This window comes from Chelonia mydas, chromosome 5 (assembly GCF_015237465.2).
Source record: "Chelonia mydas isolate rCheMyd1 chromosome 5, rCheMyd1.pri.v2, whole genome shotgun sequence".
Taxonomy (NCBI): domain Eukaryota; kingdom Metazoa; phylum Chordata; order Testudines; family Cheloniidae; genus Chelonia; species Chelonia mydas.
In genome coordinates, this window is record NC_051245.2 from 21,358,695 (window position 1) to 21,647,052 (window position 288,358).

A 288,358-nucleotide genomic window follows, 5' to 3' on the forward strand; every position below is an offset into this window, starting at 1 on the left:
GTACCCCTGCCCCGGATTGTCCACCCCACAGCCTGCCCCTCTTGTTGGGTGCTTTCAGAGGAGGGAATTGTTGGTGACACAATGGCGTGGCGCCAGGTAACTCGAAGGGGTGGAAGACCACGAGAGCCAATGAAGCCCCCTCGCTCTGGGCCACCAGATAACTTGGAAGGGTGGAAGACCACAAGAGATGAGGAAGCTCCCCCGCTCTGGGCCCAGGCAAGCTTGAACACTTCCCTCCCCTGAAGCTAATGAGAAAACAATTGTGATTGGTTGCTGTGTTACACATTGCATATGCTGCTGTTTTTACTTTGTAAGTGTGTTATGCAAATAAAAAAAATCTTTTGCTTCAAAAAAAAAAATTCTATAACCATCTGGCCTGACTCTGTCACAGTATATATATATCTTCTTACGATATGTTTCATTCTATGCATCCAATGAAGTGGGCTGTAGCCACCTTCTCTGTATGTATATTTATATCTTCTTACTATATGTTTCATTCTATGCATCCGATCAAGTGGAAAGCTTGTGCTCTAATAAATTTGTTAGTCTCTAAGATGCCACAAGTACTCCTGTTCTTTTTACTATATCAAGGTAACTTGAAGAAGAATCCTCTAAGGGATAGAAAGTATTTCTCAACTATCTATCTAATCTATCTATAGTTTGATCACCATGGTATTTAAGTACCAGACAATAAATTAACGAACCAATGAGTGTGGCCTAATGGCTGTATGCCAGAGTGTGTGTTGTAATTTTTATTTATTTATTTATTTGTTTATTGTGTTTAATTCCTTTCTTCTTGCCTTCTGTGTCTTCCACTCCCATCTGCTACTAGATAGATGGCCTAGGGAAGTGGCTATTACTAGGGAAGGCCTTGTCAAAAGCCAGATCCTCTACTAGCAGAAGTACCTGTTGCTGACAATAGGTTTCAAAAACAGGTTCAGCAATGCGCAGGTTAACTGCAAACCCACTTATCATTTCAGAAAACTGTGGTTCAGATATTCTCGGTGTTGGTTTTAACTGCAGTTTGTCACCATCTACACTTACATTTAAACTGTATGCAGCCCTTAAAAGGTGCTGAGCCTGTTGCTGATACCTTTTGTCAGGAACTGGCCCATCAGAAATGATGGACATGTAAGGCTGGGTGTCATCTGCAAACTGAAGACCCTACAATGAGACCACACTTTCCCACTAAGGTCTTGTTTATATCGCTAAAATGGTGTGTTTTGAACCTCAGGGTAACTCTCACATGTGAGCTATCCCACTTTAAGACTATAGCAAGACAAGGCACTTTAGGTTTACTATGAGGTACACTCACTTAAGTCAGCCCTATACCTCAGGCTGGGGTTTACCTCGCTTCGTTTACTTTGTAGTAAAACTAAAGTGCCTTTTCTTCACTGTGTTTTTACTTTGGGATAGCTCATGAATGTGAGGTAAAAAGCTCACCTTTTTTAGCAGGGAAGCCAAAGCCTATGCCGTCTAATGGCTCAATATACACATGGAAAAGGAGAGGTGACAGAATGGAACCGTGAATGAGGGAAGCATCAGGGCAGACAAGCAACTGCCCAGTACTACTTTCAGAGATCTCTCAGAAAGAAAGGAATAAAGAAACTCAAGCAACTCTACCTACCTTTACTGTCCACAGATGAGTTAATGGTACCTCAACGGTAATGAAGGAAGCTTACAGATAGTTAATTACCAGGAAGTGGTTATGAACCAACACAATCAGGGTAGTTTCCATGCTATGACCAGGCCTAAAACCAAACTCACTGGTTCTGAAGAGACCAACAATGGCTCCAGCAACTCTAACTGCTTGGTGACTTGATGTCACCAACAAAGAGAGACATGGTTCTGACTCAGGCCTGGTTTACATTAAAAGTTAGGTTGACATAACTATGAAGCTCAGGGGTGTGAAAAATACCTAATCCCTGGTGTAAATGCAGGTAGGTCAATGGAAGAATGTTGACCTAGCTGCTGTCGCTCAGGAAGGATGGAGTTCCGCCAGCGACAGAAAAACCCCTTTCATTGCTGTAGGAAACTTCCACACTATGGTGCTACAGTGGCATAACTACAGCACTGTAATATCTGTAATGTAGACATGGTCTCACAGGTAGCCTGCAACTCTCCATGAATTGGGTACATACAAGGCCAATTTACAGGGGAAGAATAATGTTGCTGAAATGAGCTGCTATTTGCACTGTAAAAAAACAAAAGAAATAGTATTTTCAATTCACATAATATAAGTACGGTAATGCAATCTCTTACAAATGTAGAATTATGTACAAAAAAGTAACTGCATTCGAAAATAAAACAATGTAAAACTTTAGAGCCTACAAGTACACTCAGTCCTACTTCATCCAATCACTCAGACAAACAAGTTTGGTTACAATTTGCAGGAGATAATGCTGCCTGTTTCTTGTTTAAAATGTCACCTGAAAGTGAGAACAGGTGTTCGCATGGCACTGTTGTAGCTGGCGTTGCAAAATATTTACGTGCCAGATGCGCTAAAGATTCATATGTCCCTTCATGCTTCAAACACCATTCCAGAGGGCATGCATCCATGCTGATAACGGGTTCTGCTCGATAATTATCCAAAGCAGAGTGGACTGACGCATGTTCATTTTCATTATGTGAGTCAGATGCCACCAGCAGAAGGTTGATTTTCTTTTTTGGTGGTTCGGATTCTGTAATTTTCGGATCTGAATATTGCTTTTTTAAGACTTCTGAGAGCATGCTCCACACCTTGTCTCTCTCAGATTTTGGAAGGCACTTCAGATTCTTAAACCTAGGGTCAAGTGCTATAGCTATGTTTAGAAATCTCACATTGGTACCTTCTTTCCGTTTTGTCAAATCTGCAGTGAAAGTGTTCTTAAAACGAACATGTGCTGGGTCATCATTCGAGACTGCTATATCATGAAATATATGGCGGAATGCAGGTAAAACAGAGCAGGAGACATACAATTCTCTCCCAAGGAGTTCAGTCACAAATTTAATTAACACATTTTTTTTTAACAAGCATCATCAGCATAGAAGCATGTCCTCTGGAATGGTGGCCAAAGCATGAAGGCGCATATGAATCTTTAGCATATCTGGCATGTAAAATGCCTTGCAACGCCGACTACAAAAGTGCAACATGAATGCCTTTTCTCATTTTCAGGTGACTTTGTAAATAAGAAGCAGGCAGCAGTATCTCACGTAAATGTAAACAAACCTGTTTTTCTTAGCAATTGGCTGAACAAGAAGTAGGACTGAGTGGACTTGTAGGCTCTAAAGTTTTGCATTGTTCTGTTTTTGAGTGCAGTTATATAACACAAAAAATCTACATTTGTAAGTTACATTTTCACGATAAAGAGATTGCAGTACAGTACTTGTATGAGGTTAAAGGAAATACTATTTCTTTTATCATTTTTACAGTGCAAATATTTGTAATAAAAAATAATAATATAAAGTGAGCACTGTACACTTTGTATTAGGTGTTGTAATAGAAATCAATATATTTGAAAACGTAGGAAAACATCCAAAAATATTTAATAAATTTCAATTGGTATTCTATTATTTAACAGTGAGATTAATCACAATTAATTTTTTAAAGTTAATTGCATGAGTTAACTGCAATTAATCAACAGCCCTAGTTTATTCTTATTACTGTTTGCCAAATTCATTCAAATACTTGCTCTAAAAAGTGCCAAACTCACTATGGATCAATATTGTGCCTGTAATTAATTTATTGTGCTAATCACTTATTATTTTTATTAAGATTATAAGCAAGTTAAGGTCTTGATCCTGCAAACTCACATATATGGGTGGATAATCTGTCCCAAGTGAATGAATCTGAAGAACTAGGGCCTTTGTAAACAAATCTTCTAATAAGAGCATCCTTCCATAAGATGATACTTTAATGTTAATTTGGTATCGCTTATTGCATCTATGCTGTTTTTGGCAGTCTTACGTGGAATGTTACTGTAGCATTCATGATTATCAAGTGTGTATATGACAAATTTCTATATACTTGCAAAAAATGCAGAAGTTCATGCCGAAGTATATAGAGTAAAATTGTAACACCTATTTCAAATGTAATAATGCTATTATTGTGATGTTATAATTAGTCATTCATATTTAAAGCTTCAAAGACGAATACTGTACACTTGTACAATATGCTGTCCCATTATCAGAGAAAAAGGATCAAACAATGAAATTAATGGCAGGCAGCTTTACAATGAACAAAAAGCTATTTCTACATGCAGCCTGTAGTCAGCTCATAGAACTCATGCCACAAGAGATCAGTCATACTATAGAGTAATTTTTTGAAAGAGGTGGGATAATTTTATGATCAATAAAACATATAATTTTTTTGACTATATGTTTTGTTTAAAAAAAAAGAAGTCAAAAAGCCAAGGGGTTTATAACAGCTAAGATTCAAAACTCTATTGAAAATTGTAAGCACCAGCTTCTATGAGCCAGTCCTTAACGTTGGATTTAAACATTCTCCTATAACGCAGAAAGTGAAACTGCCAAGAAACAAAAGTGAAACTGTTTTCATTGTCCAGTGTACACAGTAAGTGAAATGCAAATGATTTGCAATAATGTTAAAAAGCATGTGCAGATATTTTAAGTTTCCTGCCAGTGTATTAATCTACAATGATACTGATAAAAAAAAAAACATTTTATTTTACAATATGTAATTTCAACCGCCCACGTCCCTTCATGTGTGGCAAAATAAGTCTAATCAAATCTCATGTTTAGGGTGTAAATTAATTACTGCAGGAGTCAGAAAAAAATAACCCCTTTCTCCCACCTTACAGCAAATAATTATAATTCTTTATTCTTCCATAGCATCTTCCGTCCGGGGACGTCAAATAGCTTCACAAAGCTGTACAGTGTTCCTTTGAGGAAAGGAAATATGGTCCCCATTTTACAGGTGGTGATGAAACTGGTACAAACAAGTTTTTGCTTTGTTTGTGGTTATAGCAAGTCAGTGGAAGAGGTGAAAACAAAACCCAGATCTGATTCCTGTCCTGTAACAACTAGAAGACCCCTCTCTGAGAGTAGAGGCTTTTTAACATAGGTAATGATAGAAGAAAATAAAAAAGATTGTAAGAGGAGGAAACATACTCCCCACCCCAATTTCCTAGTGAAGTCAGTGGGATTTTTCTGTTCTGAATGTCAAACGTCGAGTTCTCAGTTTCCAGCTGTAAAAACCTCTGTGAACATTAAGGAAAAAATCAGATCCTGCTTGTCTCACTGCTCATTTATTTTTAAAATGAGTATCTGTGTAATTGACATTTTAGCCAACACCATTTTCAGTCTTCAATTTGGAAAAACCAAAACCCATGAATCGCAGCTGGTAACCTATATATATATAAACTCTTTGTCTGGGCCTGCTCAATCTGGTTCCTAAAGAACAAGTTTTATTTATTTATTTTTTTAAAACCCCGAAACTGCAGATCCCCCGTTAAGCCAGCAGTGCACATGAGCTCCCCTTGTCTGCGATTTAGCCATGTATGGTTGACTTTTAACTCCTTCGCCCTCTCTCTGTCTCTCCTCTGTCCCCCAAGGAGTCCCTGACTGTCAAAGGAAATGCTCCAAACACACCTATAAAAGCCCCTAACCGCCTTCCCAGCAAGGGAGAAGCTTAAAATCGGATCACACGGGAGATCTCTCCCATCTCTCGACAAGCCACAGAGGCACCCCCCCACCCCCACCTTTTCCTCCAGTCCCAGCCAGAGTGTCTCTCTCTCTCTGCCATTATGTTCAACCATCTTTTAACCAGGCCTCTCCGCAGGCTGCAGTGTCCGTGAGAGAGGCCTGAGCCCTGTCTGCCCGAGGCCCCCCGTGCAGGAGCTGCCCCCCACGGGTGCGGGTCGCTGACCCTGCAGGGCAGCAGCAGGTCTGTTTGCATGGGGGTGCGGCATGTGCATGCAGCGGGTTCGCTTTCTCCCCACGGCCTGGCTGCTGCTGCTGCTGCTCCCACGCGCGCTAGGCCCCGCTGGGCTGTGGCAGAGCGGCCTGGAGTGCGGCAGCCGCGGCTCTCTCCCCGGGCCCGGCGCTCGCCGCCGCCGCGGTAGCAGCCGCCGCCGCCGCCGCCCAAGGGGCTCCCAGGCCGCCGGGGCTGGGGGGCGGGAGCGGGGAAGGAGAAAAGGGTGTCCCCTGTCTTCCACCGGCGGGACCCCTCCGTCACGGGGAGGCAGCCGGCGCCAGCGCGCAGGGCCGAGGTCACCCGAGCGCTACAGCTGCCAGGGCTTGAGGGCTGCAAAGTCCAGCACGGCAGGGGGGTGGTTAGCGGCTCCCAGCCGCGGGAGGGGTTAAGGTGAGCGCCCAGGGGAGCGCCCTCTCCTCCAGGCAAGGCCCCTGCGGCCCCCAGCACCCTCTGGGGTGGGGTCCCTGAACTGGCCCAGCCCCCACCCAGGCCTCAGCTACCCTCTGAACAGGAAGGGGCTTTAGCTTGGTGCTGGAGACCATGTAGGGATTCTAGTTTGGGAACGGCCCCCCACCAGTGCGGAGGGGGATGGGGACCAGGAGTGCGGAGGAGACTGTGGTTGGGAGCCCCCCAGTGCAGGGAGAGGAGATGGGGACCAGGAGTGCGCAGGAGATTGTGGTTGGGAGCCCCGCAGTGCAGGGAGAGGAGATGGGGACCAGGAGTGCGCAGGAGACTGGTTGGGAGCCCCCCAGTGCAGGGAGAGGAGATGGGGACCAGGAGTGCGGAGGAGATTGTGGTTGGGAGCCCCCCAGTGCAGGGAGAGGAGATGGGGACCAGGAGTGTGGAGGAGATTGTGGTTGGGAGCCCCCCAGTGCAGGGAGAGGAGATGCGGACCAGGAGTGCGGAGGAGATTGTGGTTGGGAGCCCCCCAGTGCAGGGAGAGGAGATGGGGACCAGGAGTGTGGAGGAGACTGGTTGGGAGCCCCCCAGTGCAGGGAGAGGAGATGGGGACCAGGAGTGCGGAGGAGATTGTGGTTGGGAGCCCCCCAGTGCAGGGAGAGGAGATGGGGACCAGGAGTGCGGAGGAGATTGTGGTTGGGAACCCCCCAGTGCAGGGAGAGCAGATGGGGACCAGGAGTGTGGAGGAGACTGGTTGGGAGCCCCGCAGTGCAGGGAGAGGAGATGGGGACCAGGAGTGCGGAGGAGATTGTGGTTGGGAGCCCCCCAATGCAGGGAGAGGAGATGGGGACCAGGAGTGTGGAGGAGACTGGTTGGGAGCCCCCCAGTGCAGGGAGAAGAGATGGGAAGCAGGAGTGCGGAGGAGATTGTGGTTGAGAGCATCCCAGTGCAGGGAGAGAAGACTGTGGTTGGGAGCCCCCCAATGCAGGGAGAAGAGATGGGGACCAGGAGTGCGGAGGAGATTGTGGTTGGGAACCCCCCAATGCAGGGAGAGGAGATTGTAGTTGGGAGCCCCTCAATGCAGGGAGAGGAGATGGGGACCAGGAGTGCGGAGGAGACTGTGGTTGGGAGTCCCCCAATGCAGAGAGGAGATGGGGACCAGGAGTGCGGAGGAGACTGTGGTTGGGAGTCCCCCAATGCAGGGAGGAGATGGGGACCAGGAGTGCGGAGGAGACTGGTTGGGAGCCCCCCAGTGCAGGGAGAGGAGATGGGGACCAGGAGTGTGGAGGAGACTGGTTGGGAGCCCCCCAATGCAGGGAGAAGCGATGGGGATCAGGAGTGCGGAGGAGATTGTGGTTGGGAGCCCCCCAGTGCAGGGAGAGGAGATGGGGACCAGGAGTGTGGAGGAGACTGTGGTTGGGAGCCCCCAAATGCAGGGAGAGGAGATGGGGACCAGGAGTGTGGAGGAGACTGGCTGGGAGCCCCCCAATGCAGGGGGAGGAGATTGTGGTTGGGAGCCCCCCAGTGCAGGGAGAGGAGATGGGGACCAGGAGTGCGGAGGAGACTGGTTGGGGGCCCCCCAGTGCAGGGAGAGGAGATGGGGACCAGGAGTGCGGAGGAGATTGTGGTTGGGAGCCCCCCAATGCAGGGAGAGGAGATGGGGACCAGGAGTGCGGAGGAGATTGTGGTTGGGAGCCCCCCAATGCAGGGAGAGGAGATTGTAGTTGGGAGCCCCTCAATGCAGGGAGAGGAGATGGGGACCAGGAGTGCGGAGGAGACTGTGGTTGGGAGTCCCCCAATGCAGGCAGGAGATGGGGACCAGGAGTGCGGAGGAGACTGGTTGGGAGCCCCCCAGTGCAGGGAGAAGCGATGGGGATCAGGAGTGCGGAGGAGATTGTGGTTGGGAGCCCCCCAGTGCAGGGAGAGGAGATGGGGACCAGGAGTGCGGAGGAGATTGTGGTTGGGAGCCCCCCAATGCAGGGAGAGGAGATGGGGACCAGGAGTGCGGAGGAGATTGTGGTTGGGAGCCCCCCAATGCAGGGAGAGGAGATTGTAGTTGGGAGCCCCTCAATGCAGGGAGAGGAGATGGGGACCAGGAGTGCGGAGGAGACTGTGGTTGGGAGTCCCCCAATGCAGGCAGGAGATGGGGACCAGGAGTGCGGAGGAGACTGGTTGGGAGCCCCCCAGTGCAGGGAGAAGCGATGGGGATCAGGAGTGCGGAGGAGATTGTGGTTGGGAGCCCCCCAGTGCAGGGAGAGGAGATGGGGACCAGGAGTGTGGAGGAGATTGTGGTTGGGAGCCCCCAAATGCAGGGAGAGGAGATGGGGACCAGGAGTGTGGAGGAGACTGGCTGGGAGCCCCCCAATGCAGGGGGAGGAGATTGTGGTTGGGAGCCCCCCAGTGCAGGGAGAGGAGATGGGGACCAGGAGTGCGGAGGAGACTGGTTGGGAGCCCCCCAGTGCAGGGAGAGGAGATGGGGACCAGGAGTGTGGAGGAGATTGTGGTTGGGAGCACCTCAGTGCAGGGAGAGGAGATGGGGACCAGGAGTGCGGAGGAGATTGTGGTTGGGAGCACCTCAGTGCAGGGAGAGGAGATGGGGACCAGGAGTGCAGAGGAGATTGTGGTTGGGAGCACCTCAGTGCAGGGAGAGAAGACGGTGGTTGGGAGCCCCCCAGTGCAGGGAGAGGAGATGGGGACCAGGAGTGCGGAGGAGACTGTGGTTGGGAGCCCCCCAGTGCAGGGAGAGGAGATGGGGACCAGGAGTGCGGAGGAGACTGGTTGGAAGCCCCCCAATGCAGGGAGAGGAGATGGGGACCAGGAGTGTGGAGGAGACTGGTTGGGAGCCCCCCAATGCAGGGAGGAGATGGGGACCAGGAGTGCGGAGGAGATTGTGGATGGGAGCCCCCCATTGCAGGGAGGAGATGGGGACCAGGAGTGCGGAGGAAACTGGTTGGGAGCCCCCCAGTGCAGGGAGGAGATGGGGACCAGGAGTGCGGAGGAGATTGTGGTTGGGAACCCCCCAATGCAGGGAGAGGAGACTGTGGTTGGGAGCCCCCCAATGCAGGGAGAGGAGATGGGGACCAGGAGTGCGGAGGAGATTGTGGTTGGGAGCAACTCAGTGCAGGGAGAGAAGACGGTGGTTGGGAGCCCCCCAGTGCAGGGAGAGGAGATGGGGACCAGGAGTGCGGAGGAGACTGGTTGGGAGCCCCCCAATGCAGGGAGGAGATGGGGACCAGGAGTGCGGAGGAGATTGTGGATGGGAGCCCCCCAATGCAGGGAGGAGATGGGGACCAGGAGTGCGGAGGAAACTGGTTGGGAGCCCCCCAGTGCAGGGAGGAGATGGGGACCAGGAGTGCGGAGGAGATTGTGGTTGGGAACCCCCCAATGCAGGGAGAGAAGACGGTGGTTGGGAGCCCCCCAGTGCAGGGAGAGGAGATGGGGACCAGGAGTGCGGAGGAGACTGTGGTTGGGAGCCCCCCAGTGCAGGGAGAGGAGATGGGGACCAGGAGTGCGGAGGAGACTGTGGTTGGGAGCCCCCCAGTGCAGGGAGAGGAGATGGGGACCAGGAGTGCGGAGGAGACTGTGGTTGGGAGCCCCCCAGTGCAGGGAGAGGAGATGGGGACCAGGAGTGCGGAGGAGACTGGTTGGGAGCCCCCCAATGCAGGGAGAGGAGATGGGGACCAGGAGTGCGGAGGGGACTGGTTGGGAGCCCCCCAATGCAGGGAGAGGAGATGGGGACCAGGAGTGTGGAGGGGACTGGTTGGGAGCCCCCCAATGCAGGGAGGAGATGGGGACCAGGAGTGCGGAGGAGATTGTGGTTGGGAGCCCCCCAATGCAGGGAGGAGATTAGGACCAGGAGTGCGGAGGAAACTGGTTGGGAGCCCCCCAGTGCAAGGAGGAGATGGGGACCAGGAGTGCAGAGGAGATTGTGGTTGGGAACCTCCCAATGTAGGGAGAGGAGACTGTGGTTGGGAGCCCCCCAGTGCAGGGAGAGGAGATGGGGACCAGGAGTGCAGAGGAGATTGTGGTTGGGAACCTCCCAATGTAGGGAGAGGAGACTGTGGTTGGGAGCCCCCCAGTGCAGGGAGAGGAGATGGGGACCAGGAGTGCGGAGGAGACTGTGGTTGGGAGCCCCCCAATGCAGGGAGGAGATGGGGACCAGGAATGCGGAGGAGACTGGTTGGGAGCCCCCCAATGCAGGGAGAGGAGATGGGGACCAGGAGTGCAGAGGAGACTGGTTGGGAGCCCCCCAATGCAGGGAGAGGAGTTGGGGACCAGGAGTGCAGAGGAGATTGTGGTTGGGAGCCCCCCAATGCAGGGAGGAGATGGGGATCAGGAGTGCGGAGGAGATTGTGGTTGGGAGCCCCCCAATGCAGGGAGGAGATGGGGACCAGGAGTGCGGAGGAAACTGGTTGGGAGCCCCCCAGTGCAAGGAGGAGATTAGGACCAGGAGTGCGGAGGAGACTGGTTGGGAGCCTGCCATTTCAGGAAGAAGATGGGGGTCAGGGACGCAGAAGGAACCATGAGTAGGAGCCCCCCAGTGAAGGGTGGGGATAGGGGTGAAGGGTGTGGAGGAGACCATGATTAGGAGCCCCCCCCCCCCACTGTGGGAAGGGGTGGCTGTGAGGGATGTGGAGGAGACTGTGACCGTGGTTCCGAGCCCTCCAGTGCAGGCAAGGGATGAGGATGACCGGTGTGGAGGAGATTGAGGTTAGGAGCTGCCCCAGTGCATTGAGGGGATGGGGCGAGGGACACAGAGAAGACTGGGATTAGCAGCTGCCCCAGAGTTGGGAGGAGATGAGTGTAAGGCATGTGGAGAAGACTGTGGCTATGAACCACTTCTGTGTGGGGAGAAGGTGGCATGAGGATCAGAGACAAGACTTTTGTCAGGAGCTGCTTCTTTAAGAGGAAGGGTTGGAGGGAAGAAAGCGCCATTAGTTATACCTCTGGGGGGATTGGTTGGGGGTGGTGCAGAGAAAATCATGGTGAGGAGCCACCTCACTGAGGGCATGGGAAAGGGCACAGAAAAGATCAATGGTGGACAGGACAGCAATGGGGGCATAGAAGATCTTGATTTGGAGCCACCCTCAAGTGTGTGTTGAGGAAGCAAGGCCCTGGATTGGAGGATGGTAGAGGAAGCGGGAACTTGGTTAGGAACTATCCCGGTGCTGAGAGGGGTGGGTGCAGAAAAGGCCTTGATGAGGAGCCATTCTAGACCTCTGGAGAGTTGAGTGGGTTGGGAAGACCTTGATCAGGACAGAGTCACATTTGGGGATGGGGGTTGTGGGAGATGAGAAGACTTTGGTTAGCATCACCCGCTCCCTGTGCTTTGTGAAGGTGTGGGGGAAGATCAGACCTTGGTTAACAACTCTTTTCCACCAGAGCCTAAAGAGGATTTAGAGGCAAAAGAAGCCACCACAGTGCTGTTGAGCGTGGGGAGAAGTGATTTCTTGTGGAAGTGGATTGTGGGGTGGGGAGAAAAATCATGTGTGGAGGGGAGAAAACACTTGTTAGCGTTGCCCCAAATACTGTGAAGAGATGGGAGGATGGGAAGGAGAGGACCTTGGTTAGCTGCCACCCCAGAGCTGCCGGCATGAGGGGGCAGGTATGACGTTAATCGGCAGCCACCCTGTACTGTAGGGAGTGGAGGCAGAGAGGACCTTGGTTAGCAGTCACCCCAGTGCTGCGGCCGAGTCTGCCTTGTGCAGCAAGAGAGATCCTATGAGGATTTTTATTGCAGTCTCTTTGTTAGCTACAGACACACACGCTCACAGCTTTCAGCCAGGTTGTGGGAGGTAAGTGGGGGAGGAGAGGAAGGGAACGTTTATGGGGTGGAGTTGGGGTGTAAGGATGTTTGTATGCAGTGGGGATATGATTGAAATAGGGGGACATGATTGAAATCACCCCCATATCCAAAGAAGAAAAGAGCCCCTGCAATTTTCAGGGACTTGTTGGCAACTCAGCGAGGGTTGCCATAGCTTTTTATGTAGGGTGACCAGAACCGGCTGAAACTGGTTTGAGGCAGATCAGCTCCTGAACACAATGCAGTCACTGAGCTACTACAGTGGGATAGCTTCCTCCCTTCATGGCAGCCAAAAGCAGAGGAGCTTGCAGAAAGATACCATCCCAAAACAGTATGTGAATGCACACTTTAGACACACTGCACTGGTATGTGGCTAATGTAGTCATAAAGGATTCTTTATATAAATTTACATATTTGCAGTAACTGAAATTACTTTAGCTTTTCATTCCTTTTTATGTTTAAAGAATGGGCAAGAGCTGAGATTTATGACCCTTATTCAAATATTTTTGCTTTGCAAGGGTGGGACACTGGTTAAACTAAATAAAAATGGATTGAATGATTTGTAATTGTCGTTATGCTTGTGACTGAAGAATGCTGCTTTGCATGCTGTTTTATTTACAGGGTGTTGTCTTACGGTTTTCTTCGTTATAAGATGTGAAGGGGGGTGCTGTGTCTTTCTTAAAGGCCAAAGGAAACAGTATTGTTGTAGGATTGTGCATAAAAGCATTGCAAGGATGCTGTAAGGCATACTCTTTTTTTTTTTTTCTTGTAGGCCTATTGATTGGGGCTGCCTTTAACCCTTTCATATTTGTAGAGGTAATGCATCTCTGACAATAACTGAGCATTGGCTAAAAAATCTTTCAAAGGTCAAGGTTCACAAGGTGAGATATGGTATTTTGAGTATGACTATAACAACAGTATGAAGCTACATGTATACAAAAACTAAATCTGACTTCTGATTGCACACCTGACACGTTAGTGAAGAAACAATGGTTTCAGTGTAGGTGAAGAAATCCCATTAAACTTGGATGAGGTTAATAGTATTAAAGCTATTGTTTGTAAAGACTTACTGATACCCCGGCTAAATACAATATCTTCATTTATATATCTCATAGATGAGGATTTTTTCACTATTCAGTCATACAGAATAGGCCTCTGAGTGACAATCATAAATTGTGGACCACATGGCAGTGAACTATTCTGCATTGCAGTACAGCATTACACATTTTGAATGTTCCATCTAATTATTTATAAATTGATTGCATGGCCAAATCTAGGTAGCCTACTTATTATTTCTGAATTAACAACTTTAATGTAATACTGGTATTTTATATATGTTTTATGTATAGGTATATAATATATATAAAATATACTAAGTTGATTATGTTTCTTAAACTGTATTACACCGAGAGGATTTTGCAGCCAAGTGGAAGGATATATTTTAGAGCTTTGATAGCGTTCCAGTGGATTATTAGTGACATAAATTATAATATTGAGCAGTTATGAAATAAGAATAGGAAACCGAATGGGCAGTGCATCAGCTGCTAAGGGATGACTGCTTTTAACCAAAGCTTCACAGCAATGGATAATGGACAGGATTTTTTTGTCATCTAAAAAATAAATGTGTACTTAGATTTGAGCTGGCATTTGCATCTTATACTGAAAGCTGGAGGCTTCAGAGAGAGGGAGAGGGGGAGAGAGAAGAAAGCAGTAATGATTATAGCAAAGGGAAGAACAAAGGCTGTTAGAGCTTACACACTGGAACACTAAACATTTTGCCTTGGGGATTCTTTTGCTAGAACTGTTACTTCCTAAAACAGGAAATCAGTAACTCTCGAATCTTATCCAGTATGATTTTCACAAAGCTAACCAGTCCTGGCTGTAAGCTGGTTTTATAAATCTACAGTCAAGAAAAATATGGAGGAAAAATATTGAAATATTCTAGTGTGAAATGAGTTTTTTTTCTTTGTGTTCAGCAGAGTAAAGTAGACAGTCTTAAAAGCCTTGAGAATTTTTGGATTGGGTAAGTTGTATGGTGGCTGTTGATAGGCAGGGTGTCTATATCAAAGAGTGACAAATATAAAGGAACCTTTTTATTTCTGACTGCAGTAGATTACATAACGTATTTGGAAATGAATTGTAATACAATGAAAGTGGCATGTTAAATGTTTATCCAGAAAATATTTTATATGTAGGTATAATATATTGTGTTTCTCAAATTTGATAGGCTAATGAATAGCTTGCATGGTGGAGTAAAATGCCTAACAAATCACTGTGCTATGATTTCTTTTAATAGTTTACATAATTTCTGAGTGCAGAGGTTCTATATTTGACTATAGACATCTGTAACAGAATTATGCTTGCAAACACGAATCCATGTTGCATAATAGGAATAGTATTTATTGCTGCTGATGATGCATGCTCTTTTCCAAGTGTCAGCTAAAATTCATATGGTTACATGGGAGCACCTTTCATTTCATATTTTCCCACCAGAATAGTAAACTATTTTAAAACTGTAGGTACTTACACTGAGTTTTGTTCAATGCATCTGTTTTATTTGGTTTTTGGCACTAGTTCTGCATTATCCATTCTTTATTTTTATTTTTTGCAACGGATGTCTTATTTACATTTGTGAGGAAGTTTATACTGTAACATGAGAAACCGGAATAGATGCTGGTTTATATGGTACTTCTGGTGGCTTTGTTTTTTCCACGTAGGCCAGCCTTTTCAGTTGAAAATGCTGCTTAATGTTAGAAGGTTTGATCCTCTGTATCAGTAATCCTGAGCTCATCTTGGATTGAAGATTATCTTGGGTATTTGATCTTGAACAGAGGGATAATGATTTATCAGGTTCCAGGTCTCCTTTGAATGAAACAGCTAGGTTTCTGTTTCTTGGAAGTATGACTGTAAGGTAGAACATACATATGCGTACTGATTCCTGGAACTGAATGTGAAAATATTGACCCTTATGTTTTCAGGGCCTGTTCTCTTTGCTGGTGTTGCGCAGACAGGCCTTGCCTGATTTGGAGTGCTCTCACTGAGATTCCCTGTAGCTGCTTCATGTTGCTTTTGAGCAAGAATTGCCATCCACTTTGCAGAAGAGTGTATTAGTCTGAGTGGAGGAAATAAATGGAAGAAAGAGTAATTAGAATATTGTTCCTTTTTTTTCATTAGATTCAGGATATCCAGAGCTGTTAAGTTACCATTATAAATTCTTATGTTCAGGTGTCTGTAACTTACTGTTCCAGCCTATTTTACATACAAAAGATATCAGAGTAGGAGAGAGCTATTTTTGAAATAATCTTTCAAAACAGCATGCAAAAAAGAGAAGTTTTTGGGATTTAGATGGTTTTGGGGCTTGTCTTCAGTTTAAGGAGAAACTATGGCGGCTGATAGACCCAAAACTTGATGTACCGTATTTAATCAAATTTGTTAGCAAAATGTAGGCAATTTTATGTCTGTCATCTTCCTCCACTGTTTTACTGTGGAGGTGGTCTGCTCAGCTTCAGAGGGTGGACGGGAAAGCAGTGCTTTGTCATGGCTTAAACTAGAGCACCACTCCCCAAACTGTAGGGCAGGGGGTGCAGAGGACCGTTTGTGGGAGGGCATGGCAGGTCAAGGCTAGCCCTCATTGGGGGGCAGGGAGGGAGTGCAACCCAGCCCCGCCCCACCTCTGCTTCCTCTGCTCCCAGCCCTGTGCTGGCCCCCAGCCTCAGCCCCCTGCAGCAGCTCCAGCCCTGTCCCCGTCCCCAGCCTTGGCCACCAGCCAGGGCTCCGTTCCCAGCCTCAGCCCTGCCCCCAGCTGCAGCCCCATTCTCAGCCCCCTTACTCCTGTTCACGTCCCCCCCCCCGCCCCCCCGGAGCCATGGCCCCGCTCCCGGCCCCAGCTCCTGGGGATGGTGGTGCAGACGGGTACCTTCCCCCAAAATTGGGGACCACTGGCCTAGAGAATAGAGCACTGGACCAGGAGTTAGGATGCCTGAGTTCTGTTCCTGGGTTTGCCGCAGACCTGCTGAGTCACTTTGGGCAAGTCACTTCCTGTCTCAGTTCCCCCATCTGTAAAATGGGGATAATGATACTGACTTCCTTTCTAAAATGCTTTGAGATCTACTGGTAAATGCTGTGTATTATTATCATGTTAGTGAAAAATCTGCTCTCTTGCTGCCAACCAAAGATTGGCAATACCAAAGTTTGAAAAACCGCATTTGGTTCTTTTTGACTAGAAGAATGGGACATGGGCACACAAAGCATATACAGAAGAGAAGAACCAAAATGAGGGATAGGTATTTAGAAATGTGGCACCCTTCCTAGTATACTCAGAGGAGGAGGGCTCACCAGCTGGGAAGCCAGTTGGTTAGGTTCTGTGAATATTAACCTGATCCTGAGTAAGTAATGTACAATGTACTATGTTACTGTTCTGTTGTAACTTTGCCTTAATAAACAGTACAAAAGACAGTCCCAACAACAACAAAAACACAACCAAGAAGTAGGCCGTTAGGAGTGAGAAATCCAGATAAAACTCCAGAGAATTCCCCTTCTTCTCCTTTCACTTTCTTCCCCTTCTGTCTCCACCAAGAAGTTAATTCTACATTAACAGCCCACTTTGTAGACAATTGATGATTGGAGGTGGAAGAAGATTTTCAAGCTTCCAAAGAGTCATAAACCACCAGTGAGATTTTTTTAAAGTAGAAAATATCAGTGTGTGATTTGATTTTTTTTAAAAAAAATATGGAGGCTTTGTTAGCGTAATTATAACAATTGTGAAAACAAAAACTAACCTTTCAACAAATCAGACATTAAAAAATTCCAAGATATAGTACCCATCATTTAAAAACAAAACAGCAATTGCCAACAGTTAGCTATTATAAGCACAGGAAATTGTTGGCAAATGGCAAACTACTGAAGTTCTCTTAGAGATCCAAAACAAAACATTGTTTTGTGATAGTGGACCGTTGTTGGCTTGCCAGTGCTTGGTAGTCCATAGCTGTAAAACTCAGCTAAGGTGTATATGCAAATAGTGGTCTTGCCGTACCTTATAGTAAAGATTTCATAGCCGAACTCTGTACAAAACTTTTGTATTTTTAAGGCCCCAAACCTGAACCCATGAGCAAAGACTGATTGAAAGAGCTTTGACTCTAGGAACTACAGAAAGCTAGGGGAACATAATGCTGATTTCCAGCTCTCTGCTCAGCCTGTCTGGAGCTGCTGTTGCACCCTATATGAAGAAATGGATGCAGACCAATGCCTCTTGAGGCACCCAAATTAGTTGTGTGTCCCAGTGGACGCTATTATGCATAGACCTACATCCTTGGCTGTTCTCTCTGTTAAATTATAGAAATACACTATGGATATATTCTGTCTGGCATGGATACCTGTATGTGTGTGGGGTCTCCATAGCTTCACTGTCCCAACTATAGTCTTCCGATGCTTCCATTCCTAAAATGTTTTCTTAAAATGGCACATTACTTGAGCTCAAGTCTTCATTATTTTTACAAAATATATAACAGTACACTATGAAGTATTATAAATAAATAAAACCAAACAACTGTCAAAATCAACAAAGTACATTTTGTGATGCATTGTCTTTGTTAATTGTTGGCTTACAGTACTTGCTAATTCACAAAATGTCAGTAATTGACAGTCAGTCTCCCAGGTATTAGTGTGGATTAGCAAGGTTCTGCTGTACTTCATAGAATCATAGAGAATCATAGAATATCAGGGTTGGAAGGGACCTCAGGAGGTCATCTAGTCCAACCCCCTGCTCAAAGCAGGACCAATCCCCAATCAAATCATCCCAGCCAGGGCTTTGTCAAGACTACATTATACATTATAATTTGACTACATTATACTCCCAGATTATTATTGTGTGGCATTGTAAACTAAAGGCAACACTAAAAGCAAACTATCAAATATATATGATGGGATAAAAATTGCTTTAACAAAAATTTAATATTCTCTCTTTTTAACTCATATCTGTATTATCCTATTTCTGGGGGAGGTTTAGGTTGGATATTAGGAAAAACTTTTTCAATAGGAGGGTGGTGAAACATTGGAATGCGTTACCTAGGGAGGTGGTAGAATCTCCTTCCTTAGAAGTTTTTAAGCCTTGACCTTAAAAACTTCTAAGGAAGGAGATTCTACCACCTCCCTAGGTAACGCATTCCAGTGTTTCACTACCCTCCTATTCAAAAAGTTTTTCCTAATATCCAACCTAAACCTCCCCCAGAAACAGGATAATACAGATATGAGTTAAAAAGAGAGAATATTAAATTTTTGTTAAAGCAATTTTTATCCCATCATATATATTTGATAGTTTGCTTTTAGTGTTGCCTTTAGTTTACAATGCCACACAATAATAATCTGGGAGTATAATGTAGTCAAATCTCATTCCAGGGGAAGGTTAGTGATAGAAAGGTAAGAGAGGTGTCATTTGATTTGTAAACTCTACAGAAGCATAATTTCAGTGGTGTCACCCTCCGCAGCATGGCAGGAGAGATTTGCTGTCTCCCCTGGCTCTCAGCTCCATGTCTCTGGTTGGTGGAAATTTTGGTAATACAATGTCGTGAGAAGTGGGTCGAGTTTGGTATTATTCAAAAGCCATTTCTCCAGTGCAGTGGTTTTCAAGCAGGGGTCCGGGGCTCCCTAGGGGGTCACAAGCAGGTTTCAGGGGCATGGGCAGCATGTGACTCCTCTATTTGGGGAAGCTGTGGCCCCATCCCGAGGCCCACTCCTGCTCAGCCTCTTCCCCTGGAAGCCCTGCCCATGTTCCAACCCCAGCCCCGCTCAGCCCCCTCGCCTGCATCTTGCGCCTGATCGCCCCCTCCCCAAGACCTCCCCCTGCCGCTCGCATCTCTTTGCCCCCTCTCCCAGACCCCCCCCGCCAGTCAGCCAGCTAGCTGAGCCAGTCGGCTGGCCACTCACGCAGGCTCCCCTCTCTCCCCCAGTCCCCCCTGCCCGCCAAAAGAGCCAGCCGGTTGCCTGTTCATTCGCCTCTTTTCCCCCTCCCCTAGGGGCTGCTCGCTGGTCGAGACAGCTGGCCAGCCACTCATGCGCCTCTTTGCCCCCTCACTCAGAGCCCTCCCCCAGCCTGGCCACAAACATGCGCGTGTGTGCCTCTTTGCCCCATATCCCCACCTGCCGGCCAGCCAGCTAGCTGGCCACTCATGTGCGTGCGCCTCTTCTCCCCCAGTGCCCTCCAGCCAGCTCTCCGCTCATGCACTTCTTCGCCCCTGCTGGCCACCTGAGCCAGCCAGCCTCTTCACCCCCCTCCCGCAAGACTCCCATGCAGGTGGAGCTGAGATGGGAAGAGGACAAGTGGGACTGGGGCCTTGGGGGGAAGCCCATGAGGGACTGCAGGCGGGGCGCCCACCCTTTCAGTGGCGGTGTGCTCCAAAGGTGGCGGGCAGGCTGTTTGGGGAGGCTTAGCCTCCCTTGGCCTTTTATATCTGCCGCCTATGTTCAAGGGTCCACCAAGCATGACTAACGTTAGACTTGCTAGGGCCCAGGGCAGACAGCCGAAGCCTTACTGAATGGGACTGCAGCCTGGGGCACCGAGCTCCACCAACAGGGATTGAAGCCAAAGCCTGAGCAATGTAGCATCACAGTGCCCCCTGTGGTGTGGGGCTCTGGGCAGTTCCCCTGCTTGCTACCCTCTAAAGCTGGCCTTGTCTTTTATATGCAGAAAAAAGGTTGATGGAGAGTGGTGAAACACTGGAATGCATTACCTAGGGAGGTGGTGGAATCTCCTTCCTTAGAAGTTTTTAAGGTGAGGCTTGACAAAGCCCTGGCTGGGATGATTTAGTTGGGGATTGGTCCTGCTTTGAGCAGGGGGTTGGACTAGATGACCTCCTGAGGTCCCTTCCAACCCTGATATTCTATGATTCTGTGTGGCACAGGTGGGCTGTGAAGTTTTTATAACATGTTGGGGAGAGTCTCAGAAAGAGGGTGAGAACCCCTGCTCTGGGGAACACAGTGGTACCAAACATGACAAACCAAGAACAATGATGTAGTTATATATTTGAGAAAATGTTATGTTACACTTGAACACAGGGATGCATTGCTTACATAAAAAAGACACTGATCTTTGATGATCCTAGGGAAGTTAGCCTTGACATGTAGGACTGAACACATTTATTCATTAAAGTCAACTTCGGTATTGTCTCCATATAGGGCACCACTGCTAGACATGTTGTCACACTGATACTCGTCCGAGCCCCACTTGTACATCTCTGTACAAGGCAGGCTGCTGACCAAACATTAGCAGGGGTGGTGAGCATCTGGTGTTTGCACACAAACACTTGATTAGCTTAAGGATTGATTCGGAAGCACGTGGTATTTTGCACATAACCGGTGTGATCAGTCCATCCTCCAAGACACATCAATGGCCAATAGGGAAGGGTAGTTTTGGATGCGCTTGATTATCCTGGAGCTATTCCATTACTTGATGATTTGCCTCCCCTTGTTGACGGCAATTTTTCTCTTTTTGTCTGCTTCTTGGAAAACATCCACCAATGTAGCTCCGCAAGTGTCATAATATTGGTCTTCAAATGGTAAACTCAGCAGATGAACATCTCCGTAGCGTTTATGACCTCATCAGTGACTGTCATAGCCATTCCGAGCATGTTCGGAGTGAAGAGAGAATTTCTGGAGGCTGAATCAAATGCTTTCTAGTAAGATAATTCAGTCTTTCCAACAGCACTTGTAGTCGTAGATTACGCACCTATGGCACCCAGTTGTCGTGGAAACCTCTTTTTCACTCAAGCACTGGTACATGAGGTTCTGTGATAAAATGACAGCCTTGGCTCCATTTGCTTGCTGTCATACTTGGTGGTGCTGAAGTCACTGCAGCTACTGGTGTACCACCTAAAGAAGAACTACAAGTCATGCAATATTATTTTTTTGAGGTTTGGCATCAGCTGTGGATCCCTGAAACTCATACGTACCGCAGGACAAAATGCTTTTCCATAAAAATTTAGCAGCTGCAAACAGAGTCTGCATATAACTGTTGACGTCAGCACTTTCTTCCGCTTTTCATAGCACCATGTCTTTTGTGGCTTTTAAGGATAAAGCTGTGATTCATTTCTGTGGATAGGGTTGCTAAAAGCTATATCCATATCCCATAGTTCATCTTCAATAAGTGCTTTAAGAGCCTTTCTGCTAAGCATCTGTTCCTCTTCAATCCAGCTCAAACCACATATTTCTCTGTACTTAGCTTCTGCATCAGCTATTGCCACCACTTTTCCATCCATTAGAGACTCTGTGAGGCAATTTTTGAACTCCAGCTGAGTCGCACAGTTTGCAGTAGTAAAATCAGCAATTGTTTCTGTTGAATTTTGCCTTTTGACACATCACATTACATACGTTCTTGATATCGTACTCAATGTGATACGCACTGTCCTAGGCGTGGACACCTTTTTGGGTCAGTGCACTCACTTTACTTTCCATACAACATTCTCCCTAAGAGTGATTGATTCATTCAGTTTCTCACCAGCGTCACATGTTGAAACCGTGTTTAATGGATGTCTTTGGGCTTTCGGCTTACTGCAAAAGAAACAGGTGTTCTTCTCAAAACACGTGCCCTGGGACGTAGTATAAGATGAGTCTCGCCCACAGCAGGCACTTTCTATGTCATCTTCAGCTTTTTCCTGAAGCTCGATATATTGCCTCTCCAGCCGTACCAAATTCAGTTTGTGTGCGCTGCCTGTAGCATGTAAGGTGCCACCAACCAATGTCTTTAACCTGGTCTGCTGCAGTGGTATTCTCCAAAGATTCAGCTACTAGTCGGTATTCTCCAGCTCCCCATTGACTCCTAAAAATAGTCAAGGCCAAAGTAAAAACAAGAATTTTGTAATCAGTTACTTTGGGATTGTAATTAATTATGTCAGAGATGTTATGTAACTATGTGCATGCTATTTGTGGATGGATTCCCATAATTTATGGCTGGCTGCTGATGTCTTAACCAGTGCCTCATTACAACTCTTTTGGCATAATAAACAAAGCTGATAATCAGTACCACTGAACCATTTCTATTTTGCCCATGATGGCTGTGACCTGGCATGCCTGGGGCTGACCTCACTGAAAATGCCAAGGTCACGGCAGGCTGCAATAAGTAGAGCAGATTCTCCCTAAACTTGTGATTAACATTGCAGTTAAACTCACTAACTAGTCACAAACTGTACTCCTGATCTCCCACACGGGTTATCAAGAAGCTGAAAGAAATCACACAGCCCCCTTTATTGCATTCCAGTTTTCTGACTCCCAATCAGCACAAAGGTCCAGTACATTGAGAAGTTATTTAAAAACTTTGCTCACTATACAAAATGTTCTTCTGACCGCAAAGGGTCAGCTGCGTTACCAGGTCAATATTAGTTCGGATCTTACCCAAAATACTACACTGCCAGCCAATCCTTTAGTGTTTAGAACTAAAGAAGAAAAGAAAGAACAAAAAGAGAGTTGTTAAGCAGTAAAGCAATCAAAATACATACATAAGACTTCAAAGTCCATATATTAGGTTCTTAGCAGCATTGGTGAGTTTGCAGGCTTGAAAGTCCCTCTGGAATACATCCACAGCGTGGATGGGTCATTCAGTCCTCTGTTCAGAGCTTCAGTTTGTAGAAAAGTTACTCCAGAGGTAAGAAGCAGGAATGAAGACAAAATGGAGACGATCCAGCTGCCTTTTATAGTCCTTTGCCATGCGGCTTGTATGTCCTTTGTCCCAAAAACAAGCTGCCCAGCAAATGGCACGGAAAAGCTTTAAACTTCTCTGTCCACAGGCATACCATATGCAGCAGACTGGATGAGATGAACTCTCAAAGTCCCTTCCAGTCCTACAATTCTATGTCTTACAGGACATTTATTCATAAAGAGTAACATATTTGGTATCTACAGACAGCTTGTAACTTGTCAACATTCACAGTCATTGTGAGATGATTGTATGGGTAACATTTAAGGAATAATGTCTTTATACTGAAAGTATGTTTTATGGACTTGGAGTAGAAATTAGTCACAGGGAGATGTGTCTTGGTGGTGGCCCATACTGGCAAGGGAGAGGTGTCACCCCCTTCCATCTGGCCAGTGATCTAGTGCCAGACTCAATTGTTTAGCCTTGCAAAATACTAAGATTTTGAATAGGAAACCATCAGAGGAAATGACAAACAATCAAAATCACTTAAAGGTATAAGAGAAAACTTACAAGAAGACAGAGGTTCGCCCTGTTTGTGAATAGAAACAAAAGGCTGTTTTCAGTATAACAGGAGAAACACATTGTGAAGTGGGGGTTCTTTCATAAACATTTGGATCTTGGTTCTTGAGAAACCAGACAGCTCTGCAACAGATTGAACTTTGAGGGGGGGAAATATTCTTTATCAGATATCAATAGTTACCTTTCCTAAGCTTAGCCCCTAGTTCCCATGTTATGATTTTGTTGTGTATTGTAACAATTTGTTTCCACCACTCTTCTCTTGTTTCTCGTTAAATCTTTATTTTTTCTTAGATAAACCTACTTTTGTTTTATCATAAATGTTCACAAGTGCTGTATAGTTTACAGGAGCAGTGGTTTAAAGTAAACTTGGTAAACACTGCCCCTTTGGGTGCACAGAATCTGGAATGTATATGCATAGCCAGTGTCAAGGGCTGAACATCACAGGGGAATGATTGAAAGGGACTCAGGGATTTGGGTGTACCTATTGTTAATCTGCAAGGCGAAATTAGGGCTGGCATAGCCTAGAGGAGATGGCTTGAGAGGTTGAAAGGCAGATGGTGTCAGGGAGCTGACATCAAACTATTCCAAGAAAGACTCCCTCCAGCTAGAGAAAGGGCATAACAAGGCAATAGGTAACAAAGTGACACACACTCCTGGGTGCCCCAAGAACCACCATACCTCTTTCCCCATGAATCTAACCACGTTACACAGCAGGATGGATAAAAATCAATGATTTTTACTTTTTTTATTGAAACCGGATTTTTTTGATAAAATACTTTTTGAGGAAAAAATACTTATCTAAAGATAGTTTTAATTAAGATACATTATAGCTCAAAGATATCTCATCATGGAATATGGATTATAAATTCTAATTCTGTAGCATGAAACAATATATTAATGTAATGTTTAAGAAAAGTTTTGTAAATGAGTTCTAATAGTTCATGGATTAGCGACCCAATCTTATGGGGTTCCATAGGTTTCTGTGTAGATTATTTAGATTAATCTTTCTATCTACCCAATGGAACTCAGTGCTCAGTCTAGAAGATACCATCAGAGATGCTTAGTTTTGCAGTTCTCAGACTGTGGATTTGTGTCTCCAGAGGTAACATGCTTGTTAACAGCAAAAATGTTTTTAAATAAATAAATAATATATAGAGCTGACAAATAACAGACCTTAACTCTATTGTCCCTCTGCAAATCTGTGTAGATAGAGTCAATCCCTTACCTCTCTCTAAAAGTGCAAAGTTTCAAAAAGTTCAATGAATAGAAGATTGTTGGGGGCGGAATAGATTTGGACAAGGAGAAGAAGTAGAGGTAAATGTGAGAAGCGAGGGACATATGCTTGTTTTGTTAAAATATTATATGTTTACTGTTGAAGAAAAAAATCCAGAATATTTAACGTTGTTGTTTTAGATAAATAAAACAATTTAAATGTCTGTCTAGTGATGTTCTCCTCCTAATACAGCATGGCAAGAAAATCCTCCAAATATTAATGGTTAACCTGTTGAATTGGAGATATTTATGAAGTCAATGGGAGGTGAACTATCTGCTTCAGTTACCTTTGGTAAATGAAATAACCAAACAATCATTCATTTTCTGATATTGCTGTAAAACTAATCTGAAAAGTTTTCAAAATAAATCACTGTTTAAAAATGTATACTGTGTACCTTCTAAAAATTAAACTTATATCTATCTCTGAGTTGTGAAGAATATGTATTAAGGTTATAACAAACAACAAGAATGCACTTTTATATAGAAAACCATGATTAAATCGAGTCTTCCTGACTAGTGATTTAAATCAAATCCTCCCTGTTACACAGTCTCTCAATCCTTCTTCTGGCTCCCTCTTTTCTGCTCCATGAAATATATCTTGTCTTCACCTTCCATGCCCTACATAGCTCTGCCAATACCTATATTGTAACCCCATCTCCCTATTCAAATACCTCTTCAATCTGCATATCTTTTGCAGTTCCCACAAGAAGTGAGTCTACAGTTATTATGGTAGAGAAAACGGCTTGAGACATTCAAAATGTGCATATGCCTACACCAGTTTTTTTTTCAAATTTGTAACTCTTACCTTTATCCCCTTCCTCACCCGTTTCTCTCCTTAACAGTTGTTGTCCAAATTCATATTATGTCTAGAACTAGGCTGCTAATTATTTAGGGCAGAAACCATGTTTTTCTATTTGATCTGTAAAGCAACTCAGCACCAGTTTAAGTATTGTAAAAATAATAAATAGTAGTAGTGTGCAGAGAGCTTACCAGTGGCTAGCTTGAAGTGTTGTCAAATTGGGAAATTTCCCAGCATAGCTATGCCAAATTAGTTATTTCAGTGTAAGTATACAAGTATAAGTACCCATGTGGACATTCTACTCTGGAATAAATTCAGTTTTATCAAATGTCCCCACAAAGAGCTAGAACAATGTACCTTCAACAGAATAACTATTCCCATGTAGCTGTGTCGGGAAATTTCCCCACATAGACGTGCCCTATCTCCCAGTTAGATCATCAATAATGGATATCACTTCTTAACACCAGCCTAAACAAAAGCAAATATGTTACCAGTGACAGCTGATCAATAGTTCTGATGATTTGCTGTGAAAGCCAAGTACATTAAGGCAAACAAAAGCAGTACGCTAGTTTTCATGAGCTATCAGCTAGCATAACTTCTCCAGGAAATAGGAGTAACCACAACTCAAACTGTGATTCAGCGTGGTTTGAAATACTCAGAAGGCAACTAGGATATGGTAAAGGCCACTTTAACCTCAATCAGTAATGCCTCTCATCCCTGCATAACACACAAGCCCCTTCCGGCTTATCAAAAATCCCACAATTTGATACTATGGGACAGCCAGAAGAAACAGGTTTCAGAGTAACAGCCGTGTTAGTCTGTATTCGCAAAAAGAAAAGGAGTACTTGTGGCACCTTAGAGACTAACCAATTTATTTGAGCATAAGCTTTCGTGAGCTACAGCTCACTTCAGAAGAAACACTGCTTCAGAAATGCAGCTATTACAATAAGCAGGATTTTTGCTCTCTCTCCTAATAAAAGTTATTTACCCTACCCATAGTACCAATAAAGTGATGAAGTCAGTTTCCTTAATATCTTTGCTGAAGTGCTAGTGTGTCTCAGCTTCAGATGAATTTGCACCAAGCAACAGAACCTAATATAATTCAACATAATAAACAATTATTAAACTTAAAAAACAAAAAATCAAGTTTGTCTGTATGCATAAATTGCAATGAGTAGAAGAAACTTTAAAATCAGCCTCTCAATTTGCACACCTTTTTCAAAAACTTCTGTTTTTCTTTAGAAAACAGAAATCTCAGCAAGATACTTCTGGCAAAATCTTCCCAATATTAAAACTTTTAAATTAATGCTCACTGCAAAGAAAATCATGAATTACATTTATGAACTATAACTACCTAATAGTTGGTTGTTGCCTAAAACAGTTTAAAAATGTATCATGCCACTCAAAAAAATTTGTTAAGGATATTCAGCTATATTTCCTGAATCACTAAAAATCAAAAACATTACCAGTTGTTTATAAGTGTATTCTCTATGCCCATTATCTAAATCACTGATGAAGATATTGGACAGAACTGGACCCAGAACTGATCCCTGCTGGACTCCACTTGATATGCCCTTCCAGTTTGACTGTGAACCAGTGATAACTACGCTCTGGGAATGGTTTTGTAACCAGTTATGCACCCACCTTATAGTAGCTCCATCTAGGTTGTATTTCCCTAGTTTGTTAATGAGAAGGTCATGTGAGACAGTATCAAAAGCCTTACTGAAGTCAAGATATACCACATCTACTGCTTTTCCCCAGTCATAAGGCTTGTTACCCTGTCAAAGAAAGCTATTAGGTTGGCGTGGCACAATTTGTTCTTGACAAATCCATGCTGTTACTTATCACCTTATTATCTTCTAGATAGTCACAAACTGATTGCTTAATTATTTGTTGCATTATCTTTCCAGGTACTGAAGTTAAAATGACTGGTCTGTAATTCCTGGATTGTTCTTATTCCCCTTTTTATAGATTGGCACTATATTTGCCCTTTCCCAGTCCTCTGGAATCTCTCCCGTCTTCTGTGACTTTTTGAAGATAATCGCTAATGGCTCAGATATTTCCTCAGTCAGCTCCTTGAGTATTCTAGGGTGTATTTAATCAGGCCCTGGTGACTTGAAGACGTCTAAGTAATTTTTAACTTGTTCTTTACATATTTTAGCCTCTGATCCTACCTCATTTTCACTGGCATTCACTATGTTAGACATCCAATCGCTACTAACCTTTTTGGTGAAAACTAAACCAAGAGTCATTTAACGCTTCTGCTGTTTCCACATTTTCTGTTATTGCCCCCCTCCGCCCCCATTGAGTTACAGGGCTATCCTGTCATTTGTCTTCCTCTTGCTTCTAATGTATTTGTAGAATGTTTTCTTGTTCCCCTTTATGTCTTTAGCTAGTTTAATTTCGTTCTGTGCCTTGGCCTTTCTAATTTTGCCCCTACGTCCTTGTGTTACTTGTTTATATACATCCTTTGTAATTTGACCTAGATTCCACTTTCTGAAATGTGTTTGGTCTTGTGGGTTTGTCGTGTCTGAGGTGAGAGACATTTGCAAAGAATAGGGGACCCTTTGCCAATGGTTTTTATGTCACGGGGGCTAGTTTTAGCAACTGTTTTAGATGGACAGGAAAGAAAGAAGATGACGTGGGTATGAAAGAGACTGGAGAGGAGGAAGTTGCAGTAGTTTAGATGGGAGCAGATCAGGGAATAAAGGTAATTTTAGCTGTTGGGATAGAGAGAGAAGTGTTCAAAATGTGGAGGGGGAAATGCAAACTTCATACACAGTTTGGATGAGAGGACAGAATGAAGGGCAGGAGATGAAGATCACACAGAGATTTCAAGTCTAAGTGACAGGGAGGATGGTGGTGATAATAAGGAAGGAAAATGGGGTAAGTGAAGAGGGTTTAGGAGAAAATGAGCTTTATTTTTGACCATGTTACACTTAAGTGGTTAGGAAAATATCTTGAAGGGAGGTTGCTGAGGCAGCCTAAAATTCGAAGTGAAAACACAACACAAGTCAGGAGTGGAAAAGGTAAATTTGCAAGTCATCTTCATAGAATGGTAACTGAAATTGGGTGAGCAAATACTGTTGCTCAACTGTAAGGTTTAGAGGGAGAAGAAGGGGCCCTGAACCCATGTAGGTCCCACAAAGTGGAGAGGGGCGGAGGCACTGAAAAAGCAGTTGGTGGTAAGAAGAAAACTAAAGAAAGGACAGTTTTACAAAGGCTAGATAAAAGGACAGGATATCAAGGAGGGAAGAAGATGATCAGCTGTATCAACAATAGTGGAGGAATGAAGGAGAATAGGGACTGAGCATATAGGGCCCAAGATGTAATCAAGAAGTGATTCTTAGAGACTATTCTTATTGAATGGTAATTTGAGAAACACTGAAAGAAGTGGAAAAGAAAAAAGGTTGTTTAGCATAACCAGGTTCACAGAAGTTGCAATCAGTCATGTCTGCTTGTAAATGAGAGGGCAGAACCAGACCTCTGAGATACAAGTATAGAGCTAAATCCATCCACTGAGGAGGCTGCTAGGTTATTCTGTTTCCATACATTGGGCTGACAGATCTCCTACAAAGCATCAGGCTGTTTTATACCGATTGCTTCAGTTTTCCTCTTTACAGATCAAAACAAAACCAAAAAAACCTTTTCAGTTTCAACGTTAATTTATAGTAGCTTGGCCTCATTCCTGGAAGACTGTTTTCCCCCAATCTCCTGTCTGAGGCACTGCACCAGTACTGTCGCTCCAGCTCTAAGTGAAATCTCAGACAAATAAAAAAGCTAGGACACAACAATGCTTTTCTTGTTCCTTTCCCCTGCTCAAGTGTTTGAAAGGATAGTTTTGTTTGTTTTGCTCTTAGGACTAGAGTCCCTCCAACTCAAACCAGTCCAGCCACAGAGCTTAGGGAGGAGTGACGGAGAATCCCTTTAGTAAATTCAAAGTGCCTTCATTAACCCCTCAGCATGGAACCCCAAACCAGAGAAAGAGCTATTGCTACTAAACCGCCTGAGGGTGTTTCAACATGGAATATGTGAACTTCCTCCACTTCAGATCCACAACAGCTGTGATAAATCAACATTTCAACACAGGTTCTAGGAAACCAGGGCAGTAGTGGTAAGGGCCCCCAGTCATAGATTTCCTGCTGCAGCAACTTTCTTCCCATACCAAGAATCAGCATGGTTTTCTGCCTTTCTATCTTAGCAGCCATGTAGGGGGGGCCCCAGAGGATCCAAAAAAATGGAGTGTTTCCAGTGGCAAACCACTGAATTCCTGCCCAGGTTCCCACTTTCCGTTTCTATAGATAGCTCGCTGGGGCTTGCTATCTTCTTTTGATGCTATACTCATACCAGAGATTTGCTTCAATGGAACTTGTGTGATGAACTGAGTTAAAATGATAAACAGGAAGAAAATAAAGAGGCAGTGAAACAGCAAGGCAGTATTTTCTCTTCAGCTCTGGATGTAATTACTTCAGATCAGGCACTTTCAAAGAAACAATGTGAACAGTCATGAACATTTACTACATACATAGAAGCAAAGGAGATTTCCTTTTTCTCCCAGAACTTGCTGCTGAAGATTAAACATTGGTAAAAGATATGAAGGCCCACAAAAGGGACTTTCTACCAAAGAGGCTATTGATAGGTGAGTGGACTCTTCCCTGAAAATAAAGAAGCAGTGAGAGGCAAAAAGGCATCTGATAAAAAGTGGAAGTTAAATCCTAATGAGGAAAATAGAAAGGAGCATAAACCATGGCAAATGAAGTGTAAAAATATGATTAGGAACGCCAAAAAAAAATTTGAAGAACAGCTAGCCAAAGACTCAAAAAGTAATAGCAAAAAAATGTTTAAGTACATCAGAAGCAGGAAGCCTGCTAAACAACCAGTGGGGCCACTGGACCATCGAGATGATAAAGGAACAATCAAGGTTATAAGGTCATTGCAGAGAAACTAAATGAATTCTTTGCATTGGTCTTCACAGTTGAGGATGTGAGGGAGATTCCCAAAACTGAGCCATTCTTTTTAGGTGACAAATCGGAGGAACTGTCCCAGATTGAGGTGTCATTAGAGGAGGTTTTAGAACAAACTGATAAATTAACAGTAATAAGTCACCAGGACCAGATGGTATTCACCCAAGAGTTCTGAAGAAACTCAAATGTAAAATTGCAGGACTACTAACTGTCATCTGTAACCTATCATTTAAATCAGCTTCTCCCAAATGACTGGAGGATAGCGAATGTGATGCCAATTTTTCAATAGGGCTCCAGAGGTGACCCCAGCAATTCAGGCCGATAAGCCTGACTTCAGTACCAGGCAAACTGGTTGAAACTATAGCAAAGAACAAAATTGTCAGACACATAGATGAACATAATTTGTTGGGAAATAGTCAACATGGTTTTTGTAAAGGGAAATCATGCCTTACCAATCTACTAAAATTCTTTGAGGGGGGTCAACAAGCATGTGGACAAAGGGGATCCACTGGATATAGTGTATTTAGATTTTCAGAAAGCTTTTGACAAGGTCCCTCAGCAAAGACTCTTAAGAAAAGTAAGCAGTCATGGCATAAGAGAAAATTGGTTACGTGGATTGGTAACTGGTTAAAAGATAGGAAACAAAGGTTAGGAATAAATGGTTAGTTTTCAGAATGGAGAGAGTTAAATAGTGGTGTCCCCTGGGGTATGTACTGGGCCCAGTCCTTTTCAACATACTCATAAATGATCTGGAAAAAGGGGTAAATAGTGAGGTGGCAAAATTTGCAGAAGATCCAAAACTACTCAAGATAGTTAAGTCCCGGGCAGACTGCGAAGAGCTACAAAAGGATCTCTCAGAACTGGGTGACTGGGCAACAAAGTGGCAGATGAAATTCAGTGTTGATAAATGCAAAGTAATGCACATTGGAAAACATAATCCCAACTATACATATAAAATTATGGGGTCTAAATTAGCTGTTACCACTCAAGAAAGAGATCTTGGAGTCATTGTGGATAGTTCTCTGAAAACATCCACTTCATGTGCAGTAGCAGTCAACAAAACGAACAGAATGTTGGGCATCATTAAGAAAGGGATAGATAATAAGACAGAAAATATCATATTGCCTCTCTATAAATCCATGGCATGCCCACATCTTGACTACTGTGTGCAGATGTGGTCGCCCCATCTCAAAAAAGATATATTGGACTTGGAAAAGGTTCAGAAAAAGGCAACAAAAATGATTAGGGGTATGGATTGACTGCCATATGTTGAGAGATTAATAAGACTGGGACTTTTCAGCTTGGAAAAGAGACAACTAAGGGGGGATATGTTAGAGGTCTATAAAATTATTACTGGTGTGAAGAAAGTAAATAAGGAAGTGTTATTTACTCCTTCTCGTCACACAAGAACTAGGGGCCACCAAATGAAATTAATAGGCAGCAGGTTTAAAACAAACAAAAGGAAGTATTTTTTCACATAATGCACTTAAACTGTGGAACTCCTTGCCAAAGGTTATTGTGAAGGCATAGACTATATCAGGGTTCAAAAAAGAACTACATAAATTCATTGAGAAATAGGCCCATTAATGGCTAGTTAGCCAGGATGGGCAGGGGTGTTTTCCGTACCCTCTGTTTGCCAGAAGCTGGGAATGGTTGACAGGGGATGGATCACTTGATGATTATCTGTTCTGTTCATTCCCTCTGGCATTGCCCACTGTCGGAAGACAGGATACTGGGCTAGATGGACCTTTGGTCTGACCCAGTATGGCCGTTCTTATGTTCTTATATCCCCGGGGCCTTCAGCGTCTTCTACCTTTTTTTCCCTGAGATCCTAGAATGGGGAGATTCCCTGTGAGAGGTCTCACCACACACTATCAGAAAAGCAAGCTTAATTCATATTATCCACTTCACTGGCGTTACTCTCTGTTATGCAGTGGTCTCTTGAAAGCATGCAGGCACTCTACTAGAAGATCAGTATCCAGGCTTAAAGAACTCCTCCATTCTTTGGAAAACTTCTGAGGGAAAATATTTGAGTGATCACTAGACAAAGTAGTGGCTGAATTTTGAGAAGGTGAGAAAATGCTTCTCATAATTCAGGTAGTATGAAAGGGACTTTAAGTCCTTTTACAAAAGCAGGAAGTCCTTTGCTGGGTAGTCAGAAAAGACAACCAGTACAAAAGAGGGAAATCAAACATGTCTAGAGGAGGTAGGACTAGGAAAGATCTCATTCTGTATCACCCCCTCTGAAGTGAGAGAGTCCCTGATCTGAAAACTAAATGGCCCGTCAGCACTTTGGACAGGTGGGTTCAATAAATAAACAAGAATGGATATGCTATAAAATTAAATCAGTATCTCCAAACACGTGTTGTATTTATATACTGCACCCCAAAATCTGTGGAGAGCAGACATGAAGGAAGTTGCATTTCAGGGGAATAGTCCTCCATTCTAAGACTGGGCAGAAATGCGTGGTCTTGAACTTCAAACTTTTTCTCTTCTGTTAATCTGAGATACATATCAGTGTTTGCACACCACGCAGAATATATTGCAGATTTAAATATTTTTAAATATATTCAAATATTTTACATTCTAGGTGCTTCCACTTGCTCTCTCAGGTGCACTACAAGTCTTTACCAAAGCACTTGTAGCCTTAGTGGCAGCCCTCAGGCAGAAGGGTTTTCACTTTTAGCTGTCTCCTAATTTGGGCTCCATTCATGGATAAAGTGAAGGCAGATATTCTGTGAATAATCCAGTTCTTGGGAGATCATGGTTTCATGACAAATCAGGAAGTCACTTCATCCCTGTTGTAATGAACATTGCAAACTGCATATCAGGCCAGGGCAGAAGTAGAAGTCAGTGGTCTGGCCTGCAGGCAGATTGTTGTTGATTTTATCCTAGAACACCTACCAGAAATCATGCTTGGAGGTAGAGCTCTCCAGGATGACGGAATCAGGAAGGGACCTTGAGATAAAAGGGAGGAATCAGGGTTCAAATGCCTGGCTGCCGTGATAGGGGCAAGATGTAATTTAAGCTGGGAAGGTATTGGTCCCAGATGCCTGAGAACAACAGTCTGCCTCAGAGAGGGAGGAGCAGGAGCAGTGCTTTTTTCCTGAGGTGAAGGGAAGCTACAAATTTTTCATCCACTCAGCAAGTGAGACTACTGGCCACTTGCATGTATGTGGGTTTTTGCCATCTGAGCTGAGTTCACAGATTGTTTGAAAGTCCAGTGAATGGGAAAGACCCATAGTAGGAAAGGGTGAGCCTGGATGTGAGATGCAAAGTAAACTTTGTTTTACCTGATGTTTTTCACTAAGCATTCAGGCTCACCATTCCTTCCCACCTATACTGGGAATTGATCTACCTTCTTTTGATAGACATTTAGAACTATGCATTATGTACTCTTTTGGTGAAGTTTAAACATTTAACCTTAACCATGCCTAATGTTACAGCATGCAAGTTCTTTTGAGCTATTTTTCAGCTTCAGAAGCAAACTTAACTGAGTTCTTAGTGAGGGAAGAACAAAATTCCTGTTTTGATCTGAGTCTTACACAGTATTTTATCTGAGAACTTTTAAACGGCTTTTACTTATTACGCTGCTATTGTCATATGTAAAAAGTTCAAAACGTATAATTAAAAGAAAATCATAAACTAAGCAGATTTTAACTTTGTAGTTTCTTTGACATGCATAAAAATAAAAATCTGACTTGGATACATTTACAAATACGGTGTAATTTACAGTAAATTGAGTTATGGAAAACTCAAAGGTAAGGTTGATTTTTTTCGTGATGCTGTATATGGGTGTTGTTATACACTGATTTCTGCAGCCTTTTATGTTAAATCTTTAAAAACAATGTTCTTAGTAAACTGATATTTTTCTGCTGCACCTTGGATAACTAAATTCCCAAGGATATTAATAAAATGCCTTTACTCCATTGGACAGTATGTCTGCGTGGTATCTCAGAAGTACAGTATTTAGTTTTAATCCAGCTGGGCTGTACTTCTAATACATCATTCATTTTCTTTATCCTAAAGTAAATCACTATATATTGTGACAAAGTTCCTCCTCTACCTTGGTGGGGTCTTATGCTTATTGGCGGATTTGCTCGCGTTGGAGCTTCACGGCAGCCCTCAGTTTGGCTGTTTTTGTGAACCCACAGTCCAGGTCAACTCCTCCTGTGTCTGACCAGGAGTTGGGAGGTTTGGGGGGAACGCGGGCCTGCCCTCTACTCCGGGTTCCAGCCCAGGGCCCTGTGGAATGCAGCTGTCTAGAGTGCCTCCTGGAACAGCTGTGCGACAGCTACAACTCCCTGGGCTACTTCCCCATGGCCTCCTCCCAACACCTTCTTTATCCTCACCATAGGACCTTCCTCCTGATGTCTGATAATGCTTGTACTCCTCAGTCCTCCAACAGTCCGCGTTCTCACTCTCAGCTCCTAGCGCCTCTTGCTCCCAGCTCCTTACACGCGTGCCACAAACTGAAGTGACCTCCTTTTTAAACCCAGGTGCCCTGATTAGCCTGCATTAATTGATTCTAGCAGCTTCTTGATTGGCTGCAGGTGTTCTAATCAGCCTGTCTTAATTGTCTCCAGAAGGTTCCTGATTATTCTGGAACCTTCCCTGTTACCTTACCCAGGGAAAAGGGACCTACTTAACCTGGGGCTAATATATCTGCCTTCTATTACTCTTCTGTAGCCATCCGGCCTGATCCTGTCATAATATTTTAACACTGAATTGTTATCCAAAACATTTTAAATGGTTCTCTTTGTAGAAGCAAAAAGGTCTGTGTTTGTGAAATTGTGCATAAGATATTTTGTGCCTATAGTCTTCTTACCAGTGGTTTTGATAATCTGCATCATAAAATCAAAAACAGGGGAGATGGAAAAAGAACTGCTGGATACTTAGCAGTGAACTTTTGTTGCTTATGATATAGTCAATAGTACTTTCTTCATTTAAACCACATCTTCTGTTCCTAAAGTGGATTCTGTGTCTGGGGGTCAAAATCAGAGCAGTCACTCTTTTTAGTTTGGGGTGAGTATTACATCCTTGATTCCCTTGCCAGATTGTATCTCCAAAGCCAGAATCTTGTTGGTTCCTGACTTTTCATACTGCTTAACATTTTTACCTACTCCCTCCCCCTCCAACGCTCCCCAAATCAGTTAAATGGATATTTTCTTAAATTTCTAAAATTTTTGAGGGGTTAGCTAGTAATTGGTGTCTCTCCTTACGTATTCTCTTTGAGGAACATCAGTTTTGTCCTTCTGGTAAGGCAAGTTTGAATCATGGCTGACAATACATAGCACAAAGTTAAGGGGCCGAAGCAGCATGACAATTTCCTTCTAGTCATGTACTAAAAGTGAGTTCTCCATTAACATGTTGTCCCTCCCTTTGGTGGTGCCAGCCAGGGCAGACTCCATGCTAATTGGCAGTTCAGTAAAGACCTTGCAGATCAGAAATGTAACTGAGTGCCGATCCACGAAGGGAGTTCACGGAGTTGAAGCGCACTAACAGATCCACTATACATAAGCAGAAGTAATAGCTTGCAGATATCTTTAGTTCTCAAAGTCTCAAGGATCTGCTATAGTGGATGTTTTAGTAGCTTTTTTGTCCCCTGCTTCCTTTAAGGATGATGAAGAGAAGGTCTATATTTAGCATTAAGGAAAGGAAGCAGTGTAGCTGTTTGGGGCAGGGACTGTCTTTTTATTCTGTGTGTACAGCACCTTGCACAATGGGATCCTAGTCCTTGACAGGAGTTCCAAGGCACTATGATTATACTATTAATAAGTTACTCAAGGCTTCAGTTATTTTCCTTTTGCTTCCTGCTGATGTATGGTAAATGATGATTCTAATTTATTATTTTCATCCATGGACATTTTACATATGGCTTTGTGTTCCAGAATTGTTAAACTGGCTGTATTTGCCAAGGAAGAAGTAGATTTTTAAGGCCAGATGGGACTGTTTAACTATTCTGTTAATCTAGGCTGAACTCCTGCATGATGCTGGCCAAAGAACCTCACCCAATAATTACTATTTCAATCCAATAACTTCTGTTTGGGCTCTAGCATATCTTTAAAAAAAATCTAGTCTTGATTTAAATAGGTAGGATTTGTGCTAATGAAGATTTCATTCCTCCCCTTCCCCTAATTCCTCCTCTCTAATCTCTGCAGTCCATTCTGCAATAGCTTTCTTGACCAAGCCTATACAGATATCAACTGCTGCCTCAAAGGTAGAATTGCTGCAGATGCAAATCTCCAACTCCCATCTCTGATTCTTAAAGAAACAGTCTAAGGCCAAGAAAACAGAAGACCAGATGAAAAAGAAAAATGTCCTAAGTGATTTGGATGAACTTTTAAAATTGTCTATTTTCATTTATAATTTAAGAGCCTATCCTTGGCTCTAGGCACTTTTAACTTTTAAATAGAACAATATATAAGATTCACATTATCACATTCGACAGTCAGTGCCTATGAACCTGTAATAACTCCCACATACATTGTGACTTCATTCTCTCCCTCAACTAGCTCCCTTCCCAAATGTCTGTGAGCATTTATGGACTTTTCAGCCTGGATAATCAACAATGTTGGGATCTGAGAGACCGAGTGGAGCAAGTTCTTGAGTCTAGGATGCTTCAGGAAAAAAATTACCTGCTAGAAAGCCCCACCAATTTTTTTAAAACAAAGTGGGCTTGAGTATCTCCACTGATCTAAAATGCAGAGGCTTATTCTAGTCAGAGAAATTATCTCAGATAGGAGGTTCCCAAATTCTTTAGGGTTTTAAGTTTTTTAAAAAGTCCTTTAAAGTCCACTCTGAAATCAACAGCCAGCCAGAACACATCTGGGAGCATTGATACTCTGTGCTCTTAGTGAGAAACACAGCCAATAAGTGGGTTGCCACATTCTGCGCTAGCTTCAGTTTCTAGATCAGAGGTAGGTAAACTACAGCCCGTGGGCCACATCCGGCCCGCGGGACCCTCCTGCCCGGCCCCTGAGCTCCTGGCCAGGGAGGCTAGCTCCCGGCCCCTTCCCTGCTGTCCCTGCTCCCCCGCAGCCTCACCTCGCCACCAGCGCAATTCTCTGGGCAGCAGGGCTGTGAGCTCCAGGGGCAGTGCAGCTGCAGAGCTCGGCCTGACCCAGTGCTCTGTGCTGCATGGTGGCGGAGGTGGTGTGGCCGGTGCTCCAGGCAGCGCAGTAAGGGAGCAGGGGGGGTTGGATAGAGGGCAGGGGAAGGTGGGGGTGTGGATAGGGGTCAGGGCGGGAACAGGGGGTTGAATGGGGGCAGTCAGGAAGGAGGGGTGGGTTGGATGGGGTGGTGGGGGGCAGTTAGGTGCACGGGTCCAGGGGTGGTCAGGGGACAGGGAGTGGGGTGTGTGTGGATGGGGCAGGAGTCTCGGGGGGGGGGGGGCCACGACTCCCTCCCCTAACCAGCCCTCCATACAATTTCCGAAACCCGATGTGGCCCTCAGGCCAAAAAGTTTGTTCGCCCCTGTTCTAGATGGTCTCAAAATGTATCTCTGTGTAGAGCACAGCCTGTTAATATAGTCTTGAGGTGGCAAAGGCATGTATTGCGGTAGCAAGGTCCTCAAATGAAAGAAAGTCAGTCATCTTACCGTAACAGATGGAAAATATGGCTACAGCTCCTATCTGAGTAGCCAAGGATCTAGCAAGATCGTTACATTGCAAATGTTCATGTAATCTTCAGGTTTTTATGGCTGTGTCTTGCATCTACCAGCGTTAGGTTTATCTGGATTGAACATCAGTCTGTTAGCTCTCCTCTAAGCCCCAATTTGATGCAAGCAGTAGGAAATGTATACAGAAAATTCTCTCTGGAATATCAATTGCTAGGAGTGAGAGACATGGTTAAGGTAGAGAAAAATTATTTTGGTGTCCATGATTGTTGATCTTGGCCCAACTCTGCATTTCTGTTTGCAGTATTTTCATGGTAGTGTCTAAGTGTTATTCTTTCTGACTGTCATCATTTTTGTTCTGTGAACTTTTTTTTGTATCTTCCTGGTAATGAGGGTCCAGTACTGAATTAATATTCGAGACATTGCTGTATCAAAGCAATATTGAGACTACTAACATTCCTGGTTTTTTACATGAAGCCTTTATGTCTATATCTGCAAGATAAGGGTGTGATTCCGCGGCTCGTGTACACAGACTCACACTAGCTCTTACGAAGCTAGTACAAGTATAAATAGCAGTGTAGCTGCAGTAGGACTGGTAGCAGCAGTGGAGGCATGGTTGAGCCGTGCTGAATACATACCCACCGAGTGGGTATATACTTGGCACCGCTTAGCTGTGCCTTTGCTGTTGCTGCCAGTGCTACTTGGCTACACTGCTATTTGTACTTGTGCTAGCTCAATGAGAGGTAGGGTAAGTATCTGTACACGAGCAGGGAAATTACACTCCTATATTCCAAGGTAGACATAGCCTACAACATAAAGATGCATTGTCCTCTTTTGCTACCAAATCACATTGCAAAACCAGGATTAATTTGCAGTCCAGTGTTGACCCTCAGGGTACGTCTACACTGCAATGTAAGCCCAGGGTTAGTCTATGAACCTTGGGTTTGCAAGCCCAGGCCTTGAGCATCCACACTACATATTGATTCTAGGTTTAGAATTTCTGGAGCTGGGCCTCAAACCTAGGGCTCCAGCTTCCAAAGTGCAGTACTGAATCAGACCTGAGTCAAACCACTCTATCCCAGGCTTCCTAGCACCCTCTCCAGATGTGGCTGCTTTAGGCTTTGGTTTATTGCTCGCATGGGAAAACCTGGCTGTCCACCATGCATGTACAAGAAATTCCCAACAGATCCTGCCAAGTTGTCTTTTGGGTCTGCATTCCCCGGCAACAAGAGCCAGTAACATTGGGAGGAGCCACCATTTGAAGAGCTTCTCTTGCTTACGCTTTCACTCCTGTTTCAGCAAATGGGCAGAGCATCCATTAGATGCCATTGGACGTTCTGGCAGCAGATTATGGTGGAGGAGGAGGATGACAGACATGGAAAAATGGAACTGGCTGATGCTGCTTGTGGCTCTTGGTATAGCTGTTGATGTCTGTGTAGATACGCATTCCTGGAGCCCAGCCACAAGCACAGATTAATGGGATCACATCATCATACAGACCTGGAATGACCAACAATGGGTCCAGAACTTCCTCATGAAGAAAGTTACATTTCTGGAGCTTTGTGAGCAGCTTGCCCTCCAGCATCACAACACATGCATGATGACGGTCATACCAGTCAAGAAGCAGGTTTCTGTAACGGTCTGAAAGCTGGCTTATACCTCAGACTACTACAGGTCCATCACTAACAAGTTTGGCGTTGGAAAGTCATCTATGGGTAAAGTGTTCATGGAGGTTTCAGAGCGAATCAGGTGTGTGATTTATGCAAACAGGCCAAAACAATATTCCTGAACTAACTGGTGGTTTTGAGAGAATGGGGTTTCCAAACTGCACCAGGGCCATTGACTGGACTCGTGTGCTCATTGTTTGCCCTATTCAAGGAACACGTGAGTACATAAACTGCAGAGGGTTCTATGTTATGAACCAGGCCCTTGTGGACCACAGGCCAACTTATGGATGCCAGTGTGGACTGCCCTGGAAAAGTTCATGATGCCAGCGTTTTCCGATGGTCAGGAGTCTACCTTAATGGACAGACTGGGATACTGTTCCCACCAAATGGCATTGTCATAAATGGAGTCACTGTTATCCTGGGGGACCCCACATATCCCCTTTTGCCTTGGCTATGAAACCATATCCTGATCTCAGAGAGACCAGCAAAGGAACAGTCAGTTACATTCTTAGCAGATGCAGAATGGTGGTTAAATGTGCATTTGGAAGACTGAAATCCCACTGGCACTGTTCACAGACACATTTGGAAGCCTGTGTCATGAATGCTGTCCATATTATTGTGACTTGCTGTACTCTTCAGAATACTTGTGAAGCCTTTTGAAGCCAAAGGTGAGCCATGTGCCCGTCAATGGAGCTATTACAGTAATGGATTGCTGAACTGGTACACTCAACCAGAAAGTTCACCTATCACAGCTAGGACAGGATGCATCTAGGCACGCTCATCAGGGATGTTCGGTGCTCCCACATCATGGACTCACGGGCTAATGGAAGAGGGAGTACAGTACGTTTATGAATGTGCTTGTACAGTCTTTACATCTTGCAATGAAATGTATGTGGGAGGTTGATTGCCGTGCATTGTAGTTATGAATATCATGACAGCTTATGAAGTGGCAAGAACTGGATTTTAGATTATGGCTTGATGTAGAGAAATTTATTGAGAAATAATGATTGCATACAACTTCCCAGTTGTGCCTTTTCATGTGATAAGCTTTTATTTGAAGTACACGTTACATGATACAATGCAGTGATGCCAATAACATTTCTTAATAAACTTTTTCTTTTTGAAGATTTATTAGAAACACACAATATTAAACCATTGCCAGACAGACCAGTTGATATTAACACACCAAAACACCAGCAATAAATCAACAGCAAAACCTTAAACGTGAATAGTGCAAATTTTTTGGAACTGGTTCCACTATCAGCTCTTACTGTTGAGTGTCCCTGGCCCCCTGTTCTCCTTTTGCCTTTCTTCCGCGTGTAGTGTGCACTTGGCGCCACAGCAGGTGGGTGGAGCTGTTCACAGGGGCAGAGGTCAGCAAGTGGTTGTATGTATGCAAGGAGGAGGGGGCCAGCATGGGCTGGAGAGCTGCATGGCCCAGCCAACCATAGAAATGTCCAAAGTTCATCACAGAAACACTTCTGCTCGGACCAGTCTGTGACAGTTCTGCATCCCAGGGGCCTGCTAGAGTGGGCCCATGCTGCTGAGATGGCAGGACCATCAGAGATTGAAGGACCATCAGAGCCTAAAGGGTTTAAAAGCAGATATCAGACTGTGCATTATTGTTTGTGCTTCCTAGAGAGGTTCAGTGCCTCGTGAAACACCAAGCTAATACTTTTGTAAACTGAGCTTGTATAGATTCTGAGAGGAATGCCTCAGCTCCCAGAAGCTTCTTAGACAAAGTTCAGTTAATCACAGTGAAAAGACTGCGCAGACAATGGTAAGTTACAATTTACTATAATTTTGTTTTAAAATTACAGACCTGCTTGGCCTTTTGGGGATTGTTGAAGGGCTGGTGTAGCTTTCTACATAAACCTTCTCTATGCTTTCAGGCATTCCACATTCTTGAGGACATCAGCAATCCTAGAGGTCCCAGAATGGCGAAGGGGGATTTTATTCCAAGCTGCTGGTGGCAAGACAGCTGTGTATAAGACAGAGGTGTTCCTTGACAGAGGAGCATATGGATGAGTGGAGTGGGCTGATGACCTACAGAGGAGGGCCTAGGAAATATACCCTTCCCTGAAATTTGTCTGCCTATCTAGAGTCCTTACTACGGGGAAAAAATGCTGCTTCAGTGCCCAGGATTGGATCAGAATTCATGAGGGAATCAGCAGGAAGCTACGCAAGTGTCCACATGGATAATTGTCTCCCTACAGCTCTGTACAGCACTCGTAGGCTACTCTGAATGCATCTACTCAGGAACTACATGCAAACACACCTGATAATATGGATTCTCAGAGAACTACACAGTCATTCCCTCCTCCCCCATCATCTTGGCACATTTCGGGACTACATACAACCTCCTGGTTGTACTCCAGACATTGATTTTGTCACCCATGGACTAAACTTAACCTCCCCCACAGCAGTCAATTTTTGGTTTACAGGCGGCTTGTTATGATGTGGCATGCCTGATTTGCACAGTGTGGTGTATTAAAAGGGAAAGCAATATACAGTTCTTATTTTACACACCACGGCACATCTCTGTAAGCATGTGCGAGTTTCTAGTAAACATTTAGTTTTAAGTGCTTGTTTCACTGTTCTTTGCGCTTCCTTGAATTCCACGTGGTGTGTGTCTAGATGGGCTTATGCTGCTGCCTACGGCTTGCAATACATTTTGTACTGGGTTATAAATAGGAAATTCCTCCCATCCCTATGTTAATAACAACAAACATGGAGCCAGAAACTTAACAGGGTCAGGGGCTATTTCTCCCTTTTGCATTTCTGATGCTGGTTCCATGGCAAGCAGCTCCTCCAGGGGACCATCAAAAAGCTTCTCCACATAGGACCCAGAATGTGCTGCAGCTGCTCCGGCAGCAGAGCCTCCTTGGTGACCATTTTGCGCACAAATCACTTTGGCAGCCTCATCTGGCACTTGCCAGCTCCCCTCTGGTCCAATACTGGAGTTAGGGATTAGAAGGTTGCTGTCCTGGCTGACCAGGCTGTCTGAAGTGTTCATGTCTCAGTGCAATACCCACCACCTGGTGATCTGTGTCAAGCTCTAGTTGAATAGAAATTCAGATCAATTAAAAATGCACAACACCAGTATTTTAAGTATTTTTGTTAAATAAAACTACCTTAAATATGTTGCATACATAACAAAAAAATTATGAAAAATGTCTTTGCATTGTAAGCTAACTGATTTATTAAACAAAGGAGGTATTGTGTATAGTTAATGAATTGAACTGGTTGTTTCTGGTCATCATGTCCTTCAAGATTTTAAAAAGAGTAGATCTCATCCTCGCACCTTTTTTTTTCTTCCATAGATTGGAAGAGGAAAATAAATCCCAATTGGTTTCTTAACTTTGAATGAAATAATCATTGAATTGAACTATTTGAATAAACAAATTATTTTCTGTGCTCCTGCAGAAGAGGCTACTACTGTCAAAAGTTGATTTAGCACTTCAACAATCTGATTCCAGGTGCTTAGCCAGTGACTTCCTCCAGTTCAGTGTTGAATGCTAATTTTTTGTATTTAATTTACACAATTTTAATATAAGAAGCTTAGGCCATAAATAGGTTGTCGGTTGCAAATTAATTTTAAATAAGTTTTTAAATTTAAAAAACATTTATTTTAAATAAAAATCCAGAATTGATTTTTTTTAAAAGCTTGATTTTTATCCACCCTGTTTTCACTCTAATTCCTGCTTTTTATTCATAGTAGGCCTGACAAGCGATTAAAAAAATTAATTGTGATTAATCGTGCGATTAAAAAAATTAATTGTGTGATTAATCGCACTGTTAATAATAGAATACCATTTATTTAAATATTTTTGGATGTTTTGTACATTTTCAAATATAGTAACTTCAATTATAACAGAATACAAAGTGCACAGTGCTCACTTTATATTTATTTAAATATATTTAGTTTTCATTACAAGTATGTTAAGCATATCTGGCATGTAAATACCTTGCAAGGCCGGCTACAAATGTCCCATGAGAATGCCTGTTCTCACTATCTAGTGACATTGTAAATAAGTGGGCAGCATTATCTCCTGTAAATGTAAACAAACTTGTTTGTCTTAGTGAATGGCTGAATGGGAAGTAGGGCCTACAGGTCCACTCAGTCCTAAAGTTTTGCATTGTTTTGTTTCTGAGTGCAGCTATGTAACAAACAAAAAAAAAATACATTTGTAATGTTGTACTCACAATAAAGAGATTGCACTACAGTACTTGTAAGAGATAAATTGAAAAATACTGTTTCTTTTGTTTATCATTTTTACAGTGCAAATATTTGTAATAAAAAGTAATATAAACTGAGCACTGTACACTTTGTATTCTGTGTTGTAACTGAAATCAATATATTTGAAAATGTAGAAAAACATCCAAAAATATTTAATACATTTCAATTGGCATTCTATTGTTTAACAATGCAATTAAAACTGTGATTAATCGCGATTAATTTTTTTTAGTTAATCGTATGAGTTAACTGTGATTAATTGACAGCTCTAATTCATAGGTATTTTTACAACCTTTTTATTATTCCCTAATTGTCCAAACTTTCTTTCTGTTAAAGACAGATGTTAAAACTGATTTCACATGCCTTGCCATTTTTAGTCGTCGTCATTGCATATGGTTGTTTTTTCTCATTAGAAGTATTCTCCCTCCTCTGCTATATTTGTGAAAACCCTTTTAATTCTTATCTCCTGTAGCTATTGGCAACTTGTTCTTCTTTCTCTGGTGCCACTGCCCTCATCACATGACATCTGTCCTACAAAGAGAACCATTTCTTCTCTCTACCCAGTTTTCTCTATTGTCACCTCTGTCATTCCCCATTCCTTTTTTTGAGGACACTGTTAATTCTGAAAATTAGAGCCATCATACCACTCTTGGCCTCCACCCATCCCCAAGTTAACGATGTGTAACTTACTCTTTCTCAATACAGGACAGGAAATAGTGATCTTATCTCTTTAATGATGTCATTTCCTACCACCTCCTCAATCCAATATCTCCTGCCTCTTCCTTAGCACTGAAACTACAATCCTTACTGTGGTCATCCACTCTCCCCCCACTGTTCTGATCTTGGCTCCCTTACACTTCATTATTTTCCTGTTTGACCTCAGTGCAGTGTTTGACATTATTTGTACATCCTCCTATGTTTTAAACATGATGCTGGTATCCGATATTCTTTTGTCTTTCTAATAGCTATTGGAACATGGATTATAGGTCCGCTAAAGGCTGTCCTTGAAAGTTCCAGCTATGTTCACTTCTTTGTGTACTGTTTCCAACATGGATGTCCAGAGTCTCTTCTGTCAAAGCACAAAGGATTTCTGAAATCCTATGCTGCGACTATGAAGAAAAGATTATTTACCTTCACAGTAGCACTTGCAAAGTCCATGGCAACTGAACTGATCTGAGGTGGCAGGCTAGTAAACGTAACGTGGTGATGGCTGAGCTTATTTAGTAGTGAGGAGTTTCACTGTTACTCTTTTTAAAAAGAGTTTTGTCAGGGTTTGTGTACAAAATAAAAAGTATTGCTTAGATTAAATAATTGCAACATTTAACATGAAAATTCTACTTTATATTAAAACTTTCCTTTAAACCCCTTGGAAAGTCTCCAGCCTCTCTCATTTGTTTGTCTGCTGAGCAACCAATTCCACTGTCACAGATATCAGCCATTTCTTGCCATGGAATGGCTACTTGTTGGCTCACCAAGAGTGATGTACAGTGAAAGTGCTGATGCTCCCTGGCTACCCAAACCCTTGCAGAGCCCTATTACAAGTAGACTTGCAGATGTGTTTCTCAGATGACTGCCTGCCACATGAGATCTAAATTCCTGGGCTCTACAAGGTTGTCTCCTGATTTTCATAGCACATAGGGTTTTCCATGTTAGATCAAACCAAAGATACCTCAGACCCAGTAGTATCCTGTCTCCAGAAATGGCCTATGCTTGATGTTTCAGTGGAATGTAAATACCCAAGCATCAGTAAGATATCTGGATATAGGTGCAGTCTTGGATGCAGTGTGGGTGGGCTGGTGGGTAGAAACTTCCTTCCTGATACTTGTAGCTATCAGCTGAATGGTAGAAGTGTGGGTTTCCAAAAGTGGCAGGATTGGACCCTCAAGTCACTGTACAGACAAGATGGCAATTTTCCTGGTCTTTAGACTTTTATATTATCTGCCTGCCTTTTGAAGGTGTCCTTCACTAGTGTATCGGGGCACCAAACCCAGCTATTAGATAGGCACTATTTTGTTCCCAAACACTTGTACTTACTATAACAAGACCGTAGCCCATCTCAGGGTGGATGGTCAGTTCATCTGTAAAAAATCACATCTCAACTCATCTTAAAAACTTTTAAGGGAGCCCAGTCATGTGGTGACATAAAATGAGTTATAGAAACTGAACACACATGTTTAAATGTCACAAGCAAATAATTCTGTTGCAACTCGGCCTTGATTATCTGAAATGTAGTCCTGTCCCACACCCCCATCATCTTTTCTAACTGTGGTCTGGGGAGCCTTCTGTGTGATCCATGGAACATAATCTGTCATATTATTGAAGCCTCTGTCACTCTTCAAAGTAGTGATGATTTCTTCCAGATGTGGCCCAAGACAAGACTTGTAGGGCTGTTCTACATGGGGGACATTTTTCTAATATTCTACTCTCTGTTTCTAAAACTAGTTAAGCCAAACAGATTTTAATGGTGGCTGAAGCCTTAGTATAGATTCATTTTTAGATCCTGAACCATTTTTACTGGTGTCAAAAAGCAGATTTTGAATTAAGTGTCAAATTTAAGGTGAAGAGCAGAATTCTCAGCTTTTGCAGTTAAATAGCTCAAGAGAACTGTATAGCAGTGAGTAGCATCGGTACATCTAAAACAAGTATGGGGGCCTAAGGTCTCTGTTACAAACTTTTAAAAGTCTTGCCCTGTTTTACGTTTTTATTGCTGTACATATACCTAAGCGCTCTCTTGTGGTAAGTTTGAGAAAGATAGTGGAGGGTTGACTTCATTGGAGCTGCACTGATTTACATCACCTAAGGCTCAGACCTTTGAATCTTCCTTGTATACCAGTAATGGAAGGTATAGGCATGGGCTAGCTCAACTGGCTGATTATGTGGAGAATAAAGTACTGAGGATAAAGGCGTGAAACAACATGTTTTGGATATTTCAGTACAGATGGAAGCACCAGAGAGGCAGGAAGGCTACTGAATAGTCGCAGAGCTGCATGCTGTAGTTCCTTTATGCAGAATTATTGTTTTAAAATAAGAAGAAAAATAAACCTATTCAAGCAGTCCTATCCCACTTTTTGCCTTCAAAAACAAACAAACAAAACAGTCCCCCAAACAAAAAGGAAAACCCCACCACCACAATAACCTGGTAAATTTGTTTTTATTTTATTTTTGTTTAATAACTTATTTATTTTACTTGTATCATGTCCTGAGTTGTGCTTTAGTAAACCTAATCTGAGCAGCTGGCTAGTGATATCTCTCCATGAGGGGATTAAGATACTTTAAATTCCACTGGAAACCAAAATCTGTGTATATGGTCTGTAGCAGATCCTGTGAATTTGTGGCCCAGCATCCTGTATTTCTTTGGTTGGGTTGTCAGTGGAATAGTTGAGAACTACTGTGTCCTTCCCACAGAAACATCTTCCAGTTGGATTTTAGCCATCTGTGATGTAGTATTTTGTTCAGGGTTAACACTAACAAAGCTGGAGCCCCTGCAAAGCCATTTTATTGTTTCCCCTTGCATACAAGGCCCAGAATTTAATAAGCAAGCTCTTTCCACCCCATGCTGTGACCATGGCCTGATATAGGGTGGGGGAAGGGAAGTCTAGGTATTATGTTTAGACTAGGTATATGTATTTGTGGGAGGAGTTAAGTGAGTAGTGAGTGAAGATTTCTGGTTCATAGAAATAGAGGAATGTGTGATTTGCCCTAGTGATAAATGGATGATTCTCCCTAATAGTGCCCTCGTTCAATAAGTAGCACCTTGTTCTCCACACCATGTACCCATCAAGGCGCTGACACACAAGCAATAAACATGTCACTAGTACTTCATTCTGTCTCAGGTGGGAACCCATGCCCTGACCCCTCCTGCAGATGTGGCAGCATTGTCTGAACCATCCCTGGTCTTGTTAACTATATGTAACAGGACCGAGTACTCCCTTTTAATTGTATCCTGTCAAACAGCTGGTTTAATGGTAGCAAGCAGAGCCCTCTGCGTAGCTTGCACAGGAAGTAAGAATGCCACTAAATTCAAGCTCCTGACCCTTTCTTATCAGGTTTTCAGAGAGTTAGGACTTGTGTGCATGGGGAAATTGACAGGCAGCTATAATGGAAAATCCTTGCATAGACTCACTGTTCTGAAATAAATATGACTTTATTCTGAAGTAACTACTCTGCTTTGGAAACAGAGTAGTTATTCCAGGCTAAAATCACTTTTATTCTGGAATAGAGTGTCTACATGGGTGAGTTATTCTAGAATAATAGTTAAATTATACTGGACTAGCAGTATCAGAATAACTATTTCAGAATAGCCATGCTGGTAATTTCTCCTGGATAGACAAGGCCTTTGCAAAGATTCTTCCCAGATGCTTATGAATTTGCACAAGGCAGATCTCCTATCTCAAGCACTAGGTACTCTAAAGGCTGTAGTTGAACTTTTGTCCATCTGAAGCTCCTAGGACAAACCCTGAGATTAGTTTTTGCTGCTTTGTTACAATCTGAGGGTCTGCTTCCTTATAGCCAAAAATGTTCCATTTTCATTAAAGAAAACTGGCTTGTCTGCCCAGTGTAGACCAGATATCATTACTTTACAACTGAGGTCAATACGGTATTTTAGTCTAGGGTGTGTTTGTTTAAAGACCATTTGAAAAATGTTTCTGCAGTACATTCACTGGTCAGGCAAATAGTGTTGGTATGCTATGTGTTTAAAAGCAGCTCAATTAACAGGATTTTAACCCTAGAGTAGAGGGGGGCAAAAGGACCTTTACAGGTACTCCTCATACTCTAACCTTGTGAAAATGTTCTGGGGGCAGTTAATTAACAATCCACCCTTTTGTAAACTCAAAGGAATTTCAATCTGCCTAGTTCTTGCAGAGAAAAGGGAAAGATTGCAGGGCAGTGTCACAGTTAACAAAGGGCAACCACCATAACAAAAGTACTTAACAGTCAATGGGACTACTCACAGTACATAAATTTAAGCATGTGTGTAAATCTTTGCAGGATCGGGGCCATAGCGGGTGACTGAAAATAGTCTGGAAAATAGCTTACTGAGGTTAACCGTTTACTGTGAAGACAGTTCAAATGTCCAGTACTGCAAAGACCTCATGACCTTAATTGATTCAGTCACTAGATATGCTCTGTTGCTGTAGCCATGTTGGTCCCAAGGTATTAGAGAAACAAGGTGGGTGAGGTAATATCGTTTATTGGACAAGTTTCTGTTGGTGACAGAGACTAACTTTCGAGCTATACAGAGCTCTTCCTCAGGTCTGGGAAAGATACTCAAGAGGGTCACCGATAGTTTGATCTTGTATTTAGCTGTGACACAGTTGAGTACCATTCCCAGACCTGAAGAAGAGCGCTGTGTAGCTCAAAAGCTTTTTTCTCATTAATAGAAGTTGGTCCAGTAAAAGATACGACATCACCCATCTTGTCTCAGTCAGTAGATGTCAAATAATGGGCAACACTCCTCACTCTCTACTCCTTTGCCTATTTAATTGGAGTTGAATTTATCAACCTAAATACACTAAATTGGAATTAATCCTGATGGAACCTCTTTCATAGCTGTACTGAAAAGTGAGTATTCTGGACATTCATGTCATATAGAGGATAGTGTGATGGAACAATGCCATTTTTTAAGAGTGCATTTGATCTACAGTCTTTGGGTGTGTTCAGTGGTTTGGCTAACAGTGAAAAGTACAAATGTGCAAGAGATCTAGGTTTTTAAGTTCCATAATGTAGAGGTGTCTGGCTTTAAGCACAGGAGTAGGGTGCTTTTGAAAGGAAAGTGTAAATCTAAAATAAAAGGGAAAATTATAATCCCCAAAGGCTTCTTTTGTGCTGGTCTCACAGTGTAATCATTTGGCATGTTCGCTTCGACCTGGACAGCTACTGGATAATTTCTAACCTCTGAAAAGAAATTGTGATTTATAACATTTCTATACATTCATGGGTGAAATAAGTGTGGTAACACTTCGCAAAAACATTTACAAACTACGTATAGGGGCATTATTTTTATTTATATATATATATATATATATATATATAGTATTAAAATATGGTTTTGATGTTTAAGGTACTGATATAAAGATTCTCTGCCCTTTTTACAGATTTGCTTCCAGACAAATACATGACCATGGGGGATATGAAGACCCCCGACTTTGACGACCTTCTTGCAGCCTTTGACATCCCAGACATGGTCGATCCTAAAGCAGCTATTGAGTCTGGACATGATGATCATGAAAACCACATAAAACAGAATGCTCATACAGATGAAGATTCTCATGTGCCATCATCATCAGATGTTGGTGTGAGCGTCATTGTGAAAAATGTACGTAATATTGAGTCTTCTGAAGGAGTGGATAAGGATGGCCACCATTCCACAGGCAATGGCTTACATAATGGTTTTCTAACAGCATCTGCTCTTGAAAGTTATGGTAAAGATGAAGGGAAGTGTCTGAAAGAGGAGGGGTCAGCTTCTGAGGCTACTCTGAAAGAGTCAGCTTTCAGCCAGTTTAGCCCAATCTCAAGTGCTGAAGAATTTGATGATGATGAAAAAATAGAGGTGGATGATCCTCCAGATAAAGAAGAGATGCGTGCAAATTTCAGAGCAAATGTGTTAACAGGATCAGTTTCTCAGCAGGAATATGACAAACTAAAGATGCTTGGAGGGGAAAACTTGATTAAACCTGGAATTCCAGCTTCAAGTAATGTAGATAAAAACAAAGGTGTTAAAAGAGAAACAGAAACAAACTCTGTGAATGTAAGTGTCTATGAACCATTCAAAGCCCGAAAAATAGAGGACAAATTGATGAAAGACAATTCTGAAAAGCTGCTTGAAAACAGGGTACTTGATGGAAAACTAGGTACTGAAAAAGGTGAAACAAATCTTGCCAGCATTTCACAGTCCAAAGCAAAGTCATCAGCAAAGCTTTCTTCATGCATTGCTGCAATTGCAGCACTGAGTGCTAAAAAGGCAGCTACAGATACCAGTAACGAATTACAGTCTACTTCAAGAGAATCTTCTCCATTACCAAAAGACATGAATGAAAGTCCCCGGGCTATTGAGAAATCACCTGAATCTCAGAGTCTTATTGATGGTGCTAAAAAACCATCTATAAAACAACCCGATAGTCCCAGAAGTGTATCAAGTGAAAACAGCAGCAAAGGGTCTCCATCTTCTCCTGCAGGGTCAACGCCAGCCATTCCAAAAGTTCGCATAAAAACCATCAAGACTTCTTCTGGGGAAATCAAGAGAACAGTTACAAGGGTGTTGCCAGAAGTTGATTTGGACTCTGGTAAAAAGCCAGAGCAAACTGCTTCCATGGTAGCTTCCATGACATCTCTCCTATCCTCTCCAACTTCTGCTGCTGTTCTTTCTTCTCCTCCTAGGACACCTCTCCAGTCAGCAGTTGTCACCAATGCTGTTGCATCTGCAGAACTTGCACCAAAACAGGTCACTATTAAACCTGTGGCTACTGCTTTTCTCCCAGTTTCAGCAGTTAAAACAGCAGGATCACAAGTGATTAATCTGAAGCTTGCTAACAATACTACGGTGAAAGCCACTGTAATATCTGCTGCTTCTGTGCAAAGTGCCAGTAGTGCCATTATTAAAGCTGCAAATGCTATACAGCAGCAGACTGTTGTGGTGCCAGCATCAAGCCTTGCCAGCGCTAAACTTGTGCCAAAGACAGTCCATCTTGCCAACCTTAATCTTCTGCCTCAAGGTGCTCAAACCACCTCTGAACTCCGCCAAGTGCTAACAAAACCTCAGCAACAAATAAAGCAGGCAATAATTTCTGCAGCAGCCTCACAGCCTTCTAAAAAAGTGTCACGTGTCCAGGTGGTATCATCTCTGCAGAGTTCTGTAGTGGAAGCATTCAATAAGGTGCTGAGTAGTGTTAATCCTGTCCCAGTTTACGTCCCAAACCTCAGTCCTCCTGCCAATGCAGGTATAACATTACCAACACGTGGTTACAAGTGTTTGGAATGTGGTGATTCGTTTGCTCTCGAAAAGAGTCTGACACAGCATTATGATAGGAGGAGCGTGCGAATTGAAGTGACATGTAACCATTGTACAAAAAATTTAGTTTTCTACAATAAATGCAGTCTTCTTTCTCATGCGCGTGGACATAAGGAAAAAGGAGTTGTAATGCAGTGCTCACATTTGATTTTAAAACCAGTCCCAGCAGATCAAATGATAGCGTCTCCTTCAAGCAATACTGCTGCATCTTCTACTCTTCAAAGCCCAGTGGGAGTTGGCACACATACTGTAACCAAGATACAGTCTGGCATAACTGGAACAGTAATATCAGCCCCAGCAAGTACTCCTATCATTCCAGCTATGCCTCTAGATGAAGACCCATCAAAACTCTGTAGACATAGTCTAAAGTGTTTGGAGTGCAATGAAGTTTTCCAAGATGAGACATCTCTTGCTACACATTTCCAGCAGGCTGCAGACACAAGTGGACAAGTAGAGTATCTTATGTTTAAATTCCAGTGTTTCAGCAATAAGAATAGGAGATTTGAATGTGTTTTTTGCTTTCACTTAAACATTCATACCTCATTTGAGAGAAGTAATAAATGCTTGAAAAAATATTTTAAAAATAGGAAAAAAACTGCAAGCACAAAATAGTGAATGTCATTGTTTTCAGAATTAGAGTGTACTTTGTTGGAAAAATCTGATTTGATCCAGGTCTTAAAGTTTACATCTGTAAGGGTGGTGGAGGTTTTTAAAATTAAGATTTAGCGAAGTTTCCAGGGCTTTGGAGTGGTGCCCGCGAAGCAGCTCCGGAGCAGTGGAGCTGCAGGTTTTTGTCTGGAGCTGGAGTGGAGCCGGAGCACAGCTCCAAAGCCCTGGAAGTTTCTGAGAACTGTGCCCTGAGATACTGAAATTGGTAATGATATTCACTGAGAATTTGTAGTGATCCTTTTTTATGCTTTGGAATTTAAATATACAATGGAATCCACTTAATTGGCACCCTCCTTAACAGTACACGCACTTAATGGGAACGATTGTCTTATGGTTGATTGTGTCTTTGATTTGATTTCAATTTCTATTACTTATAGTGCCGTAAGTGTGCTAGGCGCTTATTTGGGTGCTACAGTGACTCTAGGCAATGAATAAATGGCACACTAACTCTATTTAAATGATGTGCCTGCTGTGCAGGCCTTCTGAAAATAGGAGTGAAAAGTGGTGTTTGCTAGCATATATTTCAAGCTGTGTGCCCATTTGTTTTCTTGTTACTGCTTTCTTTCTCTCTTATGATTGCTAAAATGAGTCAAATTTATCTTAATATAGTATTTTTAAAATGTTGTGTACATTGCATAATTTACATAAACTTATTAAATAAAAGTGAAATAAACCAATGCACAGTGTAGTCTATAAGCCTCTGATAATTGAGACCATTGCTTAATTGGCATATTTGGATTTTCCCTGGGGTGTGCCAATTAAAAAGGATTCTACTGTATTTCAAAGCATGTGGCTGGCTTTTGTGTTGCAACTTCCTGTTATGTGTGAATGGAAAGCCAGTAAATACACTCAGATCGACAGAGACAGGAGTGTGGGTATAACATTCTTCCTCTTATGGGCAATGGCAGGGATAGACTTGCTGAGCTTTTGCACTTAGTAAGAAATCCTCTGATACAGTACAGAGTACAGTACAGTACAGACGCAGGTGGCTTTTACAAGGGCCTCCATATTACTCAAGACACATTGTGGGACTGTGCTGGTAGGATGTCTGTGAAGCAACACTTTGTACACATCAGCTGAAGTAGCCCTGCATATAAAGGTAGATGAGTGTGGAAACACTGAATCCAGGATTGCGTGGATTATATGACACAGTAGCAGATGCTATTCCAGCTATTAGCTGGAATAATAGTTACAAAGGGCCTGCAGTGAAATCTCATGGCTTTACTGTGGCTTGATATGTGTGGATTCCCACCCTTGGAATGCTATAGAGATCCCTGCATAAAGTCTGATTATTTAGGCTTTGGGCGAAGAAGATGGAATTGTGAATTTTCACCCTTTGGTCCCACTATAATTTTGAACCAAGTGTTTAGCCAGTTATTGGCATGGTTGACTCTAAATATATTTTGTGCCCATGCGCAACATAATTAAAACTCCGTAACTGGTCAGCTAACCCTGTCAGAGGCCTAGGCTGGCGTACAGTTGGCTTTTTTGTAACTAATCCATTACTATTATTTATATTATGGTAGTGCCTAGGAACCCCAACCAAGGCCCCATTGGGCTTGGCACTGTAAAAGCAAGTAAGAAAGAAGACATTCCCTGCCCCAGAGAGCTCAGACGCTACATATCAGACAGGACATGTGGAGTGCGGGTGGGCTGGGAGGATGAGGTAAGGATAAAATGAACAGAGTTGAGCAGAAAAGCATGAAAAAAAATGTTGGTCCATCATGCCGGGTTTTTGTTGGTGGTTTTTGCCAGGGTGGGCAAAGCAACCTAATCATGTTTGTATAATCGGCGTGGCTTGTGCTGTTTCCTCCCAGTTGTCCGTAAACTAGGATGTTCTTGCCTAGTGTGCTGCTATTCTGTGCTGTGTGCATGTCTTTTGGACACATTTTCCTCTGCTGAGGCCTATGGGACAGCTGCCCAGATTTCCCCAGAATGTATTAATATAAACATGAGTAGGCAGAATCAGAGATGCGGACATTCAAATACAGTTGTGAAGGCAGAAAAGCTGCTACGGGGACACAAACTAGACTGTATTGCATATAACCTGTGAACAACTTGGCTGTCTCTAACTGGTAACAAAACCTCTAAAAGTTTAAGTGTTGACAAGGCCTTAGTGTCTGGCCATGTGATATTCTGTTTTCAAAGAAAAAAAATCCAAGCATTTTAGCTACATCAGTCTCCATTATTTCAGTAAGCCACTGCAAGGGCAGAAAGTTTTAATTTTAATTCTTTTTTTTTAAAGGACACTGATAATAAATAGGTTTTAAATATTATAAATCTCTGTTGTTTGCAAAATCCTCTTTAAAAAAAAAAAGAATTATTTTTCCTATTTATTGTGGTCTTTTCCCTTTGTCAGACATGGTTTCAGCCTCTCTGACCACTTTTTTATATGTGTGCATTATTACATTCAGTAGAATTACAACTGAGATGGAATGCCCAACATGAAAGCAGCTTAAATGAACACTACCACTTCAGTAACAACAGTATATCACATTTTTCTGACAAGATATGTTTTTGTGCTCTATCATCAATCAGTGTAAGCATTGTTGTGGGAATAGTGTTTGTTTCAGAAGGACATTGTCTAGGTATTTATTAATAATTTTTGAATTTTTCTCTCTGATTATAATATCCCTTTAGAAACTTGAAAGAGAAATATTATTTCTTTATTGACTTTTGATCTTCCTTTTACCTAGCACTGACTTGTTATTGTAAAGTTGCTCAAGAATGTGGGTTGCTAGACTGATTTGTTTCTTGGGGCAGTGGGGGGTGGAGAGGAGGTCAAAAAAGGTGGATTGATTTGGGGGGAGCCGGGAAGAACATGTGGAATTATTTGGATTTTGCAAACAAATAGAAAGCACAGTAACTCCTATTTGGGGGTTACCAATCTTCACAGTGTCCTTTTAACTGTTCTTGCAGTGCAGTTAGCACAAATGTTGTGTTTTGGTTTAGTCTAGATAACAATTTTTTCTTTTTAAAAATATTTCTCGGAAACAGGTTAGAAGGTTTCTTTTAAAAACTATCCAAAAAAATCCACCGGTCTAACGGTTTGAACATGGAGGTCCTTCTCCACATATTATAGGAACTCTTTCTTATTATTTTGTGAAGGATCCACCCAAACCACCACGGAAACGGACTATGTGTCTAATACTGTAGATGAATATATGAATAAGGGCTTATCTACATGGCAGTATAGCACTACGTCAGTTTGAAGTAGGTACCGTTTAGAGCATGCCAGAGGGCCTATGTGGAGCATTTAGAGTGCTTCACAAATTACACCCGCTTAGAGTTATTTGCCACAGTGTGTAGACAAGCCCTAACTTTACTCATGTAAGTAGTCCCATTGAATTCAATGGGCCCACTCATGTGTAAGTGCAGGATTGAGTCAGTGGGCTATATGGAGAAGACAGTGAACCTGAAGTAATAAAATGTTCAGGTAAGATAGGCTTAGAGGTATAACTGCATAGTGCTCATGGAAGCTGTGTAGCCAATACCCCTTAATATGACTTACCTGGTCTTGTGGGTTTTTATTTCTCCTCACCACCATTTTCCCCCAAGCCTCTTCCTCCTTACTCCTAGATCCGAATGCTTGTAATGCTTGTCACACTAAGAAAAACATGATTTGCTCTTATGTGGGTTGGAATGATAGATGTGGAAATTCAGGCTCACCTTAAGCCCAACGTAAAGTGTTAAGCAGAAGTGTTGGCTTGTAGAATTCCCTGGTAGTGTCTTCTTGTAAGCAGCTACAATTACACATATTTTCTACACTTGTTAAAGTAGTAAACTGCCTACTTTGACAACTAGTATTGCTGGAGTTTTGTGACATTCTGGAGTGTTAGTGTTGTAGACTAATTATGCAAACTGCTTGCTGGCACTTCTGAAATTGAGGAATACTTAGTGGGATTGGTAATGGTGTATGGCTTTTCTGTGGCGTAACATCCGGGTTTTCTTTTGTAGTGCTGCAAACAAAGATACTTTGGAAGGAATATGAAAAATCCATATATTTCTATTATTGGAATAAGAAGTTTTGTTTTGCCATTTTCTTATGTAATCAAAGAATACTCCAGATTCTCCACTATTGTATTACTGCTTGTTAATACGTAGATGGCAAAAGATAAATTGTGGCAGTGGTACTGAAGCTCATTAAATGTGGTAAGAACATTTTAAATAGAGTTATGGTTAGTCAGGCTTTTTCCCTTAAGCCTGTGATGAACACAAAATTAAAACCCCACGTTAGTTCTATTAGTAATGGAAGTCATAATTCAGTGTTTCAGGAATTATTTACTGGGACAATTAAGAACAAATATTTGGCTTTTTAAAGTGTGTGTGTGTGTGTGTAAAATGAGGACATTTTGTGGCACATGCTTAGAACAAGGCCATGTTCCAACATATAGGGCCATCAGGATTATAAAGTAAAGTTTAAGAGTGAGCTGCATAAAATTAAACTCCCTAATTCAGTGTAGAGTTCAAGATACTTCATATTAACATTCTTCTTTAAAATAAAACTATATATAATTTTTTTCTGGGTTTGCATAGGTCCTCAAAAGCATTTAGACTGAGATCCTGCATTATGAAAGGAATAAAAATGAACTTTGTCTCTTGTCAGGTTTCTAAAATTAGAGAGTAGTACAAAATAGCATCTTTAAAAAAGAATTCCTTTACAGGTGAAATACTGGCCTCATTGAAGTCAAAGGCAAAATTCCCATTAGCGTCAATGAAACCAGGATTTCATCTTATATATTTAGGGTCTGATCCTGCAATCCTACTCAGATAAGCAATCCTTATTGGAACATGCCTGTGACCCTGGTGGAGAATCACCATAATATTAATAAAAAGTATATTCCATGTTAGAATAAGCATAACATTCTCAAACTGTTAAATTGTTTGAGGGATTACTTTGGTTCATGGTATTTACTAATATTCTTTTAAAAAACAAATAAACCCTTTAATGTTATCTTTCACAGTAACTATTAAGGGCCTGTTCTTGTAGTTAGTATCAAAACTCTGACTTAAGTGGGAGCAGGTTTAGGCCCTAACTTTATATGGGTGCATAGACTCAATTGCCAATAATGATGAGTCAGCACCACATTGAAGCTACTTATAACTAGGGCCCTACCAAATTCAGGGTCCATTTGGGTCAATTTCACGGTCATAGGATTTTAAAAATTGTAAATTTCATGCTTTCACATATTTAAATCTGAAATTTCACAGTGTTTTAATTGTAGGGGTCCTGACCCAAAAAGAAGTTGTTGGAGGGTCGCAAGGTTATTGTAGAGGGGGTTGCGGTACGGCTACCCTTACTTCTGCGCTGCTGCTGGCGGCGGCCCTGTCTCCAGAGCTGGGTGGCCGGAGAGCGGCATCTGCGGCCCAGGAGCCCAGCTCTGAAGGCAGCGCAGAAGTAAGTGTGGCAACACCTCAACCCCCCTAAAATAACCTTGCAACCCCCTACAACCCCCTTTTGGGTCAGGAACCCCAGTTTAGAAACGCTGGTCTTCCCCCATGAAATCTGTACACAAAAGACCCTGATGTGTTTTCATGGCTGTGAATTTGGTAAGGTCCTACTTATAACATTCTACTATTGTGCTTACAATTGCAAGTTTGATTCTGCTGTTATGACTATAATTGCAACATACTGTGAGGGATCAGCTTTGGACTTTACTATGAAACACAAAATTATTCAAAGGAAAATGGTCCAGAATTAGAGGAGATGGTCATTTTCATATTATGCCTACCATTTGCGGGGGACAGACTCTTTTACAGCAAGAATAAACACACTGTGTTGTATTATTTCATAATTACAATTTTGTTTAATCAGTAGTTCAATAAGTCTGTTTGTAATACAAATTGATAGAGGATTTTTTGTTTTGCGTTTTAGTTCATTACTTTAAGGGTAAAGTTTTCAAAAGTCTTATTTTCAAAAGCGCCTACATCACTTAGGAGACTCGATTTTATTTTCAGAAGTGCCTAAGTCCCTCAAGAGTATAAGTCCCACTGAAAGTCAAGGGGCACTTTTGACAATTTGACCCTAAAATCCATTAGAGTAGAAATTGAACATTTTAAAAGTTGTACTTTCTCACGGACGATGACCTCCTTACTCTAATTTTTTTTCGTGAAGAAAAAATAGAAATACCAAAAAGCACCAGAAGCCCTGTACATTAGCTATCCATTATTTATGTATATTATAGCTTGGTTTAAAGTGTAGGACCTAAGAGATTTGCTGGTTTTGGTTTTTAGTTTAATTTCAGGCTTCAGCTTGGGGCTTGTAGCTTTCTGCCTTGGGTCAATCACTTATTATTAATTACTATTTATTATTTTATTATAACCAGCTTGTTATTAAAAAACAAACAAAGTATTAAAAAGAAGAATTAGGGATCCTGTTCTGCAAAGACTTAAAATCCAGACTTAATTTTAAGCATGTGAATAGTTCAGTTGAAGTCATTGGAACTATTCATGTGCTTAAAGTCAAGCACAGAGCATAAATCTGTCCAGGATTGTAGCCTAGCTATTTAGAGATGCTTTTTTGCATTTATGTAACTAAAACCTATATGGGCCAGATTCACAGGTACCCTTCAGCCTCTTTGTGCCTCTTCAGTGATGGAAAGGAGCTGTAAACCCAATTTAAATCTGTGTTTACATCCGATTTACATCATTTGCATTCCATCACTGGAATGGCACAAAGCAGCCAAAAAGTGCTCGTGATTCTGACTTGACAAGTGATCATCATGTACTAAAGGATTTTAGTTAATTAGTTAGTTTGAAAACCAAAAATAATTGCTTGAGATTGGGAAAGTGGCTACTGTACTTACAGAGACTCCTTTTCAAAAAAAAGCTTTAGAAATGTTTTACATAAATTTAATTCTTATTTACATGTGCAATATTTACAATGCATACACAATACTCTGGTCTTGTGAGTAAATATATTTAAAACCACCTTTTTAAAAAAAAATTAACCTCCCCCCCATTAAGTGGTACTCTGAATGTTACAATTAAAAAACAACATAAGCAAGGAGATCTAAAAGTAAAGATAACACACCATATTTAAGTTTATTTTGGTGGCGTAGATTTTTCTGTGGTGCTCTGAATTAAGAGCATAAATATAGTTCACATGGACCTTTAGGCTCCTTCACAGTGCCAGAGTGGTGTGTAAAGGGGACTTTATATCAGGCCCAGAATGTCCAATTTTGAGGCCTCTGTTTTACAAAGGGATCCAGGACTAGGGCCTACATCTGAATTTGCCTGCTCTTGTTGGTTTATATCACAACCATAACACAGGGTTTTTTTTAAATGTGCTGTAATGTTTGACAGAAGAAAGCATATCGTTGAACCAAACCATTTGTTTTATCTATTTTGGTTTATCATTTAGAAGACTTGCAATATCTGCCAGATGCTGCTTCCTAACCAGTGCAGTTTTGCATCACACCAGAGAATTCATCAGCATAAATCTCCATATACGTGTCCTGAATGTGGAGCAATCTGCAGATCGGTCCATTTCCAGACCCACGTCACTAAGAACTGCCTACATTATACACGAAGAGTTGGTTTTCGGTCAGTATGATTACAAACGTGTAACTAAAATATGTTGTCAGTTTATATATATAATATATATATATATATATAATGGGTTTCTTTTATGTTTTTCAAACTTAAACTGAAATAGTTTCTCTTTATTGTGACAGTTGCTTGCAAGATGCTGCTTTATTATTTTAAAGTTGTCATGGCTACAGTACTATTTGTATTACACATTTTGGGATAAAAATTCTTGCTGGGTGTCAGCTATGAATTTGGGCATGTGCTTATGTATGGTACTCAATCAGAATACTACTAATTTCATGCAGACATGAGATGTCATATTAAGGCATACAGTTTCTAAGCTAATGAATTCAGACATTTTACTAATTTAGTTTCTTTAAAAAAAGACGTAAGCTGACTTTTAGGTAGTCTTGGTAAAATAATGATAATCTTTTCTGTATTTACTGCTAGACTGTATCTTTAAAGCACTGATGGGTGTACTCCACCTGTCTATCAGATACAGAAGGCAACTTTATTGAAGTCTTTCTCCCTCTCTTGTTCTCACTCTTTTTCCCCAGTTGGGGAAGTCCAGGTTCCCACTGCTGGATTTACCATTACATTATACTTTAAACCAGTTCACATTGTCCATCAGAGAGTGCAACAGTCTGCTACTTTGGCTCTTTGTTGAGAGTCTTTAATTCCTGTTTCAGAGTGGTAGCCGTGTTAGTCTGTATCAGCAAAAAGAACAAGGAGTACTTGTCTCTAAGGTGCCACAAGTACTCCTCGTTCTTCTTAATTCCTGTGTTTCCCCTACATTTTCTGCTGGGAAGCAACTGTCAGTGGAGTAACAAGAATTGGAGGAGTATCAAGGAAACCTCTAGCCTTGCACTGAGCAGCCTTGAAACTGTCAGTCCCTAGATTTCCACCAACACTCAGAGCAGCACCAAGCCAACAGCTCACAATAGCCTCTCTTTTCCCAGCTCCTACAGCAGGCCTCTGCATAGCACTTCAATATAGTCTTGCAGTCAGTCTTGACTGGCTTCCTAAAGATAGAGTGGTGTGATTTAGAATCCCACCAGCCGATAGTATGTCTTCCCCTCAAGGAAACACAGTTCAGTTATCAGGATGGCTGAAAAGTTTTCTGTTAAGGTTACTCTGAGGGGAGGATGAAGTCCTTTTACTGCATCTAGGCAGATGTTGTGGCAGGATCTTTCTGGTTTTGGGGACCTGGGTAGGTCAGGCCAAAGATTCAACTCTCATCTGCCCCAAAGTCTCTTTGGATTATTCTCTCTCTCCTTCTTCCCCGTCTCCTGAATAATCAGGGGGTGTTCAGAAAAAGGGGAAGGTTTTTGACGTGTCTTCCATCCCCAGCCCATTCCCTTCCTATACCTCAGTCACCTGTGGGACTCAGATGCAACGTCTTCCTCAGAGACACCTGGCCTCTACCCATATGGCCGTTGCAACCAGAAGACCCCCCTCATAGTCAAAATCTACTTTCCACAATGAATCAGGACAATGGTGCTAGATTATCCAGGATTTCTCTTCAAAACCCTATGAGAAACTGTGTGAACCCCTCACCACAATCTGCGTCAAAGTTCCTTTTCTCCTCTCCATCCAATGATCCTAAAACAAAAATATCTAAGACAATCAAGAATCCATCTTCTTCTTCATTAGAACCCTCAGAATCAACACCAAACTTGCTCTTGAGGAAGGATGTATTTCCTCCTGCCTTTCCAAACAGTGTCCAATAATTTAAGGAAGCTGTTTGATGCCAGTGATCTAGACTAGCTGATTGAGCTAATTAAATTGAGGAAATTCAGCTCACTTGTCTCAAGCTGGATTCTCTCAAACTGAGGGGAAAAAAGCTGCTGCAACAGTGAGTCCAGGAGGGGGGACCTGGACTTGAGGGGGACCCAGATCTTCAGCAGAGCTACTTCTGTATTCAGGCAGACATGCAGACTATAGTCAGAGGTGGATGCTTATAGTTGTGGATTATTTTATTTATAAGGAAAAAAACTCATGGAAAGAAAAAAAAACCCTCTTGAATATGATATCACTAGCACATTAGAAGTAGAACTAATATGGAGTTAAATGTAAAAAGATGATGATACTTAAAACTTAGTGTTGTGGAGAGTTGTGTGTCTGTAGTTAAGATGGAAGGTCGTTTTCATTTATAAGTTTCATTTGAGCCCCTCCCATCTTTATCAGATTTAAGCCAAATCACCTGAAATTTCACATATATGCTGTTATGCTGAAGTAGCGTTTTTTTAGAAATTTGGAGGTATCTCAGAGACAATGTGTTTTTGAGATAAGAGGGCTCAAAAATTTTGCTTTCACTTTTCAAAAAGTTTCCTAATTCTTTTGGCTTGCCATATCTGAAAAATGGCATATGTTTCCTATATCATCATGCTATCTCTCTTCCATAAGATCACCGTATCTCTAAAAGGATATAACAGACATAGAAGGAGTTCAGAGATGGGTAACGAAAATAATTAGAGGCATGGAAAATCTTCCATAAGAAGAGAGATTTAAAAGGTAGGAACTGTTTAGTTTAGAGAAGATACGAACAGGTAGATACATGATAGATACAAAATAATAAATGATATAGTGAAGGTAAATTGAGTGAATTTACCCTTTCTCTCTTAATATGAAAAGAAGGGGACAGTTAATGAAATTGGAAGCGAATTTAAAACCAATAAAAGGATTTTTTAAAATGCAATGCATAATTGGCCTGTGGAACTCATTGCCAACAGATTAGTGGGTGTCAAAAGGATTGGACATTTATATGGCTAACGAGAAGTTCGATAATTATATTAGATAGAAATAAAGTTTGGAAGGGATATAAACCTTCATTCTTCAAGTGAACTTCCAAAAGATTGGGGTTAGTAAGAAACTTTCCCTATAAGCAAGTTATTCCATAATTGTCCACTACAGGGTATTTTTGGAACTTCTTGGAAGCAGCTAATACTGGAGAGAGAACACTGGACTAAATGGGCCACTGACTTGATCTAGTATGGAAATTCCAGTGTTCTTATATTAACTCAATTTATGTTACTTGCTTTGCTGTAAATTGAATTGTGGGAAGGTGTCAGAGACACTAAGATTTCAAAGGCATATTTTAGAAAAATATTTTCAGAATTCCAACCTGATGTTTAGAAAAGATTGTAAAGCTCCTGTGTAGTCACCCTGAATTTAAGTTTACTCTTCTCTGTCCAAATATTGATTTGACTATGTACAGAGAAAAATCACTCAGTTAAGAAAACATTTTCATTAAAATTAAACCTGAATAAATATAGTAAAGTTGTTATTCTTGTTGTATTTCATTTTTGGTAGCTTCTAGATTGCAATATGGTTCTTCATACAATCTACTACTCCTGATAAAAATGTGTTTTCTAGGGCCTATAGGGTCTAAAAAGTTCTTATTTATAATCAGCAGATGGAATAGATTCCATTGGCCATTCTGTTTATTGTTGGCATAACGCTATTATCAAATCTTGTCCTCTGGCTTTAGATCTTGCAAATTAATTATTGTTATCTTTTTTTCTTTTTTAGGTCTATAACCACTTTGTTTCTGTTGGATCTTAATGTGTGATTTGTACTTTCCAGTATTACTGTAGCCGTGTCGGTCCCAGGATAGTAGAGAGACAAGGTGGCTGAGGTAATATCTTTTATTGGAACAGTTGTCTCTCTCACCAACAGAAGTTGGTCCAGTAAAAGCTATTACCTCACCCACCTTGTCTCTCTGATTTGTACTTTGTTAACCAATCAAATCATATTATTATATCAGATTGAATACATAATCCTCCCTCCTCCACCTGCCTAAAACCCAGTTTAGATTCCACTTATTTTAGTACACTTTTGTGTTATGTTAGATTGACTCTTTTCCTCTTCTCTTACAGCTGTGTACATTGCAATGTTGTGTACTCTGATGTGGCTGCACTCAAGTCTCACATTCAAGGTTCCCACTGTGAAGTCTTCTACAAGTGTCCTATCTGTCCCATGGCATTTAAATCTGCGCCCAGCACACATTCCCATGCCTATACACAACACCCTGGTATCAAGATAGGAGAACCAAAGTAAGCAATATTAATCTTTTGCTCTTACTCTAATGCTATATTTTAATAACCAGTACAATTACATTCTCTGTTGTATTTATAATGTTAAAAGTCACATACTGCATAACCAGCAATTTATCATACTATTGATAATGTGTGGAGTACGTCACATTTTCTAGTCATTTATTTGGCAAAGATAAGATTTCCATGAACATAACAATAAGATTTTTTTAACCATAGCACAGAAAACTTGATACACTGCAGCCAAAAAACTACCTGTATTCAGTCTTGCTCAGTGTTTTTTTTTCATTGTTAAACTAAATGATTTTAAATCAGCTGCATTTTTTATCATGAACTAGAGTAACAGTAGTGACAGTCGAAAAGATTAACGTATTTGCTGTTTTTGAAGTGTGTTGAGACATTTATAATTCTAACAGAGTACTGTTTCCGTCTAATGTTCTATTTGCAGGGATAAACCTACAATCTGGGGAAAACATGATGGTCACTGACATTTATTTCACAACATAACACAAGAACTAGGGATCACCAAATTAAATTAATAGGCAGCAGGTTTAAAACAAATAAAAGGAAGCATTTCTTCATGCAACGCACAGTCAACCTGTGGAACTCCTTGCCAGAGGATGTTGTGAAGGCCAAAACTATAACAGGGTTCAAAAAAGAACTAGGTAAATTCATGGAGGATAGGTCCATCAATGGCTATTAGCAAGGATGGGCAGGAATGGTGTCCTTAGCCTCTGTTTGCCAGAAGCTGGGAATGAACAACAAGGGATGGATCACTTGATGATTACCTGTTCTGTCCATTTCCTCTGAGGCACCTGGCGCTGGCCACTGTCGGAAGACAGGATACTGGGCTAGATGGACCTTTGGTCTGACCCAGTAGGGCCATTCTTATGTTCTTATACTATTATTCATTAATTAGTAAAATAATTGCAGGTTTATGCTGTGATATAATAAAGGTATTTTCATAACTTTTTACAGTGCAATAATATTATTGATAAATTGACATAACAATCATCAGTGTCTGATTTGATTCTGATGTAAAACTTAGAATACAATGTACAGGTGAATCAGCAAGTATTTTGCTTACAGTGATAAGTCATCCATATTACAATTGCTTTGCAGGACAAAAGTGTAATATTATGGTTTTGTGGAAATGGTCTCTAATTTAGGATGCAAACACCACAAGCCTTAAACAAATTAGAAACTAGTATAATGTCTCTCTGATTATGTTAAATTTGGTCCACACTTTCTCGACTGTCAACCATGTCAACCAGCATTCAGAGGTACTAGAGAAATTGGAGTAATTTTTCACATACATCTAGTCCCTCAGTTCTTCTCTCCCAAGCTCCTCTATATAGCTCTGCCTTTCAAACTGAACAGAAAAAGCCCTTGCTTTCCACACCTTCTAGAATGCACTCTAGTTAATATAGCTTTTCCATTTAGTGTAGCTTAATAATCATTAATATTCCTCAGCACTGTTATTGCACTTTTCTCCTTCATAATGCTTGCCTGACAAACCAGAAAAGATAAGGATAGTGTTTCGTAAATGCTTAACGTATTGCAGAGCAGTTGACTCAAGAGAGCCTGTTTCTTTCAGTCACTTTTGCTCGCAGGGCTGTCAATAGTCACTTTTGGCAGTCTCAGAAATACTAGGTAGTCTCAGTTCATTGGTCTCATGCTGTTCTGTCAGGGAAGAATTGTCTATGGCCTAAAGTTCTCCCAGGTAGGCCATTTCATGACAAGATGTGTTTTTTCTCCAGGAGATGTTGTCCCCCATCAGTCTTTTCTACCTGGCTTGTCTTCACTACTAGCCACAACCTTTGGGAGTGCTGAGCTAGGCTTGCACCTTCACAAGACCCACATGTCATCAAGAAAAAGAGAATTCCAACTGCAGTTAAGTGAGAGAGGCCCACCATTAAACATTCTCCAACCTTGCCTGCCAAGGTCAAGGCAGATGCACCTTGGTCTGTCTCTGCACGTGCCTTTTTTGATGCATATCAACTCCTCTGTTAAATGGGGAAGCATTATTTCCAGTTTACTACAGAGGGGCTTAGAGAGAGATTAAGTGATTTACCCAAGGTCTGTGGGAGAGTTAGGATTTGAGCCTCAGGATCCTGTTTTTAGAAATATGAGAGTAAGCTCCAGCTGAACTCAGTGGAATCTACATACCTCCTAAATCCCAACCCAGTGCCTTTGCCACAAAGCTGTCATTCCTCTCCCTGCTTTCTCCATTGTTAGGTACAGGTAGGGTATTAAAATATTCAAGAATTCTGCTCTATCTTACCGCTCTGAAACGCAGAGAGCATGACTCTATATTTCAATATCTTGCATGCTCAAAAAAACCTCAAGGCAGCAGAGTAAAAGAACAGTGCAGCATCCATCGTTATGTTTAATTTTAAGCCTTTTAAACTTGACACTGTCCTGTTTAATATTCCAAAGTATATTTTTATTCTTCAGATTGTTCAAACCCATATTGAAGCAGAATTTAAACTAATGTATGAGCTCTGACCCTGAATTCCCATGTTTCCGTTGCTGCGAATTATGTTCCTTTTTAGCAAGATGGCATCTCTCACAGTAGGCTCAGAAATGCCAACATTTAATTCAGAAACTTTTAGATTGCTGTGCTGAACAGTAAGGAAACAGTTTTTAGTTATGTGATTGATTTTCTTTTTTTTTTTTTTTTTTAGTAGTAGTAAAAGCCAGTGTGACAGAGTGCTAAGCAAGAACAGCTGATCCAGCACTCTGGTCATAGCAGCTCCAATCAAATAATGCAGAATGGGGCTGGTTAAACAGAGCTGTGCCTAATTTGTGGTGGAGGAAAGCTGGAAGGCTAATTAAGGTATTAGGCACAGGAAGGAAGTAGAGGGGAGAAAGCAGGTAACAGGGAGAAGAGAGAGATTTCCCTTCCCTACTTTGTATAGCAGTTGGGGGCTCCATAGGACTGTTGAAGCAGAGCTGTATATAGTATGAAGGTATTGGGAACCCACATTGTAAATAAACTACACAAGATGTTTGACTAGCACAAGGGTCTCTGAGCAGTTTGTAAGCTGGAGCAGAGGCTGGAGTCAGAGGGCCCTCTCACAGCCAGCAAAAAAACCCTAAGATCAGAAATTACAAATGACTGTTTCACATTGAAAGAGTTCAAAAGTTTTCTTGAATTAATCTTGACCGTATTGAGCTGTATCAGGTCATGTTCACAGGTTAATTCTTTTGAGCTGGCTCCCCTATTTGTGGATATGAAATGACATGCTTCTTCTGAGTATGAACTGGTGTATCATTAGAGCCATATGCAGAAGGAAGAACTGCATTTTTGTGGAATACATTTGTAGAGCCCTGTACAGATACAAAATTTGTATCTGCATTCAATATTCGATCTGCAAACATGGTTCATGGATATAAAGTGGGTCTCCACAGATTTGCAAAGCTCTAGATATAAAATTTGGATCCGTGTCTATCCGTGATCCGTAAACATGGTTTGCGGATATAAAGCAGGTATCCGCGGATTTGCAGGGCTCTATACATTTTTGTATTATAGCAAATTATTTTAAGAATTAACAGTTGGATTTTCTTAAAGTGCTAAGCTTTTTCCCCTCTAAACGGACCCTTCACAAACACCTGCAGATGATATGTTATCACTAAGGCTATGTTTTAATCACGGGTATTTTTAGTAAAAGTCATGGATGGGTCATGGGCAGTAAACAAAAATTCACGGCCTGTGACCTGTCCATGACTTGTACTATACACCCCTGACTAAATCTTGGGGGGAGGGGTCGGCCCAGGCCTGCCGCGGGTGCTGGAGGGGGGCAGCCCGGGGGCGCGCAGCCTGGGAGCCCCGCTGGTGCTGGGGTAGGGGGGGTATTGGCAAGGCTGGCAGGCTCCCTACCTGGCTCCGCACCTCCCCGGTAGTGGCGACATCCCCTTCCCTCAGTTCCTAGGTGGAAGGGCAGCCAACCGGCTCTGCCGCTCCCGTTGGTTGGGAACTGTGGCCTGCAATTCCTCTGGGAGTTGTGTGTGCTCAGCACCGCAGAAAATAAGGTGTGATGGATGGACTGGGTCAGGAAAGATTTATAGATCTGTCCTGAAGACAAGGGCTGGAGCCACCCCTAAAACACCTGTCCAGGAATGAATGAAGGACCCTCCTCTGGCTGAAGGGGAAAACAGGCTTCAGGCCTGGGCTCTCCTGACACAAGGTTTTTGTGTGTCAGAGGGAAAGTCTGATAGGCAAGGGCCTGTCCAAACTGAACTAGGAACACTGGGAGCAGCCCAGCCTGGACAGAAGGCTTGAAGTGGACTTACAGTTAGTTGCCTTATTGTTCCTCCGTTTGTTACAAAAGTGAAACCCTAGGATGGAGGTGAGTTTAGAACCTACGCAGGGATGTGCACCATGTTTGCAGCTGTGGCAGGGATGTGCACTATGTTTGCAGCTGTGGCAGTCACCTGCTCATACAGTCTGTTTTGTTTGCAGGAACTAATGGAGATAGAGCATTAAGTAAGACACTGTATGCCCTTGGCATTTAGTGGAATTGCATGATTTATAATTGTATTACTAATGTCTGTTTATCAGAACAGATGCAGCAAATAAGATATGATTTCACTTCTTAAATTAATTTTAACCTGTTTTATGAAAAACCACATTAGGTAGAATGGCTTTCAATAGGTACAAATGAGATTATTTTAATATGGGGAGAAGGAAGGCTTTTTCAATTTTAATTCTCCACACACACACACCAGTCTCATCAGGGATAGCTTAATTTATTTTATGGGCTAAAGAAGCTCCTCTGTGACTTTTTCTTTGTAGCTAGTATGAGCTCTTAGGAGTAGCAGTAAGATTTTTTTTTATTGGTAATCTCCTTTTAAAGCTTGGAGAAATTAATATGTATGGAACCAATTTATTAAGAACATTAGACTGTTGGTACACAATATAGGACATTATTGCACAATTATCATGTATATAGACATATAAATTATTGGAAGGAGAAATGCCATATCCTAGTAGAGACACCTTTAAAATTACTAATTGTCTTTTAATGTGATGTTCAGGTATCTACCTATAGATTCCATGTTTATGTGTTCTAAGGAAAATTTTAAAATTTCTATTGGCCAGATTTTCACAGATTGAAGTAAGTGCATTTCCCACATACAGTTGTTGGTGCATAATATTTGTGAGGAAATATTTAGCATGTGCATGCATATTCACTGACCTCAACTAGACTACTCATGAGCTTTAACTAAGGCATGTGTTTCAGTATTTTGTTGAATTGGGGCTACAGTAATTTAAGTCATGATCGAGCATAGCCCTTAAACACATGCTTTAGTACTTTGTTTGATCATGGCCTTAGCTAGACACATTTGGTATTGACTACATTATTTGTTTGATTCACAAATGTATGTGCTCAGTTGCATATACCTAACTTTGAAAATGCGGCTGAAAGAAATATTTTGTAATGAATTGGATCCATGTGTCTACCATGATACAGCATACCATACAGAATATCTGTATCAATTTAAATTAGTAGAGTTTATTCTGAAAATAGATGACTTGGGAATTTGGACTCCTATCAAGAAGATTTTGAACTTCTGCGAAAGCGGAGCAACTTTAACTTAACTTAAATGTTTATTTAAAATGTGAATATTAAGAATCTGATATTTTTAAAGAGGTGTAATAGTCTCAGTAGCAGATTTATTTTCTCCTATCAATATTAGCTGGTTTTGCTAATGAGCACTGTGTTGCTCCATTACACATGAAGTGATTACTCAAGGATTAATTTACTTTAAATACAATGAAAAGATCAGAAAGCAAAGCAAATTAAAAAGTACTAACATAATATGCCACCATTTGACAATATATATAATCCTGTAGTCGCAAATGTATAGATTAGGGGCCTGAAACAGACTTCCACTCAAGTCACTGGCTATGGAACTGTACCCTAGATCAGTGGTTCTCAAAGCCGGTCCGCCGCTTGTTCAGGGAAAGCCCCTGGCGGGCCGGACCGGTTTGTTTACCTGCCGCGTCCGCAGGTTCGGCCGATCGCGGCTCCCACTGGCCGCGGTTCGCTGCTCCAGGCCAATGGGGGCTGCGGGAAACGGCGCCGGCCAAGGGAGTTAGTGATGGGTATCAGGAGTCAGGATTCTAATGTTCTGTCTAGTGTGCTGCCATGGGTGACAATCATTTGGAGGGTCAGTGCCGTGGTGTATAACCTTGTTCAAGTCTCTTAACCTTCCTGTGCCTCAGTTTCCAAACCTGGTAATAATTATTAATTAGCTTTGTAAAACCACTTCATCAGAGATGGGTCACATCACAAAATATGGATATCTGATACATGCCATCTATTATTGATGGAAATACACATCTTCTTTACAAAATGTATGAATAAATGAAAATTACAAATACTCTTGCTAGTGAGTTGCTCTTTATATTCTCACATTAAAATGAAGAATGCTGTGAATAAAATATTACCATTTTAAACTGCTTTTCGCTGTTGCATTTCTGCTGAGCGAGGCCATCACCGGGAGTGTGCACCCCCTATAAAGTATAGAGCTACACAGTAGCTCCCGGTGTGCCAAACGGTGGAGGGTGAACACATTGCCATGTGAATCCTTGGGTTCTCCCCATTCTCTATGGATGCATTATGGGCACAGGTGCTACTGCATCCTTAAGACTTAAGTGATGCACATGGAACATGTCCAAAATAGCTCTGTGGCCAGGGAAAGATTCCTTTGCTCTGCATCTCTCCAGCATTCTGCTGAGGTGCTCTGACTGGGCACTGAGTTGAGATTTCACTTGAACAGAGTTAGCTCTTCCAGTAGTTTAGGGACAAAATACAACCAGTACCAGTAAGATTCAACTGAATATTTATTAACATTGGAAAATTATTATTAACATTTTAAAAGTACATTTTAGAAGCGCTGATGATGAAAAAATGTCAGGGGACTCTAAATACTTACGCTTTTCTGTAAAGTGGCTACTACTGCCACTGTCAGTGGATACTAGATTAGTTGGACCACTGGTCTGATTAAATATGGCAATTCCTATGCTTGTTTGTTATTTTTCCCTTTCAAATGCCATTTTCTTTCTATTCTTTTTCTAAAGAAAAATTACAACAGTTCTGAAGAAATAAAGGGTATTACATGGGCTTTATAAACAGATATATGAAAAAGAGGATAAATTTTGGACCTACCAATCTTGACAGCGTTTTTTTATTTAAAAATTAAAATAATTTCTTATAGAGCCAAACATGTAAAACAAACAAACAAAAAATCATGAAAAGAAAGCCAGTGCATAACATTCCATGTTGTTTGAAGAATCATTGGCAAAATGCAACCAGCCTCAAACCATTATTATGTAGTATTAGTTCTTTCACTTAGACCAGAGGGTTACCCTCTCAGTGAACTGACTTGATCTCTCCATTTCATTAGCACATCCTAGTTTCATTCTGGTTTATTAATTATTGGTAGGGAGCTTGACAGAGTCAGAATTCTGCTGAAATGATACCCATTTCAAGATTAATTCATAATTTTTCCTTCATTTTGGGAAGCATTTTTATGCTGTCATTTTAACTCACTTTCAGAGACTGCTGTTACAATGTCCTTTACTAATTCAGCCTGTTTTGGTCCTTATTAATTACTATCTTAGATTCTTCACCATTCTTTTTATAAAGTCTGGATGAATTTATGCATTACTTAATCGTCAGCTGACTCATCATAACGTGCTTTTGTTGCTAGTTAACATCTTTATGAGAATATTGTAATACAGGAAGGAAATTGATTCACTTGCTATTAAAATTACACAATTGGCTTTTCCTGTTTCCAGCAGTCCTGCATCAGCAGTGCTAGAAGCTGTGCTTTGGTCATTTCTGTACAATGCTTTGAAATAGGTAGCCGATGAAAAATTTTAAATTGCCAAATAGAAAGGCTGCCTTCCAGTGAAATATCAGCTTCAGCGAGACACTGGAGGGATTGGACTAATAGTTTAAGAAGTTGAGAAGACTCATCTAAGCCAAAAGTGAACCCTACTTTAAACATGTTAACATTTTTGATCAAATCAGTAACCCCTTCAAATTTGTGCCTTTGAATTCCAAAGTCAGGTAGATCAACAGCCCTTTTGTTTTAAATGTGAATTAGAGATCTAAAGATATATACGTTGGGAAAATCTTGTCAGAAGCATTTACTGGTTTTATATATAACGGTTATAAATAGGTGTAAATGTGCCGTTGGTTTTGGATTTTAATACTGTTTTTCTTGAGTGCTGCTTTACTTTCCATTTTGAGGATTATTCTTGAATTAGTTGTATGATTTTCATTTTTGATTTTCCACAACAGACCAATATGTTCATGTATACATACATTTGGTCTCACCTGTGATGAGAAGAAATTTAACAGTGATTCCTGCTGATAAATGATCAGGATGACTGACTTTTATTTACTGAACTTCTTCTGTTTTTAGAATAATATATAAATGTTCCATGTGTGACACTGTGTTTACCCTGCAACCCTTGCTGTATCGCCACTTTGATCAACACATTGAAAACCAGAAGGTGTCTGTTTTCAAGTGTCCGGACTGTTCTCTTTTATATGCACAGAAGCAACTTATGATGGATCATATCAAGGTGTGTGGGCATCTCCTTTCATTTGAATTCTTGTACAGCATTTGTCACGTTTAAAGCATTACACATAATTTTGTGCTTTTCTGAGATGATTATGAGAAAACTACAGAAAGTAATAGGTGGTAGTTATTCCTAAAGAGTAATTTGCAGTTAATATCTCTATGCAGTTAAAATATAGAGTCTATATGTTCTAGTCACTAACTTGATTTCTCTGTGTGAATGTTAGTATTTTATATATTGCCTGTGAGTGTGTGTACTGCATGCAAGATGATATATTATAAAAATACTGGTTACAGTGAGATTTATGGACCCAATCCTGCTAAGTGTTGGCATCTCCTACAGTGTGAGCTAAGTATCATCAGCTCTTGTTGAAGTCCGTTGGGAGTTGATGGTGCTCAGCTCATTACAGAATCAAGCTTTCTGTACTCAGAACTCACTGATTAGAGAAGCATTGTGCTACTTGTATGGATGCAGAAATATATATACCCTTAGAAGGTAAAATAAAACAGAATATCTCATAACTGTATTTTCATAATAAGATGATTTATTGGAGAACTCTGGCTGTTATCCTTCCAACCTGTGTTATTAAGAGACAATAACTCCCCCACCACCATACATACCCGGCTGCAACTTGTTAGCCATTTATTTTAAATATATTGCTTTACCTTATTTTTAAAGTACTGGAGGCCTTAGCGACTCTTAGATTCCTTAAACCACAAGGGTGTGATTCATCATTGCCCTGTACCTTATGTCATCGTTTATGCCATTGTAAAGTGGTGTGAACCAGAACAGTGGCATTTGACATCCACTTTGCATTTCCTTTACACTAACATAAATGACTTAACAAGGTGCAGGGCAATGGAGAATCAGACTCATAGTCTTTGCTGAAATCAGCACGGTGAATGTCAGCCTGAGCTATGGCACTTACTACCTGGGAAGTGGCTGCGATTTGCGCTGAAGGCGAGAACAGCAATTCTGAGAAACCAACTCTTTTAAAAATACACAATATACCCTGAACTTCTTTCTCGTCTACACCCAAGTAGGGGAGGAGACTAGAAATTATTTTTTCTTTAAATTCCTGTTTTTTTCTGCTGAGAATATGGTGCCATAAGCAACTGGATCCCAGTGTGACAATTGTATTCCAGAAGAACTGTTTTCAAATATTGTACCAGACAGGGCCTTGTGGTGCATGGTTATCTCCTGACCATTGCATGCACTCTCATCATCTGTCTTCGAGTTATGTATCTGCTCTTAGTTCAGGGTGACTTTATCCTATAGTTGAAAATGAGGGAAAATAGCATGTTTGTCAAATGTATGGGATGACAAAAGATGTTCTGAGAAGTGAGTATTTTCAGTGTTCTTAACCTCTGTTAGCTCTCATTGTAAGACCTGTGACACATTTTCTGTGAGAATTTATTTCATAATCTTGTTGCATTTTGCCAGATACTTTAATTATTATTATCCTGCAGTGATGTTTGTTAAGCGAGCCCTTTACTTGCCTTCTTATCTAACTTTTGCATCATTTTTTTGCTCAACCATCAAGCAAGGGGATATACTTCCCGTAGCAACTCACTGAAAGCATCCCCTTTGTGATGTGTACAGCTTCTTCAGTTCTAAACAGGAATAAATAGTGGCATATACACACATATGCATATATAGTTATATATGTATTGTTTGTTTCAGTATTTGAAAACAATTGATTTTAAAGCAAAGGTGGAGTTGACAGCTACCCCTATAGTTAAGATTGCCTAACTCTTTCCATTATAAGGCCCTCTTTTTAGTTGCTTATCACTTTGCTATGTTTTTACTGTTTGGGCTGAAATTTGTATGCCTCCGGCTGATTTTTAATTTAATTGAAAACGATTTAGCCATTCTTGAGAACAAAATTGGGGAATAATATGTTGTTTTGTTCACATAAAAAATTCTTACAGCCATTTCATTGAGGGTGGGGTTCTCTGGAAAAAATAATGTGTGATCATGTAATTAAAGACTATATCATAATGGATACAAACAAGAAGGCTGAATTAAGGTTGCCTGGACAGCCTTTTAAGTGCTTGACTTTGCAATTTTAATGTTCTTTTAATGTAGTTTTTTTTTTTGGTACGTAAAGAATATGGTATGTAAAGAATAAAACGTTTGACTCTGATAGCTAACATTGTCTTAAGTTAAAAATGTGCAGAATACTTCAAAATGAGCAACCATTTTTACACCTTTCCTCCACACCCCAGAAATTCTTTTTTTTCATTACCTTTCATAGAGTTTTTGTCAACTTGTAGTGGGAATAGATTTCATTATATTAGCTAGTACTTTATTTAGACATGCTAAAAAGAGTTAACCTTTCTTCTTTTTGGATGTCAAATGGGTGAAGTGAAAGCACCTTATCTTTTTAGTCACAGTTTTTTAATGAAACGTTTTGGTTTTGAAAGTAAATGGCATTAATTTCTGTAGAGACCACTTAAACAGAAAGACAGTTCTGTTCCACAGCACAGCTGAGTATGACATTTGCGAAGTACCTGGCAAACAGTCCATGGGAATCATCTGATTATCCTACAAAGAAGAGCTGATACTGAGATAGTTTGACTTTGCTAAAGTATCAGATTTATATCCCAGTATCAGTTTCCTCTGGTTCAACAACGTATTGAATGGTTTTGGCTGCTGGGACTACTTGCTCACCCCAGCTATAAGATAGGATGATTATATTTGGAGTGGCTGGACATGCAAACCAGCAAGGCAAAGGTAATGGACAGCGTAAGAGACCATGAGAACACTGGCAATTGGAAGGCAAGGCTTTCATATGTGAAGGTAATCTCCTGATTGGCAAATTCACGGTTCAAAGGGATTATTAACTGGGTTATCTAATCTTTCAGAAGCCGTCTTTACTTATATCTTTTTCCCAATATTGCTGTCCAAACTCTGTCAATGCAAACACGTTTTGAATTGTTTACAGGAAACAATAAGCTAGACTATATATCAGGTGGTCCACATTAGGGAAGACTGACCCACTTTATTGTGCAAGTAAAATGAAAATTAGAGTTAATCAGGATAAAGAAGGCCTTTTTAGAAAGCTCTCCCCCCCCCCCCCAAAAAAGCAAGCTAAACCTCTCACTCACACAGCTTCACTTAATGTAACTGTATGCAGCCATTGAAGATAACTACACTTTGTCTATGGATTTTTATGTTGCTTGTTTGTATTACAACCTTGTTTTTATTTAAACATTGTTTTGAGTGTCCTTATATTACAAGTGATCTAATAAATAGATTTCTATCATGAGGGGTAGAATGAGGTAAAGCCTTTAGTCAGATCATTTTTTACATTTTAGCCACACCAACAGCAAACTTGTGTAACATTTTTATTTTTTATATTTTAGTCTATGCATGGAACATTGAAAAGTGTTGAGGGGCCACCAAACTTGGGTATAAATTTGCTCCTGAGCACTAAACCCACAACTCAAAACTCAGCCAGTCACAACAAAGAGGATTCAAAATCCATCAACGGAACAGAAAAGCTGGAGAAGAAATCTCCCTCTCCTGTAAAGAAAGCAGAGCCCAAAAAAGTAACCAACCCTGGCTGGACGTGCTGGGAATGCGATCGACTCTTCACTCAGAGAGATGTGTACATATCCCACATGAGGAAAGAGCATGGAAAGGTAAATTACTGTAGCTTCCAAATTAAATGAATTAATGCTAAAATAGCAACAGTTACTTTTTTTCAAATTCAATAGACCTTTATAAATAGAGGGATAATGTTTCTGATTATTTCATTTTTGTGCTCTATTTTTTTTCTTCCCTGTTCTCATATCCATTTCCTTTTATGTTGCTTAGCTTTTTAAATTTCTACTGAAAGACTCTTATCGCCCTCAGTTAATTGTAGGGTTATTTAGTCAATACCAAAGGTTGTTCAAGAACAGATGGAATAACTGAAAAAAGTTCCTATGAAATTTTTCTGAGTCAGCTAAACTAATTTCTGATTCTCTTTCCATTCCCCTCACAATTCTTTAACAGTTTGGTTCCAGAGGACATAATTTTTTTTTGTTTTTGTTTGGCCAGATGAGTGTGGTTGTTATAAATTACAGACTTACGTTACATGTTGCATTCCTCATGCATCTTTGACTGCCTCTTCTAGATCTAGTAACCTTTAGAGCTAGTCAAAAGAACAGGAAAAAATCCACCAAAAAACCCCCATTTTTCTTCTTCGAGTAGCGTCCCTATGGGTGCTCCTCTTCAGGTGCCCATGCACCTCTTGAGCCTTTGATCAGAGATTTTCCGTTAGCAGTGTCCATTTGGCCTGAACATTCTCCGAATGCTTCCTCATGCCAGACACCGAGAATATACAGGGATGCATGGTTGAACCCCTGTCAGTTATTTCTCAGCCACCTTGACCTGAGATAGAGCCTCAGAGGGTCCGCCTTGAACACACCTCTGTTATCTTGTATGCAGTTTTTTCCTATCGTTGTTTGTTTAGTTAGTACAGGTTAGTTATTAGTGATAGTTTTAGTTAGAGATATGTAATGGAAGGATTATTTTGTTCCTCTCCTTCCCCTCGGGGAGCCTTATTCTCCAGGCAGGGCATGCCTGGCTCACCAAGTTTTATACTCCGCAGAGAGGCTCTACCTGTTAGCGACAGCCACTCTAAGTGTGTCCATTGCTTGGGTGAGTGCCATATCTCCCAGAAGTGAAGCTTCTGCCTGGCTCTCAAATCCAGGTTAAGGAAGGAAAGGGAGATTAAACTCAGACTGTTGAGGATGGAACGCTCCCTTTGACAGCTTTTGAATCAGGCTAGAAAAACCTCCCGTACATCTGTCTCTGGACAGATCCAGCTCTCCTTCAATCTCCACAAACACTTCCCCTTGGAAAAGGGAAGATTTTGGAGGCTACAGCTAAGGTTTCTAAAAAGAGGAGTGCAGACTCTCATCTTAAAAAGCCAGCTCCAAAAAAGCCCAGGTCTCCTTCGAGATCTACGGTCTCCAAAGCCTCAAGCTCTTGGCTTAGTACTGTTGAGTTGAAGAACTCCTCCTCCAATACTGGTGGAGCTGGAAAGTCCCAGAGCTTGAAGGAGAGACATGGCTCCGACAGGGCCACAGCACAAGGAGAGCATGCATAAGCATTCCAAACTGACACCATTGGGCTCAGCCCTCCATCAGTACCTACCCATTCAGCACCCTCGGAACCAAGCAAGCAATGGCTCCAAACACCATTGATGCCTACGTTGTTAGGGCCCTCCTCCACCATAAGCTTTAGCTACTGCATCCTCAGTACCGTGTCGGTACCATTCCCCTACTTGGTACCACAAGAGTTCAGAGTCCCCGCTTTCTACAACCCTAAATTAATCTCTAAATCTAGTGCTTTATGTAACTAATACTAAGTGTAAACAAAGCAGTTTTTTAAATAGAAAATCTTGCAAAGTGGTACTAACTGTTTTTTCCAGGGGCAGTAAAAAACATGATTTACCTGGTAAAAACTACCTCTGGTAAATACCATGCCATTCCTGCCACTCCAACCTGAGACCTCAACCTGGTACTCAGTTACCTTATGAGACCTCCATTTGAACCAATGGCAACCTGTTCACTGCTCCATTTATCTGTGAAGGAAGACTTTTTAATAGCCATCATGTCAGCCTGTAGGATCAGAGAGATTGGAGCCTGGATGGCAGATCACCCCTTTATGGTGTTCAAGCATAAAGTATATTTGTGTCCACACCCTAAATTTTTACCTAAGGGTACTGTTGGAATTAACTAATCATAGAATATCAGGGTTGGAAGTGACCTCAGGAGATCATCTAGTCCAACCCCCTGCTCAAAGCAGGACCAATCCCCAACTAAATCATCCCAGCCAGGGCTTTGTCAAGCCTGACCTTAAAAATATCTAAGGAAGGAGATTCCACCACCTCCCTAGGTAACGCATGCCAGTGTTTCACCACCCTCCTAGTAAAAAAGTTTTTCCTAATATCCAACCTAAACCTCCCCCACTGCAACTTGAGACGATTACTCCTTGTTCTGTCATCAGCTACCACTGAGAACAGTCTAGATCCATCCTCTTTGGAACCCCCTTTCAGGTAGTTGAAAGCAGCTATCAAATCCCCCCTCATTCTTCTCCTCCACAGACTAAACAATCCCAGTTCCCTCAGCCTCTCCTCATAAGTCATGTGTTCCAGTCCCCTAATCATTTTTGTTCCCCTCCGCTGGACTCTTTCCAGTTTTTCCACATCCTTCTTGTAGTGTGGGGCCCAAAACTGGACACAGTACTCCAGATGAGGCCTCACCAATGTCGAATAGAGGGGAACGATCACATCCCTCGATCTGCTGGCAATGCCCCTACTTATACATCCCAAAATGCCATTGGCCTTCTTGGCAACAAGGGCATACTGTTGACTCATATCCAGCTTCTCGTCCACTGTAACCCCTAGGTCCTTTTCTGCAGAACTGCTGCCGAGCCATTCGGTCCCTAGTCTGTAGCGATGCATGGGATTCTTCCGTCCGAAGTGCAGGACTCTGCACTTGTCCTTGTTGAACCTCATCAGATTTCTTTTGGCCCAATCCTCTAATTTGTCTAGTGCCCTCTGTATCCTATCCCTACCCTCCAGTGTATCTACCTCTCCTCCCAGTTTAGTGTCATCTGCAAACTTGCTGAGGGTGCAATCCACACCATCCTCCAGATCGTTTATGAAGATATTGAACAAAACCGGCCCCAGGACCGACCCTTGGGGCACTCCACTTGATACCGGCTGCCAACTAGACATGGAGCCATTGATCACTACCCTTTGAGCCCGACAGTCTAGCCAACTTTCTATCCACCTTTTAGATCATTCATCCAGCCCATACTTCTTTAACTTGCTGGCAAGAATACTGTGGGAGACCGTGTCAAAAGCTTTGCTAAAGTCAAGGAACAACACGTCCACTGCTTTCCCCTCATCCACCGAGCCAGTTATCTCGTCATAGAAGGCAATTAGATTAGTTAGGCATGACTTGCCCTTGGTGAATCCATGCTGACTGTTCCTGATCACTTTCCTCTCCTCTAAGTGCTTCAGAATTGATTCCTTGAGGACCTGCTCCATAATCCGTTCATCTACCAGTGTTTATTCCAAAACTGCATAGCTCTTTGCAGATGATCTGTTCTCATGTCTTGGATGTTAGGAGGGGGTTGGGTTTGTATTTAGATAGGACCAAACAATTTAGAAATGTCACCTAGATTGTTCATCTCCTTCACAGATAGTCTCTGTGCACAGATCATGGATCTATCAAGATGGATATCTGGGTGTATTATCACTAGTTTTGGTACTGTGGACATTCAACCCCTGCAAAGGGTGATAACGCATTCTACCAGATCACAAGCAACATCCACAACATTACTTAAGAATGTGTCAGTATCTGAGGTATGAGGGCTGCAACATGGGCTTCATTATATACATTTTCTAAACATTACGTTTTGATCCATGCAGCTAGATCCGATGTGGCACTTGGTAATGAAGTACTGTCTTCAGTTCTGGACTCAATTCCAAAACTTCCTCTTCCCTCTGGGAGTACTGCTCGGAAGTCACCTGAAGTGAACACCCATAGGGGCACTACTTAAGGAAAAACAGATTACTCATCTGGTGCGGTAACTACCGTTTTTCAAGATGTTTCCTCCTTGGGTGCTCCACTACCCGCCCTTCTTCCCCTTTGCTTTGGACTGTTCTCTTTGGAACGTGTGGGTGGAGAAGGAACTGGGGGCAGTTTGCCTGCACGTCCCTATATAGCCTCGGTGTCCAACACAATGAAATATAGGGAGCATGCGCGGGCTGAACAGACACAGTTAATGGAAAATCTCTGATCAAGGGCTCGAGAGATGCATACACACATGAAGTGGATCATCCATAAGGACATACTTTTCGAAGATCCACAATTACTGCACAAGTGCACAATCTCTTCTTCTTCTTCAAAGTTACCAACATTTTCTGACTTGTTCTACTGACATTTCAAACACTGGAACAGCTTGTAACAGACATTTACAAAAGAAACAAAATATGCTAGAGAAATGTTTCTTTTTTCCCCAGTTGTGGAAATTCCTGAAAATTATAATGGCCTGCAGTGCAGGTGGACATTACTCTATGTTGCACTAGTCTCAGGTTCATATCTCATGACCAAAGAGGGCTAGATATACGACCTTTTTGTGGAAATATATATATATGGAATTTTCTATCTGTATATTTGGAAAAGGAAAGAATTCTAGCTTCCCAACAAGACATGTCCCTTCCTTCTAAGTCTAGCATTCCTAAGATATAAAATCATGACATTATTATGTATAGAAAACTACTTTAGGTAGTTTTTACAGATTTCTAAAATCTGTAGGACTTGTTGAAAAATTCCAAAATTCAAAATTGTAATGACTTTTTTTTTTCCAAAATGTCAGCACAGAAAAAAGACTAAATTTTTGTGGAACAATGAAAATGAATTTCCCATTTTTCAAAAATGTATTTGTTGTTTTTCTCTCCCAGGGAGGCCTGTATAGTTGGATTCATGGTACTAATGAAGCCTGGCTTTACAGGTGGAGGGTATGAAAAATAGTACCAATAAAAACAATTAAATTCTCCAAAAAAAGCTTTTTTTCCTCTGAAATAGGCTGAGTAAAGAGAATACATGGGGGTGTAATGTGGTATAACGTTTTGGATGGCCTCTATAACACGCTTATGGCTTCATCATGAGAAGCAGTCATCCATAGCTCTTGCCAAACTTTAAAGCATACCACCAGGCATTTATATATTGTAAAAATGTGGTTTCAGACTGTCTTCAGCTCATGTCCCTCCAGATGTCTTTTCTTTTAGAAACATGTACAAGGGATTTATACCTGAAGAAGCATGGTACTTAAGAAACATAAGAACGGCCATACTGGGTCTGACCAATGGTCCATCTAGCCTAGTATCCTGTCTTCCAACAGTGGCCAGTGCCAGCTGCTTCAGGCGGAAAAAACAGAACAGGGCAATTATGGAGTGCTTAACTGTAAGCTTGTGAGTAGTCCCATAAGCTTCAGTGGGGCTCCTTACATGCCTACATGGTTTCATTTTTTTTTCAACTGGCCTAAGGAGTCACTATTTTAACGATTAAATATAAAATGGAGGTTGGGGTCAGAGAGGACTGTGTCTGTAAAAACTTCTAATTTAGGATTAACCCCATTTGATATATTTTCCCCATTATCTGTGAGAGGTCCTGCAGCCATTCCTAAGCAGTGTAACCATTAGGGAGGATGTGCACACCAACTAACAATCTGGCATTCAAAACTATAGAGATGAAATAACTGTCCCTAAAATCGTCTTCAGTTCCTCTTAATTCTGTCAGCACAAACAATCTGGAAACATTCCCTTTTGTCTTCAGCCTGTTGTATGGTTAGGTTGGGCAAATCTGGAGAGGTGCTCTGCATTCAAGACATGTACCTCCTGTGATATTGAAATGCCTGAGATCAACATATGGGCTTAAGAGTTGTTTAAAAATTGGCATTTATGTAGGAGCTATTTGGCTTCAAGGGATAGGAATGAATGGAGCCAGAAATTGAATGTCATCCTCCTGGAAAAGTCCTTGCTGCTCATTCCTTTGAATCTGTTGGCTAGGAATAGATGGATTCACCTCTGGAGTCTCATTCCCAAGCATTGATCCAAGAACTCGGCTCAGAAGTCCCAAATGGAATACTGGGAGACTCTGATTTACCTGGCCAGTGCCCATGAAAAAAAGAGGAAGGAGATGAAGTTTGAGTCACTTTGGAGGAAAGGTGTGTTCTCTATCAGAAAAGGAAGAAATGATCCTAGATATCAGATATTTCTTCTTCTAGGCACCAGGCAGACTCTGGATCAGACTATGTCTCTTTGCCATCCTCTCACTTGAACCTGAATGGCAAGTATAAGCCATCCTCAAATCAAAGCACTTCAGCTCAGTGTCTGAGTGATCTGGATTTCCTTCTATGGGCACAGCGCTCCTAGCTAGGGTCCAACCCAGTTCTTGCAGATCTGTTGCATATTTAGACCCAAAGAGTCCTTGGATCTGACAGTCTCCTAGTTGGGAGGGGATAGTTTGAGTGAACCAGGAGCCTGGTTCTAATTAACTCAGTTGAAGGATCATCTAAGTCAAAGTGATCTACGTTAGATCAGTCAGCTTTCTTTTGTCTTTTTCTTTCAGTCCTCTGTTCCAGGTCTTTATCGAACTGGCCTAAGGAGTCACTGTTTTGAAGCAGAAAGATATAGTTCAGGGTTTAGAAAATCCACTTGCCTGGAAGCAAGAAAGCTTTAACTGGTGACTGTGGGGGACTGACTTATCAATTTCTGAAGTGTTTAAGCTGTCAATACGATTAAATTATGGCTGCGACAATAAACTTCTAATTGTAAACCTTCTAGTCTCCTGAGTGTGCAATGAGTGTGCAGTGTCTTTGCTGCAAGCTCAAGGTGATAGACCTGCTGTTTAAGGGACTGACTTGCTGAGTTCTTGGATTGGTCATATGCTAAATCAGTTATAGGGGACATTAACAATGGCTTGTTCTTTGAGCTTTTGCAGCTGGGAAGAAGTGCTCTTCAGATACTAGAGACCCTCTGGCCATTCTTAGGAGTACCATCACTAGAGATGATTCCATTAATCTTTCTCTTTTAGAGAAACTCAACACAATAGAGGGCTTCTATGCTGGCACCTGCAGCTGCTTCTATTTCAAGCAAGTACCATTTTGAAAAAAATCTCCTGAGAGCTCAGAATGAATGACATAAATTGTTCTGCTTCTTTCCTTCCTTTTTGGGATTGTTTTTCCCACCTCCTTCCACATGGTCATCTATAATATAAAACCATTAGATCCTCGAAATTATGAAGAAGGCTTATGTCCTACAATGGAATGCCATGCTATACCCCATCTTTCTGCATGCCTTTTCAGGGATCTTTCCTATGAGTCGAAGTTGTGAGATGAAATCACCGTCCTTCACATTTGGCAAAGCAGTGCTTCAGTCTATTTTCAATTAGGTATCCCTCGCCCTTCCTCCTGCAGTTGTCTGCTCCTTGCTAATCTACCAGAGTGAAGATGTGAAGAGGCAATTTGGCAATGGAGAAAGGGTTATTTAATAGTAACTGGAGTTATCTGAAAACATTGCCTATGTAAATTCAAACTGATCCTCCCCTTTTCCCCCTCCATCTTTGGTGGCAGAGAAGAACTGAAAAGAGGGCAAGGGCATCTCTTTTTTTCACTACAATTTACAATGCTGGTAGGCGTGTGCATGCCTCTTAATGGTCACACAGTTTAGAAACTGTTCTGGGACCAGTGACTCCTACAATGTTGTCCTAGAGAGGCAGTGTCCTCGAAGAATAAAAGATCTGGGTAAGTAACCTTACTTTGTTATTTTTAAAAGATTGAGAATATATACTGCCTTTGATTACCTTGCTAGTTAATATTTTCTTCTTTTTCCCTTCTTTAAAGCAAATGAAGAAACATCCTTGTCGACAATGTGACAAATCTTTCAGTTCATCCCATAGTCTATGTCGCCACAATCGTATCAAACACAAAGGCATTAGGAAAGTTTATACCTGCTCGTAAGTTCTACTTTTAATGTTCTTTAAGATCAATGGAGACAAAGGTAAAGAGAAAAGTAGAGGCTGTTGTCAGTTTATCTGCACTTCTTGTTTATGCAAAACCAAACATCTAATTAATTCAGTTAGATCAGTTAATTTATTATATGAATGCATGGATCAACTCTGAATTTGAATGACAACCAGAGTATCTGGGCTGTCCCACTTATGTATAATATAGCACAGTGGTTCTCAACCAGAGGTCTTCCAGTGGGTACATCAACGCATCTAGATATTTGCCTAGTTTTACCACAGGCTACATAAAAACCACTAGCGAAGTCAGGTACAAACTAAAATTTCATACAGACAATGACTTGTTTATACTGCTCTATATACTGTACACAGAAATGTAGGTACAATATTTATATTCCAATAATTATATGGTAAAAATTATAATTATAGTTATATGGTAAAAATGAGAAAGTCAGCAATTTTTCAGTAATAGTGTGCTGTGACACTTTTGTATTTTTTATGTCTGATTTTATAAGCAAGTAGTTTTTAAGTGAGGTGAAACTTGGGACATGCAAGACAAATCAGACTTCTGAAAGGGGTACAGTAGTCTGGAAAGGTTGAGAACCACTGATCTAGCATATTGCTTTATGGACTTACAATAATGAGCATAGTAATGGGTATGTCACCTCTTTGGTTACTGGGCAGTATCTGCCATACTCTAAACCCATTTCAGGCTGATTTCAACTGATCTGTTAAGTAGTATCCAGTTGCATTAGTCACTCATTATGTGATCTGGTTGGCCACTGTTCCATTTGTTCCATTCATCATCTGATGAGCATCAAGAGCTCCTATTTTGACTTGCATCGCCTTTACAAGAAAACATACACCTCTGGAGCGATCAATCCAGCGGGAGTCAATTTATCGCATCTAGTGAAGTTGCGATAAATCGACCGCCGAGCGCTCTCCCATCAACTCCAGTACTTCACCAGAGCGAGAAGCGTAGGCGGAGTCGATGGGGGAGCGTCAGCAGTCGACCTATCACAGTGAAGACACTGCGGTAAGTAGCTCTAAGTACGTCGACTTCAGCTATGCTATTTTCGTAGCTGAAGTTCCGTAACTTAGACTGACTTCACTCACTCCCCCTCCCTCCCCAGTGTAGACCAGGCCTAAGCGTGTATGTTCATTTTAATGTCAGAATCATATCTTTGTATCATAAAAATATTGTCCTTTTTGAATTAGCAATGTAATTATCATAAAAAATGTTAGTTCCCAAAAAGCGATATATTTTGAAAGAGAATATTGGCGTATATCTCTTTCTCCTGTTCTCTTCTGGGAACACCCCTTCCAGGAACCATCGAAAACACCCCCATCCCCAAACCAAACATCAGTTGGGGTATGTTATATAATATCCAAGGTCACCTGGGAGGCTTTCAAGCCTCACAACCACCTCCAGCTGAGGGTGCAAGCCAGATGGGGAGATAAGACTGCTCTCTTGACCAACCTCGATGCATGCCAAGTGAAGTGGAACGGGAGCTAAGAAGGGATGCTTGGTTCAAAGTGGGAGGTGAATCAGGCCCAGAAACTTAGAAGAATCCAGGGGTGAGGTCAGACTGAGAAGTTTCTGCAGTGCCTAGCTCAATAGGTCTATAAATAAGACTCCTAGGCACTAGCAAAACAAATAATAATAATAATGATATTTGGAATCCAAATTCAGACTGTAGGGGAGATGTTTGCTGCCCAGGTGAAGCTTGGATTGGGGAGGGGAGATGTAGAATGGGTGTGTCTAATTTTACCCATCGGTGATGTGGACAAAAGAGTAGAGGGGGAAGGAGCTCAGATACTTCAGTTTTCACTTTGTTTCCCAGTATGTCAGCTTCTAGGATGTTACATCCAAGATATCCACAGCAAGAGAGAGAGAGGTTAATTTGCTCAAATATTTTTAACTAATAGTGTATTTGGTAATTTTGTTTACTTTTTAATTCTTTTGTATACAAACTTTGTTAGAAAAATATTGGTGTTTTCTTTAACAAATTGCACTGGTGCCTGGATATAATGCACTAGTGAAGTTGCGACAAGTTAAAGAAGTATGGGCTGGATGAATGGACTATAAGGTGGATAGAAAGCTGGCTAGATTGTCGGGCTCAATGGATAGTGATCAATGGCTCCATGTCTACGTGGCAGCCGGTATCAAGTGGAGTGCCCCAAGGGTCGGTCCTGGGGCCAGTTTTATTCAATATCTTCATAAATGATCTGGAGGATGGTGTGGATTGCACCCTCAGCAAGTTTGCAGATGACACTAAACTGGGAGTAGAGGTAGATACGCTGGAGGGTAGGGATAGGATACAGAGGGCACTAGACAAATTAGAGGATTGGGCCAAAAGAAATCTGATGAGGTTCAACAAGGACAAGTGCAGAGTCCTGCACTTAGGACGGAAGAATCCCATGCATCACTACAGACTAGGGACCGAATGGCTCGGCAGCAGTTCTGCAGAAAAGGACCTAGGGGTTACAGTGGACGAGAAGCTGGATATGAGTCAACAGTGTGCCCTTGTTGCCAAGAAGGCCAATGGCATTTTGGGATGTATAAGTAGGGGCATTGCCAGCAGATCGAGGGACGTGATCGTTCCCCTCTATTCGACACTGGTGAGGCCTCATCTGGAATACTGTGTCCAGTTTTGGGCCCCACACTACAAGAAGGATGTGGAAAAATTGGAAAGAGTCCAGCGGAGGGGAACAAAAATGACTGGGGGACTGGAACACATGAGTTATGAGGAGAGGCTGAGGGAACTGGGGATGTTTAGTCTACGGAAGAGAAGAATGAGGGGGGATTTGATAGCTGCTTTCAACTACCTGAAAGGGGGTTCCAAAGAGATGGCTCTAGACTGTTCTCAGTGGTAGCAGATGACAGAACAAGGAGTAATGGTCTCAGGTTGCAGTGGGGGAGATTTAGGTTGGATATTAGGAAAAAAATTTTCACTAGGAGGGTGGTGAAACACTGGAATGCGTTACCTAGGGAGGTGGTGGAATCTCCTTCCTTAGAAGTTTTTAAGGTCAGGCTTGACAAAGCTGGCTGGGATGATTTAATTGGGGATCGGTCCTGCTTTGAGCAGGGGGTTGGACAAGATGACCTCCTGAGATCCCTTCCAACCCTGATATTCTATGATTCTATGACTACTTCATATCTGTCTTTTTTTTTTTTAAAGATTGTTTATAAAAAAGGTAAACATTTGACCATATGTATGTCTGCTTTGCACTTATACAGGCACTGCCCGGATTCAAGACGCACTTTTACTAAACGGCTGATGTTAGAAAAACATATTCAGTTGATGCATGGCATTAAAGACCCTGATGTGAAAGAAATGACAGAATCAACCAATATCGAAGAAAGTGAAGTAAAAGAAGACACAAAGGTAAACACTTTAGGAGAACCTCTTTCAACAATGAATTTTTTGGTCCCTTCTTGTTTGTGTGAAGTTAGACCTTTTTATAGATGCATAGATTTTAGCGCCAGAAGGGACCATGATGATTGTCTAATCTGATCTCCTGTAAAACATAGGCCTGCATCAGGTCGATAGCTTGTGGTTAAACTAAGACATGTTTATTAGAAAGACATCTAGTCTTGACTTAAAGACTTCAAGTGAGAGAGAATTCAGCCTATGTCTTGATGAGTTGTTTCCATAGCACCTCTTTAAAGGTGCTCTGTTGGAAGCTTTGCAAACCAAAATCCTTTATCAACCAAACAGCTACAGCTTAGATAGAAGCTATGTTTGTTGGCAAACTGGCACCACCAAACTCATTTCACATAGGACGCTGAACAACCATCACATAGTAATAATACCAATTTAGGCTTAGTTTAAAGTTGTAACTTAAAGTAATCCATAGAATAAGGCAGTCCTCCTGCAGTGCCGGATGAGTGAGTGGTGTTGACTAACACTGAACAATCCTCCTTGGCCAGAGGAACACTGATCCAAAAACAGAGCTTGGAATGTTCATGGTATATATTAAGTATCTTGGTTTTATTGAGACAGACCTCGTTTTCCATTCGATGCCTGGGAATTTCTTTCAGGACACCTGGAATATTCCCATTTTTTTTCCCATTACATCAATCAAATATTTGAATTTTTTTATCAAAATTTATTTCCATACTAAGTAAAATGTTGTCTGTGTTTACCAGAAATAAATGGTAGAGTGGAATTAGTGTTCAGTGTGATGAAGAATGGTAGGAGTGAAGAGAAAACTAAAATGGCTATAGGGTGCTATCAGAGTTGTTGAGTTGCCCAGGGTGAATGTTAATGACACTTGTTCAGTGTTTTATGATCAGCTCATTCTGTACACTAAGAAATATACACGTCTTTGAGTCAGAGGCTGATAGTGGTGACACCAGCACACATTTTTTAAAAAGGGAATTTATGTGTGACTGTTTCACTACCCTAAAAAATGTTGCCATGAAATTGTCCCCGCTTTCTAAAAACATTTTTGAAAATAGGGTCATGTTAGGTATATAGTCTAGAAATATAACGTGGATTCTCTGAGTCAAACAGGTAAGTGAAGGATTTTTGAAAAATATGCCTCTTGCTCAATAAAATGAAGAAACAGATTGGTAGAAGATTAGTAATCAAAAATTGTACTCAGTGATTCATCTTTCTCCAGTATCTCCTTTTGGCCACAAACAGTCAGGAGGTGATCTACAGTCATCATCGTCATGCATGGAATAAAATCAAATCCAGTTAAGATTGAGATTTCTGAGTAAGCACTAAAGTGCTCATGGACATATTTAGGATATCTTTCTATCATTACTGTATCATTGAATATTATATTTTAAAACAGTAATACTGGAAAACATTTATTAATGTTTGTACAATGCACCAAATGCTGTTACTTAGCTAGCAAAATCAATCTCTTGTACAATATATTAAGGAACTGATTCTTGTTAACATAGATGGTTGTTTTTACTATTTCAGAGATTGGATTTAGGAGTGGGTTATTGGAACATACCCATGGAAGGTTTTTAAGTCCACAAGTGGTGAATATTCATGAGAACTGTGTATTTATAACTGCATAAATACACTTTTGTTGTTTTTTAGGTTCCCAGTCCAAAGCGTAAGTTGGAAGAACCTGTACTGGAATTCAGGCCTCCGAGAGGAGCAATCACACAGCCATTGAAGAAGTTGAAGATAAATGTTTTTAAAGTCCACAAATGTGCTGTGTGTGGCTTTACAACAGAAAATCTTCTTCAATTTCATGAACATATCCCTCAGCACAAATCTGATGGCTCTTCGTATCAGTGCAGGGAATGTGGCCTCTGCTATACCTCTCATGTATCTCTCTCCAGGCATCTCTTCATTGTACATAAGCTGAAGGAGCCTCAGCCAGTATCGAAACAGAACGGGTCTGGGGAGGATAGTCAACAAGAAAATAAACCCAATCATGAAGATGAATCATCTGACAACATGGTATCAGACCGAAAATGCAAAGTGTGTGCAAAGACATTTGAAACTGAAGCGGCCTTAAATACTCATATGAGAACACATGGCATGGCCTTCATTAAATCTAAAAGATTGAGTTCAGCTGAAAAGTGATCAGATATTTGAGAAGCAAAAATCCACCTCCACATTGGAATATAAATGACATTTTTGTTACAGAAAGTTCTCCGTATAATAGTGTTAACAGTACAGTTCAGGCTGTTGCAATATATTCTACATAAATGTATCCTCTTCACCTCATTGTCTATATGCTCAATAAGCATTAAAACAGTATTTGAGTTGAAAAGAGTTTGTATATATTTAAACTAACAATTTTTATACTCTTTGTTACGTGTTTGTATTGCTATTTAGTGGAAAATCAGGTTTTTGTTTTGTTTGTTTTGTAGTAAGTTTCTTTAAAACAGAGTTCTTAACACAGGGGTAGTTCCTTCAGTTCCGTTAAACTGTTTTATATATGAAATGCTTCTGAAAGAAAGTTTAGTTAATGAAACTGCACCAGAAAGCAGTGCTTTTATGTATAGGGAAGATTTTGAAAATCAATGGGACTCGTGCTTCTAAATCTTTCAGGTGGTTTTGAAAATCTTTCCCTAAGGAATAGTCACTGCATCTATAAAGAATACAGTGTTTAGACAGTAACACCAGAAATACCAGGTGTTTACTATTCAGAGTGCATACTCCTTAGAACGTCATTGCACTTTTGAAAAAATGTTACTGCACAACTGGGCATCACTACATCATTTGTTTAGGCCCTGCAAGGAGGTCTTTAAGGTCACACAAAGTTAAAATTGTTACAGAAAGGCTGGGCTGCTGTGGATTAAACAAATAAAATGTAATTAGATAAATACGTTTTATAATTATGGTGGGGTTTGTCATATAATTTATTTAACATTATATAGAAGTGAGTACACAGCATTGTGTATTTTCCTTTCTTCTGGCTCTTGAAAGAAAATAGTTTAATTCCTTGGCTGTGAGAGTTGGTATTTCCCAGCTCTGTATGCTAATGCCAAGTGTCCTGGTGCTCAGTGTTCTGTCCAACCACAACTGTCAAGAAGGTAATACACCAGCCTATTTCAGTAAAAGTTGGCCTTTCAACATTAGCACAGACCATCTGAAACTAGTTCAGTCATTTCAAAAAGTATACCTAATATTACCGGTTATGCATTCTTGAAGTACAGAAAAGGTACCATACTGTCCCTTTCATATATAGTTCTCTGTGAGAGTTATATTTTTGTTTGTTTGCTTTTGCATTTTATACCTTGTATGGATCCCTAAACAAATTTTGTACCTTTTTTAAAAAAAATTGTGTATATATAGATATCCGCATGATATACTGTAGTAACTGTTCGGTTCTTTAAAAGTCTTGCTGCTCTCAAATGTTACTATACACTATGTCCATTATAACTGTATTAAGTACATTTCATATGTAAATAAATGTGGCGCATTTTGCCCCTAAAGATTTGTGAGATTCTGTTATTTATCATTAAATTCTAACAGCGTTAGAAACCTGAGCTTCTATGTAAAAATCCTTCTTGCCATTCTGTGTTGTATATCAGAAACTTTAGCTCTACCTTTTCTCTCCATCCATGTTCCTAATTTGGTTGATTAGTAGATGCTTGTTATCCCCTTTATACACTACTCAAGTATTAGGTGGTTATGCAGTACTTCTGTATGCTAAAGCTTATAGCTGAAGTTGCAGGTTCCTGGTATGTTTTTGTCAGTTATGTGCACTGGCTATCATTGCCCTTTTGTTAAGTGTATACCTTTTTAACACTTGTTTGTTGATGAGCACTGTCAACTGTACAGCAAATAAGTTATCACTATGCAGCAATGGTGTTTTGTATACAGTGAACAGATAATAAAGGTTAAATTTGCACAGGCATTATTAATACTTTTTGTTGTCTGTTCCCTTTCCATTATTGTACACCTACAAAGGAGAAACCCTGAACTAATGGTTTTATGTCACTACATACAGGGCAAAAAACTGCCAAGTTAGCAGAGACGCCAAGATTTTAGGTAGGCTATGTGAAATGAGTTTGGTGGTCACAGTCCAGTTTCCAAGTGCGCATGTGTCAAAGAATCTGCCACAAATTGTCCCATTAGGGATTTCATTTGCCAATCTATTAAGTGGGTGGAACTCAGATATTTGGTAATGGGCATTAGTCAAAACCCCAGGCTGGCAGAATTGTCATTCCTTGGTAGTAATTTCAGCAGAGGTTTAATGGGAGACAGGGATTGAACAAGCTCCTAATTCCTAGAAGCATTTCTTCTAGATTTGGGTTTATAGACATTGCTAGGACAGCATATGGAAATACAACCTGTCACTGTTGGTAACAGACCTGCTATTTAAATAAATAGGACTTGGATTTTCCATAAGCCCTGAATATACACACATACACCCCTTTTAAGAAGAGAGAGAGAGAATACCATAATAGCTGCCCCACCATCCCATCTCTGTGTGTCATCCTACTCCTCAAAACAGTTCTCCAGCTCTCTCTCTCTTTTTTTTTTCTTTTCCCTTCCATCGCCAAGAAAAAGGCTAGAAAAGTGGCCAGCCTTTTTCAGGTGGAAATATGCTAGACGACATTCTATTAAGAGCATGCTTAGCACAAGCTAAGTATGTGTGGGCGGGGGGGGCTCCTTACTGACAGGAAAATACCTCCATCTCAGGATGGTTACCTACACCAAAGCAGAGAAAGCTTTCATATCTCAGGACATACAGCCCCCATGGGTAGCCCTCCAGGATGTTGTGCTCCTCAAGTGCAGTTTCATGGAGGTGTTTCCTGTGGTGATCATGGCCACCTTCTGCAGTCTTGATCCACCAAGCCAGGCTATTCTTAAGTCTTCTAGTCACTTATCCTGAGAAAATGGCATCAGCTCTCTTCTCTGTCAGATATATTTCCTTCCCCAGTCAAACATGCACTCCTACAATAGGCCTATGATGCAAAAGCACTCCCTGGCACACTGGAAAGTTGGCGCCTGTAGCTCCAGCCCTGGAGTCGGTGCCTATACAAGGAGCCGCAGATTAACTTCTGAAGAGCCACAGGTTGGCCACCCCAGTCTAATGCATAAATGTGCTGGAGAGAAATATCCAGAACGCTTCCATTATTGTTGTTATTACTATTAGCTATACCAGATATAACCATGGTCTGAATGAGCTCTCCCTTGACATCTAGTGATGAGCTAGGGGACAAGACTTCAGGAACCGACCTGGGTGGGGAGGACACCAGGCCAGGGTGGGGGGCTCCAGGGACTACTCAGGGGTGGAGGCATGAGGCCAGGGTTGGGACCACTCGGGTGGGGGGCATGGGGCTGGTGTGTGGTGGTTGGGGGCGGGGAGGGGGAAGGGCTGTGCCACTCTCACTGCCCCAGCACAAGGGGCTGCTGCAGGACTCCATCAGGCACATACCAGTAGGGTTGCCTGGTCAGGCCTGGGGCCCACAAGTCACAACTCCATGGCCCAGCTATCTCCACGGCAAGTAGAAAAGAATTTGAATTAGGGCCCCTACAGCGCTGCCCTCTTATTGGTCTGCAGAGTGAGCACATGACATGTCATCACTCCCTGATTGGAGGGGCAGGTTGTAGTGGAGACACATTAGGCTCCCCGTGGGGTGGAGACGTCCCCCTCAAACATCGCTGCTACCACCCCACGTCCCTGCACTGCTGCCAATGGGGCTGCAGCTGCACAAGCCAGTGCCCGGGGACATGACATGGCGTTGGCAGTGGGGCCAAGAAAGAGATTCTTTAAATAGGCCATATGGATGTTGGGTACAGAAAACTGCCATTCCTGAATAGTGTTTTAGTCTTGTTTGTCACCAGTGTCTGAATGCACTTCTTCAGTGTGATGTCACATCCGTGGTGATTATATGCATATTCATTAAAATATAAGCTGCTAAAAAAATTTGCCTCGCTACACTCCACAACTTACATTTTCAGTCTTGGCTACTTTGCTGTGGTCCCATCCCTGTGAGCCGCTGGATTTGGTTCCCAAAATATGGTCACCTTACTGTAAACATACATTTTAAAAGAGTCCAAAGGCCCTTGAGCTCAGGGCTTTTGTCTCTGTTTACCTTCCTTGTCCCTCCAAGGAGGTTAATAGTCTTTCAGAGGCAGTCTGCTGCTAATTCCGCTGGCTGGGAGAAAATTACTGCTTCTTAGCAGTCCCAAGCTCTTTCCTGTTCCTTCCTCTGCATAGTTAGGCTTTTCCCCATTAATCACGACAGCTGTGAGTGTGGATCCATAATTGGCATTTCTCACAGCTGAGCTGGGGTGTGGCTAGTTTTGGTGTCTGCAGGCAGGTAGGGTTCTTAACTGCCTGTATTTTGTGGGGGGTTTGTAGTCCTCATCACATACACCTACTGGAGCTCAGAGATATTCAACCAGCATTTGCGGGGTTGGAAGCCTCCCTGAGATGCCATCGTGTCCTGGCAGATTCTTAGATTCGAACCAGAAGGGACCATTGTGATCATCCAGGCTAACCTCATGTATAACACAGACCATATAGAATTTCCCCAAAATAATTTCTAGAGCGTAGCTTAAAATAGCCAATCTGGATTTTAAAATTGCCAGTGATGGATAATCCATCCATTCCAATGGTTAATTACCCTCATTGTTAAAAATTTACAGCTTATTTCCAGTCTGAATTTCTCTAATTTCACTTCCAACTATTGGATTGCATTGTATTCTGCTAGATTGAAGAGCCCATTATCAAATAATTGTTCTCCATGTAGGGATGTATAGACTGTAACCAAGTCACCCTTTAACCTTCTTCTTCTTAGGCTAAATAGCTTGAGCTCCGGATTGGGCCACAGCCCCTATTTAACCCAGAGGAGGAAACAAGAAGTTGTCTGTACAACTGAGCTTCACCTTGCCATGAATTGCATTTATCTGTTCCTGTCTTCCGAGCCTGACCTGGTATCCTGACTCTTGGTAACTGCCTCCTGGTTCCTGCCCTCTGGTTCCATCATCTGAACCTGATCTCCTGGTATCCTGACTTGGCCTGACTCTTGGTAACTGACTCCTGATCCCTGCCCTTTGGTTCATTCCATCCCAGCCTGATTCCTGGTAATTGGCTCCTGGACCCTTGGCCTGTGCCTGATACTAACCCCTAGGCCAGACCACACATGCCGCGGCCCTGATACCGCCTGCCCCAACTTACCAACCAGCACTGCTGCACTCTCTCACAAAAACTCAGTCACTGATGCTGACTCGACCACTGGTACCGACTCAACTACCAGTAAGTGATACCCTTAGCCCCTTCATTGAACACAGGATGACACATCCTCGGAATCAGACATCTCTGCCCAAGATTGCACCACCTTCCCATTCCAACCTCCCTCCCCAGTGATGTACCCAGAGGACAAGTTGCCAGGAACTAGTTGATGCCTAACTTGTAAACCATGTCTGGAACACCCTTGGGGTCCTTCTTTTCCCAATGCCTCACCTCACGGGGCTTTCTGGGACCCATGGGTCCCCTACAGTGACCAATTTTATAGCGTGCCCTCAAGTAAGAGGACCAGCCACTGGTTCCATGGAACCTCCTCCCCAGGAAGTCCCTGTTCCTCACAGATATCTTTCAGAGGATCAAGCGCTAAGAGATGAGGAGGAAGCACCTCCTTCCAATAAATCCTCTTTCTCTCCAGACAAGGCAGTTATTCCCCTTTCCCCATTCTATGCAGATGATTTCAAAGTCTTTCAAGAACTGATAAGGAAGGGTGTCTGAGACTTTGCAAATTCCCCTAGAGAAGATATAGGAGCTTCAGCTCTTTCTGGTGGATATCCTGCATAATATGTCTCAAGGAATGATAGCCTGCCTATAAATGATGCCGTCTTGTCATCAGTCCATACTACATGGCAGACATCTGCTACCATCCCCCCAACATACAAGAGGGCTGACAAAAAGTATTATGTGTCAGCCAAAGGCTCAGAATATCTTTTTTCCCACCCCCTAACTCCCTAGTGGTCAACGCAGTTAATGAAAGAAATGGACAACAAAAGTCAATATCTATTCCTCATCATAAAGAGCTCAAGTGCCTGGCCCTTCTGAGCCACAAGAGCTACTCTTTGGCTGAGCTACAAATCAGGGTCACCAACTATCATGCCTTGCTGGTGAAGTATAACTTATGCCAGTAACATCAAGTTCTCCCAATTTATTGACCACCCCCACAGGACCACAAGGACAATGTTTAAGCCCTCATTTTATACATCAGGCGATTGCCAAAGCGTATTTGCAAGCTGTGATGCTTCCCGGGGGTGCCCGGGTTTGTGAGGTGTTAGGATATAGATATTCAGGCCTGTCTGCAAAGGCCTATATTCTAATTTAGGTGTATTCTTATCACTTAGCTAGTTATAGAGGTATAAAAAGAATCAAAATCACTGTCTGCTGGTATAAGGGCCTTCTCTTACTGTGACAGTCTGAGGCCCTGTTCTTAGGCTAAGATCTCTGGCTAAGCAGCAGAGTCAGCCATAAGCTGGGAAGCGACCGGTCACATCCTGACATTCCAAACCAGTCCCATTGAAAGAAGGTACTATTGGGCTGTTAGGAATACAATCCTGTCCTGATAATGCCTGTCACCTCCACAGAAAGGGAAGTGCCTAGAAGATGTAAAAGGAAACTTAGTTTGATAGCATCCTATCTGGCAAGAACTCACTTGTCAACAGCTGGGATGTGAAATCCTCATTTCTTTGTTGTTCTATCACTGTAGTCCCCATTTCCCTATTGTTTGTCTGTATAATCTCTGTCTGGTTGTAGAGTAGCAGCCGTGTTAGTCTGTCTTTGCAAAAAGAAAAGGAGTACTTGTGGCACCTTAGAGACTAACCAATTTATTTGAGCATAAGCTTTCGAGAGCTACAGCTCACTTCATCGGATGCGTTCAGTGGTTCTGTGATTGTTTCTGTCTGCTGTATAATTAATTTTATTCTCAGGTAATAGCTGAGACACAGCTTCAGATTTTAGCACTGTACACACACACACACACACACCTTAGGGTTAACCTGTTCCCCTTATTTTCAAGCTTCCATCCAATGTGACTGCACAGAGTTGCACTTACTGTTACATTTATGTAATTGGGTTTTATCATTAAACAAAAACTTCCTTCTTGTAACACCACAACTGTTACTCTTTTAACATCTTCACAACAGTTACCTTTTACCATTTCCACAACTCCCAAATGTTTACTTTCCTCCAAACCCTGTATTATCAATTTTTGCAAAAGCTATTGGTAACTTTTCACTCACTCCTTTAAATCACTTACTCCTATAGTTAGTTCTTTAAGGTAGTGCAATCTGTCTGTAACAACTTAGCCACCAAGTACAATTATTGCCACACAGCTGCCTTAACCTGTGCTGTCTTTACCTTGAGACTGTTCAAAGAGACAGTAAAACATTTGTCTCCATGGATCTTTTACTCCAAAAAAAATTCCAGTGGAATACAGCAGATCTCCCTCATACTTTGTCCAAAAAAAGCCAAAACATTTCACATAAATATCCAAAATATCCTCCATTAAACTTCAGAAAAACAAAAAAGTGTGGAAAGGCAGGGGGAGGAGGTGGAAAGAAACCCATTAAGTCTGTCAGGTCAGTTTAAAGTATAGGCTACCAGCAGCAAATTAAGTAAACCGAGAAAAAGAAGAAGGAAAAGAAGAAAAGGACATAGCTAGCTCTGAGCCAAGAGCAGGCTCCCTGGGTTGAAACAGTTGGGAACCCTTATCCCCAGGTTCTCATTCTGGCTCTGGGAGAAGAGTGGGGTTGTTACCTGCTCCTGCAAACCCTGCCATTTTGCACTTTGAAACCTTTTTTTTTCCCCTCTCCACTCCCCCAGGACCAAGTCCCAGCTCCAGTCTTTAAAGGTAGTCTGTTAACTCTACTTTTGACTCTAAACCCTGTTGTGCCAAATCATCTTTAACCACCCCTAACTAATTTACAACCCTTCAGCAGCCCTTGCTGAAGCAGCACCAAACTTGAAAGATTACTGGCAGCTTCCCATAATGCTGCCCTTACTTCAAACCTCTCACAAGCGGACTGAAGTGCCTCCTTTCCCTGGAAGGCATTCAGTCCCCATGGGCAGGGACCTTCTTCCACTACCCATATATCAAGGAGGGTGGGCTCCTCAGCCACCCCCCATCCCCCTGGGTCCCCTAACACTTCCTCCATTTCCTTTTTAATCTCATCCCAGGTTGACCCCTGCACCTGGTATGGGCCCTGGTTCTTCCTTATCCATTTATCCAAAAAATCCTTTACCCTGGCTTGCCAGAACCCACAACTACCATCACGAGAGTTTGCGATACCCCCTCCAAGCAGCTGCGCAGACTGTTGGGGAGGGGGATTTACAGGCTGCCACTCACCTATCCAATGCAATGCATCCAAGTCACAGCACCAAGATGTTAGGGGGCTTATTCCTTCACCCACTTACTTCCCTGGTCCTTCTCGCATGAACAGAAGAGCAACAACACCCGAAGTTCAAAGGTGCAAACAATTCAATGTTTATTGGGGTGAACTTCCAGCAAGCATGATTCCAGTTTCCTTCCTTAGTGTCCCCCTTCCCAGTTCTGACACCACAGAGCCTTACACCTGTATCCCTGTTCCCATTCCTGCCCTTAACCAAACATGATTCCAATTTCCCCACCCCCATTCCCTGTTCCCATTCCCCCTTAGCAAAATATGATTCTCATTCCCTGTTCCCATTTCCCCCCTTACTTCCTGATTGACTGCAGACTATACAGTAAAACTTGAGTTCTGCTTAGCTCTACCTTAACCAATCATTTTCCTGAAATTTAACTAGCCAATCCTAACGTATTGTAACGTGATTATTTAACCAATTATATCCCACCACCTTAATTAGTTTACACCCAGCAAAATTAACTATACAGTGGACAGAAACAATCACAGAACCAGACAGAGATTATACAGACAAACAAAAGGGAAATGGGGACTACACTGATAGAAGAACAAAGAAATGAGGATTTCACATCCCAGCTATTGATAAGTGAGTTCTTGCCAGACAGGATGCTATCAAACTAAGTTTCCTTTTACATTTTCTAGGCACTTCCCTTTCTCTGGAGGCGATAGGCACTATCAGGACAGGATTGTATTCCTAACAGCCCAATAGCACCTTCTTTCAATGTGACTGGTTTGGAATGTGAGGAGGTGACCAGTCGCTTCCTAGCTTATGGCTGCCTCTGCTGCTTAGCCAAAGGCCTTAGCCTAAGAACAGGGCCTCAGACTGTCATAGTAAGAGAAGGATCTTACACCGGCAGACAGTGATTTTGATTCTTTTTATACCTCTATAACTAGCTAAGTGATAAGAATACACCTAAATTAGAATATAGGCCTTTACAGACAGGCCTGAATATCTATATCCTAACATGAGGCATCACACAACGACCTGCCCTTAGCATGAGGGTGCCTTGTTTGTCCCATATGCAACTTTTGTTGCTCCATGAGCAAACATCTCAATTCCTCAATGCTTTTCCCTTCAATATCTAATTTCTGAGCTGTGCACGGCTGCTCCAACTGCTGCTTATCTAGTGTGGCGTACGTTTCTTGTTTACGCACTCGTTTTATTTCCTTTACCCGAACTAAACAAGCTGAAAATAACAAACCATAAGCTTTTTCTTTTTCTGTTTCCAACCTCCTCACTTTTGAATCTCTTAGTATCTGGTATATAAGTGCCTGGAGAGAGCCTTTAGTTAACCAGCAGCTGTGACACTTCCTGGTAATACCCAGGGTTGTGAGGCCCCCTCGCCTGAGCGTGCGGGAGCCTTATCTGTGCCTATCGGGGGTCAGTTCCCTGACTCCACTAGTCATGGGCAACACACGCACGCTCCTCAATCAACCCAGGCTCCTCTCTCCTGCAGATTAGCTATAGGAAAGCTCCAACCCCAAGTCCTCTGGGCATCCCCCTGTTGTGCTCAACCCCTGTTCCACTGGAAATTCACCGTATTTACAGATGCTCTGTTCGCAAAGGAACACTACACCCAGCTTACCAGTTTCACCTCAGGATTACCACTCTGCTTAACTTAACAACACTTAGATTTGTTGAAAGTGAAAATAAGTATAGATGTATTTAACAAAGAACACAGCTTCAATAATAGCAAGCAGGTAGAAATATTGGAAACAATTGACTACATCTAAAACAAAGTCATAATACGCCTTCTAGAGTCTAGACATAATGAACAAGACGCTCTCCTGTTCCATAAAGGTTATCTTACCCAACGTGTTTCTCCCAGTGATTAACAACCAGGTCAGCTTGTCCCCTAGCTGAAGCACTGGCAGCTAGTCCCCTAGCTGAAGGATACTGGGTGTCTCTCTGCAGTCTCCTGATATACCAGAGTAATTCTTTGAGCTTAGTCATAATCAGGACGCCCTCCCCACCCTTACTGTGTGCTCCTTCCTTTAGATTTTGTGATCTCTTGTCGACTTCGCAATCTTGATTATCTGGTGGCGCCATATATAAATAGACTTACCTTGTAAGACTCAATGGTCAGCTCGAGAGCAATAAGTGTCTCCAACAGCCTGTCTGAACAGAATATGTTTATCTCCTTCAGGTGACCCGTCTTAACTTAAGACCATAGTTTTCATTATAGAGACATAACTCCTTAAATGTACATACATCTCGCAATGATTAGGACAACCAGTACATTACTGGCTGTTGGTAGTGACCTCACATGCCACCCTTTGGCACACTATTATGTAGGCATAAACTCCTAGGCACTGCACCCTTATGCCCTCTGCCAATTGGCACCAAGGGGTCTCTGGGTCACCCAAGCCTCCCCTGATGCTGCTGACACAGTCTCTTGCTCTATGGCTACAGCCATACTTATATGCTGAGCTTCCTGGCTGCAGTTCTCTGGTCTCCTTAGAGAAGTGCAGAATACGGTGGAAGATCTTCCCTTCAAAGGTCCCAAGCGTTTCAATGATGCAGGGGATAAGTCCCTGCACTGTTTCAAGGACTCCAGGGCAACCCTGAAATCCTTGAATATTTACATCCCTGCAACAAAAAGGAAATTTGGCAAGTCCTAGAAAGCCCATCGTCTTGCCCAGTGCAGTACTTCACCTCCCATAGACCGACCAAATCACCCAAGAGCAGACCTAGATTCCCCAAGAAGGAACCATCTTCTACTGTTACCTCCCAGTCAGCGACCTCTTCCCAATGGCCATTTTGACCTGTTGGTCAAGGGTCACAAATCACCCACCCCACTGTGTGAATCCTATGATGGACCATACTGTCTTCCACCCATCATATGGGGACCATCGCTCCCATTTTCTACCCTCCTCGGAGCTCATTATGTCAGACAGATGGACACCGTAAATAGCTTTATCAGGCTACACCACACCTTTCAACTCCATCCCCCCACTGACCCTCCTCCCCACCTTTCTTCAGGGCCACTTCTCATGAGGGCTGCTTAAGGCAGGAGGTTCAATCTCTCCGGCTAGTGGTGGTGATCAAACGTCCAGCATTCACTACAAGGGGGTTCTACTTCAGGTGTTTCCTGGCTCCCAGGAAGAAAGAGGAATGGAGACCAATCCTGGACCCCAGGGCTCTGAACACTTTCAGAGATTCAGGATGATAACCCTAGCAATGATAGTACCATCATAAGCTCTAGGGGACTGGTGTGTGTCCCTCAACCTCCATGATGCATACTACCATATATTCCATGCACAGATGTTTCCTACAGTTTATTGTTGGTGACAACCACTACCAGTTCCAGGTTCTTCTCTTGCTATTTCAGTTGCCCCGAGAGACTTCACAAAGTTCCTCTCAGTAGTCTCCGTCATCTCTGACAGATGGAAATAGTTGTCTTCCCCTATCTGTATGACTGGCTCCTCAAGGGTTGTTCCATTCTCTGAGGTTTAGTCTGCCACCAACCAGGCCTAGCTCTCTTCCACCCCCTGGGCCTTCAGCTCAGTATAGAGAACTCCACTTTAACATCTGTCCAACACATAGACTTCATTGGAGCCATCCTGGATTCCACAATCAGCAGGGCATACCTACCTACAGCCAGGTTTGTCACAATGTCCAGTCTCATTTCTAATCTGCAGCAGAGAACTCAGACCACACCAAGGTCTTGTCTGCAACTTCTAGGTCATATGGCAGCCCCACACCAGGCTTCACTCTCAATGTCTCCAAGCCTGGTTCTGAATCATCTATATTCCCAGCAAGCACAGACTGTCCAAACATGTGGCTGGTTCCCAGAGTCCTTGACTGCCTTAAGTGATGTAAGGACCCACACAGCTGGAGATAGAGAGAGCGAGAGAGATTTACTCAGTTACCCCATGGTTATGGTACTCACCTGGGATGTGGGACACTTTGGGTCAAGTCCCTACTCTGAATTGGACAAAGCAGGGATTTGAACTTGGGTCTTTGACATACAAGGTGAGTGCCCTGACCACCAAGCTATAAACTATTCTGGGGTGGGTTTTTTGTGAATTTTTTTGAAAGATCTCACTGTCATGCTGTATCAGAACAAAAACAAATGTTGAACCCTTCATATTTTTGCAAAATGGAATTGTTTTCCAACCAGCCCTACTCCTCTCCCTTCCAGAAGCTGTGGGCATGAGGTGGGAGGCTTCAAACATCAGAGGCATCTGCTACCAGAGGCTGGTGTGAAAGATGGAGCACTCCCCCCCAGGGTCTAGAGAAGTCACCCTGATAGGAATCCAACACATGCTAGAACATGTGGGAAATTTTTGGTATATTTTCCCAGTGTACACAAGTCCCAAGGGTCTGTTCCTGTATGCTCACTTACAACTGCATTGTGTTTCATAAGAAACAGAATTGTGAGGGGTGAGGGACTCATTTTGTCCAAATGGAAAATTAAACTGGTAGAAAAGAGCGTATTTTCAAGATCTTAATATGATATTATAAATGGTAGCAATTTTAAACAGGATTTTGACAGTGTCCCTTCACTTTGCTATGCTCTTCTCCACCACTCATGATTGGCATGCAAATTGTATCATTTTACCCTGTTTCTAAAGAAAATCTGCAAGCATCAAAATACTGTGTCATCCCTAATTTTCCTATGACAGCTACAAACAAAAGGGTACAATCCAGCAGACAAGTTTCCCTTCCTGCCTTGGGCAGTTCCCCTTCTATTTTTTCAGTTGCATGTGTGAAGCATGTTCATACTGCTATAAGGAACACAGTGGGATCAGAGTATATTGTACCTTCCCACCACCCTTCTATTTCGTCCTGGAAATTAAAACACAACCACTAAAATCCTTTGGCTTATCCTCATTGTATAGTTTGAGGACATGATGACCAGACAAGCAACTAAGTTCAGATGATCTTAATTTTCTTTTTTAGTCTCCTTAAAGGCCAGTTCCTGCAACCATTGCAATCAATGGCAAAACACTCAGGGACTCCAGGAGGATCAGGATCAAAACTGAAGGGTTTATACTTGGCGCTACTGCTGTGTAGTACATATAGACAGACTCAATAAAATGTGTTATCCACAGAACAAGTACTGTATTTGTGGTGACCGCGTAAGTAATCAAACTGCCTGGACAATGTTCTCTGACCTGCAGGGAGCACCCTTAGGTTTGAAGGAAAATTTCAGTCTTCGTGTTCATTTGGACCCTGGCATCTCTGGGTATGTCTACATTGCATACTAAGGCCAGGTTCTGACTCAGGTTTGAGTCCAACACCCCTTCTGTCCACACACAAATCAGGTCAGCAAGCACTCAGGACCCGGGTCCTAGGACCCTGCAAGGCTGGTGGGTCAGAGTCCCAGTCCTGCTGACTTGGGTCTAATCCTCATCATTCTGCAGTGGGGCTGCAGCTCAAGTGGCAGACCTGAGACAGACGGTCTGAGTAGTGCAGTATGGATGTGTTAGCATGGCTGGGCGATCCAGGCCCAGCAATTGGATGTCCAAAAGCAGGCATGGAAACACCAAGTCAGCAGGCCCACAATGCAGTATAGACATACCCTCTGAAGCTGCGTTAAGGTTGTCAAACAATGTTAGTTTGTTGTGGTGGTTCTGTGATGTAGACACTTGTCCACTAGGAAGTAGGCTGGGATTCCCAAACACATTACCCACATTGTACTCCATCCAGCAACAACTTTAGCTCACTACAGCTTGGGTCCAGTTTAAGCCAGTGAAAAAAGCTCTCTGTGTAAGACCCCCACAGGTCTGGAAACCAGGCCTGCAAAGCCACCAGGCTGCTGACAGCACCATACTGCCACCTAGTGACAGCTATACCTACCTTGTGTTCCATGGCCCGCTCTGGACACAGACCATGGGAAGTCCCATCTCAAGGGGTCTGACTAGGGTTACCATACGTCTGTATTTTCCCAGACACGTCCGGCTTTTGGGTTCTTAAATCGCCGTCAGGGAGGAATTTTTAAATATCTAAAAACGTCCGGGATTTTGCCATTACTATTTTTCCCCAAAGAAGAGTTGATCATTCAAGAAAGAGAGTGAATGTTGATCTCTCAAGAGCGTGCCCGCTTTTTCCCCCTAGCTCCCAGCGCTTGTGCTGTGAAACAGCTGTTTTGCGTGGCTGGGAGGGAGGGGGGAAGAGGGGGAACACAGCGCACTCAGGGGAGGAGGTGAGGTCGGCGCGGGGATTTGGGGAAGGAGTCCAGTGGGGCAGTGAGGGGGTGGGGACTTTGGGGAAGGGGTTGGAATGCGGGTGGGGAAGGGGCAGGGGCCACGAGCAAATCCCACCCCGTGGAGTGTCCTCTTTTTTGAATGTTCACATATGGTAAATCTAGGCCTGACAGGCAGCAGCCTCATGTCTTTTCATTGGCTCCCCACCCTATATAACCCCCTGGGGCATTCTGGGAAGTGTCCAGGCAACAGTGTGGGTCTTCTGTAGCTGCCATGACCATCTCTGTTCCTGAACTCCTGGCTTTGACCTTGGCTTGACTTGGACTTTGCCTCCTGATCGGGATCCTGAATCTGACTCAGACTCTGAACTGTGATATTGACCCTGGCCTGACTATGAACTCCTCCACTACTCCCAGCCTCTGGTTTGCCCCTGCTCTGACTCTTGGTCCTGACTGGCCTGGTTGGGATCTTGATAGTATGTCCAATTATCAAGCTCCTAATCAATCCAATCCCTTACACTTTCCTCACTATAGATTTTATGTACCTAACACAGTTTTACTGGTAATATTTATTCTATGCTTATGTGACAACAATAACTCTAACCATAAAAGGTAAAAAAGAGAATAAAGTGATCCTCAATGAGCAGTTATGGATTTTACATTTCATGAGGAAACACTCTGGAGTTCATCATGCCTGTCACTGTGACTTTTTTTATTATGGCCATGATGCATGGGCTTTATAACCTTTGGGAGCAATATGTTCTGAAATTAAGGCCCCTTTTACTTGTTACGCTTATTTATACACAAAAGATATAGTATGAAAATGCTCTGTAGATATCAGAACATTTTTCAAGCTTTCTACTGCTATACAGGTCCCTGGACCATTGCCCCATGGACTGGGGAAGCGGGAACTGTGGGATTTAATGAAGTCTCAGAGCTGTACTAGCAGTAATGGAGATGCAGTACCATTGCTGCTTTCTGGCCTGGTAGGAGATTTCCCCCACAGAAACCCATAGACCAAGACCACCACATACTGTGGTTAAGAACATAAGAATGGCCATACTGGGTCAGACCAATGGTCCATCAACCCCAGTATCCTGTTTTCTGGCAGTTAGAGTCTTAGGGACACCCAGAGCAATGGGTTGCATCCCTTCACCATCCTGGCTAATAGCCACTGATGGATCTATCCTCCATGAATTTATCTAATTCTATTTTGAACCCAGATATTATTTTGGCCTTCGCAACATCCCCTGGCCATCAGTTCCACAGGTTGACTGTGCTTTGTGTGAAGAAGTACTTTCTTACATTGGTTTTAAACCTTGTGCCTATTAATTTCATTGGGTGTACCATGGTTCTTGTGTTATGTGAAGGGGTAAATAACATTTCCTTATTCACTTTCTCCACATCATTTATGATTTTATACACCTCTGTTATCCCCCTCCTTCGTCATCTCTTTTTCTAAAATGAACAGTCTGTCTTTTTAATTTCTCCCCATATGGAATTTGTTCCATACCACTATTAATTATTTTTTTGCCCTTCTCCGTACTTTTTCCAAGTCTGATGTGTCTTTTTTTTTTTTTTTTTTTAGATAGGATGACCAGAACTGCATGTAGTATCCCAGGAGTGGGTTTACCATGGATTTATATAGAGGCATTATGATATTTACTGTATTATCTATCCCTTTCCTTATGGTTCCTAAAATTCTGTTAACATTGTTGATTGCCACTACACATTGAGTAGACGTTTTCAGAGAACTATCCATCATGACTCCAAGATCTCTTTCTTGCATAGTAACAGCTACTTTAGATCACATCATTTCATGTGCGTGGTTGGCATTATGTTTTCCAATGTGCATTACTTTGCACTTATCAACACTGAATTTCATCTGCCATTTTCTTGCCCAGTCACCCAGCTTTGTGAGATCCCATTGTAACTCTTCACAGTCTGCTTGGGTCTTAACTATCTTGAGTAATTTTGTACCACCTCCAAACTTTGCCACTTAACTGTTTACCCCCTTTTCCAGATTGTGAGAATGAAACTGACTAGTTAATTTACATTGTTCAATAAGTGAAATGCAAAATGAAAGCAAAGAATATAAGCGGTTGAAAGCAAATTCAATTTGAAATATAATTTTTCAGTTTCAGTGAGTTAATCTATGTTGTGAGTAACCAAGGTAAGAACATTTTGTTTGGTTTCTAAATGTGTCTGTTGTCAAAAATGACTAGTGATGATATGTAGCATCTTGAAGGAGCTTGATTTTTCAAAAAGTGCTCACCCACCCTCTGAAAACCAGGTCTTTCTAAGGGGTCAGAAGTGGGGCACCCACAAATTGAAGCACCCAAAAATCACAGAGACCAAGGGACTTTTGAATTCCAGTCCCACCTGACACCAGCTCCCTCTCTAGCTTTACTCAAGTCACTTACCCATCTTATGCTCATTTGGTTCCCACATCTGTAAAATGGGGCTAATATTACTTACCTACCACAACAGAGTTGTTGAAACTATTAAGTAAAGTTTGTAAAGATTTATGTAAGTGCTAATGCACACAACTCTCCAGAAATTGGGGAGAGCCTCAGATGCTCTACCTGATTTGCACAATGGCCTGTTGCAAAATTTTTTTATTTCATGTATTTATTTAGATTTAAACTACCATAAATGCCTGTACATAAAGCTTTAGCTGCTCTAACAATTAAACTTACAGTTGCAGAATGATAACCCCACCTAGTAGGACTAACTAATCACATGAGATAACATGCTAACTCAGCCAGCAACATTAAATCTTCATATGCAAGTAACACAGTTTTGGATGTTTTCATTTATATATTGTCCCCTGTGTATAGATGCAGGTTTCTACTTGTCCTTTAGCAGCAGATTCAGGGTACTGTGTGTCGGTACTTCTACAAACTCACCTGGCCAACACATTTCGCACAAATTGCTGATGTGAAGCCTGACTCCTAAAATGATGTCTAAATGCTAATTTCAGTTAATTAGCCACATCTTTTGGGTTAGGAAATGAGAGCATTGCAATCTGATCATAACTCATGCAAAGCATTAAAAGCAAGCTAAATACAAAGATGAAGGATGGTTTAGTTAGGGCACTAGCCTGAAATTTGGATTCAAGTCCTTGCTCTGTCACAGGTTTCTTGTGTGACTTGGGCAAGTCACTTAGTCTCTCTCTATGCTTTAGTCCTTCATCTGTAAATGTGGGGATATTTCCCTACCTCAAATGGAGATGTTGTGAGACCTGAGTGTCTCTGGATTAAGTTTAGAAGTGTGTGCAACAAGAGTGATGTAGTGGTGGGAGTCTGCTATAGACCACCGGACCAGGGGGATGAGGTAGATGAGGCTTTCTTCCGGCAGCTCACGGAAGCTACTAGATCGCACGCCCTGATTCTCATGGGTGACTTTAATTTTCCTGATATCTGCTGGGAGAGCAATACAGCGGTGCATAGACAATCCAGGAAGTTTTTGGAAAGCGTAGGGGACAATTTCCTGGCGCAAGTGCTAGAGGAGCCAACTAGGGGGGGCGCTTTTCTTGACCTGCTGCTCACAAACCGGGTAGAATTAGTGGGGGAAGCAAAAGTGGATGGGAATCTGGGAGGCAGTGACCATGAGTTGGTTGAGTTCAGGATCCTGACGCAGGGAAGAAAGGTAAGCAGCAGGATACGGACCCTGGACTTCAGGAAAGCAGACTTCGACTCCCTCAGGGAACGGATGGGTAGGATCCCCTGGGGGACTAACATGAAGGGGAAAGGAGTCCAGGAGAGCTGGCTGTATTTCAAGGAATCCCTGTTGAGGTTACAGGGACAAACCATCCCGATGAGTCAAAAGAATAGTAAATATGGCAGGAGACCAGCTTGGCTTAACGATGAAATCCTAGCGAATCTTAAACATAAAAAAGAAGCTTACAAGAAGTGGAAGGTTGGACATATGACCAGGGAAGAGTATAAAAATATTGCTCGGGCATGTAAGGAATGATATCAGGAGGGCCAAATCGCACCTGGAGCTGCAGCTAGCAAGAGATGTCAAGAGTAACAAGAAGGGTTTCTTCAGGTATGTTGGCAACAAGAAGAAAGCCAAGGAAAGTGTGGGCCCCTTACTGAATGAGAGAGGCAACCTAGTGACAGAGGATGTGGAAAAAGCTAGTGTACTCAATGCTTTTTTTGCCTCTGTCTTCACTAACAAGGTCAGCTCCCAGACTGCTGCGCTGGGCATCACAAAATGGGGAAGAGATGGCCAGCCCTCTGTGGAGATAGAGGTGGTGAGGGACTATTTAGAAAAGCTGGACGTGCACAAGTCCATGGGGCGGGATGAGTTGCATCCGAGAGTGCTGAAGGAATTGGCGGCTGTGATTGCAGAGCCATTGGCCATTATCTTTGAAAACTCGTGGCGAACGGGGGAAGTCCCGGATGACTGGAAAAAGGCTAATGTAGTGCCAATCTTTAAAAAAGGGAAGAAGGAGGATCCTGGGAACTACAGGCCAGTCAGCCTCACCTCAGTCCCTGGAAAAATCATGGAGCAGGTCCTCAAGGAATCAATCCTGAAGCACTTGCATGAGAGGAAAGTGATCAGGAACAGCCAGCATGGATTCACCAAGGGAAGGTCATGCCTGACTAATCTAATCGCCTTTTATGATGAGATTACTGGTTCTGTGGATGAAGGGAAAGCAGTGGATGTATTGTTTCTTGACTTTAGCAAAGCTTTTGACACGGTCTCCCACAGTATTCTTGTCAGCAAGTTAAGGAAGTATGGGCTGGATGAATGCACTATAAGGTGGGTAGAAAGTTGGCTAGATTGTCGGGCTCAACGGGTAGTGATCAATGGCTCCATGTCTAGTTGGCAGCCGGTGTCAAGTGGAGTGCCCCAGGGGTCGGTCCTGGGGGCGGTTTTGTTCAATATCTTCATAAATGATCTGGAGGATGGTGTGGATTGCACTCTCAGCAAATTTGCGGATGATACTAAACTGGGAGGAGTGGTAGATACGCTGGAGGGGAGGGATAGGATACAGAAGGACCTAGACAAATTGGAGGATTGGGCCAAAAGAAATCTGATGAGGTTCAATAAGGATAAGTGCATAAGTGACGGAAGAATCCAACGCACTGCTACAGACTAGGGACCGAATGGCTAGGCAGCAGTTCTGCGGAAAAGGACCTAGGGGTGACAGTGGACGACAAGCTGGATATGAGTCAGCAGTGTGCCCTTGTTGCCAAAAAGGCCAATGGCATTTTGGGATCTATAAGTAGGGGCATAGCGAGCAGATTGAGGGACGTGATCGTTCCCCTCTATTCGACATTGGTGAGGCCTCATCTGGAGTACTGTGTCCAGTTTTGGGCCCCACACTACAAGAAGGATGTGGATAAATTGGAGAGAGTCCAGCGAAGGGCAACAAAAATGATTAGGGGTCTAGAACACATGACTTATGAGGAGAGGCTGAGGGAGCTGGGATTGTTTAGTCTACAGAAGAGAAGAATGAGGGGGGATTTGATAGCTGCTTTCAACTACCTGAAAGGGGGTTCCAAAGAGGATGGCTCTAGACTGTTCTCAATGGTAGCAGATGACAGAACGAGGAGTAATGGTCTCAAGTTGCAGTGGGGGAGGTTTAGATTGGATATTAGGAAAAACTTTTTCACTAAGAGGGTTGTGAAACACTGGAATGCGTTACCTAGGGAGGTGGTAGAATCTCCTTCCTTAGAGGTTTTTAAGGTCAGGCTTGACAAAGCCCTGGCTGGGATGATTTAACTGGGACTTGGTCCTGCTTCGAGCAGGGGGTTGGACTAGATGACCTTCTGAGGTCCCTTCCAACCCTGATATTCTATGATCTATGATTCTATGATAAATACATTACAGACTATGAGGAGCTCAGATACTATGGTAATGGGGGACATATAAGTTCCCTAGATAGAGACAGGCCCAGATTCTCACAGGTATGTAGGCATCTAACTCCTATCTTTGAAGATCTGGGCCAAATTCTCGAGCACTGTCCCTTCAGCACAGTGTAAGCACAGTCTGAATGAGCTCTCCCCTGACATCTAGTGGCACACTGGGGAAAAAGACCATGTTTGCATAGACACCGCCTGGGTGTGCAGCATGATGGAGCTGCTTTGCCAAAATGATCAATTCTGGCTGGTTTTGAGTTACAAATCACTCTAGTATTTGAATGCAGGGGTAATGAAATGTTGTTATCCTTATTGTACAAGTAAAGGGTAGCAGAACAGTTCTTAGCATGTCCTGATTGAGGGGGTCACCCTCAGCTGAACCTCTCTTACTAAGCAGACGGTAGAGATGCCAAATATCAGGGAAGAAGAGAGTGGGTGAGAATAGGTGTTTTTACCTGGTGGTGTGGCTGCTGGCTGAAGAGTCACTTTAGATTTTAGTCACTATTTGACCTGTCCCTTTCCAACATTTAATGACAGAGCTGATTAGGCTTGATTAAGAGTTCTTGTTTCCAGTTAGTGGTTGCTAGCACTGTTCTCACTGCTGAACAAGTCTAGGGGCTAAGCCTTTGACCTTGTGTGAGAAGGACAACACGAACTGCACTGGCAGTGGGGTTCCCTGCTATCTGCTGAAATCACCGAGAGCTGGGTTATGTGGTGGAACCTCAGAACGTGATTTCACAGCAGCAGCTAGTGATGGCAGCAGCAGAGAGTGGTGCCAACGAGACAGCAGCAAGCCGTGGCAGAGAGAGGGCGGTGGCAGGGAGACAGTGGCAGCCATGAGCCAGTTGCACAAGCAGCAGCAGCAGCAGAGGCATTGCTCAATGCCGCTTCCTTCTCCCCCCAGGGTGGGAGGTGAACCCTGTGAATGCATCTCTGGTCTCTGGGTCTTCACTAACTAAGGACCACCAGCTGCAAGTGGGGTGCAGCAGAGGGAGAGGGGAGTGATGTGTTAAAGGGACATCGTTCATTGGACTTTCCCACTGCCAAATGGGAAACTGAGGCAAAGGATGCTGATCAATGCACTATGAGGTTGGGTTTGCTTATGGTCACATGCTTTCAAATGGGGTTGTGGTTTTTGCCCAAATTAATGCTGGGTTCCCTTTTAATAAAAGCTCTTTTTTGTTATACACTAGTCTCAGTGAGTGTGAGTGGGGAAGTATGGCCTTTTAGAGGCACCCAAAGGTGGTGATGGTAAATTTTCCCGGATTACCGGATGGGGGCTCGAGCTGCTACTGTTTCTTATTGTTAAGAGGAACCGCTAGATATTGAACCCAGCACTTTCTGCTGCCGACCCTACCTCATAGGAGGGTTACATTAGTGAGCACTAAATTGGCACCATTAAAGTGTGTGTGTGTGCAAAAAAAAGATACACACACACACACACACACATACAAAGAACATGATTAAAAGCAGTATCCAGGCTGAACACCGTTTTGATCCGCATAGCTAATGGATGGCAGGTGGCTGGAAGGTCACAGGAAACTGGAGAGCTGTTTTATTCAACAAAAAGTAGGTGTGTAAATAGTTTTTCACGCTTGTACATTTCTGTCGCTACGCAGCTGTTTTGGAAAGCATGTCGTGTCTATGCATATTAAGAAGAAGGAAGTATCACATTTTCCTCTGACCTATGTGAAGTTACTAGTGTCCCTTACACATACCGTGTGAAATATTTAAGGGACACAAGTGAAGAGCCTAGGGAAAACAGAGGTAGAGAAATGTCGGTCTCCTTGTTAATGCTCCTTCTGATGCCTCTAATACATTATGCTTCTCCTGTAAGAAATGTTTCTCTAAGGTGTTTGGAAGACACAAATCAATTTCTTTCTGATCTGAATGCAGTGGAACCAAAAGCGTATGCAATAATGAGTAAGTACATTTTTCTACCTCTGGTATGTTTACAAGGGTGAAATTGGGCTATGCCACCTAGTGACCACACTACAAAACTTAGGAGCAGAGGTGGAAAGGCTGATCTTTTTCTGTATGTAGAACCCACAGATGCAATTTTGGTCTCAGATATAAATGGTGAGGCATATAGAATCCAAGAGGTAGGAATTTAACTGTGATCTGTCTACCTATGGTAATTATATGGCCCCTATTACCATACTATCTGAGCATCTCACAACCATAAAGGTACCTACCCTCACAACACTTCTGTGAGGTAAAGATGTATCTCCCATTTTCCCAAAGCTATTCCCATTTTACAGACAGGGGCACTGAAGAACAGAGAGACTAAGTCACACAGGAACTCTGTGGTGGAGCAGGGAATTCGGTTCTCCTAAGTCTCAGGCTAGTGCCCCCACGGTTGGACCATCCTTTTCTCAGGGATTAGTAGTACTATAGCAAGGAATGTCTTTAATGGGAAACTCTGCTTTCAGCCTTCCTTTAAACAGTTCAGTTTAGGATCAAATCTTGTTTGCTATCCTCAGATGGGCATCCTAGTGAAGTCACTTGTCTCGCTAAAGCTTTAATCCTGCAGTTCGATGTATTAGCACAGACTCTAACATTCAGTTTCACAGAGCTCCGGGGGCGGAGGAGTCGGGGGGGGGGGAAGTCTGTACTAGCATATTCAATTATAGGAGCGAGCTCTAAGAAGGTAACATGATGGCAGATGAAATACATTATTTTGCAGTTGTCTATGATGTATGTTAGAAGCACCTTGCAAACTTGCAGAGGGCATTTCTCCTCATTTCAATGGATTAATCCTAGCTTCTCAGTGGTGGAGATGCACAGAAATTTCTTTTAGCCCTGAAATGTTCTGTGATATTGGGCTTTAAAGATGTAATTTTATTTTAAGCTATTTTAGGTTGGGCTTCTGCTAACTGACCCCCCCCCCCCCCCCGGCTTTATGGACAGAGAGATACAACAGTTCAGACTGGGGCGTGGACATGATCTTTTCCCCCCCGATAACGCTGTTTGAGAAACGAAATTCTGGTTGCCACAGAGTTTATTTCATAACTTTAATGAAACTGGGTCAAGACTAAATTTTAGTTCAAGTGCAAGACAGTGGTCAGGTTGGTACTATACTTTGTATTATCGAAGAGTTCTCTGATTGGACAGCCTGACTTTTAAAGAAGTGTCAATTTCCTATGGGATGCATGGCAGGCAACATACCTCTTAAACTGGCTTGAGCTTCCAGCTTCGTCTAAGGAACTTTATTTACTCAGTATATTTGTTTTGAAATTTCAGTGTATGATTCTTTGGGAAAACTTGGTAGCAATATCCTTGGTGGAAATACAGACAGACTGGGATCCTACACTGAATGTCTGTCTGCCAAGGTGCCTTCAGGTAAATTCCAAGGACAATACTGCAAATTGCAAGTGCAGCAGGTATACTCTTTTCAAGTACTATATTATTTTGATTGATGTTATACTGGTGTGCTACAGTTGACTAAAACTTGCGTAAATGCTTAGGTGCCGATCCTGCAGTCAGTTATGAAACCAAACCCCTGCTAACATCAACTGAGTATGCAAGGAATATAGAATCAGGCCCTTCAGTATGCAAAAATAATGACTGGAATTGAATTTCAGGAAATTATTATTTATGATTTGAATTGTGGTGGTACCCAGGAGCCCCAGTCATGAATCAGGACCTCATTATGCTAAGCTCTAGACCTACACAGAACAAAAAAGACAGTTCCTGTCTCACAGAGTTTACAATCTGAACTATAAAACCATAAATTCTGCCAAAATAGATTTTGTCTGAGAATTCACGATCACAATAATTTTAAGTCAACTGCCCCCTCAGCCTTCATCTGATAGTTTATTGACATAAAATAATTGACTAAATTTTCATAATAACTCATCTTCATTCCTACGCTTCTTCTGAAAATTGCTACGTTTCTGATTAGGAATCCTGGACTTGCAAAGGATTGATACAGTGAATTCTACATGCAAAAAAAGGCTTCCAAATTTAAGTTCATTTTCAACCAAGCTAAAATGTAAAAGATTATACAATGTGATGCATTATGTGATGTATGATGATGTCTTTGTTTGCCATTATTTACGTGTTACAGTAGTGAGCAGGAATCCCAATGAAGACAGAATGCCTTATTGTGCTAAGCACTGTACAAACAAGTTAGAAAGAGGATAGTCCCTACTCCAGAGAGTCACAGTATAGGTGTTAGACAGGTTGGAGATGGGGTAGCAGACAGGATGAAGTAACAGTAAAATGAACAATGTGGAATTCCTCTTGGCTTCAATGGGAGTTCATGAGCAGTATCGGACCTTACATTTGAAAATATCTCACTTCCAAGAACACTAGAGGCACTGAAATCTCATCCTTAACAGTCACAAATACTTTTAGGGATTGCTATAAGGTAAATCAGCCTCCACTCTGTTACTTGCATGTAGAGATATTCCACCAGCACTGTTTGTCAACATGATAAGTTTCAAATGTGTTACATTAGGTAACTAACTAACTAAAAATACTTTTTCTGATCAACATAAGAAACACAGTAAAGATAAGAAAATTCTATCTCTTTTCAATATTTTGTAAGTTCAAATATGACCCAAAATGAACATAAGAACGGCCATACTGGGTCAGACCAAAGGTCCACCTAGCCCAGTATCCTGTCTTCCGACAGTGGCCAATGCCAGGTGCCCCAGAGGTAATGAATAGAACAGGTAATCATCAAGTGATCCATTTCCTGTAACTCATTCCCAGCTTCTGGCAAACAGAGGCTAGGGACACAATCCTTGCCCCTCCTGGCTAGTAGCCATTGATGGACCTATCCTCCATGAATTTATCTAGTTCTTTTTTTAACCCTGTTATAGTCGGATTCATAAATTTTAAATGCAGGAGAAAGCAAATTTATCATCAAAGCCTCAGCAGTTGATGGAGACCCATTGAATTATTCTTTTTTAATAAGAAACAAATACACTATTAATATCTGATGTCTTCAATCAGATAAGTGGTTTTTGAAGGAAAACAAAATGTCAGGGTTAAATACTAGCCAAACTCCATGTTTAATAGAAATATCCCTCAATTTGCATGGACAAGAGAGTTATTTTATTTATTCTTATATTCATAAATGATTAAGAAAATATTTGAATACAATTGTGCTCTTTGTCTGACATTTGCATGGTTTGTTTTTAATTATTATTGTGAACCTGGTAGTGCATTATAATGATTGTGTTAATACTTTGCTTTTCTACAGCACTTTTCCTCAGAGGAGCTAACATTAGTTAGCTAAGCCTCACAAAAATCCATCTGAGGCAGGCAAGGGATCACTTGACCCATCCCTGAGATGCAGTCACTGCTTTGGTAGCATCCAGCACATCAAGTCTACACAACAGTTTAGAACAGGAAATACTAACTAAACTGGCAGGAAGAATTTAGTTTGGCCAAATGTAGCCACCTACTTTGGAATCTGGCTATCACAGTGGAGTTAACATTAGGCCAGTGAAGAGTGTTTGGCAAGAACATTGAACTCACCCACAACCAACGATGGGATCAGATTTTAGTAAATCTGAACATCAGGCCAGGTCCATAGCAAGAACAGGAGAAAAATCAGCCAGCTTGAGCTGTGGCGGTTCCCTTCCAGGCTGTGGGACAGCCTGCTCCAAAACTTTACTTTTGCTATACTCTGTTCTTGGTGAATGGGCAATTGTCTAGTGAGTCCCCTCCTGCTACCTGCTGAACCCCAGTGCCTCACACCCAGGCCCTTCTGGGGAGGTGAGATGGCTGTAGGGTGACCAGATGTCCAAATTTTATAGGGACCGTCCCAATATTTGGGGCTTTGTCTTGTACAGGGGCTTATTACTCCCCCCTCTTCCCCCCCCCCCCCAGCCCCGACCTGATTTTTCACCCTTGCTATCTGGTCATCCTAGATGGCTGCTGCCTCATTTTGCTTTTTATTCTGGGGAGCGTCACCAGCTACAAAGACTCCCACTCAATCCCTTTGGCTCTTCACAGGGATAGGAAGTCACCTCACCCTTTCCCCTTAGGGGCAGATACACTAACACCTCCTGGAGTGTCACAGTGCTCAGGGAAGCATTACCCCTTCTCCACCTTTTCCTGGGTACCACATGCATTCCCCTCCATTGCTGGCCAGCACCACTAGCCAGTTACAGTGAGGGACAGGGCTATCGTTATGCCTTTTCCTTGGCCCCTTTGGGGTGGCTGGTACTCTGGGTGGTGCTGGCCTGGAATGCATTTGGACCAGGCCCCTGAACAGTGGTGGTGTTTGGAGGCTCCTTGTGCCCTTTTCATGTGCATACCAAAGCAAGGACTAAACACAATCGTATGAGGAACTAACTCTCCACAGACATCTTGTATATATTGACTAGGGCTAGGATTTTCAAAGGAGCACTCAAATTCCATTGAAACTCTATGGGTTTAGAGAATCTAACTCCCTTAGGGTCCATCTTCTGCCTAGGCCTCTACCTCTCAGCCTAGGTTGTTTGTAAACATTTTGGGCAAAGAGTGCTAAGGAGAGTTATGTCTTCCAGGAAGGGTTTGATTACAGTATTGGTATATGTGTTCCTGACTCCTGCCACGAGGAAGACATTACAACGTTCGCAATATTAGGTAAGAAAAGCATGTTTTTATCAACCTTTAAAAAGCAAAAAGTTGAGGTTAAGAGTTTGTTTTGGTGGAGTCCAGCCAGCATGCAGAAACAATATTCTTCTTTCTTTACAAAAAATTACAAAAATCCCAAATGTTAAATTCATTTGGCATTGAGGACTCCCCTTCCACTCTCCTGTCTGGCAGAGTCCTCGTAACCCCAACAAGGCGAGGCCCAGCATTCCTGGGGGGCTTGACCCCCAACCCTGCTGTGGTCACCTAGGACAGGGGCTAGGGTGTCCCCACTCCAGGGTACTCTCTCTGCACTGGGCACTTCTCTGACCCACTGACCATTACAATTTAAAGCAAATGCAAGTTATTTAATCAACAATTAATTTTAAAAAGAATAAGGAAAAATGGGAAAGGTTAAAGGAAACACATCACCCCGCTCTGTGGCAGGGAACATCACAAACAGTGTCTCTGGAATGTCAGGGCAGTTCACAGTCTGTTCCTTGTAAGTCCCAGGCCTCCTGCTCAGGCCCTGGCTGTGCTGTAGGGATGCTGTGGGTTGGACACTTGCTCTGGTGGTGGCCACACGCTCTCAGGCTCTAAGTGGTAGGACCCTTCTTCCCAGTGTCGCCCCCGCCCTGTCGGGGTTACGATCCAAGCCTGGCCTGCAGAACCTCTTTGCTGAGGCGTCTCCCTGTGCTGGGCCCGCTGCCCAGGGTCCCCCTCGCGCTCCCCCTCGCGCTCCCCAGCTGCTCACTGCACCCAGCTCCGGACTGCTCCAGCCCCAGCTCCATCATTCTGTCTCAGCACTGCTGCTGCTGCTCTGCCTCCAGCTCCTTGGGCTGCTTCTCTAGCCCCTCTGGCTCTGGTTGCTACAGCTCTGCTCCCAGGGCAGGTCTGCTCTGCAGGCTGCTTCTGTAACTCTGCTTCCAGCACTGACCTGCTTCCTGGGCTGCTTTTCTGGCCCTTTTGGCTCTGGTTGCTGCAGCTCTGCTCCCAGGGCAAATCTGCTCTCTCTGGGCTGTGCCTCTGGCTTTGGGGCTGCAGCTCTGCTCCCAGGACAGGGTCTGCTCTCTCTGGGCTGCTTCTCTGGCCCCTCTGGCTCTGGGTTGCTACAGCTCTGCTCCCAGGACAGGTCTGCTCTGCAGGCTGCTTCTGTGACTCTGCTCCCAGCACTGACCTGCTTCCTGGGCTGCTTTTCTGGCCCCTCTGGCTCTGGTTGCTGCAGCTCTGCTCCCAGGGCAAGTCTGCTCTCTCTGGGCTGTGCCTCTGGCTTTGGGGCTGCAGCTCTGCTCCCAGGACAGGGTCTGCTCTCTCTGGGCTGCTTTTCTGGTCCCTCTGGATCTGGCCCAGCTCTGCTCCCCAGCTCAGCTTGGGCCCCTGCTTTCTCCTTAACTCGGCCCCACTCTGTCTGACCCAGGCAATTCCAGCTCACAGGGAGGACAGGACCTCCCTGGCCTCCTGACTCCCTGATTAGCCTGCCCGCCCTGTCATTCAGGCTGACCAGGAGCATTGGCCTCTCCCCATTGTTCCTGGGGGCTGTCAGTCTCAGGGTCCTGATTCCCCATCGACCCTTCCCCCTTTTTAGTACTGGGAGCTAGCATCTAAAACACCCCCACTGAATGTTAGTAAGGGGGCAACAGTCCCCTTACATCTAGTTAAAAATACAAACTTTCCGGAGCTAAATACTTACAATACACTGGCTACAGCACCCTATAATCAACACATTTCATGCCAAACAGATTACCTATTCAGCTTCTGCCAGAAGAGGATGGGCTAGATAACCGAATAGGCCTTTCTTGTGGTTAATTGTACTTTTCTACTGATAGTTACTGAATTTCCATATTCATAGAAAATGAACACTTTATACATATCAAGCTGTGCTGCCATTCTGTACACTTGGGCCACTTTTCTATCATTATGGAGAATTATCACTGGAACATGCTATTAAAAGATTTAAAGAGAAACTATACAGAGAAGGTGGGGGAGGTCATATCTTTTATTGTACCAGCTTCTGCTGGTGAGAGAGACAAGCTTTCAAGCTACACAGAGATCTTCTTCTGGGCAGACACGACTACAACAACACTGCATTTAAAGAAGAACCAGACATTTATATTGATAACAAGAATATCCAGGGTTATAACAGTAAAAATTAAACCAAAGCCAACACAAGCATTTTGAAAGGAATGCAAACCCTCCTGACATAATCCACCCTTTAGCTACTAGGGATAGAAGGGAATTTTTCGGGGGCAGTAGGGCAGATTATTTCATTATTGCTTATTGCTCTGAAGCAGCTGATACTGACCTCTGTCAGAGACAGCACTAGATGGGTCCACTGGCCTGATCCAGTCTGACAATTCCTTTCTTCTTAAAAAATTATTAATAATAGTACTTTTTTTGGAGGAAAACAACCTTCTGGAGGTAACCTTCTGCTCTGGCCTCCACCGGGACCACCTGGCAGTACAGCGTGTTGAAAATGTTTTGATTTTCCAAAAATTTCATTGACATTTAAAAAAAACCAACCCAACCTTCTAATAACACTATTGAAAATATTTGCTTTTTTTTTGTTCCTGTTTTTTCTAGCTGTATTTTCACTGGCTTGCCTGCTGTGCTGTGACTGCCACCCCAGCTTAACCAGGCCCAGGAAATACCCTTGCTGGCCGGTGTTCCAGACAGTAATGGAGTAGGCCTCTGCTGTGAGGGACAGAGAGGTTGGGGGCGAATGGAAGGGGTGTGGCTCAGCCACAGAGCATTCAGATTATTTTGAGCCAGCAGACCAGCGATGGGAGGCCACCAGAAATTACCGCAGTCTCCACCAACTCCTTCTGAGCTGTACCTCCTGAATTGGGGCCAATATTGCTAACTCAGAGTTTAAATGTATATTCTTCCCACAGCTAAAATTTCCTGTGTTCCTCCAATGGGGAGGCCATGTCTACGCATGCTGGATGAATGATAATTCCCTAATAAATTTCCTGACCCTCTGTGGTACTCTGGGAGAGTACTATGCAGTAGGATCAAATCACATGGCAGGAAGTGGGAGGGGGGGTCTTACACTTGTTTTATTTTTTTCATAAACATAGTCTCTTATTTACTATGGATCTGATTTTCCTCCCATTGAAGCCAATGGGAATTTTGCCAGTGACTTCAGTGGTAGCAGGGTTGGACCTTTAGAGCATGTCTACACTGCAATAAAATGCTCGCAGCTGGCCTGGGTCAGCTGACTCGGGCTCCTGGGGCTCAGGCTGTGGGGCTATAAAATTGCAGTGTAGACACTGGGGCTTGGGTTGGAGCCTGGGCTCTGGGACCCTTCCCCCTTGTGGGGTCTCAGAGCCCAGGCTCCAGCCATAGTCTGAATATCTACACTGCAATTTTATAGCTCCTTAGCCTGAGCCTCACAAGCCCGAGTTAGCTGACCCAGGCCAGCCGCGAGTGTTTTATTGCAGTGTAGACATACCTTAAGAGTCCAAAACTGAGATTTTCTAAGTAGTTTAAGAGAGTCAGGACCCAGCTCATGCTGAATTTCATTGGGAGTACTCCCTTAGGTGCCTTAAAAAATCTGAGCCAAATGTGTTATATATAGTATCAGAAGTAACATAAATAATAACAATATTAAATAATAAAATCAGATTCAACCCCACACGTTTTGGGGGCAGGGGAAAAAATGACAGTGCTTGGAATGCAGTGAAGGCCTATAAAAATTCAATGCCTAGGATCTTTTCATACTCAAGAATCCAAGCTAAGGGTCCAAACTCTACAAGCCAAAACACAAGTAGGCCAAAAAACGTGACCATGCTCCTCTGAAAGGACAGCTCTATGAGTGGGAACTAATAAGTAAAGATGGAGTATCATTTTCAGCTTTCACTCACCTCCTTCAGAGAACCCCTCAAAAAGGGCCAGACACTCATCTTGAACCCTGCCTGCCTGCCCCAGACCTTTGTCTATGATAAGTATCAGTAAATAATTGCTGAAAGTTTAATATTCTTGGAAGAGAAAATTTGTTTACAGCTTGGACTTACAGATGAACAGTTGTTTAATAAAACTGTACTAAACAGAAATACAGTCTGGGCCTTAAGGAACAAATCTTTCCATTTACTTTCTTGAACAAGCTGCTAAGATTTATAATCAAAAAAGCTGCCTTATCGGGGATTGTAATATTAATTCATTCTTTCTTGACAGATATATTTAAATTCAAGACCATCTCTTTTGTATCACCTTTCCCATCTCTCTTCACTTTGAATTCTACAGTCTCATCTGTGAGTGTAGCCAGATGTGCTAAAGGCCTTTTTTCTATTGATGCGTTTGCTGCTATTTGTCTGTGAGTATGGGAGGGTTTGGGATATCAGTTTTAAAAGCGTGTCCTATAAAAGTGATTGTCACTCTGCAGTAATGAACTTTATTTCCTCCAGGTTTGTTAGCATTTTGTTTATTGTCTTACCAATCACTGGAACTGTTTATGCTGCCGCTGTGAGGTGGGAAGTGAAATTTGATGAATCACCATCAGATAGTTTACCTTCTGCAAATTACGGGAGCACATCTTCAAATGAGAAAGATAAGCGTGAATCAAAGGGAGATATCAGACGGAATCATTATAAAATGAATTCGGTGCTGCCAGTTGTTTCTGATGATGTCTGCTACACAAAGAAAAGTAAGTATTTTCTCTGTGTGAAGACCACAAACATGTCAAGTCATACTTTACATAGTACACATTTGGGAAATAATAGATTCAATGCTCTACTGTAACAAAATACAAGATTGGTTTTAGATATCGCCTGGAGATATCTCTTTTAAAGAGCACATCAAACATGTATCATAAATGTACCAGTGCTTCAATATTGGTTTCCATATTTTATATTTTATATTACAAGAAATGACTGTGGCTTAAAACAATCCTGTGCAAGGTTTGGATACATAGCAAAAAAATCCTGTTGGACCTTAGAATGTGGATCCCTAAACGCTATTATATTTTAACTATTAGTCATTTTATTGCCATAGTCGAATCAAATGTTTTGGTGATGTCAAAGGCAAAGGTACGTACATAAATCTGAGCCAAATGTGTTATATATAGTATCAGGAGTAACACAAATAATAATAATATTAAATAATAAAATCAGATTCAACCCCACACGTTTTGGGGGCAGGGGAAAAAAATGACAGTTCTTGGAATGCAGTGAAGGCCTATAAAAATTCAACGCCTAGGATCTTGTCATACTCAAGAATCCAAGCTAAGGGTCCATACTGGCTCTACAAGCCAAAACACAGGTAGGCCAAAAAATGTGACCGTGCTCCTCTGAAAGGACAGCTCTATGAGTGGGAACTAATAAGTAAAGATGGAGTATCATTTTCAGGTTTCACTCACCTCCTTCAGAGAACCCCTGATATAATAGATATTAGTTTGAAAAGAAGTTCAATGTCCAAATATTGAAAAGAAATGAAAAGCAGAAGAGGCCTGATCCAAAGTCCATTAAAGTCAATAGAAAAACTCCCAGTCTTTTCAATGGGCTTTGGATTGGGCCCACGTTATAAAAATCAAGGAAAATAAATGAGGACCCAATCCTCCAAACTTTGCTCAAATGATGAATCCTTATTCACATGAGTTGTCCCAATGGAATAAATGGAACTGCTTAGGTGACTAAAGTGATTAATTCTGGTGAATAGTGGCTGCAGAATCAGGCTCCGAGTTAGGTGGTCCAGGTGTGGTTCTAGTGGACATGTGATTACATCTCAAAAACCATACTAGACACAGGAATATATAACTTGAAAGCCATGTGCTGTGTGTATCAGAGTTAAAACCGTTCGTGAAATATGTAGGGGTTTTTCCCCCCTGGGAATATTATTGTTCACTGAATGTACATAGTATATGGCTAGTGGAATATTTGTATAAATCAACTGGTCACTTGCATAATTTTTAATACTTAACAGTTTTTTGTTTAATTGTTATATAATTTGTATAAGGGCATGTTAATCCCTGGATTAGTCTTGACTATAAATTATCTACGTTGGAATACCACATATAAAGGGTGTATGGGGAAAAATACTGATTATGATCTATATAAATTGAGAGTGAAACAAGATCTCACTGAAACTGCTCATTGACAATATTGAAACTGTTCAATTATTATTATAATTTGCAATATTTGGGGCTAAATCTATCTTTAAGGAAAAGTGTATCCAATTTTCTTTGATAATTTGAAAAATAGATTCCGTATTTGAAAGGTTTTCTATAAATTCTTTCTTTGTTGTTTTTGATTATTCCTATGTTGGATTTTACAATCCCAAATTAAATTATTTACATGATTTATGTGTTACCAAACTATTACAACTTGAATTGTCACTAAATATCACCTCCCTGATGTTGTGGGGCCCAATCCACCACTCGCTAAGGAGTGTGATCCAAATCCCTTCTGAGTCTTTCTATTGATTTTAATGGTTTTGGGATCAGGATCAAAGACAATGGCAAAACACTCATTAATTCTATGGAAATAAGATGGAGCCCTTGGGAAAAAAAGAAAAGCCATTTTTACGTTAATGATACGAAATTCATTGGTTAAAAATTCCAGGGTGAATTCATCTTTGTTGTTGTAGCTTTTTTAGGTGCCTTGGACAGCACTCTAAAATGCTTTTCCCTGCAAAAGAATCTTCCAACTGTATGGACAATGAAATCCTCTAAAGTTGTCTGCTCTGCACTAAATGGTATCCGAGTTTTGAGTCTTGTATGGATAATTTCTGGACACACCAGTCAGATGGCAGCCTGGCAGAATTTAGGTATGGGGGATGTGACAAATTAGCATACATTATTGGGTTTAAAGAAAGACCAGTGTTTATTTTTTGTGTTCACAATCAAACTGCAGTTTTGTAACATACTTGGAAGTCAGGTACATACTCCATAGACCAGAGGTGGGCAAAGTACAGCCCACGGGCCACATCCAGTCTGCAGGACCGTCCAGCACTCTGGGCAGTGGGGTTGCGCGCTCATGCAGGGCAGCGTGTCTGGCTCCAGCCGGGCAGTGCGGCTGCCAGACATGCTGCTCTGAGCGGCATGGTAAGGGGGCTGGGGGTGGAGGCCGGGGGGTTGGATAAGGGGCAGGGAGTCCCGGGGAGCAGTCGGGGGACAGGGAGCAGGGGGCAGTTGGATGGGGCAGGCGGAGGTTCTGGGTGGTCAGGGGACGGGGAACAAGGGGTGGTTGGATAGGGCAGAGGTTCTGGGGGGGGCAAGGGATGGGGAACAGGAGTGGAGGGCTTAGATAGGGGATGGGGTCCTGGGACGGGGTGGTCAGGGGACAAGGAGCGGGGTGGGGCGGTTGGATGGGTGGGAGTCCTGAGGGGGACAGGCAAGGGGCAGGAAGTGGGAGGGGTCGGATGGGGGCAGGGGCCAGGATGTTTGAGGAGGCACAGCCTTCCCTACTGGCCCTCCATACAGTTTCACACCCTGATGTAGCCCTTGGGCCAAAAAATTTGCCCACCCCTGCCAAAGACTGTAAACATCCCCAAGTGGAAGAAGCAGGGTAACTTGTTGCCAGCAGATTATGTTTGTTTTTAGGGGTCCTAAATAATTATGAGGAAGTAGTATGGGCAAGAGGGATCACTATGAGGCTATACACTCTGCAGTAAAAAAGTAAAGAGTTTGTTTAAAGGAAGTAATAAGGATGATGCCCAACAGAAAATCTACAGATCTTCTAGACTAGCGGGGTGCAAAGAGGTCCATCAAAGAGATCATAGAGAAACTGAAGTTTCTTTTCCACATTTGTCTCCATGACAGAGGATTATGGAGAAAGCCTTATATTCTTGTTAGGTGTAATTCAGGTAGAAAACTGTCACGGATAAACTTATCCAAAAGGGAAAAAGAAAAAAAAAGAGAGAGAGAGAGAAAAGAGATGGAGAAACTTGAGAAATGTAATTGAAATTGGTTATGTAGGACTGGATGGTATTAAACCAAGAATTCCTAGGGAAATAAATAGTAATTTGTTAGAAGTAATTTGGTATTTAGACACTATGGTGATGGAGGCATAGACAAACCTAAGAGGAGGATGATAATAAGGCTTAGCACTTACAGAGTGCTTTTTGTCCTTGGCTTTCAAAGTTTTTTACAGAAGACGATAAGCATTATTGTCCCCATTTCATCTATGGGAAAACGGAGGCCCAGGGTGGTTACTTGTCCAACATCACACAGCATGTCAATAACAGAGCAGGGGATAAGACCCCGGAATCCTAACTCCCACCCTCGTGCTTTCTCTATCTACTAGACGACATTGCCTTCCCTGTGTGACGTTATATGTTATCAAAACAAATCATTTTATGTTTCTTTCTTTTTTATTATATATTTTATATTTCACTACAGATAATGTATTGGAATGGAAAGCACGAGTGCTAAAAAATCCCATATATGTTTATTCTCGGAGTGGACCTTTTTATTTAGGTGTTGATACATTTTTTCTGATCAGGTAATGAGATTAAATTATCTGGGTTTATTTAAACTCTGACTGTTTGCATTATATTGGGTTGATAAAGGTTGCTTTGACATTTAAACTACTAGCAACTATGGTTTATTGCTCTGTAAACATTGTGGGCCCAATTCTTCACTGCCTTGCACCCTCAGTAGTCAGTTACTTCTGTGCAAAGTGAATGCAGATGGCACCACTGGTGTAAGTGAGTGACAAAGTCTGATTTGGTAGAAATTCAGATCCACTCTGCACAATGGAAATAACTACACAAGGCAATGGTGAATCAGGCCCTGTGTTTCCATATCCCTTGCTTTTGTATTAGTGAACGGTCTCGTCTATTTACACCGCTTTCTTTAACTGGATGGTCTCAGAATTGCTCAACTGTATGGCAGAGGCCTATGCTGCTAAAAGCTGAGAGAGAGTCTGGTTTCATTCAGGTGCTAGGGCCATGTGGTTTGGAGCTAACAGATCTGAGTTCTATCATTTTCACCATAAAGCTCTGAGTCACCAACATAACTTAGTCAAATATAGCCCAGGCATAAGATTTTAATTAATTTTAACTGCATGAAAAATTTGAAGTGCCTGTGTTATTCCATTGTTAAGATCATTTGGGACAAAAAAGAAAGACTGACACACATGCAAAATTTCTGAAAGGATCCAGGCCCAGATTCTCAAAGGTGTTTAGGCTCTTAACTTTCATTAAAATCAATGGAAGCTGGGGGGAGACAAATTGCCTTGAGGATCTGGGTCCAAGTTTTTAATTAATTGCAAGTCATAAACTAATAAACAGATTTACTTGTAAATTCTCAGCAAATTCATTCTGTACTCTCAGAATAAGTGCTGTAATTTTGGGGAGGATATTCTGTTTTTCACACAAAAGAGGTTGATTCCCTGGTCTAAGTGCCAAACAGAACTCAGCCTTAAGTACGGAGTTGTATCCAATGCCTCCATAATAATCTCTATCTGAAAGAAAACATATTTGAATTTCATTTTTTAAAAACACGTACTGGCTGTTTGGTGGCCTATATACAATGGATTGGTGTTCTCGGTCTAATTCCTGGTGGGCAGGTGTCCAAATCTGACACACACAAAGACACTTCTTTAATTGACAGAAGCCTAGGATCGGGTGGGCATGGAGAATCTGGTCATGACTGTACCACACTGGTGGGGCAAACTTGTACCTACTTGTACCTATGGACACAGGACGTCCTATTCTGGTGCTATCAACCTAACACTTTCACAAGAAACCTATTAATAGGGACAGTCTCCAAAGTTGGGGAAATATTAAACATAATATTAATTTGTTTCCAGTGGCTGGTTGAGTTCCAGGTCACTTCTAAACATGGTTCATCACTCAGAAAAAGGAATCACCCTGAAAGTCACACTGAAATATCTTTGTAATCGACTAGCCAGGTATGTTTAACAATATTTTCTCTTACAATTGTTGGTAGAAAGGTTCACAGTTTAGAAATTAAAAGCAAGAAAAGACATGTAAAACCAAAACGAAAAAAAAAGTGATGTTAGAGTCTTATAGAGAGAATGTTTTGCTTCCTTTCTTAAAAATTATTTAAGGGCTTATCTGCAGCATGAGATATTAATGGTAACAACAGAAATAAGTGTTAACAGCTGGATTTTGCAAGGTACTGTGTCCCTTTAAGTCAGCTGGTCTGACTCTTATTTACACTGAGGCCTCTTTGCCCTGAAAGTGGGTGTAAATGCCTGAAATGCCTGAGTAGTGTAAATGGGCCTGAATGTGAATGTACATCAGGCTCAATGAGTATTGAGGGTGTTGAGCACCTCACAGGATCAAGCCCCACTCCGCACCCCCACCCCCCATGGTTGTGTAGCCTGAACATTCTGCTATGGCCGTTTTGTTCAACATGGCCTTAACCCAGCCAGAGATTCCCAGGTGTGGATCCTTCTGTGCTGGTGTAGAGATGGTGCAGACAGCATGGCCACCTTGTACATCAGTCACCAGTCCCCCTAACATAAGACAAAGGAAGCGGGCATGTGGGACTGGGGCAAGAGGCTATGCCCAGATCTCCAATGGTGTAAGGGATTTTATACAATCAGCATCAGACGTGTAAATCAGAACGGGTCCCCACAGCTCTGAATCGGAGAGCCACATCTGGCTCCATGAGGCCCTCCTTCTCCCCTATGTCCAAGCACAGCTTGGATGTAGTAGAGACTTAGGGTCTCTAAGTCTTTTGAAGATGCTATCTAGATTCAACTGTAATTTTCCTTGTGGGTCTGTACAATGTTGGTGGAGCTGGGGAAGTGCCCCTCTTGCTTCCTTGCCCCATATCACCGGAGAGACTTATTGCAGTATGTTGGTCTCTGCACACTTTTTTAACTTTCTTGCATATCTAGTAAAACCGCATTTTAGGGATTCATCATTGGAGCTGGGTGGGTTGTGTTCCCAGTCAACTCATGATTAAAGTTGGGACTAAACATCTGTAGATCACGCTCCCCACCAATAACTGCTCCTTAGTGCCTAGGCCAAGGCCTAAACACAGCTGAGGACCCAATTCCATACTCCTTGTGAAAGAAAATCTCCCACTGAAGTCTGTGGCAAGTCTGTTACACCCTCACCCCCCATGTTCATTTATACATAAAGTTAACAGCACCCATGGTAATAAGATAGAGACCTGGAAAGTTCTTGGAGTCACCGTATAAATGCAAAAAACCCTGGGGATTACAGAGTTATTCCAAGCAAGTTCATCCACCATGTATACATTTTAATTAATCTCTTTTGATTGTATTATATTTACAAACATACAATAATATAATTATATAGCAGAGTCTGCCTTGAAAATGAAAGCACTTTAAAACTGTGGAAACTCCTACCTAAATCATGGATACAGAACCTTTATAAAACCTAATCAACTCTCTTCTTGCTGTGTTTTCAGACTTCAGCCACTCCATATGTATTCCATATGTCTTTTAGTTGGGCTTTACTCTGTTATTCCCTGGGGATCGGTATGGGAGATCTCCAAATTTCATCTAGATAACTGCAGAAGGGTTTGGTGGTCCAATCTTTTTCTCCTAAACAACTTCATTTCTGTAACAGAATCAGTAAGTCACGCATCATTTATTTAACCAAATTAATTCACTAGCACAAGAAGTCGAATGCTGTAGCTGGATAATTTTATGATGAATAACTGCAATTGTAGTCATATATGCTAAGATAGTGGTAACCAAATCTCCTCTTTTGGTCTAATGGATGATATCTACACAGTAAAGAAGAAATAAACCCATTTTACTACTGGCTAGGAGAATTATGGAATTGTTGTTAGTTACCTCTGATGCATCGAGTATTCATAATTGTTAAAGGATATCAAACTTGATGGTATGATTTACTATAACAAATCATACATGGTCAAATCTGATGTCCTTTCTTAGGCAAAACTCCCATTGATGTCTTTGGGTGGTGTCACGCTGTCTGGAGTGGCTCACGAATGTGAGTGTCTACCTTTTCCTTCCCCAGTCGGGGCATTATTCTGAGCTGCAACCCTCTCTTGGTTCAGAGATGGGTCAGCTTGCTGAGCCTTCACAAACTCCTTTGAGTTTCACTTAAATTCAGAGCAGACTCTGAAGGATTTTCAAATTCCCCCTCAGAAGCTAAATTGCAACTGTCAACAGACTGAGGGCACTTCCCTCCCCTTTGCCACCTTCCCTGCTGTCCATGGACAAAACAGGTAGATCAGATCCACGCTCCCTTCGGGACAGTGTTATAACACTAGCCTGCTTAGATATGGCTAAAATGTTATTTCCTATTAATAGCAAATTTCTGATGCCTACGATAACATCACCCTTAAATCTTCCTCCTCAAGGTGGACTTTAGCCAGGGCACAGTCACAGAAATTTCAGCCAAAGCTAAAATATTTAGACTTTTTTGCCAGGAAGTCTGTCCCCTTACCAAACTTTCCTTAAGCAAAATGATTTGTGATGCCTCATCTCTCCACTCAGCACATTCAATGCCATTCATTCTAGCACTCTTAACAAATTCTTCACTACCTTCCCAAGACTCAGTCCTAATATACTTAATGAGGTCATTGTCTTCCCCTACAATTTCCTCTGAGATCAAGGTGGTAGCATTGGCACGCCCAGTAGGGGAAGTGGGTGCAGATTGGGGGTGACCTTAAGTTTTAGGCAATTTAGTTTTATGTGGCCAGGCGCCCCACAGTGATGGCAGACTACCTGCCTTCCCTTAGGATAAGAGGTTTCAAAATCTGGGCTCCCTTGAGGTTTTTTTAACGAAGTTGGTCTTAGGTTTATTCCTAGACCCCCTCATCCCTCTTAACCTGGGGAACAGGAGGATTTCCCTTCCCCTGGAGTTTGAACCCCTCATGAGCCCTTCACTCAGTGTATTCATCAGCAATTTCTGCTGTCTCCAAAAATGTGGAAGGCTTTTTGTCACAGATGGCCACTTTTACCTCATCAGCGACTGTCCCCAGTAATTGCTCTTTTGCCACCAGATCAAACAGTTCTTCATAGCTACCTTCAGCCCCTGCTCCTACCACCCATTTTTCATATAGTTAAATATCTCCTGCATATATTCCACATGAGTGACATTGTCAGACATTTTAAGATTTCTATACTTCGATCAATAGGGGTAATCTTAAACCTTTTCAATACATATTCATTAAATTTCTTATACACCTTAGTATCACCCTCCTCCGTATCATTAAAAACTTGTCGGGGGGGGGGGGGGGGGCAAAGGGAAGAGGGGGAGGATGGTTCCCATGCCTGGATTCACAAGTTCAGAGCAAACATTTTCAAAATTATGAAGCAAATCTTACATATTTTCTTATAGCATGGAATACAGACTTAACAAGTGAGATTAATGCAGGCAGCAATTTAAATAACATTTCACAGAGTCTAAACACTAATTACATTCTTATAAGAGTAATGCCTACTTTGAGAAAATTAACATACAGGTAAACTGGTCTGGTTTGTTAGTTCTGAGTTTGTTAGTTCTTAGCTAATGCCTGCAGCCTGGGCAAGAGTGGGCACTTGGCCTGCCAGCGTCACAGAAGAATTATAGATTAAGACATCAAAGGGAATTTTACTTAAGTAAAGAGTAAAAATTCAGTAAGGACTTCAAGCTTTGACTCTATATTTGCAGTTAGTGAACATAACTTTGCACTATAAGAGCACTGTCAGCTACCAAGGCGTGAACAGGAGATTGGCGTTTGTGTGTAATTCAGACAGGCAACCAAAACTTTGGATGCCTCTCCAAAGTTTATCCAAACCTCTTGAATCAGCAAACCTAGCCTGGAAATGTCTTAAGAACAGTCAGTCGCTTGCGCTCGATTTCTGACATTGCCTCTTTTCATGTACCAAAGGGCCTTCCTTGCCTCAAAAGCTCTCCTCCAAATTCTTTTTTTCCTGGCTTTTTACCCCAATCGCACGCCCATGTTATCTACTCCCACTCTCCATATTACACCCCTCCATATTAGAACTAATGGAAAAAACTGTACCTTGAAATGTATTATTATTATTATTATTATTAATTACAGTAGCCCTTAGGCGCCTCAGTTATGGATCAGGACCGTATTGTGCTAGGCACTGTACAAACACAGGTCCCTGCCCCCAAAGAAATATATATGAGCTACTTTCCTTGGAAAACAATCGCCTAACAATTGAATTTTCTTCCCATTATTTACTATTCTCTCGCCACTGCGTCCTTCTCTTCATGGTTTCTTGTCATTTTGTTATCTGCCCATCATAGATGGTAAATTTAAGACCTCATGTTCTTATTTGTCTGTCATGGGTCATGTTCACATATGATACTATTGCATCAAAAAAAACCCAACCCCTCAGTTAAAAGAATGTTACGATTTGCAAATCAAGCCCCCACAAGTTAGGAAATGCCAGATTTAAGGTTATGATAAAGTCCTCAATTACATGATCATATGCCATGTTTTCCTTTCTCTTCCTCCTTTCCTTTCAACCTCATTCTTCAATGTCTTTTACTGTTTCACATCTGTAAAAAGGGGGTTTTGCACTCGGTTCTGAAAACAGGCTGAGCATGTAGGGTGACCAGATGTCCCCATTTTATAGGGACAGTCCTGATATTCGGGACTTTTTCTTATTTAAGCACCTATTATCCCCCACCCCGTCCCAATTTTTCATACTTGCTATCTGATCACCCTACGAGCATGTGTCATTTTGATCTCTTCCAACAGGGAGTTTCAGTACCCAGAACCCTTCAAGCTTGACTTGCATCCAGACTGCAAAATTACAAGGCTTGGGCCTGGACCACAGCTACAGCAAGACTCCGGCTCTGACTCACTCCCCTACCAGGGTTCTAGGACCCAAGTCCCAAGCTTGCTGACCTGAGCCAGACTGATTTGTGTGTGGACTGAAGGGGGTGTTGGTTGCAAATCTGAGTCAGAGCCCAGGCTGAGTGTGTAGTATAGACATACCCTGAGTGTTTTCATGTACTCAAGGAATGCAAAGGTTTTGATGGATTGTAGATGGAAAGGTGATCTTCAAGGTATCCTGGTCAGAGGACAGTGAGAAGGCCTTGCATATCAGTATTGAAACCTTGCAGGACTTGAACTCCCTATTGGCCTGGAGCAGGGTGCAAGACACCAGCTTTAGATGCTTTGGGGGTCTAGCCTCTTGCCAAAGGAGAGACTATAAACTCATTGTAATCCCACTCTGCATGCATGCACAGAGTTACTCCCTTTAAAAGTTATATTCTTTGTAGGCCTAAACAAAGCTGTACATGTGATCTCTCTGGAATGACCAATCTCATCCCTTTATTAGGGAGTCTAAAAGAGGAGGCTGAACCTCTTGAAGAGCTAAGCAAACCCAAGAATCATGCCCTGCATGAAACATGGCTTCATGTCTAAGTCAGTGGAAACTAATGACAAAACTAAGTCAGAAAGCTGTTTGGTGGGAAATCATTTTTGTAAAAACCCAGAGTGTGATAAAAGCTTGAACATTTTTATTTTCAGTGCAATGGATGGACGTGGTATCTTGCTAATGATTTCCAGTTCTATCTCACAACACCTTTGGTGATCTTTTTATACACTAAGTGAGTATTCTTTGAAAGGGAGATTGTTTACCGTAAAAATGGCACATTAGACTTGGCATATTTTTCCAGTAGAGAGCCTCAGTTCATTAAAAGGCACTTCACAAGTACTGTGTACAGGGGAAAGTTATATGCCTTTCTTTTCTTTTAACACACTGGATATAGTTTAGGCTTTGAATATTTTTCAAGGGTATTTTTTTCAGTCAGCTGGTTGCATGAGGTATGCAAGTTGTATGTACAGAGAATTGATACTGAAAAAATATAGAAAGGGGTTTTATACAGACAGACATAGTCTGTGAACATTTTTATTAATAGCAAAAATAATAGTATTTTGCACTTACATAACATATAGATAGGTTCTGAAGTCAAATGGGCTTCATATGGCACAGCAGTCTGCTCAAGTGCTGTCTTTGCAGGAGAGGCCCATACATTACTCTTGCTGCCAGATAATCTGTTATTCCAGGATATGCCACTACAACTGCTAGGAACTGAAGGTTTGACTGTTACTGACCAAGTATTTTCTGCAGATGTTCTGTGTCAACGGCTGTCATGTGTAGTTGTAGCCATGTTGGTCCCAGGATATTAGAGAGACAAGATGGGTGAAGTAATATCTTTTATTCATCAGGTCAAGAAGAAGAGCTCTGTGTGGCTCAAAAGCTTGTTTCTCTCACCAACAGAAGTTGGTCCAGTAAAAGATATTACCTCACCCACCACGTCTCTCTAATGGCTATGTCACACAGTCCAGGTCCTTAAAGATGATTTCTAATGGAATTTTTAAAAAATTGGACTGATGCCCTTTTTTGATTCATGATGATGCATAAAAAGTCCAGAAAGGTATTGTAAACATTTTGTCTGCTTTTGCTTTTTTAATCTTAACATCAGGAATACCCAAGAGATAGCCTCCCCAAGCTCTGTCTAGGCTGCATTCAGACAAATCTGGCCTGTTGTCTGCAGATCAGGAGTGGCTAGAATAAATATCACCCAATTCCCCCTAAGTATATATACTGCTCTAGAAATTTAGGATAAAATCCTGGACCCACTGAAGGGAAAGCCACTGAGTTTAATGGGGCCAGTATTTCAGCCTGACTTTGTATTTTTGTGTGTGTTCAAAAACACCTCCTGTTGTTTGTTGAGAAATCAATACCTTGAGATCAAATATGCTAATTCTAAAATACCAGTGGCCTTGTGTCTCCTGTAAAATTTCAAATTCTGTATGCTTTGAACAATGCTTCAGATACTACACATTTCTCTTCCTCTTAATTTTTTGGCCTCTGTATTTCCCCCAAAGAACACAGTATAATAAGCTTCAGTCGTATATGGTTTCTGAAAAGTCTTAAGGAATATGATGAAAGACCTGATTTAAGATTGCTGTGAACATCTCACAGAAGGGTCCATCTCAAGAGAACTGAGTAAAAGGTAGATGCTTTCCATTATCACTTTGCTGAAGTGCAAGCAATGATCATATCCCCCAGGTGAGACTCACACCTTGCCATTATCTATTCTACTAGGCCTTGTAGCATGTGATAGGCCTGCAGAAAAATTTTCATAAGTGGTTTTGGGTACACATCTTGAAAAACTTTTCGCCTGATCTGCAGACTCTCTGGAGCTGTTTCAGTCTCACTAGCCTCTTAGTTCAGCTTTGGATTTACATGCTATCAATAAATATTAAGTATCTGTCTGTTTAAGCATCATATAGCTATAACCCCCCAATTTTTTATCATTGGTACCATGTTCTGAAGATGTTTTAAATCAAGTAAATAAATTGAACAGCGACAAAATATATGACCCTAAATCATATATTAAATCATGTCCCTTTAAAGCACATGGTTAAGTATTGTAATGCATCAGGGTCTTATAACTGCACATTTGCGGTATTAATAATCAGATCTCATGACATTTACAATGAGATATCCCAAGATTTTACAATGGATCTCTGAAACGATTGTGTGACACAATTAGAGGAAATGATTTTGATACTTCAGAAAAGGAATAAATGGGATTAAATTACAGGATGAAAGAAATGTTTGCAATGAGATCAGAAAATTGGATGTTAAAAATGTTTTTCTTTACATTTTACTTGTAGAAGCAAATGTGGGTTGATTATCTTAGGAACCACTCTGTTCCTGGCATCTTTCACTGTTACAGCCTTGCTGTCATCATTTTTCAGACTTCCTGTTGCATCTCCTTCAGATACAAGGTAAGATTCCACAAATACTCTTCATCTCTTACTACTAGGTTTATATGGAAATTAGTTTTTGAATAGCTATTCAGCCAAAATGTTGATACTCAGGATGAATAGCTATTCAAAGGATGACTTCTGCAAAGTCATAACAATAAGAGAGAAATTTTCAGTATATACAAGTCTTCAGTTTTGTCTTAATACATTTTTTCAAATACCTGGTTAAAGCCTGGCATGGCCAACTCAACAGCAGCTTCTCCCCTCTTCTTCCTAACACAGAAGTTCAATCACCATCAAGTCAGTGTAGTCATTCCTATTATCTTAACTTTCTAGGCCAGTATTATAGCACAACATAATTTATTAACTACATTGTTAATGGGGTGTCAGAGCATTTAAAGCTTGGATAGGCATCTTTTTAGTTAGTATTTAAATCTGAATAAACAAAATATATTATTTTAATAAAAAAGGAATATTCACCCAAAGCAGTCTGAGCCAAAGAGCATTCAGACTAAGGTATTTAACCTCTCTAGACTCTATTTGTCCTCTTTAAGTTTTAGAAACAAAACTTATTGACATTTTGTAGGAAAAATCATTCTTTTCAGGTATCCATTAATTCTGAAAGTCTTGATAATATATCAAATTATAAGAAAGACAAGTGCAAAGTACTGGACTTTGGAAGGAAAAATCAAATGTACAAATACAAAATGGGAAATAATCAGCTAGGCAGCAGTACGGCAGAAAAGAAGTTAGGGCAGTGGTCCCCAACCTTTCTGTGGGAATAGCATATTTCCATTCCCAGAAGACTGTGGCGGGCGCCAGACACCCCGCCGCTGAAATGCCACTGAGAAACGACAACACTTCTCTGCGGTATTTCGGCGGGCGGTTCTCCGGTGGCCGTGCTCGGCAGTGGCATTTTGGCGGCGCGGTGTCCTGTGGGCGCACACAACTGCCCCGGCGGGCGCCACTGCGCCCGCGGGCAGCACGTTGGGGACCCCTGAGTTAGGGGTCATAGCAATCACGGATTGAATGAGTCGACACTGGGATGCAATTGTGAAAAAAGTAAATGTCATTCTGGATTGTTGTCATGGGATCAGGAAGGATTAGGGCCTAACTGGCCAACGAGGCCCCTTTGGGGAAGACCTGGGAGTAATCAGGTGCTCCAGGTGCTTACCATTTAGCTAATTAGAAATGGAGCAGCTGAGTTGGAAGGGTAGAACCATACAAAGAGGACGAGATAGAGATGCCCTGTGGCTCTTGCAGGCTGGAGGAACTCACAAGAGGTGGACTAGGCCTCTGTGAGGACCAGCCATTAATGAGGGCTTAGAGTTTACAGTAAAAGCTCCAAGAAAACTGTCAGAGTCCCTGGGGAAGTGAGACAGTGGGGAGCTTCTGTCAGTAAGCTTCAGGAGGATAGCTGGTGTCTGCCTCTCAATCAGAGAGGCCTAGTGTGAGCCTGACTCCTGGGAAGGAAATAGGAAGATCAAGAGTGCTGTCAAAGAGACAGGCTCCATGAACAAGGGGCTATTGTAGAGTAAGTCTGACTCGGGACTGATTTATATAGCCAAAAGGGGAAACTGAGGCACAGCCTCAGCTTGGGACAGTTATATTAACAGAGTGTTGTATGTAAGACACAGTAGTTGTTCTGCTCTGCTCAGAACTGGTGAGGCCTCAGCTGAAGTACTGTGGCTTAGTTTGCAAAAAGGGAGGTTTGGTTAGATATTAGGAAAATCTTTCTAACTGTAAGGAAGGTTAAGCACTGGAACCGATCTCCTAGGGAGGTTGTGGAATGCCGGTCATTGGAGGCTTTGAAGAATAGCATGGACAAACACCTGTCAGGGATGATCTAGGTATACTTAATTCTGACTCAGCATGGGTGAAGGACTAGATAACATCTTGAGGTACCTTCTAGCCCTACATTTCTATGATTCTTTAACTTGAAGAAGAAACAGTATTGCCAACCATAAGCATTCAAAAATCATGACTCAGCCTCTCCTTCCCCACCTCCAAAAAAAAAAAAAGATCAGATTTCCTTAAAAACCATAAGGTGTGGTGGGGTTTTTGTAAACAAATTTGGGATTCTTTTCTTTTGCCTTCTGGTTGTTGAGGGTTTTTTTAGGGTTCACTTGGGTCACATGTTCAAGCTCTACTCTGCAACCATGAGGGCAAGAAACTTACTTTTTTGTTAATGAAAGCTGAGAAGGGGCGGGGCCTCGGGCAGAAGGGGTGGGGCTGGGGTCAACGTCCCCCAGCCAGCCCATCTGCGCTGCCTGGCCCGCACCACCCGGGGCTCCAGTGGCAATTTAAAGGAGATTTAAATCACGGCCCCGGGGCAGCTACTTCTTTTGCCCTCGCCCGCTGTTGGCGGCCAGGGGAAGGGGCAAAAGGGGCCGTGGCAGCGCTTTACGCAGGGCTGGCTCTCGGCACCAGCAAACCAAGCACATGGTTGGAGCGGCACTTTTCAAGGGGCGGCATTCCGCGCCCTCCCCCCCTTTTTTTCTTCGGCGGCATTCCGCTTTTGGGGCCTTTTTGGGGGCAGCAAAAAACCTAGAGCGGGCCCTGGCTTTAAGCAGGGTCCTTTGCCGTGGCAATGCTTTAACATCGCTGCCCCTTTTGCGCCCGCCCCCCCCCATCGGCGGTCCAGCTGGTACGGACCCGGTAGGGCTGCTGATAGGGGGCGCAAAAAGGGCAGTAAAGCATGGCAGTGCTTTAAACACAAGTAGTTGTACGGGCCGGTACTGGTGGCTACTTTTTACCGGTACGTCGTACCGGCCCGTACCGCCTTACTTTCACCCCTGGATGGTGCCGTTGTTGCAGCATTTATGGTTGGAGAACTACAGTTTAAGAATAGATGCACTAAGGTTGGCCTCTTTATGAACAATAGTTAACTATCTTACCATTCACTCAGCACTTCAGCATAATCCTTTCCTATTTACTTTTAGGGAAATGTCCACAGTGATGTATTTCACAGAATATTATACAAAACCTTACTGTCGATATGGTCCATTTCTAGTTGGTGTCCTTCTGGAGCTTTTCATGTATCACCAACAAGCACAAATCCTCACAAACAAGGTACATGGATGCGGTTTCTACATAGGTGCTGACTCGTGCTTTTGCTAGGGGGTGCTTTCGGAGAGGTGTGTGTGTTGGGGGGGGACACTCTGCCAGTTTTGGGCGGAGGCTGTTTTCAGCATATTTATACACTTCTTTCATATTCTAGTTACTGAAGGTGTCTGTCATTCGTATCTTTAATATTTTAATAATCATTCAATTGTTATGAGCTACATAATTATATTGTCATGAATTACGGTATATTAAAATCATTGCAATCACCTACAAGCTGTCTTCACTAACATCCCAGTTTAAAGACATTATGCCTCACTGTAGCTTTCTGAACGAAACTATTAGCAATCATATTTACATCTAGTTCCATGGTATGGTCTTGATGCACAGTAAGGACAGCTACATTATTCAGTTGCGTCTGTCCCATTGATGACTGGAGATAATTTTTAAGTCTTCTGAAGCTGGAGAATGAGTTCAGGATGATACAAGCACAGTGAGAAGGAGTTCTGCAAATGACTCCAAGATCTCTTTCTTGATGGGTTTCAGAGTAACAGCTGTGTTAGTCTGTATTCGCAAAAAGAAAAGGAGTACTTGTGGCACCTTAGAGACTAACCAATTTATTTGAGCATAAGCTTTCGTGAGCTACAGCATGAAGTGAGCTGTAGCTCACAAAAGCTTATGCTCAAATAAATTGGTTAGTCTCTAAGGTGCCACAAGTACTTCTTTTCTTTTTTCTTGATGGGTAACAGCTAATTTAGGCACCATCATTCTATATTTTCCCATGTGCATTACTTTGCATTTAACGTTGAATTTCATCTGCCATTTTGTGGCACACTAACCCAGTTTTGTGAGATTCCTTTGTGTAATTCTTTGCAGTTTGTTTTGGACTTAACTATCTTCAGTAATTTTGTATCATCTGCAAACTTCGCCACCTCACTGTTTACCCCTTTTTGCAGATCATTTATGAATATGTTCAACAGTACAAGCCACTCGGGGACACCACTATTTACTTCTCTCCATTCTGAAAATGGACCATTTATTCCTACCCTTTGTTTCCTATCTTTTCACGGGAGTGCCTGAGAATGCTTTCAGGATCATCTAACTTGACCCTGATCCTTAATTTAATATAATGACAAGCCTTTTGATATCTTAATAACCCTGCCTCTGTTTATAAATAAACTCCCTGCCCCAAGGGCAGAACTTGCTAGCTGCACAGAACTCATCACATTCCACATTCAATCTCTGGCTTCCTGGGTGCTAATCACCCACTATTTCCTCCCCGCCACCCGCACCCCGTGGCTGAGCACCCACGGAGTTGACGCCTTTGGGTATCTAAAAAGAATGTAAAGCCTGATGTTGATACGAGTTTTCTTCTGGTTTAATCATCAACTCCCTCTGGGACACAGGTATAATGAGCTGCATGCAAAGTGCACTGCTAGACAAGTCCCCAATTCAGCAAGGTACTTAAACGTGTTCCTAATGTTTTACTTCAGTGACACTACTCGTGAACTAATGTTAGGTGAGTGCTTAAGTACCTTGCTGAGTTGAGGCTAAAATAAGTGGCTGCATTCTCCATAATTGTCTGGATCCCTCCCCACCAGAAAATGCTAGGCTTTCTGAATCTAACCATGTACCAGTAACAGCTAACACAAAGTTACTTTCTGAATCATCATCATCTATCATCCTTCCCACACAATGAGGCAGAAGTCAAACAGGGCCAATCATCCCTATCCTGGGCTCATTTGCACAGATCTTTTATATTCAGATGTAATAATGCCACTTCAGCCATTATTGTACTATGGTTGTCCTCTCTGTCTTTTGCCCAGGGAAGAAATGGTTGTTTAGACCAGTGGTTCTCAACCAGGGATGTGCAGAGATCTTCCAAGGGGTACCTGGAACTAATCTAGATATTTGCCTAGTTTTACAACAGGCTACATAAAAATCACATAGCAAACTAAAAATTTCAGGCTACATAGCAAAATCAATACAAACTAAAAATTTCATATTGACAATGACTTATTTATACTGCTCTATATATTATACACTGAAATGTAAGTACAATATTTATATTCCAATTGATTTATTTTATAATTATATGGTAAAAATGAAAAAGTAAGCAATTTTTCAGTAACAGCGTGCTGTGACACTTTTGTATTTTTATGTCTGGTTTTGTACGCCAGTAGTTTTTAAGTGAGGTTAAACTTGGAGGTACGCAAGACAAATCAGACTCCTGAAAGAGGTACAGTAGTCTGGAAAGGTTGGGAGCCACTGGTTTAGACATCCTATTATCGGGCATTCTTAAGATCTGGTGAAGAACTTTGTGAATACTGGTTTTATTTACTTACTGCCATTTTGCTCAAGAGGAATAGCCTCATGAGATGCACATCTTGATTGTGTGGAGGACCCCAGTTAGAATAAGACTGTGTCATGCTGCAGCGCAATACAAATGACCCAGTGCAGGAAAGACATTTAAAATAGCAGGCACCACTGAGCAGCCACCATTTCCGTCCTTTTTGCACTGGCAAGGCATCTTGAGATGATTCATCAAAAGTGCCTTCAAATCAAACCCAGGCCACACTGTGTCTATTTCAAAGAAGCCAGGTACAGTTGCTTATTCCGGCTGCTTGGAACTACGGTAAATTCCCCAAATTGACCTCCAGTATGTTTGTATGTTTTGGCTCCAGGTGTTTTTTTAAAACAATAGACGAGACTGTGCAATGGAAGGGATTTACTATTTCTCTTGGAGAAAAGTGATTATAAATATACTGGTGCCATGTGATGAACAAATTAGCTCAGTGAGGTAAACTAGCATCATTGTTGTAAAAGGACTGAACTTACCAACTCACTTTATTTGACTGAGCTGCCAAATCCTGGAGTCCTCACTCAAGACCCACTCTGGCAGAAAGTCCTAGTGAAGAATGAAGGTTTTGCTCTGACATTGTAAGGAAACAATGAACCAGCAGTGAATTGCATTTCCATCAAATGGAAAAGGATTAGATGTTCCAGGGTGAGGACAAAGGATAATGAAACAAGCAGGGAATGAGTCAGACAACACTCCGTAAAGAGGAGGAGGAAGACAAAGTAATAAGCAAGGCTGATCAGGAAATTGCAATAATAAACAAGTCTTTTGGGCTGAACCAATGACTACGTGTCTCTTGCTGAGGCAGTTTTTTGGTGCCAGGGAGTGCTTGGCACACATGGGACTTGAGACAATCTCCTTGATTGTCAATATTCTGTGGTTGTTGGGGTTTCTTTTAGAACAATGTGAAAATGTCATTGTTTGTGCTTGGGTGAAGCTCCCACTTCGACACCAAGAAGAGCCATGGCCGTGATCTGACAAGAGAGGCTGATGCACTCTAATGCATGTGAAGAGGAAGCTTATGACCGAGAATGAAGGAGCCAGGCCACTAAATGGGAAGGCAGCCGGGAAGAGGTAGAAAGAGAGAGCAGGGTCCCAAGAGGCACACCAGTCACATCAGACATCAAGACAAGGTTGAAACTTGTCGGCTGGGAAGTAAAGGGTAGAAGGGTAACACAGTGCATCAGGATAAAGCACTGAACTGCAGCTGGGGTGAGGCAGTTAGATGGAAAGGAAGAGCGCATTCAGAGCTACTGAAAGAGTTCACTAAGAATATTTGTTTTAAAGTATGTTGTTCTTCATCTCTACAGGTGCAGGCTTCTCTGGGGTGGCTTTGTGCCATGCTTGCCATGCTAGCAGTAGTCTCTCTGGCATATACCATAGAAGACTCTGTGAACTCCTATTCCCCTGCCGCTGTAATTTATCAAGCACTTCACCGGACTCTGTGGGCTGCAGCAATTGGTTGGATCATTTTTGCATGTCAAGAAGGCTATGGAGGTACCTCACAGTTAGTGAACAGATTTGGCTGTAAATCCATTCTTTAAAACTGACTGGCTTAAACAATGGTCCAGCTCACATGCATGTGCTCTTACTGCTGATGTGTTTTGTCAGTGTATTACACAGCCCAGATCCTCTGCTATGGAGGAGGAGGAGTACATAGCAAAACTCAGGAAGAGGAATTAGTGCAGGGGAGAATATGGGCAAAGCTCACGCTGGTACAGCTGAAGGGGAAGGGGGAAAGTTGGCTTTCTACCATGTATCCATTTCCCTGATCCTGGGGCTACCAGGTGTCATTTTGTCTTGAGGTATAACTTAGGGCAGCCTAAGATTTGCTACATTACTCTGACTGGAGAAGTCCACAGCAATCAATCTGCTGGTCAAGGATTGGGTGGAGCAGCGTGTATACCAGCCCTGCCCACAAACCCTCTTCTGCCTCCTGTGCTGAGAGAGGAAAAGTGGGAGGCATAACCCAGCTTGATCACATTTATGTCATCCAAGGGTTCCCCTCCACTGAAAGAATCCTGAGCTGCCTGTTTGAGTCAACTCTGCATAGCCTTTGTGCTTCTGAAGTGGCACAAAGGGCCCTTAACCTGGGTCCAGATTTGGTCCTATGCCCCTAGTCATAAAATTGCATGTACTCTTACACCATTTCTACCATCCCAATACTACAGTGGTATCAGATGGGATCAGCTCTGGACATTCCCAAGTGTTGAACTTAGTTCAAAGGGTGGCACTATTTCTTCATGCATCATGCTTATCTCTTCGCTTCGCTGATGTGGGCCCTGGAGATGTGGGGGCTGTGGTGGGGCTCCCACTCTTCAGATTTCACTGTCCTTTCTTCCGGCACACTGTCCCACTAAGCAGAGGCAGCTCACCTGGATTCAGCAAGGAGCAGAAGCACATCCATGCAGAACAGGTGGTAAGGCATCTAGTTCGGCTGCTCTGGTGGCACTAGCAGTCAGAGAGAGGTGAGAGGAAAGATGGGGGCCAGAGGATGCACAAAGAGAGAGACAAGGTAAGGGAGAGAGAGAAGTGGAAGAAGAGTGGACACGGGGATGGCATGATGGAGAGTAAAGAGAGAAACAATGGGAATGATGTAGGTAGAAGAAACAATAGACGACTACACACTGTATTTGCTTGATCCTCTGCTAATATAAATCAGCGCGGGTCCACTGGGCTCAATAGAGATCTACTGATTTACACCAGCTGAGGCTCTGCCCCCATGTGTTATGGGATTTGTCTTCCAGCCTCAGTGGAACACTTTTTAGTTGTATAACCAAAGTGCAGGAATTGTCAGTCTCTGAGTAAACAGGGTTCGAAATGTTGACGTAGCAGTGGAGCTAGAGGAAAAACAGTCCCAAACTATGGTTTGCTGTAGTGCAGAGAAACTGCACTGAAACAAATTCATTTATCCAAGAGCTTACTGTTCACAGCAATGGGGAAAGTGAAATTCCTATAGTTTTTTAAATGAACAGGTAGAATCTGCAGAAGGTTGCAGAATGTAGGAAAACTGAGACACGGTAAAATTATGAGTGCCACACGATTTTTTTCACACCTATGATTTCTCCTTTCACTGATAAATATACCTGGAGGATTTTCCTGTGTGTGTTTCATCCCTCTCATGCAAACTGTCCCACCAACAGGCTCTGTTCCTGCCGAGCACCCTGCTCAGGCCAGATATGGAGAAAGTGATGTCACAAACAGCAGAGAGCTTTATAAAGCTCTGGTAAATATTGTAGCACATGCCCACTGCATACAAGTTCAGTTTTTAAACTCCCACCCTCAAACAGCAGCCCTTGAGAGGAACCAGTCCTCAGTGGGAAGCCAGAGTTCAAGTTTTAACTGCTTCGGCTATGTCTGTGTCTAAAAAAGTGTAGCTAGAATTTTTAAATGGTGCTAAGGTGGTGCATTGGTCTTGTGCCATGGCGTGAATGCCATTCATAGGCTCCAATTCAGCGAAGTACTTCAGCCCTTGCTAAAGTACATCCCTATTCTGCAAAGCACATGAGCATATGCTCCAACCCCATTCAAGTCCGTTGGTCTTAAGAACATGCATAAGTGTGTGTTTAAATGCTTTGCTGAATCAGGGAATGATTGGATATGTCCTTTCATGGAAGTATGGACAAACACCCAACATACAAAAGAGGGCTGTGATGCATTTAAATAAAAGCCTGAATTTGCTGCTGAAGTATATCTGGGAAATCCAGTGAAGCTATCTGGCTGTAAATCTGTAGAATATGGCCCCCCAAAAGTCTAAGAAGACCTTCAAAAATATATGCATTCAAATAAATAGAAAATGAGGTTAAACATTTCTTATTTTCCGATGAAACAATCCAGGAAATAGCATAAAATTTAAATCCAACTATGTGTAAGCGGGGGAATAGTCCCGCTATTGTGGGGAACTTCCCTGGCTTCTGTACTACCCCGGTGAAGTGGGCTAGCGAAAGGATCAGAGTCCTCGCTCTCACTTCCTTTACCCAGTGGCCTCCCTGCCCTGGAGGACTCCCCTTCCACTCTCCTGTCTGGCAGAGTCCTTGTAACCCAACAAGGCGAGGCCCTGCATTCCTGGGGGGCTCGACCCCCAACCCTGCTGTGGTCACCTAGGACAGGGGCTAGGGTGTCCCCACTCCGGGGTACTCTCTCTGCACTGGGCACTTCTCTGACCCACTGACCATTACAATTTAAAGCAAATGCAAGTTATTTAATCAACAATTAATTTTAAAAAGAATAAGGAAAAATGGGAAAGGTTAAAGGAAACACATCACCCCGCTCTGTGGCAGGGAACATCACAAACTGTGTCTCTGGAATGTCAGGGCAGTTCACAGTCTGTTCCTTGTAAGTCCCAGGCCTCCTTCTCAGGCCCTGGCTGTGCTGTAGGGATGCTGTGGGTTGGACACTTGCTCTGGTGGTGGCCACATGCTCTCAGGCTCTAAGTGGTAGGACCCTTCTTCTCAGTGTCGCCCCTGCCCTGTCGGGGTTACGATCCAAGCCTGGCCTGCAGAGCCTCTTTGCTGAGGCGTCTCCCTGTGCTGGGCCCGCTGCCCAGGGTCCCCCTCGCGCTCCCCAGCTGCTCACTGCACCCAGCTCCGGACTGCTCCAGCCCCAGCTCCATCATTCTGTCTCAGCACTGCTGCTGCTGCTCTGCCTCCAGCTCCTTGGCAGCTTCTCTGGCCCCTCTGGCTCTGGTTGCTACAGCTCTGCTCCCAGGGCAGGTCTGCTCTGCAGGCTGCTTCTGTGACTCTGCTCCCAGCACTGACCTGCTCCCTGGGCTGTTTTTCTGGCCCCTCTGGCTCTGGTTGCTGCAGCTCTGCTCCCAGGGCAAATCTGCTCTCTCTGGGCTGTGCCTCTGGCTTTGGGGCTGCAGCTCTGCTCCCAGGACAGGGTCTGCTCTCTCTGGGCTGCTTTTCTGGTCCCTCTGGATCTGGCCCAGCTCTGCTTCCCAGCTCAGCTTGCGCCCCTGCTTTCTCCTTAGCTCGGCCCCACTCTGTCTGACCCAGGCAATTCCAGCTCACAGGGAGGACAGGACCTTCCTGGCCTCCTGACTCCCTGATTAGCCTGCCCGCCCTGTCATTCAGGCTGACCAGGAGCATTGGCCTCTCCCCATTGTTTCTGGGGGCTGTCAGTCTCAGGGTCCTGATTCCCCATCGACCCTTCCCCCTTTTTAGTACTGGGAGCTAGCAACTAAAACACCCCCACTGAGTGTTTGCCCCCTTATATATGCATAAACTTCACATTGTTCTGGAAGCTTGTTTCATTCACTCCATCACATTGGTATGTTGAGAATTAGTCTGCTTTGTGCTTGTTATAAAGTGTACAGTTTTGCTCTAGCTCTTACAGATTTCTTTTTTTATTTTAAGGATAAGAAAACTAGTAAAAATTGTTGCAGGCTTTAAAGAGGGGCCAGTATGGTGCTGAGTGAAACAGATATTCTGCTTTATTCCCAACAGGTTTAGCTAACTGGGTGCTTTCATGGGACATTTGGACTCTGCTAGCTAAAATTAGTTATGCCTGCTATTTGGTGCATCCTATGTTAATCATACTTTATAATGGACTTCAGGAAACTCTTATGCACTACTCAGACATAAACATGGTGAGTGGGATTATCTGATCTTTTGGAGATATTATAATCATTGTTAAATGAAACACGATTGATTAACGTTTATTATGATTATCATTTGTGTTTTTATTAAATCTTTGTGCTGCTGCTGAAAATTACATTATTTATTTTGCAAAAAGAAAAGGAGGACTTGTGGCACCTTTGAGACTAACAAATTTATTTGAGCATAAGCTTTCGTGAGCTACAGCTCACTTCGTCGATGAATCTGATACATACGATGAAGTGAGCTGTTGCTCACGAAAGCTTATGCTCAAATAAATTTAGTTGTCTCTAAGGTGCCACAAGTACGCCTTTTCTTTTTGCGAATACAGACTAACACGGCTGCTACTCTGAAACCTGTCATTATTTATTTTGTTTCTAAGAAAGGTTACAAATATATTTGTGCTCATCCTGACATCACATTCTGCAGGCTAAGAGCTATTATCATTTCGTTCCTAGATAACGCTTATTTTCTTCTTATGCCAGTATGAACCTGGTGAAATAGCATTCACTTCAAAGGTGTTACCTGTGAATTACGAAGGTGTGAGAGAACAATCAGGCCCCATGTGTTTTCCTGCATGGCTGTAACCTAAGGGTGGCCAAATCGCGGCGCTTTTACAGTTAAAATGTGGCTCATGGAGCCCCTCCCCCATTCTCCACCTACCAGACTGGAGCGGGGGAGAGCTCACGGTTTCTGCCCTGCAGCGGGGTGGTGGGCCCTCAGGGCTTTGATACCCCTCTCCCCATGGGGCTGAAGCCCCGAGCCCTGGAAGGCACACCCCAGTACTTAAACTTCTGAAGATTGTTGTATGTGGTTCAGAGGGTAAGTATGTTTGGCCACCCCTGCTCTAGATATTTTGTTCTTCAGTTTTATAGTGACTAAGGTACATGCTGAACACAGTTGATATTTTATTACTGACTTAATGAATCCCCTGGCTACAATGAACTGATAATCTGCATAAAAAACAAAGGAAAAAATCACAGTTTTGAACCCACATACGAAACCCTTCTAACCAATCCTGTGCTTTTACCCGTAGCTCTACCTGTTTTTCGGACACTGTCTGATGACGTTCATCACCGGGTTGGCATTGACCGTGCTGGTTGAGAAGCCATTTGAAGGATTAAAGCAGTCTCTTTCATGTCAATTTCACAGGAAGGCCTGGTTGTAAAGGGGAAAACAAAGGCAGAATGGTGCTCTGAAAATATGTGTCAGGCCATTGCCCTAACCTATCAGATCAGATCCCGTGTTAAGACTGACCTTTACCAGGATGCTGTGAAACATTATTAGGTGATCGTGGCTAGGCAAGTAGCAAGCTGAAACTACTGATGTTTATCTACCTCCACCAACAAACCAACCAACCTCTGTTCCTACAGTTTGTTTGCACAGACACTCTAGGCAAACACATTTAAATTATTGTTACCTCAAGCTGTTTGTCTGCATCTTGCCTTAAACTAAAGACGGTGAGCTCTTTGGGGCAGGGCCTGTTTTGTGTGTCAGTACAGTGCCTAGCACCATGGGCTCCGGCTTGGCTGAGTATTCTAAGCGCTCCTATAATACTGGACAAATACTGTAATATTAGCCAAACTGGACAGTCTCTACGCAAAAGAATAAATGGACACAAATCTGACATCAGGAATTATAACATTCAAAAACCAGTAGGAGAACACTTCAGTCTCCCTGGTCACTCAGTAACAGACCTAAAAGTGGCAATTCTTAAACAAAAAAACTTCAAAAACAGACTCCAATGTGAAACTGCAGAACTGGAATTAATTTGCAAACTGGACACCATCAAATTAGTCCTGAATAATGACTGGGAGTGGTTTGGTCATTACAAAACCTAAACCTAATTTCCCCCTACTGTTACTCACACCTTCTTGTCAACTGTTTGAAATGGGCCACTCTCATTACCACTACAAAAGTTATTTTTCCTCCCTTGGTATCCTGCTGTTAATTGAATTGTCTTGTTAGACTGACCTCACATTAGGTAAGGCAAGTCCCATCTTTTCATGTATTTATACCTGCTCCTGTATTTTGCACTCCATTCATCTGATGAAGTGGGTTCTAGCCTACAAAAGCTCATGCCCAAATAAATTTTTTAGTCTCTAAGGTGCCACAAGGACTCCTCGTTGTTTTTGCTGATACAGACTAACATGGCTACCACTCTGAAACCTGTAATACATGTAATAAAGAGGGCCCTACCAAATTCGTGGTCCATTTTCATAAATTTCAGTCATAGCATTTTTAAAATCTTTAATTTCACGGCTTCAGTTATTTAAATCTTATATTTAATAGTGTTGTAACAAAGCATGAATATGTATTTAAAACCGGCAAAATATAAACATATAAAGCCCTTAAGACTCGGTGTTTCTCAAACTGGGGGTCTCCACCCAAAAGGGGGTCTCAAGGCTGTGAAAAAACGCATCACGGACTGTGAAATCTGGTCTTTTGTGTACTTTTATCCTATACTATAAAAGTACCCTATACTATAGGGTAACAGTATACAAAAGTACAGAGCGTTTCTCAAACTGGGGGTCCTGACCCAAAAAGGGGTTGCAAGGCTATTGCAGAGGTCTGGGATGATTTAGTTGGGGATTGGTCCTGCTTTGAGCAGGAGGTTGGACTAGATGACCTCCTGAGGTCCCTTCCAACCCTGATATTCTATGATTCTATGAAAGCTGCTGGTGTCTTTGGGGTGATGGGCCTGGATTATTTCCTTGACTCAAAGGAAGTGTCTTCATAATGATATTGTATGTGAAAATCTCCGTTCTAACATTAGCTGTATGGAAACCTGGAAGCATGGAAATACATCTTAAATGTAAATAGTCCAGCATGCATTTGGTGTTTGCAAATGTCTGATGAAATAATTCAGCTTAACTTCCGCAGGTACAAGCACGTGCTTATTGTGAATGTCTCCCACCCTTTCTGTGTATGTTGTATCGAGTTGTAGACTATGTAGTGGAGGGATTACAGCAAGTTTATTAAAATACCTTTGTGTGTGGAATGTTGACATGTTTGATTTATACAGCTGCTGCATTATTTTCCCTGTGATAGTAACAGTAGCAGCATGCTAAAACACGCAACATGAGGATTAAATAGTGATTTCTTCTAGCCGTGTTTAGAAAAAGAGAGCCCTGCACATATGCACAATTTATATTCTCATCTGATCTGCGATCCACAAACATGGTCCACAGATTTGCAGGGCTCTATAGATACATGCAAAGGGACTCATTCATCACCCTCCAACATTTTTACTTTTTTAAGCGTCCGTCTTGTGTCCATATTTTTTAAAGCACCACTGTTTGTTTATGTTTGTGACTTGTTTACAAGTCAGGAATCTTCCAGTTTTGCCATCCAAACTATCTAGCTAGTATCTTGAAAGACATTGCTCTGGGGGAGTGATTTAATCTCCATGACTTCTGTAAAACCAGATAGTTTCTCTTTTAACATATTGATTAAAGTCTCATGATTCAGGCAGGCCACATTTTATGCCCACATGGGGGAGATTGTTGTGCAGCAGTGACCATAGTCTGTAACGTCATGCACCTCAGCCATCTCACAGTGTGCCAGGAAATGTATCTTCTGCTGAAAAATCCATTCTTCATAGTCTATATTTTTAACCTTTTCATAAGCTTTTGCTCAGTGAGGAAGAGTCTAAATATTATGGGCTACATACTCCAGTCTGTCTGAGCAGTGCTCAGTGCAGGACCTAGGAGGAACGAGGGGACCAAGGTTGCTTCAAGCCTATCATGTTCCCTCAATCCTGGGGCCAGCTGGCTGGTCCACACTCCTGCATAAATTACACTGGCATTTCTCTTGCAAGCTCTTTGGGGGCAGGAACTGTGTTTGTACAGCGCCTTTCACAGAGGGGTCTTGCTCCTTAACTGGGACTCCTAGGCTCTCTGATGATGATAATAATATAACTAATATGCCTTTCAAATAGGGGACCCGAGGACCCATTCCAGCAGCTAAGAATTGCCAGGTGTGATGGGGTGGATAAGCCCTGCTCTGTCACAGTCATTAAGGGGTTAAAGGACAGAGTACATACCTTCCCAACTGCAGCTAATTGTTGACCAGCAAACAGTTGGGAGAAGAGGCGGGGTGTGGAGGACTGCACACTGGGTGGGAAGCAGCTCAAGAAGCTGGAACCTCCAAGGACAAAGCCCTGGGATGACCTGCTCTGTGAAAGGCAGTTGCCAACTCTGGAGATTTTTGCCCAGCTGGCTTGGTATTGGCTGGCCGGAGCCAGTCTCCTGAGTGATGTGAGAAACCTCGGCCCATTAGCAAATTTGAACCCTCTGATTGGCTGCCTGCCCCACTTGCCCACTTCCTGGAGTAGAACAACCAATCAGAGCTGCTGCTCCCCCTCCCCTTGGCAATCCAGAACCATTCACAAAAAACCTAGCATCTCCTTCTTCCCACCTATGAGCAAAGGGAATGGGAAGCACCTCTCTTCAGTCCCACACCTTCTTGCAGCACCCAGCCTGGGAGAAGGGAGTGGGGATGAAGAGCCCCTGGAGCCCTCAGCCTGGAAAGGGGGCTGCAGTCCCCCCAGACCTGGCAAAGGGTGATGAAGGACCCCAAGAGGAGCAGAGGTGAGACTTGGGGGAGCGGTGGATGAACTGATGAGGGTGGAGGGCAGAATGAATTGCTGGGGCAGATGTGGGGGTGAGAGCTCCTGCAGCGGCAACCAAAATCACCTTACCCAATAAATGTGGGTGCATGGGCAACACTGCTTGTCTCACACACACACACACACACGCACGCACACGCACTAGAGATGGCGGGAGTGGGGGTCCAAAAAGCCAAAGACCAACCAAAATCACAATTCCCCTACCTGCCACCAGGGAAAGCGGGCGTAAATGCCCTCCTGACACAAGAGGGCAAGGATTGTTGAGCTCAGGCTGGGGATGAAGAACTTGCATAATTGCATTAGAGTTTTTATTGGTCGGACTCTTACCTACCCTGCAAGACTACCCTGGCTGGAGGCTGAGTTATGAGATGGGGCAAACTACCACAGGCCTAGAGGGAGTGCCAGAGTTGAAGATTTCAGAGTAACAGCCGTGTTAGTCTGTATTCGTAAAAAGAAAAGGAGTACTTGTGGCACCTTAGAGACTAACCAGTTTATTTGAGCATGAGCTTTCGTGAGCTACAGCTCACTTCATCGGATGCATAGGCATCCGATGAAGTGAGCTGTAGCTCACGAAAGCTCATGCTCAAATAAACTGGTTAGTCTCTAAGGTGCCACAAGTACTCCTTTTCTTTTTAGAGTTGAAGATGTTACTGCACCATACTTGGCTATGAGGGGGGCATCACTGAGTGACCCCCTCCACACCAAGGCTCTGCTCTCTTCCCTTTGAATATGCCTCCTGCACTGGGGACAGTGGGGAAAGCAATGTAGGGCGCATCAACACCGCACACTCCTGATTTTGGCATGTAAAGTACATAGACTGCATGGCCCCTAGAATGGGTATAAACAGCAGTGTAGATGGCAAGGCCCTGGTTAGGTGTGTGTGGGGGGCGGGGGTGTAAAGACTCTCCTGACCCCAGTGGGAATCTACCCTACACTGCTTCCTACTCACCTGTGCACTCCCCAGCCTGCGCTACTGTTTTTAGCAATGCACTGTCCTGCTGCCTCCCCACTGCCTCTGCCCTGCCAGAGCCTTTCATTGACGTGCGTTGCTATACGCTGCACCGTGGACGCACCTGCTTTTCACTGTGGTGTGTAGGTGTACGTGCATCCTATGCACTGGTGCCAGTGGTGTGCAGTGTAGATAGAGCCATAGTATTGCTACGGCTGAGCCAAATCAGCTTTAGCCCAGGTTTGTGTCCACTGCATCTCTAGCTGACTTGCAGTACAAGCAGCCATAGCAGAGCCAAGAATTGGTCTTATCTTTCACCTGGCTTTGCTCTGCCCTAAATCCTAGGAGAAAAAGAATCTGTTTGAGTCAGTTCAATTATAAACTAGTGGCCTGATTCTGTGCTCCCCAAAATCGGTGTAAATCACAAGTAATTTCACTGAAGCCAAAGGAGTTGTGCTGGTGTATGTGAGGGAAGAATGCAGATCATAGTGTTTGGATAGCCTGGTTACATTAAACTTATGTCTATGTAGCCACGATACACACACCTGGAATGGTTTGGAGACTGGAGTTATTTCACTTACTGTAGCTTTGGGAATCTTTGCCCATTGACCTGAGTCACTTGAGTCTGCAAAACTGGACATGGATTTACATACATAAAACCCTTCTTGTGAGATTTCCAGAACTCCTAGCTTCAGTCACAGCCAGAAGTGACTGGTGAAATATGTGTATATATATAGAGAGAGAGAGAGCGAGCGAGTGGGACAGAAATATTTAGAACTGAATAAAAGGTTTAGTTCACTTCTAAATGTGGACAAAGGATTAAGGGACTGGAGTTCTGGTTGTTTTCTGAACTGGTTTGCCCATCTCTAATTAATAATAGGCAGGGTAACTTGCTTCGCCAATGCAACACTGAACGCCTTTCCAAATTTCAGCCTGGCTAAAATATGGTTATGTGTCTCCATACCTCTATGTGAGAGTGGAACACAAACTGACTGCGCCTTCAGAATCCAGTTTCCACTTGGAACCCTAGCATAACATTTTCCTCCTAGGATCCTTGCGGGCCTCCATAACATACAACTTTATTTTGATGAATGCACATTCTGGGGCTCTTGTAACTGGGCCTTGCCAAACTCCATGTGCCACTTAATTGGCCTATCTGGTGCTGTATAATTTTGTCTTTACATGACCCAGAATTCCAGAAGCCCTAACGAAATCAAATGCACTCTTTTCACTGAAGCCTTCTGGGAAACTGCAGTGTTGTCCTACATGTTTATAAGATTAGTACCAAGTGTGTTATGACACCAAATCTCCCCTGAGACGCTAGTAAATAAAATGCCATACATTTAAATTGATCATTTCTGACATTTGTAATACAATATTCACTCATTTGAAATGTCACACCTGGGGGAAGCTAAGGAACACACTAATAACAGGAGCTCCTGCTACAACAGTTGATCAAATTCTTACCTCCACCCCAAAATATGCCATTTAAACTCGTGTCAGCATAGAGAGCCAGCACTATAGTTGATTTGGTTCGTTCTGCTTCATGTTGTACTTTATTGATCTCTGCAGACTTTCAAAAGCTCTGTGCCTGCAGCGAATGATGCCTCTGAAAACCATGCTCAGTGGGTGCAATGCAATACGGGCAGGAGCTGTGTATCCACATTCCCAGGCCTTACCTGGCATTTACAAATGGGCTATTTGTTAATGAGATGTATTTCTTCTACTCTGTTCTGTTATGTCTGTGTTGGAAGACACTGGTATCTGTGGTCTGTGTATGGCATACATGTAGACACACTTACATCTATGTGTGACTAAAATACAAACATGTAATGTACTTAGATGGATAGCAGATGTGTCCGAGTTTGAGAGTAGGCTCCTTGGGGTCGGGGCTCTGCCTGATATTTATTTATCATGTGCACTTGTGGAGTCCTACAGATAAAATACCTTCCAATCAAACTCAGACAGATCTGCTTCAGTGGATACCGGAGTGTGATGGGGTGCCCACCTCACACAAGGCCTGAAGCGGTTAAGGTGGCCAGGTAGGCCAATTAACTGACTAGGTTGCACCTGGAGGAGGAGCCAGGGAGCAAAGCCTCATGAGAGGAGGCTCAGCTGGACAGGAACAGGAGGGGCCCCCTATACAGCCCAGGAGCTGAGCACAGAAGAGGGCTGTGAGGAAGTAGTTTGCAGCCTTCTTCTTTTCTTTGGCTGGTGTAATACAGCAACTACAATGTCACCTGAGATTGATTGAGCCAAATGGCTACACCAGGAGTAGCAGAATTTATTGCAGTAATGCGTGCTTCCGATATACAAATTGGACAGTAGGTGGTGATATGTTTGATGGTCTGTTGTCGGGAGTCACACTTGCATGCTGGGGAGTCTTTGATGTTTCATTTGTGTGTTAGATGTCCACATCTACCATGGTTGGTTTAGATTTGGTTCATAGTTGACCTAGATGACTGTGGAAGGTTGAACCCAGGAACCTTCTGCATGGGATACAGCACAAGGTACTTAACTTTTTTTAAAGCTTCGTTTAGCCTAATCTACTTTCCAGGCCTCCTTCTGATTGCATGTGGCTAAGCAAATGTTCCCAGAAAGATGTGTGGGACTTAAGATGTTGCGGGGGGTGGGGGAGGAGAAATTGGCAAGAGTCTTCAGTCACTCTCTTTGAGAAGGGAGGTGTTTTGGGGGCTACAGAGGCAAGTTGCTCCTTGGGCGTCTGGCAAACCCAGAGAAGAGGGAGAGCTGGAAAGGCTTAGGGGAAAAGCAGCAAAGCATAAAATAGGGTTGTCAACTTTCTAGTTGCACAAAACTGAACTCCCTGGGGCCCTGCTCACTACATTCCCTCTTCATCGGTGGCTTGCTCTCCCTCACCCTCACTCATTTTCACTGGGCTGGGGCAGGGGGTTGGGATGTGGGCTCTGGGGATGAGGGGTTTGGGTGCAGGAGGGGGGCTCCAGGCTGGGGGGTGAGGCCAAGGGATTCGGAGTGTGGGAGGAGACTGCGGGTTGAGGCAGGGGTGTGGGAAGGGGTGAGGGCTCTGGGCTGGGGGTGCTGGCTGTGGAGTGGGGCTGTGGATGAGGGATTTGGGGTGCAGGGGGGGCCTCTGTGTTTAGGGGGGGCTGAGGCAGGTGGTTGGGGCATGGGCTTACCTCGGGCAGCTCCCACTCAGCAGGGCTAAGGCAGGCTGCCTGCCTGTCCTGGCAGCTGGCACCTTGCTGTGCATGCCCTGGAAGCAGCTAGCAGGTCTGGGGCCTAGGTGGGGGGGCCAGGAGGCTCCCTGCACCGCTCTTGCCTGCGGGCACCACCCCCAGCTCCCATTGGCCGTGGTTCCCAGCCAATGGGACTGCGGAGCTGGTGCTTGGGGAGGGGGCAGCACGCGGAGCCCTGTGGGCCCCCACCCACCTAGGACCTGAACCTGCTGGCTGCTTCTGGGGCGCAGTGCGGTGCCAGGACAGGTGGGACTAGCCTGCCTTAGACCTGCAGCACCATCAACTGGACTTTTAATGGCCTGGTTGGTGGTGCTGACTGAAGCTGCCAGGGTCCCCTTTCGACTGGGTGTGCCAGTTGAAAACCAGACACCTGGTCACCCAAGCGTAGGCTAGTGCAGACTTTGGCTTCTGAAGAAACGGCCCCAAAGTGGAACCTGGAGAAGAGGGTGGGCCTGGGTTTTCCTCATAGCCACTGGAAAAGTGGCACAGACCCGGCAGCAGAGAGCTGGCTGCCCAGGACAGTTTGCTCCGAAAGGGGAAACTGTGTAGTTGGCCAGAGGGCCGAGTCATGAAGAGGAGGCAGCAGCTCGTGGACCAAGAGAATGGCCGCAGAGAGTGAAAGAGACAGTGCTGTGAAGTGCAACTGCTGGCAGGGGCATTGGCCTGGTAGAGCTAATCTCCAGAACCACCAGGAGGCAGCGCCATCCAGCAGAGAGCTGCTGCCGTGCCTGCCCCCACCCAGCCCCCAGTCACACACAGCATTTATTTAAATTACTGCTACTTAATCCCCTAACCTTAAAATTAATTTGACAGTCACATGAGTGACACACCCAGGATAGACCAAACCGCATCACTTTGTTGTCTTAACAAAACCAAAATGTGTGGAAAACCTAGGCTATTGCTATAACAGGCTCTCACTTCATTCATCGTAGCCCAAGTCCCACCCCTGCCCACTAAGCAGCAGAGACAAAGTAGTTATGCAAAAGTGGGGACAAACTGGGAGAAACTTTGTTTAGGAGCACCCCATGTGTATGTGTGTGCTGAGGGGGGTGGGGGTGTCATCAGAGATACAGACAGTAAATCCCCAGTCCCCTAGACCACCACCTTATCTACTCTTGTATCCTCTGAGGAATATATTTCAGCTTGGAGGCTGCAGTAGAATTGTGGGGGAGCCGCCCTAGCCTTCCATGACCTGGGCAGGGGAGGATTAAATCCCCCTGATTCAAGAGGAGCACCCATGCTGTGAGCAGAATCCAAGACCTGGGCCTCTTTTCTACAGACCCAGCACAATCTAGAAGTAATACTTCTAATTAGAGCAGGGCAATCTTTTTCCAGCTTAGTAAATTTGCTGGAAAACAAATTTTTTCAGGGTATGGAAACTTGACAAATTTGGTCTAAATTCAGCTTGGTTTCAGATTTTTAAAAAACCCTGGGGAAATCAGTGTTTCATTCTAAAAAATTCAGTTTTAGTCCACACCTGTTTTGGAGGGAAGGGGAGTTGTTTGTTTTGGTTTACCTCCCCCCCGAAAAACCTGTTGTTGTCTCACCTCTACTGGTGGGATACAGCATTGGGATATGGAACTGTGTAAAGTGGGGGACTGATTTTTGCATCTCATGTTCTTTCTTTCTAAAACATCAAAAACAATGGTGAAGTCTGGTGTTGTGGTGCTGTTGCCCGTTTGTAGGTGCAGAGATCGGAATAAGCTGGGATCGCAGTTCGAAATGAGCACTTAAAATATTTACTGTTTTCCTTTGCTTTTGTTGCTAGAAAATCCCTGGAATTCTCTGGGTGCCCTCTGGTGGCTGGCTTAACACCCTGAGTCTTAATTAAAAGTTATTTTATTCAGGTATGTCTACACTACGAAATTAGGTCGAATTTATAGAAGTCGGTTTTGTAGAAAGCGGTTTTATACAGTTGATTGTGTGTGTCCCCACACAAGTGCTCTAAGTGCATGTAGTCGGCGGAGTGTGTCCACAGTACCGAGGCAACCGGAGCGTTGCACTGTGGGTGGCTATCCCGCAGTCTCCGCCGCCCGTCTGAATTCTGGGTAGAAATCCCAGTGCCTGATGGGGCTAAAACATTGTCGCAGTGGTTCTGGGTACATATCGTCAGGCCCCCGTTCCTTCCCTCCCTCCGTGAAAGCAAGGGCAGACAATCGTTTTGCGCCTTTTTTCTTGAGTTACCTGTGCAGACGCCATACCACGGCAAGCATGGAGCCCGCTCAGCAAACCGTCACCGTATGTCTCCTGGGTGCTGGCAGACGTGGTACTGCATTGCTACATAGCAGCGGTTAATTGCCTTTTGGCAGCAGACAGTGCAGTATGACTGGTAATCGTCATCGATGTAGTCCTGGGTGCTCTTTTAATCGGGTGCCTGGGCAAACATGGGAGTTACTCAGCCAGGTCATTTCCCTTTTAAGTTTTGTCTCGTGGTGATTCAGTCCTACCAGCAGTGCACTGTCTTTTAACCTCCAGCCAGCAGAAGATGATGGCTAGTAGTCATACTGCACCATCTTCTGCCGAGCACCCAGGAGATGACGATGGCTAGCAGTCGTACTGCACAGTCTGCTGCCAGCAAGATGTATAAAGATGGATGAAGTGGCTCAAAACAAGAAATAGACCAGATTTGTTTTGTATTCATTTTCTCCTCCCTCCCTCCTTCCCTCTTTGAAATCAACGGCCTGCCAAACCCAGTTTTGAGTTCTATCCTTGAGATTTTGAGTTCTATCCTTGAGGGGGCCATTCGGTTTCTCGCAAAGCCACCCCCTTTGTTGATTTTAATTCCCTGTAAGCCAATCCTGTAAGCCATGTCGTCAGTCGCACCTCCCTCCGTCAGGGCAACAGCAGACAACCGTTCCGCGCCTTTTTTCTGTGCAGACGCCATACCACGGCAAGTATGGAGCCCGCTCAGATCACTTTGGCAATTAGGAGCACATTAAACACCACGTGCATTATCCAGCAGTATATGCAGCACCGGAACCTGGCAAAGCGATACCGGGCGAGTAGGCGACGTCAGCGCGCTAATGTGAGTGATGAGGACATGGACACAGACTTCTCTCAAAGCAGGGGCCCTGGCAATGTGGGCATCATGGTGCTACTGGGCCAGGTTCATGCAGTGGAATGCCAATTCTGGGCTCGGGAAACAAGCACAGACTGGTGGGACCGCATAGTGTTGCAGGTCTGGGACGATTCCCAGTGGTTGCGAAACTTTCGCATGCATAAGGGCACTTTCATGGAACTTTGTGACTTGCTTTCCCCTGCCCTGAAGCACAAGAATACCAAGATGAGAACAGCCCTCACGGTTCACAAGCAAGTGGCAATAGCCCTGTGGAAGCTTGCAACGCCAGACAGCTACCGGTCAGTCGGGAATCAATTTGGAGTGGGCAAATCTATTGTGGGGGCTGCTGTGATGCAAGTAGCCAACGCAGTCAAAGATCTGCTGATATCAAGGGCAGTGACCCTGGGAAATGTGCAGGTCATAGTGGATGGCTTTGCTGCAATGGGATTCCCTAACTGTGGTGGGGCCATAGACGGAACCCGTATCCCTGTCTTGGAACCGGAGCACCAAGCTGGCGAGTACATAAACCACAAGGGGTACTTTTCAATAGTGCTGCAAGCATGGTGGATCACAAGGGACGTTTCACCAACATCAACGTGGGATGGCCGGGAAAGGTACATGACGCTAGCATCTTCAGGAACTCTGGTCTGTTTCAAAAGCTGCAAGAAGGGACTTTATTCCCAGACCAGAAAATAACTGTTGGGGACGTTGAAATGCCTATATGTATCCTTGGGGACCCAGCCTACCCCTTAATGCCATGGCTCATGAAGCCGTACACAGGCAGCCTGGACAGTAGTCAGGAGCTGTTCAACTACAGGCTGAGCAAGTGCAGAATGGTGGTAGAATGTGCATTTGGATGTTTAAAAGCGCGCTGGCGCAGTTTACTGACTAGGTTAGACCTCAGCGAAACCAATATTCCCACTGTTATTATTGCTTGCTGTGCGCTCCATAATATCTATGAGAGTAAGGGGGAGATGTTTATGGCGGGGTGGGAGGTTGAGGCAAATTGCCTGGCTGCTGGTTTCGCACAGCCAGACACCAGGGCAGTTAGAAGAGCACAGGAGGGCACGGTGCGCATCAGAGAAGCTTTGAAAACCAGTTTCATGACTGGACAGGCTACGGTGTGAAAGTTCTGTTTGTTTCTCCATGATGAAACCCACCGCCCCTTGGTTCACTCTACTTCCCTGTAAGCTAATCACCCTCCCCCCCTCCCTTCGATCACCGCTGTCAGAGGCAATAAAGTCATTGTCGCTTCACATTCATGCATTCTTTATTCATTCATCACACAAATAGGGGGATAACTATCAAGGTAGCCCAGGATGGGTGGTGGAGGAGAGAAGCACCAGGAGGGGTGGTGGAGGAGGGAAGGACAAGGCCACACAGCACTTTAAAACTTATTGAATGCCAGCCTTCTGTTGCTTGTGCAGTCCTCTGGGGTGGAGTGGCCAGGTGGCCAGAGGCCCCCCCCACCGCATTCTTGGGCGTCTGGGTGAGGAGGCTATGGAACTTGGGGAGGAGGGCGGTTGGTTACACAGGGGCTGTAGCGGCGGTCTGTGCTCCTGCTGCCTTTCCTGCAGCTCAACCATACGCTGGAGCATATTGGTTTGATCCTCCAGCAGCCTCAGCATTGAATCCTGCCTCCTCTCATCACGCTGCCGCCACATTTGAGCTTCAGCCCTCTCTTCAGCCCACCACCTCTCCTCCCGGTCATATTGTGCTTTCCTGCACTCTGACATTGTCTGCCTCCACGCAGTCATCTGTGCTATGTCAGTGTGGGAGGACAGCATGAGCTCAGAGAACATTTCATCACGAGTGCGGTTTTTTTTCGCCTTCTAATCTTCACTAGCCTCTGGGAAGGAGAAGATCCTGTGATCATTGAAACACATGCAGATGGTGGAGGAAAATAAAAGAGGCAGTGGTATTTAAAAAGACACATTTTCTAGAACAATGGCTACACTCTTTCATGGTAAACCTTGCTGTTAACATTACATACACAGCACATGTGCTTTCGTTCCAAGGTCACATTTTGCCTCCCCCCACCACGTGGCTAGCCCCCATCTCCCCCCGCCCCCCCCGCTGGCTAACAGCAGGGAACATTTCTGTTCAGCCACAGGCAAACAGCCCAGCAGGAACGGGCACCTCTGCATGTCCCCTTAAGAAAAGCACCCTATTTCAACCAGGTGACCATGAATGATATCACTCTCCTGAGGATAACACAGAGAGATAAAGAACGGATGTTGTTTGAATGCCAGCAAACGTACACTGCAATGCTTTGTTCTACAATGATTCCCGAGTACGTGCTACTGGCCTGGTGTGGTAAAGTGTCCTACCATGGTGGGTGAAATAAGGCTGCCCTCCCCAGAAACCTTTTGCAAAGGCTTTGGGCGTACATCCAGGAGAGCTGCAAATGCCAGGGAAAATCATTCATTAAACATGCTTGCTTTTAAACCATGTATAGTATTTTAACAGGTACACTCACCAGAGGTCCCTTCTCCGCCTGGCGGGTCCGGGAGGCAGCCTTGGGTGGGTCTGGGGGGGACTGCCTCCAGGTCCAGGGTGAGAAACAGTTCCTGGCTGTCGTGAAAACTGGTTTCTCCGCTTGCTTGCTGTGAGCTATCTACAACTTCATCATCATCATCTTCCTCGTCCCCAAAACCTGCTTCTGTGTTGACTCCATCAACACGGTTAGGGTAGTGGTGGCTGAACCCCCTAAAATGGCATGCAGCTCATCATAGAAGCGGCATGTTTGGGGTTCTGACCCAGAGCGGCTGTTTGCTTCTCTGGTTTTCTGGTAGGCTTGCCTCAGCTCCTTAAGTTTCACGCGGCATTGCTTCAGGTCCCTGTTATGGCCTCTGTCCTTCATGCCCTGGGAGATTTTGACAAATGTTTTGGCATTTTGAAAACTGGAACGGAGTTCTGATAGCACGGATTCCTCTCCCCATACAGCGATCAGATCCCGTACCTCCCGTTCGGTCCATGCTGGAGCTCTTTTGTGATTCTGGGACTCCATCATGGTCACCTCTGCTGATGAGCTCTGGCCAGTGTGGCAAGCTGCAGGTGACCATGCAAACAGGAAATTGAAAATCAAAAGTTCGCGGGCCTTTTCCTGTCTACCTGGCCAGTGCATCTGAGTTGAGAGCGCTGTCCAGAGCGGCCACAATAGAGGACTCTTGGATAGCTCCCGGAGGCCAATACCGTCTAATTGCCCCCACAGTACTCCAAATTCGACCCGGCAAGGCCGATTTAAGCGCTTATCCACTTGTCAGAGGTGGATTAAGGAAATCGATTTTAAGAGCCCTTTAAGTTGAAAAAAAGGGCTTCATCGTGTGGACGGGTGCAGGTTTACATCGATTTAACACTGCTAAATTCGACCTAAACTCCTAGTGTAGACCAGGGCTCAGGGTTGGGAGGGTACATTCAACATGTGCTGTGCTTAGAAGGCATCTCCTATTAGTATTAATGGGAGCTATCTCTGTAACTTCCCTGAGGGATGTGAGAATAGATGACTTTAGTTAAGTGGACCCAGTTTTAAGCAATGAAGGCAGGGGGCTGGAATTCTTGTAGGGATTGTTTCCATTTACAATGCAATATAATTATCTGAAGCATCTTATGAGGGGGTAGATACTGTCTTTCCACCTAATTATTTTTCTTTAACGGGGGGGGAGGGTGAAAAAAGTTGATGCAATACACAATATTCAACAGTCTGTCTCAGTGTCAAAGTACTAGTGCTTCCTGCTAGCATATAAAACTAGAACTTAATTCCTAGCCATGGTGTAACTACTCTGGACTGTAGACAACAGTCACACAGCCGAGAGAAATGTCTTTCACCTACACACGGAGCTGGGACATGAACCCTGGTTCTTCACCTCCAAAAACACAAGCCTCTCCCCTTTGAGGTGAAGGCTGTTAGTAACAGGCCTCTTGTCTTTTCAAGATCAGCCATGGGCAGCTGATCACACTCTCACACAGCACCTGTATATATCACTCCTGGAGCTAGTAGGTGCCTTGTAAGTGTGAAGAGAGCAAGGAAGCCCTAAAAACTAATGTGATCAGAAGAGTTGACCGGAACAAACAGCTGGGTTCTACTCCTGCAGCAGGAGAAGACAGTGGAACCTGAAATTGCCTTCCCCACAGCTCCTCTTCCCCCACACTTTCTATGTAAATTAAGTCCATTACATTTGGATTTAATCAGGTGTATCCCACAATCATATGAGGGACAGGGAGAGTGAAATTGTTTCACAGGCCTGCATGCAAATCCAAAGGCAAACTCTGCTTGATAACATAATGAGTCTGTTCTGATGCTGGGCCGCATATGGGGGCTGCTAAGCTTCTAATATATCCACGATTGCCAATGGTGGCTGCTGCAAAGAGAACTCCCCTCCTACAGCCCCCATTTTAGTGCTAGTAGTGCATCATCCTGCCTTGGGGAGGCCGCCCCCCCCAACCTAATCATACCCCAGGGCATTCTTGCTGCCCCAATCCCTGTTCTCATCTAGAGCACTCTGCTGGCTCCAGTCCCAACCTTTCCCTAGCCTGGGGCCCTCTGCTGGCCCCTGAGCCTAACTCTAGCCTGGCTGCCCCCTGATAGCCCCCAAGCCTAACCCCAGCCAGGGGCCCTCTGCCAGCCCATCCCCTAACTACAGTCAAGGGTTCTCTGCCAGCCCATCCCCTAATCTAGCCTGCGGCCCTCTGCTGGCTCCCGCCCTAGTCCTGGATCCTTGCAGGCTCCAACCCCAACCCTAGCCAGAAGTCCTCTGCTGGCCTCAACCGGTGCATGAGTCGTGTTTTGTTTTGTTTTTGTTTTGGTTGTTGGTTTGTTTTGTTTTTTTAAGTAAAAGTGCTGAACTCAGGATTTCAACAAGAATACCGGTGGTAAATTTCATTTTATTGCACACCTGAAATTCCAGCATTTTCTAATTTTTGATTAGATTCACAACCTAATTCACAACCTTAGTGCAGTGTTTCTGCTGTTTTTGTGTGGGGTAGAGCTATATAGGGCCAAATGCTTGGTGGCACTGCACTGTGGGCCACATCCTGGGTCTTTGTATGGAAATAGTCATGTAGTGAGCAGGACATTCTGCGAGGTATCTTGAGGCATTTCTTCATTTTTCTTCAGGGGTGCAGGTTTCCTCATGCCCCCTTGAAAGAAAGTGAAAGTCTGGCTCATAAACAGCATGAATTGCTAGGGTTGCCAACCCTCCTGGTTGTGCCATGAGTGTCCCAGAATCAGGCTCTATCTCCTGGAGGCTGCTGAAGCCAAACTGGGAGACTTTAGACTACTAAAAGTCCAGCGGTGCAGCAGGGCTAAGGCAGGCTCCCTGGGGTGCTGACTCTGCAGCTCCCATTGGAAGGGAACTGTGGCCAATGGAAGCTGTGAGGGTGGTGCCAGCAGGCGTGGGCAGCATGTGGCACCCCCTGTCCCCCAAGGATATGCTGGCCGCAGGGATATGCTGACCGCTTCTGGGAGCAGCGCACAGAGGGGGTAGCGCATGAAGCCCCCTGGCCCTGCTTACCTCGGGCGGCTCCCAGTTGCCGGTGCAGTGGGGCTATGGCAGGCTCTGCCCCGCAGCTCCCATTGGCCTCAGTTCCTGGCCAATGGGAGCTGCTGAGGAGATGCGCGAGCAGTGCATGGAGACCCCTGGCCCGCTCCAAGGGGCTGCAGGGATGTGCCTGCTGCTTCTAGGAACGGTGTGGGCACAGGACATGCAGGGAGCCTGCCTTAGCCCGCTGCGCCACTGACTGGGAGCTGCCTGAGGTAAGCGCTGCCTGGCTGGAGCCCTCACCCCCTCCCCCAGCCCGGAGCTCCCTCCCACAGTTCGAATCTCTTGGCCCCAGCCCAGAGCCCGCACCCTCTCTCTCACCTCTGCCCCTGCCCCAGCCTGGTGAAAGTGAGTGAGGGTGGGGGAGAGCGAGCAACCGAGGGAGGAGGGATGGCATGAGTGGGGTGGGGCTGCAGAGAAGCGGTGGGGCAAGGGTGGGGCCTCGGGGCAGGGCAAGGGTGGTGGGGGTTTGTGTGATTTGACAGTTGGCAACCCTATGAATCGTCCAAGATCCATGGAGACCCTATGGTTCTGCAGCAGCTCAGGCTCTGCCCCTGCCCCCTAGCAGTGCCATGCTTGGCTGCAGGCTTCCCAGGAAGGAGGATGCGGAAATGTTATTTAGCATCTGGCTGTATCACTTTGGGCGGGGGGGGGGGAGAAATCGTCACTGGGTGCAGGGAGTGGGTTTATACCCATCACCCTTGCTTCTTCTCACCCAACTTTTCTCCTGGCCCCTGCACTGATTCTCACACACACAGAGAGCCCTCCATAGTGTCCAGGGGTTGATGTTGCTGCAGAGATGGCTAGCCTACCCTTCATCACACTGATCAGAAAGGCATGGGCTGGCTCACTGAAGTTAATGGGAGTTTGGCCTGAGTAAGGACTGAATTAGGTGTGAGAAGGAAGATGAAGGAAAGTGTAAGCCCACTACTTGGTGAGGAAGGAGAGCTAATAAAGGATGACGTCAAGAAGGCTGAGGGGTTTAATGCCTATATTGTGTCAGTCTTCAGTAAAAAGGTTAAATGTGGCCAGCTGCTTAACATAATTAATATTAACAAGGGGGAAGGAACACAAGCCAGAATAGGGAAAGAACAGGTTAAAGAATATTTAAATAAGTTAGTTGTCTTCAAGTCAGTAGGGCCTGAGGAAATTATCCTAGGATACTTAAGGAACTAGCTGAAGCAATTATGGAACTGTTAGCAATTATCTTTGAGAACTCATGGAAGCATGAAGTCCCAGAGGAGTGGAGAAGGACAAACCTGTTTTCAAAATGGGGAATAAAGAGGACATCAGGAATTATAAACCAGTCTGCCTGGAAAGATACTGGAAAAATTATTAAATAATAAATCTGTACACACCTAGAGGATCATAGGAAAATAAAGAACAGCCAACAGGGATTTAAGAACAAATCATGTCAAACCAACATAATTTCCTTCTTTGACAGGGTTACTAGTCTAGCGTATGAGTAGAAGCTGTAGACATGACATATCTTGATTTTTAGTGAGGCTGCTGACACAGTTCCCCATGACATTCTCAAAAGCAAACTAGGGAAATGTGATTTAGATGAAATGACTAAAGGTGGATGCACAACTAGTTGAAAGACAATACTCAAAAAGTAGTTATCAATGGTTTGCTGTCAGACTGGGAGGGTGTATCTAAAGGGGTCCCATGGGGGTTGTTCTGGGCCTCGTACCTAACTTCCCTTGAAGCAGCCTATTAAGCCCTGCGCAGGTGCTCAGGGCTGCATCAGGGAGAGATTTCTTTCCCCGCCCCTGGACCCAGACCCAACCCAACCCAACCTGGCCCAGATCTTCTGTGGCCAGGGGAGCAGCATCTCTCCCGCAGCCCCAACCCAGCCTGGCCTGGAGCTGCTGTGGAGCTCCTCCTTCAGCTGGAACATGTGTTTCCAAGCCCCGCTCACACCAAGGCTCTGGCACAGCGGCAGACTCAAACGCACTGTGCATGAAACAGGAGGAGCGGCTCTTTGCCATTATGCCCTACACAGCGGCTCAGCATGCTCCCCCAGGCAATAGCCAGAGGGTCACCTAATGCGGAGCGAGCGCTGGGTACACTCCGGGCCGCAGCGGTATTGGGGTCGGGGGAAGAGCGCTTCTCCCACAGTTGCAGCAGGTCTGTGCTGGGGCTGGGTTGGGGCTGAGGGAGGGGAGCCTCTCCCACAGCCCCAACCCAGCCCCAATACCTCCCCTCCATTGGTGCACATAACAAAATTTGTTCCGCACATGGGTGGGGAAAAATTAGAGGGAACACTGCCTGGTAGTAGTCAATATGTTCATTTTTTTACTTGGATAATGGAATAGAGAGTGTGTTTATAAAATTTGCAGATGACATTAAACTGGAAGAGATCACAAGGACTTTGGAGGACAGGATTAGAATTCCAAACAATCTTGATAAATTGGAGAGTTGGTCTGAAATTAACAAGATGAAGTTCAATAAAGACAAGTGCAAAGAATTGCATTTAGGGAGCAAAAATCAAACGTGCAACTACAAAATGGGGAATAACTGGCTCCGTGGTAGTACTGCTGAAAAGGATTTTGGGATGATAGTGGATCACAAATTGAATATGATCCAACAACATGGTGCAATTGTGAAAGGCGAGTATTATTCTGAGGTGTTTTAACAGGAGTATGTAAGACATGGGAGTTAATTTTTTCCTGTTTTTCTCAGTATTAGTGAGGCTTCTGCTGGAGTACTATGTCCATTTCTGGGCACCACACATTAGGAAAGTGAGTGGAGAAATTGGAGTCCAAAGGAGAGCAAAAAAAATGATAAAAGCTTTAGAAAAATCTGACCTATGAGAAAAGGTTAAAAAACTAGGCATAGTTAGTCTTAAAAAAGAACACTGGGGGGGACCTCATAATAGTCTTCAAATATGTTAAGGGCTTTTATAAAGAGGATGTTGATCAATTATTCTCAATGTCCACTGCTTAATCTGCAGCAAGGGAGATTATGGTTAGACATTAGGAAAAACTGTCGAACTATAAGGATATTTAAGCACTGGAATAAGCTTCCCAGGGAGGTTGTGGAATGCCTGTGATTGGAGGTTTAAGAACAGATTAGATAAACGACTGGCAGGGATGGTCTAGTATACTTTGTTTTGCCTCTGCATAGGGGACTAGACTAGATGACCTCTTGAGATCCCTTCCAATCCTAGATTTCTACTATTCTATTAATAAAAATTGAGTGAATATCTCACGATTCACCCATTTTCATTGGTTAAAATAGTTTTCTGCTAAAAGAAAGGGACAAAGAACATGTTATCATTTGTCACCTAACTTAGAGTCTCACATAATGTGCATGAGGTCTTTGTGTTCTAGTCTTTAAAATATCGTCTCCAGAGAGTATGTGAACTTTCCTTACCTCTTGTGTTTCTAGCATGTCCTTTTGTTTGGGATGTGTCATATATTGGCTGGACCACTTTCAACAAAGAAAGTATCCACCTGACTCCAGGCTGTTATGTGGCATAGTTTGTTACCATAAATATTGTATTAGCCAGACTGCTACATGCAAGCACATTGATTGATTTTTAGAGGCTATCCTGAAAGCATTGTATAAATACAGATGGCTCACCATATGACACAGAAGTAGAGGGATAATGGAGAACACTGTCCATGTAAAACAAGCCTAGTGTGGGCAGGAAGACTATAACGGAGACTTTCATAACACACTGAATACAAACTTTTTTGGGAGGCACTCTTATTGGTGAGAGAACACACATGCAGGATCATGTGAAATGACAGTGTGTAGAATTAGAATAGCACAGCAAGAAAACAATACAAAATCCCATTTCCATTGCACAGATGGATTTATTAATGTACTTTCCAAAACATTCAATTTGCAGGTAATGAAAGTACCCATGGAAAAGGAAGGCTTCATGAACTGCAGGAAGGAACAATGAAAGAATAGAAGTGGGACACTAGAGAATCCAAAGTTGCCTTGTTTAATGAAATCCGCCATTTAGCTCTATAGGAAGCAAAACTCTTAGCAAAAAGAACTACAATACAATAACAGGTGTTCTGACTTGGAGAGGCATTTAGTTCTCAATCTGCTCCTCCTACTGAGCTGACAGATTGCATGATTTAGACATTAATATAGGACAAAGCACAAGGGAGCCAGGGACTAGTTTGAAGAAGGTTGCTACAGTCATCCTCACTAATGTCATGCCATGCCATGCAGACAAAGTCAAACCATGCTTACCCCAGAGATTACTCCTCCTTTGCTGGTAGCTGTTGGCCTGTAGTGATTGGCTCTATGGTTATCGATACAGCTGACAGGTTCTGTTTCCATTTTGGTGTCACATATTGTTGTGTGTGTCAGGAATAGGAATGGGTTGAATCAACTGGGAAAAATAAGAACCAGCTCAAACTGAACTGGTAATTGAGGGTGGTGAATTATATAAAGGCATTATGATAATGGGGTGGCCTCAGCTGGAATTTTTTGTTTTGTTCCTTATGCATCCTAATATCATGTTAGCTCTTTTGGCTGCAGTTCTACATCAAGCAGAGGTCTTAACTGAGCTGTCTATAACAAAAAAAAAATGGGGGTAAACCATACACCGCATTGATCAAGACCAAAGTGTACAGTAACTCCTCACTTAATGTTGTAGTTATGTTCCTGAAAAATGCGACTTTAAGCGAAACGATGTTAAGCGAATCCAATTTCTCCATAAGAATTAATGTAAATGGCGGGGGGATTAGGTTCCAGGGAAATTTTTTTTTCCACCAGACAAAAAAACTATATTACTCTGTGTGTGTGTGTGTACACGTACACACACACACACACACAGAGTATATAATTTTAAACAAACAATTGAATACTGTACACAGCAATGATGATTGTGAAGCTTGGTTGATGTGGTGGAGTCAGAGGGTGGGATATTTCCCAGGGAATGCCTTTACTGCTAAATGATGATCTAGCACTCAATTGAGCCCTCAAGAGTTAACATGTTGTTAATGTAGCCTCACACTCTACAAGACCGCATGAATGGAGGGAGGGGAGACAGCATGGCAGACAGAGAGACACACCCTGTGTGTGTGTGTGTGTGTGTGAGAGAGAGAGAGAGAGAGAGAGATGTGCATTTCCCCTTTAAGTAGGCTGACACCACACTCCAAGTGCATTGCCTTTAAAAAGATCAGGAAGTTGAGACAGCAGCTGTGGCCAGCTCTCTCCGTCCTGAGCCCTGTCGTCTCTTCCCCCTCTCCTATATGGAGAAGGGGTAAGCGGGGGGCAGGAGTAGGGGGGAGGGGATACCCTGACATTAGTCCCCCACTCCCCCCCCCCACCCCGCACAGCAAGCAGGAGGCTCCCGGGAGCAGCTCCAAGGCAGAGGGCAGGAGCAGCACACGGCAGTGGGGGGAGGGACAGCTGAACTGCCGGGCAATTGATATCCTGCTGGGAAGCTGCTGCACGGGGAACTTAGGGGAGCTGATAGTGGGGCTGCTGGTCCACCCTGGTTCCAAGCCCCCACCAACTAGCTCCAATGGGCTGCTCTTCCTGCAAGCAGTGGACAAAGCAGGCAGCTGCCAAACTACGTTATAAGGGAGCACTGCACAACTTTAAACAAGTATGTTCTCTAATTGATCAGCAACATAACAATGTTAACCGGGCTGACTTTAAGTGAGGAGTTACTGTATTACAGAGTCGCACTGGCAGTGTTCTCATTATGGTTGAGAAGGCGCTTCTCATTGTAAGATCCTCTTTGCAGTTCTCTCTAGTCAACAAAATCCTTCTCCCTATTGTCCTCCTCCTGCAGTTCCCCTGATCTTGCTGTTTTCCACCCTGCCCCTTTGAGTGCAAACAGCTCCTGGTTCACCAAGTGTCTTATGTTTTGAATTCCCAGAGCCCCAATGCATCCTTCTCCTTCATCTCAAAGTTCCTTCCTTCTCTGACATTCCAGCTCTGAGCTGTCTGAGACAGCCTTATCTTTGCACTTACTAATTCAGTCTCCTATAAATTGGTGTAAATAAGAACTAACCACACGGAAATCAGTGGTTACCTGGGTGTGAACCCGTGTGAATGAGAGCCCTATATATCTGTTACTAGCTGGATCTGTGTGTTGTACTGGTTTGAGGAGATCCAGGGAAACTCTATTTTTTGTTGTTTCTTACTTTTGAATAAGGATCATAGAATCATAGAATATCAGGGTTGGAAGGGACCTCAGGAGGTCATCTAGTCCAACCCCCTGCTCAAAGCAGGACCAATCCCCAATTAAATCATCCCAGCCAGGGCTTTGTCAAGCCTGACCTTAAAAACTTCTAAGGAAGGAGATTCCACCACCTCCCTAGGTAACGCATTCCAGTGTTTCACCACCCTCCTAGTGAAAAATTTTTTCCTAATATCCAACCTAAATCTCCCCCACTGCAGCTTGAGACCATTACTCCTTGTTCTGTCATCTGCTACCACTGAGAACAGTCTAGAGCCATCCTCTTTGGAACCCCCTTTCAGGTAGTTGAAAGCAACTATCAAATCCCCCCTCATTCTTCTCTTCCATAGACTAAACATCCCCAGTTCCCTCAGCCTCTCCTCATAACTCATGTGTTCCAGTCCCCTAATCATTTTTGTTCCCCTCCGCTGTACTCTTTCCAATTTTTCCACATCCTTCTTGTAGTGTGGGGCCCAAAACTGGACACAGTACTCCAGATGAGGCCTCACCAGTGTCGAATAGAGGGGAGCGATCACGTCCCTCGATCTGCTGGCAGTGCCCATACTTATACATCCCAAAATGCCATTGACCTTCTTGGCAACAAGGGCACACTGCTGACTCATATCCAGCTGCTCGTCCACTGTATCCCCTAGGTCCTTTTCTGCAGAACTGCTGCTGAGCCATTCGGTCCCTAGTCTGTAGCGGTGCATTGGATTCTTCCGTCCTAAGTGCGGGACCCTGCACTTATCCTTGTTGAACCTCATCAGATTTCTTTTGGCCCAATCCTCCAATTTGTCTAGGTCCCTCTCTATCCTATCCCTACCCTCCAGCGTATCTACCTCTCCTCCCAGTTTAGTGTCATCTGCAAACTTGCTGAGGGTGCAATCCACACCATCCTTCAGATCATTTATGAAGATATTGAACAAAACTGGCCCCAGGACCAACCCTTGGGGCACTCCACTTGATACCGCCTGCCAACTAGACATGGAGCCATTGATCACTACCTGTTGAGCCCGACAATCTAGCCAACTTTCTATCCACCTTATAGTCCATTCATCCAGCCCATACTTCTTTAACTTGCTGGCAAGAATACTGTGGGAGACAGTGTCAAAAGCTTTGCTAAAGTCAAGGAACAACACGTCCACTGCTTTCCCTTCATCCACAGAGCCAGTTCTCTTGTCATAGAAGGCAATTAAATTAGTCAGGCATGACTTGCCCTTGGTGAATCCATACTGACTGTTCCTGATCACTTTCCTCTCCTCTAAGTGCTTCAGAATTGATTCCTTGAGGACCTGCTCCATGATTTTTCCAGGGACTGAGGTGAGGCTGACTGGCCTGTAGTTCCCAGGATCCTCCTTCTTCCCTTTTTTAAAGATGGGCACTACATTAGCCTTTTTCCAGTCGTCCAGGACTTCCCCTGATTGCCAGGATGACAGCAATAATTGGCTTATTTTCCCATGATGAGCTCTGAAAGCTTATAATCACTGTGCAATATGTGCCCAATGATTTTTATGGCTCATCTTGCGCTTTTGCTCTAGCAACATCTTGAGGCCTCTAATAACCATGATTACATCTTGGTTTGGGATTAAACTTAACCACATACTGCAGTTGGTAATAAAAGACATCTGTTCAGCACCTGGTGGTTGAAGTAAACAGATGGATTTCAATCCGATTATAATCTGATTTGATTTTAAAACATCCAGTTCCAAATATGGCTGCACCACTATGCTTTTCTGGTTTCAAACCCAACCCACCAGGATAAATGACACATCAGGTTTCTATGTTCACCTTACGATACCCTTTATATAAGTGGAGCGAGGTACGTTCTTAGACTTAAGCATGTATTTCATTCTCTGCTGGGGCCTTTAAAATCACCTGTAGGGTAACAAAGGACTTCAGAGTAGTGGAAGCCCAGGGGAAGAGTTGGCCTTGAGATCCACCCCTGAGGAGAGAACTCTGGCAAGAGGACAGAAAGAAGCCACTGGGGTGCAGAAAGCTCTTGTGGGTGAATCCTGATAAAAGGGCAGGGTTGGCACTTCCAGGGAGAAAGGCCTGAGAGGTGTTCAGCTGAGAAACTGAGCAGGGGAAACTTAAGAGGGATGAAAGCTCAAGGCAAAAGAGGACCAAAGTGGTTTAAGTTTATATTTTCATTTGGGATTTTTGGGGGGAGTCCCTGGGAGCCCCTGCTCTGAATGACAGGTGGAGCCCCATGGAGGTGTGGAGCCTGAGAAGAATGCAGGTACACAGTGGGCCCAGGAAGGGGCTGAGGAAGAGGCTTGCAGATAGGCTGAGGTAGGAAGAAGTGTAGTGAGGAAGTGGGGGTTGGAGTCTGAATAGACAGATTTTGCCTGCTTACTGCAGGGTCCCTGGGCTGAAACCCAGAGGAGAGGGAAGGCCTGGGTTTCCTTACAGGCCCACTAAAACAGTTGTTGCAAAGACCCCTGGAGACCAGGGATGGAAAGGCTACTGATTCTGGACTCAAATCCCAGAGTCGGTGTGAGGTTGTTAAACTCTCCACCTGGAAGGAGTGGGACTAAATGTGAAATGGCTGGTTGGCCGAGTCATGAGAAGAGGCAGGGCCAAAGCAGCTGTTGGGAGGGGATGCTGGATTAGGGGAGCCTGCCACAAGGGGGCGTGCCAGTCGTGAGTCCACTCTTCTACACGGAATTATTTACATGTCTAGTATCTCTTCCATTCTAGTGCCAATACGAAGTTGCAGGTGCTTAGCACCTCTGAGGTTCTGGCCCAAAACAGCAGATAGTGGAAGCTGTGGTGATGTGATATATGCAGAGATACTTTTTACAGTTACTTGTATTTTTAACTAAAAAGCAAAGTCGTGTCCCAGACACTCATTGCGGAGGTACCTTGTTTTGTTAAATATGTGTGTGATATCTTTTTTTGTTAATTTCTCAGCTTTTATAATGTTGCAAATATTAATTAATTTTAAAGCAGGTTATTCATTTGAGAACCCCTTACACAATGTACTGATACCGATTCACCTATTTATGATGATGATAGGTAGCATTTTAAAAAGGGAGAAAAATGCTTTAAAAACCTTGCACCCTATTGCGATACTAGTGACTAACTGGGGCTGGGAGCTTCAAAGGAGCTGAAGGAAGTTATGCATCCAAATCCCATTGAAAGTCCATAAGATTTAGGCTCATTTGAACATCCCCAGCCTGGAAGACTATCACAAGCCCAGCTGGGGAACCCAGGACCCCAGCCTCTGAGCGTATTTAGAAGTTGCTGAGCTGTCGTTCAACCGATAGAGACAGAAGCCTGAGCATTGCTGTTATCCCCCTCACTGGGGCTGTCGTGTGAACAGGCATTGGTAGTTGACCTTCCAGCTTCAGGTGAGGAAGTGTGGTGGTGGCCAGTTGTCTGAGAGGAGACAGAAGAACATAATGGGATAAATGTAAGAACAAAAATGAAAGAGAAAATAGAAACACCAAGAAAGACAGCATAAAAGTCACTCTTTGCCGACTTGCCTCATGATGTGGCTAAAGAGCCAGATTCTGCCACCCTTACTTGTGTGGAGTGGCACCTTGACCAGTGAGTAGCCTCATCCAAGTCCTTTTGTGGAGTAAGGTTCTATTCAGCAAGAGTCTGACTCAGAGCTATTTACTTCTAGACTTTTATTTTTGAGGGCATTTCGCATGCACAACTTGATCCCCCCCCAAAAGGTCCAAATGTTATCCGCTCTTAAACGCTTCCAGGAGTGTCTGTTGGGAATTCAGTGTGTCAGGCCTGCTTAGTTTAAAAAGGATTTTTATATAACAGTGACCTTTTCATTCTGTTAATATTACTTTCCTCGGTACATCTAGCGCACACACGCAGATGCCAGGGCAATAATGGGACGCTTAAACACCTACTTTATTCTAAAACCTTTCTCAAACATGAGGGCATGTTAGGAGTGAATTTCTCTCTATTTGAATTTCAGATGATTATTAAAAGGTTATCTGTCTGAGCTCCCACAAGGAACAAGAAGGGATAATGGAGTGGAAAGAGAAATAAGAATATAGTGTAGCAAACACACTGTGCACCTACACCCCTGGGGTGTCTGCTGCAAGCTCTGGCTACCAGTTGGGAAGAGGGGGAAGGAACGTGAAAGGCTTAATTCCCCACCTCCCCTCTCTAAAATATTGCTAGAACTGACCTTGCTGAACCCCCTTTTGCTTCCATATCGGAACTGGTCATTTATTACCGTTTCTCTTACAATAACAAAGATCAGGTTTGTGACTTCAGGGTACGTCTACACTGCAATTAGACCCCCTGGCTGGCCCATGCTAGTTGACTTGGGCTTGGGCTAAGGGGCTGTTTAACTGTGGTGTAGACATTCTGGCTCAGGCTGGAGCCTGGGCTCTAGGACCCTGGGTGGTGGGAAGGTCCCAGAGCTTGGTCTGCAGCCCAGCACAAACATCTAAACTGCAGTTAAACAGTCCGTTAGTCTGAGCCCTGGGAGCCTGAATCAGTTGGCATGGGCCAGCTGCGGGTTTTTAATTGCAGTGTCCACATACCCTCTTCATCGTGCATCCGATGAAGTGAGCTGTAGCTCATGAAAGCTTATGCTCAAATAAATTGGTTAGTCTCTAAGGTGCCACAAGTACTCCTTTTCTTTTTAGCAATACAGACTAACACGGCTGCTACTCTGAAACCTGTCACATACTCTCTGTCTCTCCTAAAGCAGGAATTGGGGTTAAGAAACAGGAATGTAGGCGCAGCATATGCTACAAGGATGAAATTCATCCCTTTGGAGAGGGTCTGTGCAAGGGCTATGTATCGTTCTTGTCCCATCCAAACTGTATTTTGAGGATGTAGCTTGGAATGTAAGGTGGTGCATGCACTTTGTGCAGGTCCTCTACACAAAGGTGAATTTCAGCACAAGTGAATGAGAATTGATGCACACAAATATACTAAGAAGGAGGCAGAGGGTTGGGAGAAGGAGGAAATATGCACATTATATGCTAAAACCTTTCCCAAAGTGAAAATACCAGGTGCTCCATTCTGACATCAGCATTGTCCCTCTGACAAAAGGTAGCAGATGTCCTGGGCCTTTCAGGTCAGCTTCCCACTAGAGGAGAAATCAGTGACACACAAAGTCTGGGTATACTTGCATAACTTACTTTATTTACACATAGACATCAGTCCTAGAACAGAGGTGATCATGCAGCATGGGTGGTGAGTGGAGACCCCCTTTGCGGAGGCTCCCCCCACAAGAAGCCCCAAGCCTCCCTCCCCCCCCCCCTCCACAGCTAGAGGACCCCTGGACCAGCTGGTGGCCCGAGCCCTCTCCTGGCAGCCACAGCCAGTCCCCCAGCCATGCTGCACCTCCCCTCCTGAGACCCCAAGCCACCCTGTGGGAAAAGCTCGTATCTTCTCGAAGAACCTGAGCTTTTGATATGCACCATCCAGGTTCTGGGGCATCTGAGGAGGTGGTATGAGTTACTCAGCTTCCTGAATGCACTGAATGCATCCGATGAAGTGAGCTGTAGCTCACGAAAGCTTATGCTCAAATAAATTTGTTAGTCTCTAAGGTGCCACTAGTATTCCTTTTTCTTTTTGCGAATACAGACTAACACGGCTGCTACTCTAAAACCTGTCAGCTTCCTGGGTTCATCCGAAATTTCCCTGGAGTCTAGGAGTATAATAATAAGCAAAAACTTCCCCTGCAACCAGCGGGCACAGCTCTGCCCGAGGAGGCTTAGCCTGCCCTGGCCAATTATAGCTGTTGTCTATGGCATGCAGGCATTTGCTATTTCACTGGATTCCTGGATCAGGATCCCATTTTCATAGCCAATTGTGTATTGCTTTTTACACCGCATATATATAGTATGAAGGAATGACACAGACACCGTGAGGAACAAATAACTGTAATTACTAAACATATAACATGCAAGGCCTAGCTATATATTTACACTGCTACTCCGGCACAATTCTGGTAGTTTCTGAAACAGAAAACAGCGAGGGTCTATAGAGTACTCACAAACTATTTAAAAGGATACTACTCAGTTATTATGCACTACAGGAACTTCTCCCTGGAAATGCTTGGGTATAAAGGAGGTTGATGGAGGTGGGAGCCTGCTCCCCCTTTTGGAATGAACAATTGGAATACTTTACAGTGAAGAGCCAGAGGGAGAAACTGTGACCCCTTTCCTATTCTCTTCAGATCCCAACTTCTGAAGTGTCAAACATTTATTTCTCTTACTAAATATCTCCCCTTCAAGGATACTGTACCTCTCCTGTAGGGATGTTTCTGTAGTGTGGGAAAGTACTTAGAAAATATTGGCAACTGACTAGAAAACTTAACCCAGCATCTCCAAAATAGCTTCATGGGTCCAAACCTAAAGTATTTACTTAGGGCTAGATTATCCCAGACACTCATGTGGGCCTGCAGAGGAAGATGGTGCAAATAGACTCCTGCCAAAAAAAGAGCAGGTGTAACAGCAGTACCTATGTTCAGGGCAGCACAGGGACTGTTCCCTCTTTGCATTCCCAGGGATGCAGTCATCCCAAAAGAGGTCATGTCTCTACCCTTCTGCTGACACTTATCCTCCCACTTCACTCTAGGGAGCTCAGCAGGATTGTATCCGCAGCAGGAAGCAACAAGGTGTCTCTTCCCCTATTCTCTGAAATCTTTCCGATTGTGATTCAGATCTCTTTGATTGTGATCTCAGTCTCTTTGCTCAGGCAGTGCACACTGGCAGAGAGAGAAAAGCTCATGACTCTAGTCCAGTGTCTCTCAAACTTTTTTACTGGTGTCCAGTGTCTCTCAAACTTTCACATGGCAAACCTCTGAGTGCGACCCCCCCCCTTTATAAATTAGGAACTTTTAAAAAATATATTTAACACCATTATAAATGCCGGAGGCAAAGCGGGGCTTGGGGTGGAGGTTGACAGCTCACGACCCCCCCTGTAATAACCTCGTGACCCCCTGAGGGGTCCCGACTCCCAGTTTGAGAGCCCCTGCTCTAGTCCCTTATGAGACTGAGGCCTAGTGGAAGCTCTCTTGTGTGATGGAGTAAGAGCAGATGGGCTAACTGTGCCCGAGCACTCTTGATTTTAGCGGCACAATTTTAAGAACTAGAAAGCCCAGGCATGGAGAATAGTCTTAATTCCCTTCTTTTCATCTTTCTTACCCAACCTCCAGTTTGTACTTAGAAAGAAAAAAGTAGGTAAATTTTGAGTAATAATGTGTCTATTAGAAAAAATAAATTGAGCTTTGTATCCTCAAATGTATCCTTTAATGTGATTTTTTTTTCTTCAGTAGCCTTATCCAGTGTGCTTATTTTATAGTCTCCAGTCCAAATATTTTATATTCACTGATTCAAATATTATTCTACTTATATAGATGCACTACATTATAAGCAGAGCTCTGCTTGGAACTCTGCTTAATGACTGGCTAACCGCACCGTGGTACATGACAGATTAGTATTCAAGGTCAAGCCCAACAAGACTTTCCATTTTGTGTGACTGTCACTTTCTCCACATTTAAAATGCAGAGGAGCTTCAGATGAATGCAATTCACCCATAATTGGAGCTGCTTTCTCAAAATATCACTCGTTTGCTACTTTTCCCTCCCATTGCTGTTAGGGAATAAACGATGCCTTTGTTTCTATGCAAAGAAACATCTTCATCAAGTGAATCCAGAAGCATTTTGCATCAATGTGATCTTTTTCCCTACATGATGCAGAGGTATAGCTTTCTACCGTTTTAAAATTTTAGATTTATCTGCATATCCTCATAAAATTTGGGGAGTAAGCAGCATCAAACTGGAAAACCTAAGACCAGACGCCAAGTACATCTCTGTTGTGACGTGGTCCCTCCCATTAAGGTCAACAGAGTTATCTTCTGTGTTTGTACACCACCTACTGTAATGGGGCTCCAATTCTGATTGAGATCTTAGAGGACTACTGTAATACATTGGTTTTTATTGTCTTGTTTTAATAACTGATTTAACCCAAGATCTTCAAAGTGAGTTGAGCAAAGAGCAAAATAAAAGTGCAAATCTGCATGCCTATGGGCCAAGTTCTCTGCTGGTGTAATACCATTGAAATTCCCAGAGAAAATACTCCCTGGAGAAAGTTAAAGTTGTAATTATTGCAAAAACAAAGTTTACAAACTCAGGAAACCCGGAGTTAACCTTAAGTTAAAGAAAGCCAAACATGCAACAATTAAGGTATGGAAATGCACTGTTAAAGCACCCAAATAATGTTAATTCTGCCCTGTAGCATAATTATAGTCAAGGCAGAAGGATTAGGCTTGAGGATTTTATAGAACCTTGCATCTAAGAATCCGAAAGCTCTGTACAAATCTTTCTGAATTTACGCCTTCTCAAATCCCCGGTGGGGTAAGTGGTGTTTTTACAGATAAGTAAACTGGACAATGCAAAAGGTAAGTAAGAATATATGAATGACCACACTGGGTCAGACCATTGATCCAGCTAGCTCAGGATCCTGTCTTCTGACAGTGGCTGATGTCAGATGCCTCAGAGGGAATAAGCAGAAGAGGGCAATTATCAAGTGATCCATCCCGTCATCAAGTCCCAGCTTCTGGCAGTCGGAGGTTTAGGGACAGCTAGAGCATGGGGTTGCATCCCTGACCATCATGGCGAATAGCCATTGATAGACCTATTCTCCACGAAGTTATCTAATTCTTTTTTGAACCCAGTTATACTTTTGGCCTTCACAACATTTCCTAGCAATGAGTTCCACAGGTTGACTGTGCATTGTGTGAAGACATACTTCCTTTTGTTGGTTTTAAACCTGCTGCCTATTAATTTCGTCGGCTGATCCCTGGACCTTCTGTTCTGTGACAGGGTAAATAACACATCCCTATTCACTTTCTCCATACCATTCATGATTTTATAGACTTCTATCACATCCACCCATTAGTTGTGTCTCTTCTAAACTGAATACTCCCAATGTTTTTAATCTGTCCTCCTACAGAACCTGTTCCATACACCTAATAATTTTTCTTGCCTCTCTCTCTACCTTTTCCAATACTAGTATATTTCTTTTTAGATGGGTGGCTGGGTTTGACCAGTACCGTACAGTTTTCAAGGTCTGGCCATACCATGGATTTATATAGTGGCATTATGTTTTCTGTATTATTATCTATCCCTTTCCTAATGGCTTCTATCATTCTGTCAGCTTTTTTTGACTGCACACTGAGCAGATGTTTTCAGAGAACAATCCACAATGACTCAGATCTTTCTTGCATGCTGACAGCTAATTTAGACCCCATCATTTTGTATGAATTGTTGGGATAGTTTTCCAATATGCATTACTCTGCATTTATCAATGTTGAAGAGTTACAAAGGAATCTCAGAAAACTGAATGACTGGGCATCAAAATGATAGATGAAATTCATAGTCGGCTCTAGACTTAAGAATCTTGAGTAATTTTGTATTATCTGCAAACTTAGCCACCTCGTGTTTACCCGTTTTTCCAGATAATTGATGAATGCTGAACAGCACTGGTCTTAGTACAGATACCTGGGAGATCTTGCTATTTACCTCTATCACTGTGAAAACTGACGGTTTATTCCTACCCTTTTTTCCTATCTTTTAACCAATTACTGATCCATAAAAGGACATTCCCTCTTATCCAATGACTGCCTACTTTCCTTAAGAGCCTTTGGTGTCAGACCTTGTTCAGGGATACTATATCCACTGTATCACCCTTGTCCACATGTTTGTTGACCCTCTCGAAGAATTCTAGTAGAGTGGTGAGGCATGATTTCCTTTACAAAAACCATATTGACGCTTCCCCAATATATCATGTTTATCTGTGTGTCAGGTAATTCTGTTTTTTACTGCCGTTCCCACAAGTTTGCCTGTGACTTCACACAGGAAGCCATTAGCTGAGGTAGTGCTTCAAACACCAATCGTGACAACGTATTTGCATTCACCTTTAATTATTCCCAGATTTTCTTGGAAAATGGCATTTGAACAGGTAGGAGGGACTTTGCATTGCACGTAAGCTGCACCGCACATTAAAGTAATAATAGACTTCCAAGTTACAAAGAACATATTCAGCACTGTTCACATGTAGTTATTTGGGCATCAATCAATAGCTGCCCAAGACTTACCAATATGAGAAATTAGCCTATTCAGAGATTCCTGTTGTTACTATGTAAACTACTATGGCAATCTGTTTGACTCTCTATGACCTTCTAATAACGTGCTTAATAATAACACGGTAACATTCTCATGCTAACTGTTTCACTTCTAAACACTCTGGCAGAGCAATGGCAGATGCTGGGACAGAAAGCATTTGGGCAATTGCTATGGTTGCTGGGATGCAGAGCACTGAATACACCTCCATCCTCCAAATTTCAGTCACTTCTGGCTCTTAACAAATTTCAAAATCCTCAGCTGCCTCCTTGATACCAAACTCCCAAACTATCCCGCACGCCTTCCTGGGTGCAAAATGGTCCAACTGACCCATACATGCACACCAGTTGTCAACCTTCCCAGCTTTTCCCTGACTGCTTCCCCCATGCAGTTACTCCTTCTGAATACAACAATCTACAACACAGTGAAAATTTAAAATGTGGGGACCATTTAAAATAAATGAATAAGACAAGGGATAGCTCACTGGTGAGAATGGGAGGTGGGTTGGGGGCAGTGTGCGGGAAGAGGAAAGTTTTTTGCATAATTCCAGGATCATGCATGCACAATTTAGGTCTAATATACTGCATAGCGTGCAGGGCCCTGCCCATACTACAGACGAGCTTCAGGATTAATGGACTAGGTCTAATTAAACATTAGCCTCATGTTGTAGGTGTATTTGGGTCTCATCCAGCATTCACTGAAGTCAGTGCAGCATTTCCATTGACTTCACTAGGGTATTGGGCTGAGTCCTTAATCCCTTAGCCTGTATCTGTAAATTGTGCTTTGCTTCTACCCCCGTTAAAGGAAGAGCTAGGCTGTGTCCACACTTGATGTTTCTCCCCTAAAACTTCCTTCCAGTCATGGCAACATTGGGAGAAGTGGAGTAGATTAGCCACCTGCAGAGCAGGTCAAGATGACAAAGGTGTTAAACCCCAAAGGGTTGCTACTGCCTTGCTTACGCCCACTCTTCCATGAGTGGAGCTGAACTAGTGCTAGCATTGGTGGAAAAATTTTAAGGAGCGGTGGGGAGGGCTAGTGTAGAGAAGGTGATAGTGCAGCAGTGTGCTCTATGCCCTCAGATCAGCTGTGGAACAAATTTTTGGCATCCTCAAAGGTGTTTGGATGCCTTGACAAAGCTAAAGTAGCTCACAGTGAGGTAAATTCTGATGAGTTGCTCCATGTTCCATATGCAACTTATAAAGGCAAGTGGTCCATTGGAAGGATTTTATACAGGTGATAAACTATTAACTTGAAAGATCCACGGCAGTGGAATAAGTAGTATAAGGGGATTAAGGAGGAGAGATGGGCTATGTGATTTTGCAAGAAACCCATACAGTCCATCTGTCACTACATCACAATTTGAATAGTGCACAAATTTACTTATGTCCCTCTGCTACACAGACCTCGAAGGGCCCAGTCCAGAGCCCATTTTGTTCAGGGAGTCTTTCCACTGATTTCTGGCCCCAAAGGAAGGAAACTGTCAAAAAAAATGTGGTGAACAAGAAAAAGTTTACTACCCCACAGAAAGCCACATTATTTTGGTGACTGTTGAACACAGTAAACACACAAGCCTTTCTTGTACAAACTCAGGTGGAGTCTTTATTCACAACAAGAAATCCAGGCAATTTCCCCAATTAGCAGCTCCCTAGCTGCACAGGCTGCTAGCTTAAACTCCCATCTCTCAAAACAGTCAGAACCCTCTTAGCCTCTTATAGGGAACAATGCTTCATTAATTTCTCACGTTAACAGTCTAGAACGTAAACACAACACTGACTATGCACTGAACTGAATTACAGGCTTCAGTAAGATACCAAATTCCGATCAACCCTCTGTGCATTTGACTTTGCAGGGAACTTAGATTTTTAAATATGGTAAGTGCACGCCAGAATTCATGGGTTGTATTTTCACTGTTTTGGAAATGCATATGCATGCCTGGATTTGCCTGTCCAAATGGAGCATGTGCTCATAAATAGGGTACGCAACCACATGCAGCAAGGACCATTTACAGGTGCAAAACCCCAGGGGCAAATTTGGAGGCTGAATTTGAAAACATGGTCCAAAAATAACACTCTTGTTCTGATAGGACAACTCCATCGTGTCAGGCTTTATCCAGATCTTGCATTATGTGTGTGTTTGTTAATGGAAAGATAGGGGAAGCTGCTTGACAGACATAAGGGACCCATAAAACTCTTTTCCAGAGCGTCAATAAACCAATGCAGGTGAGGCTTTTGTAAGTTCCAAGGCTGCTGAGCAAAAGTCACATCCAAGTGTAGATGTAAGTAGGAGCATTATTACTGGTACAAATACCTGAACTTAAGTGGTGTTATTGAGAAGCAAGGATTAAGGCAGCAGAATGAGAGAACCAGACTATCTAGCTTCTGTTTCTCAGTTCAGCTGCAGACTTCCTCTGTGATCTACTGTCTGTTTCTTCATCAGTTAAAGAAATATCAGTCTCATGGGGTGTTGTGAGGTCTGGTTCATTACTGTCTGAAGCATGTTGATCCTCAGGTGCTATCAAAGTGTGAAGCATTATTATTCAATGCACCTTTTCTAGGTACAACTTTAACCTATAAATATTAAAAATTCAGCATCTTGACTGCTCCTCTACCCTTTTCAAGATGTACTAACCTTAGTCTGCGACTCCTGCTTTTCATACTACCACTGTGGTGTAACCAGGAATCTTAGCATGACATAAAAGGCCCTTGAAACTAATGTGTGGTTTTTGTTGACTTAAGAAAGATGGTGAGGGAGCTTAGCCAGGACAGTCTGGGCCTGAAAGTTCAGATCACTAGTGGAGATAGTAAAAGTTTCTGTGCAACAGCAGAGGGAATCCAATCTTGCAGGTGTTGCGTGCTCTCATATCCCACTGAAGATAATGGGCACACTCAACCTCTTAGGAGGCACTCAGCACCTTGCAGGACTGGGCTCAGGCTGGAGTGAAAGAAAAAGATGTCTGCCTTCAGAGATAAATTATTTCTAAATGGTCAGACTCTTGTGGCTTTACAGTGGGTTGAATGCCACTAGAAACTGCTGGTACAATTTATGTAAATTTCTCCCAGTTATTGCCTGGATGCTATCTGAGATAAAAGGATGACATTTCTACTGAAGCTTTATTGTCAGCAGGATGGACATTTCTCCCAGATCTTAAGGCTTTAGAACCATTCATTTGTCATCATAGCAAAACACTGTCAAAGCAACAATGCCCTCCTAAAAGAAGGCTTCACTTCTGCATCAGTAGTGACTCTTTGCTCATTTTCAGATATCAATCCCACCACCTAGACTCCAGGATGAACTTGCTGTGACTTGAAACCTTTCCCAATACACTGAGGTGTGCTCAGAGTGCTTTGACACTAGCTGTAGGGCACATTAAGTGAGAAGGCAGAATAACAGATGAGAGTGTAAGAGATTTATTGGGCTTTATTTGCTAGGAACCGAAAGGAAAACAATTAGACTGTGCAAATATTTTGGATGGATTTGCAAGTGGTGCAGTTAATGGACTAACTTGAGTGATGAATTTTTGGTTTGACCAGAAAGACTTTAATCTTTTGTGTCTTCTGATCAAGATCATACAAGTGAACTTGCCCTAGCACATTAGCTCTCTCTTCTCCAGGCTCATAGCACAGAGCTGCTCAGTAAAGTTTACTCATGTACTTTGAATACAAATGTCTATAAATAAAGGCTATTAAGTGAGAGAGGAGATCCAGTAACTGAGGATTTAGAAAGGGATGAGATCCGTAATAGCTACTTCCAGCTTTTAACGAAAAGGACATGATAAAGGAAGATCTGACATAAACACGTGCAAAGGACAATTAGTAGAGACTGAGCAATTGGTTAAGAGCTGATTTTATTTAATGTATTTTTTGAGGAAATGTTCTGAACGAAGTGTGCAGTTGGAGTAGATAATCCAAGAGGCCCTTCTCGTCTCTCTCTCATTCTAGCGAGATTATCTGCTTTGTCAAAGAAGCAGCAATATCTTCTGATTTAACTCAATCGTCCTTCAAAAGTCAAAAGCCACCCTGGTGATGCACTGACCTGGAAATGAAGGGACAATACAGACCTATGTAAATAAAGGACTTTAATTAAACTTTAGATCTTTTAATTATTACCCAGTTTTAATTAGGTAAAGTGCCTTTTTTCCCTCCTAAAAAGAAGAAAATATTACAACAGAACCAAACAGCTTATCAATGAAATAAAAACATTTGTTGTGCGTAGGTTTTGAGTGAAACCTTCTTGATGTTGGTGAGCATGATAGCGGCCCTTTGTCTGGGATAAATGGAAGAAGCAGTTAGGCATCGCTTTGGGGTAAGATAGCTAAAACAATGAGAGCCATTGCCCAAAATACAGGGCACATAGCACATCTCCTGACCAGACTTGCTATGTGGGTGGATGGGTTTTGTTGGGTGGAGCTGTGTATGTGAACAGAAAGAGCAAAAATCCAAGGAGACAGAAAAGTACTGGGAGTGTGGCCCTGAGAGAGCGTGCTTTTTGGGCAGAGTGCTGGCTGGAAAGAGGATTCAAACTGTGGGAAAAGCAACTCCTTCCTGTTTGTTTCCTACAACGTTCAGGGAAACATGACTTTGGGTACATTCGTGCAATCCTGTTTATTAATAAAGAAATATCTGACTGCATCAATTCTCCTAATGGAAACAAACTGCAAGACCTTGAATATTGGCTAACCACTTAGGTAATAATTTATAGGACCAGATTCCCTGACCTGCTCTATCCTGTTTGGTCTGCCACTCACTCTATGCCTACTGCCAGCTAGTGGGCATAGAGATGTCAAAGCTGTCTCCTACTATACCCTTGCAGCACATTGCATGGGCACATGCCAGGTGTATGGAGGTAGTGTAGCTGGAGTGCATCGCCCTCCACCCATCCCTGGCTGGCAGATGGCCCCAGTCAATGGGCATAAGGCAGAGCAACCTCTACACAAAGGAGTTGGTGTTCAGCCTGTCTGAAAATCAGGCCACATAGGTAGGTGCTTCACTAAGGATCTAGAAGCCTAATTCAGGCATCGTTTTTTGAAAATAGTGGCCTCTTCTTTTTTTTTAATCTTTTTTTCTTTTTTCCTTACTGTTTGTGGTTACAGATTTTACTAAATACTGATTCACTCAAATCATTGCTTGACAAGCAGGGCATATCTGGGGAACTGAATTTCAGTTTTATGCATTTGAACTCTGCTAGGTCATATAATGAAGTACGATTAGCCAAGACTTCAGATTGATTTACAGAGGGAGAATTTAGTGGGAGAACAGACACTGGTGGGCATGTGAAGGTTTCCAAGGCTATATGCCTGGGCAAAGGAATGATCAGAACAGTCTTTCCAAGCCCAAGGCAATAACGATACCATGGATTTTAAATAGTGTGTGGGTTGCAACATAGGGTGTAGAGCATTATTTTTTAATCCATTTCACCCAAGCTGTAAGTTACTTCCTCAACTAGCAAAACATTTGAGGACCATTCCAAGGTGTTTTACTAGCACCCTGAATCCTTAGAATTCAGACGTACTCAGAGAATCACTGACTGACTGCTTTTAGAGTAGCAGCCGTGTTAGTCTGTATTCACAGAAAGAAAAGGAGTACTTGTGGCACCTTAGAGACTAACAAATTTATTTGAGCATAAGCTTTCGTGAGCTACAGCTCACTTTAACAAGAGTGATCACTTAAGGTGAGCTATTACCAGCAGGAGAGCCCGGGGGGCAGAGGGGGAAACCTTTTGTAGTGATAATCAAGGTGGGCCATTTATAGCAGTTGACAAGAACATCTGAAGAACAGTGGGGGGGGGGGGGCGGAATAAACAAGGGGAAATAGTTTTACTATGTGTAATGACCCATCCACTCCCAGTTTCTATTCAAGCCTAAGTTAAACGTATCCAGTTTGCAAATTAATTCCAATTCAGCAGTCTCTCGCTGGAGTCTGGTTTTGAAGTTTTTTTTGTTGAAGAATTGCAGCTTTTAGGTCTGTAATCGAGTGACCAAAGAGATTGAAGTGTTCTCCAACTGGTTTTTGAATGTTATAATTCTTGACGTCTGATTTGTGTCCATTTATTCTTTTACGTAGAGACTGTCCAGTTTGACCAATGTACATGGCTGAGGGGCATTGCTGGCACATGATGGCATATACCACATTGGTAGATGTGCAGGTGAACGAGCCTCTGATAGTGTGGCTGATGTGATTAGGCCCCTGAATAGATATGTGGACACAGTTGGCAACGGGCTTTGTTGCAAGGATAGGTTCCTGGGTTAGTGGTTCTGTTGTGTGGTGTGTGGTTGCTGGTGAATATTTCCTTCAGGTTGGGGGGCTGTCTGTAAGCAAGGACTGGCCAGTCTCCAAAGATCTGTGAGAGTGATGGGTCATCCTTCAGGATAGGTTGTAGATCCTTGATGATGCACTGGAGAGGTTTTAGTTGGGGGCTGAAGGTGATGGGTAGTGGCATTCTGTTATTTTCTTTGTTGGGCCTGTCCTGTAGTAGGTGACTTCTGGGTACTCTTCTGGCTCTGTCAATCTGTTTCTTCACTTCAGCAGGTGGGTATTGTAGTTGTAAGAATGCTTGATAGAGATCTTGTAGGTATTTGTCTCTGTCTGAGGGGTTGGAGCAAATGCGGTTGTATTGTAGAGCTTGGCTGTAGACAATGGATCGTGTGGTGTGGTCTGGATGAAAGCTGGAGGCATGTAGGTAGGAATAGCAGTCAGTAGGTTTCCGGTATAGGGTGGTGTTTATGTAACCATCGCTTATTAGCACCATAGTGTCCAGGAAGTGAATCTCTTGTGTGGACTGGTCCAGGCTGAGGTTGATGGTGGGATGGAAATTGTTGAAATCATGGTGGAATTCCTCAAGGGCTGTTATGGCAGCTATCCCATTACTTGGGCTGCAGAGAACACTAAAAATATTCAATCATACATTTAGAATTACAACAATGCAAAGCAATTTTCTGCACAATCTTGGTTCATTGCATCAAAACTGTGTTCATAAACAAAGCCTTTATAGCCAGTATTTACACGATTTATACAATTCTAGGGAGAAGATCTGTAAGACAAATGGAATTTATGCTGGACAGATTCTCCGGCTATAGAAACTGGCCCTGGAGAAATATCTCTTTTGTGTTAGTGCAGCTAGAAATACAATCTTTTTGTTCTGAACAGCTTTGACCCTAATTTAGTAGGGCTCCATGCTACAGCACTGGGGAAATGAAAGTGTTTAGCTGGGAACGCTTCCTATTTTAAACTCTGCTCCTATATGCTGATACTCACTGCTGTCTAAAGACTCCCCTCCAGCAGAGCCAGAAGCCAAGGCAGCAGCAGGGGTGAAGGTGAAGCCCAACCAGGACACCCCACAGACATGGACAGGCAGAGAATCTCCTTTCAAACGGCTCCCACTTAATGCATCTGGTCTCTGCCGCGTCCCCCAACTTCTCCTGCTGTGTGAGCTTGGGTAGGAGGAAGCTCCTGCTTCTGAGCCTGTCTTGAGAGCACCAAGATCCCTGTCTCTTGGCAGGAGTCAGGATTAAAAGGGGGATCCTCTGGAGTACGCTGTCCCTTGTAGCCCTCCCAACCATGCGACCTTGGAGAGGAAGAAGTTCCTGCAATGGAGCCTGCCCTTCTGAGCCCTGAGAGCACAAAGGATCCCGTCTCCTTGGACAGCCAGGAGCAGCAGGGATGCGTAGGTATTTCAGTACTGAAGCCTTATTAAGTCCTCTTTGAGACTGTCAACCAGGGTGTGAATTAGCAAAAATTCAGAAGGTAAATTCTGTGATGTGAACACTTATCCACTAGAATTTGGACTGAGACCCCAAACTATAATCATCTATATGCTGCTGAAGAATTGTCAGCAATTTTGTATCACTGCTGACCTCTGTCATATCTGAACAGGTGGTAAATGAGTAAATGAGTAAAACCTCTAACAGCAGTAGTCAGAACATGCTGCAATCTCAAAACTAGAATTAGAGCAGGTTTGTGCTAAGGGAATTGCAAAATTTAACTAGCTGTACACAAAAAAGCAGAGCCTCTGACACAGAAGCTCAAACAATTCAGGGAGTGAGGACTGCTCTCTAAATGATAACATGTTGGCTTTTCGAGCCCTCTATCAGATTAATGCAAGTTTTGAAAGATACATGAGACTCAAAGAGAGCACTTAAATTGTGAAGGAATGGTGACCCCATCAAAATTAAGGGGTGAAAACAAGTACCTGATTCAAGGCAGTAGTGAGTCCTCATATACTACTTACAAAGGAATTTTCAATTAGATGCTTTAAATTGCAAAAATGTTGCTGTCCACCTAGTGTTTAACATCCTGAAGGCAAAGAAAGGAAGTTTATTCAGATGGAAGGTAGGTAAATCTGAATGCAGCATAAAACTGAAATGACGCACCATGGCAATAAAGTATGCCCAATGGCAACATATACTGTAAGTACTAAATAAATCGTGGCCTATGGGGGAATGTCAGTATTTCAGTTTTCAGTGATTGAAGGACAAGCCTCTGAAAGAGACAGCGATATCTGGGGGAGGGATAGCTCAGTGGTTTGAGCATTGGCCTACTAAACCCAGGGTTGAGAGTTCAATCCTTGAGGGGGCCATTTAGGGATCTGGGGCAAAAATTGGGGTTTGGTCCTGCCTTGAGCAGGGGGTAGGACTAGATGACCTCCTGAGGTCCCTTCCAACCCTATGATTCTATGATCTCTTGGAAGACTTAAACCAGACAGTGCTGTCCCACAAAGGCCAATTAAAAATCCCAACCACTATGGCCTACATTTTCAAAAGTGACTAGTCATTTTCAATAGCTCAATTTTTGGGTGCCCAGCTGGAGACCTTAAAAGGGCCTGATTTTTCAGAGGGCAGGTGCTCAGCACTTCCTGAGGCTTGGGCCCCTTTAAGATGTCTCCTGTTGGGCATCAAAAAATTGAGGCCTCCAAAATAACTAGTCACTTTTTTGAACATGTAGGTCTACAGCTAGAGGCAAATTCTAGCCTATGTTTTTGCACAAAACTACCCTTGACACATCAATGGACGTTCCACATTGGACATCAGTGGATATGGCTAAGATACAGCTGTTAAAAGTTAATGAATGTAAAACAATACTACTCAGTCACTAGACCTCAAAGGAACAGACTAGGCTTCACGTCTGCAAAATGAGGCTGAAGTGGGGAGCCCTTAATATCTTCCCCACCCAACATACCATTTCATGTAGAATGAATAAGTTGAGTCTGGGATGTTTCCCAAAGAATCATCGGGCTAACCCATCCCCAAATCCTTAGGTCAGCTCTGTGCACCATGGCATGCTAATGGTGTACAGAAGTCTGGTGTCTTTTGGAGTAGGAGGTTGTGGGCCTGTAAACGTAAATGCTAAAGCTGACTCTGCTTTTGGGGTCATGAGGGACTTGTTCCTGCATGACTCAGGGGTGCAGTGTTGCATGAACCTGCATAAGGTTCCTGTTAGGTGCCCCAGAGGGAGTGAACCTGGCATTGGCCACTAGCAGTAGACAGGATACTGGGCTGGATGGACCTTTGGTCTGACCCAGTATGGCCATTCTTATATTTTTATGTTATTAAGGTAAAAGTGATGGACTAGAAGACAGGGAGACCTGATCCTGTGTTAATGAGTGCTGCTGTGTAGCCACCTAGTTCCTTCTTTCTACTAGACAAAGCAAGGGCTAGGCGGGAAGATCATAAAAATTTTCCTCTGTTTGTATTCTAAGGATCACACTTAAGTTCCTCTCTCCTAAAATATATCTATTCTCTGACACATTTTCACTCCTCACCCCTTTTAACTCTGCTCCTCTGAGAGTATAGGTGCAACTTCTATTCAGGGTGGAGGACTATACCTACTATTTAACCTTATTTGCACCCAGGTGTAATGTCTGCTTACATCTGAAACCTGGCTCTCCAAGGACTTGTGAGACCAAGAACATAGTGTATTGTTAGTAAAAGCTGTATCCTGTGGACTGTGCTATGTACATTACTGGCTGGTATGAAGGGCTGTAGAGTGACTTTAAAGCAGGATTGTTCACAATGCATTTGAAGGATGCTTGGTGGAGAACTCAGTGATTTTGAATGTTGTTTTTCTTTGCTTTGCTGCCAAAAGGCTGTAAATGGCATTTGTATCTCTCTCTCTACTAACCTACACTTTTTATCTTACAGGCAAGCTGGTAGCTAATAGAACTTGAACAGCTTTCTTGAAAGCAAATAGCCCTACTACAAATATTGCTTTATTTGATTTATAGAAAGCAATAATGCCTGGATGTGTACAAAGACCACTACATGCCAAGACGGACCGAATAGCAGAAGCTATAATTTAGTGTATTAAAAAAAAAAACACAGCATAATTTGTTAGCTGTGGTGCTGAGAAAGATCTACTGTACAAATATTGAAGTCTAATAGCTAGCGAATGTGTCCCTGCTTAAAATACATGTAACCTTTAACAATCCAAAAACATGAGCCCCTAGACAGTAAATAATAAACCCACAGACAGAAACCTGAGAGCTTCGTCGTACCTTTTGTGACAGGTAGAAAAAACTTTCATAACATGGTCATTTTGATTTGCTGAAAATAACATAATGTCACAGTTCAGGGCATCTAAACCTGTATATCCCCTCATTGGGCCAGCAAGGGCACCCACCCTCAGGCTTCCAGCTCCCCAGCTGTTGCCTCTCCATCCCTCTCCCTTCTTCCAGCCTGCACAGTTCCTTGTCTTCACTACATATTTCCCGGCACAGACCGGTTGCCCTAGGACATCTGATTGCTTTCTCTGCAGAGATGGTTAACAGGTGTAAGTGCTACAGTTATACGGTACCACACAGCACTTCCTCTGCACTTTATTCTTAAGATGAACAGTGTTACAGAGAAAACACATTAAAAACAATTAAAGGACCTATATGCATGCTAATCTTCTTAGCATATGTGCAATGTTCCTCAAGTTGCACGTGACCAGGATTCATCACTGGATTTGGTCCACTGGTTGGATCATTCGCTTTCCCGGCCTGGGCTGGGTACTGACAGGGAGCATGACGTGAATACTGATCCATGCCCCCCAGAATGCTAATAAGTTTACCAGAATTAACCTGAATCCTAACATGGATTCTGGCAGGAGAAGTCCTTCAAATCCCTCCTCCCCCCCCCCCGCCCCTCACGAAAGGTGAGTCCTTTTGGTTATCAGTTTACAGCTGCAGCTTAGAACAAGCACATTCATAACTCTTTATATATTTCAGGAGTCTTTGATCTGGAGTTTCCAGAAGCAGGTAATTAGTACATACCTGGTCTCTCTCTCCTCCCCTCGCCTCCCCGGGGCATATCTTCAAAAGGTTGCCTTCAAAGGGTAAAATTTGCATTCTCCTAACCCCAAGGTACTTCCTAGGAAATCCACTTTGCACACATTGTTCCAAAAAGATCTTTAAAGTTCCTAATACCTTCCAGGGATTGCATTAATCTTGTCTTCCTGCTAAAGAAGTTTCATATAATCTCAGCATAGTACATAATCATTTGCATTGTTAATACAATGCCACCCCAAAGATATTAACGCTAATTCAACAAGGTTTAATTTAATTCAGTAAACTTTACCTTAATCCCATAAGGTTTTTCAGGATATTCTCAGTCTGTCACACGTAAGCAAATGTACTTTTGGAAAAGGACTCTAGCACTCTAACTTGCAGCTGGTGATCTGGCAATACACTACTCAAAACCTGGTCTCAGAGTTAAGTGTGTGTTTTGCATCCCAAAAGAGAACACACACTGCACCTTTGTGAGGCTAAACTAAGCAGCTGACTCAATCCTTCTCTGTCTCCAGTTCAAAGTTACCCTCCAATTTCTCAAAATTCTGCACAGACTTTCTTTGCGTCATCTCTCTGACCTGCCAGCTCAGTAGCTCACCCTGTCTGAGCCTTTTCTTTATTTTCCTCCCTTGAACCCCTGAAGGGAGTTGCCCTTTAGTTATGCTTCTCACACTGTCATTTACTTCCTCCAAGCCACTATCACTTCCTCTTCAAAATTCTTTTCTTAAAACAAGGCTGTGTATTCCTGACCAACATGTAAGGGGAAGTGGCCTATTGTGTCTCACATAAGGAACATTTTCATGTTTTCTGACTTTGTAAATTAAAAAATTTCATATGAATAATAATAGCCAGTGATAGCAATCTAAATGATCTATTCAGGTACTGCATTCAACGTCATACAGTACATTGCAACACTCTATCCATGGTCGCCTTTTTTTCAGATAAATATTATGAGCTAAGTGGAACCTTGTTAAGAACATAAGAATGGCCATAGTGGGTCAGAACAATGGTCCACCTAGCCCAGCATTCTGTCTGTGACAATGGCCAGTGCCAGATGCTTCAGACGGAATGAACAGAACAGGGCAATTATTGAGTGATCCATCCTGTTGTCCACTCCCAGCCTCTGGAAGTGAGAGGCTTAGGGACACCCGGAGCATGGGGTTGTATCCCTAAATGTCTTGGGTATTAGCCATTGATGGACCTATAGAATTTATATAGGTTTAAGTTACCTAATTCTTTTTTGAGCCCAGTTATACTTTTGGCCTTTACAATGTCCCCTGGCAATGAGTTTCACATGTTGACTATGCGTTGTGTGACAAAGTACTTCCTTATGTTGGTTTTAAACCTGCTGAATTTCATCGGGTGACCCATTGTTCTCATGTTATGAGAAGGCATAAATAATACTTTCTTTTTCACTTTCTCCACACCATTCATGATTACATAGACCTCTATCAGATTCCCACTTAGTTTTCTCTTTTTCCAAGATAAAAACTAAGAGTCTTTTTAATCTCTCCTAATATGGAAGCTGTTCCATACCCATAATCATGTTTGATGCCCTTCTCTGTACCTTTTCCAATTCATATATATCTTTTTTGAGATGGGGCAACCAGAATGGCACACAGTATTCAAGGTGTGGGTGTACCAGGGGTTTATATAGTGGCATTATGATTTTTATTATTATTATCTATCCCCTTTCTAATGGTTCCTAACATTGTTAGCTTTTTTGAGTGCTGCTGCACATTGAGCAGATGTTTTCAGAAAACTATCCACGATTCTAAATTAGCTGTTACCACTCTTTTTTGAGTGGTAACAGCTAATTTAGAATCCAATATTTTGTATGTATAGTTGGCATTATTTTTTCCAATGTGCATTCCTTTGCGCTTACGGATACTGCATTTCATTTGCCATTTTGTTGCCCAGTCACCCAGTTCTCAAGATTACTTTGTAGCTCTTTGCAGTGAGCTTTGGACTTAACTATCCCGAGCAATTTTTTTTATCATCTGCAGATTTTGCCACCTTGCAGTTTACCCCTTTTTCCAAAACCTGTATGAATATGTTGAACAGCACGGGTCCCAGTGCAGATCCTTGTGGGACCCCGGTCTTTACCACTTTCCATTGTGAAAACTGACCACTTATTCCTACCCTTTGTTTCCTATCTTTTAACCAGTTACTGATCCATGAGAGGACCTTCCCTCTTATCCCATGGCTGCTTAGTTTGCTTAAGGGCTTTTAGTCAGGGACCTTGTCAAAAGCTTTCTGAAAGTCTAAGTACACAGTATGCACTGGATCATCCTTGTCCACATGCTCGTTGACCCCCCGCAAAGAATTCTAATAGGCATGATTTCCCTTTACAAAAGCTGTGTTGACTCTTCCCCAACGTATTGCGTTCATCTATGTATCTGATCATTTTGTTCTTTAGTATAGTTTCAACCAGTTTGCCTGCTACTGAAGTTTGGTTTACAGTCCTGTAATTGCCAGGATTGCCTCTGGAGTCTTTTTAAAAATAGGTGTTATATTAGTGATCTGAAACACAGGCTGATTTAAGCGATAGATTACATACCACAGTTAGTAGTTCTGCAATTTCACATCTGAGTTCCTTCAGAACTCTTGGGTGAAAACTATCTGGTCCTAGTGATTTATTAGTGTTTAATTTATCAATTTGTTCCAAAACCTCCTTTATTGATATCTCAATCTGGAACAATTCCTCAAATTTGTCCCCTAAAAAGAATGACTCATGTATGGGGATTTCCCCATATGCTCTGTAGTGATGACCAAAGCAAAAAAATTAATTTAGCTTCTCTGAAATGGCCTTGTCTTTTTTTTTGGCCGGTGGCCTCACTGATGGTTTGGTAGGCTTCCTACTTCTGATGTACTTAACAATTTATTTGGTTAGTTTTTGTGTCTTTAGCTTGTTGCTCTTCAAATTCTTTCTTAGCCTGCCTTATTATGTTCTTACACTTGACTTGCCAGAGTTTATGCTCCTCTCTTTTCCTCACTTGGATTTGACTTCCAATTTTTAAAAGAGGCCTTTTTGCCTTTAACCACCTCTTTTACTTTGCTGTTTAGCCAGGGTGGCATTTTTTAGTCCTCTTACTATTGGGTGGGTAGGTGGATTTTTTTAAAATTTGGGGGGTACATTTAGTTTGAGCCTCTATTATGGTTTTTAAATAGTTTCCATGATGTTTGCAGGTATTTCACCTCTATGACTGCTCCTTTTAACTTCCATTTTACTAGCTTCTTCATTTTTGTGATGTTCCCTTTTTTTAAGTTAAATGCTACTGTGGTGGGTTTCTTTGGCATTTCCCCCCTACAGGGATGTTAAATTTAATTACATTTATGGTTGTTCTCACCAAGCGGTTAAGTTATATTCATGTTTTTGACCACATCCTGTGTTTCATTTAGGATTAAATCAAGAATTGCCTCTTCTCCTGTGGATTCCAGGATGTGCTGATCCAAGAAGCTGTCATTTAATGTATATAGAAATGTTATCTCTTCATCCCATCCTGAGATGACATGTCAATATGAGGATAGTTGAAATCCCCCATTATTATTGTGTTTCCTGTGTTTGTAGCCTCTCTAATCTCCCTGAGCATTTCACAATCAATCACTGTCATCATCTTGGTTCGGTCATCGGTACTATGCTCCTACTGCTCTACTCTAATGGTTCAAGCATGGAATTTCTACCCATAGAGATTCTGTGGGACAGTTTGATTCATTTAAGATTTTTACTGTGTTTGACTCTATGCTTTCTTTGATCCATAGGTCACTCCCCCGACCAGCACAACGTACTCTGTCATTTCTATATATTTTGTACCCTGGTACTACCACCTCCCATTGATTATCCTCATTCCACCAAGTTTCCATGATGCCTATTACATCAACAGCCTCATTTTAATGGCACTCTAGTTCACCCATCTTAGTACTTAGACTTCTAGCATTTCTATATAAACACTTGTACATTTTGTCAATATTCAGTTGCTTGCTTCGATGTATTATATTTTGGGGGGGGGGGGGTCTCTTTTACGTTTGACTATTACTATGGGTTAACATCTCTTTCAAACTGAGGTGTGAACACACCCTTCATTTCAAATTGTTATAAGAGATGAGTAAGGTGCCACATCTAAAACAAGGCCTACTAGAATCTGCCTAGATATTAGCACTATTTTGGCAGAGGTTCCACTGGGTATTGTGACCACGGGGAGTGTGAGCGAATACACAGAAACTGAGAACAGACAAGAACTGAGAGAAAAGAGAGAGACAGAGGCAAACAGCAAGAAAGCCAAGCAAAGTCTGTCAGCACAATGTGGCTTAGGAAAAAGCTAGTAAGAGAGCTTTTGGTTCTGTTGGCTAAAGAGGCTTTGGGCTATAAGCTAAGAAACTGCTACTTCTGCTGCTGAGTCCCCTTGTTTTCAGAGAAGTAGAACATTGTATATTCCTTGTGCATAAGATTGCATCCAGGGCTGGATTAACCTTTTGTGGGCCTGGTGTCAAACATATTTGTGGACCCCTATGGGGGCAACGGGGCATGGCGTAGGGGAATGGAGGGGGTCAGTCCCTAGAGCAATGGGCCGGCCGGAAGCAATGGGGAATGGAGGGGGTCAGTCCCTGGAGCAATGGGCTGGCCGGGAGCAATGGGGCATGGCGTGGTGGAGATGGCCCCACTCTGCCCAACCCAGCCGGCCCTGTACTACAAGCATGCCCCTTCCCCTCAGAGGCAGGCCTACCCCTATGTCTAGCACCTCCCACCCAAAGACCCCTCCACAGAATGGGGCCAGGAGCAGAGCTCTGGGCATGGGGCCGGGTGGTATGGATCCCAGACCTCAGTGTATGAGGCCTTGCAGCAGCCCCAAACCTGAACCCAGTCATGGGGTCGGGTGATAGGGCAGCCGGGCAGCAGCCCCAATGCCGATCCCTGCCGATCCCTGCCCTGCCGATCCCTGGTGGACAGCCCCGGACCCCTACTGCGTGGGGCTGGACCCCCGCTGCACAGGGCCGGCTGGCACCCCTGGACTCTCGCAGAGCCGGGAATTTGGCAGCCTGACCCCACGGGGCTGGCGAGCAGCCCCAACCCTGACCCAGCCCTGCTGGATGGTGGGGTCCCCGGACCCCTGGTGGTCTTTAGCACACAGCTGGGCTGTAGCTGTGTGCTAATTGAGGTACATGCACCCGCGGGGTGAGAACTGCTGTATCAGGGGCGGGGAGAAACTTTGTAGGGAACTCTGGTATAGTGATCAATACACATTCAAAGCCTGAACTATGTATTTCTGACTCTTCCACTGTATCCCAGTGTGAGAGCATGAACTTCCCCGTGCCTCAGTTTACCCCTGAGGCACATATACATAAAATATGTAATACCACCTCTGTCCCAATTAAGTAGTGTAGGTTGAGGCTTAATTAACCTTGCCCTAAAGCTGCAACTATGCTGAAAGTTTTGAAAGGATAACTCTTTCCTTTCATTAATAAACAACACCTTTTCTAAAGCGATATTTAAAGGGACACCATTAACTTGTATTCTAGTCAACATTTTTTGATGTTAATCCTCTGTGCAGTACATTTTGTGACTATACAGGGGAAGCCATAAAAAGCAGCTTTATCCATGCACAATGTACTGTCAAATATACAGAGTAAACCAAACAATTGAAACAAATATTTTTCTCACTGCTAATTTTGTAAGCGCTGTAATCCTAAATCTTGCTTGTAATTATAGTAGTCGAAAACTTCATCCATTTTAAATTGATGTTCTTTTAATCTTCCTGCCTGCAACCTACACTCTTTCATGCAACTTTGGATTCTGCCACTGACATCAATAGCAGTATGAGAGAGCCTTTAAAAAAGGAACTAATTATCTTAACTGGGGGATGGGGGGAGAAACGTCACAAGATGTTGATTTTCATCTAAACATACAAGATTCATGAATACATTTCCGGAGCTGCCTCTTCTTGTTTTTCAGAGGGAGGTTCCCTCATTTTGATACATTTAATGGATTTTTTTAAAAAAAACCAAAAACTGTAAAATGGTTTCATTTTGTTATAAAAATTGAGCTATAATCAGATTGCCTAGTCAGCACAAATCTATTTCTAAGTGCAATTCATCACACTTCCTGCAGCCTAATGGAGCTCTCGTTAACGTTAAATTTAATCGGTACTAATCCACCTAAGTTGAGGGAAATCACATGATATACTGTACAAATGATTAACCCATTTTACAGTTTCCCCTTCTTAAATGACACATTTTGCTTGGGTATTTCAGTGAGACATTTAATATCTAATTAACTTTAATTCTCTCTTTTTCCAACTTGAGACTTTGCCGCTGTATTTCATCTGATAAAAATGATTCTTGGCATAACTGTGATGGGCCCTACAGAAATAGTTAAAACTAACTGTTATCAAGGCAGGCATGTTGAAAATGTACTTAATATCCATCTTGCATAGACTTCTTCTGTGAATAAGTAATATTTAGAGAGACCCTTTGAGCCTTCAGGATTTCAAATGTACACACATTTATTATGCCAGAGCCAAAGCTCCGGTACAGTTAAGGTTACGTATAACTATATACACACAAATCTGGGGGCCACTTAGAAAATTCAAGGCTATTACTATGCCACATACCAGGGCAAACCAGAATTTCATGGTGATGGCCAGGGTAGAACTCAGACCCGCCCTGCTCCAAAACATAAGACTTTAACAATTGAGTTACAGAAGAAACTCATTTATCTGACAGCAGTATAGGACCTATGACACACAGTCGAATGGCTATCAGTCTCTCAGGGAAAGTGCTGCTACATACACACTCTAGCTGCCCAAAGCACCACTGGAGTGAAGCCGCCAGGGCAGAAGGCCACCCCCAGTACAACAGGGGAGAGGGCAATTTTGACCACGGACACAGGAACCACCCCCAGCTCTTACAAGATACACCACAGGGACTTTTCATGTCTGTGCATGGCCAATATCATAGGCACTCTCCTGAAACACCTGGCTCAGACTTGCAGGAGGCTATAACTCAGCTGGTCAGTCTGAAAAGGGGCTAGGAGCGACCTCACCTTCCCTTCCCAGGAGGGGCAGATCTGAATCCCCACAGAGGGATCCTCCCCTCCCCTTCAAAGCCAGAGCTAACTCATGGAGTCCTACCTAGGCAGTGGCCAGGGGCTGTCCACCGACTACCAGAGGGCTGCCGTTTACCCCTCAGCCATAACCATGTTGCCTTGTTGGATTTCGCCTGTCATGTGATCCACTGCCTCATCAGCTGAGGGGGCAGTGAGCAGGTGTCTGCCTGCTCCCGGGCTGCAGAGGGGCCAGGCTCGTGTGGATGGGGTGCCCCCTGGCTGGCAGGGCTATATGTGGAGAGCCCAGTCGTGCCTGCTGCAGGGATTCCTCACACCACACCCATGCTGTGTGCCATGGAAAGAAACAATTCAGGATTGCTATTGGCATTCATGGAGCAGCTGCACATGGTGGACCATTGGTATGGAGCTTGGGAAACTAGCAGTGAGTAATAGGATCACATCATGATGCAGGTTTGGGATGACGAGAAATGGCTGTAGAACTTTTGGATGCGCAAATTCACCTCTGGGAACTGTGTGTGGAGATTGCCACTGCCCTCCAGCACAAGGACACTGAAATAAAACCTGCCCTCATGGTGGAGAAGGGAGTGGTGATTGCTTTGTGAAAGCTGGCAACTCCAGACTGCTACCGATCAGTCAAGAATCAGTTTGGAGTTGGGAAGTCTACTGTGTCAGCTGCAGTGATGCAAGTGTGCAGAGCCATTAATCACCTCCTGCTACAAAGGACTGTGACTCTGGGCAATGTGCAGGAACTAGCGGATGGCTTCGTGGCAATGGGATTCCCTAACTGCAGCAGGATGATTGACGGCATGCATATCCCCCCATTTTGGCCCCAGACCACCCTGCAGTTGAGTACATGAACAGAAAGGACTTCTTTTCTATGCCAATTGTGATCCTGGGAGACCCAGCCTACCCCTTGCTCCCATTGCTTATGAAGCCTTACACCAGAAAGCTTAACTGCAGCAAGGAGCGCTTCAACAACAGGTTCGCCAGGTGCGGAATGACTGTTGAATGTGCCTTTGGCAGATTAAAGGGTTGCAGGTGCTGCCTTTTTGCCACGTTAGACCTCAATGAGGAAAATATTCCCATGGTCATAGCAGCCTTCTGTGCTCTGCATAACATTTGTGAAACTAAGGGAGAGACATTTCTGCAAGGGTGGAGCATTACACTGGATCCGCTGGCAGCTGCTTTTGAGCAGCCAGATAGCAGGGCTGTTAGGGAGCTTCAACAGGGAACTATTCATATCAGGGAGGTTTTGAAGGAACATTTTGACAAAGAGCCCCAGTAATATGCCTTTCTGTAATACACTGAGCAGGCACTTCTGTCTAGCATTGTAGCATGACCCCTGTAATGATTGCTGTGTTTGTGTTAATTGTACTCTGCAAATGCACAGATTGCCACTGTATATGAATTTCAGCAGCAACCATTGTATGTAGGAGACAAATAAAAATTCATTTTCTTTCTATACATACATTTTTATGTATACAGCTATACAAACATTTCTATTTCCTACCAGGGACATGACAATGAAGAGCACTCTTTGAAATGAGGTCTTCCAACAGGATGTATGTTCAGGTGTCATCGTGAAACATGTCCCTAGGGTTGGAGTGCATGGGGTAATGTGACAGCCTGGGAACACATGAGGAATGTGTGTGGGGAGTTTGGGGAAGGCATGGAAGGCAGTTCTGTATGGGCTGCAGGGGAGGCGAACATGGATCTGCAGCACAATCAGGGACCTCAGTATGTCTGTTTGGTCCTCAAGCAGCTGTGTCTTCCGCTCCTGCCTGTTTCTTCTCCTGGCTATCCATTCTCAGTTTTTCACTGACAACCTCTCTCCATGCTCTCTGCTCGCTATCAGCAGCATCAGATGATTGCAGCACCTCCCTGAACATGTCTTCCTTACTCCTCCTGGTTCATCTCCTTATCAGACAGAGCTGTTCAGCCAGTGTGCAGGATGAGACCCTTAAGGGCACATCTACAGACGCTAAAGAAAGAGAAACTATTGTGACTGCACTCATAGCTTTGATTCATACAAGTTACACACGCCACTTTCTCACTTTCCCTTGGCAGGCACACAGCTCAGCGAGAGTCCTAACCATTGTGAGTTTGGCCCGGGGGGAAGGGGCAAGATGGGACAAAAGGTTGAGGCTGTTCAGAGGGGGATCACTACAAATGCCTAGAGACCTGTGACGGAGCATGCATGCCCTGCACTGGGACTGCGGGGGTTAACCCCTCACTGTGGGATGAGGAAGGAACGGTCCTACTGGGTATGGTCAAAGTGCAACACCAGTATAAGAGGGAGCACCCGGCTCAGTCTGGGTGGACTGCTGTAGGGGAAGAAGGTGTGCTGCTGGCCCCTGCTGAAGGGCTGCGGGCACTCCTGACGCGGAGGCCAGCCAGCTGACAGCAACCCTAAACCCCTAGGTGCTGGACACAACTGAGGGAGAAGGAACCAAGGGAACTAGGAAGCCATGAGATGCAGAGAAGCGGGAAGGAAGTAACCCAGGGAGACTTTACGGGGAGTTGGTTGGACAACCAGAGGCTAGCGCTGCATGTTTCAGCCAGATCCCTGCCGAGCTGGTGGCAGGCAACCCACCACCAACAGAGCCCTGGCTTTGGACCTGGTGGAGAAGGAGGGCCCTGGTCCCCCTGTCCTGGCCCCCGCCTCCCGTGAGGTGGCAGCCCCTTCTGACAGTGACTGACTCCAGCCGCTAGGCCACACAGCCCCGAGCCTGGGGGAAGCCATGGACTCCAGCCGCTAGGCCACACAGCCCCGAGCCCGGGGGCAGCCATGGACTCCAGCCGCTAGGCCGCACAGCCCCAAGCCTGGGGGTGCGTAGGCGTGACTGTGGGCCTGACCTGCAACAGGACCCTATTCTGAATACTGGCCCCATTTTCAACAGGCAGGGATGAGAAAAGCTGATATCTCACTCCTGAGGATAACCCTGCATGCATGTGGCTGCAGACTGTGTGCTGCTAACCTGTGTGCTGCTTTGGTGCCTGCAGAAGTAACTGCCAATTGGCGGGGCAAAGTTTCCTACCACAGGGGAAGAAACAAGGCAGCCCTCCCAACGAACCTTCAGCAGAGGATTGTGAAGTATTTCCAGGACTGTTTCCTAGAGATCTCTATGGATGATTCCCAAGACATCCCTGTATGCATCAACAAACTTTTCCACCGGGCCCCCTCTGCCTAGCTGCACAGGGGAATGAGAAGCAGATGCAAACAGTGCTAATGTTGGTTATTTCTATCCCTCTTCTACCCTGAGGGAGAAAAAAGACCTCTATCTCATGTCTCCCTGCAGTATCAAAGCACAATGAGTAGTTACAGGAGCTCCCCTCTCCTGCATCAGGAGCACCAGAGTTGGACTGCTGGGACTGGCTAGACCCCTCCAGAGTTGAAAAGAGGTCCTGGCTTGCCATGCCAATGGATGACCCTGTTGCTTGTCCTCCATCCTCCTCCAGCGCCTCTTCCTCATCCACCACTTCGTCCTTGAGGTTCACTCCATTGGATGCTACCTCCTTCCCCTCAAAAGTATCTCTGGTGCTCTTGGCAGTGGAGGTGTGCTTGCCACCAAGGGTGGTGTGCAGCTGCATGTAGAAATGGCATGAAAGGCATGATAGGTAAGAAAGTTCCACAGACCCAGCAGATCCAACAACTCCGGTGTACTCCAGGCAGGAACATGTTTGCTGCGGGGGAGCTGGCATGGACAACTGGACATAGGATGTGAGCTCTGGAGGCTCAGCAAACAGAAAGAGGAATTCCAAAAATTCCTGGGGCTTTAAAGGGGGAGGGGCACATGCATGTGTACCTGGCTGTAGGGCAGCAGAGTTTAAATTGGTGACCCGAGTGGTCATGATGGACATTGTGGGACACCTCCTGGAGGCCACTTAGGGTGACATAAGCAACGCAGTGTCTACACGGACACTGTGTCACTCTAACTTTGTCACAAAAAGCTCTATGACTCTTATCCAGGTAGTTTTATTACAATGGCGTAGCAGAAGAGTTAAATCAGTGGGATTAGCATTGCACTGTGTACACCTCCACTATTTTGTTGATGAAAGCTGACTTTTGTCAACAAAACTGTGTAGTGTAGACATGACCTTAGCTATTATCAGTTTGCTAGCACCGAAAACAACTGTAAAAGGCTTACAGCTTATAAACCAATAGGCTCTAAATAATCATTGTTGTGGAAGTCTAACAGCCATTCAGTTAGGCAATAGTTGAGAACTGATTCAATATAAGGAGACTAATTGGAAACAGAATAATTTCTCATATATTCCTCTTTCTTTTACAAGAAATTCTGCAGAATTAAAATCAAAAGCAGCTACTCATACAGTAATGGATGAAATTCAGAAACTTGAATCACTCATGAACCTCTCATTAACAATTCATCACAATATTGTGAACAGAATATGCCAGTGGAGTGTCTGGACACTGGACTTATCCCACATCTTTGCCTAACTTTCCCTTTTACTCTTCTCTTTTTTTCTATCTGTTTTGCTTGGTGCCCTCTCTAAACTCTGTAAAAAGACTCCATATATCTTGGAAGATGTATGAAAAACAAGCTGAGGCTACAAACTATTTTGATAACACATTCAACACAGACACTATGATATGTCAGCTTCTCTTCTATTGATTGTTTTCCCTGATCAAGTTGCCACAAACACTATTTTTAATCTTTATTTTGTCACTTCTTCAAGTAGATGAATAACAGATTTCCTCCCAATGAAGGGAGGAAAAACCCTTTTGAAGCCTAAACAGTACAGTAAGAAAACCTGTTTCACAACAATTGGAGACAGCCTTCACAAAGGAAGTGACAGATTTGGATTCTTTATTCCTTTACTGCTTCAAATGGTAAAGCCCTCATTAAGAGTAACATTTCCATGGTTGTATATCCCTCTCCTTAACTCAGATCTTAAGTATGCTTCCTAAATCTGGTAATCTTGGAGTCTTGACTTTGTCCTCCCACATCTCCTTGTTTACTCCTATGTCTCCTTTGCTTATTAACACTTGTAAAATATTGAGTGACTACTACATCTGTTTATCAGTGCAGCCTGCTCCAACCCTGTCCTCCCAACATACACCGGTCCTCCTGTGTGCTCCTGGAAGATTAGGGAAGGAGCAGTCTTTGTGATCCTGTACAAATCTGTTTTACATCTAGCAGATACAGTAAATACCAGTGTGAAGTCTCTGGGTTTTGGTTAATACACTAATGGTATGTCTACACTAGCAATTGTAAATTATGACCATGTGCGAACTTGTGCCATTATCCATATGTAAACCCCTGAAGCATGTCTCAAGATGAGTAAAGGGCAAGTCCTGTACCAGTCAGTTTGCAGTTTAGATGGTGGGTAAGAGGCAGGTCTCAAGTATTAATAGTCCTCCACCCCCATAACCACAATTTACTGAATCCTTTTCTCTTTGACCCTTACCCAATCTATAAAGGTCTCTGTCCCCTTGTTTTCACCAGTGGAAGCATGCTGCATTGTCCACATCTATACAGATCAATACAGGTGACAATGGTCACAGCTCTGACAGCAGCCACTTGGCCTGCTGAGCATATCTTGGTAACTATCAATGTCTGAGAGGAATACTCTATCCTCCTTGATTTTTTGGTCAGAGCAGCAGAAACATTCACCCATACTGGGACATTTCATAGAGGCTGCAGGAGGCAGGTGTTCTGGCCCAGGACCGGGAACAGATTAAGCACTTGAAGAAGGCCATTCAAGATGTTACCTCTATTAACACATGTGTAGTTATAGAACAAGAAGGGGTGGAGGGTTAGTGGGTTACAGATTGTTATAATAAGCTATAAATTCAGTGTCTTTATTAAGACCACGATTTTTAGTGTCTAGCAAAGTTATAAATTTAAGCTCCCAGGCTTATCTTTTGAAAATGTTATGCAGGTTTCCTGTGAGGGTGAGGACTGATAAGTCAGATATAGAGTGATTTCTCTGTGAAAAGTGCTCACCCCCCCAGGCGATAGGGTGTTTTTGTCTTTTATCATTTCCTGTATGAATTCATTTGAGAGTGTAGCGATTGTCAGATTTCACCCACATAGTTATTATTGGGGTATGTACTGCAGTGGATATTACACCACATGTTGTGACAGATATGTGTATGACCCAGGGTCTTGAAAGGTGTCTTGTAGGGGTAGTTATCATTGTAGCAATGGAGATATGTCTGCAGATTTTGCATCTGTTGTTCTAGGAGGGTCTGGTGCTGCTTTGAATTGGTGTCTCCTGATCTGTGGGGAGCTAGCTCCTGATGATGAGCTTGGAGAGGTTGAGGGTTGTTTGAGGCCAGAAGAAGGGGTTTAGGAAAAATTTATTTCAGGATGGGGTCCCCCTGGAATATGGGTTGTAGTTGTTTGATGATACCCAATGTGGGTTCCAGTGTGCTGTGGTAGCTGACAACTAGAGGTGTGCAGTCAGAGGGGGTTTTATTTCTGTATTGAAGCAGGTTCTCTTCAGGTATTTGGATGTTCCATTTCATGGTGCAATCTTCTTCTCTGGTGGCATGTCCTTGTTTGGTGAAGGTGGCTTTAACTGTGTTAAGGTAAATATCGCAGACTATTTCCTTGGAGCATATTCTGAGGTATCTTGTGGCATGTTTGATGTGGTAACTGGATCTACAAAAGTAGAGGTGATGATCTGTGGGTTTCTTGTACGTAGTTGTTTATAGGATTCCATTGTTGAAGTTAATCATGGTGTTCAGGAAGTTGATACTAGTGTGAGAGTTCCAGAGAGAGTTTAATGGACAGGTGGTGGCTGTTGAAGTTGTGGTGAAAATCTGAGGGACTTTAAATCATCTGTCCAGAGGATGAAAATATCAATCAATATATCTCAGGTATATCATTGGTTTAGTGGTGCATTTGTCCAGAAATTGTTCTTTAAGGTGGCCCATGAAGAGGCTGGCATATTGGGGAGCCATCCTAGTATCCCTGGCTGTTCCCATGAGTTGGACAAAGTGTGTGTTATTGAATATAAAATTGCTATGACTGAGGATGAAATGGATGAGTTTGGTGATGTGGTTAGGGTCAATATCTGAGGGTTGTCCATGATCCTGTAAATATTTGAGGCAGACAGCTATGCCATCATTATGAAGGATGTTGGTGTACAGGGAAGTGACATCCACAGTGGCAGGGATGGTGTTTTGAAGGAGGTTGTTAATGTTGTGGAGTAAGTTCATTGTGTCCTGAAGGAAACTGGCCCTTTGTGTGGTGAGTGGTTTGAGGATGGTTTCTATGAGTCCCAATATTCCTTCACTAAGAGTGCCATGGGCAGACAAGACGGGTATGCCTGGGCTCTTTTGTTTATCTTGGGAAGCATGTAGAAGGTCCCTGTGGTGGGTTCGTGGATGAATGAGTTTATAGAGTTTCTCTTGGAGTTCTTTGGGGAAGGATTTGATAATATCCTTAAATTCCTGGGTAAATTGTAGTGTGGAGTCTTGAGTTCTTTATAGACTCAGAGTTGTCAGTTGGCCTTAATGTACTCATCATGGTTGAGACTATAGTGGAGCCCCCTTTGTCTGCTGATTTGACGCTATATGGTGATTTCAGGAACTGTATAGCTGTCCTCTTTGCAGTGGAAAGAGAAATCATGGTGGATGTGATGTTTGTTAAGGATTTCACTATCAATTCTTTTTCCAAAGCAATCAATGTAATGATCAAGAGTGTGGTTTCATTCACTCTGTGGAGTCAGATGATTCTTTTTTCTTGTGATTGTTGGTGGGGACATAGTAACTGTGTGTGGTATCATCATTGCTGTTAAAGAGAATTATTTCACAACAATGACGATACCACTCACATGGAAGCTGGACAATAAAAATCATGGTCTTAATAAAGACATGGGATTTATGGCTTATTGCAAGTATCTCTAACCCACTTTCTTGTCCAATACTACGTGGGGGACGGGAGCGGAGGAAAGAGATGTGCAAGGACTGCATGGTGCAAGTGCAGCCCAGTGGACACTGCTATTTAAAAGATTTCAATCTCATACATATGAGCACCTGAAGTGGGATCCATATGGACAAAAGCTCTACATTTTGGGTGGGATTGTTTGTTCTATTGACCTAGAAATTTGTGGCTGAGTCCGGCAAGTGATATCACATAGAAATGGCGTACGTTTTCATTGGGATCCACTTTTTAGTTTCAGTATGGAGAAAGGAGCGCTTACAGCTTTGGCTGAGAGGGTAGCAGGAGATGCAGCATTCTGTCCCCAGGGTAAGAGGGCCCTGTATGTGCAGTGCTTGCACAAACGGCAGCAGAGTTTCTATTGCGGGTTTGCCCTGATCAGTACAAACAGCCACCAAGTTCCCCTAAAAGAAAAGGAGTACTTGTGGCACCTTAGAGACTAACCAATTTATTTGAGCATAAGCTTTCGTGAGCTACAGCTCACTTCATCGGATGCATGAAGTTCCCCTAGACCCTAATAGTCCCACCCGTCCCTTCCCCACAGGACTCCAGTCCCGCACTCCTCCAGCCCCCATTCCCAACCATGGTTGCCAATTCTGAGGTACAAAAAGGCCGGACCTCCGCCTTTTGAAGTCCAGAAACCTGGTCCTCCACCCCCGACCCCATCCGCTACCCCTTGGGTAGCGCCTCCCCACCGCGCCCCCGGGAGCGGGTTACCAAGCCCTACGTCGTCCTGCTCCGGGCACTGGCCTGGCCAAGCAGGATACCGTGCCTGGCGGCTCCACCGCATTCCCGCTGGCGGGGACCCCCACAGGCAGCACCTGGGCGGCGCTGACTGGGCCACGCCCCACCCGGTGGCGGCTCCGAAGCCGCCTCGTCCCCCTGCCACTCCCAGTTACCCCAGAGCTCCCCTGCCACTAAGGGGGGGGGGAGCCAGCGGGGCCTCCCCACCACCAGCCCCGCTTCGCCCCACGCCCCTCAGCGCCGCCTCCAGCCTCCCCCGCCACATCCGCGAGCCCCGCCAATGAGCTGTGTCCACGGGGCAGCCGCTCAGACACGTAGCTGCCCAACACGCTGCCTGATCCAAGAGGCAGGGTTGGACGCCCTGAGCTGTCACGCTGTTGCTCGCCGGGTCGCAGCGAGGTTCCCCGAGATGTCGATTCCCGCTTTGCGCGCGTCTGACAACAAACGGCTAGGCAGCTTTACGCACCCTTCCCAGAGGGCCTCACTCCGCGGGCCGCTTGCGACGGTGGCATTCTGGGAGTTGTAGTCCCGCCACTCCGCTGTTCCTTGCGCGGTACTGGAGGAGGGGAACGAGCTGGACTACAATTCCCAGGGGTCGAAGCGAGTCACAGAAGACTGTCCCACCTGGAAAGCCTGCTCTAGCGGCGGGAGAGCTCTGCGGCCGGAGGGATGGGGGCGGGGGCTGCCCTATAGTCGTCACGGCCCACGGCGTTTTGCCGCTTTGGGTCACTTTTTTTGTACGGCCCGCAGGCTTCCTCACACTACAAACCCCGCCCAGCGTCATGACGCTTGTCGCAAACCCCGCCCAGCGTCGTGACGACAGGACCCCCAAATTCCGTCCCTCGCTTTTTTTTGGGCGGTGTTGGCGGTTTTTTAAGCCAATCAGGCTTTTTTGAGGGGGGGCGGGAGCGGGTCTCTTGGCAACCCTCGGCTGGGCCTGGGGGCTTAGGTGCTACTGCAGCCGTCCTGCCTCTGCCTCTAGGGGGGACGTGGGGGACTTAACCCTGCCCCACGCACTGTAGCCTGGGGGCTGAGCCCTGCCTGCCTCGCCCACTCTGCTCCTGCGGGGCTGGGGGGGACGTGAGCGGCTTAGCCCTGCTCCCCTGTTTCTTGGGGTGCGACCCGACGGGCTTAGTCCTGGCCCAGCCCCGCAGCTGCTAGGCAGGAACGACTGGTGGGGTCCCCCCTCGCTCTGGTTTGCTGCAGCCTCCCCCATCCCGTCTCTCTTCCTTTCCCTTGGGACTGACGCCGCACAAGCAGCTGGCGATGGACGTCTTCGAGGACTTGCGGCGAATGAACAAGCGCCAGGTAGAGCGGGTGGGGTGCTCCCTGTGTCTGCAGATGTGGTGGTTTCTGGTGTGCTTGGGCCGTGTTGCATGCGCCTGGTTTCGTGGCACGCTGAGGCTGCGGGTTGCATGCAAGTGTATGTGTGGTGCCACCCGCGTTACTGGCGATGCCAGGCCCCCACCTACCCTGCTGTGTATGGACCAGCTGGCTGCATGTTGGGCCGCTCAGTCTTTTGTGCTGTGCTGCATTCAGTCTACAGGTCTAGCGTTGTGAGTGTGCAGTTCATGCCTGTGGTTTGTAGCTAGCGTACCACGGAGTGTCAGACCGAGTTGTTTTGTGGGTATCTCAGGCATGGTTATTACAGGTATAGGATTCTCAGAGTTTCACCCTAAAAATAGAAACCCTAAGAAGTACCCTTGTTTGAGGACTGGGAGGGTTGCACCACAAGTTTTTTTTGGCCACTGGTGGAAGAAGAGTGCCTACGCCTCCTTTTTTACAGAGTTACTCACCTCTTATCTTCTTCCCCTGCCACTCAGGAGTGAACAAGTTTGAGACAAAGTTGATGGGCTTATCAGGGCCTTTGTGGATGGGGAGGGTAAAGGGGCAAATGTGGCAGTCTGGTTATTAATATGGGGTAGTCCTCATGTCACATGGGCCCATGGCCAACTTGCTGTCAATATTACCGGTTCAATTATTTAGGTATTGAGGAGGGTTCCAAAATCAGGCCAAAGCCCTGTTTTCTTTTAAAACTGCCTAAGGCATTGGAACAGGCCCCCAGAACTAGGACATCCTTGGCTTTCAGATATACAGTCAACATATATAGCATAACTAGATGCCAAGTTCTCAACCAGCCAATCTACTTTGTGCTTGTTATGTGGTAGATTGGCAATGTGCCCTATCTTTTGATGTTTCCTTCCTGCTTGCTCTACTTTGTGAGAGTCCATCATGTTGCTATTCTTGCTACTAATACAGGATCCCTGCACATATTTACTGTGGTGAAACAGCTAATACACATGAACATCAATGCTTTTTCTAGTATATACCTCAAAGTTCAAGCTTTGTTTTTGTAGCTTCCTGTCAGAAATTTCGGGCTTCTTGACTCTGAGTCCTGTGCCTAGTCTTAGACCACTCTGTCTCTTGTAGTAAGCCAATAGATATAGAGAGTTGCTTCTGGTCACTGCTGATTTCTAATTAGAGTATCCCTAAGTAAAAATTGCCTGGTGAGGTATTCCCCTTCCAATCCCCACCCTCTCAAAAAATAAAGTATCCTACCAAGACTACCAAATCAGGCTTGCTTTTTGTTTTCCACCAAGATTAAACCTAAATGTCTGCAATATTTTGCAACTGTGAGTTTCACACATGAGGTTAACAGAGAATGATATACACAACTCGCAAATATTCTTGCTGAACAAAAGTACCACTTGCTTACAGTACAGTGGCTCTGAATGCTGATAGATTCACAATAAAGGGCCTAATTTCTTGTGTATGTGTGCAAGGAGCTCTCATGAACAGTAACAGGAGTGATATAAGTGCAGTCAAGGAGAGAATTAGCACTTTCCTAAAGAGCATATCTTTCTCTTTTCTGTTTCTCCTCATTACAAAACCACCTCATGGTTTGTCAGTGGAAGTGTTGACAAAAGAGAGGTCCAGGAGAGGTGTTGTAAGCCACAACTGAAGTGCACTGGCACAGATATGGGGAAACTTAAGCCTGATCTCGCATTATGATCTCCATAGGTGGGCAGCTGTACTTTACTCCTGGGAGAATTCTGCACCTCTGCGCACTAGCAGGATTCATGTCCCCCTGCAGAAATTTTTTTTTCCTGCAGAAAATACATTGTGCCTGAGATGCGCTGCAGTTACACCTTTTGCCCACCAGGGCCTGCTGTGGTACCAGAACAGAGGGCAGCTGCTGCCAAGCAGGAGCAGCCAGCTGCAGAGTGGGGTTAGAGAGAAGAGGCTACGTTTCTCACAGTGCCCTGCCCCTGGGGCCTGGTGAGGAGGCACAGGATGGGGGGGGGGGGGGGGGGTTGGGAGATGGACAGCGTGGAGAACATGGGACTGCTGAGAGGTCACACAGACCGAGTTCAGAACGGCTAATGGGGGTGGGGGACAAACAGGGGGTGGAATGGGAGTGGGGGTGCAGGGCTATACGGGGCTAGGGGGTGGCTGAGTGAGGGCACAGGGACACATAGGCATGGGAGGGGTGCAGGGATACATGGGGACAGTGGCAGATGTGCCTGACTGAATGAGAGAGGCTAGGGGTCAGCCAGGGTCTGGAAGGGGGAGGCTTCCTAATAATTCCCCCCCCCACCCCCGGGGGAAAAAACCCAACCTGTTCCATACTTTTCCCACCCATACCCAGCAACCCACTTACTCAAAATTCTGTATTAATATGCCTAGTAAGGAATCTATTGTCAAAAAACATTTCTTGAATCTTTTATGTTGTCTGTATTGTTACAGCCGTATTTGTTGGCAGGTATTTTGAAATAAATTACCAAAATAATTGAAACTGGCCTGATTTATATTGTGTTATTTTTGACAAAATATGCAGAATTTTAAAATATTGTGTGCAGAATTTCTAATTTTTTGGTGCAGATTTCCCCCAGGAGTAGTACTTGAGTGGAGCCTCACTGATCTCACTGGGGCTCTGTGTGGCTTCAGAAGTCCACCCGTGCAGGTCACAGTGCAGAACTGAGGCTTTAATCACAAGGTCTGAGAACTTGTTGCTTCTCTACAGTGCAGCACAAAATTTGCAGCCGCAGGCAAGGTAGGGGTTAAGATGGTTTTAAGCCATCATCTTGCCTTTCTGATCCTTTATTATCCCTGGGGCTTGTCTGAGTTACAGGAGCCTCCCCAGGCTGCTCTAAGGACCACTTTGCTGTTCGAATTTTCACTGTGCTGCAGGCCCTTCCCTGACATACCCTCATCTCTGCCCACCATATGCTCCCCTACTCCACGGCTTGCAAGGGGTCCTCAGGAGGCTACATTGCTGCTGTCTTCCACCTTGTCTGTGCCCGGAGAATCCTCCCCCAGTTGGTTATGGGGGGTTTTAGGGCCCCTTTATGCTGCTCTGGCCTTTTCCAGTGGTATAAAGAGACCAGAGTAGGGGTGAGGATGTCATCCCAGGGTGCAATCCTGGCTCCATGGAAGTCAGTGGTAAAATTCCCATTGACTTCAATGGGGCCAAGATTTCACCGTAGTCTACTTTAGCATGCGAGCATCAAGACCATTGTACCACTATCATGACTGTTAATGCACAACATTTTTTTTAAAAAGAAAAGCCAGTTCTGGTTTCAGAGGTGTTCCAAATACCGGAAATTACCATATGCATTTACGTTGTATCCCCTAAAACATCCATGTTTCATACATCACATAGCTTTGTTTTGCAAAATAAAATAGGTTTAAGAGTTGGTTAAACTTTCATAGTGTCCAGCTGTGACTTTGGTGAAGGAAATCCACATTAAAACAGTGAAGTTAATGAAAACCTGTTTGTAGCAGGCAGTTCTGCTTTTGTACCTCTAGTCTGTACTTGTTAACTAGACACTTTTATTTTATGGGGGGGTCTTGGTTTGTTTGTGTCTTTGCAGCTATATTACCAAGTATTAAATTTTGCCATGATTGTGTCTTCTGCACTTATGATATGGAAAGGTCTGATTGTCATCACGGGAAGTGAAAGCCCTATTGTTGTGGTACTCAGGTATGTCTGTTTAAATCACTACTTGTTTTGTTATAACAGTAGAACATAACTTTTTCTGGTGCAAATATACCTCAAATTATTTCTTATCCAATAGTAAAATATTATCACAAGGGGTAAATAAGCACCCAGACCAACATTTTCAAACTGGGGTGCCTAAAGTTAGGCTTCTCAATCCATATTTGGGTATCTAAATAAAACATGGTCTGGGTTTTAGGGCTGCCAGGTTCTTGCAGTCAGTGACTGCTCTGGATGCTTAGCACCTTCGAAAGTCCAGATGTTTTTGTTATATGCCTGAATGTGGAAAAGGTGCCTAACTTTATTATTATTTTCCCAGAATGCCTAGGAAGCCTAGTCATGGAGCAGAAGCCCAATGTAGGGACCAGGTGTGAAAATGTTAGTTCCAGTGGAGAATTATGAAGCTAATTAAATTATGGCATATTTTGCCTGCTGAAAAGATATTTAAAGATTATATGTATTAGCTATAAATATTCAGAGTCGTCAACTGCCTCGCTACATTTTTCACCATCAAAATGTTTTGCATCTTTCTCACTCAGATTTTTTATGATCACGTTATATTGATATAAGAGTGGGCAGTAATTGTGGCAAAACTCCTTTTCTGGACAACTATTTATAAATGTCTGCGCAGACCCTCAGTAATGACTACATTGAATGTAATATTTTATTGTATAAGGGCCCCTTTCTGCAAACCTATTAGGTTTGGTCAAATGTGTAAAGTTAAGCACACAAGGATTGGGCCCTACGAAATTGCATCAATAAGGATACTATGTAATAGCAGAACTTTTATTAGGGAATATTTGAGGCTCTAGGGTACAGCCAAAGTTCTGTGTTAGCTTTTAGCAAATCCTTAAATAACACTTTTTGTATATCTGTTTTAAGATCCAATTTAGATTAAGCTATTTTGCAAAGGATGCTATGTTTACGGGAGAAATCTGTTTTCTCCATGATCAGCTCCTGGACTACTTTATTGTACATATATATCTTCTTAGCTTTTGACCAACCAACATGGTAATCTTGTTTCCATGAGCAGTGGAGCAATACAGCTGTAAAGCAGCATATTAATTTACGAACCATGTAAATATATGTTGGAATCCTTCATTGCTTCTGGGGTGCCCACCCAAAACATTTGAGAGATGACCCTGCTTTTGTAGCACTTCAGTCAAAACAAACTGATTCCAAATTTTAAAACAAAATGTTTTCATATCAAGCCAGTGAGCTTCATGTTTTTGTAGTAAATGTTAGAGTGACACTGGCAAATGTGTGTTTCTACATTGTTCAAGTGATTGGTAATGGGATTCGGAGTCTTTATCTCCTATAGGTTGCTGCCATTGAGTCAAAAACTGTGTCTGCAGCCATTTTTCAAAGCCAAACTTTTCTGATGTGTAATTATGCAATTGAAGATTAATAATCAGATATCCTGCTTCCATAAGCATGAGACTTACCTGCAGGAATTATCCCTTTCTATGTACAGCTTTGTTTCATAATATATTATGATATTTTTTGGCCTGTCATTGAAACATAAGGTATTGAAATATAAGGCTGGTGGCACATTAACTAGATTTGATGGACCAAAAGTCTGATCCACTATGGTAAAACCTTTGTTCTTCATCATAGCAGGCAGTACTATAGAACCTATTTAATGAAATCAATCTGTTAGCTTGTTCTTTGAGACTGGGGTTTCATTTCTCACAGGATCAGTCACTTGGATCTTTCAGAGGCAGCTCACGTTTAAATAGCTTTTTATAGTTTTAAATGTAGTGTTGTTAATGAAAGTGCAAAACTCGGGCAACAATTAAAATCACAGATTTGTGTATAGGTATTAAATACTGTTTTTACTTTTCTTTTTAGTTCATCTTGCATACATCATTTTACCTCCAGTATAATCTTTCTCTGTTTGTTTGTAGTGGCAGTATGGAACCAGCATTTCATAGAGGAGACCTGTTGTTTTTAACAAATTTCCAAGAAGACCCTATTAGAGCTGGTGAAATAGTTGTTTTTAAAGTTGAAGGAAGAGATATCCCAATAGTTCACAGAGTAATCAAAATCCATGAAAAGTAATTAAACTTTTTTTTTTATTTTTAAGTATGCTTTTGCTTTTCTGTATTTTCAGATATGTTCTAATTTAATACTGTCTCCTGAAAATGGCAAATATGGTACGCTGGAAGAGAAACCTTATTTCCAGTATTTAAAGAAACATTTTTCGGCTCTAATCCTGCAGTAGGCTCCTTGCAGGCAGACCCCTGTACCTGAGGGAAGCTCCACTGACTTCAGTGTAGGTACATGTACACACCCAAAGACTATTCTGATAACAAAGGCCCTGATCCTTGAAGTCCTGGGTCTCTCTGTGGGGCTAGGAGCCCACCCGCATAGTGTTTGTTGCAAAATTGGGGCTTTTGTTACTAGGAGAGTGACTCTTACCGCATGAGCCTTCAGAAGTCTTAATCTTTAAAAATGGTAGAGTGAAGGCAGCAGTATAAAGAATTCATTTACAATTCTGTCAAATCCATCCCAAACGATAAATGGAGTTTGTCAGAATACAGATTAGACAATCCCAAAGATGATTCGTTATTAAAAACAATAATAGAGCTACTGACAGGTGGATGTGTTTTACCTTTGAATGTTATCTGACACATTTAAAGGGAATAACTGAAGAGTGATGTGTAAAAAAGCAGACACCATATCCTTGTATATGATGGACAACTTCTTCCAAAAAGAATGTAAGTGGTTTATATCCTCACTCCATAACAGCAGAAATCTTCCACTGATGCTGCAGGTGTTGATCCAGTTGTCCGTCTGTGAGTTGATACGTGGTGAACTAAAGATGTTGGTGGTTCTTCCCCCACATCATATCTATTTAACTTATGATTCCAGATGAAAGGTCCATTCTTTAGTCTTTTTTAATGCATATTCATATATCCAAGTACCTTCTTTAATTTGAATAACTGCTTAAAATTCAGCATGGCCTTCTGGAGGGCACCCTGGTAGTGGGAAGAATAAGAGAAAGTTTTCTGTAAGGCAAAACAAGCCACAGCACCATCACCTCTATCCTGACCCCTTTCTAGGTGTGGGTGATGCTAGCTGGAAAGGGGATGGGGCAATGGAGGCACTGATTCCACACATCTCTAAGCACAATTAGGCTATGTCTACACTACGGACCAACTGTGCTGCTCTAAGGTCTCCTGTGTAGCCACTCTATACTGGCAGGAGAGAGCTCTCCTGTTGGCATAATTAAACCACCCCTAATGAGCGGTGTTAGCTATGTCAGCAGGAGAGTGCCTCCCGCCGACATAGCGTTTTTCACACTAGTGCTTTTGTCAGTGAAACTTTTGTCTGTCGAGGGTGTGGGTTTTCTTTTCATACTTCTGACCAACAAAAGTGTCAGTGTAGACACAGAAGCCTTTTGCTGTCTTAGGCTGTGGAAGTATGAAAGCTGTGCTGCGTGCCTGGCTGCTGCAGGGCAGCTGATGTGCATGCCCCTGTACCTGTGAGGGTAACTTTCCCTAGGTCTGAGGAGCTGCAAACAGACCACTTAATCCACTGCCTCAAAGTAGAGCAGGTCTTTAATACACAACAGGGCTCAAGTGCCAACATGCCTTGTGCTTCTGACAAAAATCGAAAGGCTTTCTCCTTGTCTCAGATGTGGGAGGATTTGTGCCTGTTATGATGGAGGTGAAAGTCAGTTTGGTAGGATTGTGCTGTGGGGTTGGAAGAGGTTTTAATGACTGGGAGGAAGCAATGCACAGGCAGAGATTGAGGTTTACCCCCTTTACGCTAAGGTATGATCTGTTTTCCAGTGCAGCCGGATGGTTTTCAGCTCGTAGTTTGGTGCTGGGGCAGGTCAGATTTCAATTCTCCAGAGAAGAGGTTGAAAGAATTGGGCTTCTTAGTCTAGAAAAGAGAGAGCTGAAGGGGGCGTGATAAGTCTTCAAATATGTAAAAGGTTGTTATAAAGAGGATGATAAATTGTTCTCCATGTCCACTGAAGATGGGACAAGAAGGAATCGGCTTAGTTTGCAGCAAGGGTAATGTAGGTTAGATATTAGGAAAAGCTTTTTATAAGCTCTTGTATAGGTTAAGCTCTGGCATAGGTTACCTGCAGAGGTTCTGAAATCCCCATCACTGGAAATTTTAAGAATAGGTTGGACAAACACCTGTCAGGGATGTTCTAGGTTTAATTGGTCCTCCCTTATTGCGGGGGGCTTGACTAGATGACCTCTTACGATCTCTTCCAGTCCTACATTTCTACGATTCTGTGATTAGACAGTTTTCTGGAAGACCACAGAGTTCACCAGATAAAGCAGTATATTTTCTTTTATTTTCAGTCTTAATATCTCTATAAATCCATGTAGAAGCAGGTTGAGCAATTCCATGCCATTGTGAATGTTGTAAAGTTAATCATTTTACATTTGTTTTAATCCTGATCCAAAGTGCTTTATTTACACTTCTACTATACATGATATCACTTCACCCACTGCTGAAATGAAGCATCTCTAGGGTGAAACATGGCAACTGTTTAACAGCAGACAGCAAATATGCAACATTCAGGACAAAGCGAAAAATATCTTTTCCCTTTGAAACTACAGGTAACATTTAGATAGGCAGAATGTAATGATCCACAATAGAATTTGGCCAAGTCACTGGGCTTAAGACTCCTGCTCTTACGAAAAGAATCAAGGGCTTTTTGATGCTCAGAAGTGGTCAGGACTTCAGTTTTGTGTCTTGTCTGAAAGTTGGCATCTGTAGCACTATGGTCCTCTGTAATATTATGCTTGGCATTGATTCAGTTCTATCTGGGAGGGAAGAGTGCCACCTACTGAATCACCAATATAACTTCTGTAGCTCCTGGATGTTCCTTAAAGGTCTTGCATCTGAGCAGTATCTCCATGAAACCCAGTAAAAGCCCCTTTAGGCTCGATAGTGCTTCAGATGCTTTTTTTAAACAAAACATAATTGTAATATACCACTCTTTTATCATTTGCAAAATGATACAGATCTAACATAACTGATTCAGCCTGGATGGAAAGAGTTGTAGCACTTACAAAGCCATGTAAAAGTTAACTGCTGTTTCCAGTGCAGTCTTGCTATTTTATTAACAGTGTTTTTGATTTTTATGTAGCTGTATCTTTTCTCCAGATTTAAAAGCACATCAATATTTCTTTTAATCAAAAAGAGCCATTTTATCATATTTTTATCTTTGAAATAGCATATAATATCTGTGTTAATCATGGTTGTGAGTTGAACAAGAGCATGGAAGCTAAAGATGGAAATTACCTAGTGCATTAGTCTATCAAGCCCATTCTGCTACCAAGAGGCAGGATACAAGGTCTGACCCTCCCTTCAATGGAACACATGATTAAACTTCTGTTAACTTCATTGGGAGTAAGATTAATCCTCTAATCCCCTGACAGACAATATATCTGATACTTCACTAGATGTTGTTGCATTCTTTATCCTTCTCACATATACACACCCTAGACCTTTTCAAAATCAGTAGTGCATTTTTCTTGGTAGGGCCACTTTTGGTATTTTAGAACTGTATACCTTACTGTAAATATGTAGGGCTTTACATGCATATAAGTGCTGTTGATGCTAATAAAAGTTTAGGGTTGGAAGAGACCTCAGGACGTCATCTAGTCCAATCCCCTGCTCAAAGCAGGACCAACCCCAACTAAATCATCCCAGCTAGGGCTTTGTCAATTCAGGCCTTAAAAATCTCTAAGGATGGAGATTCCACCACCTCCCTAGGTAACCTATTCCAGTACTTCACCACTCTCCTAGTGAAATAGTTTTTCCTAATATCCAACCTAGACCTCCACCCACTGCAACTTGAGACTGTTGCTCCTTGTTTTGTCATCTGCCACCAGTGAGAACAGCCTAGCTCCATCCTCTTTGGAACACCCCTTCAGGTAGTTGAAGGCTGCTGTCAAATACATACTTGTACCTGGTGGAAAACATCTCTCTAATGTTGAATGGTTGATGTAAAAACTTCGTTATATCTACTAAATGTGTCAGTGAAAACCATAAATGCCTTGATGATATTTATTAAACAAGTAGGACTGCGTGTACAGATTGGTATCTAATCTTACAGTATTTTACTTTTCATCTTCAATATGCTTTGCAAATATTAATTAGTGAGGTTCTAAATGAAATGGAAATTAATTTGTCACCCTGTTGCCTTCCAGAGAAAATGGAAACATCAAATTTCTGACTAAGGGTGATAATAATGAAGTTGATGATAGAGGCTTGTACAAAGAAGGTCAGAACTGGCTAGAAAAGAAGGATGTTGTTGGAAGAGCGAGAGGGTAAGCAGTACTTTTCTATGTTTTTCCTGCCTCAGTAATACAGAAAGTACATGCTAGAAAGTATTTTGAGTTCTAGGTGGGGATCAGTGTTGGTAGAAGCGCAGGGATTAATACTATATCAAATCCTCTGATCATAAAGAGACAAACCCACCTCGAGAATTAGTTATCTTTCAGGTGAATCACATTAGCTCTTTGTCAGAATACTAACTGCCTGAGAACTTCTCTAAAAGACCCCCAACGTATTCAGTCAAAAATATGCAGTGGTGGATTGTGTTAAGGTCTATGGTTATTTCACTATTCTTATTTGGAACCTTGCTTAAAGCTACATAAGGACCTGACTTAAAGTCCACTGAAGTCAACGGGAGATCTTCCATTGACTTCAGTGGACTTTGGATCTGTCACCTAAGTGTCTGCCAGCTCAAGAGTCTTGGCTGTGTTTTGGGCCATCAAGAAAACTCTTGGTGGAAGTAGAGTTCTCATGTCAAGTGTCACCCACTGTCCTGAATTGATTTGCCTTATTCAGAGTGGCCAGAAACTGGCTTGCCATTGCCATAGAGGTTTTTTTTCCTGACTTTATAGATAATGCCTCTCTTTTGAGAAAAATCTTTGGTATTGCTGGAGGTTTTCAGTCATTATCTCAGCATTCAAAGTCAACTGTTTTTAAGCCCTAATATGAAAAGTGAACTACTAGAACTTAAAAAGAAAAGGAGTACTTGTGGCACCTTAGAGACTAACCAATTTATTTGAGCATGAGCTTTCCTGAGCTACAGCATCCGATGAAGTGAGCTGTAGCTCACAAAAGCTTATGCTCAAATAAATTGGTTAGTCTCTAAGGTGCCACAAGTACTCCTTTTCTTTTTGCGAATACAGACTAACATGGCCGTTACTCTGAAACCTACTAGAACTTAGTCTACCATTAGTGAGTCATATAACTTATGTTGCTTATGCAGCTGTATAAGAAGGTGGACGTGTAAACCTTGTCAATCTTACTTTCTTTTTTGACTACCTTACCAAGTCTTAAGTAACATGCAGAAGGATGAAGCCTTTATTTGATTAAGAGAGAGGGAGGTCCACGTTTCCTAGGTTGTATTTCAAATACATGCTCTTTGGAGCTATCCTAATTTAAAGCTCTTGCTGTATGGAACATACATTTTCAATTAAATGTCTAGCTGTAACATGTATATTTTGGAAAATATTTAGGTATCTCTAACTCTGAAATTATTTCACATTTGTCTGCTTTAACTTTTGTCAATTAGCTTTTTGCCTTATGTTGGGATGGTTACCATAATAATGAATGACTACCCAAAATTTAAGGTAAGTCAACATTATTTTGAACATTAACTTGTTAGGGCTTGTAATTTGGTATTTACATGATAAAGGAGCAATTTCTACACCTATGTAAAATACCTAATTAACTGATAATAGATTTGTATATATGGATTTGGTTACCACAGGGAAAATTAGCCATATGGCATATTTTCATGTAGACTTTTTGTTTTCAGTCAATTAAGTAACATTTAATCAATTAGCCCGTCGCCTCACATTTATGTGTAATTAAGCGTGCGATTACAATGCATATTTAGTGTTATGATCTAAGATTTGAATTTATAATTTAAATAATTATAGAAATAAAATTAAGAATAAACTATTCATCAGCTGAAGCTCTCTTTCATGTGCCAATAGCATCTCAAATATGTCTAATTCTTACAGTTGTAAGCCAATCCAAGAGTTGTTAACACTGAACAGAGACTTACTCTGAAATAACATCTAACTGTTTCAAATCTTTTAGAAGGCAGACTGTAATAATTCTTTGTGTGTTTTCTTCACAGTATGCTCTTTTGGCAGTAATGGGAGCATATGTATTACTGAAACGTGAATCCTAAAACAAGAAGAAAAAGGCCTTGCCCAAGATTGAAGTTAAAACTATTGGAAAAACTAATATATTTCAAATGTTCCAAAATCTTTATCAGGTTACGCAAAGATGTGCAAACTTATTTTTGTTTCATCCAAATAAATTGAGTAATGAGTAAACTTGTTGGCTGTTTTAATTATATAATTTCAATTTACTTATTTTATATGCTCTTAGGCAGTTATTTATAAACTGAGGAGACTGGCTAACTTAACTGTAAAACTGGCCAATTAAGGAACTCAGTGGTGGTAAAAATTCTTTGGTCCGAACTTATCCAAATTATAGGCTTTATTTACAGAACTTGACTTAAAAACAATGGTTAAATGTCTAATCTAGCAACTTAATACAGTTGTGCCCTGAGCAGTATTGAAGAGGGAAAAGATTTTACTTTGTGACCTCTCTGCTAGCAATTCTTCCCATTCCTGGTTTATGGGAGGAAAAGCCTAGTTGTCTAAGTAAAGGACTGAAAGCCAGGAGCTTATGAGTCTATTCCTGGCTCTAAAATGGACTCTCATTGTGGCCTTGAACAAGACACTTATGGTCTGATTTTTCAGAGATACTGAGCATCCCCTATCTGAAAATCAGGCCATTAACTCTCTGCTTCAGTGTTCCTATTTGTAAAATGGAGCTAACACTTTCAAGCCTCACAAGGGCCTTTTGAGGATTTATTAATGTTTGTAAATTGCTAAATGAAAAGCATTGTAGGTACTTGGGTGATACTACTAATAAATACAGTACAAAGAGAGCGATTACATATTCCTGTTCTAGTGTATTGTTCTCTTCCTATCATGTTATATCATAAGAATATTACAAAAAGACCAATGTGCCACTCTGACATTTCCTCTAATACCTGTCTTGTACTGTGAGACTTCTGGGTTTTTCTTTCCTTGCTTGATAATGTTAATGTTGTATCTTCAATAAACCAGCAATTATTAAACTGCAGAAAGAATGCCAGGGAAATTAAAAAACAGCATGAGGTTGTCGCCCCGCCCCGACCAGGAGTTTTTTACTTCTGCTTCAGTCCCTTGCCTCTACAAAAGTACGCTATTACAACAATAATGGCCCTCCTTCTGTTAAAATCAGCAGTGCTAAAAAGCAGGCTACGACTGAATACTTCTAAGTAGCATTATTTCTTTTGTGTCCCTTAAACCACTGAGCTGTTTTCTCAACAATTAGAATGATTAAAATATAGCTTTCTTATTGTGACCATGGTGTAGAAATAAAATTGCATATAATAAATGGCACATCAGAATAATTTAGATATTTTTAATGCAGTTTTCCTGAAGGGGTGTCTTCGAAGTTAGGAGAACTCGGTGTTTGAGGGCGGCAAGTAGTGTAGTTATTGAGGAGTTTCATTTTTCAGTTTATTGCTGACACTTGGGATTTATTTGCCCCTCCATAAACTTTATGTAATTGTCTTCAGTGCTAACTTCTGGTTTTCTGAGTTGTTTTGGATATAGGGGAGTTTTGTCGTCCTGGTTTTTTTGTTTGTGTTAACGGGGAATGGCAAGTGAGTCCATGTACGGACATTACAAGATGGATGAACTAGATTGGAAAGGGAGCTGTGATATAATGGATTTGAAGATTATTCATTAGCTGACACTCCATAAGGGAATTTGTAATTCTTGGGTTTGGTAGCAGGTGCCTCATTTTGAGCTTTTTAAACAAATCCTTCACTGAGAAGTATTGAAATGGCTTAGATGGAATGGGAGAGTCAAGGTGGGTAAGGCAATTTTTTTTTTTTTTATTGGACCAACTGAAGCTGGTGAAAGAGACAAGCTTTGAGCTACACAGAGCTCTTCAAATCATCTTCCGCTGGAATGGAACATTCTGTGATATTTCAGGGAGTGTCACCATCTAATATGTGCATATTAGTGATATTTTTCTGGGTGATGCTGCATGTCCAATTTTCCACAATGCTTTCATTTGGGTACTTGGTGATCCATTAGCTGCACCCAGTTTCCAGTGCAACAGTTGGTCTACCATATATGTTAACCCAAGCATATGGCTGTTAACTGTACTGCTATGGCAGGGGTAAAATTTATTATTCTGCTTGTATATAGACCACCAAGTTTTAGGGATGATTTAACAGGTAAGTTATCTGAACTGCTTGAGCACTTCTGTTGGAATCCACACAAATTGTTGAAAAATCCCCCAGGGCTATATGCATGTGGATGTGAGCTTGAATGAGCCTGCGTGTGTCTCACTGGAAGTGATGGACTCTGAACTGTATTCTGAAGGTCAAGGAGGATCCCCCATAAAACTGGCCATTTGCTTGACCTTGTCTTTGTATCTGGTTTGGATATTTTGCATTCTTGGGTCACCCTTTTGGATAGGCCTATCATCCCCTCACTGTGTTTCAATGCAGGGAATATCCCACTGCTATATCAGCACCAGAGTTAATCTGTTTCAGTATAGACTCCAACATTAATAAATCCTATTGCACCTTGTGTTTCTTTTACTATGCTGAGGTTAACATTGTACCTGGAGAAATATTGAAAAATAATATTTTTCTTGGATATCTATACTCGTAATTTTTAAACAGGAGGAAAAAAGATGCAATCTAGTTGTCTGACTGCCTCTCCTGTTGGGAGCTATTAGAAGGGGCTCTTGACATACTGACCACTCATCGAACCCCATTGTTTCTTTGGTCTGGAGGGCACTGTAATACTGAACAGTGATTTCTAGTAGATGGAGTGCAGACGGGAGAGATGGCAGCTGGGGAGCAGCATGAAGTCTGATCTTCTGTACAATACACCTATTTAGACTTACAAAGAATTATGACTAAGAGCCAATCTACAGTACCTCAGTAAGTTGACCTAAGTTACTCCACTTCAGTTACTTAAATAACATAACTGAAGTTGATATAGCTTCGGTCAACTTACCGCAGTGTCTACATCGTACTGTGTCGACAGGAGACGCTCTCCTGCCAACTTACCTTACCCTTCTTGGGGTGGGGGGGGCTGGAGTGCTAGACTCTGACATCAACTTAGTGGGTCTTCACTACACCCACTAAATTGACATTGCTGCGTTGATCGCAGCAGCACCGATCTACCAGTAAGTGTAGACATGGCCTTAGGCCTGGTTGGCCCCTTTAGGTGGTGTACAGTTCTGTTTAATCCAGACTGCCTCATGCTGTTAGGTTGGTTTATAATTTTGTTGGTTAACCACACTGGCAAATCTATGTTCTCTATGGGTGATCTACACTGGCATGTGACTGGTGTGCTCAGACCTATTGTATAGATTATTAATGAGCTGTCTGCCCTGGTTGCTTTAGACTGTTTCTAATGTGGATGCCCGTAGTCATCTGAGTTACTTCAGGCCAGCCACCTGCATTTCTGATCCTTACACACCTTGGCTGCTTAAAGCAAGTGGTTTTGCATAAGTGCCACTATTGATAGGCCTTATAAATGCCTCACTTAGTGAGGAGAGGATGCTTCCTATCCTTAATCATAGAGAAGTGCCTTCCTCTATGCCTCTTGGCAACTACTGTCCACTTGATTGAGAAAGCTGCAGCTATTCCATTGTTACCTTGCACTGCCATTTGTTTTTATCCACTATTGTTTCTTGTTGAGGCAGGGGCCATCTTTCCATTATGCCTATACAGCACATGAAACAACGGGACTGGGACCTGTAAGTCCTACCCCAATACAAATAATTGATCTTCAGTTCCAGATCCGTTTGGACACTGACACCTTGGGTAGATTTTAGTTTGGGTTCCAGGTTGTAAGTTGGAGCAAACTTTGACACAGTAATGTATGAATGTTATGAAGCTACTGGATTTCTGTATTAAGGAGGGAGGCAGAACTAAGGTGGGTTAATAATAGAGCTGATTAGAATTTTTTAATGAAAAATGGCTTTTTAAAGGAAACAAAATGAATATTTTTTGTATCTTTTGAAAAGCCATTTTTCATTAATCTATCCAATTCTAATAAAAATAATTTCAGTTTGAATAAAAATCCTTTTTTTATTTCCCCCCTTCCCCCACTGAAAAACTTGGTAGGGGTAACCCAAAAAATCAAATCAAAACAATTTAAGTTTGATTTGTTTCCTCAAAAATAACAGTGAAACCATTTTATTCAGTTTTTCACAGGAAATACAGTACCGTCTTTTTTTTATATATTAGTCCTAAAACTGGTAACTGATGGCCTTCTGTGGAGAAAAAAAGGCAAGGAAAATATTTGCACACAAACTGCAACCATATCTATCAGTTATAATTTTGTCACAATCAGTATAATGTTTATCTTAAAGACTCTATGCTCCACCTTCATCAAGATCAATTTAGTACTGTGTGTTTACGTGTTATATTATCTCTGGATATGTGCTCCAGTTGTATTCACAAAATCACACTTGTTAATACTGAGTGACTTATCAGGGCAAGTAAAATAGGTCAAAATCTCATAAATGGGAAAATGAGGCATTACCAGATTTGATCACATTTATAGACAGACCTGAAAATGTGACATTTTGAAAGATTTAGGCCTGATGATGCAACCCTTACATAAATTTTCTATAGAAGTCTGTCTTGTTTGAATAAGGACTGCACCTTAATGTCCTACATTTTTAGTCATCCCTTAAAAGTGAAGTGCAAGAGTAACAATGAGCTTGTGCCCTTTTGATTGTTGTTGCTGTTTCATTCTGCTGTATAAAGAAGTTTGAAAGGGTTTTTTTGGTTTGTTTGTTTTTTTTCTCCATCCATTAGAAATTCAGGTCTTGTGTGCACTTGTTTTTCTCCCAGGGCACGGCATAGATTTAAATTCTTTCTTAGATTTTCTGCATCCCCCGAATGTTGACTTGGTAACAGAGGTAAATTAAATATATGTTAGCTGGTTTTCATGCCAAAATAATCTTGAAACTCACATTAGGAGAATGTTTTCTTGCTGCTGTGACTAAATCACTTTATATTTAATGTCTGTTTAATATCATTTAATACTTGCAGTAGAGAGGGTACTCTTTGCTATTGAGAATACTTGGTGGCTGAACGTTAGAGGTCTTTCCCTGCTAGCAATAAGTCCCATTTATCACATTTACTTTGAAAATATTAAATTTTATGTTTTGTTAGTAATTAGTAGATGTTATAGCAATTACTTATGAGCCATAGTCTGAAAATTGTTGCTTTTGGGAAGATTTTGTCCCTTGTACTACAGACTTAAAAAGAGGGGGAAATATAGCCACAAAGTCAAGTAGCAGGATGGAAAATCCTTTCCTGGACTGAGAGCTGTCAGAGCAGGGTTCTAGTACTGCCTGATAGTGCCATAAACTGTATTTCGACACTGAGGCCAGGTCTACACTACACTCTTACTTCAGTATAACAGCATCACCCATGGGTGTGAAAAATCAACACCCCTGAGCAACGTTGTTAGCTGTATGATAGTGACAGATCTCAAATTGCAGTAAGTGAAGTGTCTCCCTGATCCTTCTGTGTAGATCCAATTGTATGGAGTCTCAAGTTCATCTCAACTACAGTCACCAGTCACAAAGTGAGGGGGACGGGAAGTAAGGCTAGTTTATAATGTGATGCTCATGATGGCTGAGTATGAATGGTGGGATAATACAGTGGATTTGTACACCTGTTTTGCAGGAACAGTATAGCACGTATAGTACAGGTCATTCAAAATAATATGCCTATCTCAAACACTGTCTACAATGTTACACTGATCCTTCAGAGGGGAAGATGCACAGACTGTTTCTGGGTAGACTGGAGAAGCCCTAAATGGTCACTTCTCTCAGGTAATATCAGGGAACCGATGTCTTCAGTCCATCTCATCTTTTTCCAAACCCATGTTCCACCACCCAGTGATTCCAAGCCCATGTTGACCCTTGCTTATTGTAGTGACCAACTGATAAGGGAGCTAGAAGACACTTTTGCCCAAGCATCTGTGCTCAGCTTTGGGTCTAGCCCTCAAATGATTTCCAGTGCTTGTCTATGTGCAGAGTTGCATCAGTTTCTAAACTGATTTTAGTTAAACTGGTGCAAAAGGCCGAGGAGACTCTCTTACTTGGTTTAAACCGGGTTTATTTGGGTTTAGGTTTAGAGTGTCACTTTGGAACATGTCTAAACCAAACTGAAAGAAGCTGCTCTTTAACTGGAATAGTGTCCACACAGGGTTTGCATTGTTTTAATTAAACCTGTGCAAATTTGTGCATAAACAACCCCCTAGACTCATAATATGCATAGAATGTGCTGTGTTTCATGGGTGCTGTAAGCACTTGCATAGAGGTTCAGCAGTACCAGTCCTCCACTACTCTCTGACCCTCCTTCATCCCAGTCTGTGTCAGTGTTAAAATACCAAGATTCTCTAGAACGAAAGGTTCCAGTTCTAGCAGAGATGATTAGACCTCTGTAGATTTTCTCTGTAGTTTACGATAGGCAGGGTCTCTTGTATGAGACGTTAACAATGAATGTCCTCTCTTCTCAGGATATTAAAGATCTCAGGGTAGTTTTCTGAGAGCTTTGGCCTGGTCAGCTACAAGCTGTTTGAGATCAACAGCTTGTAACAGATGTGAAATCAGACAGGGAGCTACTAGAGAGTGAAGATCATCAAAGAGATGCACTTGTACAATTCACTATGCCATGACTAGGGAGTAGGCCAACCAAAATTGAAAATATTGTTTGTTACAGTAGCAGCTAGAGATCCAAACGGAGATGAGAGCCCTATTGTGCATACACATAGTAAGGGACATGTCCTGGCTGCGTGGGAGTAGCAATAATCTCTTGGGATTCTAAGACTGTGCATGCCTGTGTATCAGAGGACAAATGACTGCACTGAAGGGTGAGGTCATAGCTCCTCTTGGTTCCTCTAAATGCTTTCTCCTTCCTCCTCTCATAACCGCTCTCTTGAACAGGCTGCTTTTCATCTAGCTTGCAATTTCCCTTATGTTGGGACAGATCAGAGACAAAATTGTCTGTACTTGATATGAGAGATTGGAGGGTGGGGGAGCTGCGTGCCATTAGCATTCTACTAGCTTTGAAGTTAATGGTGTCTCATCCCAACCAGTGGTCTGACATAAATGTTGAATAAGGATGGTAGGGTGGGCAGCTTCAGTACTTTGAGTAGCTGTCCATCATGATCATTAAGGATCTATGAGAGAAATGAGTGAAACCATTTTAATGCAACTCCCTCCATTCCAGCAAGGCCTCCAGGTGGACTGTGGGGCAGGGCGGGGAGAGTTGAGAGCGATCAAGATCCTACAGGCATCAGAAGGAACTTTGTAATTGGATAAATGAAAAACCCTAATGCTTTAATTGAAGCTGTTTTCCATCTAGCTATACTTCTACAGAATGGTGAGAAAAGAAACCCTATGGGCATTGCAGCCTTGAGTACCCCGGCAGACGTGGGGGAGGGAGGCAAAATGCTGAATCTGACAATGATCTCCAGGGGAGACTCTCTTATTGTTTTCCAGTGGAAGCCGACACTGCAATGAAAAAGAACCTTGAGACAAGAAAAGAATTCAGGCAGCACTTGCTGCTGTGTGTGTGTATTGTCCTTTGGCTAAGTTGGCTGGAGGGGCTGTTTTTTAAAAAAGGTGACTTTGACAAGAGATTTGTTTTCCCACATTTGCTGGTTTTAATTTAGTAAGAGACAAAAGGAATAATATTAAGACATATTTTGCATATTTCACATAGTTCACAACATGGGGCAGAGGAACAAGTCCGTCCCATTTTATGTTGTGATCATTCCAACACAGAAGTCTGATCACAGCTAGATTATATTGCAGGGGTATGTTGGGTTACTCAGTTTGTTGCATGATATTTTTGTTAGTGATGTTTGGCTTCTGACATTTCACTTTCAGCAGCATGCACTGTAGACTGCCACTAGCCATTCATGCCTAGAGTTATGCCAGTCATATAGCAAAGAACAATTAATCATCCCAGTTGTCTTTAAAATGGCTAGGTACAATAAATTCACAGCATGTGCTGGTTTTCTTCTGTTTTTATGCTGCTGCTGTTGCCGGTGCTGCTACAAAAATTTAAAAAATCAAGCTTGAAACAAAGGGGAAAGATGGCTTTTCAAAACACCCCATCACCTTAAATTAAATTTGGTAATGCATCCCCCATCCGGGGGACTGTGAACCAGAAAAATGCTAGGGTTTAGTAAAATAGTGTCAGCCTCACTTGCAGGTGGACTGGAGATATTTATTTGAAGGGAAATGGAGTGTCTAGCATAATTTCTTCCTACATACGCTTCTGAGGAAACAAATCAAATGTTCTCTGACCTACATCTACCACTGTTCCCTATACAATCTTCATGATGATATGACTGGCTTTATTTGCAGATAGCAATTTTCTGATTCTAATTGGGTCTTGATAACTGTTCAGTACAGGACACAATAGTTTGTTCTGTGTTTGTACATCATCTAGCACAGTGGCATACTGGCCTGTGATTGAGGCTCCTAGGCACTATGATAATACAAATAAACAACAATAATCATAAAGAAGAAGGTGCCTATTTAACCAACAAGGATATATTTCTAGTTTGAGATTTTTAAGTGACCATTATATTCATCTAGGGCAGGAGTTCTCAAACTGGGGGTTGGGACCCCTCGAGGGGTTACGAGGGGGGGGGCAGGTCGCAAGCTGTCAGCCTACACCCTGAACCACGCTTCACCTTCAGCATTTATAATGGTGTTAAATATATAAAGAGTGTTTTTAATTTATAAGGGGGAGGGCGCACTCAGAGGCTTTCTATGTGAAAGGGGTCACCAATACAAAAGTTTGAGAACCACTGATCTAGGGTAACACTTTCGAACGTGTCTAAAGGTACATCTACATTTACAGCGGTGTGTAGAATATAGACGCTGCACACCCAGCTAGCACAGGTATAAATAGCAGTAGAGATGGTGAGGCCTGGCTTAGATGGGTCAAGTAGAATAGAGTGCCCTACATACCTCAGCCCACAGGCTATATACCCTACCCAGCTCTCTACGTGCCCAAGCAGTGCCTTCCATGTATACATGGCTGTTTTTAGCAGTGTAGTGTCCTGCTGCAGCGAAAGGCTCTGGGAGCGGGGAAAGGCTCCGGCAGTGGGGAGGGGAGACAGCTGAAGCCTTTTACTGTGGTGTGTATCTAACACAGCACAGTTACGAGTATGGATGCAGCTCCCCTTTCATTGCACTGCATAGCTACCTGGGTAGTGCCTGTACTCTACACGCCACCATAAGTGTAGCTATAGCTTAAGTGACTTAGGAGCCCAACTCATAGTTTCAAGAGCAGGTTAGACACTTGTGGCTAGATATTTATGGGATATAGGCACTGATATCCACCAGGTGGATGCCACTGACCTTTTCAAAACCCTACCTCCAGTCTTGCCTAACCTCCTCTTGAAGCCTAAGTTTCCACCAGTTAGCATTTTCAAAGCAGCCTAAGCACTGCTGCTACTCCGTGGCTAAGGAGCTGCTTGAAGCCCAAGTTCATGCCAAAGCCCCAAGGTGGAATCTTTTAAAGTAGGCAAGGGAACACTTACCTTGCCAGCAGAGCCTGACTCCCGGCTGTGCCTTGAGCATGTCTAAGGTCTGAAACCTGTCATAGCCCACAGCAGGAGGCCACTGCTTGGTCAAGGAGCAGTACGTCATCTGCAAAAAGACAGCCAGGAGAACAGGGAAACGTAGGGTGAGCATGAGAAAGGTATTGAGTGTGAGCAGGGGAGAGAGAGGGAGAAAGTTTCAGCTGCTAGGGCATGGGTTATCTAAGTGGCTGATCTGGCTTAGGTGCCTAATTCCAGGAGAGGGTTCACAATTGACGATCCCAAGAAGAAGGAAGTGTCTATCTCTGCCCCATCAGCCAGGCTTAGCAGGTCAGCCACTTGGGTGCCTAAACTCCTCTCCTCTCCCCATCCCTTTTCTTAGCCTTTCACTCCTGGCCAGGATAAGCAGCTCTCTGTTCAGCTGGCCAGCTTCTGAAAATCCCATTCTTAAGCACTTAACTATCCCACCTAACTCAGGGATGAAAATTCCAAAGGTAGCAGGCCCACTAGGGGTTAAACCTAAATCAGTGAGATTTAGGGTCCCAAGGGAAAAATTTTCAAAGATATTTAGGTGCCCAGTGGGATTTTCAAAAGTGCCTAAATGGGTTAGGTGCCTAAATCCCATTGACAATCCCATTAGGCACCTATCTGCATCTTTGGGTGCTTAAATACCTTTGAAAATCTGACCTCGAAATGTCTGAGAGAGTTTTGAAAATGGACTTGGGCTCTTAAGTCACTTAGATGCTTTCAAAAATTTTACCCTTAGTCTAACTTCCAGCATAACACAGGCCAAAGGACTTCACTCAGTAACTCCTGCATCAAGCCCATAACATCGGGTTGAGATACAGCATAATTTTAATAAGAGGTAATACAAATATGGAACAGATAAGTCTTATTTCTACCTTGTTTGTGCACTATTTGTCTTTATTGTCTCTTATCTTTATTAAACTTAGTGTTGAAAAAGACTATCATCACTATGCCCACAGACTCTCCCAATGTTTCTTTGTGTCTTGTGTACTTTGTCCAAAAAAAAAAAAAAAGAGAGAAAAGAAAAGAAAATTCAAGTAATGCCCATGATAAATTTCATATATTTCTCTGATAAATTCAGGGTTTTTTACATTTTTTAATATGTTTATTAGGGGGCTTATTCCTTCACCCACTTACTTCCCTGGTCCTTCTCGCATGAACAGAGAGCAACAATACCTGAAGTCCAAAGGTGCAAACAATTCGATGTTTATTGGGGTGAACTTCCAGCAAGCATGATTCTAGTTTCCTTCCTTAGTGTCCCCCTTCCCAGCTCTGACACCACAGAGCCTTACCTGTGTCCCTGTTCCCATTCCCCCCTTAGCAAAACATGATTCCAATTTCCCTACCCCCATTCCCTGTTCCCATTTCCCCCCACCCTTACTTCCTGATTGACTGCAGACTATATAGTAAAACTTGAGTTCTGTTTAGCTATACTTTAACCTCTCATTTTACTAAAATGTAACTAGCCAATCCTAACATATTGTAACATGATTATTTAACCAATTCTATCCCACCACCTTAATTAGTTTACACCCAGCAAAATTAATTATACAGCAGACAGAAACAATCATAGAACCAGACAGAGACCATGCAAATAAACAATAGCAAAGTGGGAACTATAATGACAAAACAATACAGAAGTGAGGATTTCACAGCTACATCTATAAAGACATAAGGGTTTCCCAGCTGTGTCTATTGATAAGTGAGTTCTTACTGAACAGAAAACTATCAAACTAAACTTCCTTTTACATCCTCTAGGCTCTTCCCTTTCTCTGGAGATCAGATCACCTTTCTAACAGCTCCAGATTGCTTTATTTCAATGTGACTAGTTTGGAATGTGAGGATGTGACCGTTCCCTTCCCAGCTTATGGCTGCCTCTGCTGCTTAGCCAGAGATCTTAGCCTAAGAACAGGGCCTCAGACTGTCTCAGTAAGAGAAGGCCCTTACACTGGCAGACAGTGATTTTGATTCTTTCTTTTAAACCTCTATAACTAGCTAAGTGATAAGAATACACCTAAATTCTTAGAGTCTAGGCCTTTACAGACAGGCCTGAATATCTATATCCTAACAATGTTCAATTATATTTATTATATAAAATTATATAATTTTTCTCTGCTGCTATCGTTTTATATTTAATACAGTTCCAACCACTATCTATCCATATAAAAATACAGAGATGGGTCTGAAGCCAAAACTTCAGATTTAACTACACCTGAATGTTGGAAGTGTTTGAAATATGAATCTAGATCTGAATTTTGCACATGGCAGACTTGCTGACCAAGCTGTGCCTACTTCATGGATAAATTAGGACTTCAGTTTCTAGGTCTGTGACTAAATGCCATTCAACCACCCTAAATTTGTATATGTAATCTCATAATGGGATATCCTCAGTATCCAACATCTCTGAGAATGCATCATTTGTATACACGCTACATTTTAATGAAAGAAAATATTTTTAAAATAATGAATGCGGTCATAGAGCCGCCGGCTGTATTTTTGCATGGAGTGATGAATTCTATCAAATACTTTGTGGGATGGGGAATAAGAGGGCCCCTTCTGTACAACCCAGTGTGTTGTACTCATTACTGGTGCAATTCTGATCTTGCCATTGTTTTTACACCACTCAACTCTAGTGACTTCAGCGGAGTTATTCCTGTTGTATGCAGGTGTAAGTGAGATCAGATCCAGAACCTACATGTTTTAGTTGTGAGCTGATGATAATCAAAGGGATTTTGTGGGGGGAGGGGGTTGGTTGGTTGTTTTTCTCCCCCAAGGTTTCAGGGAACAGCTTTGCAGGTGGAAACAATGAAACTTCCAGGAAGTCACACATTCCTTTGATAGAAAACTACTCTTCTCAAGGAACACAGATTACTCTACTGATTGTTACCTAAAGGAGCAATCATCCTGAATGCGTTCGTGAACTCTGCTTTTTACTCTTTTGTTTCTCCTAGTTACTTGAGTTTGGGCCAGCAGATAATTCTCCAGTTTTCTAACTCTGTCCTTGCTATATCACCTGTCTCTCTCCTACTCTTTGCCCAATAGCTATCAAAACTAACCAAACATTCTACCCATCTATTTTCTCTAACACATTTGGTGTTTCTGTGTTTCCGTGGCTGGGACGATTTAGTTGGGGATTGGTCCTGCTTTGAGCAGGGGGGTGGACTAGATGACCTCCTGAGGTCCCTTCCAACCCTGATATTCTATGATTCTATGAACTCAGCACAGGGATCTGCTCAGGAATTTACATTTGACTGACTTTGGAGAGGCATGTTAGAGCAGCCACCAGCGGTCAGCAGCTGGTGCTGGAGCAGCGGCCGGGGCTAGGGCTGGGGTTGGAGCAGAAATACGTATTTTGTTAGATTAATATTGGGGGGAGGGGCTATGCCCCTGCTTGCCCTCCCACTCTCACCCTTGTGCATGCCCTTGACTCAGCAGCAGCTTGTTGTGGAAGAAACCTGAGATTTGGAAAATTCCAACACACATAAATGTGTTTTATCTAGACACCCATTACCATAGTTTTAAATGAAAACTAGCAGATGCCAAATGAGTCACCTACCTTGAAGACTCATTAAAATCATTGACTGTTATTTGCTACACCAGGGTCCATAGCTGTTGTGTGGAAAGCCTTCAATGGCAAAGTCTTACACCGTGTCTTGATTTTGCCAAACTCAAGTTCTGAGAGAGCAAATCTGTCTATTTAAGCAGTTACAATGTGCTCATTGCCATATCTTCTGAGCATCTTCTACAGGAGAGGTCCCTCAGCTGAGAACACGATGTTGCCAAACAGATCTGGACTGTCATAATGAGAAATGGGGGGGAAAATGATATTTTTTATAACTAGCTCCTAGCCCATGCTTCAAAGATAGTTCAATTGAAGAGACTAGGTACTTGAAGGTGAAAGAGTAACCATTTCAGAGCCCAAAGCATTGGTCTTATCTGCTCAAAGCAATCTGTGCCGGTGAAAATGAATATTTTGACATAGCATGCACGCATGCCATGAATATTCTAGCTCTGAGCTTGAGCTAAAATTTCCTATATTTTTCAAGGTAGGCATTTGAATATGATAAACAATCATCAAACATAGAGTAACTGCTTCTGAGCTGACCTTTCAAGATGTGGATATTATACCCTATTCCTGCAAACTATGAAATGTAAGAGACACGGGAGAGTCTGCCAAATCAATACCCTGCATAATTGCTTTTTGAAATAGAATACCCAGGGATGTATGCAGGCACAGGGATGCATTTTATGCTTGTCACATGTTATCTAAATCACCAGAAGATAAACTACTCAGGTGAACAATGGAAAACTTTGGGCATCCTCTAAGGTGAGTGTGGTCTACTGTATAGATGTTGCTTAGCTTTTGGCAGAGTGGGGAACTAACTCCAGCTGTCTGTTGCAGAGGGTGCCAAATCTTCTGGAGCTCTTGGCAATTCTGCACCACTCTGAATGTGGGACAGTACCTAACAGACACAATCTGGCCTTTTATTTTCCACACAGCTGGGTTTTGAGCGGTAAAGTTCAGATCCATTGTTATAACTATTACAGCAGTGCACAGAAATCCCAGTCAGGATCAGAGCCCCATACTGTTGCAAACACACAAGGAGAGACATTATCCTAGCCCATAAGTGTTTACGACTTTAGATCCAAACTTTAGCCAAGGGTTGCCGTGTTTGGATCTGTGAAGTTGATTTAGCCCATTGTGAAACTTGGATCCAGATGGGAACTTTCTCCAAGTTTCAGGATGTCTGTATCCCGGAGTACAGTTTGGTCCAGCATTTAGCCCTGCAGTAAGTACATAAAGTAGCTTTTCAAAACCCACCTGCCTGTATTCTCAAAATTTTCCCAAACAACTTTGCCTGATCCCTAACAAGATCTAATCCAGTTCCCGCTGACTTTTATGGTAGATGCATCAGACCAGTAACAGCTCTTGAGAACTTCAGAAAGTAAACCCTACCCACTTGGAATCAGCAAATAACACTTCACTTCCACAGTTTTATCAAAATTGAAGAAATAAATATGGCACATTAATTAAACAAAGGCATATACACAAATATCATAAGAAACCCCTTTAGCAGGACTTGACTTGGATAGATTTAGTACTTTATAAAATACAGCACCAATCCAAAATTTAAAAAACGTTAACCCATCTATTGTTAAATAAATGCTTTATTACAGCATATTGTTCAGTGACTGCTGATTTATCTTGTGGTTCTTTTCTCACCACTTCGTAGAAGAATAGTGATTCTTTAGGAAGCCATTATTGCAGAAGGTCATTGTGCAGGTTATTTGAAAAACACCTAGCATGTTTTCAGATTCTGAAAACTGCACATCAATCAATTCGGCATGTTAGACATTTACAAAGTATTCCTTAGGGATAATGCACTATTATTCTGTTGCTGATCGGTTCAAACCATTATCAGCTCTGTACATACATTATAGGTGCCTCTAACATTTTAGGATCTGACTACAAACGGGATGGTGAAAGATATACAGCATTTTTAATCTTTCGTGCCTGTTAGTTCCATAAAATCTGCTTTAATGGAAGAACAATCATATTTGCCTGAAATGCAAAGGAAGCAAATGAAATAATAGTACAGTAATAATGTTACTGAAATTAAAAGCCATTAATGTCTTCCTGCCATAAAGCTTAATTGTGACTTATTTTGCCAGTGTGTAGACATAAGAGAAGTATGAACGCTGTTTTAAAATTAGGGGGATTATCTCTTGAAGTTCATATGCAAATGTTATTGGATTTCTGCTTTAGCAAAGAAAGGCTGTCTCAAACGAATATGAGTGAGTCACTTAAAAATAGATTAGCTGTACTTCTTGTACCAGGAATCTTTCCTGAGTTTGAGGGGTTCCTGTGTATTATCTAATTATTTTGTTCTGAAAAGGTTAACAGGAAAATACAAAATGTGATCAGGAACTATGTTAACATTCTTATCCTCAAAGGCATGTATAAAAGAAACACTAGCAATGTGCAAAATAGCACAGATATGTAGGGTTGAATCCTTAGCTGTGTCTGAGATATGCTCAGTGAGGCTGAGGGACGAGGGGACAAAAGTGGATCTAAAGTCACCTTTTTGTGTTTCTCCAGTCATAAGGTCTGTTTGGTCCCAGGCATAACTCTTGGAACATCCTGAAGGGGTCAGGCTTTTGAATACCTCAAAGTTTTGGGATATTTATGTGGAGAAAGTGAGAAATTTCTGTATTGTTTTTATGAAAAGGATGTGGGACTCAGTTTCCCCACTCATTTTTATTTGGTATAAAGGAGTTTATTTCTTTCCAGAGACTGGAGAATGAACAATGAATTGACTGGGTGTGGGCCATGTACATGTGTCTGGGTTGGTTTGAATGGACTATCAAGAACTGTCCACATGTGAAAGGAGCTCTCTGATGCAGACCAACCACCGGACCATTAATTTTTAATAACTGTGGGCCAAGAGGATCTGTTGGATGTGGATGGGTAATTACCTGTCTAACCACAACTCATCCCTTACCTCAATCTGGAGGGACAGTGCCTGTGAAAACAGCGTGACTGGAACTTGAGACAAAGGACTTGAGTGTTAGAAGACGGATAAGAATCCTGTTCTCCCAGCCAAGGAGGTAATTCGCTCTTGGATAGTTGGACAAAGTCAGGAAAGTTTGCTGCAGGTGTGCAGTCTGCCTACCAGGCCCACCTAACTAAGCAAGGAAAAGCTGGCAAGCTAGTTGAGAGACATGTGCAATGTCCCTAAATACTGTATTCTGGTTGTCACATTATGTCTTGTTTTGTCACTGCAAATGTCTGCTGATTGCACCACTCCCAACAGGGTAGATCTCCAACAGGGATCCTACTCATTTGGAAATGCTGAAGGAACCGCGGCAAGAAAGAGAGGTGCTGAAGCCAGAGATCCAGGCTCAGAGCAGCAGTGTCATGGGGCTTGACCTGGATAAAAGCAGAGGCCTCGGTCTATCACTAAAGAAAGGTATACTCCTAGAAAGAATGTATAAAGGTTGGAAGCACAGTGTGCCCTGTGGATTCATCACAGTTTGTAACTGAAGTGTTGGTGCAGTATATGCAAAATTTGAATCTGGTTCCATGTTCAGATTTCAGACATTCCCTAAATGTTGGGATTATTAACATCCAAATTTCTGATCTCTGTTTAGAAAGGCGGGCGGGTGAGGGAAGGGGGAAGTATCTAGTGAAGTCCCACAGCTTTCAATCTGAAATAGAACTAGGTGTTCAGATAAGACTTTAATGGTGGGTGCTAACAGAAGTTAGGTAGTGAGAGAGAGAAACCAGGACAGCTGTTTGGGAATTTATTTTATTTCCTGTGAAAATTAAATGGGAAAATATTATCAAAAACTGAAATGCCCTAAATTGTTTTTGGCAACCCCAAACTGAATATTTTGTGGGGGGAAGTAGGGGGTAGGTTTATACTGAAAAAGTGAGATTTCAACAAAAAAAAAAGTGGGGGAAAAAATTAAAAATAAATTAACCAAAAAAAGTCAATGAAACATTTTTAACCAGCTCTATATACCAGTATTGTTCACGATAGTAATGTATGACCTAAAGGATGAAGTAAATTAAACTTTCATTAAATGTATGAATGACACAACAATAATATAAAAAGCAAATGAAGAAGGAATAAAATGAACATATCTTGAGGCAGAGTGAGATGAGATTTAGTGTAAGGAAGTACAATTTAATACTTTAAAGGACTGTTAATATATATTCTCATAGCTTCTGTGGAAAAAAAAGACTTGGGGCTAATTGTGCATAATAAACTGAATATGAACTCAGTGTGTGATCCTGCTGCCAAAAGATTAACAGAGTTCTGGGAGTTATATACAGAGCTATGGGCAGGAGGTTATAACATCACTTTGTACTGTAAATACAGCAATAGCCCCGCACATTACAAGGAAAAACATCAAAAAGCTGGAAAGAGCTAAAAGATCAGCTAAAATACTAATGATAAAATGATAACGAGACTGGAAAATGGGCATTATCTTCCTAACTTAGTTTGTACAGCTTAGAATACTGAAGTTTTAGGGAGAACTTGGCTACTTCCTTTGCCTGCCAATGTTCCCAGCCTTCACCTTAGTTCATTTCTCCTACAAGCATCTCTCTGCTTTCTCTCATGTCACAACTTATGTAGGGAAGAAATGTTTGTATAGATTCTGAAACAAAGAGATATGAGACAAGAAACTACAACTTCCAGAAAGGATCACTGCAGCTCAGCCAAAGAAGACCATAGTGCATCATGGAATATGGAGACTGAACAGGGAAAAGAGCCCCAAGGGGATAATGTGGGCTGGAGGGATAAAGAACTACAACTCCCATGAGGCAGTATGGTGGATCAAGTAAAAACAGAGATTCTGAAATGACTCCCATGGCACTGAAGTAGTAAAGGCAAAAGGAGAGATTCTGTAACAAAATGGGGAATGTCAAAACATTTCATTCTGATTGTTTCAACATTCTTGAATTGAAATTTTTCTGAACTTTCATCTTTTCATCTTGAATTAGGATGAAAACAAATGTCAAAATATTAAATTTCCCATGGAACAGAAATCCTGTTTTATGATCAACTCTAATTGTAAGTGTCTTAGGACAGGGGATGCCTCTTTCCTATATATTTGTACCACACTCGGCACAACGGGGCCCTGATCCCTAACTAGGCCTCTAAGCTGATTATAATTTAAATAATAAATAATAAATATAATTAATAAACAAAATAAAAGAATGATTCACATTCAAAAGTAAAGGAAGATGTGATGGACTTAAGTTAATCAAGGATATGAGTTAGCCCAGACAACAGAAAACACATTTGTCTCCAAAGATGATTACACAGTGAAACACTTTGTGTAGCAATATAATTGTAGCACATTCATCAGGAGTGTTCATCAAGGCAAATTTAGGTCAATTTTGGTCAAAGTGATGTAGGATTCTTCAGTTGGATGGTTTGGCAGGACCCTTCCAGTCAACCCTATCAGCTGTGCATCCTAGGGCTAAGTTTTTAAAAGTACCTAACAGATATTTGTCAAGGTAGCATAATCACCACACAAGCCACAACAATTACACATGACTGTGTCATTGTGTTTGTTGGTTCCTGAGTCCAGGATAAATAGCACATCAAGTTTCCATACCCATGTACCTATACTATCTTTGACTTCAATGGGACTACTAATGTGCTTAAAGTTAAGCCTGGGTTTAAGTGTTTTTCTGGATCATGGCCTTTAAGGACATCTGCTAGACTCCTTAACTCTCTCCTTCACTGCATCTTTTTTCTTGCAATGTGGTTGAAATTGTTTCATCTATTAGAATATTGGCCAGTCCCAGAGGACCTTCAAGCTCTGGAGAGCTTCCAGGACCTCTGTGCAAGGTAGGAAGGAGGTTCCTTTAGCTCTCTCATAATCCCTGTAGTGAAGACATGGATATAGATATGGCACCATAGTATAGATGCAGCCTACAGCCATGGAAGGGTTTTTTCCATTGCTGTAGGAACACCATCTCTCTGAGTAATGGTAGCTAGGTTGATAGAAGCATTCTTCCATTGACCTAGCTGCCTCAACACCGGGGGTTAGATTGACGTAGTTACAGTGCTTGGTGGTATACATTTTTCACACCCCTGAGTGCTGTAGCTATGACAACCTAAATTTTAAATGTGGACCAGGCCATAGACTTGTGAGCCATACTATTAAATCCCAGATACGGAAAATACATAAGATACTAAGAAATTTGAAAAAAAAAACAAAAACAAAAAAAACCCTTTGTCCCAGGCCATCTCCCTGAGTGATATGTGGACTTTTTGAGTTTTTCTGTTTTACAGTGAGCAGGTCAGTCAAAACTGATTTTCAGGAAACTATTCATGCCTGTTTTCATTGTCTCTTATTTGCATGAATGTTTGTGTAATTCTGTCAAGTTGTTTTGTATTTTTAGGCATTATTTATTTTTTGTTATTATTATTTATTTTAGACATTATTATGTATTTTTATTATGCATTATTATTTATTTTTAGGCAGTATTATGTATTTTATTGCTCCTGCAACAATTTCTGGAGCCATTTTCATTTTCAAATTTCCTGTACAGTTGTGAGATTCCTTTTAACTGCAAATGTCCTTTGATTAATCTCACACAAAAACATAAATCATAAATACATGTTGTGCACAAGCTTATCTCTGTAATCACACAATCTTCTAAGTTTCCTAACCCTCCTCCTTTTTCCTATTATTTGTAAACTCCACTCGTGTCTTGTCTGATATTTGAACTGGAAACTCTTCAGGGCATAGGGTGTCTTTTATTCTATGTCTGTGCAAAGCCTAGCATGTTGGGGCCCCAATCCTTATTGGGTCTCTAGGAAGTATTGTAATAATAATCAGTAATTAATAAATTCAGATTCAACTTAGAAATTCACACAGGCACCCCAATTGTAAAGGTGTGCAGAAAAACACAGTGCACTCAGACATTCACATCACTTGCACGGAGGGATACAAAACACAGAGCTGTGTAGAAAGAAGTAACAAACAGTAGAGTTAAACTGAATTTTGGATTCAAATGAAGTTTCAAAAGAAATGTGGATTCAAATGAAGTTTGCCAGTTTGGGATTTAAATAAGCACTTGTGAATGTTTTTTAAAAATTATTTATCTAGCTGTGCAATTTGTATTAGTTTGTCCATTAAGGGCATACAGTTCAGTCATAACCAAAATTCAGAAAGGTGAAATTCAGTCGAGAGAAAAACAGAACAAGAGCTCTTACAAGCCCTGTTCCCTCTAAGCTGTGCACGTCTGCGCGTGCACACAGATCCTGAACCCCGCACACACGGCGAAACACCACGCACACAAAAAATGAAATCGGAACCAGGCCGAAATATCATTTACGGGTAAATTTTGACATTGTTTGCCCGCCATCTATCAACACAGCCAGATTCTACTCGTTGGCAAGTGAGGGAAAGGCAAAGGAGGACAATGAATTGTACCCATCCCCGCCAGCATTTTGAACGTGGAACGTTGATCACGTCGGGATGGTCGGGACCCACACATCTCCTTGTAGTCTGTTCATTTGGCTGTGTACAAACTCAAATATGTGCGAATAAGTCAAAATGTCTGGCCGTAGCTGCTAAGGAACTGCAAAGATTTCCCAGAAATGAACAAAGGTAAGTGTTGTTTTCGTGATTGAAATCTTTCAAAGGCATTGGACCTCATACATTTACTCATGATGTTTAACCATTTTCCCCTTGTTTTTTTGCCGCAGATGCATGGACGTGATCGGAGCTATGCACAAACTTCCGGTATCCTGATCTGAATGATTTCCTGTTTGCCCTTTTGTCGAGTCACGCTGTTAAGCACATTGAAATAGTAGCCATATAATAAAAGTATTAAGTTTAAATAAACCAATCTGGTAAAAAATCAATCCCAAAATGTCACTGTCTAGAGTCTAAAGCGTAAAAGAACACCGAATCACTTAAATCTGGATGGCTGGATGATACTATAGGGACGGTTACACCAAAGTCACATAGTGTAATGCTTGTTAAACTTCGTGAAATATTCACATATGATGAAGACAACAGAGTGGTTTTGTATATTCTCGAGATACCAGAGCTTCGGGAGAATTTTCAACGGAAAGAATGTGGAACGATGTATGGAAGTTGGATTTCTTAAAGCGTCATCTGTCAAGGAAGTCTCATATAGACGATGTAACAAAACTTAGAAACAAAAACTCTTCCTTACGGAGCAGATTGCTTAGCATGATTCTTGAAAGTCCAGCTGAAAAGCAGAGGAGGCAAATTAATCTTGAACGCAAGAGCTCAAACCCAGAAGTAATCAAGGTACTTATTGACAGTGTGTTGTTGGCTATTAAAATGAACAGCTCAGTGCTTTCTGTTCAGGATATTAATGATCATATGGAAAGTATGCACGCATACCAGCGAGCTGGAGAAGTAAAAATTATGCTTTTGAATTTCTTGAAATTATCAACTGCATTGTCCAAAATGACCTCATGCATGAAATAGCATCAGCAATGTTTCATACTCTAGCTGTTGATGAAAGCACTGATATATCCATTAACAGGTACTGGATACTCTACTTTCAATATAGATCCATAAATTCTGCAGACTATAAAACTTTGTTTGGTGGACTATTACGATTGCAAGAATGTGATGCTGTTTCAATAGTGTCTGCAATCAAAGAGTTTTATAAAAAACACCAACTTGATCTAACGAAAATGGTGATGTTCACATCTGATGGTGCCTCCGTGATGTTGGGCAAACTCAATGGTGTGGCAGCTCAGCTGAAACATGATATTCCACACTTAGTCCAGCACCATTGCATTGCACACCGGGAAGACTTGGGGATTTCTGATGCATGGAAAGAGGTCAAGCTGATAAGAGACATCGAAACCTTAATGAGAACTGTCTACACAGTGTTCTGCCAGTCATACAGGAGAAAATGCAAATTTCAGGAAATAGTGGATGCTTCTGAATGCGAGTCAGTGGCTTTCAGGCCACTCAGTGAAGTGTGCTGGTTATCTAGGCACTTTGCACTTCGAGCAATTATTCGCAACTATCATCCTCTTCTGGAATATTTTGAGCAAGACAAAGATAAAGACAGTTTCTAAATACTGCCACAAAAAGCTGAATACCATGAAATAGTGAATAACATTAGAAGTTTTGAATAATGTTTTGTCAGAGCTGGCTTCACTATCCACGCTGCTCCAGAAACAGGGCCTTACACCTCTTGAAGCATTTCACCTTGCCCAAGGTAAACTGAACAAGATCAGAAGACAGTACCTTGGAGATTCAGTCTTATGGAGTGACAAAGTTAAGGCTCTCTTAGATATGATCTCTCAAGAAAATAATGAAATTGATACCAGTTCCATAATAACTTTCATAAACATCTTGTGTGCACATTTGGCAGACAGGTTTCCAGAGGATGAAGTCCAGGAGTGGTCCGCTTTTGATTGGGCAGCAATAGTTAAGTGTGACTTCAATTCTGGAATTCATCAGGTCGAATTCCTATGTTCAAAATACAAAGACTTTCTTGCTGAAGAGATTGTTAGAGTCAGTCAGTACAATGACTTCAAGTTTGCAGTAGCCGAAAGAATCAAAAGCCAATTGGTTTTGAGTTTCCTGGATATGGTGACATTTGCTCACCAGAACGAACAGTTTCAGGATCTTGCAAAGTTGATGGATATTGGAGGAACATTCCTAGCATCACGTGCAGACTGACAGCGTGGCTTTAGCTTAATGAACACTCTAAAAAACAAACTACGCAATCATTTACAAGTAGATCATTTGGACATGCTGATGTGTATTAAGAGTTACCAGCTGGATGGAGGACTGACAGATCTGGGCAGAGTTTATATTGCATAGGCAAATGAAAAAGATCACAGGGAAAAACAGTAAGGTTAGTTTAGCGCTCTTTGACATTTCGACCAATAAGGAAATTAAAATGCATTTGTAATTACATATATTATTCTTGGCTGATAATCATTTATTGATATTTTTTAGGAAAATTTTAAATTTAAAAAACAAACTCTTGTTTTTCTTTTTTTACTTATGATGCGTCTATCTGAAACCCCATATAAATTGACATAATGGTATACTTATTGAATTGTCTTTATTATATGTTTATCAAAATATTTTCAGACATGTATAGAATGAAAGGTGAAAGTGGACACCAACAGGCAGAAGCCTATAGACTGATAATGATCATGATTAATATGTGCTTGATATATGCTCATGATTGTCTATAAAAAAGATCATAAAGCGTAATGCTTAAAACTAACTTCTGCTTCATGAAGAATGGTTACATTTCCTTTTTCTAAGTATTTAAAAATGACATTAATAAAATAACATGGTGTAAAACTATTATCACAAATTGCAAATTAAAACTTTTTAAATGTATACACATTTTACTCGCTTGGGCGCATTTGCCTCATGGCACACAAATTTGAACTCTGCTTTAAAAATTTGCACAAAAGAATTTTTTTGCGCACACAGCCTGTCAAAAATTAGAGGGAACATTGCTTACAAGATTCATAATTTTTTATCCAAAATGAAATTCTGCCTCCCTTGTTCACCACTCCTTCACAGATATAAAACCACACCAGACATTATATGCCTGGCTAGGTACACAACACAGCACACACACAAAGCCACTATAGGTGAATGGCACAGAAACACAAGAGCCACATGTAGGCACATAGATACACAGCCCATACACTAAGTAACGCACCCAGCAAAATGAACACAACACAAATGGGAATGAAAAGAGAGTGAAACAGGAGAGCCAAAAACAAACACAAAGAGAGAGCAGACTGAACGCAGCAAACATCTGGTCAGCCCATGGTATGGAACCTTGATACCTGTGAAAGGGAGCAGATAAGTGTAAAGTCACTCTAATTAACAATAGAGACCCCCAGACACAATATAGCCAGGCACGTGCAGCCACAGAGATACTGTCAGACTCCGCTGCAGCAGTGCAAGTGCGTGGGGCGAGGGAGGGGAAGCCTCAACATGAAGGATGCACTAAAAGTGTACAGCATAGAACCGGATAATGCGAGCCCGTGACAAATCGGGCCAGGTGGTGGGTGGGAGCATGGGTGTGCCTAAATGAGCCTGGAGTAAGGACGCGTGCACGATACAATGACAGGGGGCCATCAATTAGAGGGCGCCTGTCCCGGTGTGAACAGCCCTGTGGTTATCAGCGACAGTAACTGGGTAAATAAAAATCACCCCCCCTCCTCCTCGCCCCCTGCCTTGATAAGAACGTGCTGGCGGGGGCGCATCCAAGGGCTTATCAAGTCTCACAACCCACAGAGGAAACAAAGCGCCCCCGTTCAGTGAGTGTGCGGGGAAGGGGCCGAGGGGCTAGTGGTGGCTTTGTACGACCTGGGAATTGTAGGGAAGGGCTTGTCGATCAAGGGAACGGGGAAACCTCAGGGGGGAGGGAGGGGGTGCTCAGGACAGATCAGTAACTAGCAACTTGTTACCGAGCCCTGGAGTTACTTTGGGAGCGGGGCTGGAAAGGAAACCACAATGCCAGGGCCCCTGCTACCCAAAAGTAGGAGTAGTGGGTGAACGGGTCAATACGCTCCAGAGGCGGGGCTGTTGGGGGGCTGAGGTGTTTGACGCAGGGGAACCTAGTAACACCCAGATATTCCCCAGAACCAGCGATATCGCACTGGGGGTGGGGGGCGGGGTGTTGATGCAGGGGGACCACACTAACACCCCCTGCTTCGCAGAGGCGGGGATATTGGGGGACTGGGGTGTTTGATGCAGGGGAACTCCAATAACACCCCCCTGTTCCCCAGAGGCGGTGATATTGGGGGGCTTTGGTGTTTGATACAGGAGAACCCAGGTAACACCCCCTGCTCCCCAGAGGTGGGGATATTGGGGTGGGGGGCTGAGGTGGTTGATACAGATGAGGCCAAGTAATACCCCCTGCTCCCCAGAGGCGAGGATACTGGGGGGCTGGGGTGTTTGATACCGGTGAACCCCAGTAGCAGCCCCTGTTCCCCAGAGGCAGGGATATTTGGAGGGTCGGGTGTTTGATACAGGGGCACCCCAGTAACCCCGCTCCCTAGAAGCGAGGATATCGGTGTGGCTGGGGTGTTTGATACAGGGGAACCCCAGTAACACCCGCTGCTCCCAGGAGGCAGAGATACTGGGGGCTTTGGTGTTTGATACAGGGGAACCCCAGTAACCCCCCTGCTCCCCCGAGGCTGGGATATTGAGGGTGTGGGGTGTTTGATACAGGGGAACCCCAGTAACACCCCCTGCTCCCCAGAGGCTGGGATATTGGGGTGTGGGGTGTTTGATACAGAGGCACCCCAGTTGCGCTCCATGCTTCCCAGAGGCGGCGATATTGGGGTGTGGGTGTCTGATACAGGGGAACCCCAGTAACACCTCTGCTCCCCAGAGGCGGGTATACTGGGGCGTGGGGTGTCTGACACAGTTGCGCGCCATGTTCCCCAGAGGCGGGGATATTGGGGTGGGAGCTGGGGGTCGGATAACTGGGGGACCCAAGCGCGCAGTAACTCGCTCCCCAGAGACGGTCACGCCGAGGCTGCGGGTTGGGGGTGGTTGAATGGTCCATTTGGAAGGCGAATCCCGAGTCCTGCCCCCGCCAGCAGGGAGGGGGGCGGCGAGGGCTCGCAAAGGATGCGCCGCCCATCCCCAGCCGCAGGGAGCCGGCCGGTGCGGTGTGGCTCTGGCTGGCTGAGCGCTCCGCAGCCCCCGCGCTCCCAGAGCCACCTTTGGGGGAGGCGCCAGGTGCCTGAACTTCGCTGTCACCTCGTCCCGCTTCCTTATAAATTCGGGTCCGCGCTGGCGGAGGCAGCAGAGGCGGCAGCAGCACCTGGCCCCGCAGATCCAGAGCAGCGGATTCCCTCCCTCCAGCCAGGAGCCGGACTCGCCCGTGCAGCGCCGCGCACCATGGGGGGCTGCGAATTCCTCCTCCTCGGGAAGCCCCGCTCCCTCCTCTCGCTGGGCCTCTTCGCCCTGGTCCTGCTCGAGGTGCACGGGGGCGCCGCGGCTCCCTTGCCGTCCAACGGCGGAGCCTCCCCTCTGGCCAAGATCTACCCCAGGGGCAGCCACTGGGCGGTGGGTAAGTGTCCGCGCCGCGCAGGGAGACCGGGGCAGCCCCGGACCCCGCTGTAGCATTTATTGGGGGTAAGGGGGGGGGCTTTTCTCCAGGCGCTGCAGCGCTTCATGGTCCTGCTAGAAACTTCGGACTAGCTCGATCCTCCTCCCAGTAACATCCGTCCACCTGCCCGCCCTACCATGTGTCTGCCTAGGGAGCGATTGACGGCTTGAGTTCCAAGCCTCTAGTTAATTCGCACCGCAGCCCAGACTTGACTAGCCCGTGGGCTTGTTTTTTGCGTGACACAGGCTGTCTCACTGAGGGGAAGATTTGCTTTGTGTTCAGAGAGCCGTTTGGCTTAGGGCGCTGATTCTCCTCCGGCTCACGAAAGCAGGAGATCTGGCGAGACAGATGCACTTTTACATTGGGGGGGGGGGGGGGGGCGTGAATTATAATAACGAATACATGCAAAGATAGGCGCCGTCGGATGCTGGGAATCCCTGTTGGAAAAGCGGCCCCCCCGCCCAGAATTCGGGAAGAAAAGGAGCCCGCGTGCAATTGGCCCATGCAATGGCTGAGCTGGAGAGCAAACCCGCGACAGCCACTGGAAGCTAAGAGAAGAGCGATGCTACCTTTAAACCCGTGTGATTCAATACCTGCAGTCCGTGGCAGGGCTCCCCGTGGCTTCAAGGGGCGCTGAGCAGCACTGATCTGAAGCCGCTTTGTTCCTGGATTGCCCTGCACGCTGCAGAGCGGTAAAACGAGCCCGTCCAAGGACAGGGAGGGTGGGGCTCAGCGGCTGCTTCTCGAGGCCAGACCTCGGCCGTTCTCTCCTGGAGCCAGGTGCGGGACACGGGCCATCTTTGTAGTCTGTGTTTGTACAGCTCCTAGGGCAAAGGGGTCCCTGGGTCCATGCCTGGGGCACTAGGAAAATAATAATAATAATACATCTAAACTTCACTTTACTCAGGTTTCAGAGTAGCAGCCGTGTTAGTCTGTACTGGCAAAAAGAAAAGGAGTACTTGTGGCACCTTAGAGACTAACCAATTTATTTGAGCATAAGCTTTGGTGAGCTACAGCTCACTTCATCGGATGCATAATGTGGAAAGTGTAGAAGATCTTTTTATACACACAAAGCATGAAAAAATACCTCCCCCCACCCCACTTTCCTGCTGGTAATAGCTTATGTAAAGTGGTCACTCTCCTTACAATGTGCATGATAATCAAATTGGGCCATTTCCAGCACAAATCCAGGTTTTCTCCCTGTGTATGTGGGGGGGGGGGGGGGCGGGGGGAGAGAAAACCTGGACTTGTGCTGGAAATGGCCCAATTTGATTATCATGCACATTGTAAGGAGAGTGATCACTTTACATAAGCTATTACCAGCAGGAGAGTGGGGTGGGGGGAGGTATTTTTTCATGCTTTGTGTGTATAAAAAGATCTTCTACACTTTCCACAGTATGCATCGGATGAAGTGAGCTGTAGCTCACCAAAGCTTATGCTCAAATAAATTGGTTAGTCTCTAAGGTGCCACAAGTACTCCTTTTCTTTTCACTTTACTCAGAGCAGTGAGGTGGGCTGGAGGTGGCAAGAGAGGAGCTTTCTTCCATCAGAATAGTTGGCAGGAGGCATTAGTGAAATCCATCAGAACCGCCCTGTGGGACAGGGAACCAGCGGGAGGTGTAATGAAAAAGGAGTCAAATACATTCTTGGGCTCATGGATCATTCCTTCTCCCTAGAAAGACCAGGTGGGTGAGGTGATATATTTCATCGGACCAGCTCCTCTGGTGAGAGAGAAAAGCTTTGGGGCTACACAGAGCTCTTCTTCAAGGCGGATGAGCTGGCTCCAGCCCCTGATTTCCATGGCCAGCAAGGCCCTTTTGTGTTACTGACCCTGGAGGAGAATGCGGATTCATTTGGAAGCTGATAGTGTCTGTCTAGCTAGTCACTAGACTCCCAGAGTGGCCTCGTTTCTCTTCACTCCTCTAGCGCGTGTGTTGTTTCCATTTTGTAGTATTGGTTTGTAGGCTTATCTCTGTGTCTAAATTGCCGCTCCCCGGAGGCAGGGAGGTTGCGGGCTGGGGTGTTTGACACAGGGGCAGAATTGTTTCCTTTGGTCTGCTTCCCCCATCGAAAGCCGCAGAGCGCTGTCTCGTTCCTATCAGCCATGGCAAGAGGTGGAAACGGAATTAAATACAGCTCCGGTGACCACAGACTAGTAACACGTCTTTGCAAAAGTCAAAGGGAATCGAAAGCTTGCAATGCGCGCTGATAGCGACCGGGGGAAGAAAGGCGCTACTGTGGGGAATAACAAACGAGAGCTTGACCCTTGGGAAGAGTTAATCATGGTAACATATCGCGCTATTTCTGAGTTCAAAATGTATATTGGAGAGTGAGATCCAAGGGGCAATGAGCCCCAATTGATACTTATTATTATTATTATTTCCTAAAAGCCGTACCCTGACTTTCGCTCCACTTATCACAACGATCATTTGCAGGTTGTTGTCCCCAGCAGCGTTTCTCTTTTGCAGTGTAGACAGTGCCCTCAGTTCGTGGACCACGGCCAATTTCAATGTCACTTTCATAAAAACAACACCTGGAATACTGAAGCCTATCCAATGTAGCTTTTTGCCATAAAAATTACATTTAAAAGTGGTAGGAAAAGCCACACTCTGCCGCTGAACTGGAAGCTTGGGTGGGAAGAAAATAAAACTTTCAACCTCTCCTTCACCTGCTCACACTCACTCCTGCTCTCAGTTGCCTCTGTTGGTGGCTTATTATATCTATCCTCTTCTCATCAAAATATCCCCCCGGCCCATTTAATATAATGGGCCTAGGGACTGTTGTGTGTGTGACTCTGAGTTGGTGTGACATCATCCAAAAGGCTCCACTGGCCAATCAGAATGTGGCTTTGGACATCCACACTCACACGCTAATTATTTTTTGGTTAATGTCATGATATTCTGATTATTTTTATAGGACATTTAATGGGGAAAAAGAGCACTGGAGATTTTCCCTATGTTTATGAAGAAGAAAACAAGATCCCATTTTCAGCATTACCTGAAAATGTCAAGCAGCTGGGAGATTACCTGCAATGGGAAGAAACATTGAAGAATTTGCTAAGGCTGTTAGAAGAAAATGAAAACAGAAGCGCTCAGACCCTAAGGGAAGAGCTTCCATGGTATACCAAGAACACTTGGGAGACAGATGATGACAGCAGCTTTAAAGATGTAAGTTTAAAACAAGAAGGTACTGTAAATCTGATTTTTTAAAAAACAAATTAGCTCCTCACTCTGGGATTGTTGGTAGAGCTGGTCAAACATTTTGTAAAGAACAACTAATTCAGTGAATTTATCCCTTACTCCTGATCACAAATTGTCACTGAATAGAGCATACCTTTTATGGGTGTATTTATTTAGAACAGCTCAGCATATATTTTGTAAATTTCAGCCTATGGCTTGAGTGAAAACTATTTGATGTGTATATTTTTTTCAAGTATTGTGATTTATTTGTATTATAAAAAGTGCCCCAATCGTTGCCAAACAAACACACAGCCAGATGTAGTCCCTGCACTGGAGAGTTCACAATGTAATCTGAAAACTCCTGCAAACAATAGGAGGGAACTATCCGGGAGGAAGATTAAGGGTGATGATAAAAAGATTACATGATGGTTATGTAGGTGAGCTATGTTCAGACTCAGTGGTTTTGTATTTTTAAAAACACAAACAAACAAGATATCCCCAACTACTGCCCAATCTGCTTCTCATTAGCTAGCTGATTTATTTGAATTGTCAGTATTCCCCTTTCAATATTTGAGCTACATGAATGGCCATCTGTATCACTTGATATTATTTCTGTCCTTTGATGTTATGACCTAACCTTGATAAACTTCTGCCACTCAAAACAAATTTCACTTTATCACAAAATGGGAATTTGGGGCTAGATTCAGAAAGGGACTTAGGAACCTAACTGCCATTTTAGGCTCCTAAATCCCGGGATCAGGCCCCATTGAGAACCACAAAAACCCCATTCAGCAGCTGCCAAATATGCCTAAACTCACTGGGTAAAAGTTCCCTGGGTGCCTATGTTTCTGCCTCTGCGCAGGTACAGGGCTGCCTCACTCTAGGTATCTGGCATCCTGAGCCCCAGCGAGATGCACCTGGCTGCCTAACTCGCCTGCCAGGCCCAAGCCTGTAGGCATGTTCTGAGGCAGATTGGGTCCTGCATGTGAGTTCACCCAGAACAGCTGCAGGGAGGGAGGGAGGAGGACCTCCTTTGTAACTTTTAGCCAGGTGGTTAGGGTACTCACCTGGGATGTGGGAGAAGCCCAGTTCAAGTCCCCCCTCCACCTGAGTGAGACAAGCGATTTGAACAGGAATCTACCACCTCTTTGGTGATGCTCTAACCTTTGGGAATAGTCTGATATGGGGAACTCCCTGTGTCTCTCCTGTTGAAGCTGTTCCAATGTGTATAAATAATGAAAGAACTATTGGAGTGGGGGGACTGGGTCTCCCACATGCTGGGTGAGTGCTGTAACCACCAAGGTAGGGAATCATTCTCATGCTTGTGCTCTCTTTCCACCCCACAACCTGGCCCCCACAAATGACTCTATTTAATCCAAATGGAACAGCTTCAGCAGGAGAGACTGAGCCCCCCTACCCCCCTCAGAATATTCAATAGCCCAGTGGTTAGGGCACACATGAAAGGAGATTTTGCTTTGCATTTTTCAACGGTAGTGTTACAAAGAGCTTCTGTTTTTGTCATAAGCAATCTGTTTAGGCTCTGAGCCAATGCTTCCTGGAGTCAGTGGAAGTTTTCCCATCTTCTGAGATTTGCTCTTACAGACATGGAGACCCCAGGGATCTTATGTGCTTCAAATTCCCTGAGCATTTATGATACTATTTAAATAATAACAATAATTAGCCAGCTTAATAATAAACTGAGGCTAATATAATAAACTGGCACACTGGTCTGATAGCCAATGAGACTTGGAGCATAAAAGCTGTAATTATCCGAGATCTGCAGGATCCTTCCGAGTGCAGATTTTATCTCTGCAGAATCTTTGGTGCATGATACAGTCTTAGTTACTCAGACTTTGTCTAGTCAAACCTTTCATTTTAAAGTGGTGCTGTAGAACACCTCTATGAAGGTGCATAGATACCCCATTGATGAATGTATTGTGCATGGCTAGATGGGAGATGGTCAGATAGGGTTTATTTATTATTATAATAATGCTGTTGCCACTGATTCCAATGGATGCAGGATGGGGCCTGTAAGTCGCATGAAATAAGTCCCAACTTTTGCTATATTTGAATCTTCAGTGGAAGCCAGCTGTCTAGAAAGATCAAGAGATGTTTAATCAGTCATGGTAGATTGTATCTGCTGCTGAGTTCAGATACTGGGGTCAAGCAATTAAATGTAAATGTTCCAAAGAAAATTTCAGACTGTATATGCAGGCTGAGAGAACATATATAAATTATTCTGGGACCGTTGCATGGTCAATCTATTACAAGGCTGTAAATAATGGTAGATTGCATATGTGCTTGTGGAGATGTTAGCATCGCAAGGGTCCATCCAAGTATGCATCACCATAGACTGCCATCTACTGAATGTACATATAAGCATGTTTTAGTGGGGGCAAGAATCTTACTAGTAACTCTTCATACTAATGTATGAACATAAAATGTAACAAGCAACACACTTTGTATGTTTTGTGCTAGGAATAGAAAACTACAGAATATAAGACTGTATTGCTACATGTCCTTTTGTCAGGGTTGTTTCCAAGTGGAATTTACTTAGGCTTCCTTTTTTTTAAGTGGCATTATTATTATTTTATTTATTTCCCCTAGTGCCCACAATGTGCAAGGCATTTTCCAAACATAAAAGCTACAATCTCCTCCCTGAAAAACTCACCATCCAAAAGACAGACACAGGGTGGGAGAAGGGGTACGACATACAAATAAGTGATGAAGTCAAATGAAGATAGGCCCCCTCCTGAGTGGGTACCAAGTATTTGTCACTCAGTAATGTTTTCTATATGTCATACAGTAATTTCTACAGAAATTTATTGGTTTCATCCCATTAAATTCTATAGGTTTATTCCATAAGGAAAGTGCAGGAGGAGATCCTGTTGAGATTATACTTTAGGTTAACGTGTGTGGCATGGGTATAGGTTTACAGGATTGTTAAAGGCATGTTGCCATAATGTACACATAGTCACTGTGCTGTAATTTCATTGTTCCATGTATATATTCAAATGTTACATTCTAAAAATTCAAATTAAAAGTATCTAGTTTAAAAACAAGAAGCAGAAGGTCCCTCTGGTTTCATGTCTGGCTCATATATAAGAATCAGGCTTATTTAGTCCCTTTTTCTATCTGTGTAGCTGAAATCTCCCACTGCTACTATTGTGTTCTAGGCACAATTCTTCTCTCTTCTGATTGTTGCATCCTCCTCCCCAGATTTTGCCTGTCTGTTCAGGGAGATTACAATGCTTCTTCATTTTTATTTTCTTGCATGTCATGTCCTAACAATTCAGCCTTGCTCATCATTCCCCCAAGGTTTTGATTTTTGTTTTACTGTCAAATTCTTCTGTCTCAGTTAATTTAACAACCGCAAATCAACACCAACCCTCTCACCCCTCAGACATAGAGTAAATTAAAACTAAAACTAATCTGGAACAGCTGTAGAAAACTGAAGCCGCTGCTTTTCTTGTTGTTCTAAGGTTTTGCTCTTTCAAGCTGTCGCAAGTGCAATCCAAAGTAAATTATAAAATGTTTCTACGAACTCACTTTCCAACATTCATTTGATGTTCTGTAAATGGGACTATGAAGAAAATAATTTTGAATAACACTTTTTCTTGGACCTTGGTTGCCTTTTAGCAAGCTAACATTGGGAGCAAGTATTAGGAACGTATTTGTTGTATGGAATAGATGCAGACAACAGTTATACATTAGGTTTATTGAATCAGCATGTGACTTTTGACAAGTCTGTTCTGTAAATATTATTTACTTCTCTTTATTAGATGATGGATTATCTGCTTCAAGTTATGAATAGGAAAGAAAGCACTCCAAGCTGAAGTGAAGATCTTCCAACCTTGAAGGAATAAAATAGTATCCTTAAGAGACTATGTTTCACAAGCACTCAATTGTAACAGCTAACCAACAAGGTTTCTTTTGTGTAAACAAGATTACTTTTGTGTAAAATACCTAAACACTTGTATTCTTGTATGTTCCAACATTGACTAAACTCTTCTTTTTTTTTTTTTCTTCAAGCTGCATTTTCTTATTTGAACTGCTTTGCTGTAAACAAATGTCCAGGAAGGGTCTTCCAGTTATCTGACTTCTCTGTCTAATCAGTTCACCTTTAGGTTAAAACTACATGACATTTCAACATTCACAATAAAGAAGAAGAAGAAAGGCCAAGTTTCTGTTTTTATCTGAGTTACAAAATGTTGACTGACTGTGTCACAAACAAACAAACAACTGGGAGATTCATTACATGTTGGGCAAGATCCTCAGCTGTATAAATTGATGTGGCTTCACTGAATCTCATAGAGCTACACTGATTTACACCAGTCAGGACCTGTCCATCTGTTCCATTGACCCTAAGGGGTGTATTTTCAGTGAGCCAAGATCCAAACTACCTTACATATGTAAATGGGGGTCCCGCTATTGTGGGGAACTTTCCTGGCTTATACACTACCCCGGTGAAATGGGGCAGTGAAAGGATCTGAGTCCTCACTCCCACTCCCTTTACCCAGAGGCCTGCCTGACCTTGAAGGCTCCCCTTCCACTCTCCTGTGTGGCAGAGTCCTCGTAACCCCAACAAGGCTGGGCCCAGGACTCCTGGGGAGCTCGACCCCCAACCTTGTCGTGCTCACTTCAGGCAGGGGCTAGGGTGTCCCAACTGTGGGGTGCTCTCTCTGCACTGGATACTTCCGTGACCCACTGATCATTACATACCATTCAAAGCAAATAAAATGTATTAAACAGAAATCAATTTTAAAAAATAAGGAAAAAATGGGAAAGGTGAAAGGAAAATGCATCATCCTGCTCTGTGGCATGGGGACATCACAACCACCGTCTCTGAAGTGTAAGGGAAGTTCAGTCTGTTCCCCCCAAGTCCCAGGCCTCGTGCCCAGGCCCTGGCTGTGCTGCGCTGCAGGGATGCTGCAGGTCGGACACTTGCTCTGGTGGTGGCCACACGCCTTCAGGCTCTAGGTGCCAGGACCCTCCTTCCCAGCATCAGCCTCCCTCCCACATCAAGGTTATGCTCCTCCTCCAAGTCTGGCCTGCAAGGCCTCTTGGCTGGGGGCGTCTTCCTGTGCTGGTCCCGCTGCCCAGGGTCCCCCCTTCGCTCTGCCCAGCTGCTCACCGTACCCAGCTCCGGACTGCTCCAGCCCCAGCTCTACTCTGCCTCAGCTCCAGCTCCACCCTGTGTCAGCAGTGCTGCTGCTCTGCCTCCAGCTTCCTGGGCTGCTTCTCTGGCTTTTGCTGCTGTGACTCTGCTCCCAGCACTGACCTGCTCCCTGGGCTGACCCAGGTCCTAGGCAATTCCCGCTCACACAGAGGATGGAACCACCCTGGCCTCTTGACTCCCTTATTAACTTGCCCACCCTGTCAATCAGGCTGACCTCGAGCATTGACCTCTCCCCAATGTTCCTGGGGACTGTCAGTCTCAGGGTCCTGATTTCCCTTCCACCCGTCCCCAACTTTTTGGTACTGGGCGGTAGCCAACAAGAACAAACCCCACTGAGTTTCAGTAAGGGCCAGCAGTCCCCTTACACCTAGATGTGTAAGGCCCAAATGTAGTGAGGTATTTCTGCCACCCAGGTGGCCCGGGCAGTGGGATAAGCTCGTCCAGATGGACCCTGTATTCCTCTGCATGATACATAAATGACATCTCCAGTGGGTCTTCAGAGTGGAAGGTGGAGTGGATGTGGGATGTCACACACAAATAAGGGTGGGGTCAGGCGGTCCACACAGAGTGCAGTTCCATATGGCCCTAATTCAGCATGAAGGACGAGCATGCCTACCAGATACACACACACGCACAGCTGCGTAAGACAGCGACAGGCTCCTAAAACACTTGCTGGGCCTGAACAGTCCTTCCCTCAGCTGCATTGTGCTTCAGTGTGTACATTGGCCAAGCAAAGTAATCTGCTCCATAGAAGGAGGCCTTTGCACTCAATTGGGCAGTTTCCTACTGGGAGTCCCACACAGCAAAGGGAAACTGCTACTACAAGTTCCCACAGTAGAACAGCCTAAAACCAGACCACAAAGACTAAAAATAATTTCTCTATGCAAATCACTAAAGAATGGGTGGTGACATATGAAAATACATAATCAGGCTAGACAGTGCGACATCTGGCATCTCATAATTATACACTATAATAACTTTAGATGACAAAAATAATTCCCAGCTGAACGTTTGTTTCAAAGCAAAGCAAACCCTTCCTTGAGCGCACAGCTGCGGCCATCCATCACTACCTTTCACTTTGAACAATCCCCCAAGGCTGGGGAATAATTTTTATAACTAATTAAGGTTGTGTTAAATGATGAACAAAATGATGTGCCTTAACAGCCTAATCCTGCAAGGTGCCCAGCACCGTTAACCAACACTCAGGGGCTTCAAAAGCTTCAAGCTTCAAGGCCAAGCTCTACTCCGAACAGCAGCTTCAAAGTGCTGTCTACACACGGTGGTTTTTTTTAGAGTGCTAGGGCGAGCCTTGCTAACCCACACCTGTCAACCTGGGTTGGGAGGCTCACTGCCGGGGGCTCCGAAATGCTATGGAGACATCCCCTCTGAGCTGGAAACAGATGGCCTCAGAAAGGCTAGCCAGGGCCCACCCAAGTGAAAGGAGAATGTGGGGGGGACAATGGAAATCCCAATGGCTAGGACGTTAACACCTAGCCAAGAGGAGGAGACTCCTTCCAACACTGCACGGCAACAGAGAAGAAAAGACAAGAAACAAAGCTGGGGGAAGTGTCCAGTGTGGACAGACAGCTCTTAAGAGGGTCTTTTGAGACTGAGAAACAAAAGCAGACAAAGAGAGTGAGGGATTGGTTGGTGAGGGTGGGGTTGGTCCTGCTTTGAGCAGGGGGTTGGACTAGATGACCTCCTGAGGTCTCTTCCAAACCTAATCTTCTTTGACTCTAGGATGAACTAGAGGAAGCAGGGCATGAGAAGCCCTGGCTTCTATCAACAGGACCCATATCCTCTCACGATAACGCAAAGACTTTCAGATGCCATATGCCAGGTAACTAACAAATTGCTACAAATTGTCTTGAAAAGGCTGCCTGGTGTTTTTGTGACACTGAGAGCATTGCACTCTGAAGGGTTAGAAAGTCTCCCACAGGAGCTTGGCTCAGCTGGACTCACTGCAGGGAGCCAGGGATTGCTGGAGCCCGAAGGCCCTGTTCCAAAGTTGTGTCAGCCCTGGGCCTGCCCCTGCAGGACAGCGTGGATTCTGGGGGCACAGGAAAGGGGGACTCAAAGGATACTGGTTAAAGGCTGGGGCCAGACCCTGTCAATCTGGCTGGGTGCCCAACCTGTTTCTGTTGAACCAATGGACATTTTGCCATTGATGGTAATGTGAGCTGGCTTGGTCCTTTACATGCCACATTCTCTAGGCACTGTATGTCAGCCTTCATAATAACAATATTAATCAATTAATAATATCTTATGTGGCTGTCGTTTCTCTTGTTCAAAAGCATCCCACCTCACAAAGACGGACGGGGGAGTGAGCTTGAAGCAGGAGCTTCAGTATTAAAAGAATATATTCAACTGCTTGAGCTAAAGGACTAAATCCATTAACTAAAGGTAGCATGAGACTCAAAGCTCTTATGTGAACAGGTTTAAATCTGCATGGGAAATGTATGAATTTAAGTAGGGAGGATTCACTGCTTGCTTGCTTGCTTTACTGTCACTCGTTTGTTGATCTAAGGGCTTGGCAACGCTACTGCTTAGGTTGATGTAACTTACATCGCTCAGGGGTGTGAAAACCCATCCCCCCCAAGCTACGCAAGTTACACTGATCTAAGCGCTGTCCACACCAGTACTAAGTCAGTGGGAGATGCTCTCCTGCTGACTTAGCACGTCTTCACCAGAGGCACGACAGCGGTGCAGCTGCGCCGATGTAGCGCGGTAGTGTCTAGACTAGTCCTAAGTCTCATTAGTGTCAGCCAACCGCTTCTGAAATCTTCATTTTTTAAAGAAGCCTTCTGTGAAATTCCCATATGCGGCATCTCACAGCAAGATGCCAGCTGCCAGTTTGGAAGTTAAACGCAGCAATTCAAATTAGAAATAAGGAATTTTTTTTTTAACGGTCAGAGTGAATAATCATTGGAATAAACTACCAAGGGAAGTGGTGGATTCTCCATCTCTCGATGTCTGCAAACACATCAGACCTGTCCTCCTCCCCCTCCACTGGCTTTCCGTAGAATACTGAAGCAAGTTCAAGTTCAAGGTGCTCCACAGGCCAGGTTGAGGGTACCAAAAAGTTCACCTAAAGCTACAGGATGAAGCTAGGGGTAGACAGCTATGCTCTGCTGGCGTAATGGAACTCGCTACAATAAGGGCTACTCTGAAACTGTCAATGAACTCTTCTGGGAACTAAGGACCATCACAAACCTCACCACCTTCTGCTCCAAGTGCAAGGGGCATGTCTTCGACCTTGCCTTTACTAACATAAACATGTGTATATCTGCACTTCTCCTCTTCAGGGAAGGATTAGAGACTGAACACGTGACAGACGTTAATGTTACTTAAGGCGCTACTGGAACACAGGAGCAGACTTTTCAAACTGCTGGGGAGTGCTCGACCCCCTGGCACTGCCCCAGGCCCCAGTCCACTCCCCCCCTCCACCTCTTTCCCCAAGGTCCCATCCATTCCCCTCCTCTTCCTGCCCCCACCCTGCCTCTTCCTACCCAGTTCCACCCCCTCCCCCGAGCACGCCATGTCCCTGTTCCTCCCCACTCCCTCCCAGTCTCCCTGAACGCTGTGAAACAGCTGTTCATGGCAGCTGGGAGGGTTAGGGTTGGGAAGGGGGAGGCACTGATCAATGGGGCCACCAGTGGGCAGGAGGAGCCAGAGGGGTGGTTGGGAGCTGATGGGGGGGCTGCCGGTGGGTGCACCACACCCACCATTTTTTTCCCTGTGGGTGCTCCAGCCCCAGAGCACCCACTAAGTCGGCACCTATGTACGGGAAGACACTCAGAGTACATCTACACTGCAATAAAAGACCCACAGCATGTCCATGGCTGGCCTGGGTCAGCTAACCTGGGCTTGCGGGGCTAAAAATTGTAGTGTAGACATTTGGGCCTGAGACTCCACGATGGGGAAGGGTCTAGAGCCTGGGCTCCAGTCTGTGCCTGAACATCGACAATGCAATGTTTAGCCTGAGCCCTGTGAGCCTGAGTCAATTGACCTGGGCTCAGAGACTCACTGCTGTGGGTTTTTTATTGAAGTGTAAGTACTACAGTGATGAGCATGGTGTAAAAACCAGAGTACAGTAGAACAGCATAGAAAACTGGATGCCTTTCTGTAAGATAGGCTTTAGTCAAACACAGGTGATTGGGCTCAGTACAGGAGTAACCAGATTAAATTCTATTATCTGTGGACCATATAGGAGGTCAGACTAGATAACCAAAGGGTCCTGTCTGTTCTTTAAAAAAAAAAAAATCTATAAATTTAGGGCGTGAGCCTCTGTTACAAACTGGAGAATGACTGTATCACAGACATTAATTAATAACTAACACAGAGATTTATTTAATAGATTGTAAACTCTTCGGGGGCAGGGATTACCTTGTACTGTGTACAGTGAGGGCCTCTAAGTACAGCCATAATATAAAGGTTGGGGGGAGGGGAAATTGTTGGATGTCTGAACAGGGAATAGTGTGTAGGAGTAGGATGTTATTATTATGTCTGTGTACAACATTATTGAGACTGATACAAGAATACTACATTCAATTTTGGTGTCTGCATTTTAAAAAGAATGTTGAAAAATTGGAGAGGGTGAAGAAAACAGCCATAAAACTCCAAGAGTTGGAGAAAATGTCTTACAGTGAAAGACGTAAAGAGCGCTCTCTGTTTAGTTTATCAAAATGAAGATTAAGAAGTGAATATTTTAACAATTAGCACTAGCACTTTAACAATGAGGGTGATTAACCATTGGAACAAACTTCCAAGGGAATGGGTGGATTCTCCATCTCTTGGTATCGTCAGAACAAGTCTGGATGGCTTTCTGGAAGATGTGCTTTAGCCAAACGCAAAGCTATGTTTTGGTCAAGCACAAGGCTCAATATTGGGATACCTGGGTAGAATTTAATGGCCTGTGATATTTAGAATGCCAGACTCGATTAGCTAATGGCCTTAAACTCTATAAAACTATACATTTTCTTCGGCCATAACCTGCAAAATAGTTCTGATGAAAGTCTCCTGGATTCCAGCAGGTGGCAGACTCCGCCAAAATATGGATCCTTGCCACAGGGCTTCAAGCTGTTGTGTAGATTTAATTTTTCTCTGTCTCACTTTTAAAAGAAAAAGTTTATATTAGTGAATATGAACAGAAGCCGCTGGACAAAATGAAGAGCACTGAGCAGTTCAATCTCATGCAATTACCATACCCTTGACTGCAACCTAATTTATAGGATTATAGGAGACAGGCTATATTCTTGGGAGAGTGAAGGTCTGCATAAGGCAGGGGTTCTCTTTCCGAGCCCCCCCCCATGCTATAAAAACACCACGGCCCACCGGTGGCCCAACAACTGTTTTTTCTGCATATAAAAGGCAGGGGCAGCATTAGAAGGCAGCAAGCAGGGCAATTGCCCAGGGCCCCATGCCACAGGGGGCCCAGCAAAGCTAAGTTGCTCAGGCTTTGGCTTCAGCCCCAGGTGGCGGGGCTCAGGGTCCCGGGCTTCAGTCCTGCACAGTGGAGCTTCAGCTTTCTGCCCTTGACCCCAGTGAGTCTAACATTGGCCCTGCTTAGTGGACTGCCTGAAACCTTCTTACAGCCTTTCTAGAAGCCCCCGGGCCCATGGTTGAGAACCACTGGCATAAGGTAACTGTCAGAGACATGTCAAATTGTCCTCTTCTTCTTCATTTGTATTGAAATCTGAATGATTTTCATCGGCAATGAATATATTCTGTTATTTTCATACATGGGTGTTCTGGTTAAAAATCCAGTGACTCCCCTATCCTTTGACTGCTTCCTGTGGGAGTTTTACTCAGTTCTCACCCCCTAACCTAGCACTCCTCACTAGCAGAGAGCGGGTGTAAGGTCTGGTAGGGAACTACAAGTCTCTTTTACGAATTTGCAATATACCTATCACTGCAGTATCTGTCTGAGAGGTTCTGATTGCAAACAAGTCCCTAGAGAACAAATATGATTTTAACATTTTATTATAACTTCTACTGATCCTTTATTATCAGTCTATTTTATTGCAATATTGTGCTGCACATCACGTCACAAACAAAGATCAGATGTGTTAACTGCTCTGATCAATTTAGAATTTATTGGCCAAATCCTGCTCTTTCTACTCATACCAGCGCTCTGTTTACCTCAACAGGACAACTCAAATAAGATCAACAAGGTTTTGTCCCTAAACTCGATATTTTTCAAACATGACTGATAGCTTTTTATCTTGCGTATCCTTTATTCCCAGGATCTGAAATAAAGAAAAACTTTACTGCTAGAACTGTCACCACTGAGATTTTATGGCATGATAAAAGTTTTGGAGACTTGTACGATATTCATGTTTTTTGTCACATAAATAGTGTATCATATGCATTAGATGACAAGCTACTATCCGAGTTCAAATATGTCTTTGATATGCAATACACAAACTTTTTATCCTTTAGCTGTGTCAAGTTATACAATTCTAACACCATTTTTTATTTCGTTTGTATCAATACAATGCTGATCTAGTCACAGAGTAGTCTAATTACTGTCCTAATATAAAAAGAAAAGGAGTACTGGTGGCACCTTAGAGACTAACCAATTTATTTGAGCATGAGCTTTCGTGAGCTACAGCTCACTTCATCGAAAGCTCATGCTCAAATAAATTGGTTAGTCTCTAAGGTGCCACCAGTACTCCTTTTCTTTTTGCGAATACAGACTAACACAGCTATTACTCTGAAACCTGTCCTAATATATACACAGGACTCCCATGGCTCACTCCTGCAGGTCTTGCTCCTATTGCTGTGAATGGGAACTGTAGAATCTGGCTACATATGGTGAATATGTTTAATAAAATAATTATTGGTTTTACAAGCTTCATCTTCCTAAATATTCTGGCACTTCTTCCTTAGAGTATGTAAACCAGTGTCAATCTATTGACCTCCTTGGAGCTATTCCAGTTTATGCCAGCTGAGGATCTATATATTTAAACACTGTCTTTTCACACAAATCCTGTAGATCTGTTGGCTTGTCTCATTTCTCTTTCTGTGTCTGGAAATTTCCTAACAGTCATAGCACCCTTCATCCTGCTCAACTGACAGCAAGAGGCCTTGCTGTGGGTTAGGGGATTTTTCTGATGAGCTAATCCTTTCTCGTTTGGTGCCAATGCTCTCCAGCATTGCTATGGGCCCATTGAAAGTGTCAGTGAGGCAGGGCTGGTCCAGACAAATCTGGGCTCCTCCCATCAAGCTATATAATTTGTCTCTAGCTGCAGTGTTTGACCTCCTCCTTGCTATTCACCCTAGAAATGTTCTGCTACAACAGCTAGAGGGAAAGGAAGGGAAATATGTGGAGTGAGTTTGACCAGTGAATGAAGGTTTTTCAGTTAAGCAAAAGGGCAGGGTGAAGTTCCCCCAGCCAGCGCCACAATGGTTCACCAATGTGGCTCAAATTATTTCCAGCCTGGAGCTCTCATGCATGAAGAAGCTGGTGCACTGCAGTACACAGCCACGGCACTGGGCCATGCCCAGTAATCGTCCCTCTAGCATTTGAGTCAGTCTTCTAGGGTGAGACCCACATGAGCCAGCAAAGGGGGGAAATCCTCTTCAGCTGCAGGAATGGCAACACTGAGTGAGCAGGAACTGAAAAACGTCGATAAGGATTTCAGAGGGGTTTGAGCAAAATTATAGATAAAAGGTGCTCCGTGGGGAGCTGTCTGGGAACTTTGCTTTGTCCTTCGTGTTCAGCTCTGTCCGTGCGTATTTAATCAGATCTCTTACAAAAACATTCAGAATAAATGAAGAAGGTGGATGGGCCGGTGGTTGTGGTGCTAACCTCAGACTTAGGAGATGTATGTTCATTACCCAGTTCTGCCACAGACCTCCTGCATGACCCCGGCCAAGTCACTTCTGTCTGTGCCTTGGTTCCTCATCTGTACAATACAGGTATGGCGCTGCCTTACTTCACAGGAATGTTGTAAGACTAAATACATTAACGACTGGGAAGAGTTCAGATATTATGGTAAGGAGGGGCACACAAGTACTTAAGATAGATTTGGGTCCTTAAATGACTTGTGTTTTCTTACTTGACAGACCACCTCACTCCACTAAGGGGCCCTCCATTCTGGAACCCTTGGTCCAAAATACTATTTATTTCTTGACCTTCTGGTCATGCACAGAGACCCATCTTCTTACCATCTTCAGAAGGTAGGATCAGCTGAAGAAGCAGCCAAAGGGTGGATTGGTGCAGCGGACAGGGGGTAAAATGGGGCCCAGCTGGGGCCACCTTTATTTCCAGGACCTCCCAGACCCAGAACTGTACATTTAACTCCCCACACGCACACACATACCATGGGGCACAAGGACCCAGGTGGTGCCTCCCCACGTGGCCTTGGGAAAACCTGCAGGGAGGAACTACCAGAGACTCCAGCCTCTAGGAGTAGGAGCAGAAGTAGCCAAAGCAGGGACCTTGGGACATTCAGGCATGGTCTACACTAGAAAAGTGAGTTGGCTTATTTACATCACTCAGGGGTGTGAAAAATCCACACCCCTGAGCAGTGTAGTTAAGTTGACCTAACCTCCAGTGCAGACAGTACTAAGTTGACAGAAGAATTATTCCACCACCCTACCTCCATAGGGAAGGTGGATTACTTATGCCAGTGGGAGAACTCCTCCCATGAGCGTAGGTAGTGTTTACACTGAAGGCTGTGCTAGAGTGATGTGGCTGCAGCATTTCAAGTGTAGACAAGCCCTCAGATAACTTGGTACAGTTTTGACTGGACTTTCTCTGTCCTGTGTTGACGGGCTATTTGTTTCAACCCTCTCCCTCCCACTCTCAACCTCCTCACCTCAGCTTCACTCTGCACCTGCCCCTTACCCACTTTTCCCTTGCCGTGTCCCCTTTCCTTCAGTGTCCCTTCTCCTTTCCCTTTTCTTTACATTTAGTTGATCCTCTCCTAACTACACTCCCCTCCCCACCACCACCAAAACAACCTGTGGAATTGATATGTCATTTGCTGCTATCATGTTGTTCACTCCGTCAGTGTGTTCTGCCCTGTCCCCCGGTCCTGTGCTGGGCTTGTCAGTTTAGATAGTAAGCTCTTTGTTTATGACTGTTTATTACTCTGTGTTTGTTTAGCGCTAAGCACAAGGGGATCCCATTTTTGGTTAATCCTTAGGCACTACTTTAATAAACATGATTCATAATATCTCTAACAGGGGAAGGTGGGGCACAACATGGGATGATCTCTATAGGGAAAGAGGGGGTTGCTGGGGTTTCATTTTCTGGTGGTTGGTCATTTTCCTTTGGCTTGAGGGTGAGTAGCAGCTGCTGGCTTTAATTTTGAACTGATTGTATTTTAATTTGTTTTAATTGCTCCATAGTCAAACTATGTACACATTAAGTATTACTGATTAATTAATTATATTATATCCACAAGGTCATACATAATAGTCAAATCCTTCAGTTCTCAGCTCAGCCTTACTCAGTCAAAAATCCCATTGACGCCTATTAAACTTTTATCCGAGTAAGGACTCCAATTTTGGTTCTTGGTTACCTAACTGATCTTTTCCATCTTTAACCTCTAATTCTCTGTCAAGGACTCAATCACTTTGAGCCGACTTCCAGAGTCTTTAATGTAGTTAAACCCCTTTTGACATCAGTGGAAGACCATAAAATGTGTTGCTTTAGCAGGAGAAAAAAACGCCAGTACAATAAAACTAATTGCCTTAGCATCTTAATTAACAGAGCAGTTTCATTACTTCACACGTGAATAGCATACAGTGCACTGGACTAGATTTACTCACGGAAGGTCCTATCTAGCACTCTTTTCTCAGTCAAGAGCCCTCTTGCTATTCATGGGAGTTTCAACTGCATAAGACCTACAAGGTCTAGTTTTAAATAGTCTCTTTTCTATATTTATGTATAAAGAGAAATGAGAGTTTTCTTTCTTTCTTTTGCCTCTTGTTCTTTAAAATTTTTACATTATTTTTCTTGTATGGTAAAAATATTTGAAAATCTGCATCCATCACCTCAAATAGTTCAATCTATTCAATGAAATAGAAGAAGCTCTAAAGTATTACATCTCATAGCACAGAAAAACATAGGAACAAAGGGAAGATGTGTGTGGCAGGTAGGAAAGAATCCTAGGACCTGATCCAACGCCCATCAAAATCAACGGAAAGTCTTTCAGGCCCAGAGCCAAACATTTATTAGGCTTCCAACTTGCATGGATTTCAGTGGAAATTAGGAGCCTAAATACATTTGTGGATCTGGGTTTCAGTGAGCACAGGGTGCATACTGAACTTTGGTTTTATACTATACCCCAGGATACTGTACTAAAGAGAGACTTGGCCAGGAGCTTTATTTTATAGGTTGAATAAACAGTTGTTTAGATTTGTGATAGAAAGTGCCTGAAGGCTCAATCCTTCTCTACTTAAAATTAATAGGATTGAAATCCTGGACCCATGACTGAAGTCCAAAGCTATAAATTTACTTCAGTGGGAGCAGATCTTTGACGTGTGTACTTAAGCATAGGTGTGGGGAAGAAAGAGATTAGACTATGCCTTCCATAGACTTTTTGCCTGCATAATAACTGCAGGATCTGGCCCAGGGAGTGAGCTTCTTCAGGATATTTTCCTCAGAATTATTAATTCATAGATTGATAGATTATGGACCAGAATGGACCACAGTGATCATCTAATCTGACTTCCTGTATAACAGTCCCTAGAATTTTACAATGTGATTTCTGCATCAAACCCATAACTTCTGGATGTTAGGGCATACCCTTTAGAAAGACATCCAGCCTTGATTTAAAGACTTCAGGTAATAGAGACTACCAATTATGAACTGTGTACATCCAATATGTTGATGGCAAGTCATCTGACATTAACAGTATCTGTCAATCAGTCGATTAATATAGATGGTGGAGGTAGAGATTTTTTCCAACACAATGTAAAGCCAAGAGCAAACTGGACAACTAAATATTGTGACAAAGCTCTGTCCTTGTCTCTGTGGGTCCCGCATTTCCTGGTACATTTCGCTAGCCTCAGAGGCTCACTGTGACACTCCACATAACCCTTCTCTCTCTCTAGAGGCAAGGGGCACAGCCTACTGAGCCATTTTCATCATAAACCAGCAAGGGAGGTGAGGAGAAGCTACCCACCATTGCACAGTCTCTGTTGTCTCCTGGTGTGAAGGTTCCTTCCGCACTCTGAACTCTAGGGTACAGATGTGGGGACCTGCATGAAAGACCCCCTAGGCTTATTCTTACCAGCTTAGGTTAAAAATTTCACCAAGGTACAAACTTTGCCTTGTCCTTGAACAGTGTGCTGCCACCACCAAGCGTTTTAAACAAAGAACAGGGAAAGAGACCACTTCGAGACATCTTCCCCCAAAATATCCCCCCAAGCCCTACACACCCCCTTTCCTGGGGAGGCTTGAGAATAATATCCTAACCAATTTGTTACAAAATCATCAAAGACCCAAACCCCTGGATCTTGGAAAAATGAAAAAAACAGTCAGGTTCTTAAGAGAAGGATTTTATTAAAAAAAAAAAAAAAAAAAAAAAGGTAAAAATCATCTCCTTAAAATCAGGATGGAAAATACTTTACAGGGTATTCAGATTCAAAACACAGAGGATTCCCCTCTGGGCAAAACCTTAAAGTTACAGAAAACAGGAATCAACCTCCCTCTTAACACAGGTAAAATTCACATAAAACAAAAGATAACAAAAGCCTGGCTTACCTATACTGGTTGCAATATTGGAGACTTGGATTAGGATGGGTTGGAGAAGATGGATTTCTGTCTGACCTCTCTCAGTCCCAAGAAAGAACAACCATATAAACAAAGAGCACAAACAAAAGCCTTCCCCCCCACCCCGCAAGATTTGAAAGTATCTTGTCCCTTTATTGGTCCTTTGGGTCAGGTGCCAGCCAGGTTAGCTGAGCTTCTTAACCCTTTACAGGTAATAGGATGTTGCCTCTGTCCAGGAGGGATTTTATAGCACTGTATACAGAAAGGTGGTTACCCTTCCCTTTATGTTTATGACACCCAGTCTCAGTGATTAATCAGGGGGCAAAGAGGGGACCCCGGGCCCACCCTCTACTCCAGGCTCCAGCCCAGGGACCCTAATAGTATCAGCTATGGTAGCTGACTCTTTAGAAACCTTTTAAAAACATACAATTCCCTGGGCCACTTCCCCACAGCAGCCCCCCACTTTCTCAAGATCTACTTCACCCTTACCTCAGGGCCTCCTTTCTTTTGCCTGATATGGTTTGTACTGCTCAGTCTCTCCAACAGCGCAGCTTCCTCCTATAGCTCCTGACACGCACACCCACCTGACTAACTGGGAGGCTTTTAACTAGTTTCAGCCAGCCCCTGATTAGCTTCACGTGTCCCAATCAACCTAGCTGTCCTCCCTGCCTTCTGGAAAGATCTTCATTGGCCACAGGTGTCTTAATTGACCTGGAGCAGCTGCCATTTGCCATTTGGTAACAGGGATTTGTTTAGCCTGTGGCTAATATATCTGTCTCGCATTACTTTACTATAGCCATCTGGCCTTGCCCTGTCACAATATATTTCCATACATCATTTTCCTGATTTTAAAATGTAAACAATTGACTAGTCATTTTAGAAATGGGACCTTTGCTGTCAGGTTTTAAATGGAAATTATTCAGAAATGTTAACTGGCAGTATTAGCAAAATTATAAAGTATTTTATCTTGTACAGTCAACAAAATATGAGATAAATAAAAGATTCTATTTAGATTCTTACCTAGCATTATTCTAGTGTTATACCCTAGTGTTAGGTATAGGGCATACCATATTAATATTGTATTAAACCCAACATGTGGACAATTAGGTTAACCAAATGATATTGCCTTTCCAACAATTCTGTCCATTTTGCTTGCTTATGTCAAGAGATATATATCCCACCACTCTTTGAAAAACTTAACATAGATTTTGGCATTATTGAAAATAGGAACATAAGAATGGCCTTACTGGGTCAGACCAATGGGCCATCTAGCCCAGTATCCTGTCTTCTGACAGTGGCTGGTGCCAGAAACTTCAGAGGAAATGAACAGAACAGGGAAGTTATTGAGTGATCCATCCCCTGTCCTCCAGTCCCAGCTTTTGGCAGCCAGAAGTTTAGGGACAACCAGAGCATTGGGTTGTGTCACTGACCATCTTGGCTAATAACTATTAATGGACCTAGCCTCCATCAAGTTATCTAAATCTTTTTTGAACCCTGTTATACTTTTGGCCTTCACAACATCCCCTGGAAACCGTTCCATAGGATGACTGTGCATTGTGTGACAAAGTACTTCCTTATGTTGGTTTTAAACCTGCTGCCTATTAATTTCGTTGGGTTATCCCTGGCTCTTGTGGTACATGAAGGGGTAAATAAAACATCCTTATTCTCTTTCTCCACATCACTGATGATTTTATAAACCTCTATCATATCGCCCTTTAGCTCTCTCTTTTCTAAAATGAACAGTCCCAATATATCTAATCTCTCCTCTTATGAACGTTGTTTCATATCCCTGATCATTTTTGTTGCTGTACCTCTGTACCTTTTCCAGTTCTAACATATCTTTTTTTAATATAGGGCAATCAAAACTGCACACAGTATTCAGGGTTTGAGCATAGCATGGATTTATACAATGGCATTATGATATTTTCTGTATTATTGTCTATGTCTTTCATAATGTTTCCTATCATTCTGTTTGCTTTTTTGACTGTCACTGCACATTGAGTGGATGTTTTCAGAGAACTAGCCACAATGATGCCAAGATCTCTTCCTTGAGTAGTAACAGCTAATTTAGACTCCATCATTTTGTATGTATAGCTGGGATTATGTTTTCCAATGTGAATTACTTTGCACTTAGCAACATTGATACTTCACCTGCCATTTTGTTGCCCAGTCACCAAGTTTTGTGAGATCCATTTGTAATTCTCCACAATCGGCTTTGGACTTAACTATCTTGAGTGATTTTGTATCATCTGCAAATTGTGCCACCTCAGTGTTTATATATCCCCTTTTCCAGATCATTTATGAATATGTTGAACAGTATAGGTCCCAGTACAGATCCTTGGGAGACCTTACTATTTACCTCTCTCCAGTGTGAAAACTGACCATTTATTCCTACCCTTTGTTTCCTGTCTTTAAATCAGTTACTGATCCATGAGAGGACCTTCACTCTTATCCCATGACTGGTTAGTTTGCTTAAGAGCTTTAGGTCAGGGCCCTCATCAAAGGGATTCTGAAAGTCCAAGCACACTATATCCACTGGATCACCCTTGCCCACATGCTTGTTGAGTCCCTCAAAGAATTCTAATTGGTGAAGCATGATTTTCCTTTACGAAAGCCATTGGACTTTCCCCCAACATCTCGTATCTCTGTGTCTATTGACACCTTAATCTGGAACAGTTCCTAAAATCTGTCTCCTAAAAAGAAAGGCTTAGGCATGGGCGGCAATTATAATAGGCCAGGGGAGGCTCTGCTGTGACCACAGCCGCCGGATCCCAGGCTGTAGGGTTTGGCAGCAAAGTTTTTGCTTTATTATGCCCCATGCAGGTTCCGGGGCGGCTGAGAGGCACATACTGCTGCTTCACCTGCCCCAGAACCTGCAGTGGGCATATCAAAAGCGTCTTCTGCAGACACTTTTCCGGTGGGCGGGTTGGGTGAGGGGAGGCACAGGGCTGGGCTCCTCTGGGCAGAGGATGCTTGGCTCAGGGCTTTGGCCAGCTCAGCTGGGGCTCCTCCTGGCGTGGAGGGGGGCTCAGGACTTTGGCCAGCCTAGCCAGGGCTCCTCCAGCTCTTCTGGGCAGGAGTTGGTGGCGGGGCTCGGGGCTTCGGCCAGCCCAGCCAGGGCTTCTCTGGGTGCGTTGGGGGAGGAAGCTTGAGGCTTTTGCCAGCCTAGACAGACCTCCTCTGGGCGGGGTGAGGGGGAGTTGCTCAGGGCTTTAGCCAGACCGGGGCTCCACTGGGCGGGGGGGGGGGGGCTTGTGGCTCTAGCTGTGGGGCGGGTGTGTGCACAGAAGGTCTCAGGGCTCCAGCCATGGGGAGGGCATGGGAAGAAGGGGTGGAGCTGCGGGCTAGCCTCCCCAGAGGTGGGCTCCACCCACCACCCATGGGCTTAGATGTGGAAATCTTCTTCACATCCTCTGCAGTGTAAACCAATACAAATAATTCATTTAGCTTCTCCGCAACAGACTTATGTTCCTTGAGTGGCTCCTGCAGCTTCCTGCAGCCGATGTACTTTAAAAAAAATTGCTTTTAGTTTTTGTGTCTTTCACTAGTTGCTCTTCAAATTCTTTTTTGGCCTGTTCAATTATACTTTTACACTTGACTTGCCAGAGTTTATACTCCTTTCTATTTTCTCCAGGATTTGACTTCCAACTTTTAAAGGATGTCGTTTTGCCTCTAGCTTCTTCTTTTACTCTGGGGATATACATTTAGCCATTGTTACTTTTTTTTTGTCCTCTTACTGGTTTTTTGTTTTTGTTTTTGTTTTTTGTTTGTTTGTTTTTAACTTTGGGATATACATTTAGTTTGAACCTCTGTTATGGTATTTTTAAATAGTTTTCATGCAGCTTGCAGTCATTTCACTTGTTTGATTGTTCCTTTGAATTTCCATTTAACTAATGTCCTCATTTTTGTGTAGTTCCCCTTTTTGAAGTTAAAGGCTACAGTCGTGGGGGCTTTGATATGTTCCCCCCTACAAGTATGATTGCTATTATTGAATGGTTCAGCTATATTCTCTTCTTGGACTGGATCCTGTGGTCCACTTAGGACTAAATCAAGAATTGCGTTTCCCCTTGTGAGTTCCAGGATTAGCTGCTTCAAGAAGCAGTCATTAATGGTGTCCAGAAATTTTATCTCTGTAACCCATCCTGCGATGGCACATACCCAGTCAATATGGAGATAGTTGAAATCCCCCATTATTATTGTGTTTTCCGTTTTGGGGACCTCTCTTATCTCCTTGAGCATTTCGCAGTCACCATCACCATCCTAGTCAGGTGGTCAATATCATATTCCTAATGCTATCCTCTTGTTATTCAAGGAGGGAATTTCTATCTGTGACAGGTTGGATCACAGAAACCCCTTGTGACTGCCAGCTGCTGTGCCAAGACTACTTCTGCTCCTGCTTTCCTGCCCTGTCAGCTAAGGACTTCAGTGCCCTGCATGGTTTGAGCCAGACCCACTAGCCTGCTGCAAACCCAGACCTAAGGTCTGAACCATGTCCCCTAACAACTGTAGGCTTAACTGAAAGCAACTTAGGAAGTGTTCCTGCCTTTAACACCCAACTCCCAATGGGGTCCAAACCCTAAATAAATCCATTTTACCCTGTATAAAGCTTATACAGGGTAAACTCATAAATTCTTTGCCCTCTATAACACTGATAGAGAGATATGCACAGTTGTTTGCCACCACTCCCCCAAGTATTAATACATACTCTGGGTTAATTAATAAGTAAAAAGTGATTTTATTAAATACAAAAAGTAGGATTTAAGTGGTTCCACATAGTAACAGACAGAACAAAGTGAATTACCAAGCAAAATAAAATGAAACATGCAAGTCTACGTCTAGTACAGTAATAAAACTGAATACAGTTAAAAACCTCACCAGTTCAGGTAAGCTTTCTTTTACAGACTAGTCTCCTTCTAGTCTGGGTCCAGCAATCACTCACACCCCCTGTAGTTACTGTCCTTTGTTCCAGTTTATTTCAGGTGTCTTTGTGGGTGGAGAGGCTCTCTCCTTAGTCAGCTGAAGACCAAAATGGAGGGGTCTCCCAGGGGTTTAAATAGACTTTCTCTTGTGGGTGCAGACGCCCTCCTCTCTCCTATGCAAAGTCCAGCTACAAAATGGAGTTTTGGAGTCACCTGGGCAAGTCACATGTCCATGCATGACTGAGTTCCTTACCAGCTAAGCCACATTCCTGGGAAAGCCCAGATGTGGATTGGCATCTCCAAGTTCATTGTTGGCTTAAGGGCTTCTTTATTGGGCACTTACTGAGAATAATCTTTTCTCAGGAAGCTGACCAACTGCTTCACTACAACCTACTCAGAATCAAACAAGTATGCAGCCAATATTCATAACTTCGAGTACAAAAATGATACATGCATACAAATAGGATTAATAGATTCAGTAGATCATAATCTTTACAGAGATATGTTATATGGCACATGTAGCATAAAACATATTCCAGTTATGTCATATTCCCATAAAACATTATGGGGTACAACATCACACTATCCATAGAGATTCTCTGGTACTGTTTGATTCAGTCATTTACTATATTTGACTCTATGCTTTCTTTCACATACAGTGCCACTCCCCCACCAGCAAGACCCACCCTGTCATTCCTACATATTTTGTACCCTGGTACTACTGTGTCCCACTGATTGTCATAGTTTCACCAAATTTCTGTGATGCCTATTATATCAATATCCTCATGTAACAGTAGGCATCCAAGTTCACCCATCTTTTTATTTAGACTTCTAGCATTTGTATGCAAACATTTATCAATGTTTAGTTGTCTGCCCTCATGTGATGTAACTGAATAGGACTCTTTTTCGTCTGATTGTTCTCTTCAGTTCCGACCAGTACTTTATCAACTTCTGTCATTGCCTCTGTACTGCTATATAGAGTATACCCTTTAATAAAGCCCATCAAAAGCAAGATACATTCATTCTATGTCCTAGTACAGGAACCTTCACAGGCAACTGGTTTAAATGTAGTATCCAAAACAGAGCTAAGGAAAGGTACAGAACAACAAGTTAAGGAACTGGTACAAACTGGTGGGTTGGATGTTTAGATGGTGTAGAAAGTGCTTTCTAACTTGTAAACAACCATGTTATAAATATAAATGGTTTGGGGGGGCATATTTCAAAGCAAACCTATGAGAACAAGCTTCCCAAAAGGATTGGTTACTTTCTGTGTTTTTCTGCTTTGTCTTAGGCAATAAACTTGGCTAAGCTTGGCTATTTGGTCTCTAGGACATTTTTAATACCAAACCACAACTGTAGTTGAACAGCTGGCTATACAGTTGAGCAATGCTAGGCTCCTATGCTGGCTTTCATCACTCCAGTAGCTGTGTGCAACATGGAAAGCCAGATGTGGCCCAGTCCAATGTGGCTGTGCCAGGGAGCAAAGGGCTGTATCCTCCACAACTCTCCACACATGCACACTCCTCCATGGTCTGCTTGGCTTGGTGCTCCTAATGTCGGCAGGCTTGGCAGGACTCTTACTCCTCACCTACCCATGAGCAGTTGGGCAGAGTGGAGCAGGAGGGGGGGCAGAACCTTGGCATGGAATGGCAGAGTTCAGCTGGCAGGATCAGGAGGGAGTTGAAATAATCTGTGCCTAAAGGTGTGGCACATTACTTTGCCCCATGACCAAGGAAAGAGTAGGATCACGGTTCCTCACAGGTTCTCCCTGGGGAAGGGCAGCTATTAACTGACCTATGCTCAGGGCATCGAGCAAAGGCTGAATCTATTCCATAGAACTGTGGCTCTCAACCTTTCAAGACTACTGTACCCCTTTCAGGAGTCTGATTTCTCTTGTGTCCCCCCAGATTTCACCTCACTTGAAAACTACTTGCTTACAAAATCAGACATAAAAATATAAAAGTGTCACAGCACACTATTACTGAAAAAGTGCTGACTTTCTCATTTTTACCATGTCATTATAAAATAAATCAATTGGAATGTAAATATTGTACTTACATTTCAGTGTATAGAGCAGTATAAACAAGTCATTGTCTGTATGAATTTTTAGTTTGTACTGACTTCACTAGTGCTTTTTCTGTAGCCTGTTGTAAAACAAGGCAAGTATCTAGATGAGTTCCAGGAACCCCCTGGAAGACCTCTGCATATTCCCAGGGGTACGTGTACCCCTGGTTGAGAGCCACTGCCATAGAAAACCTCACTAATTATTTACAACTTCAATGGCCAGAGCCTCCAGACCTTTGTGAGTAACCCTGACTCACCCAAGTAGTTCCATCACTGTCACAGAGCTCTGTATGCAGAATGGGGCCCACTGAGTGCAATTGTGCTATTCACTTGACTAAGGGCTTTGCAAGATGTGGCCCTAACTCACGGCTTTGCAAGATGCGGCTCCAAAATTCTGAAGGGAAAGAAGGGGAGCAACATGATCAACTTAAAGGAGATTTATATCTTTTCATTTTCCCACCTTCCACAGCCTTTTTAGTCCTTTAGAACTTGAGGGCTCGCAAGGAAGTTAGAAACAAACATTCAAATTACTATCCTTCTAAAACAGTTTAAGTAAAACAGGAAATCGGTAGTTCAGGAAGGGCCAGGCTAAGAGCCTTAGCAATGTTATAGGAAAGAAGTGGTTAAGGATCTAGATGATTTAATCCAGTTTTAAGAAAAGGTTTTACAGTGAGCAATTAGATGCTGGTTAAGGAATTAATCACTAATGGGTCATTAACTCTGACTGCTATTGTACAGATAACAAGCTGAGGCAGGATTATTAGACTCAGTACCCAATTAAGGAGGAGAAGATATTTACAACAAACTGAACAAGTGGGCTCTTACAATGGAACAGAACAATTTGAGAGAAACATTATGGACACAAAAAAACTACCCATGGTACAAAAATGTATGGATGTGTACATCTGCAATGTGCCTAGAGCTGTCACTTCACTTTCACTAAGTCTTTTTTCCTAAATGAGGTTGTTTGCCTGCTTAGCTTCATTATTTTCAGCAATAGAGGAACATATTGTTTTCTTATAAGGACATGATTGCCCACTATCTACACACACACACACACTCATATATAAAACATTTTACAAATATTTGTAAAGTTGTGCGTGAGAGAGAGAGCGCGAGATGGAGAGAGAGAACGTGTGTGTAGATAGACGGTGTGCAGTTATGGACTATTTAAGGTCATGATTGCATACAATCAAGCTGTCCAGCTGTGGCTCAAGAGCATGAGTACCAACCTCAGGGCAGCTGGTTAAGAACCAGTACACAAAGCCCAAACTGGCTGCGAGATCTATACTGAGCTTTCACCAACCAATGATCAAGTGTAAACGTCTCAGGCACTCTAACAGCTTGAGCATGGAGTCACAGACAGTCCCCTTGGGTACTCCAATCTGTCTTGTCATCCAGGTAACCTACTTTTGTGATAGATGGTTCCTTACACCAAGGATCACAGCAATATTCAGATTACTCCCAGTCCCAAAGGACAAGTCACTTACCTCAGGTCAATTGCACTTTAGATCTCACACAAAAGACTTGTATTGGCTTGCAGCCAATCCTATAATAAACTATATGCAGATTTATTATATACGAAAAGGAAGCAAGAGAGTTATTTACAAGGTTAACAAACAAATGAGTTACCATCTTAAGTTTCAAAAAGTAATAGAACCTTCTATAATAAGCAAGTTCTATATGAGCCTTTAGGGCTAACTCAGGCCAAGCACTGATGATCTTTTGCTTATACAGTAGAACCTTAGAGTAACAAACCCCAGAGCTACGAACTGACTGGTCAACCACACACCTCATTTGGAACCACAAGTATGCAGTCAGGCAGCAGCAGCAGGCACACACACACACACAAACGCAAATATAGTACAGTACTGTGTTAAACATAAACTACTAGAAATAAAGGGAATGTTTAAAAAAAAAGATTTGACAAGGTAAGGAAACTGTTTCTGAGCTTGTTTCATTTAAATTAAGATCGTTAAAATCAGCATTTTCAAAGCTGTATTAAGTCAACGTTCAGTTGTAAACTTTTGAAAGAACAACCATAACATTTTGTTCAGCGTTACGAACATTTCAGAGTTACGAATATTTCAGAGTTACGAACAACCTCCATTCCTGAGGTGTTTGTAACTCTGAGGTTCTACTGTACCTAATAATCCTTCCCCCACCCACAACTCCAAAATCCAAGCAACATAAAGATATTATTCCTTCTTGCTAGGGGTTTTTATTCCCTTCTCCACCCTTCTGCTTTGAACTGCAAACTGAGCTGATGGGAGGAATTTATTTGCAAGACTCATCTTCATGGGGGACAGGGAGAGTAAACAGCAAAGTCTTTTGTCCTCTTTAAAGTTTCACTCTAGTCCGTCTGGTGCCTATGGGCCTTCCTTGTAAGGAAGGAAATAACACCTTGTGTTGGAGACCAGTATGTCACACTATTTAATGTCTCTCACCTGTCTGATGATTTATACAGACTTCATCTACACTAGCACTTTTGTTGGCAAAATTTTTGTCTGTCAGGGGTGTGGTGGGAAAAAAAACGTGACCGACATACGTTTCACTGACAAAAGCGCCAGTGTGGACAGCGCTATGTCGGTGGGAGACGCTCTCTTGCCAGCATAGCTACTGCCGCTCATTGTGGGTGGTTTAATTATGCCGGCAGGAGCGTTCTCTCCCACCAGCATAGAGCGGTTACACAGGAGACCTTACAGTGGCGCAGCTGCCGTGGTACGGCTGTGCCACACTAAGGTCTGTAGTGTAGACATTGCCACAATTACAGAGGCTTATAATGCAAACACTTCAATATTATCTTATAATACGGGATACAGATTCTATAAGTGAGATTAATGCAGGCAGCAATTGGTAAGCATTCCATCAAATCTAAACATTAAACAGAGTCTTAGAATTCTACCTATTTTAACAATACTAACCCACAGGTGAGCCAGAGTGGTTCCAGCTCTGTATTCATCAGTGGAGACAGGGGGACTGTAGCATGAGCTGGGGCCTGGTCTGCTAGAGTCACATACACTATCTGTCTACACAAATGTATGCTCTCTCTCCCTCTCACACACATAAATGTGTAATTTTACAACTATTTGTTACATTATATGTATATATTATATGTTAGGGGGGTGTGTGTGTGTGTACACTTATTAAGGTCCTGATCCAAAGCCCATTAAAGTCCTTAGCAGTCTTTCCATTGACTTCAATACATGAAGCCTTTGGAGCAGGACTTCATAGAGCTAGATTTTAAAAAAATGGTATGTATGTATACATTTATCTATCTATAGATTGATGTTCGTCATTATCATTGAAATTTCAGCAAGTTACTTATTAATCATTAGAAAGAACAGACGTAGCAGTAATCAGGCAACAATGAAATTAGGGCCTAATGCAAACAGTTACTCAGGTGTCTAAGTGTTTTCAAGATCAGACCCTTTGTTGCATTGTTGCCAGATGATGATGATTACCACTGAGGCAGTAGCTATTCATTAGTATTGTTGTCATTGTTTTGTCCTTTATTGTTAGAGCCTAAATAATGCTGGGCACTTTGCAAACTGATGAAAAGGTCTCAGAGCATGGCTAATGAACAGGATATTACATATATACTAATATGGGTATTCATGCCAGCCAAAGGGAAAAATAGATGTTCCCCTACCGCGGAGGGGAAAAAAAATCTCTGCTTGTGTAAAAGTAACTATGAATTTGTAGCATCAGGCCTTAAACATGCACAACTGAAGCTATAAACAGCTTTCCTTGGCAATCTATAGCCAGTGTTTTATTCACCTGGGTTTATGAGAAACTTACAAACTACTTTGCTTGGTCATGAAAGATAATGAAGTGCTATTGTTACTCAAGGCCAAGGGGCAAACCGCCCTCAGTTACACCTCTGTGAAGATGGTGTCATGCTATTGACATTAATGGAGTTACTCCAGCTTTACACCAGTGCGACTGAGAGTGGAATTAGTACGTAATGGGTCTGATCCATAGCTTCTTGAAGTCAGTGCTAAGATTAGGCCCAATATTTAATAATGTGTTGAATCCAGAGTAGGTGGGGAGGGGCAGGGGAAATGGATATATGTTTTGCTGGAAGGTGAAGTCCTCAAAGTGATCAGAGATGATTTGGGGGAGTGCCCCTACGATCTGCCTGTTGGTTTTCAAGTCCCCAGAGCAGTTTATGTCCTTCTACTCTGGAGAAGGAAAAGGGAGGGGGGTGGAAGGAGAGGAGGCTGTTTTCAAAATACAGCGATTTCCATTATGATTTTCCAAAAGCAGCTCTCAAGTCTGCAAATGGGCCACGTTGCTGGGAAGGGCTGTTTAGAAACTGCTGTCTAAGGTTAAAAAGCTCCCTGAAGTGAAGCTGAACAAAGCTGACGTGCTTGTTTCTGACAGGACCCTTAAAGATACGCACAGATTGTGAAAATATAATTAGGAGCCAGCCTTTGTCTGGCCACAATGAGTGGGAAATGTTGAAAGAGGAGGGCTCCCCGTCTTTATTGACCCGTCCCCAGGATACAATGAGCGGGCTTGTGAGTCCTTCTCCTTCCCCTAATGAGAAACGTTAATTGCCACAATTTCCAGAGTGTGTAAAGCACCCTGTGCCCAGCCAAAAGAAGGGGTGTTTTCTTTAAAAGGTTCTCAGCCCCAGGAAATGTGGTAACAGAGATAATGGGAAATAAAAACGCTGTGGTTTTAATTCCTGCAGCTCGGACAATGGCGAGGGGCTCGGTGCAGATGTGTAATTTTAATTGCCGCTGATTCCCTCACGTGGAGCCTGCAGCTTCCCCCGGGCAGCAGCCTTGGGACCGGACACGTCCGGGGGGCTGCTCCCTGCAATCTGCCGGCTCGCCCCGGGCTGCCTGCGGCGGGGGGGGGGGGCTTTAGGAAAGTGCGCGTGCGCGAGAGAGAGATTGGGGACTTTATTTCCGAAGAGCCCCAGCTTAACATTACCCGGCACGGAGCTTTTGCTCGAAGGAGCAATCTTAGCCCCGTGGATGAGAACAGCATCTCCTGGGAACTCCGGTTGCTGTCCGGGGAACTCACTTCTTGGCTTGCACCGGAACAAACTGGGTTCATCCCCTGGCCTGACAGTTTAGTTAGCGATCTCCTGCCATATGCGGGGGGAGAGGGGGGGGGTAATGATTATCCCGCAGTTCCCACACGCTAGTGGGGGCTTTGCGGATTGGTGCCTGATGATGTTAAACAAACCCAACGGACAAGTAATAAAGAAGCGAGAGGAAAGTCACTTCCTCGCAGAAATTTCAGGCGAGTAAGCTCTGTGCAAGACAGGGGCACTGACCCTAAATCCCCTATGAAGGTAATGGGGGGGGAGGGGTTACCTGTGTAAAGACTGCAGGGTGGGAGCCGGTGTGAAGCTGATTTCCAATAGTCACATTTGCACCTCTGCCCCTGCCCCTCCAGAGAGCTGTGCGCGTCACCAGCCCTTCCCACCTGTTGCAATGGCAGGGGCTATGGCTTGTCCCGGTACCTTGCCCGCGCCCAGCCGGCCAGCTCCCTGTGTCAGCCACAAGCTCCCGGAGCTCACGGGCAAGCGGCAACTCTCCCAGCGCCTAACGGACTTGCTAGCCAAATACGGTCAGCCTTCAGTTCCCTTTGTCTGTTTTCCGGGGCATTTTGGAAGGTTGTCCCGGGGAAAGGCGGAGCGGTTCCCGGAGGAGAAGCTGACATCAGTTATTCACCCCATGGGTGCATCACAGTATCATAATATTTACAGACTAATTAGTTACTCATTAAGCCTCAACCCATCTCTGTGAGGTGGGTGAACAAGTGTTAGCCCCATTTAATGATGGGGCGCCTGAGTCGCCGAGAAGTTAGTCGAGTTGCCCAAAGTCACAGAGAGTGTATGAGACAGCTGGGGCCGGCACGTGGGGATTCCTGGCTCCCGGTCCCCTGCTCCGACGGCGGGACCAGGCCGCCCGATCAGGGTGTGAGAGACCCTGGGGGGAGTTCTGGCCCCTCGTACAGAAGAGACAGCGCTGAGGACACTTCCACCCCCGCACTGCAATAGAGCTGGTTTTCCGAGAGTGAATCACATGGACAGGGCCTGATCCAAAACTCTTTGAAGCCAACGAGAAGCTTTCCATTGATTTCAAGGGCTTTGGATCAGGCCCCAAGGAAGGAATTCTAAAAGGGGGGGTGGGGTGCGGTGAGGAAGGGTGTGGGTGACAGTATACCAATATTTGTCGTGCCTTTTCAAAATGGCAACAATACGACACTTTTAACTTCAAGAAATAACTTCATTCCGTCACCTTGAGTGCAAACTACACCGGAGAAGTTAAAAGAGGGAGGTGCTTTAACATCTAAACCAGCCAAGTAAAACTGGAAGAATTTTAGCAAAAATAGATAGATGGGCAGCAGAGGGGGGTTGAATTTATTTCCATGCTTTTGTTTGGTTTTTGTTTTAATGTGAGGTTCCAGTGACCCAGCTGTGCAGACACCTGCCATGCTCCGGATTTAAGAAAAAGGGTTTAATGCAGAATTCATTGCTCAGCTTAGACTTCCTTATTTCACTACGATATTGTGCAGGACAACTGGGTCCTTCTCGACCGGAAAGTTCAGAGCTAACCTTTGTTTTAGGCGTGCCAACCTAGCTAAAGGAGTTACACTGGCCGCGTGAATCGCCCTCTGCATTCTTGTCTCAAAGTTTTATACCCCTGTCGCGAGATATCTCTGTTCAAGGGAGAGCTCTCCTTTCGTACTGGATCCTGCTATTGAGTCGGTAGGCAGCGGGCTCCCGAGGGCGTGGGTGGGATTTTTCTGATTGCACCAGGAAGGAAAGGAAGCGTGTGATATTTCTTCACTCAATAGTCACCAGAATGCCCCCCTTTGAACCCCAAATTCCCTTCCCCTGTTATAGGAAAACGAAGCACCCGCTTCACAGCGCGATAGCTCTTCTGAATGTCCTAAGGACTCGTACTTGTGGGGTAGACTAGGAAAGGATCCTTCCTGCTTGAGGTCCCTGGACCTCGCTGAGCCTGAGTGAGTGCCGTCTCAGGCTCTCCGGGCGCTGGGTTTTTTGCATCTGTGTAGCTCCACGGCTGGCACAAGTCACGTTTTACACCAGCGCAGGATCTTTGCACCGGCAGTTGATTTTGATACAGCAACATGGAAGCAGGTACACTGGTGTCAAAAGCAAACAAGCCCTCAGTTAGGGCCGGGGGCAGATGGGTGCTGAGCACTCTGCCCCTCAGCCAGCAAAACGCTTACTCCCCTGTCTAACTTTAAGCATCTGAGTAGTAGTTACTGGGGCTACTCCTACACTTAACATGAAGCAGGTATTTACATACTGGGCTTTGCTGGGCTGTGACCAGTATGCTCAGCCACTTGCAGGAGGGAGCCCTTACAAGGGTGGGTTTTTTCTTTTAATTACTTCTGATTTGCACCGCCTAGGTGGCCGCAGAGTCAGACTCGGGCCAGGCAGGACGAGTTCAGCTGGGGAAAGGTGGCCAGCCTCGGGAAAAGTGACAACTGGATAGGAACAATTTACTCTTTATCCCTTCCTCTGCAACACCAATGGAATCCAGCCCGCTCTGAAAAGCTCCGGTTGCTCTTTTGATCTTTGCAGTCCCGGCTCCACACCGCAGTGACTTTTTAGTCACAGGGAACAGCGGGAGAGAGCTGCAGGTGAATGGCAGGAACATGCGGCTACAGCAGAGTTGAGGGGGTGAAAAGATTATATTCACAGCCCTCCAAACGTGTGCGGTACAACCTGCAGGCCTCCCATACACCCCCCCCCCCCGCCCCAAGCTCGTGTCATTTCATTAAATACAAGGCCAAAACATTTGCAAAATGACATTTTGACTGAAACAGAGAAATGGGGGTGGGAGGGGGAAGGTAATGAGAATTTAAAGAGAGGCGCCTTGTCTATTACTTACAGCTGTTTTAACCTGGGTGGTTGTCACACAAATACCTGATTATTGACTTTGTCTGGGTGGCAGCGAGGCACGGATCACTCTGCACTGGAAATGGATCGGGAACACACCTCGTTGTGTGCTACTCCTTAACACTACTCTGTATTTTGCTCTCTAACTGTGGAGAACAATAATAGTCTAACACAGTGGTTCTCCACGCCGGGACCTGGAGATTGCCCCCTTCCCGACCCGTGGTTTAATGAGACTATGCATTTAGACTGTGTACTAAAACATGAAAAAGAAACAGAAGATACACCAGCTACTGATCATATTTAGTCGAGATCCATTCGGAATCAACAAGTACAATGCATGGTCTTAAAATCGTCCTTCTTTAATGTTACAAAACCCCCTAAGACTACACATTTCTCCGCCTCTACTGTAGTTTTTAATATAACCAAATGTCCAGTCAACAAGTAATATCAAATTATTAGCTCTTGAAACTAGAATCAAACCCTAATCTGCACAGGGTTACAGAAGGGACACAAAAAAATACAAACAAAGCAACTTCAGGGGCGGGAGGCTACTGGGATCTAGGAAACGCATTTCTTTAGTGCTTAGCTCCATCTGGGATGTGAGCAGCTTGTGCCAGGAGACTGTTCCTTCCTCTCAATTACATGCCTACTGCAGAGGAAAGATCTATGACCGGTGACTTATTTTCCTGGGGGGATCTTTGTCGAAAGCTACCAGCCATGCTGGTAGGGTCCTCTGTTGTTCTGGGGAGGTGGATGTCTGTGTGTCCCTTCAGATTGTCTGCCACGGTTTCCCCATGGACTGAATATGCTCCTTTGCTTTGAGCCGTAACGCAGCTATGCTGGTGTTCCTAGGATCCGTCTCTTCCAAAGTGAATTTGTCCACAAAATTGGTCCCGCACTGGTAGGGCGGAGGAGGCCCCATTGTCCCCAGGGGTTGCAAGGTGTGGCTGATGGGTGGCGGCGAATTCAGGAAAGGTGGAGGGGTGTAGCTGCTGGGGAGGCTTTGGGGGGAAGCCACGAAGCCGGGCAGAGTCTGCAGGGGAGTGCTGTTAGCCATCGGTGGGGTGAGCCAAGACTCCAGCGGTAAATTGCTGCTGATTGTGCCCATGGCGGAGGGCTGGGGGGATCGGCTGAAGGAGAGTATAGGGGAGTCCTGCAACTTCATTGAAGTGACTTCCAGTTTCTCTTGCCTTCTCCATTTGGCTCTCCGGTTCTGGAACCACACCTAAAAACACAGTTTGGGGATTAGCACCGAAAAGGAGATTCTAATTTTCCTCCTGTAACTCCAATGCAAAGAGCAAATCATAAAATCATGGGGTAACAACAATCCGTCTACCCACTGTGCTTCTTTGCTTCTCGGAGAATGCCCCAGCTCTGCGGCAAGCTGAGACAGCGGCCAACAAAAACGCTGGAATCTTGAACTAGTTCCAGCGCGGCCTGGGGGGCGAAAAGCGATTCCTTGGGTTGAAATCGTTTCTTTTAAACCGAAGTCTTTTCAAAATCGCTTGCGGGATACGGGTGGGATTGAATTTCATCCGAAAGCAAAAAAAAAAAGCGAGAAAAGATGCGGGTTATCCGCGATGCAAAGGAGGCAGAGTTGCTTTTTATGCGGAGAGTCACCATATATATTTTTGGAGGGAAATCGGCTGGTTTCTGGGTTGGGGAGAAACTTTCTGAAGCCAGAAGAATAGATCTGAAGACTCCTTTAAGGAGACAGGCATGGCAGAAGAAAGCAAGACAAGGAAAGTGTCTGGGATAGAAAACACACGCACAAATCTATCATTTCTTCTCACTTTCTCTAGTTGTGGTGGAAAATTCTAGCTATTTCTGGAGTTCTCTTGGGATAACTTTCCTAGCCTTCGGTGTGGCTTTATTGGAATACTCTGGCCTTAATGCAGGAAATAGTCATCACCCATAGCTTTGCTCGGTGCTTGGAGTTATCCCGAATAACTTCTCCAAGAGGCACTGGTAATCACGACACAGAATATTTCATGCACTGTCCGGACTGATGGGAAACAGCCCTGGTTTAAACGCAATGAGTTCGGGCCGGATCCAAAGCCCACTGAAGTTAATCTGAGCCTTTCACTGACTTCAGTGCGGGTTTGGATCAGCCCCACGAGACGCCCCGAAAGCAAAGCGGTGAGCTCTCATTGCGAGCTAGGCTCCGGAGATCCCGCAGCTAGAGTGTCAGCTAAAACCCGTTAAAGCGGGATCCCAGCTCCCCGGCTAAATCAAGCTTGATCTTTTTAAAAGAAAACGCCTAGAGGCAATTTAGAGGCACCCTCCCAAACCAAGTAATTCCCCATCCACCCAAATCTGGTCTCATTACACCCCTAGTCGTGAAATAAGCACCAATTTCCCTTGCAGGCAGTTTTAAAACCCCCACACCGCTTGGAATCGCTCCCAGATTTTTCACAGATGACTAGTAAATATTGAAGGCTTTTCAAACATTTTAATGACCCGGGGATTAAAGATAATTGGGCCATAATTAAAGCAAAACAGTTTACCACCCAAACGCCGCGCGGTGGGAACTAAGGTAAATTGCGGGCTGCGCAGCGAGCGGGGAATGTTCCTCCTGGGAACAAACGCAGGCAGCTCGCAATCTCGGCTGCGAAAGGCGCGACGAATAAAATCCCTTCCCGCACGACTCCTGGGCGTGCGAGGTGAGGCGGCGCTCGGGAGCGCTCGCCCGGGGCCAGCGGCTTAGCACCCCCGGGGCGCTCCGGCCTGGCCCCGCGAGGCGGGCAGCGGGGCTCGCTTACCTGCACGCGCACTTCGGGCAGGTTGACCTTGACGGCCAGCTCCTCGCGGCTGTACACGTCCGGGTAGTGCGACTTCTCGAAGGCCCGCTCCAGCTCGTGCAGCTGGTAGGTGGTGAAGGTGGTGCGGTTGCGCCGGTGCTTCTTCTTGGGCTGCTCCTCGTCCGCGAGCTTGGCGTCCGGCAGCGGCGGGCTGAGCCGCTCCGGCGGGTGCTGGAGGCAGCCGGGCTCTGGGGCAACGGGGGGAAGAGACCGTCAGGCGGCTCCCGGGCGGGGCAGAGCTCGCGGGCTGCCCAGCCAGGCCGCGGCCCAGGGCGCACGTGCCCTGCTCCCCGGGGAAAGAGGCCCGGGCCCCCCCGCCCCCTCCCCGAAGGGGGCTGAGTCCGCCCTAGCCGGGTGCCCCCCGCCCAGCCCCGGGCTCACCTTCGTACTCCTCGGCCCCGCTCTCCTGCTCCTCCGGCGGCTCCCCGGGCATTTTGGGGAAGCAGGGCCGGGGGCTCCGCTTGTCCGCCTCCTTCAGGGCCCGCGGGCTGCCCACGGGCTGGAAGGCGCCTAGCAGCCCGTCCTCCTTGGAAAAGCCCAGGATGGCCTCGATGCTGTGCAGCCGGGACGGGGCGCCGCCGGGGCTCCTGCCCAGGTGGGCCGAGAGAGAGAAGCTCCCGTCCGCCATGCTCAGAGGGGAGCCGGGCAGGTGCATGGAGACCCGCTGCCCCGGCTCGTCCCTCCTCCTCGGCGCTCACCCGCTGCCCCTCGGAGCTGGGCTGGGCTGGGCTGACTCCAAGGCGAAGCCCCGCGGAGCTCCGGGCTGGGGGGAGGGGGGGAGAAGCCGCCCCCCGATCCCCTGATGTCAGAGCCCGGGCAGGCTGCAGACCAGCCCCTGCGCAAGCTCTGAGTCCTTAAGCTGGGCTGGGTGTCAGAGCCCGTGGCCGCCTTCTAGGGGCCTGGCTGCTTGTCCTTGAAGCGCCGCGGCTGGGCGCCCGGTGACCTCTCCTCGCCCAATGGCTCGGGCAGGGCTCGCCGGAGAGTTTTAAAGTGCCCTTCCGCGGGCAGTGGTCAGCTGCGCCCGCTGCGGGCTCCTCTCCGCCACTGCCACGATTAGCATCAGCCCGGCGGCTTTGTCTTCCTGCGGACGCTGTGTCCACCTGAGTGAATGGGGCGATCGACTCCTGCCCGCGCAGCCAGGGAGCAGGGGCCGCCCCACGCATTCAGGCCCAGCTTCGCGGGGCCAGAGCTTCCGAAGCTGGAATTAGCCCGAGGCTTGCCAGAGGAGGAACAATTATTCCACAGTTACTCCTGACTCTGAAATCCTCTTGGCGCTGGGCCGGGTTTGCATCGTCAGCCCCGAAGGTGGGGGAAGGCCCGATTAGAAAACCACTTGGTCTTTTAAAAAGTGGATTCAACTGACCAAAGCCAATCACACAAGGCAGGGGAAAATGCAGCTCCTGCCCTAATCAGATGTAGTGACCTGTGCTGTGTTCCTCGAAATCTAACCTACTGTGTTGCTATCACAGTGCTTCAAACAACTCCGCCGGCCTTAGCGGAACCCTGAGTTTGGGAAGAATGCTTTCAAAAAACATATTTTTTTTTTTACTTTTTAAATTGAATTTATTAAAAAGAAATCAGGCCGCCTTGCTAGACTCTGATTATATTGCGTTCTGGGTTGTCTTGTTATCCCATTTCCCTTTTTACTTTGCTCTGTATTTGGATATTTCTGGTTTAATGGCCTCTGTAAAATGCTTAATGGCTCTCTGTTTTGTTGGGAGGGAAATGCCTTTTCCTAAATTCGTTCAGCAATACACAGGCTAATTGTTTTTTTCTATTCCGCTTTTTTAAAACAATCCGTCCTTGCTCTCAGTGTTAGTGCAGATTTGTGGATCGATTTCCAAAGGTGCGTGAAAAACGAAGCGAACGGAAATGAAAGGCAAACAAGTATGAGAGACGCGTTTTTCCCAGTAAAAGAGGGATGGTTACTCCGGAGAACGAAGTGTATTGAAAATCCAAACGTTACTGGCGTCAGAGATTAACTACCGCCTCAGACCCTGGAGAAAAGGGGTACGGACCCACCGCAGGCTTCACACAGCTTCTGATTTAAACGTTTCCTCTTCATTCCGGTTGTCACGAAAAGGGGCGCTGTTTCCTGACATCTTCAGCTCCTTCCTCTTCGTTTTACTCCTCCCAGTTTGTCCCACTAACTTCCCAGTCTCATTGAAGCCAGTGGGTCTATGGGAGTAAGTAAAACAAGCAGGGTCTGGCGTCATGCCTTGACCTCAGTGCAGGCTTGGGGAAGGGAAGGGAAGAGATTTCGTAGGCAGACTTTCGCCGCCGCCCCGCCCGAGGGGTGCCCTACGGGCTATATTCGTGGTATTGAGCAGAGATTATTTGCAGGAAGAACAGGGTGTCAATGTTGGTGCTGGAGACGGATCAGATCATTTCCCTTCACCAGGGGAGAGCTCTCCAGCAATTCTGCACTGGGTACCAGCTACACACTCAATAGACCAACTAACTTCTTCAGCAACAGTTAGGGGTGCTGGAGAGACACTCTTGGGTAGGTGCCAGGCGAAGCACTCAAAGCACAGCGACCCCTTTTCATCGCTCAGAGCTCGGCGATCCCAGGCAGAACCGACATAAAATTGACAATGGGGTCACTTGAGCCTTTCACGAAGTCCGACAGGGTAGTTAAAATTCGACCGTGTGTCTCAGCTCACCAGAAACCGTTAATTACATTAACCATAACAATAAAGAATCCATTCAAAGGCAGACGTTTTCTCTGACGATCTGTTGACGTTTTGCTCTCCAAAATTTCGCCAATGTAATTTTCTTTTAAAAAAACCATCGTTAGCTTTCAAATAGAAGCTGACTTCAACCGAAGAGGGGTTATGTGGTGGGATCACCAGTTACTGATCTACCATTATTTCTAAATCTAAAAACGGATCTTGGCATTATTCCTAAAACAAGCTGAGCATAAATGAGAGGAGGTTAAAGCTGAGATTCTGAATTAGCCGACGTCTGGAAGGAGTGCCTGGCTCCTGGCGAGGCGATAAACCCGGCGCACTGAGGACGTGATCAGATGCACCTAATGCCTAGAGATGGAACCATTTTGTACTGGGTGATCAGACATGGGGCCACGGAGTGGACCTTCAGCTAAGAAGAGGGACTGAATAAATTGCAAATGAACTACCCCCAGGACAGGGAAACCATTCCTAGTACTTTGCTGTCTCGGATAGCGTCGGAGTTAACAGTTACACCAGCGGCATGGCCAACGTGCGCCCATCACGTAGGACAGTCAGAGAGGGGTTTGTTCCTGTCCAGTTTCTGCTCACCAGGAGGGAGAGGAAGTTAGCGAGCTAGTTAATTTTTCCTTGGCACTTGTCTCTCCCCCTACTTGAGGAAGTTTACATAAAATGAATGCTCAATATTAAAGCGAGCCGTGGACTCTCTCTCTGGGTGGACAGAAAAGCCGGAACGGAGAGAGAAAAATACACAAGACAGTATCAGCCTGTGTCCTGTGGGCACGTTCAGGTTCCGCGTTTGTTCCTCCAACAGAGCCTGGCAGCGCTTTCCTGCGCTCCTGCCCACACGCTGCGAAGGGGCTTATGGTTCTGTTTGTTTCCCCAAAGATAATTCCGTTTAGAGCTGCCCGGCTCTCCCGAATAGCGCCCGGTGAGGTTAGCCTGGAGTTACCGTGTAGTGGAGGAAAGCAGGCAAAACCTCAGCCGCCATTGGCAAGGAGGGAAGAGACGGAGAAAGGACAAGAAAAGGGTAGGCTAGCTTTTGTGTGCAGTACAAAAAGCCAGTCAATACTATTGTGGGGGCACTGGAGGGTACTCAAAGCAATCAGCCGGGGGTCATTGTCCTCGTTTAATGTACATGTGTATTTCCCAAGAACTCTATTAGTGAAGATGAATGGACTGTGCAATGTCCCTAATTTGTTCTCATTTGGAGCTGGATGTTTAGGGCCTTCACACCCGCGCACAAAATGCGCCCGTCCCTCCAGTAACGCGGGGCACGGAATCCATCTGCACGATGCAGCAAAACGCACAAGAAGATGAAATTGCAAACTGCTGGTCAGCTCCCGAGCAGGGAATAAGGGCACAAAGGAAACAGGGAAGCCGGGTAACGCACCTTCTGCAAAAGCCACAGACTGTTCTCCTGTCTCACCAGGCTGGATCAAAGGGAGAGTGAAGCAAGAGGGTCCAGGTTCCCAAACCACAGCAGGGGTCAGGGCAGGGGTCCTCCACTATGACCTAACACAGCAGGATAATGTCCCATCCAATACCCGAGGTGCTTTCCTCGCGGCTAAGGGGCCCCTATTTTATTTTTTCCTCAGAGTTTCATAATCTATTATGAATGTCTATATGGCATCCATTACCACATAGGCTTGGACTAACTAACCAGAGCATGATGTATAATGTGAGGGGGTCAGCTGCCAACTCCCCTCAGAGAGAACTAGCGATTACTGCACAGACAGTGTAACAAGTTTGTCTTACTTTATCCCCCCAACCAAGTCTAACACTTGCAGAGTTTAGGTTAGCAAAAGGAGGAAGGGAAGTGATTGGACGTCTTCCTTTGATAGAAAGGCTTTAGCCGCTAGGTAAATCCTCTGCACACCACTGAATCCCATCTCACGCTAGTGTGAAGTCTCAGAAACTGATCCCACGATGGGCCGGGGCTTAGCAAAGACGATTTCGACTTGGAAATGACAAACAGGGGAATAGGGTAGGATCTGAAAATATCCATCATCTGAACCAAGTAGCTGGGATATTCCCTGCCTTTGTGAGATAGTCCCCGCCCCTCCCCGCTCCCTAGCCTCTTGCAAAGGTGCTTTGTATTATTACTATTATTGTTGCAGGTACTTTATGAAAAAACGTGAGACAAAAATAGAGAATCTGTGAAGCGTTTATATACCAGCTTCTACACATGATCCAGAGTAGAAGAGACTTAATTTATCTCATGTCAATAATACTCAGCAGTATGCACCAACTTCTCCCTTATAGGGCAGGATGGAAGCAGAACCACAAAGCACTGACCCACAGAATCCTGCTTCCCTTTCCCATCTCCTTTATTTGTCTCGATCAAATGATCATTGCCTTCACCCCTCCCCCCCACACATTTAAACTGTACATAAACAGTTTTTAAAAAGTTACGATACTTCCTAATATGGGTGTATGAAACAACAGAGTGCGAACGCAGGTTTAACATAGACAGCAGGTTTAAAACAAGCAAAAGGAAGCATTTCTTCACACAAAGC

At 43.6% G+C, this 288,358-nt stretch overlaps 5 protein-coding genes and 2 long non-coding RNA genes across 13 annotated transcripts; 4 read left to right on the top strand and 3 right to left on the bottom strand.

Annotated features, from left to right (window-relative positions):
* The first annotated feature begins 5,578 nt into the window (after positions 1-5,578).
* On the top strand, positions 5,579-91,187 carry ZNF532 (zinc finger protein 532). Of its 5 annotated transcripts, none has more exons than XM_007069421.4 (10): positions 5,579-5,884; positions 12,889-12,997; positions 49,969-52,331; positions 59,914-60,095; positions 63,959-64,135; positions 72,578-72,740; positions 76,106-76,384; positions 84,150-84,262; positions 87,513-87,660; positions 89,335-91,187. In XM_007069421.4, exons 3-10 carry the CDS (start codon positions 49,989-49,991, stop codon positions 89,827-89,829), a joined length of 3,900 nt encoding a protein of 1,299 aa, XP_007069483.2. In that variant the 5' UTR covers positions 5,579-5,884; positions 12,889-12,997; positions 49,969-49,988; the 3' UTR covers positions 89,830-91,187. The 5 variants fall into 5 exon arrangements, with proteins under 5 accessions (XP_007069483.2, XP_043403283.1, XP_043403284.1 ...); XM_043547349.1 differs by lacking the exon at positions 5,579-5,884 and adding an exon at positions 12,349-12,481; XM_043547348.1 differs by lacking the exon at positions 12,889-12,997.
* Positions 91,188-111,930: 20,743 nt separating this feature from the next.
* Positions 111,931-146,886, top strand: LOC122465963 (O-acyltransferase like protein-like). The gene is made up of 15 exons (XM_043547357.1): positions 111,931-112,078; positions 113,399-113,538; positions 116,662-116,740; positions 120,902-121,040; positions 121,132-121,370; positions 123,308-123,487; positions 125,061-125,163; positions 126,475-126,576; positions 128,073-128,238; positions 132,132-132,211; positions 134,292-134,405; positions 137,327-137,456; positions 141,117-141,303; positions 145,254-145,396; positions 146,440-146,886. Exons 1-15 carry the CDS (start codon positions 111,931-111,933, stop codon positions 146,569-146,571), a joined length of 2,082 nt encoding a protein of 693 aa, XP_043403292.1. The 3' UTR covers positions 146,572-146,886.
* Positions 146,887-185,786: 38,900 nt separating this feature from the next.
* On the bottom strand, positions 185,787-190,969 carry LOC119566670. 2 transcript variants are annotated; one of them, XR_006291026.1, is made up of 4 exons: positions 190,618-190,969; positions 190,314-190,498; positions 187,254-187,357; positions 185,787-185,949 (listed from the first exon to the last, which is right to left on the bottom strand). It is a non-coding gene; the product is annotated as an uncharacterized LOC119566670 (long non-coding RNA). The 2 variants fall into 2 exon arrangements; XR_005225980.2 differs by lacking the exon at positions 187,254-187,357.
* Positions 190,970-198,546: 7,577 nt separating this feature from the next.
* On the bottom strand, positions 198,547-206,740 carry LOC122465894. The gene is made up of 2 exons (XR_006291025.1): positions 206,022-206,740; positions 198,547-199,387 (listed from the first exon to the last, which is right to left on the bottom strand). It is a non-coding gene; the product is annotated as an uncharacterized LOC122465894 (long non-coding RNA).
* A 106-nt stretch (positions 206,741-206,846) lies between these two features.
* SEC11C (SEC11 homolog C, signal peptidase complex subunit) lies at positions 206,847-219,383 on the top strand. Its single transcript, XM_007069422.4, has 6 exons — positions 206,847-207,356; positions 210,923-211,032; positions 212,955-213,104; positions 217,233-217,352; positions 218,609-218,666; positions 219,182-219,383. Exons 1-6 carry the CDS (start codon positions 207,315-207,317, stop codon positions 219,233-219,235), a joined length of 534 nt encoding a protein of 177 aa, XP_007069484.1. The 5' UTR covers positions 206,847-207,314; the 3' UTR covers positions 219,236-219,383.
* A 25,490-nt stretch (positions 219,384-244,873) lies between these two features.
* On the top strand, positions 244,874-252,743 carry LOC102935854 (gastrin releasing peptide). 2 transcript variants are annotated; one of them, XM_037902787.2, is made up of 3 exons: positions 244,874-245,343; positions 248,299-248,568; positions 252,344-252,743. In XM_037902787.2, the coding sequence occupies exons 1-3, from the start codon at positions 244,899-244,901 to the stop codon at positions 252,373-252,375; spliced, it is 747 nt and encodes a 248-aa protein (XP_037758715.1). In that variant the 5' UTR covers positions 244,874-244,898; the 3' UTR covers positions 252,376-252,743. The 2 variants fall into 2 exon arrangements, with proteins under 2 accessions (XP_037758715.1, XP_037758714.1); XM_037902786.2 differs by having other exon boundaries at positions 248,299-248,549.
* Positions 252,744-280,639: 27,896 nt separating this feature from the next.
* RAX (retina and anterior neural fold homeobox) lies at positions 280,640-284,479 on the bottom strand. Its single transcript, XM_043546360.1, has 3 exons — positions 283,534-284,479; positions 283,114-283,340; positions 280,640-281,576 (listed from the first exon to the last, which is right to left on the bottom strand). Exons 1-3 carry the CDS (start codon positions 283,805-283,807, stop codon positions 281,121-281,123), a joined length of 957 nt encoding a protein of 318 aa, XP_043402295.1. The 5' UTR covers positions 283,808-284,479; the 3' UTR covers positions 280,640-281,120.
* Between the last annotated feature and the right edge of the window lie 3,879 nt (positions 284,480-288,358).

What these genes read in the sequence shown, in the direction of transcription:
- LOC122465963 (XM_043547357.1), top strand. Translation starts at nt 111,931, where the DNA reads ATGTCGGTCTCCTTGTTAATGCTCCTTCTGATGCCTCTAATACATTAT. An exon ending in GCGTTTGCTGCTATTTGTCT is followed by an intron (nt 121,041 to 121,131) that starts GTGAGTATGGGA and finishes TATTTCCTCCAG; the next exon opens with GTTTGTTAGCATTTTGTTTA. An exon ending in TGTCTGCTACACAAAGAAAA is followed by an intron (nt 121,371 to 123,307) that starts GTAAGTATTTTC and finishes TTGTTGTTGTAG; the next exon opens with CTTTTTTAGGTGCCTTGGAC.
- RAX (XM_043546360.1), bottom strand. Translation starts at nt 283,807, where the DNA reads ATGCACCTGCCCGGCTCCCCTCTGAGCATGGCGGACGGGAGCTTCTCT. An exon ending in CGGGGCCGAGGAGTACGAAG is followed by an intron (nt 283,341 to 283,533) that starts GTGAGCCCGGGG and finishes CCGTTGCCCCAG; the next exon opens with AGCCCGGCTGCCTCCAGCAC. An exon ending in TGCCCGAAGTGCGCGTGCAG is followed by an intron (nt 281,577 to 283,113) that starts GTAAGCGAGCCC and finishes CTGTGTTTTTAG; the next exon opens with GTGTGGTTCCAGAACCGGAG.
- SEC11C (XM_007069422.4), top strand. Translation starts at nt 207,315, where the DNA reads ATGGACGTCTTCGAGGACTTGCGGCGAATGAACAAGCGCCAG. An exon ending in GTAATCAAAATCCATGAAAA is followed by an intron (nt 213,105 to 217,232) that starts GTAATTAAACTT and finishes GTTGCCTTCCAG; the next exon opens with AGAAAATGGAAACATCAAAT. An exon ending in ATGACTACCCAAAATTTAAG is followed by an intron (nt 218,667 to 219,181) that starts GTAAGTCAACAT and finishes TTTTCTTCACAG; the next exon opens with TATGCTCTTTTGGCAGTAAT.
- ZNF532 (XM_007069421.4), top strand. Translation starts at nt 49,989, where the DNA reads ATGACCATGGGGGATATGAAGACCCCCGACTTTGACGACCTTCTTGCA. An exon ending in ATCAAGATAGGAGAACCAAA is followed by an intron (nt 64,136 to 72,577) that starts GTAAGCAATATT and finishes TTCTGTTTTTAG; the next exon opens with AATAATATATAAATGTTCCA. An exon ending in AAGTAAAAGAAGACACAAAG is followed by an intron (nt 87,661 to 89,334) that starts GTAAACACTTTA and finishes GTTGTTTTTTAG; the next exon opens with GTTCCCAGTCCAAAGCGTAA.
- LOC102935854 (XM_037902786.2), top strand. Translation starts at nt 244,899, where the DNA reads ATGCGCCGCCCATCCCCAGCCGCAGGGAGCCGGCCGGTGCGGTGTGGC. An exon ending in GGGCAGCCACTGGGCGGTGG is followed by an intron (nt 245,344 to 248,298) that starts GTAAGTGTCCGC and finishes TTATTTTTATAG; the next exon opens with GACATTTAATGGGGAAAAAG. An exon ending in ATGACAGCAGCTTTAAAGAT is followed by an intron (nt 248,550 to 252,343) that starts GTAAGTTTAAAA and finishes TCTCTTTATTAG; the next exon opens with ATGATGGATTATCTGCTTCA.